This window comes from Oncorhynchus keta, chromosome 22 (assembly GCF_023373465.1).
Source record: "Oncorhynchus keta strain PuntledgeMale-10-30-2019 chromosome 22, Oket_V2, whole genome shotgun sequence".
Lineage (NCBI taxonomy): Eukaryota > Metazoa > Chordata > Actinopteri > Salmoniformes > Salmonidae > Oncorhynchus > Oncorhynchus keta.
Window position 1 is genome coordinate 36,806,607 of NC_068442.1, and position 288,358 is coordinate 37,094,964.

At 42.2% G+C, this 288,358-nt stretch overlaps 8 protein-coding genes across 10 annotated transcripts; 4 read left to right on the top strand and 4 right to left on the bottom strand.

Moving 5' to 3' along the window:
• Positions 1-21,888: 21,888 nt before the first annotated feature.
• On the top strand, positions 21,889-30,387 carry lpl (lipoprotein lipase). Its single transcript, XM_035761625.2, has 10 exons — positions 21,889-22,163; positions 23,566-23,747; positions 24,066-24,245; positions 25,850-25,961; positions 26,384-26,617; positions 26,903-27,148; positions 28,161-28,281; positions 28,518-28,700; positions 28,891-28,998; positions 29,117-30,387. Exons 1-10 carry the CDS (start codon positions 22,070-22,072, stop codon positions 29,166-29,168), a joined length of 1,512 nt encoding a protein of 503 aa, XP_035617518.1. The 5' UTR covers positions 21,889-22,069; the 3' UTR covers positions 29,169-30,387.
• Positions 30,388-37,512: 7,125 nt separating this feature from the next.
• On the top strand, positions 37,513-46,583 carry LOC118375123 (lipoprotein lipase). Its single transcript, XM_052475799.1, is given in 10 exon segments — positions 37,513-37,698; positions 37,820-37,890; positions 37,892-37,947; positions 37,950-37,978; positions 42,376-42,487; positions 42,633-42,866; positions 43,794-44,157; positions 44,389-44,607; positions 44,936-45,032; positions 45,119-46,583. Coding segments are annotated over 10 exon segments (1,374 nt in total). The 3' UTR covers positions 45,125-46,583.
• Positions 46,584-46,668: 85 nt separating this feature from the next.
• Positions 46,669-110,327, bottom strand: si:ch1073-396h14.1 (disintegrin and metalloproteinase domain-containing protein 10). Its single transcript, XM_052475123.1, has 15 exons — positions 110,169-110,327; positions 108,325-108,472; positions 108,082-108,200; positions 107,797-107,952; positions 95,714-95,799; positions 92,844-92,966; positions 73,301-73,393; positions 72,868-73,036; positions 65,397-65,560; positions 59,576-59,747; positions 57,720-57,864; positions 56,420-56,603; positions 55,709-55,808; positions 53,604-53,833; positions 46,669-51,698 (listed from the first exon to the last, which is right to left on the bottom strand). The coding sequence occupies exons 1-15, from the start codon at positions 110,323-110,325 to the stop codon at positions 51,594-51,596; spliced, it is 2,151 nt and encodes a 716-aa protein (XP_052331083.1). The 5' UTR covers positions 110,326-110,327; the 3' UTR covers positions 46,669-51,593.
• A 16,620-nt stretch (positions 110,328-126,947) lies between these two features.
• Positions 126,948-136,654, bottom strand: safb (scaffold attachment factor B). 2 transcript variants are annotated; one of them, XM_035761631.1, is made up of 19 exons: positions 136,391-136,653; positions 135,417-135,507; positions 135,245-135,309; positions 134,956-135,138; positions 134,763-134,828; positions 134,599-134,644; positions 133,406-133,835; positions 132,632-132,678; positions 132,383-132,492; positions 130,760-130,909; positions 130,525-130,598; positions 129,949-130,081; positions 129,705-129,847; positions 129,257-129,568; positions 128,825-128,965; positions 128,521-128,563; positions 128,133-128,224; positions 127,909-128,025; positions 126,948-127,711 (listed from the first exon to the last, which is right to left on the bottom strand). In XM_035761631.1, the coding sequence occupies exons 1-19, from the start codon at positions 136,553-136,555 to the stop codon at positions 127,588-127,590; spliced, it is 2,532 nt and encodes an 843-aa protein (XP_035617524.1). In that variant the 5' UTR covers positions 136,556-136,653; the 3' UTR covers positions 126,948-127,587. The 2 variants fall into 2 exon arrangements, with proteins under 2 accessions (XP_035617524.1, XP_035617525.1); XM_035761632.2 differs by lacking the exon at positions 128,825-128,965 and having other exon boundaries at positions 136,391-136,654.
• Positions 136,655-138,746: 2,092 nt separating this feature from the next.
• Positions 138,747-143,394, bottom strand: malt2 (MALT paracaspase 2). 2 transcript variants are annotated; one of them, XM_052475823.1, is made up of 3 exons: positions 140,608-143,394; positions 140,331-140,465; positions 138,747-139,514 (listed from the first exon to the last, which is right to left on the bottom strand). In XM_052475823.1, exons 1-3 carry the CDS (start codon positions 140,683-140,685, stop codon positions 139,311-139,313), a joined length of 417 nt encoding a protein of 138 aa, XP_052331783.1. In that variant the 5' UTR covers positions 140,686-143,394; the 3' UTR covers positions 138,747-139,310. The 2 variants fall into 2 exon arrangements, with proteins under 2 accessions (XP_052331783.1, XP_052331782.1); XM_052475822.1 differs by having other exon boundaries at positions 138,747-139,718.
• A 402-nt stretch (positions 143,395-143,796) lies between these two features.
• On the bottom strand, positions 143,797-145,738 carry mrpl54 (mitochondrial ribosomal protein L54). The gene is made up of 3 exons (XM_035761626.1): positions 145,532-145,738; positions 144,654-144,810; positions 143,797-144,451 (listed from the first exon to the last, which is right to left on the bottom strand). Exons 1-3 carry the CDS (start codon positions 145,656-145,658, stop codon positions 144,319-144,321), a joined length of 417 nt encoding a protein of 138 aa, XP_035617519.1. The 5' UTR covers positions 145,659-145,738; the 3' UTR covers positions 143,797-144,318.
• Positions 145,739-154,544: 8,806 nt separating this feature from the next.
• On the top strand, positions 154,545-156,182 carry fam32a (family with sequence similarity 32 member A). The gene is made up of 4 exons (XM_035761606.2): positions 154,545-154,711; positions 155,051-155,192; positions 155,333-155,386; positions 155,493-156,182. The coding sequence occupies exons 1-4, from the start codon at positions 154,635-154,637 to the stop codon at positions 155,559-155,561; spliced, it is 342 nt and encodes a 113-aa protein (XP_035617499.1). The 5' UTR covers positions 154,545-154,634; the 3' UTR covers positions 155,562-156,182.
• A 5,133-nt stretch (positions 156,183-161,315) lies between these two features.
• On the top strand, positions 161,316-187,658 carry LOC118375128 (AP-1 complex subunit mu-1). Its single transcript, XM_035761633.2, has 12 exons — positions 161,316-161,560; positions 165,391-165,547; positions 165,817-165,884; positions 166,073-166,203; positions 166,440-166,587; positions 166,772-166,898; positions 167,203-167,345; positions 172,817-172,888; positions 173,027-173,185; positions 173,373-173,498; positions 179,945-180,020; positions 186,418-187,658. The coding sequence occupies exons 1-12, from the start codon at positions 161,519-161,521 to the stop codon at positions 186,438-186,440; spliced, it is 1,272 nt and encodes a 423-aa protein (XP_035617526.1). The 5' UTR covers positions 161,316-161,518; the 3' UTR covers positions 186,441-187,658.
• The last annotated feature ends 100,700 nt before the right edge of the window (positions 187,659-288,358 follow it).

A 288,358-nucleotide genomic window follows, 5' to 3' on the forward strand; every position in this document is an offset into this window, starting at 1 on the left:
TTGCAAGGGCCGCGTTATTGTGGAGCGACGGGTAACGATGCTTTGTGGGAGGCAGTTGTTGATGTGTGCAGAGGGTCCCTGATTCGAGTCCATGTGAGGAGAGGGACAGAAGCTATGCTGTTACATTGATGCTGTTGACCCGAATCACTGGTTTCTGCGGAAAAGCAGGAGGTCAAAAGGGGCGTGAGTGTAACCAATGTGAAACCATAAGACTCCTGAACAGCTAATCAAATGACTATCCGGACTATTTGCATTGAGCCCCTCCGCCATTTTTACCATGCTGCTACTCTCTGTTTATTATCTAAGCATAGTCACTTTACCTGCATGTACATATTACCTTGATTACCTTGACTAACCTGTTCCCCTGCACATTGGCTCTATACTGGTACCCCGTGTATATGGCCTCGTTACTGTTATTTTATTGTTGCTCTTTAATTATTTGTTATTTTCAATTTATTTTTCTTTTTTTACTTTGGTTTATTTTAGTAAATACTTTCTTAACACATTTTTCTTAACTGCATTGTTGGTTAAGGGCTTGTAAGTAAGCATTTCACTGTAAGTACAATTTGATTTAGAACACCAATAGCATTTGCTTACTTTCTCTTGCTATCCTTCGTGAAGATACTGCACCTAGTTTACAGTTGTTTGAGTTGGTTCACGTCACGGTCTCCTACAGTAATATCTGCAAAAACACCATAGTAAATAGTACAGTATACTACAGTCTGCAAAAACACTACTGTTTAACTATAGTAATACTACAGTATTTATACTATAGTAAACTGTAAATACTATACTGCCCTACCAAGCAAAAAGGCAGTAACTGCTCATAGTGTGGAACTGAGAAAAATGGCTTTTATTTACCTTGGTTTCACAGTAACTTTATGCAGTTACTGCTAACATGACCCCCATTTTCTCAAAAACACAATACAATAGAGGCAGGAGCAGTGAGCAGTTACTGCCTTTTTGCTTGGTAAGGCAGTATAGTATACTACAGTAATATAAGCAAAACACTATAGTAAATACTACAGTATAATAACGTCTGCAAAAACACTACAATTATTTAACTATGGTAATACTACTCTATTTATACTATAGTAAACTATAGTATTTTTTCATGTGGGCTCTCACACATGACACATTTTCATAACCTTTCACTATCGAAGCATTTATGTGCAGGGCATACATGAAGCTCAGACATTTCTGTATCCTTTATTTTGTAATATAAGCTAATGAGTCTTGGTACTGAGGACGTATTCTAATCATTCCTCTCTGTGTTGTCCTCTCCAGATGTTTACAGTGGGAAAGAGACCAGGCACAGGCAGGTCAGGGACCCCAGCCCTTGACCATGGGAAATGTGTCATAATTTCAAAGTAAGAGTAAACATGGAACATGTCCATAAAACACAGTTGATCACTGAAAAAAACATAAAATAGGACCCTTGTGTCTGTTTCGCCTCCATGTTCCCCGTTTGGCCTCTCGTGACCAGTGATTTGCCTCCAGCACTCTTTTCATCAATAACATTTACCCTCCATGCCCTCTCTATTCTGACTTGAATTATACTGTGAGAGCTGTGTTCATGGTACTGCATGAGGTTACAATAACACGGATAACTCAACTCTGACTCCCTCTGTATTGTTCTGGCCATCATTAGAGCACGTCATCATGTAGGCACCCTACAGGGCAGTAAAAGGTTTGGGAAGGCAGTCTTTCTCCATAAAAAGAGTTAGCTGTATCAGTCTATATTTTACTGCTGAATCATCATATCCTGTCATGCCCTGCACTGTTATCTGCCCTTACATTTGCCCCTGGCTGTTCAACGAGACGGGGTATAAATAAATTGCTCAGCCTATTTACAATGTTTATCAATTTATTACATTCATTCATAAATGGCTGCCACGAGTGGCACAAAGGCTTGGTGTTGAAAAGGAAGGATAATACATTAGAGTAGTAACATGGATGAGACATGAGTGAGACCAGGCCAACAGAATGTTTGTGCACAGCAAATTCTCCAGTGTTAAATCAACAGGGGCGGCAGGTAGCTTAGTGGTTAGAGCGTTGAGCCTGCAGAGCGTTTGCCCAGTAACTGAAAGGTTGCTGGATCGAATCCCTGTCGCTCAAGGCAGTTAGCCCACTGTTCCCCAGTAGGCCGTCATTGTAAGGCAGTCATTGTAAATAAGAATTTGTTCTTAATTGGCTTGCCTAGTTAAATAAAACTTTTTTTATTTTTTTTAAACAGTGTTAAATGTAACACTGTCCCAGTGTCTATACAGTTCCACACATTTCAGTGTTAAATTAATCCTTATTAGCAGAAGTTTACATACACTTTGTTGGAGTCATTCTTATGGATAGGGGGCAGTATTTGGAGGTTTGGATGAATGAGGTGCCCAAAGCCCAGAAGCTAGGATATGCATATAATTGGTAGTATTGGATAGATAAAACTAGAAAGTTTCCAAAACTGTTAAAATAATGTCTGTGAGTATAACAGAACTGATATAGCAGGCAAAGAAGAAGGAGGAGAATCCACCTGGGAATTTTTGTTGTTGTTGAGCTCACCACTCTTTATAATGGCTGTCTATGGGAATATGAATGGAATTCCTCCCAGATTGCAGTTCATATGGCTTCCAGTAGATGTCAACAGTCTTTAGAAAGAGTTTCAGGCTTGTTTTTTTTTAAATGAGCTAGAATGTGTAGTTTTTCTAAGTGGCTCCCATTTTGGCTGTAGTGTTAACTTCGTTATTTATCTTTGGTAATGAACATACTATTCTCCGTCTTAAATTTGATCATTTATTTACATATTAGGGTAAGTTTATTGGTAACTTTCGGGATTCATTTGTATGCGTTTTGAACGAGGGAAAACGGTGGATTACTGAGTAAGCGCGCCAACTAAACTGACTTTTTTGGGATATAAAGATAATTTATATAATAATATAATATAATATAATAATATATGCCATTTAGCAGACGCTTTTATCCAAAGCAACTTACAGTCATGTGTGCATACATTCTACATATGGGTGGTCCCGGGAATCGAACCCACTACCCTGGCGTTACAAGCGCCATGCTCTACCAACTGTGCTACAGAAGGACGGACTTTATCAAACAAAAGGACCATTTGTTATGTAGCTGGGACCCTTGTGATTACAACTAGAGGAAGATCTTCAAATGTAAGTTGTTTATTTTATCGCTATTTCTGACTTTCGTGACGCCTCTGCTTGGTTGGAAAATGTTTGTAATGCTTTGTATGCAGGGTGCTGTCCTCAGATAATCGCATAGTGTGCTTTCGCCGTAAAGCCTTTTAATCTGAAAACAAGACTCCCTAAATTGTATCATCATATCGACTGCGCAACCAGGGCGGGAAAAACCTTGGATCATTGTTATTCTAACTTCTGCAACGCATATAAGGCCCTGCCCCACCCTCCTTTCGGAAAAGCTGACCACGACTCCATTTTGCTGATCCCTGCCTACAGACAGAAACTAAAACAAGTAGCTCCCACGCTGAGGTCTGTCCAACGCTGGTCCGACCAAGCTGATTCCACACTCCAAGACTGCTTCCATCACGTGGACTGGGATATGTTTCGTATTGCGTCAGATAACAACATTGACGAATACGCTGATTCGGTGTGCGAGTTCATTAGAATGTGCGTTGAAGATGTCGTTCCCATAGCAACGATTAAAACATTCTCTAACCAGAAACCGTGGATTGATGGCAGCATTCGCATGAAACTGAAAGCGCGAACCACTGCTTTTAATCATGGCAAGGTGACTGGTAACATGACCAAATACAAACAGTGCAGCTATTCCCTCCGCAAGGCTATCAAACAAGCTAAGCGTCAGTATAGAGACAAAGTAGAATCTCAATTCAACGGCTCAGACACAAGAGGTATGTGGCAGGGTCTACAGTCAATCACGGACTACAAGAAGAAGAACCAGCCCAGTCACGGACCAGGATGTCTTGCTCCCAGGCAGACTAAATAACTTTTTTGCCCGCTTTGAGGACAATACAGTGCCACTGACACGGCCTGCAACGAAAACATGCGGACTCTCCTTCACTGCAGCCGAGGTGAGTAAAACATTTAAACATGTTAACCCTCGCAAGGCTGCAGGCCCAGACGGAATCCCCAGCCGCGCCCTCAGAGCATGCGCAGACCAGCTGGCCGGTGTGTTTACGGACATATTCAATCAATCCCTATACCAGTCAGCTGATCCCACATGCTTCAAGAGGGCCACCATTGTTCCTGTTCCCAAGAAAGCTAAGGTAACTGAGCTAAACGACTACCTCCCCGTAGCACTCACTTCCGTCATCATGAAGTGCTTTGAGAGACTAGTCAAGGACCATATCACCTCCACTCTACCTGACACCCTAGACCCACTCCAATTTGCTTACCACCCAAATAGGTCCACAGACGATGCAATCTCAACCACACTGCCCACTGCCCTAACCCATCTGGACAAGAGGAATACCTATGTGAGAATGCTGTTCATCGACTACAGCTCGGCATTCAACACCATAGTACCCTCCAAGCTCGTCATCAAGCTCGAGACCCTGGGTCTCGACCCCACCCTGTGCAACTGGGTACTGGACTTCCTGACTGGCCGCCCCCAGGTGGTGAGGGTAGGCAACAACAACTCCACCCCGCTGATCCTCAACACTGGGGCCCCACAAGGGTGCGTTCTGAGCCCTCTCCTGTACTCCCTGTTCACCCACGACTGTGTGGCCACGCACACCTCCAACTCAATCATCAAGTTTGCGGACGACACAACAGTGGTAGGTTTGATTACCAACAACGACGAGACAGCCTACAGGGAGGAGGTGAGGGCCCTCGGAGTGTGGTGGCAGGAAAATAACCTCACACTCAACGTCAACAAAACTAAGGAGATGATTGTGGACTTCAGGAAACAGCAGAGGGAACACCCCCCCCCATCCACATCGATGGAACAGTAGTGGAGAGGGTAGTAAGTTTTAAGTTTCTCGGCATACACATCACAGACAAACTGAATTGGTCCACTCACACAGACAGCATCGTGAAGAAGGCGCAGCAGCGCCTCTTCAACCTCAGGAGGCTGAAGAAATTTGGCTTGTCACTAAAAGCACTCACAAACTTCTACAGATGCACAATCGAGAGCATCCTGGTGGGCTATATCACCGCCTGGTACGGCAACTGCTCCGCCCACAACCGTAAGGCTCTCCAGAGGGTAGTGAGGTCTGCACAACGCATCACCGGGGGCAAACTACCTGCCCTCCAGGAAACCTACACCACCCGATGTTACAGGAAGGCCATAAAGATCATCAAGGACAACAACCACCCGAGCCACTGCCTGTTCACCCCGCTATCATCCAGAAGGCGAGGTCAGTACAGGTGCATCAAAGCTGGGACCGAGAGACTGAAAAACAGCTTCTATCTCAAGGCCATCAGACTGTTAAACAGCCACCACTAACATTGAGTGGCTGCTGCCAACACACTGACTCAACTCCAGCCACTTTAATAATGGGAATTGATGGGAAATTATGTAAAATATATCACTAGCCACTTTAAACAATGCTACCTAATATAATGTGTACATACCCTACATTATTATACGTATATACTGTACTCTTATCATCTACTGCATCTTTATGTAATACATGTATCACTAGCCACTTTAACTATGCCACTTTGTTTACATACTCATCTCATATGTATATACTGTACTCTATACCATCTACTGTATCTTGCCTATGCTGCTCTGTACCATCACTCATTCATATATCTTTATGTACATATTCTTTATCCCCTTACACTGTGTATAAGACACTTTTGGAATTGTTAGTTAGATTACTTGTTGGTTATTACTGCATTGTCGGAACTAGAAGCACAAGCATTTCGCTACACTCGCATTAACATCTGCTAACCACGTGTATGTGACAAATAAAATTTGATTTGATTTAGAACTCTGACAAAGCGGCTGGATTAACAAGAAGTTAAGCTTTGAAACGATGTAAGACACTTGTATTTTCAGGAATGTTTAATATTACAAATTTTGTATTTTGAATTTCGCTCTCTGCAATTTCACCGGATGTTGTCAAGGTGGGGCACTAGCAGCATGCCTATCCCAAAGAGGTTTTAATACCTCTTAAGGATCCACCCCCTTTTTTCAATTTTCGCCTGGATTTTGGCCACTAGATGGCAGCAGTGTATGTGCAAAGTTTTAGACTGATCCAATGAACCATTGCAATTCCGTTAAACATTTTAGACTGCCCAAATGTGCCTAATGTTTATTAATAACTTTTCATGTTCAAAATTGTGCACTCTCAAACAATAGCATGGCATTCTTTCACTGTAATGGCTACTGTAAATTGGACAGTGCAGTTAGATTAACAAGAATTTAATATTTTTGCCAATATCAATGTGTCTATGTCCTAGGAAATGTTCTTGTTACTTACAACCTCATGCTTATCGCATTAGCCTACATTAGCTCAACTGTCCCATGGACAGGACACTGATCCCGACAAAGTTGGGCTCTGACACACACAGTGAGTTGTATTGCTGAAGTTATCTGGGTAACACTTAAGAGCCCAGGAACAATGCATGACAATATCGGCCTGCCATTCCACTGACAGGCCAGCAGCAGACAGAGTAGCCATGCTAAGTGCACCGTGAGCTGTTGAAACAGGTCGACTGGGTACATGGACACAGGTCACTGCGTGAGTAATCAACACTTTGACTGAAGTGTGCAGAGAGCAGTTAAGAGAGGAGGCCATCAGAATGAATCACTGTCCAAATCATTGTAATTCAATTAAACTCACAATGTAGCAACATAAAACTGAAGTAAAATAATGTTGCTTGATTCATAGTAAGAAGGCATGTTTAAGGTAAAGAAATTACAGATTTAGAGTTCGCAAAGATGAAATGACAATACACTGCAGCTTTCATTGTATTCAGCTCTGAGATCATCATAGGCATTCCGGGAGACCAAAGCAGTAGAAAGAACTTGTTGTCTGCTTTTCCATTGGAGCACATTTTTCTCCCCGCCTCATTTCCATTCTCTTAGAAGCCAGTTCAGCACAACATAGCTTTGATATTCAGATGAGTTTATTCGCCCTGTCTTTTTCCTCTGTCCTGCCCCAGCCAGCATCTCCAGAGCTGAATAAAATGTCAGTGTGTCCACTGAATCACAATCAAATCAAATGTATTTATATAGCCCTTCTTACATCAGCTGATATCTCAACGTGCTGTACCCAGCCTAAAACCCCAAACAGCAAGCAATGCAGGTGTGGAAGCACGGTGAAGTCCTGGATTACTCTCCAAAACAGCACAACCCAGACCCCTGTTTTACTCTTGACAGTCAAAACTGACACCTTACTGAAGACACACGTAGACTAGTCTTTTCATGATTAGTTCCATATATGTCTATATAAATAAATTCTCTGGAAGAGAAAACACATAGGTCCAGGAGTGAGAGGATATAGGGCTAATTTCTCAGTGTGCTACAGTAGGATAAGGGTCAGTATGTTATGGTGATGTGGGGAGTCTCAGAGGGATACATAACATAGAGCACATGCACACCCCACAGTCATCTGAACCTCAGCACTCATAAGCCATTTCCTGGCTTTGGTATTGTACAGAATTGACAACCAGGTCCTCAATCAACATTAGTCACATTCTCTTTTGTCATCATTTGGATTTTAAAATCCATGAACAGCAATACTTATTGTAATTCTGTAATCCATCGGTGTCTCAGAGTGCTTTCCTCTCTGGCCCCTATGGCCAAGTCTATTACTTTAACCAGACCTTGCCCTTACGTACAGATCTAGGATCAGCTTACCCGTCACAAATCCAAACCTGAACCATTGATTAAAAACGATTAAAAATGAATATAGATCAGTTTCTAGCAGCAACGTCGTCCTAATTCACCATAGTCTGTAGCCACAATGGGTTGTGAGTGTTAGTACCTCTCTCTGCTGGGGACATCTTTGGAGTTTGTTACACTGACTTAGACAGGAACTCAATGTTAAGAGTACAAGTATATCTTGTGATTTATAATACTGTGGTACCCTCTAGTGGTTTATATTCAGAAGAACAGTGTCTTAAATTCCAAACACTTCACATCTCAGCATTAGTGTCCCATTCCCAATGTGTTTAAACTGGTGACAAAAAAATGGTGACAAATGGTGACAAATTATGGCTACCTATGTAAGTTTATTACTAATGATAATTTCTGAACAGAAGACCCATCTTGCAAACTAAACTACATTGAGACAGCAAAAACAATTTTGGTGAAAGGCTATTGGAAAGCAATTAAGTCTTATTCACTAGACATAAAAATGAAGCAAATGGGCCGAAATAGAGAAGGACTACCCAAACTTGTCTGTGCAAAACATTTTGCTACGGTTTGCTAAGTGTGCACTAATTAATACACCCCCTGATCTTGTGGATAGTCCAACCACCTACATAAACCAGCAGAGAGTGCAATAGTACTGCTCATAAGAGATTAAAAAGTGTAGTTATTTTACAATGGTACATTTCTCACTTCTCCAAGAGTTTAGAACTATTCAAATGACCTGTTAGCCTTGGTATGATAGTTGAATGGTTCCTGCTGTGTAGTAAGCCTAAGGAATGTGACTCTGAATAAGAGTATCTGCTAAATGACTAAATGTAAATCTAGGCAGGATATCAAAACCTTTAGCTTATCTCTTCAGTTCCATGAGTGAACTTTCACATTTCTCTCTTTACTGTGGTTAAGGGTCAGAAACTAAACTCAAAACAGACTCACTCACAAACAAAATGACCCAATAAGATGCACTTTCCTTGGAACTCATTACTTCAGTTGCCTCAGAACCTTTAACATATGTGGATTTTTCTTTTACTGAGTCATTAACTCGTCTGAGCTCTGATGGCTCCCTGTGTGCAAAACCATTAGCAAAGTACAGTATTCAATACAAATTCCTGTAGCCATCCCCTGCACACACACCGTGGTCAAACAGCAGCTGTAAAGCCCCTCAAACATAACACATGTACCTGTCAGCCGTTTTCCATTTGCATCTATCCTCTACCCATCTCCTCCCTTTCCATGTCTGAACCTGCTAAAACACCAGCCATGACCAGCATCTTGGACCCTCTACATCCATGTGTGCAGTAAGACTATAGCTATTGTATGGTTCCTTTACCTCATCCCTGAGCAACTATCATCCCAAAAGGCTCTCCAGATGGATGGGCATCTGGTCTAAAGTCAACACAACCACTCCAATACAACCTAATGGTACAGAGTGGAAGCACGCATGTAGACCTGGTGACAGACAACCAGCCCAAGTCAGAGGCTCCAGTCTGTACACATAATGCAGTTCTGTGTCACCCACCCACACAGCAACATCACATCACTCATCCACATTAAATGGCTTTGGAAATGGTTTTGCTTGTTGTTTCTGTTGAGTGTTTTGGACCTGAGCTTATACACACGCAGGTCTAACTAGGCCAACATCAGGACCTGCACATGTAGGCAGTCTGAGGACGCTGCACTCTGAGATGCACCGCTCTCCTGACATGCTTCGTCTCGCTCCATCTGTCCGAAACAACCACCACACCAGATGTCTGAGTCACAAGGCTCTTCCCAGAACTATCCTCCCTCCACCACCCTCTCTAAGGTATAAAAGAAAGAAGGACAACATCCACGATAGCGTTCATAATCATATTTTTTGCCATCCATTTATTATTGATATTATTTACATCTTTCTTGTTCATCATACTAATTCATAATTCATAATACTAATTTTGGTGGTTCATTGACATTTGACATAGTTCATAATATTATGATGCCGCAGGTACCTGAGCCCCACCTGATTACAGTAGTGTGTCAGATTCATGGATACAACAGCAAAACATGGGGGGTTCTGGAAAACAGAAAGTGGAGTTGTGACGTGTTTGTTTGTAAGAGTATCCATGTGTTTTCCGTATGATGTAGTGTTAAGCCAACTATTTCTACAATTTCTCTTCTTAAAATTAGATTTTCAACTTAAACCTAACATTTACCACAGTGCTAAAGTTGTGCCTAACCGTAACCTTACATTTTTACAATATAGGCCATTAGCCTTTGTGGCTGTGGTAACTAGTGGAAACCATAGTGTTATACTACAATTGAGACCCAGATTTATTCCTGGTCAAGTCATGAACAAGTCCTAGCCTTAATTATGATTGGTCCAAACTGAGGTGCGAGACACATCTGTATTGCCGCGGTTACGGGGCACATGAACAGCATCCACAAGCCAGAGGATGAGAAGCAAGAGGTGAAGGAGTTGAAGAGGAGAGGGGCCAACCAAAGGCCTCGCTCTGTAGATAGGTCAGGACCCTCCCTTGACAGAAGAAAGAAAGTAAAGCTGTGACAACATCTTTATTATCACTTCATGTAATTCAAGCTCAGCTACATAACTGGAGCTCCGGGGAGGCAGCATTCAGGACCATAAAGGAGACTGTCTCTGTGGTACAACAAGAGGAAGGGGAATGAAAGAGTGGTGATGGAATTGATCAACAAGGCCGATCGCCAAGAACAATAAAAGAAGCCCCAACAAACACATACATATACATTCACATACATATGTACTCTCTTAAAAAAAAGAACCTAAAAGGGTTCTTCGGCTGTCCCCATAGGCGAACCCTTTGAAGAACCCTTTTTGGTTCCAGGTAGAACCCTTATGGTTCCAAGCAGAACCCTTTTGGGTTCCATGTAGAACTCTTGTCACAGAGGGTTCTCCATGGAACCCAAAAGGATTTTACCCATGGAACCAGAAAGGGTTATCCTATGGGGAAAGCCGAAAAACTAGGCCATCATTGTAAATAAGAATTTGTTCTTAACTGACATACCTAGTCAGATAAAGGTTCAATAAAAATAAATAAAGGTATAAACCCTTTTGGAACCCTTTTTCCTAAGAGTGTACAGTGTACTCACAAACGCAAACATGTACCCACTGGGCAAAAAGTGGTTGAATCAAAAAAGAATCAACACAAAGGCAATTCGTATTTTTTTTCACCTAACTTTTAACCTAATCCAATGACTAAGTGACATTTTTTGGGGACACAATGTAAATCAAACTAAACATTGAACTGATGTCTGTGCCCAGTGGGTAGTAAACACATATAACATGCCTGGACACATGCACACGCACACGCACTGGAATATTTAAGTATTTGAAATGGGGTAGCATTGGGCAGTTCTATGCCAGGATGGCCAAAGTATTTTTATGATGTTTTGGATCTTCCTGAAATGAAATCCATAAAAAGGTCCTTTGGGGAATGGATGTTTGGCATGCATTTGACATCTGACTCCAAATAATTCTTGAGAAATAACTAATTAAAGTTGTGAAATGTGTTACATTTTGGCCTTACCCAGTTCACTACAATGATGTGTCTGTAGATGCTATAAAGCCAGTTTTGGTGTCTTCTAAAACCATACCATGTGTTCTGCAGCGATTGGATAAACCGCCTCAAACCTCAGTTCTATTGGCGACTGTGCAATCACTGGAGAATAAATTTGATGAGCTCCGTTCGAGACTATACTATCAACGTGATCTAAAGAACTGTAATATCCTATGTTTCTCCAAATTGTGGATGAACAAGGACATGGAAAATATAGCTGTTTTTGTTATACATCGTCAGGACAAAACAGCAGAGTCAGGCAAACTCACCTGAGTTAGAATACCTCATGTTAAGCTGTAGGCCATACTATTTACCAAGAGAGTTTTTAATCTATATTTTCGTAGCTATCTACTTACCACCACAAACTAATGCTGGCAGTAAGACCTCACTCAATGAGCTGTATAGGGCCATAAGAAAAACAGAAAAGGCTCACCCAGAGGTGGCGCTCCTAGTGGCCGGTGATTTTAATGCAGGAAAACTTAAATCCATCTCACCTCATTTCTACCAGCATATCATCTGTACAACTAGAGGCAAAAAAAACTATAGATCACCTTTACTCCACACACATATCTGGCCATAACTCTATCCTCCTGATTCCTGCTTAAAAGCAAAAACTCAAACATGAAATATCAGTGACACGCTCAATATGGAAGTGATCCGATGAAGTGGATTCTAAGCTACAGCACTGTTTCGCTAGCACAGACTGGAATATGTTCCATCCGATTAATCCGAAGGCATTAATGAGTTTACCACACCAGTAACTGGCTTCATTAATAGTGCATCGACGTCGTCCCCACAGTGACTGAACGTATATGTCCCAACCAGAAGCCATGGATTACAGGAGCTAAAGGCTCGTTAAAGGATAGAGCTGCCACTTTCAAGGAGTGGGATGCTAATCCGGATGCTTATAAAATATAAGAAATCCCACTACACTCTCCAACGAACCATCAAATAGGCAAGCGTCAATACAGGACTAAGATCAAATCCTACTACACCGGCTCTGACACTCGTCAGATGTGTCAGGGCTTAGAAACTATCAAGGATTACAAAAGGGAAACCCAGCCACAAGCTGCCCAGTGATGTGAGCCTACCAGATGAGCTGAAAGCCTGTTATGCTCTCTTCAAGGCTAGCAACACTGAACCATGCATGAGAGTACCAGCTCTCCGTAGCCGACGTCAGTAGCCGACGTCAGTAAGACCTTTAAACAGGTAAACATTCACAAGGTTGCAGGGCCAGACAGATTACCAGGACGCATACTCAGAGCATGTGCTGACCAGTTGGTAAGTGTCTTCACTGACATTTTCAACTTCTACCTGACCTAGTCTGTAATACCTAAATGTTTCAAGAAGACCACCATAGTCCCTAATGCCATGGTAACCTGTCTAAAAGACTATCGCTCCGTAGCACTCACATCTGTAGCCATGAAATGCTTTGAAAGGCTGGTCATGGCTCACATCAACACCATCATCCTAGATACCCTGGACCCACTCCAATTTGCATACCTCACCAACAAATCCACAGATGGTGCAATCTCTATTGCACTCCACACTGCCCTTTCCCACGTGGAGAAAAAGTGAGAATGCTGTTCATTGATACAGCTCATCGTTCAACACCATAGTGCCCTCCACATCCATCACTAAGCCAAGGACCTTGGGACTGAACACCATCCTCTGCAACTGGTTCCTGCACTTCCTGACGGGCCGCCCCAGGTGGTGAGGGTAGGCAACAACACATCCGCTGACCCTCAACACGGGGGCCCCTCTGAGGTGCATGCTTAGTCCCATCCTGTACTCCCTGTTCACCCATGATTGCGTGGCCGCTCACAACTCCAACACTATCATAAAGTTTGCCAACGAGACGACTTTGGTAGGCCTGATCACCAACAACAATGTGACAGGGAGGTCAGAGACCTGGCAGTGTGGTGCCAGGACAACAGCCTTTCCCTCAATGTCAGTAAGACAAAGGAGATGATCGTGGACTACAGAAAACGGAGGGCCAAGCATGCCCCTATTCATCGACGCGGCTGTAGTGGAGTGGGTCGAGAGCTTCAAGTTCCTCGTGTCCACATCACTAAGGACCTATAATGGTCTAAACACACCAACACAGTCATGAAGAGGGCACAACAACGTCTCATCCACTTCAGGAGGCTGAAAAGGTTTGTCATGGGCCCTCAGCTGCACCATTAAGAGCATCTTGACTGGCTGCATCACTGCTTGGTATGGCAACTGCTTGGCATCCAAACGTAAGGCCACCCAAGTCATAGACTGTTCAAGTCTGGGACCAAAAGGCTCCTGAACAGCTTCTACCCCCAACTCATGAGACTGCTGAACAGTTAATCATATGGCTACCCTGACTATTTGCATTGACCCCCTTTTTATTTGCACTGACTGTCTTGCATCATCAACTTACTGGACTCTACCCACATACTCACACATACTACACAAACACTCCAACACACACACACACGCATATTGATGCTACACACACACACACACACACACACACACACACACACACACACACACACACACACACACACACACACACACACACACACACACACACACACACACACACACACACACACACACACACACACACACACACACACACACACACACACACACACACACACACACTTTCACACTTCACCTACCCTGCTGCTACTCTGTTTATTATCAATCCTGATCGCCTAGTGACTTTTATCCTTACCTGCATTACTTCATCTACCTCGTACCTCTGCACATTCACTTGGTACCGGTACTCCAATGTGTATTTTCTCGTTATTGTCATTTTATTGTGATACTATTTCCTTTTTTGCTCTTTTTTTTGTACTTTTGACCTCTGCATTATTGTGAAAGGGCATGTAAGTACCATTTTAACAGTATAGTCTACACCTGTTGTATTTGGTGCATGTGACAATTACATTTGATTTGATTTGAAATATGAGTAGTATTTAGATTAAGACCATCGATCGTCCAGTTTAGGGGAGGGTTTGGCCGGCCGGATGTCCTTGTCCCATCGCATTCTAGCGAATCCTTGTGGCGGCTGGGCGCATGCACGCTGGCTTTGGTTGCCAGCTGTATGGTGTTTCCTCCGACACATCAGTGTGGCTGGCTTCTGGGTTAAGCCAGCAGTATGTCAAGAAGCAGTGTGACTTGGCGGGGTCGTGTTTCAGAGGATGCATGGCTCTCGACCTTCGTCTCTCCCGAGTCCGCACGGGAGTTATAGCGATGGGACAAGACTGTAACTACCAATTGGATATCACGAAAAAGGGGTATAAAATAAAATCCTGTCATATTAACTTAAATATCTCAAAGGTACCCTTTTTGATTTAGTTTATTTTCAGACATATTGTTTGGAACAATATACTCTTAAAACACCTCACATTTCCAGAATTATCTTTCTGGTACTTTTTAAGATACGACCCATTTTATACATAGAAGTTTACACTATAGACCATTAATCAATCACTGTTCTTGTGAATGTGAATTGCACATTCAGCAAATCACCAGCAGATGGAGTTCCCTTTGAATCTATGTGTTGGTGGTGCTCTTAACTTCAAAAATAGCAAACAGCCCGCTCTGGAAATTTGATATACTTATATAGTACATTGTTTAAAACAAAATGTCTCAAAAAGAATAACTAAAAGAGTACTTTTGAGATATTCATGTTTATACTTTTTACTATCCCAAAATTAATATAAATAACTTGTATTCTTAAATCTAAACAGTCATATTTCAGAACCCACGGTAAGGGTTCAGATCACATCACCACTTTGTAGCATCTACAGACTCATCGTTGTAGTCAGTGTTTAGGCAAAAACTAAATGTTACAACTTGAACTATTTATTTCTCAATAATTATTTTGGATACAGATTTCAAAGGGTATGCCAACCATCCTTCCCTCAAAGGGGAATTCATTTCAGGAAAATCCACAACATCATGTATATGATACCAAATAACTTTGGGCCATCCTGGCATGGAATTGCCCCATTGTGAAATGGGTTAGCTGAGTGCAGGGTTGGCATGCCTCTGTCCCCTGGGCCTGGGTGGATGGATAGATGTGATGAGTTGTGAAAGGCTGTTTCACAGTGGAGGCTGGCTGACTGGCTGCTGTGCATGGAGTCTGCTGGCTGGAGCTGCCTGAGATGGATTCCATGGCCAGTCAGCTTCCTGGGTGTACACAACATTATCCTGGTGGGTCACTCTCCATTCCCCACATAGCTGACTGACAGCAATTCCTCTTACACACTCGCACGCACGCACACACGCACGCACACACACACACACACGCACATACACACACACTAATTAAATTAGGGCAAATTAATACATTAGCACTTTCACGCCTAAACTGACTTGAGCAGCATAGGTGCTAGTTTTACAGTAATGCTTATGACTTCCGGTGACAGTTTAAAACAGACAGTGGAGTGGTCCTATACAAGTGGAGTTGTATAGGACCTGAGCACTGAGACGTGTGGGAATGTGGGAAACACTGCCCTGGGATCTGTAAAATTGAGATGAGGTTTAGTAAAAGTCCGCACGGGAGTCCGCATGGAATACCTTTGCCCTCATGAAGTCCCTCTTTGTTTTATACCAGTTACGAAGGCATGTCTCCTACACAGAGGGAACACATGTGGCAAAACAGATGTGGCATTCAGCACATACGTTTCCCCTTTCTAAGAATGTGTGTGCATTTGTATGCATGTGTGTGGGTGCGTGCTTGTGTGTGTGTGTGTGTGTGTGTGCATGTCGGGGGGGGGTTATATACCAAGACGGAAACTGAGTGGGGGAGGTAGAGGACATCGGCATGTAGATTTTAGAATAAGGTTTCACCTATATAACTGCAGCTGTACTGCAGTTGTCTCACCAGTCATAACTAACTCCTAAGGACTGTTCATTCAGCTCACTGTGGACTGAACACACCACTGGTTTACATTGTGTAAGTGGAATGAGGATGAGGCGGAGTGGACTTACAGAACAGTCTGGTTCTTATTAGAGGCCGAACTGGTTCCCCCCTGCAAGGCTCAATGTCCCTGCACTTTACCTACTCTTCCTACACTATAAAGGGGAAACCATACATTTAGAGACATATACACACACACACACACACACACACACATGTATATATATATATATATATATAAATATATACTGTATATATACACACACACACACACACACACACACACACACACACACACACACACACACACACACACACACACACACACACACACACACACACACACACACACACACACACACACACACACACACACACACACACACACACACACACACACACACACACACACACACACACGGTGTCACTCCATACAGTCTCCATAGAGTACACAGCCTGAGGACAGAACATGACCATTTCCTTCATGTTATTTCAGGACATGTTTCTCCATATAAAGGCTTCACAATTCATAAAGGTCATGTTAACTGACTGATATTATCTCATAGAACAAAACGTTGAAATAAGGCCACTAATTAGTAAGGAACTCCCCTCACCTGGTTGTCTAGGTCTTAATTGAAAGAAGGAAGAAAAACGTGCAGACACTGGGCCCTACATGGAATGAGTTTGACACCCCTGGTTTAAATGGTGACTCGTGTTTTTTACATTCCAACTTAGCTGGGCTGGTCTCAAGGCCTTAGCAGCACCTCAATCTTTTCCTATTGTGTCTTGGTCATGGTGATACGGAGAGCAGCTGGAAATACTACAAACCCACTTTCAGATAAAGAAATCAGTATGCAGGACACATCTGCAAAACAATTATGCTATGTGACCATTTTCACTCAGCAATCAAACCTCGCTGTTTTGTGCAGGGATTTCTACTGTAAGAGTCCCTCTCCTCTACCCTCCCTCCCTCCCTCCCTCGTTCAAGGTCAAGGTCCAGGGCAGAGGGCCAACATGTGTTGGTGTTGTGTCATACTAGGACAGGCAGGCAGGGGTCCCTGGCAGATGGATATACGGGTCGGGGGGCTGGGGTGAGGTGGCAGGTTTAATGTAGGCTGTTTAACATAGCGGGTTCTACATGGAACCCAACATCTTTCTACCTGGATCCAAAAAGGGTTCTCCTATGGGGACAGCCGAAGAACTCTTTAGGAACTCTTTTTCCTAAGAGTGTAGTGTGGAAAAATGCTGAATCCACTGCAGTACATCACAGACAGTTGACTTATTACACATCATAAGACCAAAGAGCATGGACGTACAGCTTGGCCCACAGCTAAAGCAAAGAAGAGATAGAGTACAGTCCCTTCATGTGGAAAGCAAAGTCCTGCAGCCATTCAGCACTGTACACACCTTCCTGCTGGCTTCCTCCTGAAACGTATTTGTGTTACGTCGTGCTAAGTAATTAAGACACATTTGGACTTGTTTACAGTTTTCCCACAGCGTATCCAATCTGTGAGTAATCGGATGGGGGTTTAACATGAGGATGCTGGACACCTTGGCAGTGGGGTGTTTGATGCATTTGGCTCTTTTGAAGAGGGTTGAACAGTTATTTTAAACAATGGACTGACTGCAAACTCAGCTGGAGGACCTATGTGCATTTGTGTGGTGCAGAGAGAGAGAGGAGACCAGATGGAGCAGCATTCACTACCTATAAATGTTTATAATTAAGTATTTATTACTAATGTAAATGTTAGTAATTAATGCTGACATATCTCGTTGACCTCCTAGACAGAGCTGCAGGCTTTTTAGACTGGAGTTTCTAGCATGGCCATGGCAGCAGTCAAACTATACAGAATAATGTCACAGAATGGTTTGTTGTTGTAGGTCACGCATGCTGTTTTCATGCATGCAAAGAGAACTATTTGCTCTATTCTGGATGTCCGGCTTTTTGGACACAAACGGACAGGAAATGAATCTGTTTTGTCCAGATGCTGTGAACTCACAATGAGCTTTTAATTTCCTCAGCAGAACTCACGGTCAAAGCCAAGCTAATAAGCGACAAAGGACTGCATGACACCAAACTGTGATATTAGACCTGTACAGACTCCAATACGTCCCCAGCTATCTGGCACTATGTTTGTCTGACTGCTTAGCTCTATATCTGGCTGGCTGGCTGGCTGCTTGGTTCTCTCTGTCTGTCTGTTTGCTTGCCTGTATGTCACTGTCTGCCTTCCTGTCTGTCTGTTCTCTCTCTCACGCTCTCTCTGTGTCTCTGTCAATTCAATTCAATTTAATGGGCTTTATTGGCATGGAAAACATATGTTTACATTGCCAAAGCAACTGAAATGGATAAACAAAAGTTAAATAAACAATAAAACGCGAACAGTAAATATTACACTCACACAAGGTCCAAAAGAATAAAGACATTTCAAATGGCATATTATGTCTGTCTATATACAGTGTTGTAGCGATGTGCAAATAGTTCAAGTACAAAAGAGAAAATAAATAAATATCTCTTCCTCTTTCCAGCTGTCTTCACATGGTGCGACTGCCATTATTTATCCTCTCTGAAGTGGTTGTTGGGAAATGTGGGTCTCCATGTTAATCATACCAATGAAGACACAAGTAGACTTATCCTCAGTGTTGTCAGGAAACCCCAGAGGTGTGTATTGTGTTTTGCACAGTCATGCTTATATTTCTGCCTTATCTTCTATCAATATGCTTTCCCTTGGGCAAAGATGACAACCACAGTGGATAGTCTGTCTGAGATTAGGGAGATATAGGGGGAGCACAGCCAATAGGCATCCTTCTCCTTAATTACAATGTGTCTTCAGTGGGTTAGACATCACAGATCAAGGCTAGGCATCACTCCCATCTAAAACACTGGGTTGGGCACATTGGTAGCCCTAAGCATCAATTACCTTAGTTAGTCATGCACATAACCAGAGAAAATTCAAAGAAACAGTGTGCTATATTTGTAATGAGAAAGCTTATTGAATGATTACCAGAAAAATTGTAGTTTATCCGTGGTTTATATTTGGCCAGCAATGCTGTATTTGCACTCGGAAAATGCCACATCTAAATACAATATGCATTCCTAAGTACAGAGTTGATATTTCTCCACAAATCTCAGTTTTACTGGTTACATAAGGTGATCTGTATACAGGGCCAGTCCTAGCCTTTTTTGGGCCCTAAGCACCTCATTGGGCAAAACATTTTAACGTCCCCACTTTTAAAAGCAGAGAGAAGAAAAGTTTTAAAACAGGTTTGCTGCAATTCTACAGATTTTGTCATGGGGTGGAGAGAAGATTTAGCAATTTTATTAAATATTTTATGCAATTCTACTCATTTTGTCATGGGGTAGAGCAAAAAATGCAGTTTTATCGCTAATTTTCAGCAATTCTACACATTTTTTCATAGGGTGGAGAGAAATTTTTGTAGTTTTAAAGATAATTTCCTTCAATTCTACACATTTTTCCATTAATTATGCCATGTCCTTTATTCCTCGAACAGTGGGGTCACGACCAGGGTGTGCTATTATCAACAGCAACCCTGGAGCAATTAGGATTAAATGCCTTGCTCAAGTGCACATCGGCACATTTTTTACCTTGCCCCTGGGTAAGTGCCCTGTGTGCCTGGTAGGTAATTTGACCATGATTACTACAAGTTTAGATAGCTGGCTAAACGAATTTACCAATCTAGAAATGTTTTGCTGACATGGGCCAATTGAGTGACTGTCAGTAACTGCCATAACAAGAGAACAACAGATGTGTGCTTATGCACAACCAAATTGCACCTTTTGTATTCTGCTTTTATAGCTCAACAGTAAGTTGAAAATGCATTTATTTTTGGGTCTGGGGCTCCCTTGCTCTATCCTCCTTAAAGGTCAACTTAGATTCATATGTGGGTACTTTTGTAGCGAGGGCAAAGCACAAAGCCTCCCTGATAAATAGTACTGTACATGTTCATACATACTACTCTGACTGCGGGTTTAATCTATTTTATAGCATTTTTTCCCTACAGATTCTAAGATTTAGTGAAACAATATTCCTCCAGAGTGAGATCCAGGTTTGACATGTTCTCTATTCAGTGGACAGGCTATAGATCAATAATATGACATTATATACGATCAAACAGTACATGTTATTGTTCTCTCATCAGGTTATGTCAAGTTGACCCTCAGGTTAATATGTTTTGCCTGATGTACCAGACAAATGTGGAGGAGAAGACAATTGGCATGCATCACTCTCTGTCCAGACACGAGTTATATACTCTCTGTTCATAACACCAGTCATACTGGTCACACAAATCTCCCACCCACACCACTGCCTCTCCCACAGTGTAATTTCAATCTCACAATTTTACATGCAAAAAAAGTTGAAGTTAATAGAACCTTAAAACTGTTCAGCTGCCAACATACTATATGAATAGTATGTTCAAACAATTCAATGTCTATTCCATGTAGGTTCCATGTTGGTTCAAGTTATGTCATTATTTCATTGAAATGATTTCATTGAAATGACATGAAAACAAGGTTGATTCTGCATTGGAATATGTCCGTCAGAATTTCCACATAGATCTGGTATGCAGGCACACTCACAAGACACTGAAACAGTCTTGTAATAATTTGTGAGTCAATCGAGATTTGTCATTGTTTCCAAATTCAGCTGATCAACCAATGAGAGAAGGGGCTTGCTTGCACAACACACCCATTGCCCCTTCTCCTTCACAGGAAGGTGTCCACCACGACGTTCTCAGTAAAGGCAAGTGACAAGAGTGTTTTGTTGTCCCTGGGGATGGCTGAGGTATACTTTTATGCCACACATCAATTCTGTAATCCCTGAAGGATCAATGCAACATCTTTTCGCGTTTAAAGTATAGTTTAATTAGGCCTAACGGTTTAGTTGTGGGGGGGTTTTGTACGATATATTTTATAACAAATATGACATTATGCAAGTACATTTCAAATGATATTGACACATTTTTTTCAGCACCAATAGTGTCTCTGCATTTAGCAGAATCCTACACAAAAAACGTATAACTTTTCGCTATATAGAGATAGATCGAGATATAGTTGGACATACATATATTACGATTCATAAATATTGCGGTGAAAAACGCATTGTTACTTAAAACGATGTCACTCACTGGTTCTTCTCCAGTTTGTTGCATTGTGTCTGGTCGGCCTGATTCACAGAAGAGCACAAAACTGGAGCATGAGATTGTAGACTGCGTAGCTCACACACCTATAGAAGCCCATTGATTAATAAACGTTTTTATTTTATTTTACGAAAATATATATTGAACAAAAGTTTTAAAAGGACATAGGCTAAAGCATTGCATCTCTAAAGAAATAGCAAGTAAATCAATTTGGTGAACATATTTTAATCATGACAAGATATTATTCTGAAATGAAGGATTACAAGTGAAAGCTATTGAACAGAAATATAACATTTCCACATTTAATGCGCATTGGTGAAGGCACAGAGTTGCCAACGATTTTTGTTGCAATTTTGCATTTGGAACCAGCCCACTCATTTCAGACCAATGGAGTTTGTTTATTCAAATGAGCCTCTCATAAAGACAACTTGGGGCGGCAATTGTGGCAGACTTCGTAAGAAAGTTATTAACTCTCTGATCACAGTCAGACCACAGTTTTTAACCGGAACCGGAGCTGTGATCCTACTGACTTATACAATTGGATCTACTACTCCTAAACCAATTTTCAAGGAAATTTTCATTCGGGACTTGACAGAGAAACCTCTCGATCAACAATAATATGGGAAAAGAAAATACCTATTTGGTCACCGTTTGGATAATTCTGCCAAATATCTGTGCATCTTTTTCAAGTACACCAGAACAAACACTTTTTGGTAAGTAAGGGATGTTTGTAGAGCTGACTTTGGCTTTGTTAGAGAGAGGTTAAATTAATACATTATTTTCCTGGGGGCTGACTAGCCATCTGGCATTACGGGCAAATGCCAGATGGGTTGGTCAAGTTTTTTGTCCACTGGGTCTGTCAATTTTTTATTTTCTTTTTCACAAAAGTATAATTATTTAGATAATAATGGGTTCCTCAAGGAAAAATTGGTCCAGTGTGGGGGCCTCAAGAAAAATAATGGTCTGGTGTGTTTAGAAATGCCAGGGCTGATTTCTGGTCCCTGTCCGCTCCTAGTTGAATTTCTCCCATAAAATAAACACTCAAGCCACCTGGAAGGAGCATAATTGGTGCAGCCATCTCCAACTGACCCATAGTAACCCAGAAAATAGTTTATGAAGTTGTCAGCCCCAACTACCCCACCCCTCAGGTATCTTTTGTTTAGGGTGCGCAGTGGGAGCTCTTTCCAACCATTGCAACAACAACAAAAATTGGATCCGAAAGAAAATGAGGAAGAAAATAATTATTTGCAAATTCAAGTGCAATTACAACAATACTTTGAGAACTAAAATATGTTAGCATTTTTTTAATGCAAAACAACTATTTTTCATTTGTTTTACACATTCTTGCAAATTAACACACACACATATATAAATATTACAATTATTATTAACATTATATTCGATATTTAATGTGGTCAATAGGCTTATTTGTGATTTGCTTTGTGTGAAATAGCATTACTAGAAAATGTGGAATCATGAATGAATGTTTGGTTGGTAGAAATGCAAGTGGCAAAAGGGGGCGACACTTGACTGTTAAAAAGTTGAATGATTTATTTTATCATGCTGTTAATTGATTATACTAATTGATAAACTGATAAATTCTGCAGATTGTGTTTTTGTAATTATTTTCTTCCAAGATAGTCAGTGTGTGAATATAAAAAGCTGAATTGCCACCACTTGAAAGATCCAATAAAAAATACTGGAATTTGTTTCCTTGTAAAGAATTTGTAGATGCTGCATTTGGTTTGTCATGCAAATCAGAAGTACATTTGTAGAAGTACAATATGTATCTGGTTGAAAATGTAAACAATAGTATTGACTCCTCTGCATTGTGCATAATAGTAACCTGTATGCTATTCGAACAGGATTTTTGTTTAAAGCTCTAACATGCAAGATTATGCACTAGTAGTAAAGCAGGCAGCAGGTAGTGTAGCGGTTAAGAGCATTAGGCAAGTAACCAAAAGGTCACTGGTTTGAATCCCTGAGCCGACTAGTTGACAAATCTGTCGATGTGCCGTTGAGCAAGGCACTTAACACTAATTTGTCTTGTAAATTGCTCTAGATAAGAGTGCCTGCTAAATGACAAAAACATGTCAAAATCATCACTCTATGCAGGTAACAACAACTCTACTGAATGGCTTGAGGACCTCACTGACATTGTATCCAAGTTCTCCCTGAGAACCGCTGAGGTACCAGATGATGACCTGTGCTACATTGTTCCTGGCCAGCCCTTAACCATCCCAGAGTGTGAATTCAACCCTGAGACTCAGACGTTCGTGGTTATTCATGGATGGACGGTAAAAAGCTTTGACATTCTATTATGATTGATTATCACTAAAGCATAAATTGTTTACCATCATTTGAATAAGCTGTATTGTTTATATTATGAGCGAAATAACTCAACAATAATTGTCCCTAAAAATAGATTCAGCAATGATAACTAGATGCATGATGAGAAGCCTCCCGCTGTCCCTAGTTATAACGCTCCAGTGCTCATTCATGTGTTAAAGTGCTGACACTTGGCTGGTCTTCAATCAGTGCATTGAGCAGACAATGGGGGACAGGGCCACAGTGGGTCACGCCAGCCACTGACCCTAGAACTGTGTCTCTTCCAGGTCACAGGGCTATTTGAGAGCTGGGTCCCTAAGTTGGTGACAGCGCTGTATGAGAGGGAGCCCAAGGCCAACGTTATCGTGGTGGACTGGCTGACCCGGGCCCAGCAGCACTACCCTACCTCCGCCGCTTACACCAAGCTGGTGGGCAGAGACGTAGCCAAGTTTGTCAACTGGCTGCAGGTAAGTGATCTCAAGGTCACTGTGTACACAGAAAATAATATAATATTAACTGGGTGGTTCGAGCCTGAATGCTGATTGGCCGAAAGCCGTGGTATATCAGACCGTATACCAGGGTTATGACAATTTTTTTTTTAAAGCTCTAATTACATTGGTAACCAGTTTAAAACAGCAATAATGCACCTGACATTGGTAATGAGGCATTGGTAATATACCACGGCTAAGGGCTGTATCCAGGCACTCGTGCTAAGGACTGCCCTTAGCCGTTGTATATCGGCTATATACAACACCCCCTTCGGCCCTTATTGCTTAAATATAAGCCTCACAGAATGGCCTGATTTCTAACTTGAGATCAGACTTTCAGGCAGTAGTGTAAATGGGTGAGTTGAACAAAAGTTGTATCTGAAGTTTGGAATCGATCTAGTTATTAAAATTACACTGAACAAACATATAAGCGCAACATGTAAAGTGTTTATCCCATGTGTCATGAGCTTAAATAAAATATCCCAGAAATGTTCCATAGTCACAAAAAGCTTATTTCTCCAAAATGTTGTGCACAAATTTGTGCACAAATTTGTTTACATCCATGTTAGTGAGCATTTCTCCTTTGCCAAATGAATCCATCCCCCTGACAGGTTTGGCATATCAAGAAACAGCATGATCCTTACACAGGTGCACCTTGTGCTGGGGACAATACAATTCCACTCTAAAATGTGCAGTTTTGTCACACGGAATTGGCATGCTGACTAAAGGAATGTCCACCAGTGCTGTTGCCAGAAAATGTAATGTTAATTTCTCTACCGTAAGCCACCTCCATCGTCGTTTTAGAGAATTTGGCAGTACCGCAGACCACATGTATGGCGTCATCTGGGCGAGTGGTTTACTGATGACAACGTTGTGAACAGAGTGCCCCATGGTGGCGGTGGGTTTGTAGTATAGGCAGGCATAAGCTACGGACAATGAACACAATTACATTTTATCGATGGCGATTAAAATGCACAAAGATACTGTGACGAGATCCTAAGGCCCATTGTGAGGCAATTAAAAAAATATATATCTGTGACCAATAGATGCATATCTGTATTCCCAGTGATGTGAAATCCATAGATTAGGCCCTAATAAATGTATTTCAAATGACTGATTTCCTTATATGAACTGTAACTCAGTCAAATCTGTGAAATGAATGCGTGTTGCGTTTATGTTTTTGTTCAGTATACTGTATATTATTGGTGATACAATGTTTTAGAAGTGAGATTTGTGGATGTGTTTTCCTCCTGGTTCTGATTTAGTATGCCTCATAAAGGCTTTTTACTGCCATGTTGTTGATCCGCATCATTACACAGCACATTATTGATAGAAGCGGCACATGTGAAGCATATTGTCTGCTAGAAAAATGCTTTAGGGCAAGGGATGACACATTGGTATGATAAACCGCCTGAAATGGTTACATGTGAAAGAAGACAGTATAACTGACGTAACAGAATATACTTGAAAGGGTGTTAGCATCGCATAACCATGGCATAAGAAGATTCACAGCTAAGTCTTTACACAGTCACACTTGACAGCCTAGGAATTAGGAATAAACCATTTTTGCTTTCCCCCCTCAGAAAACACTGGACTACCCCTGGGAGAGGATACATCTGCTGGGATACAGTCTGGGGGCTCATGTAGCCGGCATCGCTGGTTTCCTCACCAACCACAAAGTCAGCAGGATCACAGGTGAGCAGACAGTCCTTCTCTGCTGAAGAGGTTTTATTGTTTGTCTATCAGTCTGTCACTACATGTACCATGGAGGCAAACATACATGCACAGGCCTACATATGCAAGTTCTACCCCAATGAATTTAGCCTCAATAGTACCTGAGTTTGTCTCCATAAAGTTTACTCAACTATGAAATCTCTTTGACCTGCTTAGAATATTAAAATATTTATCCCTAAACCAGATCAGGCCCTGGAGGCAGCATACCATTAAACACCATAATCACATCCATTGAGTACATTGTGGCTTTACTTCAGTCCTGGAAGCACACTGAGGCTTTTGCCTGCATGTTCTCATGCACAGTATTACAGATGGACTGTGACTGTTCTCTCCCTCTCTCTCTCTCTACTTCCCCCTTCTCTCTCCTTCCATCCGTCTCCCAGGTTTGGACCCAGCCGGCCCGACCTTTGAGCACGCTGACAACCAGACCACCCTGTCCCCTGATGATGCTCTCTTTGTGGACGTCCTGCACACCAACACCCGGGGCTCCCCAGACCGCAGCATCGGCATCCAGAGACCGGTGGGCCATGTGGACATCTACCCCAACGGAGGAACCTTCCAGCCAGGCTGTGACCTGCAGAACACCATGATGATGATTGCCACCACAGGCATCCATAGTACGTACTATAACTTAACACTGCAATGTAATAAAATCACACTCTGTTATTACAGTGTAGTAAATCTTCATGAGGCGTGTTTCTTTAAGTTTGAATATCTGCATCAGGTACTTTGACTCCATTAAAAGTGTCATTTTCAATGTCTTAACTTTTCTTTAACTTTAAGTCTGAATAAGCAAATGTCACAGACATGGTTACACAGTTAGTCCGGTGAATATATGAGAATCAGCCAGTGATTTAGTCATCATGGTCCTAATGGTCTTGTTTTATGTGGGTCCTGTGTAGATATGGACCAGATTGTGAAGTGTTCCCACGAGCGCTCCATCCACCTGTTCATCGACTCGCTGGTGAATGCAGCAGAGCATCAGACCATGGCCTACCGCTGCAGCTCCAAGGAGGCCTTCATGAAGGGAATGTGTCTCAACTGCCGCAAGAACCGTTGCAACAAGGTGGGCTACGGCGTCAACAAGGTCCGCCTGCCCCGGAGCACTAAGATGTACCTCAAGACCCGTGAGACGATGCCCTTCAAACGTAAGAGCGAGAGAGATGTAATTGCTTTAGGATGAGAGAGCACTCATGCACAAAGGAACAATTGGATTAATCTTTCTCAGAACAGAAGGTTCATTCCCTGGCACTAGAATAGATTTTCATAAGTTAAGACTTGATGTACATTTGTTACCAAATCCTCAATGCATTGGTCCAGAAGGCTAAATGTAGTTACTGTAGTGGTGGCATGGAGCTAGGCTTAGCTCAAGCTGGCCTTGAGAGCTTTAACTGAACACCGAGTCTCTTTACCAGGCCATGTATGTTACATTAGTACAACGGGGCCCCAGTGCACATACTGTACCAGTACTAGATAACCCTGTTCAAACAGTGTGACTTCCGAAGTCTACACAAGTCCCTCCTTTATCAGTTCCTCCTGACTCCCTATCCATAAAAGATTCCATAACATATGCCCAGCCTGCGTCAATTTTTAACCCCCCTCACCCCACTATTGTAGGATTGGCACAGTCTAACACAGCTGATACGTTAGTGGCATCAAGGTCAAACCAAAACAAGCAGGGGGGATAAAACAAGGTTTATGGTGCAAGCCATGAAAGTCACATTAGAGTGAGTCTATTAGTATTTCAGTAGTGGCTGTAGTTTGGTAACTTGACACCACTGCACGTGACTGCTTACAGTGTAAAGTTAGAGGATACTTTACATGCCAATTCTATTCGTTAATGTGTAATCTGAAGTTAAACATTTTCCTTCCCTTAGTCACCCTTAGTCATGGCAGTAAGCAGATCTATAATATGGGTATGTAAAGACAGGTCATAATCATGGAGGTACTACAGTTCTGTGGGAGCAGAATAAGGATCTTTAGCTTTAACTGTGAGCATCAGTGATGGGATAATGTCCACATGCCACAAACACTTCAAACAGTTGGAGAATGTGTCTCAACTGGGCACACTGCAGGTATTTGCATAGGCAAACATACTCAGGGTTTCGGACGTCTGTGTGGCGTGGTTCTAAATTAAGGTCTCCGTCATTCTTTCCACAGTTTTCCATTACCAAGTGAAGGTGCATTTCTTCAGCAGCGAGAAACTGGACTACACTGAGCAGCCCATGAAAATCTCTCTGTACGGAACCAATGATGAGAAGACAGACATTCCCTACATCATGTACGTATAGTCTGATATTAAAGAAAATATTAAAATCATTATTATTTATTTTTTATATACTTAGTTGTCTAGAAATGCTTGATATCATTTCTAAACATATCCAAACGTACAAATATTATACACTGACATAATTAACCCCAGAGATATCACCTCGTCGCCTCTCCTCAGCTGGGTACTGTATCCAGTACAGAAGGTGAACTGACCCCCTAACCTTTGACCTGTGTGTGACCTCTCAGGCCGTTCCTGAACACTAATAGCACCGTGTCCTTCCTGCTGACCACCGACGTGGACATCGGGGAGCTGCTTATGGTCAAGCTGCGTTGGGAGAAAGACGCTTACTTCAGCTGGTCTGACTGGTGGGGTAACAGCAACTTCCACATCCGCAAAATGCGTGTCAAGGCCGGGGAGACTCAGTCCAAGTAAGTTATGATGATAATGATGAACTGAATTTTCCAATTGATGAGATGGATCAATCAAAACCCAGCAGTACTGTGGACCATATATGAATATCTTTGACACTGCACATCATCTTTCACATTGCCAGTCTTTGAAGTTGTATGATACATGTTTCAGAAGGCTTCACTGATAGTCTTTACTGTCTGACTCCAGGGTGATCTTCAGCGCTAAAGATGGAGAGTTTGCCTACCTCGTCAGAGGAAAAGACGACGCAGTCTTTGTCAAATCAAAAGAGGACAACATGAGCCGGAAAGAGAAAACGTAAGAAATCTAGAACATTTTGGAAACTTTGAATGCATAAAAATCTATCATATCCAAAGATAGGATTCAGAACTTTCTTCCTCGTTTTATTTTGAACTTTTTTTTCTCTTATCTTTAGGATGCACAGGCTCAAGATGCAGGGAAGCCTCTTCAAGAAGAACACTGTATGAAGCAGCACTTGAATACAGTCTGCACTGCAGCCCACAGCCAAAGCTGGATGAAGCCAGGGAGAACGTGCTGGAGAGAAGATAAGAGATGTTAGTGTCTGACATGTACCGTTTTCTGCCTTCCATTCTGTCATGTCATCTCCACCCCCAAGCACAATCTATATCACTTTATCCACTGTGCTGGGAGTCAGTTTATGGGCTTTTTCTTCTATTAACCGCCATCATGGAGAGTGTTACAAATGTCATTCTAAAATCAGCTTTTTCATGCTTTTGACTTTGTCTAACGTTGCTACATTATCTTTGTAATCCTTCATCTGTGTCCATGTATGCAAATCACATCAATGTATTTCTAACCCTATACTGGGTAGTTCCGATTCAAACTTTTGATTCAAAGAGATTAACATAGCTTCTGCTTTTAAGAAAGCTTTTTGACACATTCGGTATGCACACTATAATAGTCATGTCACTAATGCCATCGTGCCTAAACAACTAACTGCCACCACCACAGGGACCAAAGATGGTGACACTGTCTCCTGAGTTGAATATTACAGTGATCCGTGTACATGGCTTTTCAATCAGTGTTATACAGTATATATGAGTTGTTGTAGATGAATTCCCTGCTTGTTCTTTGTGTGCATTTGGTTATTGTGTTTGGCAGGGGTCACTTTAAGGGCGTTAATCCACGTCAGTCAATTTGATCATTCAACAACTAGTCAAACTCGATTGTTGTGTTTAGATTCATATTTAATTGGCCACTTGACTTGAGAAGATAGAGGTCACAAGCAGAAGTTAGCATTTCCTGAAAACGTTTATAGGTCAAAAATTATGTGAAAGCAATTACCTTAACCCTATTGGTCAATCATACCCTTTTGAAAGGTCAAACAAAATGCTACACTAAATACAGAACATATCTGTGAGCCTTTGCAAACATTGGTGGACAGCCCTACATAATAGCCATAATGCATCCCAATAATGTTTCATATTCTATTTATTGAATGTACCTGTATATATTTGTATATTAAGCTGTAATATATTTGGGCAAGTTTCCATTGCTGTCTTTGTTTTTATAGATTCATCTTTGTGATTTTACACGTGTGGCTTTGGACAGACTGATCAAATTGGTCTCCATGCCAGCTGATGAGTACATTCACTTTTATGAACTGAAATGCAGTGCACTGTATGAAGGAAAATCATGATACTTTAATAAAGTGAGTACATTATACATCTGGGTATTATTGGATTTACTACTCCCCTGATCTACATATTGTGTTCTTGAATTCCTTAAATCTTGTTCTAACCCTATAACATGTAACTAGATACAACATGTAGCTATTCTTAGGACATTATTAAAATCTCTATCAACATCACTCAATAGTGTATAATTGTTGGCAAAACATAATTTACAAGACTGACAATATAAGCATATAGTCAGCAGGTAGTCTAGTGGTTCGAGGCGAATCAGCAGCCGGAGGGTTGCCAGTTCGAATCCCGGGTCTGATGGGAAAAATCTGGCGGGAAGTGAGCTGGCAACTGGAATCTGGTATCAAACCCTAGATGCCATTGCCTGCCATTGTGCCCTTGAGCAAGGCACTTAACCCAAACAACAACAGCCCCCCTGGGCCCAGTGTGGCAGCCCCACACACCGCTCCAAAACTTTATAAGTACAGTATGTGTGTCTTTAGGAGGGGTTGTGTTAAAAGCGGAACTCAAATTTCGGTTGGACCTTGAGTACAATTGACCAAAAAAGCATTCTTAATCTCTTGATATAATCACATGCTGAACCTAGTGCCATCAATATAGAGGCAGTTGTCATTCACAGGTTTTATCAATATTTGCAAACAAGCATAAGAGAAATAACACTAATATAATTTTATGTGGATGGCTACTGTTGTAATAGTAGTGTTATTACTCCTGTGCTTAACACACAGTGGACTCATTGTGCCTAATCTGACACCTGCGGCTCATTAAACCTTACGTCTGACATGTGCTAGTAGCACAACATCCACATTAGAGCCTATCATCAGTACCCTAAAATACCAAAACAAGTTACGCCACACATAGTGGCAATACAACAGAGAAATAGTTTTGGACCCCAAATTCCTGAGTTGGAAATACATGGTAGAATTCCATGAAAACAGTGGGGTTATTGGGTAAATATTGGAATTTGGACCATCCAAAAAATAAGGAAACATGATAGGATAGATATTTTCCATCTGGTAAATGACAGTCAGATTGAGGAATGACACTGATGTGTTTAAGCAATCCGGTCTGCCTGTGTTCCCTCAGGGGTGATGGGTCTAAGTAGGTACTGGACAGAGATAGGGTTAGGAAACCTCTTCCCTCCCTTGAGGTCATTGAAATATTTCCTTATTGTGTTTTTGTGTTTGTGTACGACTGTAAACCCCTACAAAGATGTGGTTAAAACCTTACTTTTCACTGAACTTATTGTCCCCAGAATGCCTCTCTAAGATGTTATTGTCATTTTTACATTGGAGTTCTTATGAAAAGCTCCCAAAAAAAGCAAACAACGTGAGACAATGTTTGCAGTGAAGATGTAATAGTTCTGAATAATTTTACAGATGTTCCTAATGGGAAAATATCCACTTCTGGCTCATTTAGCTACACAACACACTATACACCACAACCATGATAAATAAACTAGGATATCTTTACACATGGTAAGAACTTCCTGAAGCCATTAGAACCACACATGTCATTCTTAAAAAGAACCCTGGAAAAAGCAGTCCAGAACAATTTATCACTTCCAAAACTTTGGACAGCAGTTGGCTTCCAAACCACACCAATTTACTGGCTCTTGCAGATCTCCACAGTACAGCTTGCCAACATTATCTCATCAAAACAAACTACGTCACCATAACACTGAATGAGATGCTTCCCTCCAAAATCGAATCAGCTTCCCTCCAGAATTGCAGCACCGTAGCAATGGGGAGTGATTGCATCTGTTTTTCTACTGCTGCTGTTCCTTCTTTACAGGGAAACTCGGTCAAGTTCCTAGAAAAGCAACATTAGATTGGATGACAACTGGAATGCTACAAGAGCTGCTTTTTCTGGGGGGAGCAGCAGGGGATGTGTGTGTTGAATCTGGCAATAGTACAATAAGACAACTGCTGTGGGGATTTTCCCCCCTTTGTCCCACTTGTTCCATAACAACAGCGACAAATACCAGCATCAGAGCCCAAAGTTGTTTCTCATTCTGAGCGACCAGGGGCCTCTGATAGGTTTGTCAGGGCGTCCCCTCTGGACTTTCCCTTGGCGCTTGACAACAATGGTCCACCATAGAGGCTAGACACACTTGCCATGTGCACATTCTTGAAGGGAAGCATGTGACCCTAGCAGGTGACATTATTCTTAGTCCTACGTACACACTTGTGCACTGCTTAGATAATGGAAACACAGGACTGGTCCAACAGACCTCTGAGGCTGACCAACCACAATTCACACGGACTCCAGATCCCTACTGACTGATACAGTATGTCAAATGTTGAGAAGATCAACGGTCTTAAGTGAGGAAGCGGGTTAAAATCAAACTAGGCCTATGTCATGCTGATTGGTTGTAGACCTATTCCTCCCATAGTACAACCAGTGGGTATCCCAGCATAAAGAGTCAAACACCAACTAACTAAAAGCATGCATTTGTTCATTTGTTATTAATCTCCCACAGAGATCACATGATAGTTAGGCTACATCCCTGAATGTACCTAAGCAAATGATCAAACTAAACATCCAATTGAAATTGGCTTTACAACAGAAAGCAAGTTTGGATAAGCTCAAATGCTGTTTTGTTAGAAAGCAGGGGAGAAATGTTGTTGAAGCGATCTTGCATCATTACTAGAACACAATTTCTACGTAAGTCAAGGGGCTATGGATGTATAACATGGTGAATGGTGGCTAGGGTAAGAGGCTGGGGGAAAGGGGGTAGAGGTGTGGTTGGTTAGGATTGGACTATGATTTATACTGGCCCATCTGGGCTCCTCCACTCAGAGCAGTCTTCTGGAACTAAAGACAGTAATGTTGATGACATCACAGGTTTCGCGCATTGCTTCTCATAACATGATGTTCCACTTTAGTTGTGCACCTAACCCCCACATAGCTCACTTAACACATACCTGCTAGAGGAAACAGTTCCCTCAAGCAGACCTAATGTGGGCTGAGGTTCCCCTTGCATGGAAAAACGCCATAAAATCCTCTGCACTGTGATATGTTGTAAAGGGAAAAAAAACATGATCATATGTCCAATAGTTATGGCGTCATGTTGTCATAAATCAATTGACAAAATAACTCAAACCCAGCTAGTACATTTGGTTCCTTGGAAGTTGTGGGAACGTGTGTTTTTGGTTTCCATTTCCTGTAGGAACGAAGCCATATGTTTCCTGAATGGTGAAACTGATTTTTTTTTAAACATTCTGAGGACACAAGTGAAAATTTCACCTGTTCTAAGAACATTGGTTTTTAGGATGTAGGGAGATTCTGAAAACGTTTTACTCTGGTTCCTTGACATATAGCTAAGGGCTATTCTTAGCACGACACAACGAGGAGAGCCTGGATACAGCCCTTAGCCGTGGTATATTGGCAATATACCACAAACTAGTTACTTACGTAATTGGAGGAGTAAAAATAAATGTTTTGTCATACCCGTGGTATATGGTCTGATATACCACAGCTTTCAGCCCAGTTTATGATTTTAAATAACATTCTTAGAACATTCTCTGAGCATTACTAAAGGTGTTGTTATGGTTTTTATGGAAACGTTCTCGGAACAATTTGAGAACAGGACTTTTTAAATAGAAATGTTGTAAAGGGTCATGCCACTCCTACGGGCTTCAATTTGTTTACAATTACCCAGGACCACATCCCTTCCCTCCACATCTGTTTCCACTCCCTTAATCACCTCTACTCTACCCTTTTCACTGTTCCCCGATATAAACTGCATGCTCCCTCCTACCTACCAGTTCAGATTATGCTTGGTGTTGCCCTATCCTTCACCTGTCCAGTGTGCATGATATGATGAAGTAAGTTCCCCTATGTTATTTTATTATAAAGAGAAATGTAAGTGAACTGTATTATGAGGCCTAAACTCATAGCATGTCCTTTATATCCATGCTATTGCTCCTTTATGTTATTCCTGGCAGTCTCCTTTACAGATGTTATGTTAAGCCTTTTCCCCCATAGTCACCTGGCACTACTTTGTCATGTCTGCACCATTTTGTTGTGTTCCTAATGTTTCCCTTTTGTATTTCCCTTCCAGACCACCACATCCAATCTATCTCCAAGGCCTTACAAGCCACAACTTCTAACACATCCTTCCCACCGGCTGTATAAAACCATCCAACCCCACCCCCACCCGCAATCTCCTTATTTGCATTTTGACAGATGCGCCATGGTGGCAGCAGAAGTTAGTCCACCAAAAGCCTTGTCCTTTTCTTCAAGAACCATGAGGAAATGTTATGCTGAAGTACTGAAATTCCCACACAACGTTTCGTAATGTTCTCTGAACTATTTGAGAACATTCCCAATGTCAAATCAATTAGAGAATTACCTGTCCCAGACCTGATGTTTTCAACTCTCTAGAGACAGCAGGAGTGGTAGAGATACTCTTAATGATCGGCTATGAAAAGCCAACTGACATTTACTCCTGAGGTGCTGACTTGCTGCACCCTGGACAACTACTGTGATTATTATTATTTGACCATTCTGGTCATTTATGAACATTTGAACATCTTGGCCATGTTCTGTTATAATCTCCACCCGGCACAGCCAGAAGAGGACTGGCCATCCCTCATAGCCTGGTTCCTCTCTAGGTTTCTTCCTAGGTTTTGGCCTTTCTAGGGAGTTTTTCCTAGCCACAGTGCTTCTACACCTGCATTGCTTGCTGTTTGGGGTTTTAGGCTGGGTTTCTGTACAGCACTTTGAGATATCAGCTGATGTAAGAAGGGCTATATAAATACATTTGATTTGATTTGATTTGAGAGACCATTACACAAATCAAACTTTTTGAACTTTTAGGAAAGGTTCTGTCAAAGCAATGAAATACGAATATTATTTTGTTTGGTCAAGTTCCTTAAATGTGGGTGTTTCCTAAACCAAGCAACTATCCTGCACCATTCCCAGAAAGTTGTATGATGAAGCGTTAAATGAACAATTTATTTTCAGGCATAAAACTTCCCTCATGAATCCAAGAGCAAGGCCATTTATAGCTATGGGCAACAGCAAATTCAGTCTACTCAGATCTGATTTAACATTTGCCTGTGCTATTTCACATAGTAAATAACAATCGCTTGAATAAAATTATTAACTTCATTGCCAGTTATCAATGTCTTACATTATACCCTAAGCAACCAATAGGTTTGCGACAGAGGGAGAGGTCCTATTTAGGAACCGGGCACTTCAAGGTAGTTCAGATAGCAATACTACGCGCTTCATAACGCACGGGATCTCTTCCAACCGGTGGAAAATTGTCACGGTTTACATTCGATTAATTTTTTAGGGTCTGTGATTGCAAACTTGACATTTCCCCAAATAAGAATTATTAGGTTGAAAAGAAATGAAATGGTTGCAAGTGCAATGTCTTTACTTTCTTGTGTTAAATTCAGTATTGTCTGTCTCGTTTTTGGAAGAGGACCACTCCGTTCATACCCTTGGTGAGAAGCTAATCCGCGAAACTATTTTTGAGAATTACTATTCTCCGTTTTGTGATCTGATTAGAAAACATTGCATTTGTGCCGCTAAAATTACATTATCTGAAGAATCGAACTTTTCAGATTATTATAAATGTAATTGACAGCCTTTAGATACTGTCACATAAATGATGAGGCTGTATCAAATTTCTGGGATTTTGTGATGACGTAGACTAAATTGTTAGTATAGGATATGACCTCAAGTATTCGACTGAACGCCCATTCATTCATGCGCAATTTGAGTAAGGTTATTATAATTAGGGATTGAAAAAAATCATAATGTTGATGAATATTGGACATAAAAGTAGACAAAAGATAATGAACAAAAACAAACATGCAACATGTGTTGGTCCCATGTTTCATGAGCTGAAATAAAATATCCCAGAAATGTTCCATATGCAAGAATATTATTTCTCTCATTTTGTGCAAAAATGTATTTAAATCCCTGTTAGTGACCATTTTCTCCTTTGCCAATATAATCCATCCACCTGACAGGTGTGGCACAAACTGATTAAACAGCATGATCGTTACACAGGTGAACCTTGTTCTGGGGACAAAAGGCCACTCTAAAATATGCAGTTTTGTCACACCACAATGCCACAGATGTTTCAAGTTTTGAGGGAAAGTGCAATTGGCATGCTGACTGCAGGAATGTCCACCAGAGCTGTTGAGTTAAATGTTAATTTTTCTACCATAAGCCGCCTCCAACGTTGTTTCGGAGAATTTGTCAGTAAGTCCAACTGGCCTCACAACTGAACACCACGTCTAACCACACCAGCCCAGGACCTCCACATCTGGCTTCTTCACCTGCGGGATCGTCTGAGACCAGCCACTCTGACAGTTGATGAGTGTTTCTGTCTAATAAAGCCCTTTTGTGGGAAAAAACTCATTCTGATTGGCTGGGTCTGGCTCCCCAGTGGGTGGGCCTATGCCCACCCATGGCTGTGCCCCTGCCAGTCATGTGAAATCCATAGATTAGGGCCTAATGCATGTATTTCAATTGACAGATTTCCTTAAATGAACTGTAACTCACGGAAATCGTTGCAATTATTGCATGTTGCATTTATATTTTTGTTCAGTATAGATAGGCTACAGAAACTCAAAAGTTTTATACAAAACTTGATGTAGGTCTTCTGCAATTTTGAAGTAAGACATAGATGTAGTCAGATTGCATATGAATATAAAGTCTATGATCTATTTATTATTCAAAATATAACATATTTGTGTCTGCTTTAACCGTCATGGAATGCAACCTCCATTCATTACAGTGCAGTAGCTTAGTGCTTACCTATAGCCTTGGCCAAGGAGTCCGCTGACCCACTGTGAATGCAGCTACTTTTATACCCTGTGCGATTTGTCAGAGCTAGAGGAACAAAGCTGGGAAAAGCTGTGGTTTCTATGGGGTCTGTCTGATCAACTGAACCCTAGTAGCCCCCCTGGTACTGAGGGGCCTGTGCAGTCAGGCATCCCAACCCCCACCAGTGTGATTTAAGATTAGAAATAGCAGCCTGGATCAAAACATTTTATAATCTTTAGGCCTACAGCTACTTTCCATTGTCTTGCATTCTGCCTGTCTGGTTTATGGTCCAATTAATATACAAATATTTCTAAAGCCAATGTGTTGTGTTCACATTCCTCTCAAAGATAATTTAATGGACTGCAAGGACTTGTTTCAAAAGAACGATGCCACTCCTCATGCCTACACCAAATTCTCCCTCCGGAAGCCTTTGATGCCAGAAGATGACATCTGTTACATCATCCCCAGCAACCCAGAGTCTCTCAAAGAATGCACTTTCAACAGCACCTCTAAAACTTTCCTTGTGATCCATGGCTGGACAGTAAGCCCTTCCAACCTGTAGCAGCATGTCTGTGACATGAAGTCCTTCACAACTATTGCCCAAGGGCTTGGATTCCCCGTCACTAACAAAAAACATTTGTGCTTTCTCTCCGCTGCAACAGGTGAGCGGCTTGTTTGAGAGCTGGGTGGCCAAACTGGTGTCAGCGCTGTATGAGAGAGAGCAGGATGCCAATGGTGGACTGGCTGTACACAGCCCAGAACCACTATCTTGAAGCCGCCCAGGACACCAAGAGATCGCTCACTTCATTGACTGGCTGGAGGTTTGTACGGTGACTCAACTTCCAAGTCACTGCACTGTTTTTCAGAGAAAGTATAAATAACATGTTATAAACATAGGTAACAAAGTACAAAGATTTACTGTAAATTGTTTCTATTATGGATGTGACAAATGGAAACATTTTCTTACGCTTATACTGCAATTCTTTTGTATCAGTTTTCCATTTAAAACAATTTTTAAAAAACATTCAATTCCATGTTAATTCACAATGCAGAATAATGGTCCAATTAAGTATATACAGTGACTTGCGAAAGTATTCAACCCCCTTGGCATTTTTCCTATTTTGTTGCCTTTACAACCTGGAATTAAAATATATTTTGGGGGAGTTTATATCATTTGATTTACATAACATGCCTACCACTTTGAAGATGCAATTTTTTTTCTTGTGAAACAAACAAGAAATAATACAAAAAAAAAACAGAAAACTTGAGCATAACATAACTTTTCACCCCCCCAGTACTTTGTAGAGCCACCTTTTGCAGCAAATACAGCTGCAAGTCTCTTGGGGTATGTCTCTATACGCTTGGCACATCTAGCCACTGGCATTTTTGCCCATTCTTCAAGGCTAAACTACTCCAGCTCCTTCAAGTTGGATGGGCTCTGCTGGTGTACAGCAATCTTTAAGTCACACCATAGATTATCATTATTATTATTTTATTGAGGTCTGGGCTTTGACTAGGCCATTCCAAGACATTTAAATGTTCCCCTTAAACCACTCAAGTGTTGCTTTAGCATTATGCTTAGGGTCATTGTCCTGCTGGAAGGTAAACCTCCGTTATAGTCTCTGGAAGACTGAAACAGGTTTCCCTTAATAATTTCCCCGTATTTAGCGCCATCTATCATTCCTTCAATTCTGACCAGTTTCCCAGTCCCTGCCGATGGAAAAACATCTCTACAGCATGATGCTGCCACCACCATGCTTCACTGTGGGGATGGCGTTCTCAGGGTGATGAGAGGTGTTGGGTTTGCGCTAGACATTGCATTTTCCTTGATGGCCAAAAAGCTCAATTTTAGTCTCATCTGACCAGAGTACCTTCTTCCATATGTTTTGGCCAGCTCTGTGGAGTGTACGGCTTAAAGTGGTCCTATGGACAGATACTCCAATCTCCGCTGTGGTGCTTTACAGCTCCTTCAAGGTTATCTTTGGTCTCTTTGTTGCCTCTCTGATTAATGCCCTCCTTGCCTGGTCCATGAGTTTTGGTGGGCGGCCCTCTCTTGGCAGGTTTGTTGTGGTGCCATATTCTTTCAATTTAAGAAAATAATGGATTTAATGGTGCTCCGTGGGATGTTCAACGTTTCAGATATTTTTTTAGAACCTAACCCTGATCTGTACTTCTCCACAACTTTGTCCCTGACCTGTTTGGAGAGCTCCTTGGTATTCATGGTGCCGCTTGCTTGGTGGTGCCCCTCACTGAGTGGTGTTGCAGACTCCTTTCAGAACAGGTGTATATATACTGAGATATGTGACTTCTGAAGGTAGTCGCTGTTTAGTTTTCTCAGATGCTTTCTCTGGTGAGATACTTGCAAATTGAAAGACATTTATGTAACACAGAGAGACAAAATAAATAATTTGGTTTTTATTTTTTTTCTTGGTCAAAACATTTTTGGAGGGGGAAGCCTGACTTCCCTTGGCATCCATGAATACATGCCAACAATGTTGCCTCTAAACTGTGCGTGCATAGTAGCCCCGAGACTGCAACGGGACTGCCATGCAGAAAAATCAGAGAGAAACACGAGATTGAACTTCACTCAACTTTCTAGAGCAGTAGTCACCAACCAGTCGATCGCCTTGTGTCTAGCTAGAGGTCGACCGATTAATCAGAATGGCCAATTAATTAGGGCCGATTTCAAGTTTTCATAACAATCGGAAATCTGTATTTTTGGGTGCCGATTTGCCGATTTCCCCCCCCCCCACACTTTATTTAACTAGGCAAGTCAGTTAAGAACACGTTATTATTTTAAATGACGGCCTAGGAACGGTGGGTTAACTGCCTTGTTCAGGGGCAGAATGACAGATTTTCACCTTGTCAGCTCGGGGGATCCAATCTTGCAACCTTACAGTTAACTAGTCCAACTCAATAACGACCTGCCTCTCTCTCATTGCACTCCACAAGAAGACTGCCTGTTACGTGAATTCAGTAAGGCAAGGTAAGTTGCTAGCTAGCATTAAACTTATCTTATAAAAAACAATCAATCATAATCACTAGTTAACTACACATGGTTGATGATATTACTAGATATTATCTAGCGTGTCCTGCGTTGCATATAATCTGACTGAGCATACAAGCATACAAGTATCTGACTGAGCGGTAAAAACATTCATTCAAACAGCACTTTCGTGCGTTTTGACAGCAGCTCTTCGTTGTGCGTCAAGCATTGCGCTGTTTATGACTTCAAGCCTATCAACTCCCGAGATGAGGCTCGTGTAACCGAAGTGAAATGGCTAGCTAGTTAGCGTGCGCTAACTAACCAGCATTGTGTTGCTGGTTCGAGCCCAGGGAGGAGCGAGGAGAGGGATGGAAGCTATACTCTTACACTGGCAATACTAAAGTGCCTATAAGAACATCCAATAGTCAAAGGTTAATGAAATACAAATGGTATAGAGGGAAATAGTCCTATAATTCCTATAATAACTACAACTACAACTTCTTACCTGGGAATATTGAAGACTCATGTTAAAAGGAACCACCAGCTTTCATATGTTCTCATGTTCTGAGCAAGGAACTGAAACGTTAGCTTTCTTACATAGCACATATTGCACTTCTACTTTCTTCTACAAAACTTGTTTTGTTTTTGCATTATTTAAACCAAATTGAACATGTTTCATTATTTACTTGAGGCTAAATTGATTTTATTGATATATTACATTATGTTAAAATAAGTGTTCATTCAATATTGTTGTAATTGTCATTATTACAAATAAATAAATACAAATCGTCCGATTAATCGATATCGGCATCCGCGTTGAAAAATCATTATCGGTCGATCTCTACTTGTGTCCCTATTTGATTTGGATTTGTCTCGTGCTGTTGGCGGTAGGTACACCGGATTCAGCTTCCCTGCTCGCTGGGTAGGCAAACTGTTGCCATTTTTAAACATTTAATGTGTCTGAAGGTACAAACTCTGCCTTCTCAGGGGGCCTACAGAGCAAATCAAGTGCACTATAGGTCTACCTCTGGCCAATTGGATGGCTCAGATGACTGTGTCTGCAGTGACATAGCAGACATAAAAGAAAGCTACAGTAAAGTTGATACTGTGAGATTTCAACATGTCACCTCCTGGTCTGAAGGCCAAGTGGATAAACAGATTAATGCCAAGCCCCTTTTTTTGTCTCATGGAATGTAGGCATATATTGAACACCACACATTGGCTGTTACTGTAGGCTAAATGATATAACAGCTATTTCCATTTTAAAATGTTATGTGATGCATTTTTTTCAATTGTTGTTGATGGTAGGCCACCCTGGTAGGCCTACATTAGGAGCAAATAGCCACAGGAGCCTACATGGTCACTGTTAAAACTGTAATTTAAAGAGGATATAGCTTCAATTTTCACAGTAAATGCACACTGGAAGTTGCACAGAATTTTCAGAATGTTCAAGTTTGCGCTCAGCAGACCTGAAATTTGCTCAGTGCTTTAATTTATTTTTGAGGGAACATTGCACGCCACTTACAGACAAGTAAAATGCCTTCCAGAGAAGGTTTCGTGTTGGCGTTTAAAAAGCCGTGGTTTGGCCTACCCTAACATAAACGAACATGCCATAGCCGAAGCGCTTTCAAGGGGCCACACACCATTATAGCTGAAAAGTGTAATCGATACAGGCTATACCAGTAGCCTATTGTAATTTCCTATTATGAGACAAAAACACCCCCACCTGCTCAGCAACGAAGAGGAGCTTACCCCATGCTCACAAGACTGGCCCGAAGATAGCTCTGTATCCTGGCGACATCAGTCCCATGAATAGCCTAAGCCTAGATATTATACATACAACAGACCGAAGACTGAACACACACTCTTGTCATTAGCAAAGAGAAAGAGCAGGCAGGCAGAACCGTGGCCATATGTCCTACTAATCTGAATCTCGCAATGTCTTAATTGCCTTGCATGCCCCGCAAATTCACCTAAGTAGCCTAAAGTTCGCCTCTTCCTGTCTGGTTTATTTCAATTCGGCAACTTTCCCCCAGGCCTTTTAAAGCTGTATAGTCTAGTGAGGCTACAACACGGAAGATAATGTTTTGTGATAACTACACTGTGATTTAAATTGTGAGTTAGGGATTTTTCTTAACGTTAAGGATCCCAACTTTGTTTTAACTTTTAAATGTTCACACTCCTAGTTTCTATGGCAATGAACTTGACACTTTACTCCAATGTGTTTTATAGGAGGCAACCAATATCCCTCTTGATAACCTCCACCTCATTGGCTACAGTCTGGGTGCTCATGTGGCAGGATTCGCTGGGAGTCATGCCTCTAATAAAGTGGGCAGAATAACTGGTAAATATAATGTCTTATAGAGAAACAAAGACCAGATAATAGCACTGTTGCTAATCATTAGTTGCTTCTTTGGCCTGGAAGAACTTTCCTTCATAGGGCTTTGGCTTGGTCCACTACTCACTGATTGGCCCCCTTCTCTTTACAGGTCTCGACCCAGCCGGGCCAGACTTTGAGGGAGAGCATGCTCACCACCGCCTGTCCCCAGATGATACTCACTTTGTGGACGTTCTTCACACCTTCACACGGGGCTCTCTGGGCTTCAGCATCGGCATCCAGCAGCCTGTGGGTCATGTGGACATATACCCCAATGGAGGCAGTTTCCAGCCAGGCTGCAATCTGCAAAGCACCCTGGAGACTATTTCAAAATATGGTCTCTTTGGTGAGAATCACATCTAGATATTTTTCTGTGTCACTATAAAATTGGTGACATATTAGACATACAATTAGTGCACAAAATATTAAGGATACCTTCCCAATATTGTTTTGTAGCAGCCCCTTTGCCCTTACAACAGCCTCAATTAGGGTTGATACACAAGGGAAACTGTTGAGCGTGAGACCCAGCAACATTGCAGTTCTTGACACAAACCTTGCACCCACTACCAGACCCCGTTCAAAGACACTTACATCTTTTGTCTTGCCCATTCAATGGCACATATACAAAATCCACGTCTCAAGGCTTAACAATCATTCTTTAACCTGTCACCTCCCCTTCATCTACACTGATTTGAAGTGGATTTAACAAGTGACATCAATAAGGGATCACAGTTTTCACCTGGATTCACCTGGTCAGTCTATGTCATGGAAAGAGCAGGTGTCCTTAATGTTCTGTATACTCAGTGTATATAACAACACTCGCAATCACTTTCCACACAATGACTCTGTTGTCAATTTGGGTACTGATGTATCATTGGCTAAGGCAGACATGTAATTGTCTACTTGCAACTTATTTGAAGATGGCAGGGCTTGTGAACAATAGGTTGGTGAAGTCAGTACAACAATATAACAGAAGTTGCTATAACTTTGCAGCTAGTCGCTTATCTGTCTTTACGACTAACATTGTAGCTGTCAGCCTGACAAAGGCCCATTCATTACTGTTAAAACAGAGGCCCCCAAACATCACAGCTAGAAAGAATCCCTTCAGAAGGTCACCAACAACATAACTCTTATTCTAGGGCCCCAGATCAAGGTTGATATTACTATCTATAATGGTAATGTTAGGGAAGGAAACTTTCTCCTTCAATTGAGAATCTCAACTCTTGTTTTTGAACGTGGACCAGTAATGCAACTATACCCTTTATGTTCACAGCCATCACTGACATTCCCAGATGTTCCCATGAGCGTTCCATTCACCTGTTCATCGACTCCCTGGTCAACGAGCAGGAGGCCAGCATGGCGTACCGCTGCGGGAGCAACGATATGTTCGACCGCGGAATGTGCCTCAGCTGCCGCAAGAACCACTGTAACACCGTGGGCTACAACATCAGAAAGATTTGCATGACACGCAGCATCAAGATGTACACCAAGACCAAAGACTCCATGCCGTTCAGAGTCTATCATTACCAGCTGAAGATCCACTTCTCCAGCAAGGTGGACAGGTCTGAGATGGAGCCTTCACTGACAGTCTCTCTGATTGGAACCAAAGGAGAAGTTGAAGACCTCAAGCTGACACTGTGAGTACCTGCTCCAACAAGTAGTTAAATCCTAAACCATACAACAAAGCACATGCTATATCAACATAAGACACCTGACACCATTTATCACATTTATAATAACATAAGTCTTTATGGTCTGTAGCTCAAGTTTTCGTGCTACTGTATTCTATGATTAGAGGTAAATTAGTTGTTCTTGTGAAGTGAGGTGACATTAACCTGTTGAGCATCTATGCACTTTCTCATTGGCAGAAAGGAGAAGATAACGACCAATAAGAACCATTCCTTCCTGTTGGTAGCGGAGAAAGACATAGGTGACCTCCTGATGGTAAAGTTCAAGTGGCAGGAGTCTACTAACTGGTCAGCCTCGTCCATGCTCAAAATGGTGTCATCTTGGTGGTCAGGTGACTCTGCGGATTCTGAAGTGGAGGTTCACAAAATACGCATCAGAGTCGGGGAGACACAGAAAAAGTGAGTTTTGAGAGGCCTAATTTATTTTAAAATCATGAAATTAAGACAATTGTCATCCATAAAATCATCAGAAATATGAACGTTTTGAAAAATCTGCAGAAATGGACTGTATGATGTATTCTGTGTGATGCATATGATGCAAAATGCATTATACCGGCTGTATTTCTGTAATTTGGAAGTATTATATATCTTGAATTTGATTGCTGACATTTAAAACATTTTGGCACTATACCAACAATGGGCTAATAGTTTTTGTGTGTAATTTTCGTATAAAATGTTGTAGTTGACTTGACCTTTAATATTCTATTCTTGTTTGACCCTTTTCCAGGATGTTGTTCTGCATCAAAGGTCCTCATGCCCTCAGTTTACAACAGGAAGTGACATTTGTAAAATGCAAAATTAATGGGAAAAAAAACATAAAAAAGGTGATACATTTAAAAAAAATTATAATAATTTAACAGCTTTATTGCCAGTCAGGGATCCATTGACAAAAATCCTGTTTGTTTTACAGAGTTAACCTCAGGAACCGCTAATATTGAATGTATGGAGCAACAGAAAATTGCCCTCCTTCCACTGCCGAAGCACTTAGAAAAATAATTTATGCAGCTGTAAAGGATTTTGTCGTTCAAACTATACAAATACATTTCCACCTTGTACCTTGTATATAGTGTACAGAAATGTGTTATTACAAATGTGTGAATATTTGTATTTATTTATTTTTTAAGCACTGCTTTTGTGCCACATCAACTATGATGTGGTGCTAAAGGATAGTGAATGCCATCGTCTTTGCTGATTTTCTGGCAACCCCAAAGAGATGGTTCTTATACAAAGTCGTTGGTGCCTCTGACTGACAGCGACCCATAGACAGAATGAGAAGAGGCCTCGAGGTACCTGCAGTTAAAACCTCATGTGTTACCTATGTTATGCTTAAACTGACAGAGCATTCACCTTTGTCGTCCTCAATACTATGTGATTGTAGGATCGGACTCAGTGTGCCTTAAAATAACTTATTGTCAATGAACTTGTCTTAACCTACTGCATGTATTTGCTGATACTGTATGTTTTTTTTCATAGTTGTATATTAATTGTATATTAGTTGTATATTTTACATGGTCTTTGAGACAGTAATATTGTGAGGTCCGAAATGCAAATTATTCCCGATAACTTTTTGATTATAGTCAAGCTCTTGAGCAATAATGCATTGACTGCTGTTTATATACAAGCCTTTACACTATATATCAGTGGGATAACCGTTATTACAATGTTATACAATATACCTTTTAAAACCAAAATAATAATTACATCGATTTATACAGAACCCTTACCTCTGTTTCATTGCAAGTGCTTATGTGATGTATTTAACTGACATGTCCATGGTTGCTGCTGAACAATAACCCAAATAATGTTCATTTAGCTGTGGATGCCATTTTATAACTGTGAACAGGTAGCTTCTCTGAAATAAGTCAATGAGTGGTTCTTGTAAAGTGAGTCGACATCAACAATAGAAACATGACAGCCTTCCTCAGTAGACAGCAACTGTTTACTTTGCATCATAGTTTAAGTTGCAGGTAATAATTGGCAGTTAATGAGGATATTAGAAACAATGTTATTGTGATCATATCTAAATGTCAGACTATTTTCAACAGCACTGAGTAGGCTAATTATAACAAATATGATATATTTTGAGATCGGTATTGTAAATCATTGTGACTCATTTAATTTCTGCCTGTTCTATTGAGCCTGTATAAAGGGGAAGATGAAACACTTTTGCACTGAAAACAGGGAGATTACTAAGGCGGTTACTTGCTAAGTGCACCATGTGTAAATACCATGTTGGCATATACTTCTATGGTACAGAATATTACTATAGATTTTTTTTTTACCCTCTTTTACCTCTGAAAGTATATCTGCACTCTGTTTATACCTGTAAATACTGTATGTGACTATATACATATTTGAATAAATTGGAACGGCTATTTTGAAGTGGAATGAGTGCTTTAATGGAAAGATAGTTGTAAACATGAACATTTTTCCAGGATCCTCCTTAGAAATGCTATAAAGTAGAAACCCATTCACACATCCAAGCAGAGATAAACAGACAGTATCATTCAATAATACACAATCTACCTTCAATTTCAGAACATATAACAAAGCTTCCAGTGACTTCCCGCTCCTTAATCTTATCCAAGTAAGGGGTGGCAGGTAGCCTAGTAGTTAAGAGCATTGGGCCAGTAACCGAAGGTCTCAAAATCCCCCAAGCCAACTAGGTGAAAAATCTGCTAATGTGCCCTTGACCAAGGCACTTAACCCTAATTGCTCTTGTAAGTCATTCTGGTTAAGAACGTCTGCTAAAATGTTAAAAGGGGTAATCGCATCTTTTTACTGGAATGTTCAACAATAGAAATACAGCCTTTCCAATGTTCAAAAGGGGGCTTTTGATGATATACAGATTAAAACCAAACATTTCCGGTGGATTGACTATGGAACCCTGTTTAAATTACCCTCCTTTTTAAACGAAGCAATACAGAGTTGGTTAAAATTCCAATTTCATCCTCCAGAAGAGGCAGAACAAATATTACAGCAAATAATGTCACTAAACTCTAAATCGTAAAATGTATATGTTTAACTTAAGGTTGAGAGGTTTGACAACTATGCCGCATAAAATAAAACATGTTTTATGTCCCAGTACCATAGCATTGGGTTTATGAACTGCTATACAAAACAACAACTGACGCATCAATCCATGCTTCTCAATTAAAACTGTTATATAACATTCTTGGCACAAAAAGAATATGGGGCATTGAACAGTCAGCCTTGTGCAGACTCTGCCAATCAATAGATCATCTATTTTGGTACTGTCCTTCTGTGGTTTGCTTTTGGAGTCAGGTCCAGAAGTGGTTGTAAGTCATAATATCTGTGTTCAGATGGATATACAAACCTGTTAGGAGATCTGAAAAACCATGATCAATCAATGAGACATATTATTATACTCTTAGGTAAAGTGTTTATTTTTAGAGCAATCTTGGTAGAAATGGTAAAAATAGAGGCTCAAGACCCTCATAAGACATCACAGTAAAATAGAAGGATGTATCGCAAAAGGAAATAGTCAAATGGTATTGTACTGGGAAAGATGGTGTCACGCACTGATCTGTTTCACCTGTCCTTGTAATTGTCTCCACCCCCTCCAGGTGTCACTTGTTTTCCCCGGTGTATTTATCCCTGTGTTTCCTGTCTCTCTGTGTCAGTTCATCTTGTATGTTTCCAAGTCAACCAGCGGTTTTCCCGGTCTCCTGCTATTTGCATTTTCCTTTTTCTAGTCCTCCCAGTGTTGACCCTTGCCTGTTTCTGGATTTTCTACCCACCTGCCTTACCATTCTGCCTGCCTTGACCACGAGCCTGTCTGCCACCTGGATTTTGATCTGGTTTGGACCTTTTTGCCTGTCCACGACCATTCTCTTGCCTACCCCTTTGGATCAATAAACATTGTAAGATTCCAACCATCTGCATTCTGTGTCTGGTTTTGGGTCTCGCCTTGTGCCTTGATAGATAGGTTAGTCTGGGAACATCTGCGGATTGGAATTAAGATTATGGATTGATTGGCCAACACACTTGGAACCAAGTAAGATCAGGAAATAAACGATATACAGTCGCAAGTTTACATACACCTTAGCCAAATACATTTAAACTGTTTTTTATACATTTAATCTAAGTAAAAATTCCCTGTTTTAGGTCAGTTTGGATCACCACTTTATTTTAAGAATGTGAAATGTCAATAATTGTAGAGAGAATTATTTATTTCAGCTTTTATGTTTTTCTTAACATTCCCAGTGGGTCAGAAGTTTACATACACTCAATTAAAATGTGGTAGCTTTGCCTTTCAATTGTTTAAAATGGGTGAAATGTTACGGGTAGCCTTCCACAAGCTTCCCACAATAAGTTGGGTGAATTTTAGCCCATTCCTCCTGACAGAGCTGGTGTAACAGAGTCAGGTTTGTAGGCCTCCTTGCACGCACATCCTTTTTCAGTTTTTCTGCACACAACATTTCTATGGGATTGGAGTCAAGGCATTGTGATGGCCACTCCAATACCTTGACTTTGTTGTCCTTAAGCCATTTTGCCACAATTTTGGAAGTATCATTGGGGTCATTGGCCATTTGGAAGTTCCTGACAGACGTCTTAAGATGTTGCTTCAATATATACACGTAATGTTCCTGCCTCATGATGACATATATTTTGTGAAGTGCACCAGTCCCTCCTGCAGCAAAGCACCCCCAAACATAATGCTGCCACCACCGTGCTTCACAGTTGGGATGGTGTTCTTTAGCATGCAAGCCTCCCCCTTTTCCTTCAAACATAACGATGGTCATTATGGCCAAACAGTTCTATTTTTGTTTCATCAGACCAGAGGACATTTCACCAAAAAGTACAAACTTTGTCCCCATGTGCAGTTGCAAACCGTAGACTGGCTTTTTTATGGCGGTTTTGGAGCAGTGGCTTCTTCCTTGCTGAGCGGCCTTTCGGGTTATGTCAATATAGGACTTGTTTTACTGTGGATATAGATACTTTTGTACCTGTTTCCTCCAGCATTTTCACAATGTCCTTTGCTGTTGTTCTGGGATTGATTTGCACTTTTCACTCCAACGTACGTTAATCTCTAGGAGACAGAACGTGTCTCCTTCCTGAGCGGTATGACGGCTGCGTGGTCCCATGGTGTTTATACTTGCATACTATTGTTTGTACAGATGAATGTGGTACCTTATCGTGTTTGGAAATTGCTCCCAAGGATGAACCAGACTTGCGGAGGTCTACAATTTTTCTTCTGAGGTCTTTGCTGATTTATTTTGATTTTCCCATGGTGTCAAGCAAAGAGGCACTGAGTGTGAAGGTAGGCCTTGAAATACATCCACAGGTACACCTCCAATTGACTCAAATTATGTCAATTAGCCTGTCAGAAGCTTCTAAAGCCATGACATAGTTTCCAAGCTGTTGAAACCCACTAGAATTGTGATACAGTGAATTATAAGTGAAATAATCGGTGTTCAGTGGCAGGAGACTAGTCAGGATTGAGGGAAAGATGAACGGAGTAAAGTACAGAGAGATCCTTGATGAAAATCTGCTCCAGAGAGCTCAGGACCTTAGACTCGAGGTCCCCTTCAAATAGGATAACGACCCTAAGCACACAGCCACGACAGCGCAGGGCTGGCTTCGGAACAAGTCTCTCAATGTCCTTGAGTGGCCCGCCAGAACCCAGACTTGAACCGGATCGAACATCTCTGAAGAGACCTGAAAATAGCTGTGCAGCAATGCTCCCATCCAACCATCCAAGCTTGAGAGGATCTGCAGAGAAGAATGGGAGAAACTCCCCAAATACAAGTAGCTTGTAGCGTCATACCCAAGAATACTCTATGCAGTAATCGCTGCCAAAGGTGCTTCAACAAAGTACTGAATAAAGGGTCTGAATACTTACGTGAAATTACTTGTCTTTTGGTATGTCAAAATTGCTTGAAATGTATCAAAATATGTTGTAGACAAAATAATGAAAAGTGCAGTCTGGTAGCCTCATTAAACAGAAAAAGTTGAATAAGTCATTGCATGTATAGACTATTTATTTACTGACTTGAGACTTGACTTGAAAAAACGGGTGACTCTACTCGACTTGACTTGCTTTAGAATGCACGACTTGGACTTGACTCGAGACTCAACCAGTTCGACTTGGGACTCGAATTGAGACTTGAATGATAGTGTATTGATCCCACCTCTGACATCCTCCAACCTATCAGAGTTCTTGCAGTATGAACTAACATCTTGTCCATCCAATCAAATGATCAGAGAATTAATCTATTACTGAAAGCACAAGCTAGTGTGGTGAGAAGTTGACTTAAAGAGAAAGACAATAGTTTAACTGTTTTGAAGAACTACATTTCTTAAAAAATTAAGAAGAAGCAGCAGAGAGATATATTTTGTTGTATTTTTTTTATTCTTAATTTACCCCTTTCACTTACTTAACTAATGCAGCTAATTTAGCCTACTCAACAACCTGACTGAAACAGAGAGGAATGCTATTTATGTTAGCTTGCTGGCTAAGGCTTTCCAACACTGCAACTCTTCAAAGTCAAGGTAAGCTTTCGGTTTTATAAATGTATTGCTACCTGGGCCCGCTGTGGTAACTGCTAAACTGCTTGCTGTACACTGTACTGTGTAATTGTACACATGGCTTGGATTGTGGGTTTACTAACTCGTTAGTTATAGTTTGATGACTATAACGTTAATATGGTGACAACGATGTAGGCTGTGTAGCGGTTAGTGGTTTTGGTATGAAGGTTTGGCTTGGAGAGGTTTTTGTGCCTAGTCACTGACAGCTGTTGAGTTATAAACTGAAGTCCACAAGTGAAGGAAAAAGGTGAGAGAAGGAGAGCGCGTAGATGCGAGAATGAATTATAGAACGAGCAAAGTGATGATGCTGTATGTGGCTGCTGTGAAAGTGAACTATGTGTGCAGGTGATCAGGGGAGTATTCATTCCGCCGGTTCTGTTACAAAACGTTTCTTAAACGGAAGCAAACAGGACTAAATGGGGAGGGACATACCTGAATTTGTCCAATAGAAACTATAGGTTTAGTTGCAAAACTGAACGTCTTCTAACTGCTTGGGCTAATGATTACACCCCAGATCAGATAGATACAGGCAAGAGTGTGCAAGGCAGAATTGAATGTGAATGTGATTACTCCAATGTGTTTCTAGACCTGTGCACCTACGTTATAAACGATCAATTGTAGGCTAGGTTGTAGCAACCTCATGATGGGTATAGGGCCAATTCGAGTATCATGTAGTAGCCTAAGCCTATCGATGTTACATTGAGCTGGGTGAAGGGAATATGAATGGCAGTCATCCAATATGCTGTAATCGAAATAAGGCCATGCTCATAAAAAAAATTGTCGCTCTCCCTAATCTTGAATGGCACCAACTGCCACTGTTGGAGCTACAGTGGTTACTCTGGGTCACCCATGTCCAGGGTACGTCCACACAGGCACACGGTGCTGACCATCACGGCAGACAGAGTCATGATGACCAAGAGAATGGCCCACCAGTGAGTCTGCAGAAGACAAGAGCACACACTCACCCACTTTAGTTCCAATCTGCTATTGTCAGCTGTTAAATAGTCAAAACACCACTGCAATTTACTTTAATTCACATTGACTTGATGTGTTCTGTTCTTCAAGAACCCATTTGTTACAGGATGTTAGTCAGCTAGAATTCGTTATGTGTCACACTCATTTGGATGGAACCAATGGGTATGCAGTAGCCGATTCATCTGTGGTATGGAAACACTACTATTGCCATTTCACAGCCTAATAACCATTAACTGGCATGGCTCCCAAACCAATTGTGTGAGCAGTAAATCTAAGCACTAGTAGGTGTCACCATCTCACTAACTCAACATGACGCACCTGAACAGATATTTTAAATCCCTGTGGGCATTCCTGATTCGCTGCGCTTTCTAGCGAGACTAAAGCTCAAGGCCAACTGAGGCTGGAACATCTGAATGAAGAACATCAACAGAGGAAGCTTTCTATTGTCGTGGCCAAGTTTTGAGAATGTTTTGAGAATGACGCAAGTATTAGATTCCACCAAGTTTGCTGCTTCAGTGTATTTTTTGTTGTTGTCAGATGGTACTATGGAATACTGAAGTATAATTACAAGCATTTCATAATTATCAAAGGCTTTTATTGACAATTACATCAAGTTGATGCAGAGTCAATATTTGCAGTGTTGACCCTTCTTTTTCAAGACCTCTGCAATCCCTGGCATGCTGTCAATTAACTTCTGGGCCACATCCTGACTGATGGCAGCCCATTCTTGCATAATAAATGCTTAAAGTTTATCAGAATTTATGGGTTTCTGTTTGTCCACCCGCCTCTTGAGGATTGACCACTTGTTCTCAATGGGATTAAGGTCTGGGGTGTTTCCTGGCCATGGACCCAAAATATCAATGTTTTCTTCCCCGAGCCACTTAGTTATCACTTTTGCCTTTTGGCAATTATGGCAATTGTTAGTCACCAAACTGTTCCTGGGTGGTTGGGAGAAGTTGCTCTCGGAGGATGTGTTGGTACCATTCTTCATTCATGGCTGTGTTCTTAGGCAAAAATGTCAGTGAGCCCACTCCCTTGGCTGAGAAGCAACCCCACACATGAATGGTCTCAGGATGCTTTACTGTTGGCATGACACAGGACTAATGGTAGCTCTCACCTTGTCTTCTCCGGTCAAGCTTAATCCCGGATGCCCCAAACAATCGGAAAGGGGATTCATCAGAGAAAATGACTTTACCGCAGTCCTCAGCAGTCCAATCCCTGTACCTTTTGCAGAATATCAGTCTGTCCCTGATGTTTTTCCTGGAGAGAAGTGACTTCTTTGCTGCCTTTCTTGACACCAGGTCATCCTCCAAAAGTCTTTGCCTCACTGTGTGTGCAGATGCACTCTCACCTGCCTGCTGCCATTCCTGATCAAGCTCTGTACTGGTGGTGCCCCAATCCCGGAGCTGAATCAACTTTAGGAGACGGTCCTGGCGCTTGCTAGACTTTCTTGGGCGCCCTGAAGCCTTCTTCACAACAATTGAAACGCTCTCCTTGAAGTTCTTGATGATCCGATAAATGGTTGATTTAGGTGCAATCTTACTGGCAGCAATATCCTTGCCTGTGAAGCCCTTTTTGTGCAAAGCAATGACGACAGCATGTGTTTCCTTGCAGGTAACCATGATTGACAGAGGAATAACAATGATTCTCAGCACCACCCTCATTTTGAAGCTTCCAGTCTGTTATTCAAACTCAATCAGCATGACAGAGTGATCTCCAGCCTTGTCCTCGTCAACACTCACACCTGTGTTAACGAGAGAATAACTGACAGGATGTCAGCTGGTCCTTTCGTGGTATGGTTAAAATGCAGTGGAAATGTTTTTAGATAGATAGACGACCCCCTTTAGCACAACAAACATATAACAAACCTTTATCCACTCAGCCAGGTCATCAAACTCATCCAGGTCTACCAGGTGGAGAAAGGAGTTCTTCAGCCTGGCGATGGGCCCATCAGCGTCCAGGATGCGACACACCTGGAACATGTCGCAGTAGCCCTGCTTGGCTGAACACGGTGCCCCGGCAACCAAGGCTACACGCTTTCCCTGGAAATGCCTGGTCAAGACAGAGGATGTGGTGCTGGCGCAGGTTGCAGGCTTGTCTGAGGTGAAGAAATACATGGAGAAATACAGTGAACATTTTGTTATAGATGAAATGATTGAGTTTACTGAGTGGAAAAGCACATGCACACATTTGAACTTTTACACAGCACGTCAGATGATCGTACAGAAGGATGTATTATGATGGGAACCTCAAAGCAAATGTTTTTGGCCCAATCATAAACACATGTTTTATTTTACCTTTATTTAACTAGGCAAGTCAGTTAAGAACAAATTCTTATTTTCAATGACGGCCTAGGAGCAGTGGGTTAAACTGCCTGTTAACCCACGGCAGAACGACAGATTTGTACCTTGTCAGCTCTGGGATTTGAACTTGCAACCTAGTCCAACTCTCTAACCACTAGGCTACCCTGCCGCCCCATTCTTCAGATCTAAGCACATCAGAGGAAACGAGGGTGAGGGAGGAGAAGAGGGATTGTGCTGTCATGTCTTTGGCTATGCCGGATTAAGTGATATGACATGCTATTCTATAAAATAATTTCTCCATAATTAATATTACCTGATTGAGCGAATCATGTAAATGTAAGTAACTAGAGAGTCGGGGCACCACGAAATAATATTTATAGAGCTGTTATCTTCCGAATAAACTCCTAAAGACCTAGTCATATTTTACATCAATAGCAGTCAATATTAATCGTCACCTTAATTCAGTCTCATTTGAAAGTTGTAAATTCTTGGTTATCTTCACGAACCCTGGCTAACAAGTTGAATCAGCAATGCAAAATTGGGTTTCATTATTTATTTACTAAATACCTAACTAATCACACATAATTACATATACACAGAATAAATCATACCTTGATTACAAATTACGTCAGAAAGGAAAACGTCCCTAGCGGGCGGAATAGATATGACAGCTGTTTACACAAAAGGAAAGGGCTGGGTTTGAGTGAAAGAGCGGGAAGACTGAGGACCAAAGGAAGAAGCTGTGCTATCGTAAATACAGTATTTTATGCATTCTAAATTACCGCCCATTTGGAAAAGGAAAATGCAATAAATATTTACTCTGATCTGCGCTTCGGTAGGTTGGTGGTAGATGGAAGGCCGTGTTGCCAAACCGAGTCCTTTGTCCTTTGAAGAATGTCTCTGATGGTCAATTGGATACGTTGTAGTAACGTAGTTGTGTGATAGACGGGATACTCTGTCTGTTCCTTCCTAACCCTCGTTTGCAGCTGCTGTTGCTAACTCAACGGCTAGGAGGTATCACTTCTGTAGTGAATAAGAGTTCAAAGTGCATACCATTCGCAACCAAAGATCACGCTGATGTTGGCTTCGTTCTGCAGTTATTATCTGAACCATTCTGACATCAGACCGTCGTTCTCACGTCCTCAGAACAGGTTACATTTTTGTCAAGGCTTTATATAGTGGAGGAAGAATGGTGTGTCTGAAACGTTTTATAACACATGACTCTTCACAGGGACGGGCCACTGATTGAGCAGAGCCCTAACCTTATGAAAACCCAAATCTCTCATTTGAAAGCTAAAATTACATTTCATCTCTTCACCAATAATTTTATATTCAAACATTTAAATTGAACAACAATTCCATGTGAATCCGATAACTCTGATGTGTAGACTTTCCACTGTAGAGTTTATGTCATCCTATCATTGATGATAATTGTCCCAGATGACAACCGAACTGACATCATATTCATTAAGTACCACCGCATATGTTCAATTGGTCAGATTACCAGAATATAGTTAATTTCCCCCAACCTTCTGATGTTCCCAGAATCTGTGTGTTAACCAAGGGGTTTTCAAATTTCACATCAGTAGGGTAGAGAGAGGAAAAAGGGGGGAAGAGGTATTTTTGACTGTCATAAATCTACCCCAGGCCAATGTCATGACAGTGCTTACCCGGCTGTTGACAGCACATGTGGCACTTTTCGTTTTTGGACTCTCCCAGACAGTCACACTGCTCCAGGCCGTACCTCACACACAGTGATTTAGCACAGTTCTGAGAAATAGAGGGAGAAATGGAGAGAAAAAGATAGGGGAGAGTGAAGGAGGGAGAGAGATAGAGAGATGGAGAAAGGGAAAAGGATAGGGGAAGAGGAGGGGAAAGATAGAGAGAGAGATAAAGAGGGATGGTAAAATAGAGGAGAGAGGGGAGAAGACATAAAGAGAATGGATGAGCTCTAGCCTGGATGAGCTCTAGTACATTATGGCCACCAGTGAAGTCTCACAGACAAAAATGCAGGACAGGCCTGCTCATTTCCACAAATCCTAAACATCTGTATTCAGTTAACTTGTTCCAGGCAGCCTCAGAAATGTGTTCTGGTCCAAATCTTATATTTCAGGATTTATGCCCCCATAGAGAGCCATACGTATGTAATTTGCATTGAAAAAGTTGAGCAATATTCACATTCAGAACAACTTTCCAAACTCAGAACCCCATTTATCATCTGAATGGGTGAAAACATTGAGTAAATGTACTCAAGTTGGACACCAAGGACAACAGATCCTGTGAAAGTGGATACTGTTGACTTTGGAATGTTGTCGCAATGAGACAGTGGGTGCAATGGGTGAAAATGTTGAGTCATCAACTGGCCCTCCTACGGTGCTCACCCCGTTGAGACACACCCGGGTGCCCAGACTGCATATGGTCATGTTGGCCTTGGACACAGGCTCGGGGCAGATGGGGGAGAGACCAGAGCAAATACTCTCCAGCTGACAGTCTGACTCCTCCTCACAGCTGACCCCTGACGGTTTCAAGACACACGCTGGCCCACAGCACAGACCCTGACTGGGACTGAGGGGACAGACAGAAAGACAAACAGACAGATAGACAGAGAGACAGACAGGCAGGTGGGCGGACGGACAGATATACAGTACAAAGAGAGACAATTACTGGGTGTATTGTGATTTACTGTTTTGTTTTTGAATGGTAAGATAGAGGCAATTATCCTCACAGCCACAACCACAACTCTGCTTTGACCCCCAACCCCTTGGGTTGTGCCGTGGCGGAGATCTTTGTGGGCTATACTCGGCCTTGTCTCAGGATGGTAAGTTGGTGGTTGAAGATATCCCTCTAGTGGTGTGGGGTCTGTGCTTTGGCAAAGTGGGTGGGTTTATATCCTTCCTGTTTGGCCCTGTCCGGGGGTATCATCGGATGGGGCCACAGTGTCTCCTGACCCCTCCTGTCTCAGCCTCCAGTATTTATACTGCAGTAGTTTATGTGTCGGGGGCTAGGGTCAGTTTGTTATATCTGGAGTACTTCTCCTGTCTTATCCGGTGGCCTGTGTGAATTTAAGTATGCTCTCTCTAATTCTCTCTTTCTTTCTTTCTTTCTCTCTCTCGGAGGACCTGAGCCCTAGGACCATGCCTCAGGACTACCTGGCATGATGACTCCTTGCTGTCCCCAGTCCACCTGGCCGTGTTGCTGCTCCAGTTTCAACTGTTCTGCCTGCGGCTATGGAATCCTGACCTGTTCACCGGACGTGCTACCTGTCCCAGACCTATTATTTGACCATGCTGGTCATTTATGAACATTTGAACATCTTGGCCATGTTCTGTTATAATCTCCACCCAGCACAGCCAGAAGAGGACTGGCCACCCCTCATAGCCTGGTTCCTCTCTAGGTTTCATCCTAGGTTTTGGCCTTTCTAGGGAGTTTTTCCTAGCCAACGTGCTTCAACAACTGCATTGCTTGCTGTTTGGGGTTTTAGGCTGGGTTTCTGTACAGCACTTTGAGATATCAGCTGATGTACGAAGGGCTATATAAATACATTTGATTTGAGGAAATGTTCCATGGGTTATTATGTAACTTTATATAGAAATTATGCATATAAACAGATCTAGAATCAGCAAAGGGACAATTTTAATCCTACTACTGATTTTAATTGCGAAACTTTGGAACCAAAGTTACCTGCACTTCTTGCCAGGTTTCAGGCGACACTGGATGCCCACAGATTCCTTGGCGCTGTGGCAGCAGAGGTCTGTCTCGTTGTGGCCCACGTCACACTCCTCCCCCTCCTCCACAATCTGATTCCCACAGATGGGCTGATCACTGACTGACAGGACACATATAGCCACACACATTAGCTCATCTCAACACTGCTGACTCATGTAGATGTCCTGTGGTATCTTCATTTTATTTATTTTTTATTTTACTAGGCAAGTCAGTTAAGAACAAATTCTTATTTTCAATGACGGCCTAGGAACAGTAGGTTAACTGCCTGTTCAAGGGCAGAACGACAGACTTTGTACCTTGTCAGCTCGGGGATTTGAACTTGCAACCATTCGGTTACTAGTCCAATGCTCTAACCACTAGGCTACCCTGCTGCCCCATAAATGATTGCAATAAATCAGATCCAGAGAGAGAGAGATAGATACCCAGAGAGAGAGACACAGAGAGATACAGTGCCTTCAGAAAGTATTCATACCATTTGACCATTTAACTCTACACACAATACCCCATAATGACAATGTAAAACACATTTTTATAAATTTTTGCAAATTTATTGAAAATGAAATAAAGGTGTGAATACTTATGTAATTTGATATTTCTTTGAGTCAATACTTTGTAGTAGCACCTTTGGCAGCGATTACAGCTGTGAGTCTTTCTGTGTCTCTAGGAGCTTTCCACACCTGGAATGTGCAACATTCACCCATAATTATTTTCAAAATTCTTCAAGCTCTGTCAAATTGGTTGTTGATCATTGCTAGACAACCATTTTCAGGTCTTGCCATAGTTTTTCAAGTAGATTTAAGTCAAAACTGTAACTCTGCCATTCTTTGTCTTCTTGGTAAGCAACTTCAGTGTAGATTTGGCCTTGTGTTTAAGGTTATTGTCCTGCTGAAAGGGGAATTAATCTTCCATTGTCTGGTGAGAAACAGATACTTGTTGCCTTGTTGCAAAGAGGATGCATGTTTTGGAATACTTTTATTCTGTACAGGCTTCCTTCTTTTCACTCTATTAGTTAGGTTAGTATTGTGGAGTAACTACAATGTTGTTGATCCATCCTCAGTTTTGTCCTATCACAGCCATTAAACTCTGTAACTGTTTTAAAGTCACCATTGGCCTCATGGTGGAATCCCTGAGCCGTTTTCTTCCTCTCCGGCAACTGAGTTAGGATCAACGCCTGTATCTTTGCAGTGACTGGGTGTATTGATACACCATTCAACGTGTAATTATAATAACCATGCTCAAAGGGATAATAAATGTCTGCTTTTTATGTTTACCCATCTACCAATAGGGGCCCTTCTTTGTTAGGTATTGGAAAACCTCCCTGGTCATTGTGGTTGAATCTGTGTTGAAAAATGCATTGCTCGACTGAGGGACCTTAAAGATAATTGTATGTGTGGGGTAAAGAGATGAGGTAGTTATTCAAAAATCACGTTTAACACTATTATTGCGGATGGAGTGAGTACATGCAATTTACTATGTGACTATGTGATTTTTACTCCTGAACCTATTTAGGCATGCCATAACAAAGTGGTTGAATACTTTTGACTTGAGCTTTTCATTTTTAATTAATTTGTAAACATTTTGAAAAACATAATTCCACTTTGACAATATCAGGTATTGTGTGTAGGGAAGTGACACAAAAATCTACATTTAATAAATTAAATTCAGGCTTTCACACAACAAAATGTGGAAAAAGCAAATGGGGATGAATACTTTCTGAAGGCACTGTAGAGAAACAGAACACTACATGCTATTGATGTCCTCTTTTCCACAGAGGAGGTCTGGTTTGTTTAGACCTACATGTAGAGCCTCACCCACAAAGCAGTCATCCTTCTTGACTTTCAGGACTCGGCTGATATGCTTGATGCTGCAGGGAGAGAACTTATCGTTGTTCTCCCGGACCTCATTGGTAGCGTGAGGGAACATCAAGAACCTGCCTTTCCCTCCAGAAGAACCCAGGTTCCCACAATCCAAACCTTCATCATGCTGAGAAGCAAATACAACACAGAACATAAAGGTTCTACTTCACAGTAGAATGAGCTCAAGAAGTTTTGTCTCCTTCTAGTACAAGATTATGGACATTGGGGCCCTCATATTTAAACATATTTATGTCAAATTGAATAATTTTCACCAGATGAAAACGAAGTTATTACTGAACATCCTTTTTCATTAAAAGTAAAACTATTGGAGGGATTTGTATGGGGTGATTCTGAGAAAACAACTACTGAACTCATTGTTGTCACGTTCTGACATTAGTTATTTTATTATGTCTTTGTTTTAGTATGGTCAGGGCGTGAGTTGGGTGGGTTGTCTATGTTCCGTTTTCTATGTTGTGTTTGCGTTTGGCCTGGTATGGTTCTCAATCAGAGGTAGGTGTTGTTAGTTGTCTCTGATTGAGCATCATACTTAGGTAGCCTTTTCCCACTTGTGTTTCGTGGGTGTTTGTTTTCTGTCTCTGTGTCTTCACCAGACAGAACTGTTTCGTTTTCGTTCGTTCTCCTTGTTATTTGGTTTTTGGTGTTCAATGTTAATAAATTATCTACATGGACACGTACCACGCTGCTTATTGGTCCGATCCTTCATACTCCTCGTCAGAGGAAGACGAATATCGTTACAATTGTAAAATAGTAAGAACAAATTATTATTTACAATGAGGGTTTGGCCTACCGTGGCCAAACCCTAACCCGGATGACGCTGGGCCAATTGTGCACCACACTATGGCCGGTTGTGATATATCCTGAAATCGAACCAGGGTCTGTAGTGATGCCTCTAGCACTGAGATGCAGTGCCTTTGACAGCTGCGCCACTCGGGAGCCCACAAGATGTTTCCTTTATTTAACCTGGCAAGTCAGTTAAGAACAAATTATTATTTACAATGACGGCCTAGGAACAGTGGGTTAACTGCCTTGTTTAGGGGCAGAAAGACAGATTTTTACCTTGTCAGCTCGGGGATTCCATCACAGCCTTAAGACTAAAAATGACTCTCTTTATTGCTGGATACAAACGCTTGTTAACTTAAATGAAGGTCATTTTAAGAGGGAGACAAAAGTGCTGTGTCACTGTTGGCCATGGTTCTGGAAGAGGAATACAATGTTCTCATAACAAACAACACACCCAGGACAGCACATGTAGATACAGCCCTGAGGCCTTCTCTGAATCTCTCCAATACCAACTTTCACTGATTACCAGAACAAATGACGAGGTCCGATCGTTCATGTGTTTAAATCTGCTGTTGAGATGTTAATATGGACTGGGATTGTAATCACTTCGAACAGTTTAAGGGGCAAATAAACTATGTGTTGACAAATGACTGAGGCCCCTTTGTTAGGTTCTTCTCTCACTCTTCCCTCTATCTCTCAGAGGGCCATGCTGTCACATTAAGGATAGCAAGAGGGTTTCCAGACACTATGGGACTATGGGAGAGAATATCATTACCAAAGTAGGCCAAAGGCCTGGCCCCCTCTCTCCCCTCAGACCCCTTACCTCCCCCTTCCCCCTCATCATACATCTCAGGTGAAGCAGGCCCTCTGATCTCTCTGTGTCCTATCACATCCTCCATCTGGAAACAATGAGGCATGCCTGTCAGTGGACCCGGGGTACTGCACCATTCAGCCAAGAACCTGCTGGATTTATAAAAGGGCCACAGACCGACATGCTGTAGCAGAACTAATCTGTGCAGGAACGCCTGGGAAGAATCCATTGCTGCCTATGGAAGTGTGAATAACATCTCTGTGGGAGCAGGGTATAGGGAGGGGGGTGGAATGTTGGCATTTGAGGCAGTGGGAGAAAGGTCGTAGATGGTGCTGCTGGTCGTTGTGGAGGGAAAGTGGGTGTGTGGGGGGGTTTCTGTAAGGGGTACCAATAATGGGTGGCAGGTAGCCTATCAGTTAAGATAAGAGCATTGAGCCAGTAACCAAAATCACCGAGCCGATTAGGTGAAACATGTGCCCTTGAGCAATGCACTTAACTCTACTTGCTCCTGTAAGTCGCTCTGGATAAGAACATCTGCAAAATTACAAAAATGTAAAAATGTAATGTTCTGCAAACAACACTTTTGTTGAGGGAGAAAATGGAAAGCCTCCCATTTATGGCAGGCTTTCAAAATAATGTGTAAGCTAGTGAGTGAGCATGTGCCAAGACTTTATAACATACAGTGCATTCAGACCCCTTGACATTTTGTTACGATACAGCCTTATTCTAATATATATTCAATTGATTGTTTTCCTCATCAATCTACACACAATACCCCACAATGACAAAGCTAAACCAGATTTTTTTTACATTTTTGCAAATTTTTTAAAAATAAAATAATTTATACATTTACATATGTTTTCAGACACTTTACTCAGTATTTTGTTGAAGCACCTTTGGCAGCGATTACAGCCTTGATTCATGTGTGCTTAGGGTTGGTGTCCTGTTGGAAGGTGAACCTTCGCCCCAGTCTGAGGTCCTGAGCACTCTGGAGCAGGTTTTCATCAAGGATCTCTCTGTACATTGCTCCTTTCATCTTTCCCTCAATCCTGACTAGTCTCCCAGTCCCTGCCGCTGAAAAACATCCCCACGCATGATGCTGTCACCACCATCCTTCCCCGTAGGGATGGTGCCAGGTTTCCTCCAGACGTGACGTTTGAAATTCAGGCTAAAAAGTACAATCTTGGTTTCATCCAACCAGAGAATCTTGTTTCTCATGGTCGGCAAGTTCTTTAGGTGCCTTTTCGCAAACTCCAATCGGGCTGTCATGTTCCTTTTGCTGAGGAGTAGCTTCCGTCTGGGCACTATACCATAAAGGCCTGATTGGTGGAGTGCTGCAGAGATGGTTGTCCTTCTGGAAGGTTCTCCCATCTCCACAGAGGAACTCTGGACCATCTGGTTTTTGGTCACCTCCCTGACCAAGGTCCTTCTCCCCCAATAGCTCAGATTGGCTGGGAAGAGTCTTGTTGGTTCCAAACTTCTTCCATTTTTAGAAGGATGGAGCCACTGTGTTCCCCAGATCTGTGCCTTGACACAATCCTGTCTCGGAGCTCTACGACATTTCCTTCGACCTCATAGCTTGGTTTTTGTTCTGACATGCAAAAATGTGTAAAAATCTGCTTTCGCTTCGTCATTATGGGGTATTGTGTGTAGATTGATGAGGGAAATTGTTATTAAGTCTATTTTAGAATTAGGCTATAAAGTAACACAAATACTTTCCAAATACACTAATCATTAGTAATGCTGAGCGATTAGTGCTTTTAGAGATTGGTTCGGTTAGGTTCGATTAATAAAAATTAATCACGGATTTCGGTTTAGATTCTTGCTTTTTTTTATACATTGAATGCACTATGCATTCTGTGGGTTGAATGCTGTAACAACACAGAATAAAACAATGAATAAAAGTCCCATGATGGTAGTGACTGAACATTACTGCTTATCACTTGTTAACCATCATTTATTCACATGACTTTACTTTCATTTTTGTATTAAGTTGTTGTGTATATTCTGTCTGCGGCTTATTCTGTCTGACAAAATCACAATTTTAGTAGCAAATAAGGCTAAGTTTTTTGACTGCTGAATACCAACTATCAATCACTTAGGTCATTTATTTTTAGGCAGAGATACAGTACCTTGGGAAGCTACTGCTCACTGTCCATCTATCCCTCTACATCTCTCATCCTTCTGTATCTTTTATGTAGCAGGCTAAAAGAAACACACAGACTGGACAAGTAGGTTTGCAATGGATTATGGTCATTGTAATTAATTACCACGTTTTCTGCTCTAAACTATGTAGAATATTGGCCTGTTGGAAATGACTGTCACGCCCTGACCATAGAGAGCCCTTGGTTCTCTATGGTGTAGTAGGTCAGGGCATGACTAGGGGGTGTTCTAGTATGTATATTTCTATGTTGGTGCTAATATGGTTCCCAATTAGAGGCAGCTGTTTATCGTTGCCTCTGATTAGGGATCATATTTAGGTAGCCATTTCCCCACCTGTGTTGGGTGGGATATTGTTTATGTGTAGTTGCCTGTGTTGGGTGGGATATTGTTTATGTGTAGTTGCCTGTGTGCACACGGCATGATTTCACGGTTCATTGTTTCTTTATTGTTTTGTTTTACGGAGATGAAAAATATGTGGAACTATACTCACGCTGCGCCTTGGTCCGCTCATTACGACGTTCGTGACAATTACAACTCCCTTTTACATTTCACAGTATGGGCTTGAGCTAATTTATCTCTACAGAAACTGCACAATGTGCGCATAGAGCTCACATTTTTAAAAAACAAACTAAATTAAATTTAAATAATTTAAATAAATAATAATAAGGTCAATTACATAGGTAAATTAGTTGTTTAAAAACAAAACAAATGCCCATATTTTGGTTAATCGCTCAACACTATACATTAGTCAATAAAGACCAACTTTTATAACATCGGCAGCAGTGAAGTGGATCATACTACATATACACACTCACAACAAATCCTGTTTTACCAAAGGCCAGAGCAGGAAGGTCTTCCTTACAAAAAAAATTGAAAATACGTGTGAAATTTCACGTTAACTTTTGACGTGTTTTTCCTTCACGTTTATTTTTACAAATGTCTGCTCTCCCATCCAGGGACTGACCAGGACCTACCCTGCTACGCTTCAGAAGAAAACCAGCAGTAGGTTATAGGGTGCTATGTTGCTGGAATGAATACACTAAAACTTGCAAATGAAAAAAAGGCCAGGGTAACATAACCAAAGATAGGGAAAATTGCAAGAAAGAAGGAGGCGTTTTATTTAATTATGCTATCATAAACATTTTTAAAAAGCACTGAAAACTATTTTTGGGTATCCATTTACAATTAATTTGCGCTTGCATTGTAAAATCACAGCTAGTTATGATACAACCTGGATTCGAACCAGGGCGTCTGTAGTGACGCCTCTTGCACTGAGATGAGGGATGAGGCTGGAGAAATGCAACCAATCTCAAATCAATAGACTACACTATGGATGCAAGGAGACGATGCCATCCATGATATAAAAATTATAGTTTTAACCATGGTTTAAGGCTATACAATGTTTGTATACATTTACTTTGTTTACAAACATTGGCGTAAATGTGGAGTTTTCTTTCATGTGAAACTGCAGATTTGAATTTCACATGTAAAAATCTAATCTGCAGTTTCATACATGAAAAACTTTCACACGTGACAAAGCAATTCCACATGTGAAAGTGAGATTTTCACATGTGGAGGTTTCTTACATGTGAACCTACAAATTATATTTTCACATGTGACTGATTTTCACATGTGAACCTACAATTCCAATCTGATTCTCAGATATGAAAGTCTTAACATGTAAAACTGCAAAAACATGAAAACATATTATTCTCCTCACATGTGAAAACTTAAGCTCAACATGTGAAAACAGCTATTTCACATACTGTCTGAATTCCAAAACATAAGAATGCCTTTGAACATAGGGGTTCAAATCCTGCAACAAATTAATGCAGAGAGCTGCAACATGACCGGTACAACAAAAAAGGTAATGTGATGAAATGACATGTATCAGTAAAATAACACCAAATATCAGTAAAATAACAAGTAAAGGAAAGTGCTAGTACTCCAATGGGGGTAAAACATTAAGGATAGCCAAGGGTGATACTGTCTAGAACTCACAGGGGCGCCCAGGCTGTGGCCCAGTTCATGGGCCAGGGTGAGCTGAACGTGTTGGGGGGGCAGGTACTGGCCGTAGTTCTGCAGCGTGATCAGGCCCGTGTTCAGACTGGCGTTGCTACCATCCCGCATGAGAGTGTGTCGCGAACAAATCCCTCCCCAGTTTCCTGAAATATAAGGGAAAAGTAAGGAGAGTAAAGATAAGGTATGAATAGGGTCTAGACTTGATACTATCATTTAGGTGAAAGGGCAATTTCCTTGGCAGAATGTGTACAGTAGACAACATGTTCAGCGCAGTAGAAATAAAGCGTGAGAAACCTCAGCTGCACTGGGTTGCTTAAAGTCATGGACGTGTTAGTTGTTACTAATGTGCCATTTCTACTGTAATAGCTGTGTTATGGCTGTCCACCCTTCACTATATTGCTTACAGTATAGGTTGCATACGTGACCTTGACCTTTCTCTTTAACACCACAGGCCCGTATTTATGTTTTATTGAGGTTGTCCCCAGCTCATAAATATCAATGAAAGTATGGACAGTATGGATGTTTATCATATATGCACAGTCACTTTAACTATACATTCATGTACATATGTACATACTACCTCAATTGACCCGACCAACCAGTGCTCTCGCACATTGGCTAACCGGGCTATCTGCATTGTGTCCCACCACCCGCCAACCCCTCTTTACGCTACTGCTACTCTCTGTTCATCATATATGCATAGTCACTTTAACCATATCTACATGTACATACTACCTCAATCAGACCGACTAACCGGTGCCTGTATGTAGGCTCGCTACTTTTATAGCCTCCCTACTGTTTTTCACTGTCTTTTTATTGTTGTGTTTATTGCTTTACCTACCTATTGTTCACTTAATACCTTTTTGCACTATTGGTTAGAGCCTGTAAGTAAGTATTTCACTGTACGGTCTGCCTATACCTGTTGTATTCAGCGCACGTGACAAATAAATATTCATTTGATTTGATTTGACAGGCCAGAAGGCAGGCTAAGTTCTCACTGAGGCAGATAAAAGCCTCACGGCCAGATGGGTCTGTGTATCGGTGACTTGCCTTAACTTGTTGTCTTATATAATGCTCCTGCACTGCATGCGATCCCACAGGCCACCAATTACAAACAGCTGGCCTTTTCCTCACAGAATGCAGTACTGTGACATCATCTTTCAGCTAGCCCACGACTCATTTCAGAGAGGCCCGTTTTGTTACAGTATGTGGATCGTAGAAAGGCTTTGGTCATTGAACTGACATGGGCTATAGGAGTTGGGAGTTTACCTTGGCTTTAAAAATATATATATTTTTTGTTTTATTTTTTAAATGTAACCTTTATCTAACTAGGCTTGGCTTCACAGTAGGCACTAGATATATTTGCAAAGGGGCACAGCCACTATTGCCACAGGCAAAGGATATTTGCTAAGAGGTGGTTATATTGAGCAAAGGACAACACTTATGTCCAATTCTATTGTTCCCCAGGCAATATAACCACTTCTAGTAATACAACTCCCACTACTACTACTACTACTACTACACTACTACTACATTACCATTATAGTCATATACACTGAGTGTATAAAACATTAGGAACACCTGCTCTTTCCATGACATGGACTGACCAGGTGAATCCAGGTGAAAACTATGATCCCTTATTGATGTCACCTGTTAAATCCACTTCAATAAGTGTGGGTGAAGGGGAGGAGACAGGTTAAAGAAGGGTTTTTAATTCTTAGGGATAGCCCCCTTTTTTCAATTTTCGCCTAAAATGACATACCCAAATCGAACTGCCTGTAGCTCAAGCCCTGAAGCAAGGACATGCATATTATTGGTACCATTTGAAAGGAAACACTTTGAAGTTCGTGTAAATGTGAATTGAATGTAGGAGAATATAACACAATAGATCTGGTAGAAGAAAATACAAAGAAAAAAACAACCAGTTTTTTTCTACCACCTTAAAATGCAACAGAAAGGTCCCAGTTCCAGCCATCACTCTGAAATTGTATGACATTGTTTGGTGCACAAAAGGATAGTAATTGCCCATAATTCTGCAGTTGTACTTCCAATTTTGATCATCATATAATTTGCGTAAAGAGAAGGCGGAGAATTCGTAGGAGATCGAATAAACTCCTACTGCCTTCCAAATTGCAAACGTGCAATTTTTGGAAAATTAAATCGATGACCTACGCGCAAGATTTAACTACCAACTGTACATTCAAGACTGTAATATCTTATGCTTCACCTAGTCGTGGCTGAACGACGACATTTTTAACATACAGCTGGCCGATTATACGCTGTACCGGCAGGATAGAACAGCGGCGTCTCGTAAGACAAGTGGCGGTCGACAATGTATATTTATAAATAATAGCTGGTGCACGATATCGAAGGAAGTCTCAAGGTTTTGCTTGCCTGAGGTAGAGTATCTCATGATAAGCTGTAGACCCATCTATCTACCAAGAGAGTTTTCATCTGTATTTTTTGTAACTGTCTACATACCACCACAGACTGATGCTGGCACTCAGACAACACTCAATGTATTCTGCCATAAGCAAACAGGAAAACACTCACATAAAGGCAACGCTCCTAGTGGCCGGGGACTTTAATGCAGGGAAACTTAAATCGGTCTTACCAAATTTTTTATCAGCATGTTAAATGTGCAACCAGAGGGGAAAAAACCCTTTACTCCACACACAGAGACGCATGCAAAGCTCTCCCTCGCCCTCCATTTGGAAAATCTGACCATAATTCTATCCTCCTGATTCCTGCTTACAAGCAAAAAATAAAGAAGGAAGCAGTGACTCGATCAATAAAAAAGTGGTCAGATGAAGCAGATGCTAAGCTACAGGACTGTTTTGCTAGCACATACTGGAATATGTTCTGGGATTCCTCCAATGACATTGAGGAGTACACCACATCAGTTATTGGCTTCATCAATGACGCCGTCCCCACAGTAACCGTACGAACATACCCCAACCAGAAGCCATGGATTACAAGCAACATCCACACTGAGCTGAAGGCTAGAGCTGCCGCTTCAAGGAGCGGGACTCTAACCCGGAAGCTTATAAGAAATACCACTATGCCCTCCGACAAACCACCAAACAGGCAAAGCGTCAATACAGGACTAAGATCGAATTGTACTTCAACGGCTCTGATGCTCGTCGGGTGTTGCAGGGCTTGCAAACCATTACAGACTACAAAGGGAGGTACAGACGAGAGCTGCCCAGTGACACAAGGCTACCAGACAAGCAAAACTACTTCTATGCTCGCTTCGAGGCAAGTAACACTGAAACATGCATGAGAGCACCAGCTGTTCCGGAAGACTGTGTGATCACGCTCTCCGCAGCCGATGTGAGTATGACCTTTAAACAGGACAACATTCACAAGGCCGCAGGGCCAGATAGATTACCAGGACGTGTACTGCGAGCATGCGCTGACCAACTGGCAAGTGTCTTCACTGACATTTTCAATCTCTCCCTGTCCAAGTCCATAATACCAACATGTTTCAAGCAGACCACCATAGTCCCTGTGCCCAAGAACACTAAAGCAACCTGCCTAAATGATTATCGACCCATAGCACTCATGGCTCACATCAACACCATTATCCCAGAAACCCTAGACCCACTCCAATTTGCATACTGCCTTAACAGTTCCACAGATAATGCAATCTCTATTGTACTCCACACTTCCCTTTCCCACCTGGACAAAAGGAACATGTAAGAATACTATTCATTGACTACAGCTCTGCGTTCAACACCATAGTGCCCTCAAAGCTCATCAATAAGCTAAGGACCCTGAGACTGTCCAACATGTATCTGGACCTACTCACTGTCACAGTCATACTCTGGACCTAGTTTTGTCCCATGGAATAAATGTTGTGGATCTTAATGTTTTTCCTCATAATCCTGGACTATCGGACCACCATTTTATTACGTTTGCAATTGCAACAAATAATCTGCTCAGACCCCAACCAAGGAACATCAAAAGTCGTGCTATAAATTCACAGACAACACAAAGATTCCTTGATGTCCTTCCAGACTCCCTCTGTCTACCCAAGGACGCCAGGACAAAAAGGACAAAAATCATGGACAAGGACAAAAATCAATTAACCACCTAACTGAGGAACTCAATGTAACCTTGCGCAATACCCTAGATGCAGTTGCACCCCTAAAAACTAAAAACATTTCTCATAAGAAACTAGCTCCCTGGTATACAGAAAATACCTGAGCTCTGAAGCAAGCTTCCAGAAAATTGGAACGGAAATGGTGCCACACCAAACTGGAAGTCTTCTGACGAGCTTGGAAAGACAGTACCGTGCAGTATCGAAGAGCCCTTACTGCTGCTCGATCATCCTATTTTTCCAACTTAATTGAGGAAAATAAGAACAATCCGAAATTCCTTTTTGATACTGTCGCAAAGCTAACTAAAAAGCAGCATTCCCCAAGAGAGGATGGCTTTCACTTCAGCAGGAATAAATTCATTAACTTAAAAGACCATGATTATTAGAAAGCAAATGACGGACTCTTCTTTAAATCTGCGTATTCCTTCAAAGCTCAGTTGTCCTGAGTCTGCACAACTCTGCCAGGACCTAGGATCAAGAGAGACACTCAAGTGTTTTAGTACTATATCTCTTGACACAATGATAAAAATAATCATGGCCTCTAAACCTTCAAGCTGCATACTGGATCCTATTCCAACTAAACTACTGAAAGAGCTGCTTCCTGTGCTTGGCCCTCATATGTTGAACATCATAAACGCCTCTCTATCCACCGGATGTGTACCAAACTCACTAAAAGTGGCAGTAATAAAGCATCTCTTGAAAAAGCCAAAACTTGACCCAGAAAATATAAAAAACTATCGGCCAATATCGAATCTTCCATTCCTCTCAAAATTTTAGAAAAGGCTGTTGCGCAGCAACTCACTGCCTTCCTGAAGACAAACAATGTATACAAAATGCTTCAGTCTGGTTTTAGACGCCATCATAGCACTGAGACTGGACTTGTGAAGGTGGTCAATGACCTTTTAATGGCATCAGACCGAGGCTCTGCATCTGTCCTCGTACTCCTAGACCTTAGTGCTGCTTTTGATACAATCGATCACCACATTCTTTTGGAGAGATTGGAAACCCAAATTGGTCTACACGGACAAGTTCTGGCCTGGTTTAGATCTTATCTGTCGGAAAGATATCAGTTTGTCTCTGTGAATGGTTTGTCCTCTGACAAATCAACTGTAAATTTTGGTGTTCCTCAAGGTTCTGTTTTAGGACCACTATTGTTTTCACTATATATTTTACCACTTGGGGATGTCATTCGAGAACATAATGTTAACTTTCACTGGTATACGGATGACACACAGCTGTACATTTCAATGAAACATAGTGAAGCCCCAAAATTGCCCTCAATAGAAGCATGTGTTTCAGACAGAAGGAAGTGGATGGCTGAAAACTTTCTACTTTTAAACTCGGATAAAACAGAGATGCTTGTTCTAGGCCCCAAGAAACAAAGAGATCTTCTGTTGAATCTGACAATTAATCTTAATGGTTGTACAGTCGTCTCAAATAAAACTGTGAAGGACCTCGGCATTACTCTGGACCCTGATCTCTCTTTTGAAGAACATATCAAGACTGTTTCAAGGACAGCTTTTTTCCATATATACGGAACATTGCAAAAATCAGAAACTTTCTGTCCAAAAATGATGCAGAAAAATGAATCCATGCTTTCTGTCTGGTATGGCAACTGCTCGGCCTCCAACTGCAAGGCGCTACAGTGGGTAGTGCGTACAGCCCAGTACATCACTGGGGCAAAGCTTCCTGCCACCCAGGACCTCTGTACCAGGCAGTGTCAGAGGAAGGCCGTAAAAATTGTCAAAGACTCCAGCCGCCCTAATTATAGACTGTTCTCCCTGCTACTACCCCCAAGCCATAAGACTCCTGAACATCTAATCAAATGGCTTCTCAGACTATTTGCACCCCGCTGCTACCTGTTGTTATCACCTATGCATAGTCGCTTTAATAACTCTACCTACATGTACATATTACCTCGACTAACCGGTGCCCCCACACATTGACTCTGTACCGGTACCACCCTGTATATTTTAGATTTCCTAACTTCAAAGTAATGACTCGGGATGTCGGGATTGATACGAAAGCTTCTTTTAGTAAGAATACTTGTTCACGTTACAATTAACAGCTTTGTTTTGGTACAGAGCAATGCAGGTAAGATGCTGTCGGAAAGTCAGCCACAATCACCTCGCACCTGCACATAATTGGAGCGTTATCTCTCTCATTCCTGTCGCAAGGCATTCTGGAACTTGCAGTCAAAAAGCGTAATTAAATTCAAACCAATACAATTACATATGTAAATAACTGTAAATAAATATCTTTAGATACAGCTCAATGAGTTAACTTAAACATTAACTCTGTAACACATTAAAGTTACAACAATATATAGTCTCGCTATTGTTATTTTACTGCTGCTCGTTAATTACGTGTTACTTTTATTTCTTATTCTTATTGTATTCGGCACTTATTGTATGTGACTAATACACTTTGATTTGATGTGATGATTTAGTGACCTCAAAGAAAATTACTTGCAGTCTGTAAATCATGATGATCAAAATGTATCTACTGGGATTTTTAAAAGACAGACTCACTTTCTGTTTTGTCTGCTTGGAGATAAGTATGGTTGTGGTAATCTTTTTGCAAGCACATTTTTTACCTTATAATATAGTTTTGAGTCATGTACTTCTATTTTGAGAAGGCAACTACAATTACTGTTTGCAAAAGGCCACAGAGTTCTGTGTCTTGTGGACACAGTCCTTCTACAGTGATATGAGTCTGATTTCAGTCTGATGCAAGGCAGTGTGTGTGTGTGTGTGTGTGTGTGTGTGTGTGTGTGTGTGTGTGTGTGTGTGTGTGTGTGTGTGTGTGTGTGTGTGTGTGTGTGTGTCTTGGGTTGTGTGTTTTGCTCTGCTCATAGTGCCCTCACTCCCTTCAGGGTTCAGCGGGTTCCACAGGGTTTATAGCACCATAAAGGGGGAGGGGGAGAGAGGAGGTCGCATAGGATGCATGAAAGTCTCTCTCTCACGCCCCTCTGATCAGCCAATCAAAGGCGGCCCAGCTAACGATGTGATGGAAACACCCAAGGTGCTCCACCCCCTGTGGGAGCAGGTCCCCCCTTCCTCACATACAACAATAAACAGGTTAAGTTAGGTCAAATAAGACGCATATCAGGTCAAATAAGACGCATATCAGATGTGGAAAGGTCAGATGAGATTTTGGCTTCTAGAGAAGACATTGGACATGCAACTTTAATTGGAGATGCGGCTGTGTTTGAAGAGCAGTCAAAATTCAGGAATGTGTGGGTTTGTATGTGTGTGTAATGCGGTAGTGTTTTGGAGGGCAGCAGGGCTGTTTTTATGCTTGTGTCCGTGTGTGTGTCTCTATTGCTTTCCAGACCCTGCCTCTCACCTGTCTTGCCCTCCCATGCCAGCCCCAACACTCCACTGTAGTCCCTGTTGGTCAGCAGGTAGGACAGACAGTAGTTTCCCCAGTTACTCTCAGAGAACAGACTGAGCAGCTTTTCTGGGCCGAGGAAGGGCCGATTCAGGGGGTTGGTCTCATCCTCCTCTCTCATGACCTATAGGAGACACATTGGCAGCACCTGAGGATGCTGCATTATTTCTATAATAGCTCTTCCCAAAATCACCAATAAAGGAGCCTTTGAGTCCAAGAAGGAGAGAAAGAAAGGGAAAACATAACTAGTTTGTCAATTGCACATATCAAGTTGCTAGCTTAGCTTCATTAATTTAGGAGTAATCATACTGTAGTATCAGCACATCTAAAGTGGATAAGCCTTGAAACACAGAACATTGCAGCCATTGTGAATGAGTGGAGTTCTTACACTGAGTGATTTCACTTTGAAGTTGATTAGCTTGAGACCGTCAAAGTCGGCCTTGTCATAAATATCATTCACCGCTCTCACGTAGGAGGCAACCTAGGACAGGAGGACACAGAGACAAAAGATGGAGAAGATTCTCATAAAACAGCTCACGGTGTTATATACTCTGCTTCTCTATAGAGGACATTCTACTTCACTGCTTATGGAGAGTCATTGCAGAACAGTGAATATGGCATTAATACAATTCATAATCTACTCCACAAAGCTATTTAAGCCCCCCGCGCAGCTACTCGCCCAAGCCTCTCCAGGTTCTCCTTTACCCAAATCCAGATAGCAGATGTTCTGAAAGAGCTGCAAAACCTGGACCCGTACAAATGAGCTGGGCTCGACTATCTGGACCCTCTATTTCTGAAACTATCCGCCGCCATTGTCGCAACCCCTATTACCAGCCTGTTCAACCTCTCTTTCATATCGTCTGAGATCCCCAAGGATTAGAAAGCTGCCGCAGTCATCCCCCTCTTCAAAGGGGAAGACACCCTGGACCCAAACTGTTACAGTCCTATATCCATCCTGCCTTGCCTATCTAAGGTCTTCGAAAGCCAAGTCAACAAACAGGTCACTGTCCATCTCGAATCCCACCATACCTTCTCCGCTGTGCAATCTGGTTTCTGAGCCGGTCATGGGTGCACCTCAGCCACGCTCAAGGTACTAAACGATATCATAACCGCCATCGATAAAAGACAGTACTGTGCAGCCGTCTTCATCGACCTTGCCAAGGCTTTCGACTCTGTCAATCACCATATTCTTATCGGCAGACTCAGTAGCCTCGGTTTTTCTGATGCCTGCCTTGCCTGGTTCACCAACTACTTTGCAGACAGAGTTCAGTGTGTCAAATCGGAGGGCATGCTGTCCGGTCCTCTGGCAGTCTCTATGGGGGTGCCACAGGGTTCAATTCTCGGGCCGACTCTTTTCTCTGTATATATCAATGATGTTGCTCTTGCTGCGGGCGATTCCCTGATCCACCTCTACGCAGACGACACCATTCTATATACTTCCGGCCCGTCCTTGGACACTGTGCTATCTAACCTCCAAACGAGCTTCAATGCCATACAACACTCCTTCCGTGGCCTCCAAGTGCTCTTAAACGCTAGTAAAACCAAATGCATGCTTTTCAACCGTTCGCTGCCTGCACCTGCACGCCTGACTAGCATCACCACCCTGGATGGTTCCGACCTTGAATATGTGGACATCTATAAGTACCTAGGTGTCTGGCTAGACTGTAAACTCTCCTTCCAGACTCATATCAAACATCTCCAATTGAAAATCAAATCTAGAATCGGCGTTCTATTCCGCAACAAAGCCTTCTTCACTCACGCCGCCAAACTTACCCTAGTAAAACTGACTATCCTACCGATCCTCGACTTCGGCGATGTCATCTACAAAATTGCTTCCAACACTCTACTCAGCAAACTGGATGCAGTTTATCATAGTGCCATCCGTTTTGTCACTAAAGCACCTTATACCACCCACCACTGCGACCTGTATGCTCTAGTCGGCTGGCCCTCGCTACATATTCGTCGCCAGACCCACTGGCTCCAGGTCATCTACAAGTCCATGTTAGGTAAAGCTCCGCCTTATCTCAGTTCACTGGTCACCATGGCAACGCCCACCCGTAACACGCGCTCCAGCAGGTGTATCTCACTGATCATCCCTAAAGCCAACACCTCATTTGGCCGCCTTTTGTTCCAGTTCTCTGCTGCCTGTGACTGGAACGAATTGCAAAAATCGCTGAAGTTGGAGACTTTTATCTCCCTCACCAACTTCAAACACCTGCTATCTAAGCAGCTAACCGATCGCTGCAGCTGTACATAGTCTATCGGCAAATAGCCCACCCATTTTTACCTACCTCATCCCCATACTGTTTTTATTTATTTACTTTTCTGCTCTTTTGCACACCAATATCTCTACCTGTACATGACCATCTGATCATTTATCACTCCAGTGTTAATCTGCAAAATTGTAATTATTCGCCTACCTCCTCATGCCTTTTGCACACAATATATATAGACTCCCTTTTTTTCTACTGTGTTATTAACTTGTTAATTGTTTACTCCATGTGTAACTCTGTGTTGTCTGTTCACACTGCTATGCTTTATCTTGGCCAGGTCGCAGTTGCAAATGAGAACTTGTTCTCAACTAGCCTACCTGGTTAAATAAAGGTGAAATAAAAATAAATAAATAAAGTTCCTACAGAACATAGTATAGAATCCCTTTTCTTCTGCAAACAACAACAACACACAGGGTGAACTTTCCATAAATATTTATGCTTCGGAGTGAGGAAACAGCAGCCTTGTCTCTGTCCTGTGAGAATGGGGTCACAAGTGACAACAAGAGCCATATTTACACGCAGATGACATCAGTGCATCATTTACAATGCTTGTTTTAAAAATAAAGACATCTAGTGCCCACAACAAGCGCCATGGAAAACATAAATCGTCACGAGTGGAAAGAATCTGGCTCGGTCAGGAGAGGTGAGAAGACAGGAGCAGATGGCGTGGCTGCCATGTGCCATTAAAGCTGGCAGGGAGATCACATTCACTTACTGAGTGGGTTCAAAGTATTTGAGTATTTGTTATTTAAATACAACGTTCTGTGTGATTGATTATTCTAAAAAAAACAGCCAAAACAAGTACTTTTATTTGAGTATTTAAATGGTTATTTGGTCAACTAAATTGTATTTGCAAGTATTTTCCAATACTTATTTCAAATACAATTTTCAAATACCTGGGTTAAATGCATGGGAGTGTATTTGAGTCAGTGTATTTTTGCATTTTCCAATACTTTCCAAGTGCATACCCAAATACATTCCAATATTCAACTACTTGTTTTCATATAAAGGTTATCTGAATACTTGTTCTTAAATGTATTGAATAGTGATTGAAGTGCCTGAAATAGTATTTGAACCCAGGTCTGCTGAGTGGACTATTTTCTCTGGACTGGAATGGTCCTGTGTGACTTCATAGCAGAGGTGGTCAGACTTTCGCAAACCTAGTTTACTCCAAAGATAAACTACGCATAGGCCTAGTAGTTTTTCATACAGTATAGTGTACAGCATCCCAGCAAGTTAGGCAAGCAGCGGGTGGACAGGCAGGCTGGTTGGTAGGAGGTCACGATGAGCCTTTGACCCAATCGGTCCACCAGTTATGCCAGAGTTCACTACAGGTCTATGGGACTGGGCCTGTGTCATGGGCATGGAGGCCCAAAGTCACACTGCTCACTACTGGTGTCAAAGACTTGGCTGCAGCCATCTTGGCAGCCCCTGCTGCCATAGTAACAGTGCTGGGCATGGCCATGGTGTTACTACATACCGATGGGTGTAGCTGGCACAGAAGAGATAGAAGGCATCCAAATGGCACTTAAACCTGTGTTGATATGCCATCAACATTGGGTTCATTTAGCCATGTGGGGTAGTTAGAGCTTACAACTGGCACACCTTCTTGGCACCTATGTCACCCTGACAGCTCTCTCCTTCCCAGTGTAATGCCACAGCAGCTGTGTGGTCAAGAGAGGAGAGGGCTTGAAAGTTGGCATAGAGCAGGTGGTTTTCTGCAGGCACTGACTGCATAACCACCACCAAATACGATGACTCTGGCCTTTTACGAAAGTTTAACATAAAGAGCAAATTAATGAACTCATATTGTACATACCAAATGGAATTCCAAATTGTCTCATAATAATCTGTTTAATCCAGTCATCTGACTGAATAGCAGCATTGAACTATTGTTGACATTTATATTTTATTAAATCTAATTCATCCTGATGGTCATGACATTTTGTCAGCCAGTAACTGTCATGCAAATAACTGCTGGTCTCACGGTAATTGACTGTTAATAATGAACATTAACACATTTATCATCTCCAGGCTTCCAGGCATAGCCTACAAACCACTAATGTGAACCTTTTGGAACACCTACATTTAAGAAATGTTGCCATTTTAAAGCACATTCTCTGCAGTTCTACACATTTTGCCATGGGGGCGGGGAGAGAATTTTGCAAATTTATAACACATTTCATGGAGTTCTACTCATTTTGCCATGGAGAAGAGATACTTATTCAGTTTTAAAGCAAGTTTTTTCAGTTCTACACATTTTGCCATGGGGTGGAGATTGTCACGCCCTGGCCATAGAGGCTATTTATTCTCTATTTTGGTTAGGCCAGGGTGTGACTAGGGTGGGCATTCTATGTTCTTTGTTCTATGTTTTTGTATTTCTTTGTTTTTGGCCAGGTATGGTTCTCAATCAGGGACAGCTGTCTGTCATTGTCTCTGATTGAGAACCATACTTAGGTAGCCTTTTCCCACCTGTGTTTTATGGGTAATTATTTTTCCGTGTGTGTTTGTGTGCACCTCGGTTGTGTCACGTTCTTTTCTGTTTACCTATTTGGTTTTTTGATGTTTCGGTTTCACTTTCATTAAAAGATGTGGAACTACATGCACGTTGCGCCTTGATCGATTTATGACAGGGAGTTTGAGGATAGCGAGCGTGACAGGATTACCAACCACAGGAAGACCAATCAGCGTGCGTCAACCTGTAGGAGGAGTTGGACCGGGGAGGAGAGAATGGTAGAGGACAAGACCAGGTCACTGAAGCACGAGAGGCAGCCCCAAAAAATGTTTTGGGGGGGAACACAGGGAGTGTAGCGGAGTCAGGTTGGAGACCTGAGCCCAGTCCCCGTGCTTACTGGGGAGAACAGGTGACAGGTCAGGCCCCGTGCTATGGGGTGATGCGTACTGTGACTCGGCCGAATCTCGGCCACTGTGTCTCGGTGCCAGCATCCCGCATTTGCTGGGTGGAAGCTGGCATCCAGCCAGAACGGGGGGGCTGGCTATGTGGTCGAGACCGCCAGTGCGCCTCCACGGGCTGTGTATCCGGTGCCTCGGCCAAGGAGGGGGCCGTCTGTATGTCTCCCCAGCCTGATGAGTCCTGTGCCTGCTCCCTGAACCAAGTCTCCCTCCTGTCCGGAGCTGCCAGAGCCGCCCTCCTGTCTGGAGCTGCCGGAGCCACCCTCCTGTCCAGAGCCGCCAGAGCCACCCATCAGTCCGGAGCCGCCAGAGCCGCCAGTCAGTCCGGGGCCGCCAGAACCGCACATGCTGCCCAAAGGTAGATTTAGATATTACAAATGAGAGTGCGTTAATAAGTACAAATTCATAGTGCCGACTTGTCCAAGTAGGAGAGGAAAGGCTGCCAGATTTGATCAAATGTTGATAATTTATTGTTCAGAATATATCTAATTCTTTCTAAGTGTACAGTGTTTGCCAATTCACTGAGCCATAATTTGGTAGAGGGCGCTTCCCTCCTTTTCCAAAACAACAAGATTCCCTAGTTCTTCATCCCATTTTGCCTTAATGGCATCTGTAGAAGGTGTGCTAACAGATTGAAAAGCATCATATAGACGTGATATCAGTTTGTCTGAGGTGGGGCATATTTTTATGCATCTGTCAAACTTGGAAGGTTTAGCATTCCCAAATGTTGGGAGGTGTTTTCTAACGTAGTCTCTAATTTGTAGGTATCTGAAAAAAATTACTTCTGGGAAGATAAGTTTCCCTCAGCAACTCAAAGGAAGCAAAGGTCCCTTCTATGAAAAAATCCCCTATGGTACTTATCCCCAACTCTCCCCATCGCTCAAAGGTATTATCAAGGTTAGAGGGAGCAAAGGAGGGATTCCTGGCGACAGGGAGCATGAATGACATTGGTCTAAGCTCAAACTGGACTTTAATTTGCTTCCATATTCGGACTGTGCCATGTATAATAGGATTGTTACAATAAAGTGACATCTCCAGATTGACAGGCGACAAAATCACAACCCCAATAGAGAAGGGGTGACACTCCTCACGCTCCATACTAAGCCAGCGGGATGACAGATGTGCGTCATCCAGCAGAAACGTAACACCGTGGAGGTTAGCGGCCCAGTAATAAAATATAACATTTGGGAGAGACAATCCTCGTTCCATCTTGAATTTACAGAGGTGTTTTTTACCTATCCTGTGTGTTTTATAATCCCAGATGAAAGGATTGATAATTGAGTCCAGTTGTTTATGAAAGGATTTAGGTATGAATACTGGGATGCTCTGGTATAGGTAGAGCAGTTGTGGGAGGAAGACCATTTTAATGGCATTAATTCTTCCGAGCAGAGAAATTGGGAGAGTTCTCCAAAATGGTATGTTTGCCTTGAGTTTTTGCATCAGAGAGGGGAAATTCTCTTTAAATAGTAAGGAGTATTGTTTGGTAACTACAATTCCTAGGTAGGTACATTTTTCTGAAAATACCTTAACTGGGAGATGTTCTAGCCATGAGGTGTTTTGCAACCGTATGTGCATTAATTCACTCTTGTTCCAATTTATTCTGTATCCTGAGAAGGTACCAAACAAATTGATCACATCAAGAATAGCTGGAATAATAGCCTGGGGTTCTGTTACATAGAGGAGGATGTCATCTGCGTATAGGGAAATCTTATTTAGAGTATCTTTAGTATTATAGCCGTGTATTGCTGCATGACATCTAATCGCCTGAGCGAGAGGTTCGATAATTAGGGTGAAGAGCATAGGCGACAGCGCACAACCCTGCCTTGTCCCTCAGTAAAGGTTAAATCGGGGCGACACTGATTGGTTAGTGAGTATTCTCGCACAGAGGTTCTTTTATAAAAGCTGGATCCAATTTATGAACCCATCCCCAATATTACATTTCTGTAGGACCTTGAATAGATTTGGCCACTCAACTTGGTCAAAGGCTTTTTTGGCGTCGAGATATAGCGGCAAGGTCCACGTTAGGTAACCTCTGAGAATACATAATGTTGAAGAGGCACCTGAGATGGAAGAATGAGTTTCTGTTAGGGATAAAGCCGGTCTGGTCCGGATGGACCAATTTGCCAGTTAAAGTGCTAAGCCTGTTAGCCAGAGTTTTTGCTAAAATCTTTTGGTCTGTATTAAGGAGAGATATTGGTCTGTATGACCCTACCTCTTCCGGATCTTTACCCTTATGTATAACTGTAATGAACGCTTGTTAGGAATTTTATGAATAAATGACTAAACAATATCCTCATTTTAAATAGAACTGTAACTAAGTAAACTTATACTCTGTTTTATTATATCCGATTAACAATATGAGTTCATAAGAAGGGATTATGTGGCATGGACAAGGAGTAATTAAACATAATGAATACCATTCCTACTAGTCTGGGGAGGAATGGGTTGTGGGTTAAGTAAGCAGATAGGGAACTCCCCATCCCGGATCCGGGATCGTGACTACGGCTCAAGCTCATTACCATAACGCACAATGCGAAAAAATATTCCTAAAAATATTTAACCTCCACACATTAACAAGTCCAATAGCTCAAATGAAAGATAAACATATTGTTAATCTACCCAGCAAGTCAGATTTCTAAAATGTTTTACGGCGAAAACATAGCACATATTTATATTAGATCACCACCGAAACAAAAGGCAAGCGGCGGCCATTTTGTCCCAGAAAAAATAAAATTTTAAAGTAGGATTAAAAAATAAATAATTCACTAACCTTTTGAAAATCTTCATCAGATGACAGTAATATTACATGTTACACAGTACATTTATTTTTTTTTCAATAATATGCCATTTATATCCATAAATCTCGGTTGACGACATTTCAAAAAAAAAAATGCTACTCAAATGTCCGGAGAAATGATGATAGCTCCGACAGATAACGTCAGATAACAAGCAATAAACATGACTAAATATACATGTTCTACATATATTTACAAAGATACACTTCTTCTTAATGCAACCGCTGTATTACATTTATTTTTAACTTTACAGACATCGTTCACTGGGCTATACTATGAGTCGGCGCTCAGATATTAGCAGTATGTCTCCTCTACGTTTGGAGTCCACAGAAACCCCAAATAACCACATAAATATTCCCTTACCTTTGATGTTCTTCCATCAGAAGACGTAGAAGGAGTCATACTTACCCAATACATCGTTTGGTTTCACGTTGTGTGTCCCTGTATTAGCATATGCTAACAGCTTCAGTTGAAATGCGTCAAAAATGACTTCTGGTCCAGCACTCTTGCGCATCAAAACTTCCAATTTACATATTATATGTTGATTAAACTGGTCAAACGATGTGCAAAATCGAGCTTTATGATGTTTTTAGCATGTAGAACAAAGAGCAGAGCTAACAGACAAACCGGCTTCAAATGCTGGATCATGGAAAAAGACGTACTCCAAATCGGCCGCGCGCAATAGAGTGCATGTTTTTCAGAGGGACACGAGCAATTTCGCCCGCCAAACGTGCAGGGCTCGTGGGATTCTCACAATGAACGTGCCATTTGAAAGCAGACATCGCGGTGAACAGATAGAGACTGTTCCTGGATCGGTAGTTGCCTGGGAAGGGTGGGGGCCATGACGTCAAAGTTGACCCAACTTTTCTCTTCACAAGAGAGAGTTTGGGAGAAAGGCTGCCCTGAGAGTTCTGCTTTACATACAGACATAATTTAAACGGTTTTAGAAACTTTAGAGTGTTTTCTGTTCAATAATAATTTTTATATGCATATATTAGCAATTTTGGGAAAAAATATTTTCAGTTTACTATGGGCACGCACTTTCTCCAACGGGGGCAGTATAGAGGGGGAGCTCTAAGAGGTTAATGACCCTATGGTTGAACCGACAAAACTTAGCTCTGGGGTGTTTTAGATAAGAGAGTGAATGCATTCCTAGGTTTTCTGTTAACTAGAACTGTCAGCTAAGTGGTGATCGATAATGGTGAGGGGTCAAGAGTTAATTCAGTTATGTTGTGTGTGCTAGTGGGTCAGAATGAACTTTGAATGAACTTAAAATTGCTTTGTCTCAGTCGAGAAGAGGAGTTGTTCGTGGTTACATGGCAGCGTGCTCTGAGAATAAATACTATTATCCATTTTTGATAAGACTGGTCTCTGTCTATTTTATGCAAATAAGAATCTTACAAATTCTCATAAAATAGACTAAGTTAATTAAATTAATGAAAACATATTGGAAATAATTAAATTACGTTAACAACGCTTCTTCCAAAGTAGATGGGAGAGCTCCATCCTCATTGGCCTGAACAAACATTTTGTGCAGGTAGGGAGAGAGCATGTTGCTGAATGTTTTATAGAATTCACCAGGGTATCCATCTGGGCCCAGGGTCTTGCCAGTCATTAGAGATTTAATTGTTACTCGAATTTCATCAAGAGATATTTCCTTATTCAGGAAGTTAGAATTTTCCTGGTTCAGGGCAGGAAGATTAGTCCTCCAAAAATCTTTGCATAATTAAGGGGTTAGGTTCCACTTTAGATGTATATAGAGTCTCATATAACTGACAGAATCTGTCATTGATGTCTTCGGGGGAAGAGAGTAATTCCCCAGATGTAGATTTCACTTTGTGAATCATTCGGTCACTCACATTTTTTCGAAGTTGTCTGGCGAGTAATTTGTGTGGTTTGTCACCAAACTCAAAATATTTTTGCTTGGCATAGAGAAAAGATTTAGAAATTTTAGCTGAGAGAATCTGATTACATTCTAATTTTAAAGAGGTAATTTTTTTATGGTTGGAAAATAGATGGATAGCTAGCATTCTCCATATCCAGTAAGTGAATTTGTCCCTCCAGTTCTTCCAGTTTTCCTCTGTTTTGCCTACTCCTGGCAGCCTGAAAGGAGATGATACAGCCTCTCAGATAAGACTTCAGTGTTTCCCACAATAATGCTGGGGAAGTCTCTGTTGTCGTTGGTATTAAAGAATCATGTAATTTGGTCTTTAAGATGTTCACAGAATGTTGGTTCTGTGAGGAGCTGAGGATTCAACCTCCAGACCCTCTTCTTTGGTACAATGTCACTCAATCTCAGGGAGAAGGTGAGTGGACTGTGGTCCGAGATTATAATATCATGATACCTCACATTACAGGTATACGGGAGTAGTCTAGCATCCACCAAAAAGTAGTCAATTCGAGTGTAAACATTGTGAACATGAGTATTCCCTACCCGTAGGGTTAGCGATCCTCCATATATCAAATAAGTTAGATTTTTTTATGTAGATATTCAAGAATTCACTTGAATAGGAGGTAGGGGTTTGCTGGTAGAGGATCTATGCAAATATTGGTCTAGCACACAATTAAGGTCCCCTCGAATAACCAGGTTAGTATGGGAGATATTTGGAATCAGGGCAAGGACTCTTGAAAAAATAGGGGTTATCAATGTTTGGCCCATAGATATTTAGTAGAGTTAGTGAAGTAGAGTGGATTTCTCCTATTACGATCACATAACGACCCTCTTTATCCGCAATAGTGGTTTTATGTAGAAAGGGAATTCCTGTCCGTACCAAAATCGCTGTGCCTCTCGTTTTGGCAGAGAAGCTAGAGTGATACACTTGCCCCACCCACCTACAATTAAGTCTGCTATGAGAGTTATTTTTCAGATGGTTTCTTGCAAAAATATAATATCAGACGAGAGTGCTTTCAAGTGGGCTAGGACCTTGCCTCTCTTAATTGGTTCGTTTAAACCCTTGACATTCCAGGAAGTGAATGTAATCCCCGCCCTCCTCTCGTTTGTAGTTCCTATGGTGGCCTGCATACCATGTAACTTGATAAAAAGTTAAGAAAGCGCACCAAACCATCACGATCAGCATATGTAGCACCTACACCTGAGCAGTATCCAACCCACCCCTCCCCCCCTGCAAGCACCTTTACTTCCCACCCTGTTCCCCTAATTTCCCCAACACTTACCCCCCCCCCATCAACCCACATTTAACAGGCATGCACAAATAGGAGTGAAAAAAATACAAAAAATAATAATAATAAACACGTTGTCTGGCTGATGCCAAAAAAGCACGGCGCGACCTCGAACAAGAGGTAAAACAAAAATAAATTCCCAAATATACGTTCACCTCTCACTATCCTAGAACTTCTACTAACATATGAACTGAGGAGGCTCCCGCGAATAAAGTGTTCAATTAGCATCTAATAAACCTAAACATAATAAGTTGCAACTTAAACATATTGCGCACTTAAGCGTCATCCTGGGTCAATCCCAGAGATAAGCAAGATATAGCCTCACAAGATTATAATGCTAAGCAATGCCGGTCTAAACATAAACAATCCGCAACCGACATACACAGCAGTACCTCTACATACTGTGGGTCAGGAGATCGGAACAAGGATTTTGCTAAATTAAACGTACCCCCCAATAAAATAAATTTTAAAAATACATTTTTTTCCTTTTTAAGATTAAATAAATAAAATAAAACTTTATGTATATATATATATATATATATACACACACACACACACACAAAAATGCATACATAAAAATATATATTTAAAAAATGTATATTCATCCATATGCACATATACACACACACATACAAACATTCATACCCCAGAATAACAATCTACACTGATTTAAAATATACACATACATAATACTAAAATGCTAAGAGAAAATAATAATAAAGTGCACATAATAATTATATGTACGCACACCTACACAGACACAAGCACTACAGAGGGCTGGTGGGAATCTAGTCGGGAGAGCGGCCCACGGCTAGACAGAGGCAGAACGGTACAAAACATCAACTTGCTCACCAGGTGTCTGCGTCTGCCCAACCATCACCCCCAGTCCCCTGCAAGCAATAAGTAAATGGTATGGTAATAAGAATAATGTAAGGTTTGAAAAAGAAATAACGAAACAAAACAAATGGGGGAATATAAGTATATCCATCCGAGTGTCAATGATCAAACCTGGAAGGCCTCCCAAATATGCACCGCCCTGAGCACAGCCGGGATGAAAGTGAATTTAACGTTAAATGAGAGCTCTGACCGCCATCCATTGGTTGGCTCAGCGTACATGTTCAGTAGCCCTTGCTGAGCCCGTTTAATACGGTTTCACCCGTTATGGTATAGTATGGAGTCGAGTCCCTGAGCAGACCCTAACACACAATGACAAGGCACTCTAACCTGTACTGGGGATTGGCGTATATTCCCGGATAAACTTCTCTGCGTCCAAAACTGAGGAGAGCCAAATCTTCTCGCTGGAAGGCGGGGTAATTCTTAGTCTTGCAGGGAAGAGCAAGGCTGGGCGAAGATGGAGTTTGTAGAGTTTGGTCATGACATCTCTGTAGTCGGCGCGATGCTTTGCCACATCGAGCGCATAATCCTCATAGACACGGAATGGGTGCCCTTTATGTGACAGGTTGCCCCTCATTCGAGCTTCACGCAGGATAAGATCCTTGGTCTTGAAACTGTGACAACAGATGATTACTGGGCAAGGACGTTGGCCGGTCCAGGCACTGGGACAAGGGAGCAATGTGCACGGTCCAGCTGGGGATCCGAAGCCAAAACATCCAATCCCATTGCATCCTTCAATAGCTTGGCGAAGAAGTCAATGGGGCGAGAGCCCGCCTCCACCCCCTCTGCCAGACCAACAACGCGAAGGTTATTACGTCTGGATCGGCCCTCCAGGTCGACAACTTTCACAGAAAGCCTCTGCACACTATCCTGCAATGACGTGCATAGCTTCTCTAACTCGTCGAGCCGACCAGCGTTGAATTCAGAAACTTTCTCAAGGTCCACAATAATCTGGCCATTCGAAGCGACCGTTTGAATGATGCTCTCAATTTTGGTGTCACGTTCAGCAATAGTGGCCTTAAGATCCTCAGCTATAGCAACACGTAGCTCCCCCAAAGCCCGGGTAAGTTCTGTAAGTGTCACGTTGTTGCCTGTGCCTTCCGCCATGTCTGTCTCGTTTTTTAGTGGGGAGTCGGCCTCCGCTGTGGATTTATTGTCCTTTGGTCGCTTATTACTCGGCATTTTCACATAAAAAGTTACAATCTTGTATTAGAAAGAAACGTTTGTTGTAAAAAGTGCCATAAAGTAGGTTAAATTAGATTAATTTGGAAAAGGTTGCAGGAGCCTCTCACACACAGTCGTTCACTCCAACATGCTAGCTCCGCCCCCCTATTCTAACTTTTTGATGTTATTGATCATAAATTGTTATTGAAGAAACTCACTTGCTATGGCTTTACATCACATGCCATCACATGGTTGGTTAGTTATTATCCAATAGAACGCAGAGAGTGTTCTTCAATGGAAGCTTCTCTAACAGTCACACGCTGATCTGTTTCACCTGTCTTTGTGCTTGTCTCCACCCCTCTCCAGGTGTTGCCCATCTTCCCCATGATCCCCAGTTTGTTTTGTTCGTCAAGAGAGTCGGACACTTGTTGGGTGAGTCGGGCACCTGTCTGCGTTTCTCCTCATCACGCTGATGTCCGGGAGGCCTCTCACCATGGCTACAGCAGTATGGGAACAACAGTCGGCCGTATGCTTCAGTCTGGAGGAGTTCGTGGTGGAGGTGAAGAAGGTTTTTGATGCTCCATTGTCCAGGAGAGCACGGAAGTTACTCCAGCTTCGGCAAGACTCCCGCAGTGTGGCAGACTATATAATAATAATAATAATAATAATAATAATATATGCCATTTAGCAGACGCTTTTATCCAAAGCGACTTACAGTCATGTGTGCATACATTCTACGTATGGGTGGTCCCGGGAATCGAACCCACTACCCTGGCGTTACAAGCGCCATGCTCTACCAACTGTGCTACAGAAGGACCACAACTATGCAGTGGATTTATGCATGTTGGCAGCTGAGAGTACCTGGAACATGGATGCGCTGTTCGACATGTACCTGCACGGAGTATCAGAGGAAGTAAAGGACGAGCTTGCAGCCCCGGAACTACTGACAGATCTCGACTCGCTCATCGTTTTGACCTTTCGGATCGATGGGTGACTACGGGAGTGAAAGAAGGAGAGGAGGTTCAATTGCACTGACCTGCCCAAAGTTTCCACCCTTGTCACACCACCCTGGATTATTGACCTCTGCCTGCCCTGAGACTGCCTGCCGTTCTGTACCTTATGGACTCTGATCTGGATTACGGACCTCTGCCTTCCCTTGACCTGTAGTTTTTCCTGCCCTCTGTTCTAGTAATACACTTTTGTTACTTTGACACTGTCTGCATCTGTCTTCTCCTGAAAAGTGATACTAACATCAGATATGTACAGTCAGGTGTTCCTTAGAAAAGATGCCTTGAGCCGTTACTCTTCTCAATTTTTACAAATGATTTGCCACTGGTCTTACACAAAGCTAGAATTACTATGTATGCGTATGATCCCACATTACATGTCAGCACCCAAAGCCAGTGAGCTCACTGAAATAAGGAGTTACAGTCAGTATCAAAATGGGTGATTAATAATAAACTGGTCTTAAATACATCTAAAACTAAAAGCATTGTATTTGGTTCAAAACATTCTCTAAGACTTAAACCTCATCTGAAATAGTTTATACAGGGTGTGGACCATTGAGGAAGTTGAGGAAGCTAAACTCCTAGTTATAACTTGACCATGGTTAATTATCATGGTCAAGTCATATTGACAAAGTTGTTGTGAAGATGGGGAGGGGTATGTCTGTTAAAGATGCTCTGCCTTTTTGACACAAATCAACCGTACTAGTTGTTCAGGCTCTGGTCTTGTCCCATCTTGATTACTGTTCAGCAATATGGTCAGGTGCAGCAAAGAAATACCTAGCAAAGCTGCAGCTGGCTCAAAACAGAGCAGCACACCTTGCCATTAACTGCACATACAGAACTAACATCAACAAATTACATGCCAGTCTTTCCTGGTTGAGGGTTGACAGGAGATTAACTGCTTCTCTTCTCTTCTAGTGAAAAGTATTACTATCATAAAAATCCAGATTGTATGCATAATCAAATAAATTCAGCTCAGATGCCCATACATACCCCACTAGACATGCCAGCAGAGGTCTCTTCACAGTCTCAAAGTCCAAAACGAGTTCACGGCAACGCACAATATTATACAGAACCATGATCGCATTGAACTCCATTTCATCTCCAAATATTCAAGTGAACAGAAATGACCTTTTGAAAAAAGATGAAACATCATATAATGGAACAGCGGGAACTGTGAGGGGACACACACACACACACGCACGCACGCACGCACGCACACGCACAAACACACACACACACACGCACGCACGCACGCACGCACGCACGCACGCACGCACACACACACACACACACACACACACACACACACACACACACACACACACACACACACACACAGAAAAACAACTTTTTGGTTGTTGTATTGTTATTATTATTGTTGTTTTTGTTGTTTTGTGTATCATTTCAAATTTGTGTGACTATCCTTGTGTATCAGTGATTTGATACTTGTCATGTTTTATGTCTCTTGTGGACCTCACAGAGAATAGCTGCTGCTTCGGCAAAAGGTAACGGAGACCTGAATAAACCAGTAAACCAATACTATACCACAGGTCAATATAGTCTACCAGTCTAACTGTCTGTCCTGCCCTCTATCCACAATTCATGGTGACAATAAAGGTAGGTGGATCGTTTGTCCAGATCTGCAATAGGAAATGTAGCAATCATACTGTACCACACATAAAAGCATTCAAAGCTGCATCAATTTTCAAAATGAATCCACAAGAACAAATTGGAATAGCTGATAGACAGCAGAGAGGCCAGGTTCATAATGAACATGAAAGAACAGTGAAAACATAAGACATGCAGCTCAAAAAGCTACCCTAATGATCTTGTTTAGGGACAATACAATTATCCTACCTAGACTAGCCTACAACACCACAATGCAATGAATAATTGCATTATTGCTTTCAAGTGAATAGAAAATTCTACTCTAGGCTGCAGTGAAAATATAATTTCAATAACGGCAATTTGAATGTTTTATTCCATTTGGATCAGTTGTGGGTCTACTCTGCAGTTTATACGGTCTAGAAAGGCACAGTAGTATGCTAGTCTGGCTGTATTTTTACTTCTATTTTATTTATATTTTTACTGAGATGCACCGTCTGTTGCAGATCATTCTCCCATATCTGGCCACATGTGCTCCTGGCAGGCCCATTTATTAAGGAAAGCTTAACACGCTCTGCCTCCTCTCCAATCCGAGGCTATTCCTCTCGCACCTAGATCCTAACGCTTCATTATACAATGGGTGGGTCTAATCCTGAATGCTGATTGGCTAAAAGTGCATTCCAGCCAGTGTCTATTCCGCAAATTACTACCGGCTAAATCTATGAAGTTAAATAGCCTATTTACTCTGCTCCATCTGACTGCGCAATCCACTGTCTCATCAGCTGAGCCAGGCTTGATCTCCACTATAAAAGCATCTAGACATTATCTCACATTTCAGACTAACATTTAGTTTTCAACAACAGTGATTTATATAAACCTTGCTGTCTGTCTCTCTGACATTTGCAACAGTGTTTCAATATTCAAATGCAATCTCCAGCAATGAATGTACAGGGATCGGGAGTGGGGAGTAGACAGACAGGCAGGCAGGCAGCATTTCTCAGCTAGTCGAAATCATGAATCAGCTGGCATAAAAAGTGTTTCTCAACTGTGAATGGTCCTGGACACCAAAAAAAGTGTCAAGGGAAGCCAGCTTGGATTTGGCATCTCTCCTATCAAATCGCATTGAGAGCATACGAGAGCACCAGCTGTTCTGGATGACTGTGTGATAACGCTCTCGGTAGCAAGACCTTTAAACAGGTCAACATTCACAAAGCCACAGGGCAAGATGGATTACCAGGACGTGTACTCAAGGCATGTGCAGACCAACTGGCAAGTGTCTTCACTGACATTTTCAACCTCTCCCTGACTGAGTCTGTAATACTTACGTTTCAAGCATACCACCATAGTCCCTGTGCCCAAGGAAACGAAAGTAACCTGTCTAAATGATTACCGCCTCATATCACGCAGATCGGTAGCCATGAAGTGCTTTGAAAGGCTGGTCATGGCTCACGTCAACAGCATCCTCCCGGATACCCTAGACCTACTCCAATTCGCATACCGCCCCAACAGATCCACAGATGACGCAATCTCAATCGCACTCCACACTGCCCTTTCCCACATGGACAAAAGGAACACCTATGTGAGAATGCTGTTCATTGACTACAGCTCAGGGCTCATCACTGAGCTAAGGAAGCTCCACCATCAAGAGCATCCTGACCTGTTGCATCACCACCTGGTACGGCAACTGCTCGGCATCTGACTATAAGGTGCTACAGAGGGTAGTGTGTACAGCCCAGTACATCACTGGGGTCAAGCTTCCTGCCATCCAGTATCTATATAATAGGCGGTGTCCGAGGAAAGCCCATAAAATTGTCAGACTCCAGTCACCCAAGTCATAGACTGTTTTCTCAGCTACCGCACGGCAAGCGGTACCAGAGCGCCGAGTCTAGGACCAAAAGGCTCTTTAACAGCTTCTACCCGCAAGCCATAAGACTGCTGAACAATTAAGAAAATGGCCACTTGACTATTACATTGACCCTCCCCCCGAACCCCCCCATTTGTTTTGTACACTGCTGCTACTCGCTGTATATTATCTATGCATAGTCACATCCCCCTTACCTACATGTACAAACTACCTCAACTAACCTGTACCCCCACACGCTGACTCTTTACCGGTAACCCCATGTAAATAACCTCATTATTGTTATGCTATTGTTACTTTTTTAATATATTTTTTTTATTTTATTTTATTTTTTTACTTTAGTTTATTTGGTAAATATTTTCTTAGCTCTTCTTGAACTGCACTGTTGGTTAAGGGCTTGTAAGTAAGCATTTCATGGTAAGGTCTACACTTTGAATTCGGCACATGTGACAAATAAAGTTTGATTTGATTTTGATATGTCATTGACAGGAACAACTTAAATTATTGCATCTTGTTGTGTTGTCCTCTTAGCCATGGATGGAGATATGGATTTGGACTTGTGGTTTTACTTAATTCTTCGTTCTGGCCAATGATTACAGTATAACGGCGAATTCTGCTCCAACCATTAATTCATACATTGTTGCGCCCCTGGCCTGAGAGAATGGAAGTTCAATATGTAGCTAGATGTAAAAGCATAATGTTAACTAGCTAACGTTGCCCATGAAAGGAAGTTAGGCTAGCGAGCAAGCATTTTAGCCAGGTAGGCTAGAACAAAAAATAGTGTTTACTGTATGACAGAGTGATAGACAGTTTCGTCAACATGAAAGAGAGGAGGATGGCATTGGCATTTCTCTACAAGTACGGCGAGTCAACATCAACTTGTGCGTGCATGCACGCACACACTCACACACATATCAGCACCATGGACAGCCACATATTTAGCTTACATTGATTGGAGTAAATTGTTTATGGAGTCTTATAGTTGTCAGTGTATTAGACTAAGCAGAGGTGATTTGGTTCTGTTAAAGTTGAATTGGTGCTGAATTAGTGGAGGCAGCCCCTGTTTCTTTGTGACTTGCGGTCACTCTCTGTGGTTCTAAATCAGTAGTTGTTTAGTGGTCCGAAAATGTTGGAAACATTAACAACATGCTGCTGTTCATGTAACTGTCTTTTATATGCAATATGCTTTGTGGATTTCACCCGACAGAGGTTGCTACCCATTTCTGTGATAAAACAAAGGTGTGGTTGAATTTATTCTGCCACTGCGACTTCTTAGTGTCTCAGCCTTTAGGCCTATACTGTATATCACGGTCTCAAGGCATATGAACTAACAGGTTATAGAGCAAACAACACAATTATCACAACACAGGTTGTAATATGGCTTGGGGGGGGGGGGTCTTGGCTTCCCAATCGATTTTCCCCAAGCACTGATACTGCTCATGGTTGGTGTCTTTTAGGTTCCAGTGGTTGTTGCTAGGCAACTTTCAGTGGGTGGTGGTGGGGGGGTCGACATCCCCTATTAGGTTGTGGTGCATGGCTTTAAATAACATGTTTGACAGACAGTTCAGTTTCAAAAGATCTAGAGTTATCAAGTTAGAACAATTGTGAGCAATAAGTGCGACAACAACAAACCGTATCATGCTGATAAGTTCTGATGGACAATTTAAATATGCTGGACAATGGTTCAACCAAATTACTAAACGGCAAGAGAAAATTACCCAAAACAAGTCAGTGAACTTTTGTCCAGATGTGTCCAATATTGAATAGTACCTCCAATTCTGAATGGGATTTCCGAGAACAAAGTTAGTAAATAGAGCGGACAGGATTACTGAGGTAACTGAGGGATATCCTGATGCATTATCTCTGACATACCATATCTCTGACATAGCATGCTAGGGTTTCAAAAGTACTGCACGTTCTCTGGGTCCTGAAACATTGAACAGGTCATTTTTGGCAGACACCCCGGGCCCCGACCCTTCCCATCGAAAGATCTCACAAATGGCACGCGGAAAAGGGCGGAGGTTGGTTACTGTATCAATCCAAAAATACAATAAAACTCTCCATTCTATAAATGGAAATTTGGGGTACAAACTTCAGAAAGTAGTATTTGGCCACTGGGCTGAAAGGACAGGCAAAATAAGGTGCCTTACATACCCATAGACATGGATAATTTATTTTAAAAGGCATCCAATATCATACAGACCATCTATTTGGCTTTTTTCTTACGACCAGTCACCTGAGCCACAACAGCCTCGACACTCTTGAACTTCCTGTAGTAGAAGTGGTCAGCATGGAGGTGGAGTAGACAGCTGGTTTTAGACTGGTCCAATGTTCTCTTCGACCTGAACACTGGAACGTCCTGTGAATGTCACATGAGACAGTAGTCATTAGAGATAGACATGATCAAAATGACAAAATAGGAAGCTAGTCAAAACCATTTAGGAAGAACATGAGTTATTTTGTTTTACGGCCTTTTGATTTTCACAACACCACAAATGTGTGGTTATTCACCAATAATGCACACCCTGTTGGGTAAAGCTAAGGTTTGTGGTTAAAATCCAATTTTCATCCTTTCTAGCATGACCACATAGACAGAGTATGACCTCAGGGCCAGTCACCTGTGGGAAAGTGTCTGAGGGAGGGTAAACAGGGTCGGCAGGATGGAAAGTTCCTCACGCAAAAACATCTGCTCAATACATTTTATAGCTAATCTCAAAATAAAGGAAATTCTGTATGTTTCCTTTGGCTATAAATAAATAACTATACATGATGTTCTGTACATGTTCAATTGTCCTTGTATCCATTGTTGATCAAGATGTAGAGACCACAAACCAATTAGCCTCACGCCTCAGAGACAATGGCCTGCCTGCCTACAATAGATTGAGGAAATACGTGGAGCTGGCACGCAAAGCCATGCAGGCTGTTTATTGAATCAGTTTACAGGGTATCTTATTATGGTGCTAAAGAACAATATATATACTCAACAAAAATATAAACGCAACATGCAACAATTTCTAAGATGTTACTGAGTTACAGTTCATATGAGGAAATCAGTCAATTGAAATAAATTAATCCTAATCTATGGATTTCACATGACTGGGAATAAAGATTTGTATACAGTACCTTAAAAGAAATGGGCCTCACAACGGACCTCAGGATCTCGACACGGTAGTTCTGTGCATTCAAATTGGCATCGATAAAATGCAATTGTGTTCGTTGGTCATAGTTTATGCCTGCCCATACCATAACCCCACTGTCACCCTGTGGCACTCTGTTCACAATGTTGACATCAGCAAACCGCATGCCCACAGGATGCTGTACATGGACGCTGTGTCTGCGATAGTGAGGCTGGTAGGACGTACTGCCAAATTCTCTAAAACAACGTTTTCGGTTGCTTATGGTAGAAAAATTAACATTAAAATCTCTGGCAACAGCTCTGATGGACATGCCTGCAGTCAGCATCCCAATTGCACACTCCCTCAACTTGAGACATTTGTGGCATTGTGTTGTATGACATAAGTGGACATTTTAGTGTCACAACTTCCACCTTCCTTGGCTCCTCTTCCTGTTTGGGCGGCGCTCAGCGGTCGTCGTCACCGGACTACTAGCTGCCACGATCCCTTTTCCCTTTTCTGTTGGTTTGTCTTATTGGTTTCAACTGTTTCTTGTTTAGGTTTTTAGTTGGGCTTTTTAAGCCGGTAAGGCCCGCCTGTTCTTTGTGCGGGCTTATTTTTCCCTCTGTGTTTGTGTGTGGTAGTGCATCTCAGTTTTGGTTTTTCTCCAGACTGTTTTGGTCCTGGTTTTGGACCGGTCGTTTACGTGCGCCCTGCATTGGCTTGTACTATTTTCTCTGTGCCGGAGATTAGAGCATTGTTCTGTACCTTCTGCGTCTGACTCCGCACCCACTACGCCTAAGTGCGTCACTGACACTGACTCAACTCCAGCCACTTTAATAATGGGAATTGATGGGAAATTATGTAAATATATTTCTAGCCACTTTAAACAATGCTACCTTATATAATGTTACTTACCCTACATTATTCATCTCATATGCATACGTATATACTGTACTCTATATCATTGACTGCATCCTTATGTAATACATGTAATACATGTATCACTAGCCACTTTAACTATGCCACTTTGTTTACATACTCATCTCATATGTATATACTGTACTCGATACCATCTACTGTATCTTGCCTATGCTGCCCTGTACCATCACTCATTCATATATCCTTATGTACATATTCTTTATCCCCTTACACTGTGTATAAGACAGTAGTTTTGGAATTGTTAGTTAGATTACTTGTTGGTTATTACTGCATTGTCGGAACTAGAAGCACAAGCATTTTGCTACACTCACATTAACATCTGCTAACCATGTGTATGTGACAAATAAAATTAGATTTGATTTGATTTAGAGTGACCATTTATGGTGCACCTGTGTAATGAGCATGATGTTTAATCAGCACCTGTCAGGTGGATTGATTATCTTGGCAAAGGAGAAATGCTCACTAACAGGGATATAAACACATTTGTGCACAACATTTGAGGGAAATAAGCTTTTTGTGTGAATGGAACATTTCTGTGATCTTTTATTTCAGCTCATGATACATGGAACCAAGACTTCACATGTTGCATTTTATATTTTTGTTCACTGTATGATATTCAATAGATATTGTATCTGTAGATCGTCTACAGAGGGAAAACAAACACATCAATACTACGAATCAAATATGTTCTCTCATCTTTTATATTACACACCTTTTTCTCATGAGTTCTGTCAAACGTTTTGTTGGTTAGATCTGGTTATCAAAGGGTTCGGAAGCCAATTACAATTATGGTTTCACAGATCAGAAAACGGTAAGCAAAAACAGAAATTAGGACATGGAGGTGTCTCTTTTCAGGTGTACTGTGTGTGTGTGTGTGTGTGTGTGTGTGTGTGTGTGTGTGTGTGTGTGTGTGTGTGTGTGTGTGTGTGTGTGTGTGTGTGTGTGTGTGTGTGTGTGTGTGTGTGTGTGTGTGTGTGTGTGTGTGTGTGTGTGTGTGTGTGTGTGTGTGTGTGTGTGTGTGTGTGTGTATGAGATGTCTGGCCTGAACTACCTGATTGGGTCTGAGGCTTTGGGCAAGGCGCTGCAGACGTTCTGCACCACAGAACCCGTCATGTCTGCTTTCCATGGGAGTAGCATCTGTATGTGGATAAACACACATATATATGTAAACACACACTGGAAAAGCACACACATAGTGTCCTCAGCAAGTATTCAAACCCCTTGAAATTTTCCAATTTTTTTGTTACAGCCCGAAATGTAAAAGGGAGTCAATTTAGATTTTTGTGTCACTGGCCTTTTTGTGTCACAATATTCCATAATGTCAAAGGGGTATATTATCATTATTTTTTTATATATATCAAAAAATAGAAGCTAAAATGTCTTGAGTCAATAAGTATTCAACTCTAAAAACATAATTCCACTTTGACATTATGGGTTATTGTGTATAAGCAAGTGGTCAAAATACTCAATTGAATCTATTTTAATTTCAGGATGTAACACTAAATGTGGAAAAAGTGAAGAGGTGTGAATACTTTCTGAAGGGACTGTATTTTCAAGCATAGTGGTGGCTGCATCATGTTATGGTTGTGCTTGAAATCATTAAGGACTGGGAAGTTTTTCAGGATAAAAAATCAACAGAATGGTGCTTGGTACATGCAAAATCCTAGAGGAAAACCTAGTTCAGTCTGCTCTCCACCAGACACTGGGAGATGAATGCACCTTTCAGCAGGACAATAACCAAAACCACAAGGCCAAATCTACACTTTAGTTGCATACCAAGAAGACAGTAAATGTTCCTGAGTGGACAAGTTACAGTTTTGAATGAAATCTGCTTTAAAGTCTATGGCAAGACTTGAAAATGGTTGTCTAGCAACGATCAACAACCAATTTGAGTAGTACACAGCGTTGTATGAGATCTTCAGTTTCTGTGCAAATTTCTCGCAAGGAAATTCCTTCATTTCTCGAAACAAGAATAGACTGATGAGTTTCTGGCCATTTTGATTCTGTCATTGAACCCACAAGTGATGATGCTCCAGATACTCAACTAGTCCAAAGAAGGCCAGTTTTATTGCTTCTTTAATTAATCATCACAACAGTTTTCAGCTGTGCTAACATAATTACAAAAGGATTTTTTATGATCAATTAGACTTTTCAAATTATAAACTTGGATCAGCTAACACAACGTGACATTGGAACACAGGAGTGATGGTTTCTGATAATGGGCCTCTGTAAGCCTATATTCCATTAAAAATCAGCCTTTTCCAGCAACAATAGTCATTTACAACATTAACAATGTCTACACTGTTTTCTGATCAATGTGATGTTAATTTAATGAACAAAAAAAATGTGCTTTTCTATCAAAACAAGGACATTTCTAAGTGACCCCAAACTTTTGAACGGTAGTGTATATGAATGCAGCTGACAATGTATTAAAGCCATTGGACGCAGTTTATCATAGCACACTATGCTTTATTAGAGGCGTCAGGTTCAGTTCACATCACTGCATTCTGTATCAGAAAGTAAGCTGGCCCTCCATGAGGTCTCGTCAATTGATGCATTGCACAATTTTTGTTTCTAAAGCCCTTTTACACAAACTTCCACCGGACCTTACTTCACTGTGAACCTACAGACGTACGAGCTACCTCACCCGGTCTCAGTGATGGCTAGCTCTATAGGGGCGGCAGCATAGCCTAGTGGTTAGAGCTTTGGACTAGTAACCGGAAGGTTGTGAGTTCAAACCCCTGAGCCGACAAGGTACAAATCTGTCGTTCTGCCCCTGAACAGGCAGTTAACCCACTGTTCCCAGGCTGTCATTGAAAATAAGAGTATGTTCTTAACTGACTTGTCTGGTAAAATAAAAAAAATAGATCCCTTCAATCTCCACTGAGTTAGGTAAATCTGCTTTAGTGTTTTTGCACCTCAGTGGTGTAATAATCTCATACTCTATAAAATTGGATGTTTTGGTAAGGAAAACTTTGAAAACTGATTATCACATGAGGTATTTGAACTTGGAGGACTGAGGACGAAATCCTGAACAAAACACACAAAATACATTTTAAGAAAATCATTGCTTTTTTAGAAATTATTCACAACCCTTGACATTTTTCAAATTTTGTTGTTACTGCCTGAATTTAAAATGGATTAAATTCAGCTTTTCTTGTCACTGTTCTACACACAATACTCCATAATGTCAAAGGGGATTATTTTTTTTACAAATTAATTAAAAATAAAAAGCTGAAATGTATTGGGTCAATAAGTAATCCACCCCTTTGTTATGACAAGCCTAAACACGTTCAGCAGGAAAAATGTGCTTAATAAGTCATAAATTGCAATAATAGTGTTTAACATGATTTTTGAATGACTACCTCATCTCTGTACCTCTAAACATACAATTATCTGTAGGGTCCCTCAGTCGAGCAGTGAATTACAAACACAGATTCAACCACAAAGACACGGGAGGATTTCCAATGCTTTGCTAAGAAGGGCCCCTGTTGGTAGATGGGTAAAACACAACCAGACATTGCATATCCCTTTGAGCATGGTGAAGTTATTAATTGCACTTTGGAGGGTGTATCAATACACCCAGTCACTACAAAGATATACTGTACGTCATTCCTCACGCAGTTGCCGAAGAGGAAGGAAACCACTCAGGGATTTCGCCATGAGGCCAATCGTGACTTTAAAACAGTTACAGAGCTTAATGGATGTGATAGGAGAAAACTGAGGATGGATCAAGAACATTGTAGTTACTCCACAATACTAACCTAATTGACAGAGTGAAAAGAAGGAAGCCTGTACAGAATAAAAATATTCCAAAACATGATTCCATTCCAAATCTACAATGGAGTTGCTTGCCAAGAAGACAGTGAATGTTCCTTAGTGGCCGAGTTACAGGTTGAACTTAAATCTACTTGAAAATCTATCCCAAGATGTGAACATGGTTGTCTAGCAATGATCAACAACCAATTTGACAGAGCTATAAGAATTTTGAAAAGAATAATGGGCAAATGTTGCACAATCCAGGTGTGGAAAACTCTTAGAGACTTTCCCAGGAAGTCTCACACCTGTAATGCTGCCAAAGGTATTTCTACAAAGTATTGACTCAGGGGTGTTAATACTACTGTCAATTTGATATTTCTATATTACATTTTCAATTTTTAGCTAACATTTCTAAAAACATGCTTTCACTTTGTCATTCTGGGGTACTGTGTGTAGATGGCTAAGAAAATACATCTCGGTAGTCCATTTTGAGTCAGGATGTAACACAACTACATTTGGAATAAGTCAAGGTGTATGAATACTTTCTGAAGGCACTGCACAGTGCATTCGGAAAGTATTCAGATCCCTCAACATTTTCTACATTTTGTTTCGTTACAGCCTTATTCTAAAATGGATTAAATAGTTCCCCCCCCCCTCACTAATCTACACACAATACCCCATAATGTCAAAGTAAAAACGGGTTTGTAGAAGTTTTTGCAAATTTATACAAATAAAAAAAGTGAATATCACATTTACATAAGTATCAGACCCTTTACTCAGTACTTTGTTTAAGTAGCTTTGGCAGTGATTACAGCCTCAAGTCTTCTTAGGTATGACACTACAAGCTTGGCACACCTGTATTTAGGGAGTTTCTGCCATTCTTCTCTGCAGATCCTCTCAAGCTCTGTCAGGTTGGATGGGGAGCATTACTGCACAGCTATTTTCAGAACTCTCCAGAGATGTTCGATCCGGTTCAAGTCCGGGCTCTGGCTGGGCCGCTCAAAGACATTCAGAGACTTGTCCTGAAGCCACTCCTGTGTTGTCTTGGCTGCGTGCTTAGGGTTGTTGTCCTGTTGGAAGGTGAACCTTCACCCCAGTCTGAGGATCTGAGTGCTCTGGAACAGGTTTTCTTTAAGGATCTCTCTGTACTCGATCCTGTTTAGTCTCCCAGTCCCTGCAGCTGAAAACATCTCACACAGCATGATGCTGCCATTACCATGCTTCACTGTAGGGATGGTGCCAGGTTTCCTCCAGACGTGACACTTGGCACTCACAGAAAGAGTTCAATCTTGGTTTCATCAGACCAGAGAATCTTGTTTCTCATGGTCTGAGAGTCTTTGCGTGCCTTTTGGCAAACTCCAAGTGGACTGTTATTTGCCTTTTAGTGAGGAGCGGCTTCCGTCTGGCCACTCTACCATAAACTTCTTCCATTTAAGAATGATGGAGGCCACTGTGTTCTTGGGGACCTTCAATGCTGCAGAAATGTTTTTGTACCCTTACCCAGATCTGTGCCTCAACACAATCATGTCTCGGAGTTCTACGGACAATTCCCTCTACCTCATGACTTGGTTTTTGCTCTGACATGCACTGTCAACCATGGGACCTCATTTCAGCAGATGTGCCTTTCCAAATCATGTCCAATCAATTACATTTACCATAGGTGGACTCCAATCAAGTTGTAGAAACATCTGAAGAGTGGTCAGTGGAAGCAGGATGCACCTGAGCTCAATTTCAATTCTCACATTAAAGGATCTGAATGCTTATGTAAAAAAGGTATTTCTGTTTTTTGTGTAAAATACATTTGCAAAAAATTCAAAAATAGGTTTTCGGTTTATCATTATGGGGTTTTGTGTGTAGATTGCAGAGGATTTTATTTTATTTAATCCATTTTAGAACAAGGCTGTAACGAAACAAAATGTGGATGAGTCAAGGGGTCTTAATGCTTTGGATTTGCACTGGATTTTAAACTGACTACTACACTTTTTATGTGAAATTTTCACAGTTTAAACGTATAATGGCTCTAAATCTAGAAAAAAAACTTTACCTGAAGATCAAACCAATTCAGGGCTAAAGAATGATTTCATAAAACTGAAGAATGATTTCATAAAACTGAAACACTGTGCTATTTTGTTATGTCTTTGTTTAGTATGGTCAGCGCATGAGTTGGGTGGGTTGTCTATGTTCCTTTTTCTATGATTTGGGATTTCTGTGTTTGGCCTGGTATGGTTCTCAATCAGAGGCAGCTGTCATTCACTGTCCCTGATTGAGAACCATACTTAGGTAGTCTGGTTTCACTTTTGAGTTGTGGGTGATTCTTTTCCATGTCAGTGTTTGTTCCACACGGGACTGTTTCGTTTGTTTCATTTATTCACGTTGTTATTTTGTACTTTTCAGTGTTCTATTAAAAGTAAGCAATATGAACACGTACCACGCTGCGCATTGGTCCTCCGATCCTTCCTACTACTCCTCTTCGTCAGAAGGAGGACAATCGATACAGCTACAGAGTAGACCAGAACCCTCAGTCACCAGACATATTTTTTTGATCCTATAGGGCAGGTATTCCCAAACTGGGGTATGCACAATACCGTCGGGGGTACGCCAAATAAAAATGTGATTCAAAATGATTATTTGTCAAATACAGGTAGCCTAGTCAAATAATTAACATCCAATCACATTAACCGTTACTCTCTCGTGGGAAACCTTCACACTTGCTCAGACATTTAGAAAAAATAAGCCAAGCGTCTTATATGGTCATCTACCGAGTGGCTAGGACAGGCAAGCCCCGTACTATTGTGTAGGACTTAATTCTTCCTGCTGCCACGGATATGGCTGGGACAATACTGTAGGAAAAGGCCCAAAAAACTATACAGACAATGTCTTTATCAAACAACACTGTTTCACAACGCATCAGTAACATGGCAGGAGATGTTTTGAAACAATTACTGCTTCGCCTACAAGCCAGTGAACTCTATGCTTTACAGCTGGATGAGTAAACATACATGGCGGGCCTGGCACAGCTCCTGGTACATGTCTGTTACGTTTACGAGGGGGGGGGGGGTAATTAAGGAGGAGATCCTCTTCTGGAAACCAGGACAACATGAGAGGATATTTTTAAAGTACTGGACAGCTTTGTGACATCAAATGGACTTTGGTGGTCAAGATGTGTTGGTATCTGAACTGATGGCGCAAAAGCCATGACAGGGAGACATAGTGAAGGGGTAATGCGTGTGCAAGCAGATGCTCCCGACGCCACTTGGGTACACTACAGCATCCACCGAGGGGCTCTTGCTGCCAAGGGAATGCCTGACAGCATGAAATATGTTTTGGACACTACAGTGAAAATGGTTAACTTTGTTAAAGCAAGGCCAATGAATTCTTGTGTATTTTTTGCATTATGCAGTGATATGGGCAGCGACCATGTAAAGCTTTTACAACATACAGAAGTGTGCTGGTTATCAAGGGGCAAAGTATTGACACGCTTTTAAAAATTGAGAGACGAGCTTAAAGTTTACTTTACTGACCATAATTTTTATTTGTCTGACCGCTTGCATGATGACAAGTTTCTCACATGACTGGCCTATCTGGGTGATTGGGCTCTTTCCTATCTGCATTAACAAGAACAACACACAGGTCTTTCTATCAATGTATGATTTTTTGTGTGCAAATTAACTCAAGTTTACGGACAATGTCAAATTTCATATAGCGAAGCACCTGAATGAGCTGGGTGTGCAATTACGCAGGTACTTTCCTGAAACGGAAACACAAACAACTGGATTTGTTATCCCTTTCATGCCCTGCCTCCAGTCCACTTACCGATATCTGAACAAAAGAGCCTCATCGAACAGAAGCTACCGCCAGATTTCTGGATTGGGCTGCGCTCAGAGTTTCTTGCCTTGGCAAATCGTGCTGCTAAGACACTGATGTCCTTTGCAACCGCGTACCTATGTGAGAGTGGATTATCTGCCCTTACTAGCATGAACACTAAATACAGGCACAGACTGTGTGTGGGAAATGATTTAAGACTGAGACTCTCTCCAATACAACCCAACATTGCAGAGTTATGTGCATCCTTTCAAACATACCCTTCTCATTAACCTGTGGGGAGTTATTCACTATTTCCGATGAACAAAGATGGCTAAATAAAGAGCAAAATTATTGATTATTATAATATTATTATTTGTGCCTTGGTCCTATAAGAGCTCTTTGTCACTTCCCACGAGCCGGGTTGTGACAAAAACTCACACTCATTCTTATGTTTAATAAAGGTATCGTATAGTGTGTGTGTGGCAGGCTTACAATGATGCCAAAAAAAACATTTCAGAGTGCGCTGACCCTGGTGCTAGAGGGGGTACGCAGCTGTGGGTTGAATGTTTGAAGGGGTACGGACCTATAAAAAGTTTGAGAACCACTTTTATAGGAGAACTTGGCCACATCCCCTGAATGTGCTGATGGAAAGGTTCTATCATTGTCAGTAATTTGCTAAAAGTAGTCTGTCTGAGACATCCTTCCATGGTGGGCTACAAATCATGTCATTAAGCATGGCCAGGAGATAACACTGGGGGGGGTTCAAGACCTGAAATGTGGTCTCTGGGTATTTCCCAATACGGATTATTCGTGCGAAATTCCTTGAAGGGACTGAATTCAGTCTGAGTCCGGATACAATTCAACTAGAGGACTGTCCCTTTACAACACACAAGGTGAACAACGTTCAAAGCACTGCCCATGTTTCGAATAGAGCTTAAAACAAAAATGCTTTGACACATCTGGAGTACATATTCTTCTTCACTGTTGTTTTTCTGTGATTATTCACTTACAATCAGAACTAGAGACTTTGTCATCTGCTTGCTTGCAGGGTGTGGGCTGAGTGAACCTCGTAACTAATCACACCCAGAGCAGAAGGAGCACCAGCAGGGTGGATGACAGAGCCCCAGAGAGCATGGGAAATGCTCGATAGTTACCCCTCTCTCACACCACGGTGGTGTGACTTCAAAAGAGAGGTCACATGACTAGGGGTAGCCACAGAGCGCTCACAAACAGGCACACTCGGACACTCCTTTCTCTGGTATTTTTTTACTTTGGGTTGTCTGCTTCTCCTCTTTCAGCACTCCATACAGCATGGGGACTTGTCAGTACTAGCCTGCCCCCACCTCTCTATCTCCTCACTGCACACACACACACACACACACACACACACACACACACACACACACACACACACACACACACACACACACACACACACACACACACACACACACACACACACACACACACACACACACACACACACACACACACACACACACACACACACACACACACACACACACACACACTTCAAAAGGCTACTCTAATCCAAGCCACTGGAGATAATCTCAATGCTTTATGACTCCATGGATGGGTGGTAAAACTTCCTCCATAGTGTCTTCTTTATTAGCTTGTGATGATCTTGGCCTTCAGTTTGCCTGTTTGTCTGTCAGGAGGGATGTGTTTCTAAAGGCCTATTTATAAACAAACCTGGGCCGTCCCATGTCTGGGGACCAGGAGACCTTCATTCTTATCCAACCTCAAGTTCAGATGTCAACCACAGGCAGTTACTGTTGTACAAAATGGCCACATTACCTCTGGCCCACTCTCACTAGTTGTGGGGTAAGTTGAGTCATTTTTTACATTCAGCATCACTCTGTGAAGCAAAATATAGTATTCTTTCTAACAAAGATATCGACATACAGTATATTTCAGGATGTTGTGTATCCCTGGAAATAATCAAATATCATGTAAACATTACAGTTTTGAAAACAGCGCTTTTCAAAAAAAGGGTAAGGGCTAAACCTAACCCAAGTGTGGGGAAAGTTGAGCCGCGGGACAGGGTGACTTAAGCTGCCTACAGATGTCTGTACTTAATGAAAAACTACCACTACCTTTTTAGACCATGTCTACCTTTAGTTCCCAAACACAATGCAACACAATTACAATACATTTTTGTCTTTTAATAATTTTAAGCATATTTTATCACAAACACCTAACATACACTTTGTACTTTTTTAGAACAATTTTAACTTAGGCCAGGCCCTAGTGTTACATATCCCAGCGATAATGCCTTGCATTAGGCCTGCGAAGAAAACACTTCAATTTGCTCAACTTGCCATTGGCTCAATTTATCCCATTGCCATGGCTCAACTTACCCCAAGGCAAACATTTTGACTATATTAGTCCACAAAGGTACATGGGTGCACTTTCATGCTAGTTAAGGACCTTATATTGGACCTCATATCGAAGCTTATAGAGACCCCAACTTATGTATAAAACTAAAATGATCTACTTTGGTTTTACATACAACCATCATGAAACCTCTACACAACAAAATCATTTGGCTTGATGAAAATCTAATTATTTTACCTAACTTGCTAACACTTTCTCCATGTGGTTTCTTCCTTCTCAGACTCAATGAAATGAAGACCTCTTCCTAAATATTTGGTCAAATGATTAATTGTGTCTATTGTTTACTAGAAACAAAGATGGCTGAAGTTACCCTTTGGCTCAACTTAACCATCTGTCTCAATCAGTTACACTGTGTTTCAATGAAATATCACATACCATATAACTTCCTGCTTATACTGTATATTGGCAAGTTTATAAAAGTACAGAACATTGTCTACAACCAACCAGCATCAGCAAACCTCTAAAATCTACAGTTTGTCTTTGGGCAATTTTAGGGGAGGGGGAGACAAAAACCTTGAGAAGACTCCATCACAAGCAGGGGGTCTTGGCTTTGTGTGCGTAATATTGTTCCACCTCTTTCCTGGAATTAATCTAACTGACACACACGCACGCGCACACGCACGCGCACACACACGCGCACACACACGCACACACACATGCACACACACATGCACACACACATGCACACACACATGCACGCACACATGCACGCACACATGCACGCACACATGCACGCACGCGCGCACACGCGCACGCGCACGCGCACGCACACGCACACGCACACGCACACGCACACACACACACACACACACACACACACACACACACACACACACACACACACACACACACACACACACACACACACACACAGGATGACAGCTTTCCAATGAGTGCCACCTGGCCAAACCTCTCAGATGGGGTCCTAATATAATATCGCTATGGGAACCAGCTCCAAGGGTTCACAGCCCTGGGAGGATGCCAGGTCACCTGACACTCCTCCTCCTTCCTCACACCAGCTCAGGTTTTTTTTCTCTTTGGCTGGAGCTCTGAGTGAGTCTCCACCTCCTCCCACCCCTCAGAGCTCCATAAGAGGACTCTGCGGTTAACTCGTTAACCCTTTCTGCTCTAAAGAGCACAGGGATCAACTGTATCACTGACCCATGTAACCCTGGCTCACAGCCTACTGGTTTAATGCTTTAGACTGGGTTAGGCTAAAAGGAAAGATAGGGAACCAGTGACAGTCATTAGTCTGGCCCTGGAGCAGGATCCTCTCTACTGATCTGGCCTGGTTTTGTGTGATAAGAAGTAGAGAGGCATCCGGCCATGGCATTGACCATTAGTCCATTTCATCTGAACATGATGTCATAAAATACAGTGCATTCGAAAAGTATTCAGACCCCCTCACTTTTTCCACATTTTGTTACGTTACAGCCTTATTCTATAATGGATTCAATAATTTTTCCCTCATCAATCTACACACAATATCCTACAATGAGAAATGGAAAACAGGTTTTTAGTCATGTTTGAAAATGTATTGCAAATAAATTATTCAGACACTTTGCTATGAGACTCTAAATTGAGCTCAGGTGCATCCTGTTTCCATTGGTCATCCTTGAGATGTTTCTACAACTTGATTGGAGTCCACCTGTGGTAAATTCAATTGATTGGCCATGATTTGGAAAGGCACACACCTGTCTATATAACGTCCCACAGTTTAAAGTGCATGTCAGAGAAAAAAAACAAGCCATGAGGTCGAAGGAATTGGCCGTAAAGCTCTGAGACAGGATTGTGTCGAGGCACAGATCTGGGGAAGGGTACCAATGTCTGCAGCATTGAAGGTCCCAAAGAACACAGTGGCCTCCATCATTCTTAAATGGAAGAAGTTTGGAACCACCAAGACTCTTCCCAGAGCTTGCCACCCAGCCAAACTGAGCAATCTGGGGAGAAGGGCCTTGGTCAGGGAGGTGACCAACAACCGGACGGTCGCTGACCAAGCTCCAGAGTTCCTCTGTTGGGAGAACCTTCCAGAAGTACAACCATCTCTGCAGCACTCGACCAATCAGGCCTTTATAGTAGAGTGGACAGACGGAAGCCACTCCTCAGTAAAAGGCACATAACAGCCCGCTTGGAATTTGCCAAAAGGCACCTAAAACATGAGAAACAAGATTCTCTTGTCTGATGAAACCAAGATTGAACTCTTTGGCCTGAATGCCAAGTGTCATGTCTGGAGGAAACCTGGAACCATCCCTATGGTGAAGCGAGGTGGTGGCAGCATCAGCGGCAGGGACTGGGAGACTAGTCAGGATCGAGGGAAAGATGAACAGAGCAAAGTACAGAGAGATCCTTGATGACAAACTGCTCCAGAGCACTCAGGTCCTCAGGGATGGGTTCCCCTTCCAACTTCTAAAAGGGTTTTTGCTCTGTCATTATTGGGTATTGTGTGTAGATTGATGAGGGGAAAAAACATTTCAGCAATATTAGAATAAGGCTGTAACGTAACAAAATGTGGAAAAAGTGAAGTAGTCTGAAAACTTTCCGAATGCACTGTATGTCATCCTAACCTTTGGTAAATTAGTTCATAGTCTGATAGGTTAATATTGATTTCTTTATTCCAAAAATGAGGAAGGGTGGATACACACATGTGACGGAACGGGAGAGATATTTTGAGAATCGTTTGAAATAGACCATTATAATTTCGGGGAAGCAATATAGCCATTAAAGGCCCAGTGCAGTCAAAATGATTTCCCTGTGTTTTATATATGTCCATATGAGGTTGGAATAATACTGTGAAAGTTGTGAAAATGGTGATAATGCCACTTTAGTGTAAGAGCTGTTAGGAAAGATCACCTGACATTTCAGCTTGTTTTGCATGGGTGGAGTTTTGGCCTGCCTGGCGACATCACCAGGCGGTATAAGTTAATAGACCAATAACAAAGAGAGTTTCAAACTTCACTGCCAATAACAGCTCGTTTTCGCGTTACATCTCTCCCATTAGACTATTTTTGACAGCTTTAGTTGAAAACAATCACAGTAAGGTACTTAATTTTTACACAGAGATGATTTGATATTGAGATAAAAACGGCTGCATTGGACTGTTTTAACATACACTTGAGAAGAACATTAATTAGATGTTCAACAGTCGTCTCTTACCCATGTCGTCCTCATGGTAGATGATGGAGTGGTGTTGTGTGGGCTGGCTGGTGTATCTGTGGACAGGCTCCATGTAATACGTCCCATTGGCTGTGAGGACAGAACCCTCAAACTGGCCCTGGATGACCGAGCCGTGACAGGAAGATCCCTTCTCATCTGGTGAGAGACAGACAGGTGGGAGTTAGCGAGAGATGGAGGGGGGAGAGAGACTGATAGGCAGATTGAGGGGAGGCAGGCTACAATATGTTGGATTATAAAGCCACGAATCCCTGAAGTGTCATATACCTTCAAGTTCTCCAGAATATAGATGGGAGAGGTCTGCTGTGCTTGATATATTTTCAGAGAAGACTTCAAAAGGCTCTGTGAATCCCGTCGTGTCTCGCCTCAAACGCAACCGGAAGGTCCTAAAGTAAACAATCGTGTAACACAAAGCACAAAGAGTGAAGCAAACATTGAAAGATGTTTTGACAATTATATACTCAATCGGAAAGGCAATGAAACAGAAGCTCCTGGGCTTGTGTCCAGTACCTGAGAAAAGCTCTGAAGTCCAGCTGCAGTGTCTGGTCCTGAGGCTGGGTCTCTCGTTTGGCGCGCCGGTGTCTCCTGTCTAATGCCTCACGATCATAAGACAAGCCTTCGTAATGCCTTATGAACGGGCTAATACCATTCAGAGCTCCTAGAGAAGTTGACAGAAATGACACAGGAAAGTTAATATACAGTGGCTTTATCTTGTCTGGTGTGAGAACTGTGTTAACCTGCTTTGTTAACCTGCTTTGTAATCAAAAACATTTTCCATATAACTGCACAAACAATACTTAAAATACTTCTTAACAGCTTCTACCCCCAAGCCATATGACTGCTGATGTCACGCCCTGACCTTAGTTATCTTTGTTTTCTTTATTATTTTGGTTAGGTCAGGGTGTGACAAGGGTGGTTAGTTTAGTTGTTGTATTGTCTAGGTGTTTTTGGCCTGTCTAGGGTTTTTTGTATATCTATGGGGTTTTAGTATGTCTAGGTATATGTAGGTCTATGGTGGCCTGAATTGGTTCCCAATCAGAGACAGCTGTTTATCGTTGTCTCTGATTGGGGATCCTATTTAGGTTGCCATTTGGGTTTTGTGGGTTATTGTCTATGTGTAGTTGCATATCAGCATGAGTTGTTTATAGCGGCACGTTAGTTGTTTCAGTGTTCTTCGTTAAATAAACGAATGTATTCCAATCACGCTGCGTCTTGGTCTCCTCCTTATGACGAATGGGACAGCTGAACAGCTCATCAAATGGCTACACAGACTATTTACATTGAACCCCTTACTTTATTCTTATCTATTACTATGTTTAGCACTGACTCGCTTGCACAGGCTCGATGTACAATCACTGGACTAACCTCACACTCACACGCACATGCATATTGACACTACACACACACACACACATACATTCACATTCCTTCACAGTCTTCACATACACTGCTGCTACTCTCTGTTTATTATCTATGCATAGTCACTTTACCCCTACCTACATGTACATGTTGCCTCAATTACCTTGACTAACCCGTACCCCTCCACATTGACTAACCCGTACCCCTCCGCTACCCCTTGTATACAGCCTCGTTATTGTTATTTTATTGTGTTACTGTTTTTCCCTTGAGTTTTTTTTAGCACATTTTCCGTACTTTTTAAAAACTCTGCATCGTTGGTTAAGATCTCGTAAGTAAGAATTTCACACCTGTTGTATTTGGCGCATGTGACAAATAAAAATGTGATTGATTTGATAATATAACAACGTTTGAGAGGGACAAAACAAACAATATCTATAGATAAATGACGTACTGCAGGGAAGTGATGCATGGAACTGAGGCTTACTTTGTGTAGAGGCAGGCATTTTTTAATTTTCTCATCCATTTCAACTTTGCCATTCAGATTGATTTAGATTGTGTTATAAATATCAGGCATTTCCCTCTTTCTAGTAGGACAGCAGATAAAAGTGACATAATTTCATCATAACAACAACTTCCCCATTATCGTGCTACATTCTTTTCTCCTTTGTCAAAGAACATGCCAAACAGATAGTCAGGGGCTTACACACACTGTCCATATAACACTCACACAAAGCTTCCATAGAGAATATCTCATATATCTAATCAAACAAAACACAGCATCAACAAGACAGGAGGCCTTTGTAGCAATGTAGTCCTATGTGTTTGGTGGCCATTGCATTACACAGAGAACAAGCTCAGGCAGATCCCCTGTCTTGTCTGATAGTTCCAAGCTAAGGGTAGGCCACCGAACCCCCCTGCATCGTGTGACTTGTCACACCTCAAAAATAACCTAACAACGGTGTCAAGTGTCACACAGGAAATAAAAGCCATTCTACCTGCATTGGGTCCACCCGAGTAGATAAGCAACATCAGAAGGCAGTATTGGGGTGTATTCATGATGTCTTCTGTGCTTTCTTTCTTTCTTTCTCTCTCTCTCTCTCGCTGCTTACCTGTGGTCTCCTCACTGTGGAATGTGACTAGATAGCTGCTCATGCCAGGACTTACTATTGGAAGATAGGAACACACAGTCCAAGGCAAATTCAGACTTGTTGTTATACTGTTAGAGAGTCCTGTAAAATATATGCAAAAAATATACATTTCCAATTCACACATGCGTATTAACACACACTTGTACATGTGTGAAATAGGACAAATATAAGCACCCACCAAATGAGTATGTATTATTTAAATATAATTAGTGAAGACGAATGTGTATTAGGGAAGTGGTTTCACAATAATGGTGTTACTGTTTCATAGAGGTAATGATAAAGGTCATAAAGTCAATTGTGGTTGGTACAGTCACCCTAACACGAATTGGGGTGAGAAGTTACCATTATCTTTATTTAGGCTAGTTGTATGAGATAATGTTAGCTGGAAACTCCCCTTGGAGACAGTGACAGACTGATTAGCCTTTAAGCATACTTCCCCCACAAATTAGATCTATTTGGAGAATGTTTTATAATAGACAATGTGTTATATTTTGTGGAGCAATATGGAACAAAAGTCAAGATATTCTGATTGAAAGACTGTCATCAGACTTATATAAAGGGAAGTAAATAACTCATAAGTTAAAAGCAGTGCTGTCACGTGTGCTCCCTCTCCGGCCTCTAGGTCAACCACTCCACAAATTTCTTGTTAACAAACTATAGTTTTGGCAAGTCGGTTAGGGCATCTACTTTGTGCATGACACAAGTCATTTTTCCAACAATTGTTTACAGACAGATTATTTCACTTATAATTCACTGTATCACAATTCCAGTGGGTCAGATGTTTACATACCCTAGTTGACTGTGCCTTTAAACAGCTTGGAAAATTCCAGAAAATGATGTCATGTCTTTAGAAGCTTCTGATGGGCTAATTGACATAATTTGAGTCAATTGGAGGTGTACCTGCGGATGTATTTCAAGGCCTACCTTCAAACTCAGTGCCTCTTCGCTTGACATCATGGGAAAATCAAAAGAAATCAGCCAAGACCTCAGAAAAAAATGTGTAGACCTTCACAAGTCTGGTTCATCCTTGGGAGCAATTTCCAAACGCCCGAAGCTACCACGTTCATCTGTACAAACAGTAGTATGCAAGAATAAACACCACACCCGTCATACCGCTCAGGAAGGAGACGCATTCTGTCTCCTAGAGAAGAACATACTTTGATGCGAAAGTACAAATCAATCCCAGAACAACAGCAAAGGACCTTGTGAAGATGCTGGAGGAAACAGGTACAAAGGTATCTATATCCACAAAACGAGTCCTATATCGACATAACCTGAAAGGCCGCTCAGCAAGGAAGAAGCCACTGTTCCAAAACCGCCATAAAAAAAGACAGACTATGGTTTGCAACTGCACATGGGGACAAAGATCATACTTTTTGGAGAAATGTCCTCTGGTCTGATGAAACAAAAATAGAACTGTTTAGCCCTAAAGACCATTGTTATGTTTGGAGGAAAAGGGGGGCTTGCAAGCCGACGAACACAATCCCAACCGTGAAGCACGGGGGTGGCAGCATCATGTTGTGGGGTACTTTGCTGCAGGAGGGTCTGGTGCACTTCACAAAATAGATGGCATTATGAGGAAGGAAAATTATGTGGATATATTGAAGCAACATCTCAAGACATCAGTCAGGAAGTTAAAGCTTGGTCGGCAGGTAGCCTAGTGGTTAGAGTGTTGGACTAGTAACCGGAAGGTTGCAAGATCGAATCCCCAAGCTTAACAAGGTAAAAACCTGTTGTTCTGCCCGTGAATAGGGCAGTTAACCCACTGTTCCTAGGCTGTCATTGAAAATAAGAATTTGTTCTTAACTGACTTGCCTGGTTAAATAGAGGTATAATAATAATCAAATGAAGGGGTCTTCCAAATGGACAATGACCCCAAGCATACTTCCAAAGTTGTGACAAAATGGCTTAAGGACAACAAAGTCAAGGTTTTGGAGTGGCCATCACAAAGCCCTGACCTCAACCCTTTGGAAAATTTGTGGGCAGAACTGAAAAAGTGTGTGCGAGCAAGGAGGCCTACAAGGAGGCCTACAAACCTGACTTAGTTACACCAGCTCAGGCTACCTGAAACGTTTGACCCAAGTTAAACAATTTAAAGGCAATGCTACCAAATTCAAATTGAGTGTATGTAAACTTCTGACCCACTGGGAATGTGATGAAAGAAAGAAAAGCTGAAATAAATAATTCTCTCGACTATTATTGTCACATTTCACATTCTTAAAATAAAGTGGGGATCCTAACTGACCTAAGTCAGGGAATTTTTACTAAATGTCAGGAATTGTGAAAAACTGAGTTTAAATGTATTTGGCTAAAGTCTATGTAAACTTCCGACTTCAACTGTATGTCACTCCATTTGGTTTCTTCCCCAGTCATCATTGTTTCAGTTTCTGTATCATGTTGGTGCGCTGGTCGTGTTTCTTGTTTTGTTTGTTTATTTATTAAATGTATTCACTCCCTGAACTTGCTTCCCGACCCTCAGTGTACATCGTTATAAGTGCGATACACTGAGTATACCAAACATTAGGAACACCTTCGTAATTTTAAGATACACCACCCCCTTTTTCCCTCAGAATAGACTCAATTTGTCAGGGCATGGACTCCACAAGGTGTCAAAAGCGTTCCACAGGGATTCTGGCCCATGTTGACTTCAGTGCTTCCCACAGTTGTGTCAAGTTGGCTGGATGTCCTTTGGGTGTTGGACCATTCTTGATACACACGGGAAACTGTTGATTGTGAAAAACCCAGCAGCGTTGCAGTTCTTGACACAAACCAGTGCGCCTGGCACCTACTACCAGACCCCCGTTCAAAGGCATCTACATATTTTGTCTTGCTCATTCATCCTCTGAATGACACACATACACAATCCATGTCTTAGTTGTCTCAAGGCTTACAAATCCTTCTTTAACCTGTCTCCTCCCCTTCATCTAAACTGATTGAAGTGCATTGAACAAGTGGCAATCAATAAGGGATCATAACTTTGACCTGGATTCACCTGGTCAGTCTGTCATTGAAAGAGCAGATGTTCCTAATATTTTGTTCATCCAGTTTATAAGGAATAGGGTGCCATTTGGGATGCACACATGGATGTCACCAGCACTAATAAATGCAACCATTTTGAGGGATTCTTCACGAAACTAAAACAAAAAAAGACCATCTGGGGTTTTCATAGACCTCCTTTTACTTGCAAATCCATTCATTCAATTAACAAACATGAAAGTTTTCAGTTCAGGAAACTTCAATGGAGATATTCCCATCCCAAACGGAAAAAGGCAACCCAATGACGGGACAGAACTATGGTGCACTATCAGTCATAAAGGGTCAAAGCCAGGTTCCTATATAAGAGATTACACGCAGCAGGATAACATTTGCTTTAAATCATATTTTACTGTAATGTGTTTTCATTTGGACGTTGTTCAGTAGGTCCTGCAGTGCTGCATGACAAACTGGCTACAGCTGAGAAATGCATCTCCTCCTGCCACACTGTGATGACACAAGCCAGACACCAGCACTTCATCTGGTCTGAGGTATGCACATATAACCTCAATATGAAAGGAGAGGTGGAAGAGTGCTAAGATAAGCACTGCATATACGTACCTATAGGAGACACAGAATCTAACTGATCTACAAATCACAATTAATACAAGTTATTGTAAATGGTAATAGATGAAGAGCAACTGCTGAACATGACATTAACTCTTTTCATGCCAGGGACACAGGGGAGCTAATCATGGCAGTAAGAATAGTAGCCAGACAATGTCCTGTGTCTGACACTGAAATGAAGACCTAAACCCTAATTCCACTTCTTGTCTGATCTGGTTTACCTCCAGAGAAACACAGCTGTCACGACTGGAGGTGGGCTCCTCCAGGTAAATATTTTGCTCTTTACGGCTATATTATAGGGGCATCATACAAAGAAAGCTAGATCTACTCAGTTAATTTCACATTCCAGCTTAGGTTTCATCCGCAATACGACAGCGGATATTGCTTGACCGCCTGCGTGTGTAAGTCACACATGGCTAGTCAAACATCAAACTCTTAATTGAGACAATACTGAAACATAAATCCATGGGCAAGTCATTGTCACGTTTAAAATTGTGCCCAAAATCAAAATGAAGGAAAAGTTATCTTGCAAATTCAACAGGATATGTTGTGAGACAGCCCTTGCTGTCTCTGCCTGGCCGGTTCCCCTCTCTCCACTGGGACTCTCTGCCTCTAAGGCAGTCACTGGCTTACAGGTGCTCTTCCATGCCGTCCCTAGGAGGGGTTCGTCACTTGAGTGGGTTGAGTCACTAACGTGATCTTCCTGTCTGGGTTGTGCCGTGCAGGAGATCTATGTGGGCTATACTCAGCCTTGTCTCTAGTGGTGTGGGGGCTGTGCTTTGGAAAAGTGGGTGTGGTTATATCCTGCCTGTTTGGCCCTGTCCGGGGGTATCATCAGATGGGGCCACAGTGTCTCCTGACCCCTCCTGTCTCAGCCACCAGTATTTATGCTGCAGTAGTTTATGTGTCGAGGGGCTAGGGTCAGTCTGTTATATCTGGAGTACTTCTCCTGTCTTACCCGGTGTCCTGTGTGAATTTAAGTAAGCGCTCTCTCTCTCTTTCTCTTTCTTTCTCTCTCTCAGAGGACCTGAGCCCTAGGACCATGCCTCAGGACTACCTGGCCTGATGACTCTTTGCTGTCCCCAGTCCACCTGGTCATGCTGCTGCTCCAGTTTCAACTGTTATGCCTGCGGCTATGGAACCCAGACCTGTTCACCGGACGTGCTACCTGTCCCAGACCTCCTGTTTTCAACTCTCTAGAGACAGCAGGAGTGGTAGAGATACTCTTAATGATCGGCTATGAATGCCAACTGACATTTTACTCCTGAGGTGCTGACTTGCTGCACCCTCAACAACTACTGTGATTATTATTATTTGACCATGCTGGTCATTTATGAACATTTGAACATCTTGGCCATGTTCTGTTATAATCTCCACCCAGCACAGCCAGAAGAGGACTGGCCACCCCTCATAGCCTGGTTCCTCTCTAGGTTTCTTCCTAGGTTTTGGCCTTTCTAGGGAGTTTTTCCTAGCCACCGTGCTTCTACGCCTGCATTACTTGCTGTTTGGGGCTTTAGGCTGGGTTTCTGTACAGCACTTTGAGATATCAGCTGATGTAAGAAGGGCTATATAAATACATTTGATTTGATTTGATTTGAAATGGGCTTTTTAAAGTGATCCTTTTTCTTATCGTTAATGCCATCTTTAACATCTTGTTCTTTTTTACACGAAAAAACATTTGTGATTCATAAAATATTGAATCAGTTCCTCAAACGAAGGGGACGATGTCGCAATTCTTGTGAGAGGGAGAGAATCCCATTTCATTGGTCATCAACTCAGGTCCAAGACACTTCATTCAAGACAAACGGAGTTAGCCCTGAGTTAGCCCTGAGTTAGCCCTGAGTCACGGAGCAGGTTAGTTCTGAAGGATTTGTTGCCATAGAAATTTACCTGACTAAAATGTGAGCCACATTCGTATGACCAGTTATCCTGTGTTGAACTCCGAACTGACCAAAGTTTGAGTTAACTTCTCAAACCTGATTCGTAGGATACCCGTTATCTCTCCTGCTGCTGTTCCACTCCCTGACCGACTCCCCCAAATCATCCTGCCTTAAACCGATTGGCCAGGGTTGAACGGCCTGATGTGAAATATGACATCACACACCCATCTCATCCACAGGTAACCACACGTGACCTCAACATTTCATGAGGTCTCTAAAGTTGTAAATGTACAGCTGTCTAGTCTGATATAGAGTCTTTAATAGTCAGCCTTAGGCATAGCCAAGATTATAGAGCTCTCTTTTCTCCTCTGTCCCTGCACACTGAGCCTTTATTTCTAATCCCATAGGACTAATATGTTTTTACCACGGGGGTATCAATGGTTCAAACTAACTTTATGAGCCTTTTTGGTTGCTAGTGAAACTAATTCAAGCCAACATTAGATGTGACATTTGACCCTGCAAATGAGCGGTATTCAGACCCAGACAAAGGATCGGGAGTGATTAGTGAAGACTATGCCCTAGATTTCTTGGATCTCCCTGGGTTCGTAGGTTATGTGAATTATCAAACCACCTTCATCTTTAGACTTACCCAATCCAACTATTAACCCCTTTCGTTCATAACCCACTTCATAAAATGATTCAATACAGAGAAGCCCATCGATTTCATGCCTTTAAACCAAATAATGTCCACACTGTGATGTGTTCAGCAAATTGCCTGTTGTTCCCATGACACTGACATAGCTTAACAGACAGCCATTCTTATTAATGTACAGTGCATTCAGAAAGTATTCATTTTGCTGTGTTTTACACATAATACCCTATAATGACAAAGTGAAAACACGTTTAGAAATTTTAGCAAATGTATTGAAAATGTAAATGAAATATTTCATTTACATACAGTTTCAGACAAAATTGTTGACACACCTAATCATTCAAGGGTTTTTCTTTGTTTTTACTATTTTCTACATTGTAGAATACCAATGAAGACTTCAAAACTATGAAATAACACATATGGAATCATGTAGTAACCAAAAGTGTTAAACAAATCAAAATATATTTAAGATTCTTGAAAGTAGCCACCCTTTGCCTTGATGACAGCTTTGTACACTCTTGGCATTCTCTCAACCAGCTTAACCTGGAATACCTTTCCAACCGTCTTGAAGTTCCCACATATGCTGAGCACTTGTTGGCTGTTTTTCCTTCACTCTGCGGTCCAACTCATCCCACACCATCTCATTGGGTTGAGGTCAGATGATTGTGGAGGCCAGGTCATCTAATGCAGCATTCCATCACTCTCCTTCTTGGTCAAATAGCCCTTACACAGCCTAGAGGTGTGTTGGGTCATTGTCCTGTTGAAAATCAAATAATAGTCCCACTAAGCACAAACCAGATGGGATGGCGTATCGCCGCAGAATGCTGTGGTAGCCATGCTGGTTAAGTGTGCCTTGAATTCTAAATAAATCACAGACGGTGTCACCAACAAAGCACCCCCACACCATCATACATCCTCCTCCATGCTTCTCAGTGGGAACTACGCATGCCGAGATCATCCGTTCACCTACTCTGCGTCTCAGAAAGACACAGAACCAAAAATCTCAAATTTGGACTCATCAGACCAAAGGACAGATTTACACCGGTCTATGTCCATTTCTTGTGTTTCTTGGCCCAAGCAAATCTCTTTTTGTTGGTGTCCTTTAGTAGTGGTTTCTTTACAGCAATACGACCATGAAGGCCTGATTCACGCAGTCTCCTCTGAACAGTTTATGTTGAACTCTGTGAAGCATTTATTTGGCTGGTAACTCTAATATATAAATCTAATATATGCCATTTAGCAGACGCTTTTATCCAAAGCGAGTTACAGTCATGTGTGCATACATTCTACGTATGGGTGGTCCCGGGAATCGAACCCACTACCCTGGCGTTACAAGCGCCATGCTCTACCAACTGTGCTACAGAAGGACCACTCTAATGAATATTTTCCTGTGGCGGTCCTCATGAGAGCCAGTTTCATCATAGCGCACTTGAAGAAACTTTCAAAGTTCTTGAAATTTTCCAGATTGACTGACCTTCATGTCTTAAAGTAATGATGGACTGTCATTTCTCTTTGCTTATTTGAGCTGTTATTTCCATAATATGGACTTGGTATTTTACCAAATACCGCAATCTTCTGTATACAACCCCTACCTTGTCACAACACAAATGATTGGCACAAACGCATTAAGAAGGACAGAAATTCCACAAATTCACTTTTAACAAGGCACACCTGTTAATTGAAATGCATTCCAGGTGACTACCTCATGAAGCTGGTTGAGAGAATGCCAAGAGTGTGAAAAGCTGTCATCAAGGCAAATGGTGGCAACTTTGAAGAATCTCAAATATAAAATATCTTTTGATTTGTTTAACACTTTTTTGGTTACTACATGATTCCAGATGTGTTATTTCATAGTTTTGATGTCTTCACTATTATTCTACAATGTAGAAAATGGTCAAAAGAAAGAAAAACCCTTGAATGAGTAAGTGTGTCCAAACATTTGACTGATACTGTAAGTATTAACACCCCTGAGAAAATCCTTTGTAGTAACACATTTGGGTATGTCTGTATCAGCTTTGCACATCTGGATCTGGGAATTTTATCCCATTATTCCTTGTAGATTTTCTTTTAAAGATTTATTTTATAGATCTGCTAAAGTACCAGAAATGTACACACTCTGTAACTACTATGAAGATTTTAACTGACTTTTAACTCACTCATTTTAAATCACCCAGACATTTCTCAAAGTTATTCTGTTGCTTTGACAGTCATTTATGGCGATTATTATGTCTTTAATGCAATTGGTGATTCATTTTAAGAAAAATAAAATAAACCTGTCCCTCATTGTAAGGTCAACCCTGTTATATGAACTGAACTTTAATTTGAACATTCAGAAGAAACATTTAAAATCTTATAGTCAAACCCTAGTGTGAAGGCAGGTTAAACTTTTTCTGATGTTTTGTGGTGGGTAACTGAGTGGGTCGAGCATAACACGTGAGCCCTGTTACCCATAGATAGGCTAGAAAAGCTTGCATTCAATTGCCCCTCCCTGTTGCACAAAACAAGCTTCCATTCCCCCTGGGGGATTTATGGCTGATTTAAGATGGAATCGTCAACCCTGTTACTTTACTTGGCACTTAAATAGGCACTTACTATAGTCATTTTTTATTTGATTTAACACCTCTTGAGATAGGAAAATATGTTTTTTATTCAGTTGAACGTGATCTTTGTGACAGAATGTTAAAATGAGGTGAAAACAAGTTTTTCTTCCTACCAAGTTACACTACTCAAAAGGCACCAACCCAATTGGTGGAACGACCCATATCGTTGAAAGCCTGAATGACATAATGTGTGTCAATAGACCCACATTCCCACCACTAAGAGAGGATTATCTGTTTGAAAAGTCATATCCTCCATGAGACCTTCAGGTGTAATCAATTCTAGATGTAACCTTGGGGGGTAATGGCAATGGAAAATAATTAGAATCCAAATGTGGTATTGCATCGCCCCCTGCTGCAAGCTTTGGGGAATTAAAGTATCTTGAGTGCAGAAGAACCTCTTTGAGGCAAGCATGGTATTTGGGAAAGGGCCATCAGTTGCAGCACTGCAGCAAAGAGACCAACACTTCAACAGACACAAGGACATTCATGCTAGAGGCATCCCAAAACAAGAGGATAGGCAAGGACTTCTAGGTGGGATGTTTAAAGTAAACATTCAGTGGCTATCCCTACTGATTAGGAACTGTCCGTGATCAGCGAAGTACAAATAACATTTCTATCCTATTTCAATTGTCTGTGTTTTGTTAAATAATGAATCCTTGAATGGCAGGTGTTTTTCTTAGAGGAGAAAAGCCTAAACACGTCCTTGTGTTACCCGACATGTATGGGTTCCAGGGTATCTGCAGCTGGGTGAAGCTGTGACTAATAATAATTACAATATAATATTATTATCAATATCACTCACAATTCCTATTACATATGTCATAATACCATAAAACAAGATAAGATTAATGTCTGAGAAAACTCAAGAATGTTTTAAGAAAAACATGCCTGAGAAAAATCTTATACAGTAGGCCTATGTCCTGAATAGGGTTGCAAATTCATCTGTAATTTACTGTAATCTTCAGTAATTTTGGTCATTAACAGAAAATCCATGGCATTCTACAGTAACTTTGGTCCTTTATACTTGAATAACTTTTTAAAAATGAATTCATATACTGTATTCATTTATTATATCTGTGTTTATATTGTCCACGAGTTTCTAGTAGATAGACCATATGGTTCAAGAGAAAATATCCTAATTAATGAAAAAAGCATACATTTTTAATTAACTCTGCAACTCTTCCAACTATTGACTTTTTTCACAACGGCCACCAGTTGGATGCCGAAACATAACAAATACAAAACTAAATGCAAGTTTGTGAAACAAATATATAGATTATATTTCATGTTGAAACCTTCATAACACCAATGGTATTCACTAAGTTAATGGTTAAAATTTAGGATAAGACAGCTTTGTCATTCTATTTTTTATATTTTAAAATCATATTATTCAATGATTTCATATCCTGTATATTACATGTGATAAAGCCACACAGAAGGCCAGAGATTGTTAGACATCTGTGATAATCTGAAGTACCAAAAGGGCCACTAGATTGTGATAGATTACTTAAAACCCTTGAAAAATACACATGGTAGTTTACTGGTAAACTTCAAAGGTTTTCAGTAACATACCCTCCTTTGTAACCCTAGTCCCTATTTACCTTACACTTGACCTAAAGTAGTCAGGGTGGAGTTATATAATTTCCTTCCATTTTTCTGTTTCGAATTATGAGTCTGCAGTATTAATCAAATTGCTCTCTTCCTCAATACAGGTGGCTGCCATGCCCTGGCCGATTTGGACAACATGTGCCACCACACAAATCAGAGTTAACTTTCATTAACAGGGTTGGATAGTAACCTGACAGGAAAATTAAATTTTAAAGGACACTTTCCCACTTGTATAGGCCATGCCATGTTTCTTAACAGTGGCCATATGCATCATCTAGTTGTCTCATGTAGACATTGAGGGTGCTGTTACCATTCTTCTTTCTGAATGAAATAGCCATTGTCCTGAAGAAACCCCACAAGGAGGGGGAGCAATGGATAGAGAGGAACTTATCAGAGAACTCCAGAAGAGGAACAATAAGCATTGGGCTCAAATTGAGAAATTAGAAGAATTCCTTCCACGTTTTTGAAACGTACTGATGTTTTGTTATTGACATGAAAACACTACTTTAAAAAAAATCATAAGTAAGCAAAAATGTATTCTCTGGTAGGTATCTGTTTAGGTATTGGCATCTCTGTATTGTTCACCAAGGAGAAATATGAATAATTATTGCAATTTGGTAAAGGATAAATGTAGGGTCAAGGCAACACAATTTGTACAGTACAGTGTACGGGTCGAAGGTCATCCATCCCGCTATCTGCTTTCACCTTATTTCATCAAAATCGACTGGCACATTCTGTGCAACATTTCACCCTTTACGATTCCAGTTGGGCACATTTCATTATAGACAGGCAGTCACCCTTTGTCTGCAGTGTTCTTAACTCTGACCAGAGATGTGGAAATGACATTAATTTAACTTGTCATCTTTTGCAAAATGTTCTCATTTTTAGCCGAATGCAGTAGGCTGTAATAAAGAACACGATCATGGACCATCAAAGATCTAATCATGGAATTAAATTGTGTGAGATTCATTCAACAATATCAGAATGTAACTTATAATTTGAGGTAAATGGGTAGTACTGTAGTTTGGAAGGATGTGCTGGTTTAGGAGATGGAGCAGATAGAATTCATAGATTGCTTCCCCATTTAGTAGTTTGAGTTTGACTAAATTTGAGACTGAGGTGTGATTCAACACAGACATGCACCGTAGATTTATAACATCTTTAGACATTTAATTACGTTTCCAGTCCTGCTGGTAGATCTATGTCTCTGTACACAAATGTTATGTATGAGAATGTCATCTATGAAGTGCAGTACCTGTCAAAAGTTTGGAAACACCGACTCATTCAAGGGTTTTTCTTTATTTTTTACTATTTTCTATATTGTAGAGTAATAGTGAAGACATTAAAACTATGAAATAACACAAATGGAATCATGTAGTAACCAAAAAAAGTGTTAAACAAATCTAAACATATTTTAGATTCTTCAATGTAGCCACCGTTTGCCTTGATGACAGCTTTGCACACTCTTGGCATTCTCTCAACCAGCTTCATGAGGTGGAATGCAGTTCAATTAACAGGTGTGCCTTGTTCTAAGTGAATTTGTGGAATTTCTTTCCTTCTTAATGCGTTTTAGCCAATCAGTTGTGTTGTGACAAGATAGGGGTGGTATACAGAAGATAGCCCTATTTAGTAAAAGACCAAGTCCAAGAACAGTTCAAATAAGCAAAGAGAAACAACAGTCCATCATTACTTTAAGACATGAAGGTCAGTCAATACGGAAAATGTCAAGAACTTTGAAAGTTTCTTAAAGTGCTGTCGCAAAAACCATCAAGTGCCATGATGAAACTGGCTCTCATGAGGACCGCCACGGGGAAGGAACATCCATAGTTACCTTTGCTGCAGAGGATAAGTTCATTAGTTACCAGCCTCAGAAATGGTCAATTAATTGCACTTCAGATTGCACCTCACAGAGTTCAAGTAACAGACACATCTCAACATCAACTGTTCAGAGGAGACTGCGTGAATCAGGCCTTCATAGTCTAATTGTTGCAAAGAAACCACTACTAAAGGACATCAAGAAGAAGAGACTTACTTGGGCCAAGAAACACAAGCAATGGACATTAAACCAGTGGAAATTTGTCTTTTGGTTTGATGAGTCCAAATGTGCGATTTTTGGTTCCAACCGCCGTGTCTTTGTGAGACGCAAAGTAGGTGAACAGATGATCTCTGCATGTATGGTTCCCACTGTGAAGCATGGAGGAAGAGGTGTGATGGTGTGGGGGTCCTCTGCTGGTGACACCATCTGTGATTTATTTAGAATTCAAGGCACACTTAACCAGCATGGCTACCACAGCATTCTGCAGCGATACACCATCACATCTGGTTTGCGCTTAGTGGGACTATTATTTGTTTTTCAACAGAACAATGACCCAACACAGCTCCAGGCTGTGTTAGGGATATTTGACCAACAAGGAGAGTGATGGAGTGCTGCATCAGATGACCTGGCCTCCACAATCACCCGACCTCAACCCAATTGAGATTTGGGACGAGTTGACCTCCCTAATTTTTTCCAGTCACGCTGGTCTACTTATTGACCCCCACCCCGTGGAGGGCTGCTCCAGATGCGAAACACCTTACTGGCTAATTTTGTCTGTTCGGGGCAGGTGGAGAGAGCGGGGAGGGAAACAATAGATCAGCGCCATTGGTCTCTTGCGGAAAAGCATGCTCACTTGAACGGCCACTTACATAGACTTTGGTTCGAGCTTCTTGAAAGGGCGTGGGCTGCACCCTTTTGCGTGGGCTGTGTCTCAATCCACTGCATCTGCCAATGGCAGCCTTCCGCATCTGTGGTGGAAGGTGGCTGAGCTACAGCGATGTTTGTCAGACTGAGACATCCCAAAAATCATTCCTCACAAACTTCTGTTGCATCCAAACGGTTTGGCATACCCTCTCGCTCTTTGACCCCACAAAACTCACGAACTTGTGTGAAGTTGGTACCGCCTATCTGCCAACATTAATTTTTCTTTGTATAAATCTGTTACTCAAAACGGTTCTATGGGCTAACACAAGGTTTCCCTAACTCAGTCCTGGGGACAGAAATAGATACATCATTTAGTTTTTGCCCTAGCACCAATTCAAGTAATTAACCCAAGCTTTGATTATTTTAATTAGTGTAGTGCTAGGGTAAAAAATAAAATTAAAATGCATCCTTGGGGTTCCCAGGACAAGGTTTGGGAAACGCTGGGCTAATAGCAGTAAGGTCAACAACCTATTTTCCATAATCATTTTTTTTTAATACTATACCTAAATGGTTCCTAAAACTCAAAATCCAGATTTAAGGATTAACTGTAAAAAAGTACCTGTATCGTCCACTTGAAATCACTTTGGGTGGATCCCATTTGCAAGCAACTGTCTTAGCCGTCATATTGAATGCATGGTGCGAACTGGGGCTGCCAGGCAAGTTCAAATCAAATCAAATTTTATTTGTCACATACACATGGTTAGCAGATGTTAATGCAAGTGTAGCGAAATGCTTGTGCTTCTAGTTCCGACAATGCAGTGATAACCAACAAGTAATATAACTAACAATTCCAAAACTACTGTCTTATACACAGTGTAAGGGGATAAAGAATATGTACATAAGGATATATGAATGAGTGATGGTACAGGGCAGCATACAGTAGATGGTATCGAGTACAGTATATACATATGAGATGAGTATGTAGACAAAGTAAACAAAGTGGCATAGTTAAAGTGGCTAGTGATACATGTATTACATAAGGATGCAGTCGATGATATAGAGTACAGTATATACGTATGCATATGAGATGAAAAATGTAGGGTAAGTAACATTATATAAGGTAGCATTGTTTAAAGTGGCTAGTGATATATTTACCTAATTTCCCATCAATTCCCATTATTAAAGTGGCTGGAGTTGGGTCAGTGTCAATGTCAGTGTGTTGGCAGCAGCCACTCAATGTTAGTGGTGGCTGTTTAACAGTCTGATGGCCTTGAGATAGAAGCTGTTTTTCAGTCTCTCGGTCCCAGCTTTGATGCACCTGTACTGACCTCGCCTTCTGGATGATAGCGGGGTGAACAGGCAGTGGCTCGGGTGGTTGATGTCCTTGATGATCTTTATGGCCTTCCTGTAAGGGCAGGTAGTTTGCCCCCGGTGATGCGTTGTGCAGACCTCACTACCCTCTGGAGAGCCTTACGGTTGAGGGCGGAGCAGTTGCCGTACCAGGCGGTGATACAGCCCGCCAGGATGCTCTCGATTGTGCATCTGTAGAAGTTTGTGAGTTCTTTTGGTGACAAGCCGAATTTCTTCAGCCTCCTGAGGTTGAAGAGGCGCTGCTGCGCCTTCTTCACGACGCTGTCAGTGTGAGTGGACCAATTCAGTTTGTCTGTGATGTGTATGCCGAGGAACTTAAAACTTGCTACCCTCTCCACTATTGTTCCATCGATGTGGATAGGGGGTGTTCCCTCTGCTGTTTCCTGAAGTCCACAATCATCTCCTTAGTTTTGTTGACGTTGAGTGTGAGGTTATTTTCCTGACACCACACTCCGAGGGCCCTCACCTCCTCCCTGTAGGCCGTCTCGTCGTTGTTGGTAATCAAGCCTACCACTGTTGTGTCGTCCGCAAACTTGATGATTGAGTTGGAGGCGTGCGTGGCCACGCAGTCGTGGGTGAACAGGGAGTACAGGAGAGGGCTCAGAACGCACCCTTGTGGGGCCCCGTGTTGAGGATCAGCGGGGTGGAGATGTTGTTGCCTACCCTCACCACCTGGGGCGGCCCGTCAGGAAGTCCAGTACCCAGTTGCACAGGGCGGGGTCGAGACCCAGGGTCTCGAGCTTGATGACGAGCTTGGAGGGTACTATGGTGTTGAATGCCGAGCTGTAGTCGATGAACAGCATTCTCACATAGGTATTCCTCTTGTCCAGGTGGGTTAGGGCAGTGTGCAGTGTGGTTGAGATTGCATCGTCTGTGGACCTATTTGGGCGGTAAGCAAATTGGAGTGGGTCTAGGGTGTCAGGTAGGGTGGAGGTGATATGGTCCTTGACTAGTCTCTCAAAGCACTTCTCAGTTACCTTAGCTTTCTTGGGAACAGGAACAATGGTGGCCCTCTTGAAGCATGTGGGAACAGCAGACTGGTATAGGGATTGATTGAATATGTCCGTAAACACACCGGCCAGCTGGTCTGCGCATGCTCTGAGGGCGCGGCTGGGGATGCCGTCTGGGCCTGCAGCCTTGCGAGGGTTAACACGTTTAAATGTCTTACTCACCTCGGCTGCAGTGAAGGAGAGACCGCATGTTTTCGTTGCAGGCCGTGTCAGTGGCACTGTATTGTTCTCAAAGCGGGCAAAAAAGTTGTCTGCCTGGGAGCAAGACATCCTGGTCCGTGACTGGGTTTCTTCTTGTAGTCTGTGATTGACTGTAGACCCTGCCACATGCCTCTTGTCTGAGCCGTTGAATTGAGATTCTACTTTGTCTCTGTACTGACGCTTAGCTTGTTTAATAGCCTTGAGGGAATAGCTGCACTGTTTGTATTCGGTCATGTTACCAGACACCTTACCCTGATTAAAAGCAGTGGTTCGCGCTTTCAGTTTCACGCGAATGCTGCCATCAATACACGGTTTCTGGTTAGGGAATGTTTTTATCGTTGCTATGGGAACGACATCTTCAACGCACGTTCTAATGAATTCACACACCGAATCAGCGTATTCGTCAATATTTTTATCTGAAGCAATACGAAACATGTCCCAGTTCACGTGATGGAAGCAGAGTTTACAACACACGAAAGGTTGTCAGTAATTACAACAGCAAAATGGGCTAAATGGTAAAAAAAATGTAATGTGCTTTTGTCTTAATTCAAGGCATAAGGGCATTCAAGGCATTTTAATTAAACATTTTAGAATTATGCAGTTTAGCAACAATTGACTTTGTGGCTATAGTGACAACCACACGTTTGGAAAGGTCATCATTAGTTAACACAGCCACAAAAATAATAATTATGGCTAAACCCAACCCGTTTATACAATTTCTGATTTTTAACCTAACCACTGCTAAATGCAAGGCCCAAACAACCTGAAATGCACACAAACACATTTCACAAGGATGTTTTCCTTTCTCTTTTTCTGGTTACATGAAGAGTCCTGAGCTCTTATAAAATCAAAATCAAATTTTATTTGTCACATACACATGGTTAACACATGATAGTTATAAGCCCATTATTCTATTGGATTTGTGGAGTTACACATCTACCATGATCCTTGTTGTTGTTAATCAAGTTTGACAGGTAAATGTTAATCATTATATCGTTATTATGATGAGAAAGACACGTCAAAAAACTGTTTAGCAGTTGCACTGCAAAAAGAATTTTATTAGGCAGCATTTTCATTTCACAGAAAAATAGCCATCAGGTGCCATCCAGTGGTATAGTACAACTGCAGTTGAATCTGACACGGTTGATTTGTTTCCTATTGTGAGCATGTACTTCTGTTCTGTGAAGTTACAGTGTCAATACAAAGTCTGAAAAATAGTTGTTTAAGTACAAAAACTAAAGACAATGACAGTTACTGAAATTAAGTCTGAAACAATCATGATCATTAATGGGTTCGTACTTCTCCGCAACCAAGTTCCCCACAGGTTTTAGCAAACGGTTTAAGCAGACGCATTCCTGAGCATTTCTACCAAAATTCAAACCCATACAAATCACTTAAAATACACCAAAAATAGAAAATAAAAAAATCCAATCAATTTGAAAACAAAAAGGACACTCCGAATGAAAAACCAATGGATGATCTGATCAGATACATTTAAAACTCAGATGTTCAGTTCAATCGTGTCTTAGTTTGAGGAAAGAAAGTCAAAGGGACTATAAAAGCAACATCTGAATTCACGAAGCTTCCGTGAGCAATATACAAGCTGCAGACGTTTTCACTTGCATACACTTAAACGTGTGACTGGGAACAAGGGTGTTCAGACCTCAGTAGCGGCGACCGAATGCGCCGCCACCCTGCATCCCACTGCCTTGCATCATCTGGTTCTGACGATTCAGAGCTCCAGAGAGGGACTGGGAGGTCCCCGTTGGCATGTAGCCTCCACCACGACTGTGGGTGAGATAAGACACTAAGCATCAGTATTGCTGAAAGGTTTCCGTCCTAACGGGAGGGAATAAGAAGTTGCACCTGGCTCAAAAGAGGAATCCTTCTGGCCCCACATTTCCTAATCCTACATTGACTGGTGTGTGATGAAAACAGTAAATAATGCTTTATATATATATATATATATATATATTTCAACTTACCCTGCCATTCCTCCCCGTGCCCCAATGTGACTTTGGCCTGGGATGCCACCGTCTCGGCCTGTTTGCCATGTTCGGTCCCCATCTATTTTCCGTCCTGAGTCCCAGTCACGGCCCACCCTGAAAGAAACAGCGGACAGTTGACACAGAGAAGTGCAGAACACACATTGGTCTCCAACTGGTGAGAGGTAAATAAACTTGTCAAAGCCATCTAAAATCAAGCTGACCTTGGATTAATAGTACGCTTGTCATAACTTCCTGCAGCGGTCCAGGTGTCACGAGTGTCCCTCCCGTGCCTCTCGGTACGGTCGGAGAAGTGCTGCCGAGAGGGAAGCATGATTAAAAACAAACAATCAGGTACACCTTTAAAAAGTCCTTCTGTAGCTCAGTTGGTAGAGCATGGCACTTGTAACGCCAGGGTAGTGGGTTCGATTCCCGGGACCACCCATACGTAGAATGTATGCACACATGACTGTAAGTCGCTTTGGATAAAAGCGTCTGCTAAATGGCATATATTATTATTATTATAAAAAGCCACTAAAATGGGAGAAAATGCTGAGAAACAGAGGTGGTACTACAAGAACCTCAATGCATACATATGGCCATGTCTCTTACCGCACTATCCCGGTCTGCAACCACAGCCCGTGAAGTGTCCCTCCTACAGGAAAGAGCTCAGATTATTAAACAAACATCCAGCATTGATCAAAGCATTTGGCATACAACTACAAATTCACCACCACAAGCAGTTGACCAGTAATACTACTTTTTACATAAGTATACATATAGGCATCTGTTATAGAATCAGTCTAAAAATATTTGACCCCCCCCATAAGGGCTACACAACAATGACAATGATGTCATAAACCTTCATAACAGCTGGTGTCAGCTCGCGGCAAATAACCTTAAGTCTACTCTGTACCTGTCAATGACGGAATCGTCCTGGTAGCGACTGCGGTCCCTGTGGTCAAAGTCTTGGTAGCGCTCCTGGCGACCGAAGTCTGAGCGCCCCCCATAGCGGTCATCCATAGCCAGCCTCTTGTTGTCCTGCCAGTTGTCTTTCCTACAAGCAGCAGGTCTTTGTCAGTCAGTCGCAATAAAGTATTCTCAAACCACGCACACCTTTACATGACAGGCATGCATACTGAAGATCTATAGGCTCTGAGGTTGTGGCCTTAACGATCTAAAAACCTGTCCAGGGACTGCGGGTGAAAATTAGCCGGTTGGCTAAAACCGGCACTTTTACTGAAACGTTGATTAATGTGCACTGTCCCTGTAAAAATAAACTAAAATCTAGCGACCTGGCAATTCAAACCGTACTTATGCTACGGAGAGGGGGGGATAAAATGTGTACCTGCTGTCCACGTCGGCGTATGGCCTCTTGAGGGGCCGGCGGTCCTGCTCGAAGCGCAGCTGCTCCTGCTGCCTGCGGAGCTCATCCCTCTCCCGCTGGATCCTCTCCTGCTCACGCCGGCGCTCATACTCCACGCGCTGACGCTCGCGCTCCAGGAACTCACGCTCCAAGCGGTCAAAGTTCAGCCGCTCCTTTTCCACCTCCAGCCAGTTTCTCTTACGCAGCAGGCGTTCACGCTCCTCCTTCTCCCGGAACAGGCGGATACGCTCGCGCTCCGTGCGACCGTCTGCACCACTGCCGCGGTCACGCTCACTGGACCAAACAAAGGACGAGAGATATTTTTAGCTGATCCCACTTTAAATGACGAGTCCCCGTTCAAAGCATACTACCAACTGTTATAACGAGCTGGCTTCCGGTGAAATGTCCTGCAACTAGAGCAACTCCTCACCCAGAGTGTCTGCGTCTCTCCACCTCCCTGATGTCCCTCTCCCGCTGTCTCTGTCTCTCTCGCTCACGTTGTTCCTTGATCTGGTCAAATGACAGTATATCCTTCTCTTTGCTTGCAGACTTGCGGTCACGACTCTTGGTGCTCTGGATTGAATAACAGATCATGTAGCGTAACTAGTTTTCAAAAAAGTTTGAGGTTGAAGTTCAATAGATGGAGCACAGAGGTCAGCATGTGGGTATCTTACCCGGTCTTTGCTTTTGGATTTCACGCTGACAACAGGCTCTCCCTTAGACTTGTCCATCACCACTGTTCTCTCATTGCGTTTTCCATCTTTCCCGACTTCTCCTTCAGCCTTTTCGTCCTTGTTTGCATCGGACCTGGATAGAGAAAATGTTAAAGGATTAGTTCACCCAAACTACAAAGTGACATTGGTTTCCTTACCCTGTAAGCAGTCTATATACATGGTAGGACAGAAATCTATGCTTTGGTTTAGTTTCCCTGACACGGTTTCCAAATGCTAACATTTTAGCATTTGTGGCACAAATTTCTCACACGTCCAAATCATCCCTATGCATTTCAAATTGATTGTGAAGCGTACCAACGTCAGATGACTTGAACATGCGTGGGAAAAATGCTAATATCAGTCCCATGATGTGAATGGGATTTGTGCGACAAATGCAAAAACTTTTGCATTGGAAACAGTAACAGCCACTGCCAGGGAAATTAAACCAAAGCATGGATTGCTGTCATACCTTGTACAGACTACATGACATACCGTACATAATAACTTAATGTGTAATGATGTGTTCTCAGCTTTTACTTGGAGTCTGAGGAGTGTCTCCCATCGGTGCCAGACTGGTCAGCAGGTTTCTTCCCAGCAGGCTCATTCTTAGCCTGGAAAAGAGGTCAAAGTGACAGATTAGAATGGTCAAACCTTACTTCTCTGAATGAAGGCAACCCATTAATTTGAGAAACACAACAGGTTTACTGTTGTGTACAGCAGTGGTCGGTCTCAAAGGCAACTGATATGCACGGTGGTAGATAATGACCCTCACCCTTTCAACAGAGATCATTCTTCCGTGGAGCTCTGTCCTGTGCAGGTGGCTGATGCACTTGGTGGCCTCATCTGTGGAACACATGGTGACAAAGCCGTAGCAACGAGCACCGGGGCTCCGGGCATTAGTCACCACTTTAGCACCAACAACCTGAGGGACGGAGAATGATAGGATCCTAATTGTTGGGCAGGAAAAGTGTGTGTGTGGGCTCCAAAACAACATCTTCCTCAATTATTCCAACCAAAAATAAAACTCAACCATTTCAAAGACTTTACTGAGTTACAGTTCATAATGAAAATCAGTCATTTTAAATAAATTCACTAGGCCCTAATCTATGGATTTCACATTACTGGGAATACAGACAAGTGTGACCAACAGATGCTTACAAATGAAAGGAAGGAAGTGGATCAGAAAACAAGTCACTGTGGTGTGCCCATTTGCCTCAGGCAGCACAACATCTCCGCATAGAGTAGATCAGGCTGTTGATTGTGGCATGGAAAGTTGTCCCACTCTTGAGCGAAGTTGCTGGAGACTGATGGGGAAACCGGAAGACCAGGTTGATCGTACACGTTGATCAAGAGCATCCAAAACATGCTCAATGGGTGACATGCCTGGAGAGTACGCAGGCCATGGAAGAACTGGGACATTTTCAGATTCCAGGAATTGTGTACAGCTTGCGACATGGGGCCATACCTTATTATGCTGAAACATGAGGTGATGCCAGCGGATGAATGGCACGACAATGGGCCTCAGGATCTCATAACGGTACCTCTGCATTTGAATTGTCATTGATAAAAATCAATTGTGTTCATTGTCCGTAGCTTATTCCTACCCATACCACTACCCAATGGGGCACTCTGTTCACAACGTAGACATCAACAAACTGCTCGTCCAAACAACGCTATACAGTAGAAACCGGCATTTATCTGTGAAACTCACTTCTCCAGCGTGCCATCGAAGGTGAGCACTTGCCCACTGAAGTCAGTTACAACACCAAACTGCAGTCAGGTCAAGACCATGGTGAGGACGACGGGCACGCAGATGAGCTTTCTGATAGTTTGTGCATAAATTATTCAGCTGTGCAAACCCACAATTTTATCAGCTGTCCGGGTGGCTATTATCAGACGATGTGGAGGTCCTGGGCTGGCATGGTTACACACGGACTGCCGTTGTTAGGATGGTCAACGTACAGCAAAATTCTCCAAAACAACATTGAGGCAGCTTATGGTAGAGGAATTAACATTCAATTCTCTGGCAACAGCTCTGGTGGACATTCCTGCAGTCAGCATGCCAATTGCACACTCCCTCAACCTGAGACATCTGTTACATTGTGTTGTTTGACAAAGCTGCACATTTTAGAGTGGCATTTCATTGACCCCAGCACAAGGTGCACCTGTGTAATCAGCTTCTTGATATGCCACATGAGGTGGACAAATGTAAACAAAATTGAGAGAAATACATTTTTAAGCGGATAGGGAACATTTCAGAGATGTTCAGAGATGTTTCAGAGATGAGCTGAAATAAAATATGGGACCAACACTTTACATGTTGCATTCATATTTTTGTTCAGAGTACATTCATGCACATACCAAAAAGGGTGGTATTTCTCCTCAGGATACTGACCTTCCCATACTTGCTGAACAGAGTCTTCAGATCAGTCGCTCTGGTGGTGGAGGAGAGCCCGCTAACCCACAGGTTTCTGCCACTACTAGCTGGAGCATTGCCTGCAGGGGCTTTTGGACCACAGACAAACATGACTACGGTGGACATTCAACTCAGAGCTGATTCAGCACCTCATTCAGGTGAGAGCACATCATCTACAATGGACATCCCAATCACAAAATGATAGAGGGGGACAATATTCACACTTACCCTTATCCTCTTTTGAGTCAGGCTTGCTACCCTTTTCCTCATCAGAACTAAAGGCAAAGAGAACACACAATTAATATTTGTATATTAAAAAAGATGTGGGGGAGGGGGTGTCATCCAGATGAATTATACTTACCCTGTGCACACAGGAATTATCCCCAATATATACAACATCAGTGATTGGGTTGGTGTCAATGTCACTAGGCTGCCTTAAATGGCCAAAGAAACTCCCAATAGATGCAGTAAAGAGGCCAATGGAACGTAGACCATGAGGGCTAGAAGGATGCCGGAACGGTGACCATTTGTATTGATTGGGCTGCATTACATTTAGTAGCAGTGCATTTTCAGGTTTAGAAGTGACTGCTAAATGCTAAGTCCTGTTCGTATAAGCTGTAATGCAGTTGGAAAAGATGACATGAACATTCATTGGGGTTGACATCCATACAAGCATTAAACTCCAATTTTTACCTAATAGTGTAAAAAAAAACACAAATAGCACGAAAGGAGAGTAATTTTGCTTGGGGGGGGGGGGGCAATGAGAAGATTTGGGATCTGTCCCCCACGCGTTTCCATTGTTTTGGTCAAGTTCCATTGACCTCTTTACTGCATCTATACATTACTTTATGATGGTTAAGAGGTGAGGTATAGGTGGGGAATGACAAAATGAAAACTTGACAAATGCGCAGACCATTTTGCCTCCAAAAGAGCACCAAAACTTGCTAAAAAGGAGCCAATGCAACAGATAGCCATTGTTCTAGTAGACAGAAAACAACAAACCTCTTTTTCTGATCATCGCCCTCAACAGAAGAGGACTCTTTCACTGCCGTTGATTCTGCAGCGTTCTCTTCAGTCTTGTCTTCCTCCTCACCCTCAGCCTTAGAAACCATTTCAGAATCAACAGCGCTTTCGCCCTGCTCGTTTACACTAACAGCCTGATTACTTTCAGCGTCAACCGTCTCGTCAGGGACATTTTGCGTGTTCTCAGCATCTTTCATTTGACGTTCAGCTAGCTTAGCAACGTCCTTGTCGCTAGTCGACAGTTCAGTCTCTACATTGATGGCCTCCTCAGCATTAGTGGTGTCGCACACATCGTCTTCCTCTGCAACATTGATCGTGTCCCCGATGGTGCCTTGATCTTCAGTTGGTGGCTCCTGGCACTCTTCATTTAGTGGCTCAGATAAACAAGACCCGGCTACTTTCTCATTTTCTACGGATTTAACAGGAATAGAATGGCAGAGTTTAATTACTTCTGAAACACAGCAATGGTTAACGTGGAACTGGCAAGGCTGGAAAAGGACGTGGCCCTCCGCTGTCATTGAACTATGTATACACAGATATACACGTAACAAGAGACTGGAAAAACCAAAGAGACTGACCAAGCAGTATAACTCCTCATTCAAGTCGACCACTTCAGTACACCTGATCGCAAGGTAGAAAAAGATCTGATCTGAAGAAAGCCACAAGATCAGCAGAGGCACAAGGAAGGTCCGTCTTCATGCAATTGCTGACTTCATGAGTGTCCATAATGCGGTAAGTGACATCGAATTCAGAATTCCATTAGTCTCATGTCCAGTGAGAATACTAGTCAGTCCTAAAAAGGCTTTTGAAAGGTTGGTTTCAAATGGGCCTCAGTCTTCTTTTCTTCTGGCTCTTTGTGTGGCAACCTAAAAACACTGCATATCACTTGCAACATCTCACTAACTACATCTTTAATTACTGGCTCTGTGCTTCAGATTGTTAACCAGTTCTGTGTTAATAATAGGAGGGTGCCAAAAATGGACAGAATAAATGTGAGTATTTAACAATTTTAGTTAACAAGCATCAACACACAGTCAGCAATTATCTTTGGATTTCCAGTCTCTGACCAACCACAGCAATAATTTGTATCTAAAGGACTTGCATTCCAAGGTTTACACTGCAAAAAGAAAGTGTGCATTCATATGAACTTCCAACCACTTCTCAAAAGGTACCTATTTCTTCCTTTGAGTCTTCGGGATCCAGAACCTTCTCTTGAACCTAAAGAAATAAAGGGAAAATGTATCTAGTGTAACATTGGTCGGTACCAACCACAAATGGCTTTTTACAGTCACTCAGTGTGTTTTCATTCCAACTACAAACAAATGACCAACTATACCTCCTTTGCTGATGGGCAAGTGAGATCTTCATTAACTTCCATGTCTGCTACTTTAGTCTGTACATCCTAGTTTTAAAAAGAGGGGAAAAAAGAATCACACACCAGCATGGTGCAACATTTCAAACAAGTAAGATAATATTGGCAACATCATTAGACACGACTGTTCCACACAACTCTTGCACATGTGTCTCACCTCTTCAGGTTTTGCTTTGCCCATTGGCCCAGTAGAGCCAGAGATACCGATGTCGTGTTCATCTTCATTCAGGACTTCATCCGTGTCATACTCCTCCTCTCCTGGCACACCGTTGTCATTCTCAGCTTCATCAAGCACATTCATATCTAGGATGTCCATGTCCTGCATGTTCTCCATGTCATCCTTGAAGGGAAGTGAATTCATCAATAGATTGTTATCCAGGGAGACTAACAGTAGAGCAAAGCGATTACATTAGATCAAACCAGGTGATTCAACGGTTGATACACACCTGCCCATCACCCGAATCTTCCTCCATGGTGCAGTCCTCTGGTTCATCGTTCTCCTGTCTTTTCCCTGCAGAAGAGCAATGTCTCATTTTAAGTCTCTCTGTAATATATTTTATCTTTACTTCAAGATATTATTGTTGACTTAAGACCGTTGCTCCCACCCCTTTAACATACCTTTGGAGGTCCGTTTAGCCAGTGCCTTCTTAGGAGTTCCATCGAGAACAACCTCCATCTCATCTGGATTTCCACCCTCTTCTTCAATCGCCTGTGGAGAAATGGATGATGACATGGTGAATGAATGATGTTATCTAGCTACCTAGCCAACTATGTTAGATCTAGTTTCAGGAGTTAAGCAAATTTGGCTATCAAACACAGGGCTATGTGGTCAGTTATAGGCTACAAGGGTGCTGGCTGGTGGAATTATTGTTACTTAACGTTAGCTAGTTATGTATACATCTTTATATGAACTTTATTTAACTAGGCAAGTCAGTTAAGAAAAAATGACAGCCTACACCGGCCAACGCTGGGTCAATCGCGTGCAGCACTATGGGCCTCCCAATCACGGTCGGTTTAGATACAGCCTGGATTCGAACCAGCTAGCTGCATGCCTAGGCCGTGTTTCGCAAACCTCGATTTTATTTAACTAGGCAGGGCAGTTAATTACAAAATATTATTTACAATGACGGCTTACTTATAATGCCCCCCGGGCCAAACAATCCCATTGCCCGAACGACACTGGGTCAATTGTGCGCCGCCCTAACCTCTCAGTAAGTTACCCTCCTCCATTCAACGTATTTTATGTATTCTAAAACTAGAACGTATGATTCAAATGGTAGAACTAACCACCAAGACGTTTGGTAGTTGAATCGGGTGTGCTAGTTCTAGAATACGGAGTAGGGGTACTCGAGGAAAGGGAACCATGTGGCTAACGCCACGCAAGGCCATGGTTCACTAACGTTCACTTTCCATTTGGCGTAAATATCAAATTTAGCTAATGCTAGTGGTTATAGCTAACTATTGATAATTACATTAACTAATTCAATTATACTGGTTCCACTTAATTGTGGAATTATCACGAAAGGTCATCTCAGTTGGCAAAATACCAAGCACATTAGCACAGCTATCCATCTACTCGTTAGCATGTCTACCTTTTTCAGCCTCTCAGTCAGCGTACTCTTGATGCCAATGGTGTCCAGATTTCGCCTTTTTAATTCGGCTTTTAAGTCAATGACTCTCAACTCCGACAATTTGCGAATCGCTCCCTCCGGAATCTCAACAGCCCCAGCTTCTCCTACCGAAGAGTTTTCAGCCATTATTACACTGAGAAAACGCAACAAAAAAAGTGTTTGCAATCACCGAATAGCTGCTCTCTTGCGCGAAAACAGGCGGTCTACTGTTACAAAATGGCGTACTTTGAAAAGGACATTTCACTGCGCATGCGTTTTTTGATAACAGTTTGTTCCTGAGGGCAGTAGGTGGCAGTGTTCTTCCTCTTCGATGAAGTTTAACGGCGGTTGGCATCCAATAAATGCTGCATTACCGCCACCTACTAGACTGGAATAAAACTCCCTTATACTTTACTTGACAAACAAATACCCGACCATCTAACACTACACTCACAAAAATAACATCACCATACTCGACGCCAGGACAGCGGAGTCAATCACCACCTTCCGGAGACACCTGAAACCCCACCTCTTTAAGGAATACCTAGGATAGGATAAGTAATCCTTCTCACCCCCCTAAAAGATTTAGATGCACTATTGTAAAGTGGCTGTTCCACTGGATGTCATAAGGTGAATGCACCAATTTGTAAGTCGCTCTGGATAAGAGCGTCTGCTAAATGACTTAAATGTAAAATGTAAATACTCCACTATTTAAATCTATTTAATCCTACCTCATGCCAAGAACCCGAAAGGATGGGACACCACCACTTAACACACCCAAATACCTCTCTGCAGCTGCCACCACAACCTTTTCTGCGACTTACGTTCCATCCCTGCAATACAGTTTATAACCATCGCTATAAATGCAAAAATTCCAATATTACTGAAACATATATAACTTATTGGTCTATCCCTCTTTACTGGTACATATCTACTACTCACACCACTCCTCTCAGGATCCGTCCGCCTTGACCCATATTCCTCTACTTTCTTCACTGCCTCAGCATAGGACAACTTCTGCACTACTCTAACCCTGGAAACATCGATCGGCCTCTCTCGCACGGGTCATTTCTGATACCCAGCCCCATGGGCATCCCTATAATTAGCACACACCACTACTTTCCCCATTGATACACATTCCTTTGTCTCATGGCCTTCTGCACACTTCTCACACTTAGGAACCTCCATCCTACACACTGCTGCCACAAGCCTATAAGCTTGACACCTGCAACAATGTAATATATTCGGCACAAAAGCTTGTACAGGATAACTTATATATCTTAACATCATCACTTTGTCGGGCAAAGACTCAACATCAAAACTCAAAAGAACAGACAATGACTATTCACTTTCACCACTCACACCAACCTGTCTCGGTCGCACCAAACGACTAGCATCACAAACACCTGGGACCTTTCCCCTTCAGTTGGTCAACTTTTACATTTACTGCTACCCCAGTAATCACTCCATTCAATGGTCCGCTTTTCTTGAGAGCAAAACAATTCACATTTCCTCGCCTCCATTCGATTAATGCAGAGCGCCTTCTCCCTCTGACCAGCAAAAACACAAACAATTATCACAAGACCACTTCTGGTTACCCTCACCGATTCCACAGCACCCAACTCTGTTTTCACCCACCCTGAAACCACAAATGGATCAGCCAAAAGGCAAGGGTCCACTTTTTCCAAAAACGTCACTTCTACTATCACAGACTCATCTTTATCCTGACCCTCGGTGCAAGCCTCAGGCTCCGAGAACTTCACCACACCTACCACCTCCGATACTTTGACCTCATTCACTTCCATTTCTCCTCCTGTCTTCAGCTCACTCTGCTTACACTTTCTACCATGGTTTGTTAAAGAACAAACCATCTCCCTTTTTCACCATTTTGAACTGACTCAAGCTCATTTTGAACTGACTTGCCCTCCCTCACTCTCTTAGACCTCCTCTGCCTCTCTTTTTCCCCCTCCATTCCTCCTCTGTATTCCAAGTATACGTTTCCTTATGATAATACTGCACTTCTCCTGACATACATCTGGTTCTAGCCTTCTCAAGGGATGCAATTTAAACAGCTGTCAACAATCTCCATACAATCAGCATGAAACCCTCAGAATTTAGTGCTCAACAGTGCATCCCGCTTATAAAGCAGCTGCTTCGTCTTAATGTTCTTCTTTATCAAAAGCTACCGCAACACTTTTCCATTTCAAACAAGCACACTCATCCAACCACCATCCCGGGCAGTGTCCTTGTTCGGAAATTATTTGTTTATATAGTATTAAAGGGAAATTTGACATTCTGAATGTTCAAAAAACAGTTTAATAAGTTATTTATGTTTTTAATAATGACTAATATTTCATACCACAATGTGAAAATAATGTAATAATACCATGCCCAAAATGTAATGGTTCTGCTTTGAACTATAGAAAAGGCACTATGTTTTCATACAATTTTCACAAACACCCATTACAATTATTATTTTTTTTAAATCTCTGTATCCTTTAACATATAAACAATGCAGGTTATAGGATCAATTTGTTGTAATGCTAGTTCAAATGAAAATCAAATCCAATTTGATTGGTCACAGACACATATTTAGCAGATGTTTTTGCGGGTGTACTGTAGCCAAATGCTTGTGTCCCTAGTCACAATAGTGCAGTAGTATTTAACAATTCACAACAATACACCAATCTAAAAGTAAAATAATGGAATTAAGAAATATATATTAGGATGAGCAATGTCGGAGTGGCATTGACTAAAATACAGTAGAGCAATAAGTTGCACAATAAGTTAATGTGTATGTCTGTAGATAAAACGGAATGGGTCGCACGCTTACGTTCCACAAATTGACAGGACTAACATGAATGGAAGTTTTGCATGTTACTGAACCAATATGTGAGGTCCTCTACTTGACCATGAGGTAGGTTGTCGTGAGAGGCTGAGGGGAGTCAGAATCAAACAACTCTGCACTGTCATCCTCTACCTGTAGATTAACATTCCCAGTGAAAGATGGGGTGACAGACTTGCCTGGCTCAGAGTAATATGACCAGGAGGTGGAGGCTGAGACATTGCAGGAAGTCTCTGAGGCAGGGAAGCTTGGCCCAAAGCCCTTTGGGAAGGAGGAGGAATGGTGAAGTGAGTGTGAGTGAAGGTCAAGTGAGGAGAAGGCTGAGTTGGAGCGGGGAAGCCGAGGTTCGTGGAGATTTAGTTTGGATACCAGTGGTTTGTCCACAATGACAGTTTGCTTTTCTTGGACCTCCTCATCCAAGTTCGTATACTGATACTGAAGGTCCACAGTGAATGTCAGCTCCTTCTGTAATGAGAACAAGCTAAGACAGATGCATCAGAGCTCATAAAAAGGGATAGTCACATAGCTCATATAAACCACAGGCCTACACAGAGAAGGGATTCATAATCACCTTCAGCAAGGATCCTACAGGGTTGCTGGGCTCTCCCATATTTACATTTACATTTAAGTCATTTAGCAGACGCTCTTATCCAGAGCGACTTACAAATTGGATCCAATATATTGTTTTTATTTTTAACTTTGCATCGTTGGGAAAGAGCTCGTAAGTACATATTTCACGGTAAAGTCTACACCTGTTGTATTTGGTGCATGTATAAAATAAAATGTTATTTGATTTTGACAAATCTGGTAACAATGATAATATATAATAATAATAATAATAATATATGCCATTTAGCAGACGCTTTTATCCAAAGCGACTTACAGTCATGTGTGCATACATTCTACATATGGGTGGTCCCGGGAATCGAACCCACTACCCTGGCGTTACAAGCGCCATGCTCTACCAACTGAGCTACAGAAGGACCACAATGATATCCGATTTGGATTTCCAATACTAACACTGGTCCCACTGTTTTGTGGAACCGCCAAGAGTCAGTGTGTAATTTGAACCCTCACCCTGAGACTCTGTACGCCCTTCAGGTGGGTGTAGAGGCCTGGAAGCTCTGTGGGCAGAAGGATGTCCATTGGCAGTAAACTCCCTGCATCTAGGAGGCTCTCCTGATTACCCATCTTCAGATCCATATCCAAACCCTGCCATCATAAAGAACACAATAGGAAACAGGAACGAGTAAGATTACATGTCTACATGACAGAAACATATTACTGTGCTAGATTGTGCAGCAGTGGAAGACTATTGAACATATTAAGATGTTTTGACAATGGAGCAGCTAACCTCAGCGAAGTCTGTGAGATTGGCAAAGCAGGACCCAATGTCCTTGGTCTTCTCCAATATTCTGGTGTAGATGATCATGATGTTGGAGAACTCTGCTGCGAAGCCTAGCTACACCTTCACGCCACAGTCAAACTGCAGGTTACGGTTCTCTGGAAGAACTGGACAGAACTGGAGGTTACGTGCTGAGGTGGTCTCTGACCAGCAAGAGCTCTGGATGCGGTCAGTGAGAGCATGTAGCTCAGACAGATTACTGCTTAACCCTAGAGCCTGCCGCACTCGCGTGATCTCACACAGACCCATGTCTGTACAGATACATGAACCAAACAGAGAAACTACATTAACAGTCTTTTTTTTACAAGGTATATTGAATGTAATCAGTAATAGTGATACCTTTAGCCACCCTGTCCAGCATGACTGTGACCTTCTCGTCTTCCATGCTCTCTGTTTGAGGAAACTGATGAAGATTCCATTGGACACATCGTCTTTGTTCACCTCAAAGGCCTTTGCATCCACACGCCGAGGCATAATCAGAGATTAATATAACACATTCTGTGATACGTGTATTTGAGTGAAGGAGGTACTTTTAGGCGGCAGAGAAGAATCTCACGTGGCAATACCAAACACTAAGTTTGAAGTCACTTTCAGTTGTCCTGGCTGTGGAGGGATGCCGTCATTTAAGTTTCTCACAAGTCCTCAACTGGCAGCTTCATTAAATAGTACCCGCAAAACAGCAGTCTCAAAGTCAACAGTGAAGAGGCAACACCAGGATGCTGGCCTTCTAGGCAGAGTTGCAAAGAAAAAGCCATATCTCAGATTAGCCAATAAAAATAAAAGATTAAGATGGGCAAAAGAATACAGACACTGAACAGAGAAACTCTGTTTCAGAGAAACGTCTCGGGCTCGGCCACTCATCTCTGACTTGGCAAAATGTCAGTGTTATAGTTGAACCACACCGCATTTTGGCAGATGTCTCGAGTTCATGCCAGATATGGGTCGAATCAGGAGAAAGTGGTACTGGCTAAGCAAGCAGTCATGTACATTACCTTATTATGTTCTAATATCATAGTTTATCATGGAGTTAACTGCGCTGGAGCTAGCTGACCGTACCAGGCGGACATGTGCACACTGGGAGAAGATTAAGCTCTCTTCATATTTGAACCTGCAGGTGCAGTGTCCATGGTAGGTTGGGGTTAAAGGGCAAAGGACCAGCTCTGGACTGTTTCCACCCAGAACCTGTTATCTCACTCACTGCCCAGTGGCATGGAAGCATCTTCTTCATGTTTTGTGTGTTGCATGTCTAAAATGCTTTCCTCAAATCAAAAGCACTTCTCACTGTATGTCGGAACTGGGTATATAATGACGGCAATATGCAATGGACTGACCTCTTCTTTGCCTCTGAACCACTGGTAGCCAATAGCAGTAGGACCACTGGCCTTACAGACCAGCACCACCTGCCTCCCTCTGTAGCATGCTGGGCCTTGGGCTGCATTATTATCTGGATCAGCTCCATCACTACACACGCACGCACAAACACACACGCACAAACACACACACCAGGTAAGATGACTGAGAGGATGCCTGTAGTGTTGATGTTTTGCCAAAATGGAGCTGGACTATATATAGAGAGAGAGTCAGGAATTTGTTGAGGTTTTGACTATTTGTGGCAGTGAGGTACTGGACAGCGTCATGGTGCTCCATTGTCTTCAAGCAGTGCAGCAGGAAGCCCAGGGTGAAGGAGCGCTCAGACAGTCTCTCCAGGAGGTAGCGGCCGGGGCTGTCTGTCGGGCTGAGAATCTGGAACGAACAGCTGATCATCTCATTCTCACTGTCAATCAATGGTGGCAAACCCGTCAGGTCAGGAGAAACACTCATTCTCTCCATGGGTCTTTATGCCCTCTTTCAGACTTCCACAGCTTCACAACATCACAAATTAAAAAGTTACAGATTGACTGTTATCATTGGGTAAAGATGACAAAGATTCTTCTGTGAAGAATATGAGGTATGGATTTACATATCAACATCAAATCTGTAATGATTATGAGTCAATCTTTTTAATATTGAGTGTTTAATTTCAAAGTCTTAGCTGCAGCGGAATCGAAATTGCTGTGATAACATTGGCAAGTTGTCGCCATCCACATTTGGCATTGTCCAGCATGTCAGCTAACCTGTCCCGAGCTCCTTCACTTAAAGTCCCATTCCAGTCACCAGTCATCTATCTCTAATCTGTCTTTAAACAATACTGTTGTTTGGAGGGAAATAACAATTGTAAATAATGGTTATTGATCCTAGTTTTCAGTTCTCAAATTAAAACAATTTTAAGCGGTAATTTGACTGCAACAGTGGTCATCCAGAGTCCAGGTTGCCAGTCACACCTTGAGTGGCTGTGATGGCAGAACACTACAGAAGACACTGTCACAACTTTCACTTGCTGACGCTTAGTGATTGGTATGCAAAGCATGCAAAAATAACATCTGGTTTGATTTTACGTAGCCTAGCTAAAAGCTATAACATGTATACAAAAAAAGCTGCTCTACCCCCTAAAGATTAACACATTAGATTATAACAACAAATAAATATCTGCCAACTGCTGTAGCCTATTTATCCGAATTTACCAAAAAACTGAAAGCGCATCCATTTACTTGCGTTCTATTCAGATGCTTACGGAATAACCTAAGATTAATTTCTTTGTCCACGTAAACTACTATTTTTATCTCAAAGCATACAAACCCCTGCTTCTTTACCGATTCCCATGATGTTTTCGATTAGATAAGTTGTTTAATCATTTACAGAGGAAGGACAGACCGAACTCTACTAGTTCAGAAATCTATATCTCAAAAGTAGCCTACAGTAATTTGCCTTTGCCAATCTCGTTTTATGTTTAGTCTATCTTCACCTTCTCTATCTATGCCAATAGATTCACACCAACACTCAGCTTCAGGGGGAAATATACAGTATATCTAAGAATGCATTTTGACAGGTAGCCCCTTTTCTGATTTTTTTCAACAATTGATTTTTTGACCAATCAGATCAGCTCCGGAAAAGAGCTGTTGAGAAAAGATCTGATGTGCTTGACCAATTAGTGGAAAAAATATCAGAATTGTGAACTCAGCCAGAGAAGCTTGGAATGATCAACAAACTCAACCACATGTTGCAGATTAATCAAAATAATAATAAAAACAGAAACAGTCATTGAATATAGAATGATGTTTATTCACCATCGATAGACAAACTCTTGCATGAAATAAATAGACCTCAACGGGTATTTATTCAGGTGTTCACTCTGATAAATGACAAGAATAAACAAGGCCTTAATTTTTCTGAAAGTATCTAGCACCGCCATGCATCGATCACAGAGTATTCCAGATGCCATCTGCAAGATGTGAATCAAAACTCCTACTCTCACATAACATGTGAAAATGTAATGTGTGATATTTTTCAAAGAAGCTTATAGATGGTAACATTTGAGATAAGAAATCAAAAGGCAAAAGTTAAGAATAATAAAAAATCCAGGCCTTTCTTTTTGACTTTACTTACAACAAGTCCAAGTTCTCAAGTTGATTGGTGATTCCTTTTCAGCAGAAAGATGACATACTGACTGACAGTATTGAGTCAGTCAGGTTACAGCTATGCTGTAGTGTCTGGTGTACACAGAACACAGATCTGCAGAGAGCAGCTGATCACTGAGGGGCTCTCTTTCACTGGCTCTGGGTCCTACAGCTTCTTCCCTTTGTGTAACCTGTTAAAGCGCAACATGTGCTCCTTCCTCAGGACCTTCCAGTACTCATGGCTATCTGGCTCCAGCTCATGGATATTCTTAGGGGGACCCAGCTGCAACCGGAACAGCCTGGGAGGCAAGAGAGGTAGCAGCTTGGTGTCACTTAAATTATTCATGTGAAATGCTTTGTAATTATTAATTAATAACATGATATGTTTAAAACAAAACCTGCTATTCATGGACATGAAGTTGAGCATTAATAAAATATCCCAGAAAAACATAACTGATCTCCAGCTATCTTCTCAAGGTAGTACCATATTTGAGCACTTACCACTCTGGGTACTCCTCGGGAGGTTTCAGTGCAGGGTCTTCTCCTTGCTTAAAAATGTTGACTCCAACAGCGTGAGAGGTGAGCTTCACAGGGTCCTTACAAACCTCCGGTCCCTTCAGCACATCTTTCACCATACCCTTGCCCTTCCCTTTGGCAGCTGGGAGAGAAAGTAAGTTGGGATGAAAACAGGTTATGACTCATTCTATACTTTAGCACGGCTTTCACTGGTCTTATTACAAAACATGGAACAATGAGTTAGAGAACATGAACTAGATTGGACTTCTGCTTTGTTCTAGTCTCATGCTTGGTTCTAGCCATCTCTCCCCAGTGTTTTTGATAAACATATATGAAATTGTTTCCATTTATAGATTATTTTTTTACAAGTCTTACAAACAGTTACATTTATTAATTGATCTGGAAATGCAATAGCATATATTTAACATCATTGGCTCAAGATATTGTCCTGAATGCTAAGTGGCAAGGAAACACTCCGATTAAATTCTAAAGATCCAGTGCCTTGAGATAAACTTCACAGTTAGAGATAACATGCAAAAGCAAGGCAGATGCTATGATTCAGTGGGAGGGTGTGAAATAATTATTTGGATTGCACATGCATTCACGCAGGAAGTTATGACAGGAACTGTGGTACATAGCAAGTAGCTAGCTACATCACTATATTGATGCTATAATTATTCATACTGTAATCAAAGAAATAACATTGCTCATCATGCCTGTAATGTACCTGTTCCTGGGTTCATCACCCAGTTGTCTTTTCTAATAGTAACTAGCTAGCTAGAGACATTTTCTTGGAAACATATTATCCACAGCACCATTTTATTGTGGGGGAGAAGGATTTTTATAGACGCCATTTTACTTACCAACTTTCTTTGCATATCCACACGTCGGAATTCTATACAACAGGTTACTCATACAAAATCTCACAGGTGTATTGGTCGCAAAGCATTTAATTCTCATTGTAGAGCAGAATAATCCGTACCCTGCCATCCTTTCTTGCGGTCAGGGATAACACAAATGGCCACCATGCATGTCTTTGACATTCATAATCGCCACTTCCGGGTAACTTCTTCCTCTAAGGAAAAACGAGCGTATCAGCCGTCGCTGATTTTCTATTGCACGTTACTGCCACCTGCTTGGAGGAATGCATGCGATCAATGTGCCTCTATGCGACAGCAAAGTACCAATCATTAAACTCATCTGCATAACATCGAGAGAGGAAGATATCCACAACAACAGGTGGACACAGAAATCTGGTGTAGGTGGTTGATCAACACTGGACTGTGACTGGATCAGAGATGGATGGAAAGGTAGAGGGGTTAGTAGTTAAGGAGGACGGGATGGAGTGTAGTGATGGAGTGGAAAAAAGTAGAAGTTTCGTAAGAGTAAAGGTTAAGAAGAAGAGGAAGCCTGAGGAGCCTTTGCAGGTCTTGTCAGAGGAGAGTAGTGATGATGAGGGAGGTTCGGTTCACAGTGTTGTACTGAGAGAAGTGGAGTTCAAGGTGTTGGTGAAATTTAAGGATCAAGGTGGACTTACGGTGGTGAGGCCTATTGCGTTGATGAGGGATTTGGAGAGTAAAGTAGAAGAGTTTGTGTCTGCTAAAGTTCTTCGTGATGGAAGTTTGGTGGTGGTGCGTTTCAATGCTAAACAGTATGAGTTGGCACTCAAACTCAAGCAGGTATGTAAACGTGTGGTTGATAGTAGCATGCCGGATCAAACTGGACGGAAGTGGGCGAAGGGCATTATTACATGAGAAAGGAAGAAGGTGGATAGCTTGTCAGTGCTACTCAACTTTGAGGATCTGGTATTGCCAGGAAAACTTAGGATTGGGTATATGAGTTACTATGTGCGAGCATATGTTCCGAAACCATTGCATTGCTATAACTGTCAAAGGTTTGGGCGTGTAGCTGTGGTGTGTAAAGGCAAAAGGAGATGTGCAAAGTATGGTGGAGAACATGCATTGGGGAGATGGGGTCCAGTTAAAGTGCTGTAACTGTGGGGGTGCCCATAGTGTAGCATATGGGGGTTGTTCAGTGATGAAAAGACAGGTGGGAAGTGCAGCAGGTGAGGAGTGAGCTTAACATCTCGTATGCAGAAGCAGTGAAGGTAGTTCACACAGAAACAATCGGGGCACCTAGAAGAGCAGGTATTCCAGGGCCAATTGGGGTGTTGGTTGGGCATGATGGGTGGAGCAGTCCGTAGAGATAAGGTGGCAGGGAGAAGATGGGGGTGTGTTACCTTTATAAAGTGAGGGATCCCTAATAGGTGTGTGGGAGAGGGAGTGGAACAGGAGTATGTAGTGGTGGAGGTGTGGTTGGGAGGGGGGAATATGGTAATAGTGAACTTTTACAACCCGTGTAAGAGACTGGAGTTGCGGGTCCTTGGGAATGTAGAAGGTCAAGATAGGAGATGGGTAATGTGGTGTGGGTATTTTAATACTCATAGTACACTCTTGGGAGGGTGACAGACTTAGGTAAATGGACAAGTGTTGGAGAAACTACTGGATGAGAAAGGGCTTGTGAGTCTTAATGACGGCTGGGGAACAGGATTGACCCAGTAACTGGAAATGAATCTTCTCTGGATCTTACTTTGATCTCAAGTTCAATGGCAGGCAGATGTGGTTGGAAGGTTTTGGAAGAATCTGCAGTGGGTAGTGATCACTATCCTATCATATGTACTGTAGAAATGAGGGAGGAAGAATTGGTAGGAAATGGATTGAGGAGATGGATATTTGGGAAAGCGGAGTGGGTTTTGTTTCAGGAGTTGAGTGAACAGGAGTTGTCTCAGGTAGATCTTAATTCAGCTATAGAAACAGTCGATGCAATAAGAGGAGCAATAGTAGGATCCACAAGGCAGGTGGTACAGAGGGGAGAAAGAGTAACGCAGTCCAATAGTGGAGTGATGAGTGTAGAGAAACAGTGAAGAGTAGGAAAAGGGCTTTCAGAATGTTGAAAACATACCATAATTACAGCTAAGAGGGAGTATTGGAGGACATCCGGGGGGTCCTGGATCAGAGAGAGATGGTGGGGGATACATTGAATAAACCTTTTACATTGGCTGAGATGAAGAGAGCATTAGCTAGAACTGCCTGGAAGTTGGAAGCAGGTGGTAGTGGTGCCAATACGGAAACCTGGAAAAGACCATACTAGTCCTTCAAGCTATAGGCCGATAGAGTTGACATCTCATGCATGTAAAATTATGGAAAGGATGATAACGGAAAGACTGATGTACTTTCTAAAGAGTAGAGGACTGTCACAATATCAAAGGGGGTTCAGGAAAAGTAGGGGGAACGATGGAACCTGTATTGTGTCTCGAGTCAGTCATACTTAAGGCACAGGCAAATAAAGAGGTGGTGGTAGCCATTTTCTTTGATGTAGAGATGGCTCGTGATATGATGTGGAAGGAAGGCCTACATATCAAGCTGGATAACATGGGGGTTGGACAAAGGGTTTTTAACTGGATACATTTGATTTTTGGGGCGATCAATACGAGTGAGGGTGGGGAGCTCTGTCAGAAAGCTATGAGGTAGATAATGGTACCCACCAGGGAAGTGTCATTAATAACAGCTGGTGCGCGATGTCTAACATTAAAGTCTCACGGTATTGCTCGCCAAAGGTGGAGTACTTTATGATAAGCTGTAGACCACACTATCTACCAAGAGAGTTCTCATCTATATTATTCGTAGCCGTCTATTTACCACCGCAAACCGATGCTGACACTAAGACCACACTCAACCAGCTGTATAAGGCCATAAGCAAAGAAGAAAATGCTCATCCAGAAGCTGCAAACCATTACAGACTACAAAGGGAAGTACAGCCGGGAGCTGCCCAGTGACACGAGCCTACCAGACGAGCTAAACTACTTCTATGCTCGCTTCAAGGCAAGTAACACTTAAACATGCATGAGAGCAACAGCTGTTACAGAAGACTATGTGATCACGCTCTCCAAAGGCCGATGTGAGTAAGACCTTTAAACAGGTCAACAGTCACAAGGCTGCAGGGCCAGACGGATTACCAGGACATGTACTGTGAGCATGCGCGACCAACTGGTGAGTGTCTTCACTGACATTTTCAACCTCTCCCTGTCCGAGTCTGTAATACCAACATGTTTTAAGCAGACCACCATAGTCCCTGTGCCCAAGAACACTAAGGTAACCTGCCCAATGACTACCGACCCTTAGCACTCACATCTGTAGCCCTGAAGTGCTTTGAAAGGCTGGTCAGGGCTCACATCAACACCATTATCCCAGAAACCCTAGACCCACTCCAATTTGCATACTGCCCTGACAGATCCACAGATGATGCAATCTCTATTGCTTTGCACACTACCCTTTCCCACCTGCATAAAAGGAACACCAATGTGAGAATGCTATTCATTGACTACAGCTCAGCGTACAACACCATAGTGCCCTTAAAGCTCATCACTAAGCTAAGGACCCTGGGACTAAACACCTCCCTCTGCAGCTGGATCCTGGACTTCCTGACAGTCCGCCCACAGGTGGTAAGGGTAGGTAACAATATATCCGCCACGCTGATCCTCAACACAGGGCACCCTCAAGGGTGCGTGCTCAGTCCCCTCCTGTACTCCCTGTTCACTCATGACTGCACGGCCAGGCACGACTCCAACACCATCATTAAGTTTGCTGAAAAGTGACTATGCCTCCTGTGATGCATAGTCACTTTAGCATATTACCTTGACTAACCTGTCCCCCGCACATTGACTCTGCACCGGTACCCCATGCATAATATTGTTGTTGTTATTTTATTGTGTAACATTTAATTATTTACTTTCGTTTATTTAGTAAATATTTTCTTAACTATATTTATTGAACTGCATTGTTGGTTAAGGGCTTGTAAGTAAGCATTTCACGGTAAAGTCTACACCTATTGTATTCGGCGCATTTGACAAATAAAGTTTAATTTGATTTGATTTTGATATGATTAGTCCTTTGTTGTTTTCCATTATGATTGACAATGTATTCTCTCAGGTGAGATCTGATATTATGAGGTCGTTGTTTGCGGATGATGGGAGTGCTGTGGAATCGAGGGAGAAATATTACCCATAGAGCCAGAAGAGTTCAAGAAGTGATGAATGAAGTAGAGCAGTGGTCCCTCAGGTGGGGCTTCAAGTTTTCAATTGAGAAAACACAGAGTGTGTTTTTTTCTAGAAGGAAGGTTGGGGAGGAAATATACTTGAAGTTGTATGGAAGGAATCTGGGGAGGGTTTAGGTTCCTGGGCTTCTGGTTTGACACTTGAAATGACATGGACGGAGCATATTAAGAGAGTAGTTGTCAAAGGAAAGAAAATATTGAATGTGATGGATTGCTTGTCAGGAGTGGAGTGGGGGCAGATAGAATGGCATTGAAAATTATATACACTGCTCAAAAAAAATAAAGGGAACACTTAAACAACACAATGTAACTCCAAGTCAATCACACTTCTATGAAATCAAACTGTCCATTGACAATTGACAATAAATTTCACATGCTGTTGTGCAAATGGAATAGACAACAGGTGGAAATTATAGGCAATTAGCAAGACACGCCCAATAAAGGAGTGGTTCGGCAGGTGGTAACCACAGACCACTTCTCAGTTCCTATGCTTCCTGGCTGATGTTTTGGTCACTTTTGAATGCTGGCGGTGCTTTCACTCTAGTGGTAGCATGAGACGGAATCTACAACCCACACAAGTGGCTCAGGTAGTGCAGCTCATCCAGGATGGAACATCAATGCGAGCTGTGGCAAGAAGGTTTGCTGTGTCTGTCAGCGTAGTGTCCAGAGCATGGAGGCGCTTCCAGGAGACAGACCAGTACATCAGGAGACGTGGAGGAGGCCGTAGGAGGGCAACAACTCAGCAGCAGGACCGCTACCTCCGCCTCTGTGCAAAGAGGAGCAGGAGGAGTACTGCCAGAGCCCTGCAAAATGACCTCCAGCAGGCCACAAATGTGCATGTGTCTGCTCAAACGGTCAGAAACAGACTCCATGAGAGTGGTATGAGGGCCCGATGTCCACATGTGGGGGTTGTGCTTACGGCCCAACACCGTGCAGGACGTTTTGCATTTGCCAGAGAACACCAAGATTGGTAAATTAGCCACTGTTGCCCTGTGCTCTTCACAGATGAAAGCAGGTTCACTAGACCTCATGTGGCTGGAGTGTGTCAGCAGTTCCTCCAAGAGGAAGGCATTGATGCTATGGACTGGCCCACCCGTTTCCCAGACCTGAATCCAATTGAGCACATCTGGGACATCATGTCTCGTTCCATCCACCAATGCCACTTTGCACCACAGACTGTCCAGGAGTTGGCAGATGCTTTAGTCCAGGTCTGGGAGGAGATCCCTCAGGAGACCATCCGCCACCTCATCAGGAGCATGCCCAGGCGTTGTAGGGAGGTCATACAGGCACGTGGAGGCTACACACACTACTGAGCCTCATTTTGACTTGTTTTAAGGACATTACATCAAAGTTGGATCAGCCTGTAGTGTGACTTTTCACTTTAATTTTGAGTGTGACTCCAAATCCAGACGTCCATGGGTTGATAAATTTGATTTCCATTGCTAATTTTTGTGTGATTTTGTTGTCAGCACCTTCAACTATGTAAAGAAAAAAGTATTTAATAGGAATATTTCATTCATTCAGATCTAGGATGTGTTATTTTAGTGTTCCCTTTATTTTTTTGAGCAGTGTATATATATATATAGCGTTGTTAAGGTCATCAATGGATTATGGAAGTATAGCATATGGATCAGCAGCTTAAACATTTAAAAAAAAATGCTAGATGTTATCCAGGCCAAAGCCCTAAGAATATGTTGTGGAGCACTAAAGACCTCCCCGGTGGCAGCAATGCAGGTAGAGTTGGGAGAGATGCCGTTTAAGTTAAGAAGACAGCTGGCCATGACATATTGTGTAAATCTACAAGGACATAAGATTACACATCCTACAAAAAAGGTGAACTAAATCTGAATACAAGCTTTGGGTGGATAGGCAATTGCATGGCGAGAGAGATGGGGTTGTTTGGGAGGGAGTTCAGCCCCTTTGCGGTTCTCGCTGCTTTCCCACCTTGGTTTGTCCCTCAGCCAGTGATAGATCTAGGGTTGCTTGAGAAGGTGTTGAGGAAGGAGTTGATTCAGTTGTAAGTGAACATTTAAGAACACAATATTTTAATATTTTATACTACACTATTATATACTATTATACACTATACTATTATATACTATTATATATATATATAATATTATATACTTTAATATATTCACAGATGGATCTAAGAACCCTAAAACAGGGACGACGGGGCAGTGACGAAAAGAGCAACGGATAATTTATCTGTTTATACAATGGAGTTGTTTTGCCATACTATTGGCTGCAGAGAGGGTAGAGGAGGTGAGGCCAGAATTCATGTGTGTCTCAGAGAGGAAAGGATGTATTGTATGAGGTTTTGCAGTGCTTGTATAGGGTGAAACAGATGGGGTAAATCCTACCCAATCATCCCTTCTCCCTAAGGAAACGAAATACATAATGAAATACTACATCCCTTTTAGATTTCCCCAGCAGTTCACTTAATCTTGGCCTTTCAACCCCATTACTCCTCAAATCCAATAACAATCACTCCCTTTCTCTCACATATTTCTGGCACTGAAATAGAATATGTTCCACTGTCTCCATCTCCTCCTGACTATGATCACACCTCCCAGTCGGATGTTTCTCCACCAATTTCAATGTACTATTTAGCCTTGTGTGTCCCAGTCTCAGCCTTGTGAATACACTTTCCTTCCCTTCTCTCTCGGCCTGAGGACTTCCCTGCCCCCACCTTTTCCTGGATCTTATACAGGTGTCTTACCTTACTCTCTCTGTTCCACAATTCTTGCCACTTTTAACCACTGTTCTTGTTAACCCCTTGGCTTCTGCTTTACTGATTCCGCCTGGCTACGCCTGGCTACTCCAACCTCGGCCAACAGCTCCGCCCCCCCCGCAGCTCCTCGCCCAAGCCTCTCCAGGTTCTCCTTTACCCAAATCCAGATAGCAGATGTTCTGAAAGAGCTCCAAAACCTGGACCCGTACAAATCAGCTGGGCTTGACAATCTGAACCCTCTATTTCTGAAACTATCCGCCGCCATTGTCGCAACCCCTATTACCAGCCTGTTCAACCTCTCTTTCATATCGTCCGAGATCCTCAAGGATTGGAAAGCTGCCGCAGTCATCCCCCTCTTCAAATGGGGAGACACCCTGGACCCAAACTGTTACAGACCTATATCCATCCTGCCCTGCCTATCTAAGGTCTTCGAAAGCCAAGTCAACAAACAGGTCACTGACCATCTCGAATCCTTTGCCTGGTTCACCAACTACTTTGCAGACAGAGTTCAGTGTGTCAAATCGGAGGGCATGCTGTCCGGTCCTCTGGCAGTCTCTATGGGGGTGCCACAGGGTTCAATTCTCGGGCCGACTCTTTTCTCTGTATGTATCAATGATGTTGCTCTTGCTGCGGGCGATTCCCTGATCCACCTCTACGCAGACGACACCATTCTATATACTTTCGGCCCGTCATTGGACACTGTGCTATCTAACCTCCAAGCGAGCTTCAATGCCATACAACACTCCTTCCGTGGCCTGCAACTGCTCTTAAACGCTAGTAAAACCAAATGCATGCTTTTCAACCGATCGCTGCCTGCATCCGCATGCCCGACTAGCATCACCACCCTGGATGGTTCCGACCTTGAATATGTGGACATCTATAAGTACCTAGGTGTCTGGCTAGACTGCAAACTCTCCTTCCAGACTCATATCAAACATCTCCAATCGAAAATCAAATCAAGTCGGCTTTCTATTCCGCAACAAAGCCTCCTTCACTCACGCCGCCAAGCTTACCCAAGTAAAACTGACTATCCTACCGATCCTCGACTTCGGCGATGTCATCTACAAAATGGCTTCCAACACTCTACTAAGCAAACTGGATGCAGTCTATCACAGTGCCATCCGTTTTGTCACTAAAGCACCTTATACCACCCACCACTGCGACTTGTATGCTCTAGTCGGCTAGCCCTTGTTACATATTCGTCGCCAGACCCACTGGCTCCAGGTCATCTACAAGTCCATGCTAGTTAAAGCTCCGCCTTATCTCAGTTCACTGGTCACGATGGCAACACCCATCCGTAGCACGCGCTCCAGCAGGTGTATCTCATTGATCATCCCTAAAGCCAACACCTCATTTGGCCGCCTTTCGTTCCAGTACTCTGCTGCCTGTGACTGGAACGAATTGCAAAAATCGCTGAAGTTGGAGACTTTTATCTCCCTCACCAACTTCAAACATCAGCTATCTGAGCAGCTAACCGATCGCAGCAGCTGTACATAGTCTATTGGTAAATAGCCCACCCATTTTCACCTACCTCATCCCCATACTGTTTTATTTATTTACTTTTCTGCTCTTTTGCACACCAATATCTCTACCTGTACATGACCATCTGATCATTTATCACTCCAGTGTTAATCTGCAAAATTGTAATTATTCGCCTACCTCATGCCTTTTGCACACATTGTATATAGACTCCCCCCTTTTTTCTACTGTGTTATTGACTTGTTAATTGTTTACTCCATGTGTAACTCTGTGTTGTCTGTTCACACTGCTATGCTTTATCTTGGCCAGGTCTCAGTTGCAAATGAGAACTTGTTCTCAACTAGCCTACCTGGTTAAATAAAGGTAAAAAAATACAAATAAAATAATAATTGACAATTCCATCGCAACATTAGGATGTTTAAGAGCCTGCTTGGCGATAATACCCACTTCTCCATCCCCCTCTACTCCCACGTGAGCTGCTAACCAGAGGAGCATAACAAATACCCCCATCGATTTAGACCTCCACTGTCTCTGATCCACACTCCAGTCTCGTTGGGGGCGGTAATGCGCCTTAAAGTTGTTTGCCAACAGAATAATATAAATCCACAGAAGAAGAAGACGACGAATCCACAACAACAAAGATGTCGGATCAATACGCCACCGTTCAGAAAGGCTCCCTGAAATTAAAAGGGATTGGAGTTGTTTCCGCTGGTAAAAAGTATGTATTTCATGTTATTATTACTTATAAGTCAGTGTGCTCTAAAACCTATGTATCTATTTCACCTTGGTCGGACGTGAAAGAGTAGCTAGCTCTGGCCCCATTAACCAGCTAAATTCGCTAACTAGCTAAAGTTAGCTTCGCTACAAGCTCACATGGTAACAACAGCAACATCATCGGTTGTTCACTGTAAATTGTTACATACGTAGCTAGTGTCAGCCTATTTAAATTCATGTAGCTTTAAGTGCAAGTAATCAGACATGTAGGCCTAATATAGTATTTCCCTCAAAGCTTTAGTTGGTGTAACGTTACCGACCATTTTATTTATTTATTTATTAGAAAGAAGAAGAAGGACAAAGAGACGAAGCGTTTGGAGCAGCAAATTAATACAAATCGAAACGAAGAGGAGGAGACCAAGAGTGGATACATTGACAAAAGAACACCAGCTCAAATTGCATTTGACAAGATGCAAGAGAAGAGGGTAATTCTCATTGTTCTAGATAAATGTATTGTCCAACTGATGTTAAAGCATTGAAATAGATACAATGTTGGTCATGGGATGAAATACTTAGTTTACCATTATCCCCCCCCCCACACACACACCTTTTTAATTTCTTTCAGCAAATGGAGAGGATTTTAAACAAAGCAGAAAAAACTCACAAGAGGAGAGTTGAGGTAAGACATTTTATGCAGTTACTGTAATTCTGAAAATATGCTTGGGGAGAGTTGAGTTGTACAAACCCCTGGCATTTACTATAAACAACAGTATTTTTTGTTGCAGGATTTCAACCGTCACCTGGACAGCCTGACAGAACATTACGATATTCCTAAAGTCAGCTGGACCAAATAAAGAGGACTACTGGATCACTTTTATTTTAGAATATGCTTTAGAAATTCCTTTTATGCCCATTGTGACACATGCTGTCATTGGTTCGTTAATATGTCATTTGGGTCAGTTCTTAAATTCACTCTGGCTATCTCCTCAGATTTAATAGTACTCTCGTCTGTGTGCCAGAGCGCAGAATAACTGATGAATTTGATCATGCTCAGCACCTGTTGAATATGGTAGTTTGTTGCTAGCAGCACAGTTACTCACCAACGCTCTGGATAACATAAACAGCCTAACCAGCTCTGCTAGGGAGAGTAAAATGATCAGTGAGGTGTTCTCTCATTTGTCTGGAAGTAGCTAGCCAATGTTAGCCAGTTAGCTTGGGTGCTTGACTGCTGTGTGAGGTCAGAACACTCAAATTAATCCTACTCCTCAGCCAGAGCTTCCAGTGTATGCTCTGAATTCATGAACATACAATCAAAGTTCTGAATTTACAAATGCACAAAGTGCACTCCGGCACTCCAGAGTGACTTTACGAACACACCCTTTGTGAATACATTTGTTCCATATGCTGAATTATACTAGATTACACAGGAATGCTGTTGTAATCATGTGTATTTGATTAAAGTGAGTTACCTTTCATTGTATTTGGAAATTTACTCATTTATACACCATAATATTGATTGTTGGAGTTGGCTGTGTGTAGTTAATTGCTGTAAAGATGGCATTTTCCACAGGCCAAACTGCAGAGCCATCTATTTGTGAAGGAGAGGCATGGAGATCCTACAATTATTATTATAGCCCCAAATTGTTTAAGTAGGTGTGCTGATCTCAGATCAGTTTTGGCCTTTAGATCATAATGCATATGATTATATGTACAGATCCTTGATTAGCATTCCTATTCTGAAACACTTTGTGTATATGTGCCCTGGTCTCTTATACCACCACATGCATAAGTAAGTACTGTGTATTCTCCAAGGTAATTCAAATTTGTAATAGAAAACAATATGGACCAAATTATGTCGTATGAATGAAAAATGTTGTCTTGGAAAAGGTGCTGCTAGAACATAGTTTCCAACTCTAGCAGCAGTTTTGGGGTAGAGAGAGGTTGTGAGGGCAGCATGGAGGAGCATAAAGTGATTCTGAAGTTTAGGGAGGAAGGGGGAGTTGGGGTGATGAGTCTGTGAAGGTTGTGATACAAGAGTTGATCGGGGAAGTTGGCAATGCTAAAGTGTTAAGAGATGGGAGCTTGTTGGATTTCTGTAAGGACATGGCGCAGAGGGGAAAAAGCTCTGAGTGAAGTAAATAGGGAAGTGTAAGGTGGTGTCGAGCAGCTGGCCTGAACAAGCAGGGAATCAGTGTATTAAAGTGGTGATGACGGGTGCCTTGGCACTAAAGAGGTAAGCGTCAACTTGAAGACATTGTAAACGTTCAAAGATTCAAAGCAACAAGGGGTGATGTTAGTGTAGATAGCCAATCTATTCTGTTACACTTCAAGAACCGGGTACTGCCAAATATAGTAACCATAGGATATATGAGCTATTATGTGAGGGTTTATGTCCCGAAGCCTTTAAGATGTTATAACTGCCAGAGGTTTGGGCATGTGGCAACAGCATGTAAAGACAAAACGAGGTGTGCTAGGTGTGGAGGGGAGGATGAGTATGGCAAGTGTGGGGATGGTGTACAACCAAAGTGCTGCAGCTGTGGGGGTGCTCATAGTGTGACATATGATGGGTGTGAGGCAATGAAGATAAGAGAAAGCTGGTGACATTCATAGCAAGAGCTATCAATAGCACTGCTAAAGTAGTGTCTAAAACAGAGGATTCAGCTCATAGTGAAAGTGGCTGGGAGACATCAGTTTATGATAGTTGACATGGGAAGAGGTTTGAGATCACCTCATCAGCCGAGGGTGAAGTCATGCATTACTGGATGGCCAAGTGATGGAAAATCTGATGGAAATGAAAGATCTGGTGTGCCTGAATGATGGCTGAGGGACCAGGATTGATGTAGCCACAGAGAAAGAGTCTGCCATGGACCTCACTGTTATCTAGTGCGATGGCAGGAATCTGTAAGTGGGAGGTATGGGAGGGATCATTACCCCATAGAATGCGCAGTAGGCCGGAGGGAGGTGGTGTTAGTGAATGGAGTAGGCAGGTGAATGTTTGGAAATGGGATCCGTTTCAGGAGCTGAGTGAGCAGGTGATGACTTGGGTGGGTAAGAGCGGGGATGTGGATAGTATGAATAACTGGGTGAGAGCAGCTTGTGGGGGCAGCTACTGAGGCTATACCTAAGAGTTCAGGGAGGTGGAGGAAAGCAGTCCCATGGTGGATGGAGGAGTGTGGAACAATGCTGTGGAGTAGAAACAGGGCATTTAGAGTACTGAAAAGGATGCATAACTACCAACATCAGATTCAGTATAAGCATGCCCTGGTGAGGAGAGTTATCTGTCAGGCAAAGAGGTCATATTGGCGTCGGTTCTGTGACACTGTTGGAAGAGCGACATGTGTGGGAGATGATTAAGAGGATGAGCGGAGTCACAAGGTGGTGGGATTATCCATTGTTGACGAGTGGAGATGATATGGCAGTAACAGACGAGGAGAAGGCCGAGATAATTGCCAAAATGCACCATTTACCATGGCAGAGATGAAAAGGGCAATAGGTAAGGCTGGGTTAACTTGAGGTGTCCTAAGTTATGTTGGCCCATCTTAGGGATGAGGCACCAGATAAGGTATTTGTGTTGTACAACAGAGTGTGGTAGGAGGGGAAACTACCAGGCAGCTGGAAGGAGGCAGTAGTGATTCCAATCCGGAAGCCAGGGAAGGACCCAATGAGGCCAACAAGCTATCGGCCAATAGCTTTAACAACACATCTACTGTATATAAGATTATGGAGTGTTTGATTTCGGAGAGGCTAACTTACTTCCTGGAGAGCAGTGGTTAGTATTGCCCCGTCAGAGTGGGTTCAGGAAGGGTAGGGGAACTATGGACCCAGTGCTCTGCTTAGAAGCAGAGGTCAGGAAGGCTCAGGTGAACAAGGAGACTGTTGTAGCTATCTTTTCAGTTGTGTAAAGTATTTAAGTAAAAATAATTTAAAGCACTACTTCAGTAGTTTTTTAGGTTATCTGTACTTTACTATCCATATTTTTGACAACTTTTACTTCACTGCATTCCTAAAGAAAATAAGGTACTTTCTAGTACATACATTTTCCCTGACACCCAAAAGTACTTGTTGCATTTTGAATGCTTACCAGGACATTTTACAATTCACACTTCACAAAAAAAATCCCTGGTCATCCCCACTGCATCTGATCTGGTGGACTCACTAAACACAAATGCTTCATTTTTAAATGATATCTGAGGGTTGGAGTGTGCCCCTGGCTATCCGTAAATAAATAAAAAACAAGAAAATCATGCTGTCTGGTTTGCTTAATATGATGAATTTGACATTTATTTTTGATACTTAAGTACATTTAAAACCAAATACTTTTAGACTTTTACTTAAGTAATTTTCTATTACTGTATCTTTGCTTTTCCTCAACTATGACAATTGGGTACTTTTTCCACCACTGGTCTTTTTTATGTGTAGAAGGCATATGATATGATGTGGACAGAGGGGTTGTTAACCAAGCTTGATGTTATGGGGGTAGGAGGAATAATGTACAACTGGATAAAGGATTTCCTGTTTGGAAGGTCTATCCAGGTGAGGGTGGGGAAGACTATCAGACAGCTACCTGGTGGATAACGGTACACCGCAGGGGAGCGTCATTAGTCCTCTGTTCTCAATTTTGATCAATGATGTTTACTCAGGGACAGACGGATATTGGGAGGTCATTATTTACAGATGATGGGACCCTTATGGAAGAGGAGAAGAAATGTGAAATTCATAGTCATGAAGTTACAGGAAGCAATTGATGAGGTAGAGCGGTGGGCATTAATGTGTGGATTCAGGTTCTCTGTAGAGAAAACTCAGACAGTGTTCTTTACCAGGAGGAAGATGTGGTATACTTGAGGTTATATGGAAGAAACTTTGAGAGGGTGGGGTAATTCAGGTTCCCTGGGGTATACTTTGACACTAGACCTGGGCAGAACACATTGAAAGAGTGGTGGGAAAGTGTAAGAAGGTGCTAAACGTGATGTGCTGTCTGATGGGGAAGGAGTGGGGGGCTGGGCGTTCCTCACTGAGGACCATGTATGTTGCATTGATTCGATCTGTAATAGACTATGGCAGTATAGATGTCACACAGGGGCAAGAACTCAGAATATGTAGTGGGGTGTTTTTGACCTCCCCAGTGGCTTCGCTACAGGTGGGATATGCCATTGCAGATTAGGAGACATCATCTGGGAATGAATTATTGGGTCAACCTACAGGAACATGGGGTGTCTCATCCTGCGAAAGGGATTTTACAGGCATGCTGGGAACATGAGTGAGGACAGAACACAAGCTTTGGGTCGGTGGATAATACCCAGGTGAAGGAGATAGGACTATATGGAAGGGAGTTCAGTCCAACGGTAGCTATTCCTATAAATCCACCATGGCTACTCCTGCCTCCAGTAGTTGATCTAGAAGTGTTGGAGAGACTACAGAAAGATAGGGATGGTGTTGATCCATCTGATTTGTTTAAGAGACAGCTGGATACTGTGTATTAGGATTTTGTGGCCATTTACACAGATAGTTCAAAAGATAGTGCAGGAATGTGGGGTGGCAGTCAGGAAACATATTACAGATCATCTTGCTTTATATACGGCGGAGCTGATGGCCATACTGTTGGCCTTGCAGTGGGTAGAGGAAGCCAAGAGTAGTTATTTGCTCTGATTCATGCGCAGTGTTGATGAGTCTGAAGTCCTTTAGCTCAGGTAGCAGACAACTCCTACTTTATGAGGTACTACAAATCCATTGCAGGATTAGACAGATGGGAATACAAATAAGATTTACTTGGGTCCCAGACCATGTGGGGCTGGAGGGGAATGAGACAGTTGATGTACTGGCTAAACAAGCACTTAGTAGTAGGGATGTTGTAGTTTCAGTAAGCAAAGCAGAGGCAAAAGGCCTGATATGGACAGTGATGGTGGAGAGATGGCAGGAGCAGTGGAATAGAGATACTAAGGGCAGGCATTTATTTCAAGTTCGGGGTAAAGTCGGGGATGGGAGGACGGCAGGAAGGGACAGAAGAGAGGAGGCTATTTTTAAAAGATTACGGGTGGGACACAGCCAGTTGAATAGGACTGATGTGATAGGAAAGCGTGATTATTGCCAGGAAACAGAGGCCATGGAGCATGTATTACGGGTGGGACACAGCCAGTTGAATAAGACTGATGTGATAGGAAAGCATCCAACGGGAAAGTGTGGTTAGGATCAGAGGGATAAGCTCAAATATTTTATTTTTACATTTTTTTAATTTTACCAGGCAAGTCAGTTAAGAACAAATTCTTATTTTCAATGACGGCCTAGGATCAGTGGGTTAGAGCAGAACGACAGATTTTGTACCTTGTCAGCTCGGGATTTGAACTTGCAACCTTTCGGTTACTAGTCCAATGCTCTAACCACTAGGCTACCCTGCCTCCCCAAGTATGAGGGAGAAGGGGATACAGGAAATTCGTTTAAAGAGTATATTGGGTGGAACTTCATTAGATATAGTCTCAAGTACTTTATATTTTTTGAGCAACGGCTCACACTCGAGTAGAGTAGGTGGCGGTAATGCACCATAACGTTGGATGCCAACCGCCGATAAACCCCACCGAAGAAGAAGAAGAAGAAGAAGAAGGCGGTGACAGCTTCCCGGAAGTGGAGCATGTAACGTTTTGTGTCTTCTGGCTTGTGAAGTGACGTGTGTACAAAACCTGGTCAATGGTAGCGAAAAACACCTAGCACCCCTAGTTGGATGCTACCGTACCGCTACATATTTTTATATTGTACTGTTTAGATATTATAAATATATTTATCACCAACTCGTAGTGAGTTACGGCGAACTAGAAGCAAAATGTCAGCAAGTGCGGTTTACGTGTTAGACCTCAAAGGCAAGGTAAGAGGACATGACAGATTTGGGTTAGCTAACGTTAGCTAGCTAGCTAAATAACAAGTGTTTCACATTTAAAATGTTTAGCTAATAATGCATTGCACGGTTTGATTGACAACTTACAATATAAAGCTGGCTAGTTTACGTTATAAGAAAAATATAGAGTATTGAATTTGAGAGCTTTATGTTGACATGGGGACAGTAGTGATGGGAAACCGTAGCTTTCTGAAGCCTTTGGGGCTTTTACCAAATTGTGCCAAAAAACGGTTAATTACGCTGAGCTTTTAATAACAATGCACGTTAGCGATGATCGTCGGTGCCAAGCGCGCCGGTTGTTAAAATGTATGAACTCACAGCGTCTGCTAAATGACTCATGTAAATGACATCTGCTGGTCAGCAATGAAAAGTACCGTTTGATGTTTTATACGTTTTTTCCACACTATTAATCAAATTTCAATGGTACAAAGGTTAGTCGCTAGTCTTCGTAGCCTACAATTGTTACCATATTGCAGATTCGTACCTTACATTATGCTTCCCTTTTTTTGGCTGTGAAACCCTTTTTTTGCTATAAAAAATGAATTTATGTCATTATCTAAGCTCCATAAGACAAGTAATTGTTTAAAGCTGCAATATGTAGGTTTTTGGGCGACCCCCAAAAAATCGCATAGAAAAGTAACTTACAGATTTGTCATTCTCGTTGAAAGCAAGTAAGACGAGGTAGATCTGTTCTATGTGTGCTATTTCTATGCTTCACCATCTTAAGTTTTATTTTCATTATTTGACTTTCTGTTTTGTACCTGAGCTTCAAACAGCTAAAATACAATATTTTTGGTTATGGAAAATATATTTCACAGCAGTTTAGATCGACCTGGCCAAGGTTTTCGACTCTGTCAATCACCATATTCTTATCGGCAGACTCAACAGCCTTTGTCTCTCAAATGACTGCCTTGCTTGGTTCACCAACTACTTCTCAGAGTTCAGTGTGTCAAATTGGAGGGCTTGTTGTCCGGACCTCTGGCAGTCTCTATGGGGGTACCACAGGGTTCAATTCTCGGGCTGACTCTTTTCTCTGTATATATCAACAATGTCGCTCTTGCTGCGGGTGATTCCCATCGTACTTTTTGGAGAAAGGTCCTCTGGTCTGATGAAACAAAAATATAACTTTTTGGCCATAATGACCGTTGTTTTGTTTGGCGGCTTGTGTGAAGGAGGCTTTGTTGCGAAATAGGAATTGGAGATGTTTTGGTTTGGAGATGTTTAATATGAGTCTGGAAGGAGAGTGTATAGTCTAACCAGACACCTAGGTATTTGTAGTTGTCCACATATTCTACGCAGACCACACCATTTTGTATACATCTGGCCCTCCTTTGGACATTGTGTTAACTAACCTCCAAATGATCTTCAATGCCATACAACACTCCTTCTGTGGCCTTCAATTGCTCTTATACGCTAGTAAAACCAATTGCATGCTTTTCAACCATTCGCTGTCCGCACCCCCCCCCGCCCGACTAGCATCACTACTCTGGACGGTTCTGACTTAGAATATGTGGACAACTACAAATACCTAGGTGTCTGGTTAGACTATACACTCTCCTTCCAGACTCATATTAAACATCTCCAAACCAAAACATCTCCAATTCCTATTTCGCAACAAAGCCTCCTTCACACAAGCCGCCAAACAAAACAACGGTCATTATGGCCAAAAAGTTATATTTTTGTTTCATCAGACCAGAGGACCTTTCTCCAAAAAGTACGATCTTTGTCCCCATGTGCAGTTGCAAACCGGAGTGTGGCTTTTTTATGGTGGTTTTGGAGCAGTGGCTTCTTCCTTGCTGAGCGGCCTTTCAGGTTATGTCGATATAGGACTCGTTTTACTGTTGATACAGATACTTTTGTACCTGTTTCCTCCAGCATCTTCACAAGGTCCTTTACTGTTGTTCTGGGATTGATTTGCACTTTTCGCACCAAAGTACGTTCATCTCTAGGAGACAGAACGCAACTCCTTCCTGAGTGGTATGACGGCTGAATGGTCCCATGTTGTTGATACTTGCGTATTATTGTTTGTACAGATGAACATGGTACCTTGTTGTTTTGTTTGGAGGAAAAAGGGGAAGGCTTTGCAAGCTGAAAAACACCATCCCAACCTTGAAGCACAGAGGTGGCAGCATCATGTTGTGGGGGTGCTTTGCTGCAGGAGTGACTGATGCACTTCACAAAATCGATGGCATCATGAGGAGAAATTATGTAGATAAATTAAAGCAACATCTAAAGACATCAGTCAGGAACTCAAAGCTTGGTCACAAATGGGTCTTCCAAATGGACAATGACCCCAAGCATACTTCCAAAGTTGTGATAAAATGGCTTAAGGACAACAAAGTCCAGGTATTGGAGTGGCCATCACAAAGCCCTGACCTCAATCCTATAGAAAATTTGTGGGCAGAACTGAAAAAGAGTGTGCGAGCAAGGAGGCATACAAACCTGACTCGGTAACACCAGCTCTGTCAGGAGGAATGGGACAAAACTTATTGTAGGAAGCTTGTGGAAGCCTACCCAAAATGTTTGACCCAAGTTAAACAATTTAAAGGCAATGCTACCAAATACTAATTGAGTGCATGTAAACTTCTGACCCACTGGGAATGTGATAAAAGAAAAAAAAAGCTGGAATAAATAATTATCTCTATTTTTCTGACATTTCACATTCTTAAAATAAATTGGTGATCCTAACTGGCCTAAAGACAGGGAATTTTTACTTGGATTAAATGTCAGAAATTGTGAAATTGAGTTTAAATGTAAATGTGTGTAAACTTCCGACTTCAACTGAATGTTATTTTTTACTCGTTATTGTTATTCAATCTGCATTGTTGGAAAAGGACCCGTGAGTAAGCAAGGCCGTCATTGAAAATAAGAATGTGTTCTTAACTGACTTGCCTAGTTAAATAAAGGTATTAAAACATAATAATAATTCATATATATATATATTTTATCAGCAAATTGCCGTCCAAAAATACAGATTTCCGATTGTTATGAAAACTTGAAATCGGCCCCAATTAATCGGCCATTCCGATTAATCGGTCGACCTCTAATATAGACTTTCTTTTTTCCCTGTTGTGTTATTGACTGTACGCTTGTTTATTCCATGTGTAACTCTGTTTGTGTCACACTGCTTTGCTTTATCTTGGCCAGGTCGCAGTTGTAAATGAGAACTTGTTCTCAACTAGCTTACCTGGTTAAATAAAGGTGAAATAAAATCAAATAATTCTCTACACTTTTGTACTGTGCCATTATTTACCTGTTTGTGGCCTGCCTGTTAGCTTGCAGGAGTCTTGCCATTCTCCTTCAACCTCTCATCAATGACCTCTTTTCACCCACAGGACTGCTGATGACTGGATGTTTTTTGTTTGTTGCACCATTCTAAGTAAATCCTAAACATTGTTGCGTGTCGAAAGTCCAACACGCCTGGCACCGACGATCATACTATGATCAGTTGCTTAGGTCACTCGCTTTGCCCATTCTAACGTTCAATCGAACATGAACTGAATGCCTCTGTCTATCTGCTTTTTATAGCAAGCCACGTCCACGTCACTCAACGTACATGGGATCAAACCATTTGAACGGGGTGGTGTGCCTAAAAAAACTGTCCGCTGTGTGTGATGGCTCAAATGCATAGTCCAATTATGATGACTCATGTAGATTTTTGTGTTCCATATCAAGGACACTTGACTTGCCAGTAATTCCTGTTCAGGATGTCGTCAGGAGACTCATGCCATGTAGATGTCCTAACATGATGGATAGAGAAAGTAAGAGTAACTTCCTGTTGATTTGTTTCACCTTTTCAGGTTCTGGTTTGCCGTAACTACAGAGGAGATGTGGACATGTCAGAGATTGAGCACTTTATGCCCATCCTTATGGACAGAGAGGAGGAGGGTAACTTATCCCCTATCCTGGCCCACGGAGGTGTCCGCTTCATGTGGATCAAACACAACAACCTGTACCGTATCCTTACTGCCACTCACTCATCCTTTCACAAAATGTGTTTACAAGTACTGCCTCTATTCCTTTGCCTTTCCAATATTGGTAAAGGGGAGAGTGATGGTTGGTTTGAATGCTTAGGTCACATATACTACTACTCCTTTTGAGCTCACAAACGGATCACTTGCAGTAAATACCAATTTCAGTTTTCTCAAACTGACCGCCTTTTCCAGCTCATGTGGGGCTGATAAGTAAAACAAACATCAACTTCACCTTAACATATTTTCAATCAGTTGTAGCAACGTCTAAGAAAAATGCTTGTGTTTCATTGGTCTTCTCTTTCCTCTACAAAATTATTCAGGTGAGTTGCATATTTTGGGTGATGAAAATCGTAGTCTTATTTGGTCAATTATTACCCATAGGTTATTAGATGTTTAACTGGTTAGCTATACCACATTTCTTGTCTTTGAATTATTATATGAAGCACTGCTACCAACTTCATGAGAAAATGCAGGTGGGTAACTTTATTCAAGTCCTTTGTCTCTTCAGGTTTTCTCAGAGTATTTTAAGGAGTTGGAAGAGGAGAGTATCAGAGATAACTTTGTCATCATCTATGAGTTGATGGATGAGTTGATGGACTTTGGCTACCCCCAGACCACTGACAGCAAGATCCTTCAAGAGTGAGTATCCTCTCCAGCCCTTAATCAGTCTCCTGAACTCTGTACCAACCCATGTTTTGCTTCCATTAAACATTTTCATATTCCTCCAAGTTAAACACATGATACGTAGTGATATACAGTAGTGTATGTACCATATATCTATAATTTCACCCAAGCACCCAGTATGGCTGCAGACAGAGTGGTATCTGTCATTGTTATCCTATCCTCTCACCCTGTTTGTCTCTGTTGGTTTTTAGGTACATCACCCAAGAGGGGCACAAGCTAGACACGGGGGGCCCGCGCCCCCCTGCAACCGTCACCAACGCAGTGTCCTGGAGGTCAGAGGGCATCAAGTACAGGAAGAACGAAGTCTTCCTGGACGTCATTGAGTCTGTTAATCTTCTGGTGAGGCGCCTCGTGTTCTAACACTCCTTTCCCTCTAATACAGTCGTGCCTTGCAATGTTTATTTTAGTCTATGACAAAATCATTCAGTGTTTTAATGAAATACTATCAACCGTTTGAACTTAGGCACATTTGAGCAATTGTTGTAAAATGTCGGATACTTCTCCTTTTCTCATGTATGTGCAGGTCAGTGCGAATGGTAACGTGCTGCGCAGTGAGATCGTGGGCTCCATCAAGATGCGGGTGTTCCTGTCAGGGATGCCCGAGCTGCGTCTGGGGCTCAACGACAAAGTTCTCTTTGAGAACACTGGCCGTGAGTTCCTCTGCACTGTTTGCCACTGGATGGGTTACAGTTCAGTTAAAAGACAAATGCATGTAGATTTCAAAGCTGTTTCTGTATGGATTCTCAGCCTTAACTTTAGACACTTAGCCATCAATGCATGATTTGCAAGGCAGAGTTGTTGTGCACACATCTCAAGTTAGGATTCAGCTCTTACCTCTAATCTATTTCAATTAAACATAGCTTTCATTTTTCTCAGAACTGTACATGTACCAAGTCCAATCCTCTAATGCCCTCTCCAACTCTCCATATTTTTCTATTGCTGTGCTGATCACAGGAGGGAAGAGTAAATCAGTGGAGCTGGAGGACACCAAATTCCACCAGTGTGTGCGTCTGTCTCGCTTTGAGAATGACCGCACCATTTCTTTCATTCCTCCCGATGGAGAGTTTGAACTCATGTCCTACCGCCTCAACACACACGTATGTACTGTATCAGAGACGGGACAGTTTAATTGCATAAGATGGGCTTGTCATTATAGTTTGTTTTCTCAGACAAAGATTAAGTGTAGTCTTAGACTAATAATGGAGTTTCTCCATTGAAATGGCTTTAGTAAATATACAGTGCATTGGGTAAGTATTCAGAACCCTTGACTTTTTCTACATGTCATGTTACAGCCTTATTATAAAATGTATTAAATTGTTTTTTTCTCGACTCAATCTACACACGATACCCCAAGATGACAAAGCAAAAACAAGTTAAGACATTTTTGCGTCTTCTTGGGTATGACACTACAGACTTGGCACACCTGTATTTGGGGAGTTTCTCCCATTCTTTTCTGTAGATCCTGTAGATCCTATCTAGCTCGGTCAGGTTGGATGGGGAGCGTCGCTGCAAAGCTATTTTCAGGTCTCTCCAGAGATGTTTGATCGGGTTCAAGTTCCGGCTCTGGCTGGGCAACTCACGGACATTCAGAGACTAGTATTGTCTTGGCAGTGTGCTTAGGGTCATTGTCCTGTTGGAAGATGAACCTTAGCCCCAGTCTGAGGTCTTGAGCGCAAGGATCTCTCTGTACTTTGCTCCATTCATCATTCCCTCAATCCTGACTAGTCTCCCAGTCCCCACAGCATGATGCTGCCATGGTCATGTGGCGTTTGGCATTCAGGGCAAAGAGTTGAATCTTGGTTTCATCAGACCAGAGAATCTTGTTTCTTACTTCCTTACTGATGTCTTGAGATGCTGCTTCAATATATATCAATATATCCACATAATTTTCCTGCCTCATGACGCCATCCATTTTGTGAAGTGCACCAGTCCCTCCTGCATCAAGCACCTCCACAACATGATGCTGCCACCCCTGTGCTTCATGGTTGGGATGGTGTTCTTTGACTTACAAGCCTCACCCTTTTTCCTCCAAACATAACAATGGTCATTATGGCCAAACAGTTCTATTTTTGTTTCATCAGATCAGAGGACATTACTCCAAAAAGTACGATCTTTGTCCCCATGTGCAGTTGCAAACCGTAGTCTGGCTTTTTTATGGCGGCTTTGGAGCAGTGGCTTCTTCCTTGCTGAGCAGCCTTTCAGGTTATGTCGATATAGGACTCGTTTTACTGTTGATACAGATACTTTTGTACCTGTTTCCTCCAGCATCTTCACAATGTCCTTTGCTGCTGTTCTGGGATTGATTTGCACTTTTTGCACCAAAGTACGTGCATCCCTAGGAGACAGAACGCGTTTCCTTCCTGAGCGGTATGACGGCTGTGTGGTCCCATGGTGTTTATACTTGCGTACTATTGTTTGTAGCGATGAATGTGGTACCTTCAGGCGTTTGGAAGTTGCTCCCAAGGATGAACCAGACTTGTGGAGGTCAGCAATTATTTTTTCTGAGGTCTTGGCTGATTTCTTTTGATTTTCAAGCAAAGAGGCACTGAGTTTGAAGGTAGGCCTTGAAATACATCCACAGGTACACCTCCAATTGACTCAAATGATGTCAATTAGCCTATCAGAAGCTTCTAGAGTCATGACATAATTTTCTGGAATTTTCTAAGCTGTTTAAAGGCACAGTTAACTTAGTGTCTATACTGACGCACTGGAATTCTGATACAGTGAAATAATCTGTCTGTAAACAGTTGTTGGAAAAATGACTTGTCATGCACAATATAGATTTCCTAACCGACTTGCCAAAACTATAGATTGTTAAGAAGATATTTGTGGAGTGGTTAAAAAAAGTTTTAATGACTCCAACCTAAGTGTGTGTAAACTTCTGACCTCAACTGTACATAAAAATATTAGTCTCAAGGTCAATGGGGGTGCCACAGGGTTCAATTCTCGGGCCGACTCTTTTCTCTGTATATATCAATGATGTATACAGGGTAGCCTAGTGGTTAGAGCGTTGGATTAGTAACAGAAAGGTTGCAAGTTCGAATCCCCGAGCTGACAAGGTACAAATCTGTCGTTCTGCCCCTGAACAGGCAGTTAACCTGTTACTCCTACCCCCTACCTTTTCGAACATTCTGTTAAAAATCGCGTAACATTTCAGCTCCCTGCTGCTCATGCCAGGAATATAGTATATGCATATGATTAGTATGTGTGGATAGAAAACACTCAGACGTTTATAAAACTGGTTAAATCACGGCTGTGACTATAACAGAACGTGCGTTTCATCGAAAAGCGCAGGAAAATCTGATCACTGGAAATATATATCCATCCGCCACTTCAACCCATTGATAAAGGCGAACCACAATAAATTGGGCTGAGGTTGCAATACCTACAGCTTCCACACGATGTCAACTGTCTTGTCATTTGCCTAGGCTTTGTTTCTTGGTCAAACGAAGAAGAGACGAGCCATTTCTTCAGGTCTCCGACCGGATATTTTGGTTGAGATTTACCCGGACATTATTTCCAGACGGACAGCTAAAGAATATACATCGCCTCGTGATCAATTTGGTCGCTTATTAACGTGTACTAATACCTAAAGTTGCATTACAAAAGTATTTCGAAGTGTTTTGTGAAAGTTTATCGTCAACTTTTTTCATTTAAAAAAATGACGTTACGTTACAGTCTTCATAGATCGATATCTAGGCTATATATGGACCGATTTAATCGAAAAAAAAGACCCAATAGTGATTATGGGACATCTAGGAGTGCCAACAAAGAAGATGGTCAAAGGTAATGAATGTTTTATATTTTATTTGTGCGGTTTGTGTAGCGACGACTATGCTAATTATTTTGTTTACGTCCCCTGCGGGTCTTTTGGGGTGTTACATGCTATCAGATAATAGCTTCTCATGCTTTCGCTGAAAAGCATTTTAAAAATCTGACTTGTTGCCTGGATTCACAACGAGTGTAGCTTTAATTCAATACCCTGCATGTGTATTTTAATGAACGTTTGAGTTTTAACTAGTACTATTAGCATTTAGCGTAGCGCATTTGCATTTCCAGATGTCTAGATGGGACGCCTGCATGTCAGGTAGGAGCAAGAGTTTAACCCACTGTTCCTAGGCCGTCATTGAAAATAAGAATTTGTTCTTAACTGACTTGCCTAGTAAAATAAAGGTAAAATTGTAAAAAATGTTGCTCTTGCTGCGGGTGATTCCCTGATCCACCTCTACGCAGACGACACCATTCTGTATACTTCCGGCCCGTCCTTGGACACTGTGCTATCTTTACCCTAGTAAAACTGACTATCCTACCGATCCTCGACTTCGGCGATGTCATCTACAAAATAGCCTCCAATACTCTACTCAGCAAACTGGATGCAGTTTATCACAGTGCCATCCGTTTTGTTACTAAAGCACCTTATACCACCCACCACTGCGACCTGTATGCTCTAGTTGGCTGGCCCTCGCTACATATTCGTCGCCAGACCCACTGGCTCCAGGTCATCTACAAGTCCATGCTAGGTAAAGCTCTGCCTTATCTCAGTTCGCTGGTCACCATGGCAACACCCACCCGTAGCATGCGCACCAGCAGGTGTATCTCACTGATCATCCCTAAAGCCAACACCTCATTTGGCCGCCTTTCCTTCCATTTCTCTGCTGCCTGTGACTGGAACGAATTGCAAAAATCGCTGAAGTTGGAGACTTTTATCTCCCTCACCAACTTCAAACATCTGCTATCTGAGCAGCTAACCGATCGCTGCAGCTGTACATAATCTATTGGTAAATAGCCCACCCAATTTTACCTACCTCATCCCCATACTGTTTATATTAATTTACTTTTCTGCTCTTTTGCACACCAATATCTCTACCTGTACATGACCATCTGATCATTTATCACTCCAGTGTTAATCTGCAAAATTGTAATTATTCGCCTACCTCATGCCTTTTGCACACAATGTATATACTCTTTTTTTTCTTTCTACTGTGTTATTGACTTGTTTATTGTTTACTCCATGTGTAACTCTGTTCACACTGCTATTCTTTATCTTGGCCAGGTCGCAGTTGCAAATGAGAACTTGTTCTCAACTAGCCTACTTGGTTAAATAAAGGTGGGGGGAAAAAAAGAGGATTGTGCATATGAGGGTTTAAGTGAGATTGCTTAAAACAGTGCCACCTATAGGCCAATCAGTACAATTCTTCTTGACAAAGTTACTCATTGTATGCCAAAATTTTGACCATATCAAGGACAAATAATAATCTCAGAATAACAATAGCTTCGCTGTGAACCCCTCATGATAGCTTTATTTGTATAGCGCTTTTCAATACAAGTACTTCACATCATAAAATAGAGTACTTACAAAGACAGGAGGAAGGAGAATGAAAAAACGATGGCCAAATAAAGTCATACATTGAAATTATACATTAAAAGCAGCTTTATAAAAATGTAAAGCTACTTTGTTGGGGAACCGACCAAATTCAGAGATGTGAGTTAGACCTTTCATTCCCGTTGAAAGCAAGTGTACAAAGCGGTAGATCTGTTCTTTGTGCTATTTCTATGCTTCCCGTTCTGAAGTTTCGTTTTTGTGTCTTTTGGTTTTGTACACCAGCTTCAAACAGCTGAATATACCCTGAACAAAAATATAAACGCAACATGTAAAGTGTTGGTTTCATGAGCTGAATAAAAGATCCCAGATATTTTACATACATACAAAGCTTTTTTCTCCAATCTTGTGCACATTTGTTTATATCCCTGTTAGTGAGCATTTCCCCTTTGCCAAGATAATCAATCTACCCGACAGGTGTGGCATATCAACAATCTGGTTAAACAGCATTATCATTTCACAGGTGCACCTTGTGCTGGGGACAAAAGGCTGCTCTAAAATGTGCAGTTTTGTCACGCAGCACAATGCCAAATTGAGGGAATATGCAATTGGCAAGCTGACTGCAGGAATGTCTACCAGAGCTGTTGCCAGATAATTGAATGTTAAATTCTCTACCATAAGCCGTCTCCAATGTTGTTTTAGAGAATTTGGCAGTACGTTCCACCGACCTCACAACCACAATTGCAACAAACACAATTGCATTTTATCGATGGAAATTTGAATGCACAAAAATACCGTGACGAATACCGTTTAAAAAAATAATATGTGACCAACAGCTGCTTATTCCCAGTCATGTAAAATCCATAGATTAGGGCCCAATTCATTTATTTCAATTCACTGATTTCCTCCTATGAACTTTAACTCAGTAAAATAAGTGACGTTGCATGTAGCGTTTTATTTTTGTTAGTATACAATATTTTTGGGTATAGAAAATGTATTTCGCAGCAGAGTGTACTTTTTGATGTTGCTACGATGCTGGATGCTTCTCATCTGGTGTCATCAACAAAAACAATAATACATGCGCTGGGGTGAACATTGGCACTGTTTCGTCTTATGCAGATTTCAGCTTTAAGGTATTCATATTTTTTTATGCATATATGAGAAAGACATGTCAAAGCAGAAATGACCCTTTCGTTGTATTGTTGAGAAGTTTTTTTTTTTTATGCCTTAGAAATGTGTTGTCCCCAGGTGAAGCCCCTGATCTGGATAGAGTCGGTGATAGAGAAACACTCCCACAGCAGGATCGAGTACATGATCAAGGTAAACACCAGCCCTGCAACATTACCCAGCAGCTAAGATAAGTGTGCTTAGGTATCAAATCAATAGTTACCACGAAGTTATCATAAACACAATAAGCATGATCTTCTGAAATACAATATATTGATCTCACTCACTCAGGCTAAGAGTCAGTTCAAGAGGCGGTCCACAGCCAACAATGTGGAGATTCACATTCCAGTTCCCACAGACGCCGACTCGCCCAAGTTCAAGACCACGGTGGGCAGTGTCAAGTGGATCCCAGAGAACAGCGAGGTCGTCTGGTCCATTAAGTCATTCCCGGTTAGTACAACAACACACTGGACTGCATGCTAAAGTAGGCCATAGTTTCAAAGTGGGGTTCTTTGAGTGACTGAACATGATAACCACAAATACAGATCTCAAGTGTCACAACTAACCTGGATAAATGTATGTATGTATAAAAAACCAACACCATGATCCTAACTGTTGCTCTTTCATCTTGTCCCAGGGGGGTAAGGAGTATCTGATGAGGGCTCACTTCGGTCTGCCCAGTGTGGAAGCAGAGGACAAGGAGGGGAAGCCCCCCATCAGTGTCAAGTTTGAGATCCCCTACTTCACTACTTCTGGCATCCAGGTAAGATGCCTACCTCGCTGAAGTACCTATTTTATCCACCAGGGGTGTCTTGTTGCTTTTAGTAGTGGGAAACGGGTAATCATTCTAACACATGATGGAGCTATTGTAACACATATGAGGTCTGGCTGTTCAAGCTGAGACCTGAGGTGTATCTGGTTTGGTGTACTTGGTTTGCTGCTTTGGCGACTGGTGCTGTTTATGTAGTATTTTGACCACATACTGTATGACACTGTCAGTTAACACAGGGAGAACAACATCCTTTCATCACCATAGTTTGCCTGGTGGGTCTCTATCAGAGATGTTCGTCTCTGTCACAAAGCTACACTGGAAAGCTTAGGAGTTGACAAGTTGCTCTCTTTCTGGGAAACAGCAGAATGTGTGCACTGTATCCAGAAAGATCTGCACAGGTGCTGTATAGCCAGCATTAGGCAATTGCCCCCCAAAAGTAAAAAATAAAAAAAACGAACCACACACACTGCTTTTAGCACTCAAAATTGCCTTGTTGCATTGAGACATTGTTTTGACAAATACTGTGACATAATGGTCAAAGCTTGTTGATGGGATGGTTAAGAGAAGAACAACTAGGAGCACAGTACAGTGTGCAGGTCTGTATTGTTGCGGGTCAATGTCATTCTCTCCCTGACGGCCCTCTGGGAGCTGTGGGTCCCCTGATAGATCCAATCAACCTCCAGATCTGCCACCGGGGAAATTACTTTGTAGCCCAGAGAATCAAAGGAAAGCCTTTTCATTGCCTCAGAGGGGGTTCTCTCGCCTCGTGTCTTTGTATGCTCTCAGGACAGCCTAAATTTGTCTGGCTGGGCAAGGTGTCGAAAGCATTTCGCAGGGATATTGGCCCATGTTGACTCCAATGCTTCTCACAGTTGTGACTCATTTCTCTGAACAGGTGAAGAAAAATATCACCAAATCCACTGGGGAAACTTTACATAGGATGAAGATGCACTACTCCGGCACCTCCGTACTACCTGTTGTTGGTGTGGGGAGGATTGGTGTGGTGGGTCCATGGGGGGCTTCTGATAATTTCATATCGAACTAGTTGTTAGAAAAATGTCCAAATCAGATGTTAGTTTCTATATTTATTGAATATGATATGAATCCTATAAATTAAAATGGTCAATTTGCGTGCAACCAATTAGTTTAATTTCTCAGATCAAATTATATTTCAACAGAATGTTACAATTACCATAATTCCATCTGTTTCTAACAACAAACAATTTCAGACCAATCTGAGATGGTGGGTGTCAATCCTCTAGTGCTTTCTGAGGTGAAACGACCCGTATCATGTTTTGCACTGGACGCAGCACATTCAATAACATCCCACACATAATTGAGAGGCAGGGGATTAAATTACACTTTGCTTGAATTTCTCTGGAAATCAGGAAGTTTTGGCACTAATGGAAAATGAGGGACTTTGTAATGAAATCAAGCGACGGAGATATTGATAGTGTCTTCCTGTTATGTTCTACCAGAGAACGGTCACTGAAAGGTTTCATCATCACTCCAAGATGCTCTCGTTAACGTAGCAACACATTGGCCTACTTAACCCCAGTAATGGAACCTTGAGGAAAGAGTTGCTTGTAAACCACAGCTCCTCAAAATAACTCACTCAACAAGAGATCAATGGAGACATCATCAGAGATGCCGCTGGAAGCTGCTATTTAGGGAGTTTGATTGAGCGACTGTGTTTTTCGGCTCTGGCTGACCCCAAGGCCGCTTCGCTGGTGTTCCAGGTCCTCTTGAATTGTGCGAACCCCCGAGCCCACCGCACGCCACCAAGGATCTCTTCTAGCATGGAGGGAACGTTTAGGCAGCTTGGACTTATCATGTGAAATCCATAGATTAAGGCTAAATGTAATTTATTTCAATTGACTGATTCCCTTATATGAACTCTAAGCCAGTAAAATTGTTAATTGTTTCATGTTGCGTTTATATTTTTGTTCAATCTAGTTTATCAACATTTTAAGCTAAAATTTCTGATCTGTTGTATGAGCCTATTGCTTTTTAAATGACTTTGGGTGTAGCTTAGGCCTACTGGTTGTTTGGGATCAATCATCTGACAACTCCCAGTCTGTTTGGCATAAGTTATTTATTTCTTGCACAGAACGACAAGCTGACCAATAGAATAGGTATACTTTTCTACTATGGAGGATAGTAGATTGACAGGTTTGATTTTGCAGTTCGTTTCTTGTCTTGTTGGCTGAGGAAAAGTAAATTGAGATAGGAGTTTGTTAAGGACGCACACTTGCATCCTGTTCTGCTAAAATGAATTAGGCCTACTGTAGTCTGCATGTGATTTCAGTCATTCTGAGCATTGTGGGTGTACGCCCTAATCAGGTCATGCATCCAATGCATATTGGTCCGGTACATTTCTTAAATGTCCAGTAAATTAAAATGCTGCCAGTCAAGTGTCCGGCATCACATTTTCCTAACGGAAACCCTGGTGTGTGGGCATATGTGTGCGTGCCTCTGCGTATGCTTGGCTACATGTGTGAGCTTATGTGTGACTGTGCGTGCTCACTCTCTCCACGCTCCCATGTCTCTCGCACTCGACACGCGGCACCAGCAAAAAAAGAAAAGAAAGAGGAACCACATCAGCTCCTTAATTAGACAGTGTGGTATATCAAAGTGGTGTTTAACCCCACTGCCAGCCTTGCCAGGCATACAGGCAGATGTGCATCAAGCTCAGCCATACCCCATCTGAGGTAGAAACGGGAAGTTTAACACCAGAGTGGTTGGACTGCTGTAGAGGCAGGGGCTGCATTCTTTCTTTATAACCTGCTGATGGTAGGGGAGCCACATCAGGGCTCATCTTCCCCCTCAAGGGGATAATTAGAGCTAGGTTCCCCTCCCTTCAGACACAGTGGCGTGACCCACCAGCCCCTCAGAGATGTACTCCATATAGGCCCAGTCAACCATCAGAACAGAACACATGACCAACTGCAAGTTCTCATGTACTATAAATTGTACAATAAATACATCATAGTCCATATCATGTTTGTACTGTGTATGAAAATAAGAATTGTGTTAGGCACAGACATCATGACAGATATCCTTCAAAATAGATATTATATTCAGGTGCCCAAGAAAGTGATTGATTGGATGTGCCTTTGCTGTAAGTTTTGTAAGCACATGATCATTTGATCTTAATTTCATGTAAATAAACAGTCGTTCCTGTTTTGGGGTGGCACAGGTAACCTAGTGGTTAGATCGTTGGGCCAGTAACCGAAAGGAAGCTGGAATGAATCCCCGAGCTGACAAGGTAAAAATCTGTCGTTCTGGCCCTGAACAAGACAGTTAACCCACTGTTCCTCAGTAGGCCGTCATTGTAAATAAGAATTTGTTCTTAACTGACTTGCCTAGTTAAATAAAGGTTAATACAATTATTTCTGTTTATTTTATTATTGGACATCTATCAGTAGGCAGTAGAGCTGTCATGTAGACCTAGTTGTTTCAAAGAAGAACTTCAAAAACAAGTTTATTGGACCCTGGTTGACAGATTCAGTGCCTATTTTAGCTTCAGCATTAATTGAAGCTATTGATTTGATCAGCATGAGGCAAAGAGCTATTGAAATGGTGAATGAACTACCAGAGCCTGGAGAAAGCACTTATTAACATATACTGTCTCTGTATTCACATTCTGTACCATCAGAGACATCCTTGAAGACTGAGGATACATTCATCCCCAAGCTAAATATGCTGTATTTCAAGAGGGTGTCCTTGAAATATGGCATATTTAGCTTGCTCCAAATCTGTCTGAAACCTTTTTTACCAACTGTGTGAAAAATGTTGCCAAATCGTGTCTGCTTTGGTCTTACAGTAGTTTATAACAACAAACATCTCAATTTGTAAGGCTCCAGACAACTTAGATATAGAGTATAGTAGGCTACACCTCGATTTAGCTGTGTTTTTATTACAGAATCACATCAGCCAACCTTCTTACTGTCTGTGACTAACTGGTAGTGTAGGAATATGGAGCTACCAATTTCACCACAGGCCATGTAGAGTTGTAGACAGGTCAACTAATGTTGGAGATGTCAGAAGTAGAATAATGCTTTGTCCTTGTTTCACCCTGTGGGTACTATTTCTGTATCTCTGGCGGTTTATCACTATGACTCTTGATGACTAAAACTTTAGAAACTATGAAATATTAGGGAACTTTGAATAGGCTCAGTTATGGTACCACGTTTAAGCAAGATGAGACTAAAGGTTAGGGTGATTCTTGCTGATTTAAAGTATGAATGTATCGATGAGGCCAATAGTGCGCAAAGCTGTCATCAAGGCTACTTTGAAGAATCTCAAATATAGAATATATTTTGATTGGTTTAACACTTATTTGCTTACTACATGATTCCATATGTTTTTTTCATAGTGTTGATGTCTTCACTATTATTCTACAATGTAGAAAATAGTCCAAATAAAGACAAACCCTTGAATGAGTAGGTGTGTCCAAACTTTTGACCGGTACTGTACGTCATTCATAATCTTTATTGTTATGTAGGTCTATGTATGAGCTGGTAGCACAATTGAGGTTAGCTAGGGCCACTGTCAGTGATAACCACCAGGCCTTTCTGAATCGGCCTTGTAGGCTTGCTTTAACTGCTAGCACTCCTGTTCTGCCAATGACAATCACTGGACCTGACTGATGTTAGCTTTGACATGCCAGCACTGAGATCCTCCTGTTCTCACAATGAGAAGAGCCTCTACTGTCTAGACTGCAGACACACACACACACACACACACACTCGCACAGCTCTGAGACAGTTCAGAAACTCCTCCCATATGCATATAGACCTATTCATTTTGCATTGTGTATCGGTCGTGTGATCTGCCTCAAACACCCTTTAGATCTTAAATTACACTTGGAATTGGCGTTGTGCGCAAATGGGAGATTTACAGTCTAAATACAGCGCTAGTCTGACATGAATAATGTCAAGTCAGCAGACAGATTTACTTCGGTGGAGTAAATTGTGTTTGTATCCTACTAGGTTGCCTTTGCATCAGTTTATGGGAAATAGCCTTTTCATAGGGGAATGCAGCAGCCCCCTCTCTGTAGCCGTTTTGGTATTTTATTAGGATCCCCATTTAGCTGTTGCGAAAGCAGCAGCTACTCGTCCTGGGGTCCACACAACTTGACATAATACCGAACATTAATAGACAAGAACTGCTCAAGGACAGAACTACATCAATTGTTTATTTGTTGCCTGTTATGAGACAAAGCAATATTGTGTGTCTTGGAGGTAGGTTGTGCCCTAGTACTAGCAGTGTTCACACCCTTCTGAGAGGAAGATCAAATATTTAGTTTGGGTGGCTGACTGCATGCCTGTTGCATCTTCATCGGGACCACCAGACAGATCAGACCTAGAGGTGCTCATTGAGGAGCCTTTAAGGGCCTGTGACGTCCTGGCTTTCTTCATTATGGCCCAGTTATGATTGATGGTACCCTTGGTGTAAGTGTTTCACTCCCAAATGCAAAAACTATCATCTTCCCCATATGGTGTTGATAAAAATCTCCGTTTTTATGTGAAGAGAGCTGGGCTGCGGTGTGGTGTGCTGAGTCCATTTACACATTGTCAAATCTGCCTGTCAGTGTATTTCTCTGGGCTGTTATTGCAAGTGTTTTATCTTGGGAAAGATTTAAGACTTAATCCCCCCACTCTCTGTTAGAATCTCTGAATGCCTGAAGGTGGTCCTCGTTTCAATGAGAGCCCGGCCATGTAACAATGAGGGAATATGAAGCTCAATTAATTATGAGCACCACGAAGATAAGCATATTAAAGGGATACTTCTGGATTTTGACGTGCTAGCAGTTACCATAGACTTCTAGCCATTGTGTTAACGCTAGTTGGCAATTGCGCTAACGCAAGTTAGCAACTTCCTTTAAACTACACGCAGACATAAAAATGGTATCCACAAGTTCATCTGACTCTAGGGAAGTGGATAAAATGCTTTATTGAACAGTTAGCCCCCTTGTGGTATGGCTCAATTTGGATTTGGTCAATTCTTGCAATATGTGTTCCCTTGGTGGATCTTATTCAATAGGTTGTAGTTTGAAGAATTGATGAAATTTCACATAGGACTGGGAAGTGCTAGTTCCCCACTTTTTGTTTTAATATCGAAAATGTTCTTAACCACTTCTTCATACCAGCTTGTTTCTGGAATGTGAGAAGTTCTCATCTGCAGACATTGACTTGTGTTTCAGCCAGGGCATATTTGACCTTTGTGGTTGTTGCCTGAAACGTGGCATTGTTAAAGTTTAGTATTTGAGAGAATATAAAACAATAAAATCATCCTGGTAAAAACAATGCAGTATCATGTTCAGTAAACCTGATTTTGTTCTATTCATTATAGTGTTCTTTACAACCCCCTCCCCCTACCTTCCTCACTTGAAATACGGTTTGCTCTGTGTGATGAAAGTCTTGTTTTTTTAGGTGCGCTACCTGAAGATCATTGAGAAGAGTGGCTACCAGGCTCTGCCATGGGTTCGATACATCACACAGAACGGGGGTAAGGTTGAACATTCTCCACACCATGTAGTAATAATAATCAGCATTCACACTTCTCTCAAAGAAGACTTCATCTCAGCCCATTATACTGTAATAATGATCTCTCATTATCATACCACCCACTAAACATCTGCATGTAAAACATCCTGTCAACTACCATCAATCCTATATGTTGAATTGTGCATGTATCTGAACAGCCATGTGGCTCTGCTCCGGTCCTCTGTGGTTCCATTGGCTCTCCTGCTCTGTTGCCCCTCACATTAAATGTCTTTGCCTTTTTATTGGTTTCAATAGTTTTAGTAATTGCAGCACTGAATGTTGCTTCTGATACCTTTTTTTCTCCCTGCCATGGACTACATCTAGGAGACTCACTGCTAGCAAGGGGTCTGTATAACGCCAGTAGATTTGGTTATTTTCTGTCCCCTCTTCTACTGTACAGTACATCATGTTGTGAGGTTCTACAGTACAGTCTGCAGTCCGTCTCTCCAGGCCTCTCTTCCTGATAAGGTTATCTGTGCAGATGGTCTGAGACAGGGCCCCTCCCACCTCTGATTGGCAGGAAGGAAGTAGCCAGGCAATAGCGTTGTTCTTGGCGGCCGCTGGCCAGCTGTCATGCTGTACTACACCCCATCGAATGGCTGTCTGAATTATAAAGCAGAGCAAAACCAGCCAATCTTAATTATCTCCGATATCAACCAGAGGAAGGCATTCATCTCCACTTGACTGGGCGCTTGTTTTGATACTTTGTCAATCAGGGGGGGTTGAGTCTTTTGGTCCGCACAGTCTTTTGTCTGCTCTGTGCAAGGTCAGACTACAGGTCCTGTGTCTTGTTTTTGTCTGCGTGTGTGACTTGAAGATACAGTTGAAGACGAGCCTATTTGGAATCACTGACTCGCTGATGGAATTCATGTCAATCTTTTTACTACAGTTTGTCAGTTTAATGTACTTTTATTGTATCTCCAGTAGAGTTGGGCGGTATCCAGGGTATGACATTCGGGTAAATTTGTCAGTGGCGGGCCGGGCCAGTACCAAGTGGCATGCAGAATTACAATAGTGGGTGATTTCATGTTTCATTTGCAGCCTGGGCAAGTAACCCCCCCCATATGAAACTGTTTAAAATGTAATATTCTCCTCTTGAAATGAGCCCAATAATATATTGCAATATCTTTAGGGCGTGTACATGATCCATATTATCAGGCAGGTGTGCTACTATAGCAATAAGCATTATCACCTGAAGTCAGATGGATGTAGCATGGTGACTACATGGCTGAAGAATAGGGTTGCTCTTCTGCATTAACCACAATACGCTATTCATTAGCTAGGCCACACTCTAAATATCACCTTGTTGCTTGCTTGCATGTTCTTAAAAAAACTCCCAATGTCACTAATCATGTGATTTTGAGTTTTATAAATACTGTGTAATTGTTTGCATTTTCCAGTGAATATAGGCCTACCGTTTATGCATTCAATTGGCCGACGCGCTTCCCGCTGGTACTTTTTTCTGTCATGCCAGATGCCTCGTTTGTAAAACACTGCCAATTGCGGTAAAGATGGAGTTGAAAAATGAATCCTACAGCGCTGAAAAGCCGTGGTCAGGCTCTTTTCAATAATTGCAATCAAAACTGTTGTCTTTCTGAGATTGCAGTTATAAATGTTGTGCAGTGACTGGGCTTATTAGAACATATTATTTTCCACTCAGCGATCAGCTGTGTGAGGAGTTGTGAGCTTTTGCCACCCAACAATGGATATTCAGCTGATAAACGACATAGCTACTTAATAGCTTCAGAAATTAATCTGTTATTAAACAATTATATAAACTTGACAATCAAGCAGTTCAATAGTGTAGGCCTACATAAACCTTTCTTTGCTAATGACATCGCTGTGCACGATGTTGTCTGATATGAAAAAAGCAGCTGGAGGACTTTTTATTCTGTGATTGTGTGGATTCCATGTGCCGATGTTCTGAATTGGGCTTCCCGCCTCCGCTGAGATGTGTCCGCACGTGTATCCAGGACGTAGCCTACTGGGGCAGGGCTCACTCGAGACGGAGAGGGAAGGCTTCCTCCGCTTAGAAACCGAATGCTGATTTAATAAATAACGTGAAGTGTCAGATGTCTTGAAGATTAAACACAAATATTCATTATTTTCTGTTTTGGAGTTTGAAAATGTACTGGCTCAAGCGGCCATATGAAAGCTTCATTAACTTGCCCCGGTGAGCTCGGCAGAGGTTGCTGGGCCTCGGGCAGCCCTGAATGTCGAGCTCTGCCTTCATACCATTCCTGTACCATAACGGGGTATATAGTATTACCAGCAGTGCATACAAGGGCTGCATTTTTTTTCTTCTCCAAACATAAAAAAAAACATTAATTTGTGGTACAAAACAAAATTAGGAAGCAGAGATTTATTGTCTCTGCTGTAAACAACAAGCTTGATCTTGCAAGTTAGCAAACCAAATGCATCGCTGGAGCCCTGAGATGGAGATATTTTATTTAGCACATCTTACATAGTTAAGTTATAAGCAGTGGCATAGCATGCCCCCTGAGCTTTAGGGCACCTCAAACCCCCCTCCCAAAATAAAGCATTGCCAGCAGTTCAAAATAGCCAGGTGTATATGGTATACCGCCCAAGCCTAACCTCCAGTGATCCATATTCACCAGGAAGTATAATGAGGCCTGGCAATAAGACGGCTCCGTTTTGTTTCAATCCCTCTGAATAGATGAGTTCCACCGCCATTGTCTGCGAGAAGGGATAAAACCAAGATATGCTGAAGCAGTTGTGTATCAATGCCAGAGGTGCAGAATCATTCTTTTTTTAAGAGTGGGGAAAAAGGGAAGAAAAACACAGGGGGAAAAGCTTTGAAGTTCTGGAGAACCTCCTTTCTCTGAGAGGACTGTGAGAACCTGCTCGCGTAGCGAGAGGGGAGGGCCGGCCCGAGAGGTCTTTGCCAAACGAGGGTGACTCCTCCGGTTTGGGGTTGGCGGATTAAGAATGTAGGCAGCCCACAGGGACTACACATGCATGCCCTTGCTCTTAAAAGTTTACCTTTTATCACTGGGTTATTGACAGTGCATTTAGCCAAGGAATGATTTAGGCATGCCTATGTGAGTAGGGGAATTCAGCAGTGCTGAAACTGAAAGTGTAATTTTCTCTAAATGGTTCTGATAAGATTGAATAAAACAAGCACCAGTGGGTCTGTTGAATTACTCAAGTCAAATCAAATTTTCGTAGTCACATGCGCCGAATACAACAGGTGTAGTAGACCTTACAGTGAAATGCTTACTTACGAGCCCCTAACCGACAGTGCAGTTTAAAAAAAAGATGGATAAACTTAACAAGGGGGGGGGGGTGCCGGTACAGAGTCAAAGTGCGGGGGCACCGGTTAGTTGAGGTAGTATGTACATGTCGGTAGAGTTAAAGTGACTATGCATCGATGACAACAGAGATTGGCAGTGGGGGCAATGCAAATAGTCCGTGTTGTCATTTGATTGGCTGTTCAGGAATCTTATGGCTTGGGGTTAGAAGCTGTTTAGAAGCCTCTTGGACCTGGACTTGGCGCTCCGGTACTGCTTGCTGTGCGGTAGCAGAGAGAACAGTCTATGACTCGGGTGGCTGGAGTCGGAAGTCTTAAGTATGGGTGATAGATTTCATACTGGAGAGGTTAGACCTTAACTGTGAGTGGATCGCTGAATACCTACAGTAGATGTACCATGCATATACACAGATAAGGTGTGGCGTATTTTATTGGTTCCTCTTAGTGTTCAAAGAATACTAGAGCTTTTGTTTGTTCCTAATTAATACAAAATCCAACTTTATTGTTCATCAAACCTGTTATTAACTTAATGTGTTTATGTAAGCTGTCACGACAATCAAACAACACCGGAGATCACTGATGTGTAATTATAAACTATGTGTGAAGGTGTTTGTAATTAACTGGGAATATGAGACATCTCTGGGCAGTGCCAAGTTTTAAGTCCACATTCACCCCCAACGGACCAACTGAATACAAGCCAACGCCACCTGGTCTGAGTACTTGCATCATCTTGATGAGCTCTGGATTTTAGTTGCCACACTGGGCACCCGTTTCCAGACGGTTTCCTTGCCAGTGTCCACCGCAGACTGCTACCACACAACCATTTTATTTTGTTCAAGAAAGTGATGCAGCCATAACTGACAGATGATTCAGTCTGAGATGTATTCATTTTAAAGAGCAAATGTAGTTAGACATCCTTAATATTAAGCGTGGCACCCTGTGGTTTTATTAATCTCATTCATTAACATTTACAACGTCAAAGGGAAAGAAGTGAATCATTATTGACCTATGCCCAGCCTATATGACATATCACTCTGTTATCAAACAATGAAAGATGAAGTACTTCAAATCCACCTTTCATATCACTTTTAAAAAGGAGCAGTGTTATTTTATGGGGGAAGTGATACACTTCACTGTACAGCAGTGGCCCTAAGTCAACTAGAGGCCCTGATCTCTTTGGTGTTTTCTTCAGGCTGATTGAAAATCCTTGTCAGATTTGCAGTGGCCTGGGGGCCTTGATGTGGCCTTAGGTTCTGATTGGCATGCTGATGGCGGTTGCTGTGGGGTCACAGGTCTGTGGTTTAGCTTCACCCCTGCACCGACAAGCACTCTGTTGTGGACGACAGCGTGCGAATGGCACATCAACTGCGTGTCCCTGTGTGAGTGTCGAATGGCCAGGAGCCTGAGTCAGCAAAGCCACGCACTGTCTCCATCTCCACAAGAAAAACTGTGTATGTACGTTTTTGGGGAGAGGGGCTCATAGGACAAAATTAGAGATCTCCCATGAGCGGGCAGTAAAGGCCTGTAAACACAGCCTATCAATTACCACAGCCAAAATTCCCTAAACTTAATCTGTCTTATTCTACCCCTTTTCATGTTCTCTCTCAAACGACATCGGGAACCAGCATGTGTTTGATGGTTACGAAGCGGGGAAACCAGTAGAACCATTGTCTAGCCCGTGGCATGTGCTTGCTACAATTTAAAAATAGTTCATTCAACTGAGTCTGATGTGAAGACTGGATAAGAGAGTTCTGTTAAGTATCATATTTTTTAAGAAATGTCATATTACAGAGTAGTAGTATTTTGAAGTTTATTAGTTGTTAAATGTTTAAAAACGGTGAAAAAGTCTTCTGTTTTATGCACATGAAAAAAGTATTTCAAACTAACAATATGAATCCCAACATTTAGAAAGCGAACCGTTGAGTTTCACTAGAAGTAAACATGTTGTGAAATTTAAAGCGTGTGTGGCAGGGACTTGTGGGCGTCTGTGTTAGACTCTTCATAACTACTGAATTTGGCACAGAATTTCTCCAACCACCGTCACAAATAAATTACAAATATGTCAGTAGTGTGTTTCAAAGTCAACTCACGTCACGTAACAATACTATTGGGCTCCATGCACTATTGTTCCAAGTGCCCTTGGTTCCCCTAGCAACCACAAACACTGTTCCACCTTAACCTTTGCACTTAATTGCTCTTAAAGCAGATACGGTTCAAGGCAAATTAAAACCAGATACACTGGGCTTGGGGGGCAAACCATTTCATCACTCCACGTCTGTTCCACACATCACACTGTTTCCAGAACTGTTTAAAAAAAAATGTTATTACATACATTGATGCTGTTTCTTAGGCTAAAGAGTGATTTTGGAGAGGTTTCTACTAACAGACTGTACTGATCTCGTTAAATCTGGCCCATGCTGCTTGCTTTCCCACGTTGTGACGTGTAAGAGGACACACAAAGTCCACAAACATAGAGAAGTACACAAGCCAGTGTGTGGGTGGATGGGGGGGTGGATGTCATGCTCACCTCTACTCAAAACTGAGATTCCTGAACAGATAAGCAGTCAGAACTTGGCCTGAGCAGAGAAACCAAACTCGACACAGCTGTGTGCTTCCCATTGTAAATCTGTGTAGTTTGTTTACAACTCGTACTGCCAAGCAAAGCACCAGGGAAACTTAACTCAACATCTCCTTACTTACACACAATCTTTGGTCTTAGGGAATCAAAATAAGGAAACTTATCCTTGAGCTGGTTCTGCTGGTTGAATCAGTTGTCTCATACATACTTGTCCTCTGTTAGTTTTACAGTGGGTGGAGCCAGCTCCCAAGAGACACATCCGGTTTTCTTTTGTTTGGTTCTAGGAATAATATTGAAACACTAATTCATTTTGGTGAATTATTTTCCATTGTGAGTGTTTGAGGTTAAGGTGGAAGGGTAGGGTAGGGTAGGAAAACGGCTTCTCTAAGCATTAGCTTTTATGGCCAAACGGATTTATTACATGTCCGTCAATATCCATGTATGACTGTGTGCTAAATTGATGTTACTGATTAGATCACTAATGATATTGGTTTCCATTTTCTTTTCCAGATTACCAGCTCCGAACCCAATAGAAACTGCAGCAGGAAAGGCACATATTTCTATGGATGGAACATTGTTGGTCACGGATGTGTAATTACTTTTAGTCCTTTGTCATGGACATTTGTTGTCAATTGACTTCATTTGTTTTCTTTTCAAGTTTGAAGTTTGTTTCATGTTTAGTGCCATAATACAGAAATTATATTCCTCTGAAAATTCTAAATATACGTTTTTATTTGGTTAGTTGTGCTCTAAAAGTAGTGATGTATGATATTTCTATAGTAGGTCAGTTGCAAATAATGAATACAATTGTTGATTCTCTACTTACCTCTTTTCCATCTAAATCACCTGCTTGCAATGTGATCATATATTTTAAAGGTCAATTTCAGGTGTTACAAGTTGAGTGTGACTAAGAACCAGTGAAGTGTTACAAGAAGTTTAATGTGAATTTACACACAGCGTTCTTCATTTGACGGTTTTCCTGATTACTTAGTGATAGCCTGATGCAAGGCTGAAAAAGATCTTCAATATATTGTCTGGTCCGGAATCATCGGACATCAGTCTGTATGGCTGTTATGATGAGAATGAGGTGCATTGGTACATTTGTGCAGATCGAAGTGAGCACTTAAAATGGTCAAACTATAATAAAATATTTGCCACAAGTTTTTATTGCAGTTCCTTTAGGCCACCATTACCTCTGAATAATCAAATCCTAAATGTTTATTGGGATGTATTAAGTTCCTAATTAGCTGTTGATACAATTTTATATTTTTCTCATTTTCATCTCTAGTTTTATCCACATTATTCAGTGGAATACAACATGCTCAATGGAAGGCAACATTTTTATAAACCGTTCTAAATGAAGCTAGCTATTAAATGGTATTGTACATTGCTAGCAGATATTTTAGGTGACTTGTGTTAACAGTTGACTGCCATGGTTGCTTCAATAAGTTCTCAAAAACTAGGCCAAAAGCTTTAAACCGCTGTGGCCAGAGCTTTTGCATATGCAGAAAATGTCATCGATTTAACACTTTTTTTTTTTTTACACCTTTAGTTCACATCCAATTGATCTTTTAAAATGAAGGTTTTGTTGTACTTCATCATCCAACCAAACTTTTGCTTACGTTATACTTATGACACAAGGAACCCTTCAATCAGTTAAAATTAGGAAACTTCTTTTAGCAATGGTATTGACTTGCCTATATTATCCATATCTTTAAAATCAAGCGTCTATAAAAGTTTTATCAAAAAGAGCTTGACTGTTTCCTTTTGTATTAAACTATTTTCAACTTAATTGCAGGCTTTCTACTGCATTGTTGTCTGCAGCATGTTTAGGCAACATTTGAATACTTAAAAAATGCATCCCTCCTTTGAAGTAATCACTTATCTGACTTGACTGCATCTGTGAATGCGAAATAGTGACACCCCTGCTTTCACCTAGCCAAACTTGTTTGATCAATGATTAATTTCAAGAAAGTGTGGGAGGATGCATTTTCAAAGTATTCCAAAATTGAATAGTTTTATGCTAACAGGTATTTGATATCTATCAATACAGCCCATTTGTGTCACATCACAACTCTGAGGAGAGTAGAAAGTGAAGTGTCAGTGAGTTTAGATGCTGTGTTGCGTGCATTCCTCATGCTCCGGTTCCAGATCAGAATGGTGTATTTCCCTGCAGACCACTGGGGTGTGAATAGCATGCAGGCCTGTGAGTCTCTTTCTCGCTCTCTAAAACAAATCTATCTGCCATTGTACCAGTTAATGAGCTTTAGATCATAATGGTGATACAAAGACCAGTTCTGCATAGCTGGTCTGCCCTTTACACAACAGAAGTGTGTCTCCTTGAGGATATTTCTCCTCAGATATGCATATATGAGGCGGGCGTGTGGACAAATAAGACAAAAATGGGTGCGGTTTGAAAATTGGAGTGTGTTTCTTGGATAATGGTGTTTCTCGGAGCCATGACCAGCCTTTCGAAGCATTTCGAGGCTACAGACGTGAGTGCTACGAGTCAGTAGTCATTTAGGCAGGTTACCTTAGTGTTCTTGGGCACAGGGACTATGGCGGTCTGCTTGAAACATGTTGGTATTACAGACTTGGGCAGGGAGAGGTTGAAGATGTCAGAGAAGACACTTGCCAGTTGGTCAGCGCATGCTCTGAGTACAGGTCCTGGTAATCTGTCTGGCTTTATGAATGTTGTTTAATGGTCTTACGTTGGCTACGGAGAGCGTGATCACACAGTCGTCCAGAACTGTTGATGCTCTCATGCATGTTTCAGTGTTACTTGCCTCGAGGTGAGCATAAGTTATTTAGCTCGTCTGGTAGGCTCGTGTCACTGGATAGCTCTCGGAAGTGCTTCCCTTTGTAATCTATAATAGTTTACAAGCTCTGCAACATCCAATGAGCGTCGGAGCCGATGTAGAGTGATTCGATCTTAGTCCTGTATTGACGCTTTGCCTGTTTGATAGTTCATCGGAGGGCATAGCAGTTTTTCATATAACCTTACGGGTTAGAGTTCCGCACCTTGAAAGCGACAGCTCAACCCTTTAGCTTAGTGCGAATGTTGCCTGTAACCCATGGCTTCTGGTTGGGGTATGTATGTACAGTCACTCTGGGGACAACGTCCTCAATACACTTATTGATAAAGCCAGTGAATGATGTTGTGTACTCCTCAATGCCATTGGAAGAAACCCTGAACATATTCCATTCTGAGCTAGCAAAACAGTCCTGTAGTTTAGCATCTGCTTCATCTGACCACTTTTTTTAAAGCTTCCTGCTTTATTTTTGCTCGTAAGCAGGAATCAGGAGGATAGAGTTATGGTCAGAATTGCCAAATGCAGGGTGAGGGAGAGCTTTGTAAGCGTGGGTCTCTGCGTGTGGAGCAGAGGTGGTCTAGAGTTTCAAATCAAGTTTTATTTGTCACATACACATGGTTAGCAGATGTTAATGTGAGTGTAGCAAAATGCTATAAAGTATACACACAAGTGTAAAGGAATGAATAAGAATATGTACATAGAAATATTGAATGAGTGATGGCCAAACGGCATAGGCAAAATACAGTAGAGGGTAGAGTACAGTATATACATATGAGATGAGTAATGTAGGGTATGTAAACATTATATAAAGTGGCATTGTTTAAAGTGGCGAGTGATACATTTCTTACATAAATTGTTCCATTATTAAAGTGGCTGGAGTTGAGTCAGTATGCTGGCAGCAGCCACTCAATGTTAGTGATGTTGTTTTTACCTCTGGTTGCACATTTAAAATGTTGATAGAAATTTGGTCACTTTTTTTAACCTCTAGTGACACCCCATCCCGTGAATGGGATGGGGTGACACCAATTAGCATAACTCAACGGACATAAATCTTCCTAGAAAATATTCCTATTCATGAAAATCACAATATTGGAACACAGCTTAGCCTTTTGTTAATCACCCTGTCATCTCAGATTTTCAAAATATGCTTTACAGCCAAAGCTAGACAAGCATTTGTGTAAGTTTATCGATAGCATAGCATCATGCCTTGCTAACAGCAGGCAACCTTGTCACGAAAATCAGAAAAGCAATCAAATTAAATCGTTTACCTTTGAACTTCGGATGTTTTCACTCACGAGACTCCCAGGTAGATAGCCAAAGTTCATTTTTTCCCAAAATATTATTTTTGTAGGCGAAATATCTCTGTTTGTTCTTCACGTATGGCTGAGAAATCGACCGCCGAAAAATATTCCAAATTAGCTACATAATATCGACAGAAACATGGCAAACTTTGTTTAGAATCAATCCTCAAGGTGTTTTTCAAATATCTATTCGATAATATATCCACCGGGACAATTGGTTTCTCAGTAGAAGCGATTGGAATAATGGCTACCTCTGTACTTTACTCAAAATTTTCTCCGGGAGCATCATGTGACCACAATGCCGCCCCCTACGGGTATTCTTCAACATAAATGCGTAAAACTACGTCACAATGCTGTAGACACCTTGGGGAATACGTAGAATGCTGTTCATAGCACATTCACAGCTCAATGGGGACTCATTGGCACGCAGCACTTTCAAAATATGGGGCACTTCCGGATTGGATTTTTCTCAGGCTTTCGCCTGCAACATCAGTTCTGCTATACTCACAGACAATATCTTTACAGTTTTGGAAATGTTAGTGTTTTCTATCAAAAGCTGTCAATTATATGCATATTCTAGCATCTTGTCCTGACAAAATATCCCATTTTAAAACGGGAACGTTTTTTTCTCCCAAAAATGAAAATACTGCCCCTAGAGTCGCAACAGGTTTTAAGGTTCCCTGCATTAAAGTCACCGACCACTAGGAATGCCACCTATGGATGAGCGGTTTCCTGTTTGCTTATGGCGGAATACAGTGCATTTAGTGCGGTTTTAGTTCTAACCTCGCTCTGTGGTGGTATAAAGACAGCTACGAAAAAAAATTGATAAACTCTGGGTAAATAGTGAGGTCTGCAGCTTCTCTGAAGACACTCCACCTCAGGCGAGCAAAACTTTGAGACTTCCTTAGATATCATGCACCAACTGTTGTTTACATAAATGCATAGGACCCACCCCGTGTCTTACCAGAGGCTGCTGTTCTGTCTTGCCGGTAGAGTGTATAACCCACCAACTCTATGGTCTTAATGTCATCGTTCATCCACGACTTGGTGAAGCATAAAATATTACAGTTTTTAATGTCCCGTTGGTAGGATATACATGCTTTTAGTTCGTCCCATTTATTTTCTAGCTATTGACTGTTTAGCTAGCAGAACGGAGGGCAAGGGCAGATTCGTCACTCGTCGCCTGGTCTTCACAAGGCACCCTGATCTTTTGCCTCAATCTACGTTTCCTTCTCCAGCGAATCACGGGGATCGGGACCTGGTCGGATGTCAACAGTATATCCCTCGCGTTCCGACTCATTGCGGAAGAACTCTTTGTCCAGTTTGAGGTGAGAATTCCCAGTTCTGATGTTTAGAAGCTATTTTTAGTAATAGGAGACGGTAGCAGCAACATTATGTACAAAACAAGTTACGAACAACTCAAACAAACATAATGGCATGATTGGTTGAGGGCCGATAAGACGGCCCTACCCACCGGCGCTATCATATCAACATCTCTCCAGAGATGTTCAATCCCTTTACTCAGTACTGTGTTGAAACGCCTTTGGTAGTAATTACAGTCTTGGGTATGAGGCTACAAGCTTGGCACAACTGTATTTGGGGAGTTTCTCCCATTCTCTGCAGATCCTCTCAACCTTTGTCAGATTGCGTTGCTGCACAGCTATTTTTAGGTCTCTCCAGAGATGTTCAATCGGGTTCAAGTCCGGGCTCTGGCTGTGCCACTCAAGGACATTCAGAGACTTGTCCCGAAGCCACTCCAGCATTGTCTTGGCTTTGTGCTTATGGTCATTGTCTTGTTGGAATGTGAACCTTCGCCTCAGTCTGAGGTCCTGAGCACTCTGGAGCAGGTATTCATCAAGGATCTCTCTGTACTTTGCCCCGTTCATCTATGCCTCAATCGTGACTCGTCTCCCATTCCCTTATGCTGAAAAACACCTCCACAGCATTATGCTGCCACCACCAGGCTTCACCGTATGGATGGTGCCAGGTTTTCTCCAGACATGTTACTTGTTGGCATTCAGGCCAAAGACTTGAATCTTGTTTTCATCTGGCCAGAGAATCTTGTTTCTCATGGTTTGAGAGTCGTTCTTTAGGTGCCTCTTGGCAAATTCCAAGCGGGCTGTCAAGTCCATTTTACTGAGGAGTAGCTTCCGTCTGGACACTACCATAAAGGCCTGATTGGTGGAGATGGTTGTCCTCTGGAAGGTTCTCCCATCTCCACAGAGGAGATCAGAGTGACCATCGGGTTCTTTGTCACCTCCCTGACCAGCTCCTCTCCCCCGATTGCTAGTTTGGCTAGTCAGCTAGTTAAAGGAAGAGTCTTGGTGGTTCCAAACTTCTTCCATTTAAGAATGATGGAGGCCACTGTGTTCTTGGGGACCTTAAACGCTGCAGACATTTTTTGGTACCCTTCCTTCCCCAGATCTGTGCATTGACAAAATCCTGTCTCGGCGCTCTACAGACAATTCCTTCGACCTCATGGCTTGGTTTTTGCTCTGACATTCACTGTCAAATGTGGGCCCTTATGTAAACAGGTGTGTGCCTGTCCAAATCATGTCCAATCAATTGAATTTACCACAGGTGGACTCCAAACAAGTTGTAGAAAAATCTCAAGGATGCTCAATGGAAACAGGATGCACCTGAGCTCAATTTCAAGTATCATAGCAAAGGGTCTGAATAGTTATGCAAATAAGGTTATGGTTTTTATTTTTAAAACATTTGCAAAAATGTGTAAGCCTGTTTTTGCTTTGTCATTATGGGCTATTGTGTGTAGATTGATGAGAAAATAATTTAAATATTTGCGTACGGCTGTAATGACAAAATGTGGAAAAGGGGAAGGGGTCTGAATTCCTTCTGAATGCACTGTAATTAAATGCACTAAAGAGGAACAATGGATTCATATTGAAGATGTGCATGCTCATCCCTAGAATATATTTACGTGTCTATTTTCAAAGGTTAAAGCTAAGAACATTAACTTCATAGTTAAGAGCACTATAACAATGTGGAAGAAATTGAAACATATTTTAAAGAACCAATATCTCTCCCTAAAAACACAACCTTATGGAACAATCATTGGATAGCTTTGCAGAATTCACAGCTAAATTGGTCAGAGTTAAAAAATTAATTTTGGACTGACCAATGTAGATCGTTTTCAAATACATGCACCTCAAGTTGCATTTCACAACATTTTATTGGAGTCAGAAAAGGATGTTCATGTGCTAGGTAAGATATGCAAAAGCTTGGAGAGAGCATATCCAACTGACAATATCTTATAATTGTTTTAATTATTATTGGAACTCAGCCTTAAAAATAACTGATGTTGGCACAAGATGGAGGGAAAGTTGGACCATAACTATTGTTAAATATAGTTAACGAAAATGTATTCTTAATCCACTTTAAATTAATTTATAGTATTTATTATACAAGAGACAAAATTCACAAATTCCAAAGCACAATGGCAGAGTCATGTCTCAATTGTAAAACTTAATGATCCAATTATCCATGCTTTCTGTGAATACTGTGAAGTCCAAAAATTATGGGCAGAGCTTGAAAGTTGGCTGTCAGAAGTATTACAATGGAAATGTACTTTTAATCTGTCTGCATATTTCAAGACATGGCATATGGGGGTGTAGTGAGACCCAATGGGCTGGATGATTCTCTTCTCATCTTGAAAAAATGTATATTAAAAACATGGAAATCACTTCATCCGCCATCATTAACATAGTGGAAGAATCAAATGACTTATTTAAATGGGTGACTGAGAAAAGCCATGTGGCAAACAATAATACAAGCACCAGGGACGGAGGCGTGAGCATGCGCTTCTGGCCACAGTAGATGTAATTGTTTGTGTGTATGTTTTTTTGTGTGTAAAAAAATACACATAAATATATTTTTGTGTCTCCTCCCCCTTTCCACTGATACAATGTAACAACAAAACACAACAACATTGCCTATAAACCAAAGGCTGCCAGTGTATGGATGGTTGGCTGTGTATGAAGGATAAAACTAAAAAAATGCCTACAAACAAGGGGTCTGACTTGCATTCTCATGGACCAGGAAGTGGCAGGCTGTTTTACCTGTCAACACACCCACACACACACACACTGGGAGATAGAGAGTCTGATGCTGTCTATGTGTTGAAAGCTGGACAGGGCCAGCCAGTCTGCCATTGAAACCTATGTTACACATGGTCTGAGGGGGGGTTGTGACTGTGTGAATGCTGCAGCTCCAGCCTGGGCAACTGTGAGGTTACGTCCTGAGTCACAAACAGCATTTTTGGGGAAAAAGCCCTGGAATGTGGAGAAGGAAGTGATTCAAAGAGGGGATTATACTGGGAAGCATGGGCCCTCAGCTAGGTTCATTCCCCAACACACACAAACACACACACAAATAGGACATACATTGTGTTCAGGTGTTCCCAGACCTGTAGTAGGCCATGTGTGTTCGTTTGTGAGGTAATCAAGTGCACCTCCATATACAGTAAGCAGCACATCAAAGTACAGTAAGCAGCATTTCAAACAATGGACTCTACTTGTCTCAAGGCCTCTATATTGAAGTTAAGAATGACTTCCACCTGCTTTTGTTTTTTAGTAAACAAATACAACTTCATGACCGAGTGCATTGAATGCACTGAATTGTTGCATTGTATAAATGCATGAAAGAAGCTTATAAAAAAACATCACCATACAATACATCCTGTTAATGCATGCAAAAACATTGGGATCAAACATGTATTCACATGTAACAAATATTTTTAACCTCGTATTAGACTGGGTTTCGGGCTTGATAATACTGAATCCTTCAGTGTTTACCTATCAGACAGAGCAGAAGGAAGGCAGAGCACTTGTTTCGTGTGAATGGCGGTGGCTCTCAGACAGACACATCTCCAGACTGCTGTACTATCACCTTATTTCAGTGGCTCTCCTCAGTATGCCTGTGGTAATTAGGCTACTACTACTGGATCTGCAAAGGAAGCTTCAAAGTGGATGTTCAATACAAGGTGTTTGTTTATTGTTAAATGGTACTGCACACGGTGCTGCATTGAAGCCTTCACCAGTTGGCTCCGGATTTCTCTTTATGAGACTCTTGAATAATGTGGGAGTGTACCGCCCAGCCCCATGTAAATACTTTACAGTACAACAGAATAGAAAACGGGGGCGAAAAAGGGAGATCCATACAGAACACAGAAAAAAGGGGGGGGGGGGGATCTAGTTTCAGTGATTTGTCTCAAATGGAGTGATGTATGTAGGAGTGTTTTGATGCTCAGATCACCAAATAAGGCTGATGCTCCATTTACTAGGACTTAAGACAGGCATTTATACTTTAGGGGAGAGAGTAGGTGAAAGAGTTACAGAAACTGTAATATACTGAAATGCCAGTAATAACATTCAATAAATAGTCCATCTGGATTCCATTCCACTGTTATGTGGCATGTTCATGTGGAATTATATAGGAGCAGGGAGGAGTGTATAAGCATGCACAGGCACAAGTGAGGTCCTCACTTACTGGGCTCTTTAAAAAACACTCTTCGGCATAAATTAATAGCAACACGTTGCATTAAACCTCTTTGTGGCCATTTTGGGAATCCACGGTAAAGATTTGATTTGATGGAATCCTGATAGTCTGTCCACAGCTATAATGTGGAGACACTAGTCTGTCCTACAACAGCTATAATGTGGACACACTAGTCTGTCCTACAACAGCTATAATGTGGAGACACTAGTCTGTCCTACAACAGCTATAATGTGGACACACTAGTCTGTCCTACAACAGCTATAATGTGGACACACTAGTCTGTCCTACAACAGCTATAATGTGGACACACTAGTCTGTCCTACAACAGCTATAATGTGGACACACTAGTCTGTCCTACAACAGCTATAATGTGGACACACTAGTCTGTCCTACAACAGCTATAATGTGGACACACTAGTCTGTCCTACAACAGCTATAATGTGGACACACCAGTCTGTCCTACAACAGCTATAATGTGGACACACTAGTCTGTCCTACAACAGCTATAATGTGGACACTAGTCTGTCCTACAACAGCTATAATGTGGACACTAGTCTGTCCTACAACAGCTATAATGTGGAGACACTAGTCTGTCCTACAACAGCTATAATGTGGACACTAGTCTGTCCTACAACAGCTATAATGTGGACACTAGTCTGTCCTACAACAGCTATAATGTGGACACTAGTCTGTCCTACAACAGCTATAATGTGGACACTAGTCTGTCCTACAACAGCTATAATGTGGAGACACTAGTCTGTCCTACAACAGCTATAATGTGGACACACTAGTCTGTCCTACAACAGCTATAATGTGGAGACACTAGTCTGTCCTACAACAGCTATAATGTGGACACACTAGTCTGTCCTACAACAGCTATAATGTGGACACACTAGTCTGTCCTACAACAGCTATAATGTGGAGACACTAGTCTGTCCTACAACAGCTATAATGTGGACACACTAGTCTGTCCTACAACAGCTATAATGTGGAGACACTAGTCTGTCCTACAACAGCTATAATGTGGACACACTAGTCTGTCCTCAACAGCTATAATGTGGACACACTAGTCTGTCCTACAACAGCTATAATGTGGACACACCAGTCTGTCCTACAACAGCTATAATGTGGACACACTAGTCTGTCCTACAACAGCTATAATGTGGAGACACTAGTCTGTCCTACAACAGCTATAATGTGGACACACTAGTCTGTCCTACAACAGCTATAATGTGGACACACTAGTCTGTCCTACAACAGCTATAATGTGGAGACACTAGTCTGTCCTACAACAGCTATAATGTGGACACACTAGTCTGTCCTACAACAGCTATAATGTGGAGACACTAGTCTGTCCTACAACAGCTATAATGTGGACACACTAGTCTGTCCTCAACAGCTATAATGTGGACACACTAGTCTGTCCTACAACAGCTATAATGTGGACACACCAGTCTGTCCTACAACAGCTATAATGTGGACACACTAGTCTGTCCTACAACAGCTATAATGTGGACACTAGTCTGTCCTACAACAGCTATAATGTGGAGACACTAGTCTGTCCTACAACAGCTATAATGTGGACACTAGTCTGTCCTACAACAGCTATAATGTGGACACTAGTCTGTCCTACAACAGCTATAATGTGGAGACACTAGTCTGTCCTACAACAGCTATAATGTGGACACTAGTCTGTCCTACAACAGCTATAATGTGGAGACACTAGTCTGTCCTACAACAGCTATAATGTGGACACTAGTCTGTCCTACAACAGATATAATGTGGACACTAGTCTGTCCTACAACAGCTATAATGTGGACACTAGTCTGTCCTACAACAGCTATAATGTGGACACACTAGTCTGTCCTACAACAGCTATAATGTGGACACACTAGTCTGTCCTACAACAGCTATAATGTGGAGACACTAGTCTGTCCTACAACAGCTATAATGTGGACACACTAGTCTGTCCTACAACAGCTATAATGTGGACACACTAGTCTGTCCTACAACAGCTATAATGTGGACACACTAGTCTGTCCTCAACAGCTATAATGTGGACACACTAGTCTGTCCTCAACAGCTATAATGTGGAGACACTAGTCTGTCCTACAACAGCTATAATGTGGACACACTAGTCTGTCCTACAACAGCTATAATGTGGAGACACTAGTCTGTCCTACAACAGCTATAATGTGGACACTAGTCTGTCCTACAACAGCTATAATGTGGAGACACTAGTCTGTCCTACAACAGCTATAATGTGGACACACTAGTCTGTCCTACAACAGATATAATGTGGACACTAGTCTGTCCTACAACAGCTATAATGTGGACACTAGTCTGTCCTACAACAGCTATAATGTGGACACACTAGTCTGTCCTACAACAGCTATAATGTGGAGACACTAGTCTGTCCTACAACAGCTATAATGTGAAAACATTAGTCTGTCCTCAACAGCTATAATGTTGAGACACTAGTCTGTCCTACAACAGCTATAATGTGGACACACTAGTCTGTCCTACAACAGCTATAATGTGGACACACTAGTCTGTCCTACAACAGCTATAATGTGGACACTAGTCTGTCCTACAACAGCTATAATGTGGAGACACTAGTCTGTCCTACAACAGCTATAATGTGGACACTAGTCTGTCCTACAACAGCTATAATGTGGAGACACTAGTCTGTCCTACAACAGCTATAATGTGGACACACTAGTCTGTCCTACAACAGATATAATGTGGACACTAGTCTGTCCTACAACAGCTATAATGTGGACACTAGTCTGTCCTACAACAGCTATAATGTGGACACACTAGTCTGTCCTACAACAGCTATAATGTGGACACACTAGTCTGTCCTACAACAGCTATAATGTGGACACTAGTCTGTCCTACAACAGCTATAATGTGAAAACATTAGTCTGTCCTCAACAGCTATAATGTTGAGACACTAGTCTGTCCTACAACAGCTATAATGTGGAGACACTAGTCTGTCCTCAACAGCTATAATGTGGACACACTAGTCTGTCCTACAACAGCTATAATGTGGACACACTAGTCTGTCCTACAACAGCTATAATGTGGAGACACTAGTCTGTCCTACAACAGCTATAATGTGGACACACTAGTCTGTCCTACAACAGCTATAATGTGGAGACACTAGTCTGTCCTACAACAGCTATAATGTGGACACACTAGTCTGTCCTACAACAGCTATAATGTGGACACACTAGTCTGTCCTACAACAGCTATAATGTGGACACACCAGTCTGTCCTACAACAGCTATAATGTGGACACACTAGTCTGTCCTACAACAGCTATAATGTGGAGACACTAGTCTGTCCTACAACAGCTATAATGTGGACACACTAGTCTGTCCTACAACAGCTATAATGTGGACACTAGTCTGTCCTACAACAGCTATAATGTGGAGACACTAGTCTGTCCTACAACAGCTATAATGTGGACACACTAGTCTGTCCTACAACAGCTATAATGTGGACACACTAGTCTGTCCTACAACAGCTATAATGTGGACACACTAGTCTGTCCTACAACAGCTATAATGTGGAGACACTAGTCTGTCCTACAACAGCTATAATGTGGACACACTAGTCTGTCCTACAACAGCTATAATGTGGACACACTAGTCTGTCCTACAACAGCTATAATGTGGACACACTAGTCTGTCCTACAACAGCTATAATGTGGACACACTAGTCTGTCCTACAACAGCTATAATGTGGACACTAGTCTGTCCTACAACAGCTATAATGTGGAGACACTAGTCTGTCCTACAACAGCTATAATGTGGACACACTAGTCTGTCCTACAACAGCTATAATGTGGACACACTAGTCTGTCCTACAACAGCTATAATGTGGAGACACTAGTCTGTCCTACAACAGCTATAATGTGGACACACTAGTCTGTCCTACAACAGCTATAATGTGGAGACACTAGTCTGTCCTACAACAGCTATAATGTGGACACACTAGTCTGTCCTACAACAGCTATAATGTGGAGACACTAGTCTGTCCTACAACAGCTATAATGTGGACACACTAGTCTGTCCTCAACAGCTATAATGTGGAGACACTAGTCTGTCCTACAACAGCTATAATGTGGACACACTAGTCTGTCCTCAACAGCTATAATGTGGACACACTAGTCTGTCCTACAACAGCTATAATGTGGACACACTAGTCTGTCCTACAACAGCTATAATGTGGAGACACTAGTCTGTCCTACAACAGCTATAATGTGGACACACTAGTCTGTCCTCAACAGCTATAATGTGGAGACACTAGTCTGTCCTACAACAGCTATAATGTGGACACACTAGTCTGTCCTCAACAGCTATAATGTGGACACACTAGTCTGTCCTCAACAGCTATAATGTGGAGACACTAGTCTGTCCTACAACAGCTATAATGTGGACACACTAGTCTGTCCTACAACAGCTATAATGTGGAGACACTAGTCTGTCCTACAACAGCTATAATGTGGACACACTAGTCTGTCCTCAACAGCTATAATGTGGACACACTAGTCTGTCCTCAACAGCTATAATGTGGACACACTAGTCTGTCCTACAACAGCTATAATGTGGACACACCAGTCTGTCCTCAACAGCTATAATGTGGAGACACTAGTCTGTCCTACAACAGCTATAATGTGGACACACTAGTCTGTCCTACAACAGCTATAATGTGGAGACACTAGTCTGTCCTACAACAGCTATAATGTGGAGACACTAGTCTGTCCTACAACAGCTATAATGTGGAGACACTAGTCTGTCCTTAACAGCTATAATGTGGAAACACTAGTCTGTCCTACAACAGCTATAATGTGGACACTAGTCTGTCCTACAACAGCTATAATGTGGACACACTAGTCTGTCCTCAACAGCTATAATGTGGACACACTAGTCTGTCCTACAACAGCTATAATGTGGACACACTAGTCTGTCCTCAACAGCTATAATGTGGAGACACTAGTCTGTCCTACAACAGCTATAATGTGGACACACTAGTCTGTCCTCAACAGCTATAATGTGGACACACTAGTCTGTCCTCAACAGCTATAATGTGGACACACTAGTCTGTCCTCAACAGCTATAATGTGGACACACTAGTCTGTCCTCAACAGCTATAATGTGGACACACTAGTCTGTCCTCAACAGCTATAATGTGGACACACCAGTCTGTCCTACAACAGCTATAATGTGGAGACACTAGTCTGTCCTCAACAGCTATAATGTGGACACACTAGTCTGTCCTCAACAGCTATAATGTGGAGACACTAGTCTGTCCTACAACAGCTATAATGTGGAGACACTAGTCTGTCCTACAACAGCTATAATGTGGAGACATTAGTCTGTCCTACAACAGCTATAATGTGGAAACACTAGTCTGTCCTCAACAGCTATAATGTGGAGACACTAGTCTCCTACAACAGCTATAATGTGGAAACACTAGTCTGTCCTCAACAGCTATAATGTGGAAACACTAGTCTGTCCTCAACAGCTATAATGTGGAGACACTAGTCTGTCCTACAACAGCTATAATGTGGACACACTAGTCTGTCCTCAACAGCTATAATGTGGACACACTAGTCTGTCCTCAACAGCTATAATGTGGAGACACTAGTCTGTCCTACAACAGCTATAATGTGGACACACTAGTCTGTCCTACAACAGCTATAATGTGGAGACACTAGTCTGTCCTCAACAGCTATAATGTGGACACACTAGTCTGTCCTCAACAGCTATAATGTGGACACACTAGTCTGTCCTCAACAGCTATAATGTGGAGACACTAGTCTGTCCTACAACAGCTATAATGTGGACACACTAGTCTGTCCTCAACAGCTATAATGTGGAGACACTAGTCTGTCCTACAACAGCTATAATGTGGAGACACTAGTCTGTCCTTAACAGCTATAATGTGGAAACACTAGTCTGTCCTACAACAGCTATAATGTGGACACTAGTCTGTCCTACAACAGCTATAATGTGGACACACTAGTCTGTCCTCAACAGCTATAATGTGGACACACTAGTCTGTCCTACAACAGCTATAATGTGGACACACTAGTCTGTCCTACAACAGCTATAATGTGGAGACACTAGTCTGTCCTACAACAGCTATAATGTGGACACACTAGTCTGTCCTCAACAGCTATAATGTGGACACACTAGTCTGTCCTCAACAGCTATAATGTGGACACACTAGTCTGTCCTCAACAGCTATAATGTGGACACACTAGTCTGTCCTCAACAGCTATAATGTGGACACACTAGTCTGTCCTCAACAGCTATAATGTGGACACACCAGTCTGTCCTACAACAGCTATAATGTGGAGACACTAGTCTGTCCTCAACAGCTATAATGTGGACACACTAGTCTGTCCTCAACAGCTATAATGTGGAGACACTAGTCTGTCCTACAACAGCTATAATGTGGAGACACTAGTCTGTCCTACAACAGCTATAATGTGGAGACACTAGTCTGTCCTACAACAGCTATAATGTGGAAACACTAGTCTGTCCTCAACAGCTATAATGTGGAGACACTAGTCTGTCCTACAACAGCTATAATGTGGAAACACTAGTCTGTCCTCAACAGCTATAATGTGGAAACACTAGTCTGTCCTCAACAGCTATAATGTGGAGACACTAGTCTGTCCTACAACAGCTATAATGTGGAGACACTAGTCTGTCCTACAACAGCTATAATGTGGACACTAGTCTGTCCTACAACAGCTATAATGTGGACACACTAGTCTGTCCTCAACAGCTATAATGTGGACACACTAGTCTGTCCTCAACAGCTATAATGTGGACACACTAGTCTGTCCTACAACAGCTATAATGTGGACACACTAGTCTGTCCTACAACAGCTATAATGTGGACACACTAGTCTGTCCTCAACAGCTATAATGTGGACACACTAGTCTGTCCTACAACAGCTATAATGTGGACACACTAGTCTGTCCTCAACAGCTATAATGTGGAGACACTAGTCTGTCCTCAACAGCTATAATGTGGACACACTAGTCTGTCCTCAACAGCTATAATGTGGAGACACTAGTCTGTCCTCAACAGCTATAATGTGGACACACTAGTCTGTCCTACAACAGCTATAATGTGGACACACTAGTCTGTCCTTCAACAGCTATAATGTGGACACACTAGTCTGTCCTACAACAGCTATAATGTGGACACTAGTCTGTCCTACAACAGCTATAATGTGGACACACTAGTCTGTCCTCAACAGCTATAATGTGGACACACTAGTCTGTCCTCAACAGCTATAATGTGGACACACTAGTCTGTCCTACAACAGCTATAATGTGGACACACTAGTCTGTCCTACAACAGCTATAATGTGGACACACTAGTCTGTCCTCAACAGCTATAATGTGGACACACTAGTCTGTCCTACAACAGCTATAATGTGGACACACTAGTCTGTCCTACAACAGCTATAATGTGGAGACACTAGTCTGTCCTACAACAGCTATAATGTGGACACACTAGTCTGTCCTACAACAGCTATAATGTGGAGACACTAGTCTGTCCTACAACAGCTATAATGTGGACACACTAGTCTGTCCTCAACAGCTATAATGTGGACACACTAGTCTGTCCTACAACAGCTATAATGTGGACACACCAGTCTGTCCTACAACAGCTATAATGTGGACACACTAGTCTGTCCTACAACAGCTATAATGTGGAGACACTAGTCTGTCCTACAACAGCTATAATGTGGACACACTAGTCTGTCCTACAACAGCTATAATGTGGAGACACTAGTCTGTCCTACAACAGCTATAATGTGGACACACTAGTCTGTCCTACAACAGCTATAATGTGGACACACTAGTCTGTCCTACAACAGCTATAATGTGGACACACCAGTCTGTCCTACAACAGCTATAATGTGGACACACTAGTCTGTCCTACAACAGCTATAATGTGGACACTAGTCTGTCCTACAACAGCTATAATGTGGAGACACTAGTCTGTCCTACAACAGCTATAATGTGGACACACTAGTCTGTCCTACAACAGCTATAATGTGGACACACTAGTCTGTCCTACAACAGCTATAATGTGGAGACACTAGTCTGTCCTACAACAGCTATAATGTGGACACACTAGTCTGTCCTACAACAGCTATAATGTGGAGACACTAGTCTGTCCTACAACAGCTATAATGTGGACACACTAGTCTGTCCTACAACAGCTATAATGTGGAGACACTAGTCTGTCCTACAACAGCTATAATGTGGACACACTAGTCTGTCCTCAACAGCTATAATGTGGAGACACTAGTCTGTCCTACAACAGCTATAATGTGGACACACTAGTCTGTCCTCAACAGCTATAATGTGGACACACTAGTCTGTCCTCAACAGCTATAATGTGGACACACTAGTCTGTCCTCAACAGCTATAATGTGGACACACTAGTCTGTCCTCAACAGCTATAATGTGGACACACTAGTCTGTCCTCAACAGCTATAATGTGGACACACTAGTCTGTCCTCAACAGCTATAATGTGGACACACTAGTCTGTCCTACAACAGCTATAATGTGGAGACACTAGTCTGTCCTACAACAGCTATAATGTGGAGACACTAGTCTGTCCTACAACAGCTATAATGTGGAAACACTAGTCTGTCCTCAACAGCTATAATGTGGAGACACTAGTCTGTCCTACAACAGCTATAATGTGGAAACACTAGTCTGTCCTCAACAGCTATAATGTGGAGACACTAGTCTGTCCTACAACAGCTATAATGTGGAGACACTAGTCTGTCCTACAACAGCTATAATGTGGACACTAGTCTGTCCTACAACAGCTATAATGTGGACACACTAGTCTGTCCTCAACAGCTATAATGTGGACACACTAGTCTGTCCTCAACAGCTATAATGTGGACACACTAGTCTGTCCTACAACAGCTATAATGTGGACACACTAGTCTGTCCTACAACAGCTATAATGTGGACACACTAGTCTGTCCTACAACAGCTATAATGGGGACACACGAGTCTGTCCTCAACAGCTATAATGTGGAGACACTAGTCTGTCCTACAACAGCTATAATGTGGACACACTAGTCTGTCCTACAACAGCTATAATGTGGACACTAGTCTGTCCTACAACAGCTATAATGTGGACACACTAGTCTGTCCTCAACAGCTATAATGTGGACACACTAGTCTGTCCTCAACAGCTATAATGTGGACACACTAGTCTGTCCTCAACAGCTATAATGTGGAGACACTAGTCTGTCCTCAACAGCTATAATGTGGACACACTAGTCTGTCCTCAACAGCTATAATGTGGAGACACTAGTCTGTCCTCAACAGCTATAATGTGGACACACTAGTCTGTCCTACAACAGCTATAATGTGGACACACTAGTCTGTCCTTCAACAGCTATAATGTGGACACACTAGTCTGTCCTACAACAGCTATAATGTGGACACTAGTCTGTCCTACAACAGCTATAATGTGGACACACTAGTCTGTCCTCAACAGCTATAATGTGGACACACTAGTCTGTCCTCAACAGCTATAATGTGGACACACTAGTCTGTCCTACAACAGCTATAATGTGGACACACTAGTCTGTCCTACAACAGCTATAATGTGGACACACTAGTCTGTCCTCAACAGCTATAATGTGGACACACTAGTCTGTCCTACAACAGCTATAATGTGGACACACTAGTCTGTCCTACAACAGCTATAATGTGGAGACACTAGTCTGTCCTACAACAGCTATAATGTGGACACACTAGTCTGTCCTACAACAGCTATAATGTGGAGACACTAGTCTGTCCTACAACAGCTATAATGTGGACACACTAGTCTGTCCTCAACAGCTATAATGTGGACACACTAGTCTGTCCTACAACAGCTATAATGTGGACACACCAGTCTGTCCTACAACAGCTATAATGTGGACACACTAGTCTGTCCTCAACAGCTATAATGTGGAGACACTAGTCTGTCCACAACAGCTATAATGTGGACACACTAGTCTGTCCTCAACAGCTATAATGTGGAGACACTAGTCTGTCCTACAACAGCTATAATGTGGAGACACTAGTCTGTCCTACAACAGCTATAATGTGGACACACTAGTCTGTCCTCAACAGCTATAATGTGGAGACACTAGTCTGTCCTACAACAGCTATAATGTGGAAACACTAGTCTGTCCTCAACAGCTATAATGTGGAGACACTAGTCTGTCCTACAACAGCTATAATGTGGAGACACTAGTCTGTCCTACAACAGCTATAATGTGGACACTAGTCTGTCCTACAACAGCTATAATGTGGACACACTAGTCTGTCCTCAACAGCTATAATGTGGACACACTAGTCTGTCCTCAACAGCTATAATGTGGACACACTAGTCTGTCCTACAACAGCTATAATGTGGACACACTAGTCTGTCCTACAACAGCTATAATGTGGACACACTAGTCTGTCCTACAACAGCTATAATGGGGACACACGAGTCTGTCCTCAACAGCTATAATGTGGAGACACTAGTCTGTCCTACAACAGCTATAATGTGGACACACTAGTCTGTCCTACAACAGCTATAATGTGGACACTAGTCTGTCCTACAACAGCTATAATGTGGACACACTAGTCTGTCCTCAACAGCTATAATGTGGACACACTAGTCTGTCCTCAACAGCTATAATGTGGACACACTAGTCTGTCCTCAACAGCTATAATGTGGAGACACTAGTCTGTCCTCAACAGCTATAATGTGGACACACTAGTCTGTCCTCAACAGCTATAATGTGGAGACACTAGTCTGTCCTCAACAGCTATAATGTGGACACACTAGTCTGTCCTACAACAGCTATAATGTGGACACACTAGTCTGTCCTTCAACAGCTATAATGTGGACACACTAGTCTGTCCTACAACAGCTATAATGTGGACACTAGTCTGTCCTACAACAGCTATAATGTGGACACACTAGTCTGTCCTCAACAGCCATAATGTGGACACACTAGTCTGTCCTCAACAGCTATAATGTGGACACACTAGTCTGTCCTACAACAGCTATAATGTGGACACACTAGTCTGTCCTACAACAGCTATAATGTGGACACACTAGTCTGTCCTCAACAGCTATAATGTGGACACACTAGTCTGTCCTACAACAGCTATAATGTGGACACACTAGTCTGTCCTACAACAGCTATAATGTGGAGACACTAGTCTGTCCTACAACAGCTATAATGTGGACACACTAGTCTGTCCTACAACAGCTATAATGTGGAGACACTAGTCTGTCCTACAACAGCTATAATGTGGACACACTAGTCTGTCCTCAACAGCTATAATGTGGACACACTAGTCTGTCCTACAACAGCTATAATGTGGACACACCAGTCTGTCCTACAACAGCTATAATGTGGACACACTAGTCTGTCCTACAACAGCTATAATGTGGACACACCAGTCTGTCCTACAACAGCTATAATGTGGACACACTAGTCTGTCCTACAACAGCTATAATGTGGACACTAGTCTGTCCTACAACAGCTATAATGTGGAGACACTAGTCTGTCCTACAACAGCTATAATGTGGACACACTAGTCTGTCCTACAACAGCTATAATGTGGAGACACTAGTCTGTCCTACAACAGCTATAATGTGGACACACTAGTCTGTCCTACAACAGCTATAATGTGGAGACACTAGTCTGTCCTACAACAGCTATAATGTGGACACACTAGTCTGTCCTACAACAGCTATAATGTGGACACACTAGTCTGTCCTACAACAGCTATAATGTGGACACACCAGTCTGTCCTACAACAGCTATAATGTGGACACACTAGTCTGTCCTACAACAGCTATAATGTGGACACTAGTCTGTCCTACAACAGCTATAATGTGGAGACACTAGTCTGTCCTACAACAGCTATAATGTGGACACACTAGTCTGTCCTACAACAGCTATAATGTGGACACACTAGTCTGTCCTACAACAGCTATAATGTGGAGACACTAGTCTGTCCTACAACAGCTATAATGTGGACACACTAGTCTGTCCTACAACAGCTATAATGTGGACACACTAGTCTGTCCTCAACAGCTATAATGTGGACACACTAGTCTGTCCTACAACAGCTATAATGTGGACACACTAGTCTGTCCTACAACAGCTATAATGTGGACACACTAGTCTGTCCTACAACAGCTATAATGTGGAGACACTAGTCTGTCCTACAACAGCTATAATGTGGACACACTAGTCTGTCCTACAACAGCTATAATGTGGAGACACTAGTCTGTCCTACAACAGCTATAATGTGGACACACTAGTCTGTCCTACAACAGCTATAATGTGGAGACACTAGTCTGTCCTACAACAGCTATAATGTGGACACACTAGTCTGTCCTCAACAGCTATAATGTGGAGACACTAGTCTGTCCTACAACAGCTATAATGTGGACACACTAGTCTGTCCTCAACAGCTATAATGTGGACACACTAGTCTGTCCTACAACAGCTATAATGTGGACACACTAGTCTGTCCTACAACAGCTATAATGTGGAGACACTAGTCTGTCCTACAACAGCTATAATGTGGACACACTAGTCTGTCCTCAACAGCTATAATGTGGAGACACTAGTCTGTCCTACAACAGCTATAATGTGGACACACTAGTCTGTCCTCAACAGCTATAATGTGGACACACTAGTCTGTCCTCAACAGCTATAATGTGGACACACTAGTCTGTCCTCAACAGCTATAATGTGGACACACTAGTCTGTCCTCAACAGCTATAATGTGGAGACACTAGTCTGTCCTACAACAGCTATAATGTGGAGACACTAGTCTGTCCTACAACAGCTATAATGTGGAGACACTAGTCTGTCCTACAAAAGCAATGTAAATGGGGTTTGCAATGACAAATGACTTCCTTCTAACTCCACCACTTTAAGGAGTGTTTTGCCTAGTCTTCCTGGACAGGTTTTATACCCTATCCATATGCAACCATATGATTCATATAATAAATGATTTATTAAATGCCGTTCAATGTAGTTATGGATTTGCCCTTATCTTTATGTCCCCAGATAGTGCCAGGTGGTTATCGAGCTTAAAAACAAATGTTGCAGATTGTTTTGGGTCTCATTTGAAATACATCACCATCTTGAACAGTCTTATCTGAAGGGAAGGTCCCTGGGGAGTAAGTGTCTTTGTTTTCTTTAGCCTGTGGCCCTTCCCTTGGCGTTCAGTCTCTGTGTGGGTGGCTTTGGCTTAGGTCGCAGTGAGCAGGGTGCAGCAGCCATAGTGAAATAGTGAATTGAATATTTGACCCATTATTATGGTTCTGTTGACATTCTGGCTGCTTTTGTGCAACTGTCATGGCTCCAGTCAGTAGCTGAGATCTGGCTTACTGTGCCAGACCAGACCGTAACAGACAGACAGACATGTCCATGGAATAGGAGAGAGACGTGACCTCACCAGTTTACCAAACACAGCCAGTCACTGTGACTAACTCACTGGACCTCTGACTTCAATCAGGTCACAGTGTATCTTGATAAAATATGACTGTGACATGTTTTCATAATGTCTTTATGTCTTTATCTATGTAGAATAGCTGCCTGGCATACAAATACTGACATGACATCTGAACTGCTCGTGTCACGGCGGTGGTTCAATCAGACAACTGGTTCAGCCCGAAAGATCATCTGCTAGTTGATCGTTTTTGTTGTTGAAGCTGTTTATGAGATATGAGGGGTGGAGAGGGGGACTGAAACTGCAGAGTTAGTATCTGTTTGAGTGATATTCGGGCGTTGCAGGTCTTCTGTGTACCACCACACCCCTAATCTATACCAACAAGGGGAACTATAGATCACATTAAATGTGTGAAATAAGGAAGTGGGTATGTACCCATGCCGAGGTTAGAGATGAGAGGGTAGGGGACTACTGGTGATGACACAGAGTCTGACATCACATCTCTTTGTTCTCTGGTGGTGTTGTTGTGAGAGATGTATTAGAGGATGCAAAACAAATATCTGAATAATTATATATTTTTATCACATACTATGCTTGGTAAGAGACAGCAGTGTGACATCTATTTCTAGACAGTGATAAGATTGATCTACATTTTGTAATTTAACTTTATTGTTGGCTATAGACAATAAAATGTCTTTGGCAATATCATTGCCCACTAACTAAGCAGCCGTCTATAAACTGAAATAACATGTCAAGTTTATAGGAAATATATGTTGATGAGCCTGAAAAAGGCTGTTGTGGATTTTGTTGTATTCATAATAATACAATTGTCTGAGATTACATCTCTCTGAGAGAAATTTGAGGCCAAGTAAGACAGATAGATGAAAATAATGAAGCCTGACTGGACTATACGGAGGGTACTCTAGCAAACAAACAGCAGAGACCTGAAGACACCATCCAACGTGGAACTGAGTGAGTAGTGTTTGGGCTGATGCTATTTTGAAAGCCAAGAAGAAAAAAAGAAAATAAAGTACATCACAATTATTATTATTTTATTTTATGGGGACTGAATGCTGAGTTAAGGCTCCCAGGCTTGCAACAACAGACCAGATACAAATTCAATTAGCACTAAGGTGTGAGGTAAAAGGTGTCGAGGACTTTGGGCCCAACAAGTGTCAGGAGTCTTTGAAGCGTCCTCTGAAGCCCCCTCGTGCTGTTCAAAGACCATTCACTGGCATTTTCTACAAGAAGTCTGCCTTCAGAAAGTAAAGCTTCTCCCAAGTGGGTGTGACACCTTCTCCCTTTGCCTGCTGCGCTGCTGCTTGGCTTCAACTTGGCGATAAGTTCACCGTCTGCCCTGGCCTGTCTCCCCCTGTCTGGTACATATACCCCCACCACACTCACCCCTCTCTCCAGAGCTTTCGCTCACCTCCAGCGCTCACGCACTGTTGGTGCGAGTGACTCTGAACTTACAATGGCCCCAAGTCGTTATATATATATTTTTTTTTCTTTTGCATTTTGCTATTATGCTATTTGCCTCATGACTTCTGCATACATTGTTGACTACAAACTTTCTTTACCCAAACGTAGGACAGACTATGTTTGTTCCCACACTCGGGACTATGACTCTCCATAGGTTACACAGACTTTTAGCCTCCCATCCTCTTCTAACCACCTCTCACCGGCTTTGTATTCATGTTACCTGATGAAATTGCTATACAATATGATCTTGTTGCCATTTGATGCACATTCGGGGCGGCAGGTAGCCTAGTGGTTAGAGCGTTGGACTCGAATCCCCGAGCTGACAAGGTAGAAATCTGTCGTTCTGCCCCTGACCAAGGCAGTTAACCCACTGTTCCTAGACCAGTTAACCCACTGTTCCTAGACCAGTTAACCCACTGTTCCTAGACCAGTTAACCCACTGTTCCTAGGCCAGTTAACCCACTGTTCCTAGACCAGTTAACCCACTGTTCCTAGACCAGTTAACCCACTGTTCCTAGACCAATTAACCCACTGTTCCTAGACCAGTTAACCCACTGTTCCTAGGCCGTCATTGAAAACAATAATTTCTTCTTAACTGACTTGCCTAGTTAAATAAAGGTCAGATTTACAAATCAGATGTCATAAATCAGCACTATGTGGTCTCTCCCCATACTATGCTGTGCCTTGATTGTATTGCTGTTGATGAAACCGGAAATGTGCATGTACACCCTGGCCCATCTACTGTTGCTAGCCCCAATTCTGACTTTGCTCTGATATCTCCTTCACTGATTTCTGCTCTCGTAAAAGCCTGGGATATCTGCACGTTAACACTAGAAGCTTATTACTTAAAATGGACGAATTGAAAGTGTGGGTTCACAGCTCCAAACCAGATGTGTTGGTCATTACTGAGACGTTGTGAAGGAAGAATGTTTGGAATACTGATGTTAACCTTTCGAGTTAGAACGTTTTTTGGCAAGACAGATCTTCCAAAGGTGGGGGACTGGCAATCTTTACCAAGCATCACCTTCAGTGCTCGGTTGTCTCCACCAAGTCTATCCCGAAACAATTTGATTTACTGGTTTTAAGCATTACACTTTCAAATAGCTCTTTGTTGACGGTTGCTGGGTACTATCGTCCTCCATCAGCGCGGGCTTGTACCCTATCTGCCCAAAGCTCTCTCCTGGCCCATTACACCAAGTCTGAATTTGTCCTACTTTGTGACCTAAACTGGGACATACTTAAACCACCTGACCAAGTCCTAAAGCAATGGGACTCCGTAAATCTTTCTCAGATTATTACCAATCCCACAAGGTATGACTCCAAACACCCAGAAAAGGCTACTCTCCTCAATGTTATCCTCACAAATAATGCTGATAGGTATCACTGGTATACAGCCTGTGTTCTTAATGGCTGCGTGAAATTACCTGTCCTGATTTGTCATAGACACTTGCTAAAAAACTTTAATGAGCAAGTCTTCCTTCATGAACTGGCCTCTGTAAAATGGTATAGAATCAGCTTCATCCCCTCTGTCGAAGACGCTTGGACCTTCTCTTTTGATATTTTCAGTGGTATTGTTAACAAACAGGCCCCCACAAAGAAAATGAGCATTAAAACAGGTTCAGCCCCTGGTTCGACCGTGATCTTGCAGAGTTACTCCACCTCAAGAATTGCATTTGGCCAAAGGCTTGGCACACGCATACGCAGGCTGACTGGCTCTTGTTCAGGCAAATGAGAAATAAGTGCACTCAGGCTATCCGGAAGGCCAAAGTTAATTACTTTAAGGAGCAGTTCTCTCTCTGTGGGTCTAACCCCAAGAAGTTATGGAAACCGGTTAAAGACCTGGAGAATAAACCCTCCTCCTCACAGCTGCCCATGTCCCATAATGTTGATGATGTGGTTGTTACTGATAAGAAGCATATGGCTGATCTCTTTAATCACCACTTCATTAAGTCAGGATTCCTATTTGACAGCCATGCCACCTTGCCCATCCAACATTTTCTAATCTCCCACCCCTTCTAATGCGACTATCCCCGATTCTTCTCCCTATTATTTCTCTGCCCCGCTACAAAGTTTCTCCCTGCAGGCAGTCACTGAGTCCAAGGTGCTAAAGGAGCTCCTTAAACGTGACCCCAAAAAAACATCTGGGTCAGATGGTTTAGACCCTTTCTTCTTTAAGGTTACTGCCCCTATCACCGCCAAACCTATCTCCAACCTTTGTAACCTGTCTCTCCTTTCTGGGGAGGTTCCCATTGCTTGTAAGGCAGCCACGGTTTGTCCTTTATTTAAAGGGTAAGATCAAGCTGATTCTAACTGTTATAGGCCTATTTCTATTTTGCCCTGTTTATCAAGTGTTGGGAAAACTTGTCAATATTCAACTGACTGTCTTTCTTGATGTCTATAGTATTCTCTCTGGTATGCAATCTGGTTTCCGCTCAGGTTATGGATGCGTCACTGCAACCCCTCGACCTCACCAAGGTCCTCAACGATGTCACCATTGCCCTTGATTCTAAGCAATATTGTGCTGCTATTTTTATTGACTTGGCCAAAGCTTTTGATACGGAAGACCATTCTATTCTTGTGGGCTGGCTAACGAATATTTGGGTCTCTGAGGGGTCTTTGGGCTGGTTTGCTAACTACCTCTCTCAAAGAGTGCAGTGTATAAAGTCAGAAAATCTGCTGTCTGCCACCAAGGGAGTACTAATAATACAGGTAACGAGGTAACGTATTAATACATTAATACAGGTAACGAGTGGAGGACAGAGGAGCCTCTTAAAGAAGAAGTTACAGGTCTGTGAGAGACAGAAATCTTGCTTGTTTGTAAGTGACCAAATACTTATTTTCCACCATAATTTGCAAATAAATTAATTAAAAATCCTACAATGTGATTTTCTGGATTTTTTTTCTCAATTTGTCTGTCATAGTTGAAGTGTACCAATGATGAAAATTACAGGCCTCTCTCATCTTTTTAAGTGGGAGAACTTGCACAATTGGTGGCTGACTAAATACTTTTTTGCCCCACTGTATGTTATGTAGTACACAATTTTAGAGACCACGTTTCAGAACTACATTCAGAACTACTTGCTGAAAAGTACCGGAAAATCTGTCAAAGGCCCAATACAGCCGTTTTTATCTCAATATGATTTATAGGTAACAATTAAGTACCTTACTGTGATTGATTTCAATTAAAATGGACAAAAATAAACAAAAATAGGAGTCGGGAGAGGAAAACTGAAAACTTTCTGTTATTGGTATAGCGGTTTGGAACTTTTTTATTAGTCTATTAACTAATTTACTGCATGGTGACGTGGAAGGCCAATACTCCGTCCCACCAAAACAGGCTGAAATTTCAGGCGGTCTTTTCAAACAGCATTATTATGATTTTCACAATTTCACAGTATTATTCCAACATCATAGTGTGAAAATATATTTATAACACAGGACATCGTGTTTTTGACTACACTGGGCCTTTAACAGGATATACACTGAACAAAAATAAAGACATATATTTTAACTCAACATGCCAACAGTGGTCACCAAGATAGCAGTCAGACATATTTTGTCCTCGTCTTGTCGTGTCCCGTATATATATATATTTACAACTTTCTTCGCATACCTTTTTATATGTATTTTTGCTTTTCCATAAACTCAACTTCAAAAACTCTCCCGCAACCCACCTCACCAATTTATATATATAAAAAAGTATTATTTACCTCAAATCTGTAATCCTCCATAGAAGCTAGCCAGAAGCTAACCAGAAGCTAGTCTGAAGCTAACCAGAAGCTAATCAGAAGCTATTTAGCTTCTTTACTGGCTAATCGTTAGTATTCAGCTAACCACGGTTTGTGGTCAACAGCTTTTTCTCTCCATGTCCCCGGATTTCAACCGCAAGCTCTGGACATTTATACCTGGATCTCACAGCTCGCTAGCTGCTATCCTTGTGACTATCGGCTTACGTCGATCCCGGAGCAAACATCAATTATTCCGGAGCTGCCCGAGGGAGTTATCCAGCTGGCTCCTCCGTCACGACGTTACCTGAACGCCCATCTGCGGTCCGCTAATCGTTAGATCTATTCAGATAGCAGCCGATAAGACAGCAATCAGACAAAAAAAAAAATATTGGGCCGCTATAACTATATCTATTTTTTTGCGAATTGGAATGATCCCCTCTACCACACGGAACCTCACTAATCCTACCGACGGAAACGCACGAGGTGGCTAAAAACAGACCTCCATCCTATGCTAGCTTGCTACCGATGGCCCGGCTAGCTGTCTGAATCGCCGTGACCCCAACCAACCTCACTACTCACTGGACCCTTTTGATCACCCGACTAAGCATGCCTCTCCTTAATGTCAATATGCCTCGTCCATTGCTATTCTGGTTAGTGTTTATTGGCTTATTTCACTGTAGAGCCTCTAGTCCCGCTCTATACCTTATCCAACCTATTAGTTCCACCACCCACACATGCGATGACATCTCCTGGTTTCAATTATGTTTCTAGAGACAATATCTCTCTCATCATCACTCAATAACTAGGTTTACCTCCACTGTATTCACATCCTACCATACCTTTGTCTGTACATTATACCTTGAAGCTATTTCATCGCCCCCAGAATGCTCCTTTTACTCTCTGTTCCAGACGTTCTAGACGACCAATTCTCATTGCTTTTAGCCGTACCCTTATCCTATTCCTCCTCTTTTCCTCTGGTGATGTAGAGGTGAATCCAGGCCCTGCAGTGCCTAGCTCCACTCCTATTCCCCAGGCGCTCTCTTTTGATGACTTCTGTAACCGTAATAGCCTTGGTTTCATACATGTTAACATTAGAATTCTCCTCCCTCAGTTTGTTTTATTCACTGCTTTAGCACACTCTGCCAACCCGGATGTTCGAGCTGTGTCTGAATCCTGGCTTAGGAAGACCACCAAAAATTCTGAAATGTTCATCCCTAACTACATTTTCAGACAAGATAGAACTGCCAAAGGGGGCGGTGTTGCAATCTCCTGAAAAGATAGCCTGCAAGAGTTCTCTCTTACTATCCAGGTCCGTACCCAAACAATTTGAACTTCTACTTTTAAAAATCCACCTCTCTAAAAACAAGTCTCTCACCGTTGCCGCCTGCTATAGACCACCCTCTGCCCCCAGCTGTGCTCTGGACACCATATGTGAACTGATTGCCCCCATCTATCTTCAGAGCTCATGTTGCTAGGCGACCTAAACTGGAACATGCTTAACACCCCAGCCATCCTACAATCTAAGCTTGATGCCCTCAATCTCACACAAATGATCAATGAACCTACCAGGTACCTCCCCAAAGCCGTAAACACGGGCACCCTCATAGATATAATCCTAACCAACTTCCCCTCTAAATACCTCTCTGCTGTCTTCAACAAAGATCTCAGCGATCACTGCCTCATTGCCTGCATCCGTATTGGGTCAGCGGTCAAACAACTTCCACTCATCACTCTCAAACGCTCCCTTAAACACTTCAGCGAGCAGGCCTTTCTAATCGACCTGGCCGGGGTATCCTGGAAGGATATTGATCTCATCCCGTCAGTAGAGGATGCCTGGTTATTATTTTTAAATGCCTTCCGAACCATCTTAAATAAGCATGCCCCATTCAAGAAATTTAGAACCAGGAACAGATAGCCCTTGGTTCTCCCCAGACCTGACTGCCCTTAACAAATACAAAAACATCCTATGGCGTTCTGCATTAGCATCGAACAGCCCCCGTGATATGCAGCTTTTCAGGGAAGCTAGAAACCATTATACACAGGCAGTTAGAAAAGCCAAGGCTAGCTTTTTCAAGCAGAAATTTGCTTCCTGCAACACCAACTCAAAAAGTTCTGGGACACTGTAAAGTCCATGGAGAATAAGAACACCTCCTCCCAGCTGCCCACTGCACTGAAGATAGGAAACACTGTCACCACTGATAAATCCACTATAATTGAGAATTTCAATAAGCATTTTTCTACGGCTGGCCATGGTTTCCACCTGGCTACCACTACCCCGGTCAACAGCACTGCACCCCCCACAGCAACTCGCCCAAGCCTTCCCCATTTCTCCTTCTCCCAAATCCAGTTTGCTGATGTTCTGAAAGAGCTGCAAAATCTGGAACCCTACAAATCAGCCGGGCTAGACAATCTGGACCCTTTCTTTCTAAAATTATCTGCCGAAATTGTTGACACCCCTATTACTAGCCTGTTCAATTTCTCTTTCGTGTCGTCTGAGATTCCCAAAGATTGGAAAGCAGCTGCGGTCATCCCCCTCTTCAAAGGGGGGTGGACACTCTTGGCCCAAACTGCTACAGACCTATATCTATCCTACCCTTTCTAAGGTCTTCGAAAGCCAAGTCAACAAACAGATTACCGACCATTTCGAATCTCACCATAACCTCTCTGCTATGCAATCTGGTTTCAGAGCTGGTCATGGGTGCACCTCAGCCACGCTCAAGGTCCTAAATGATATCTTAACCGCCATCGATAAGAAACATTACTGTGCAGCAGTATTCATTGATCTGGCCAAGGCTTTCGACTCTGTCAATCACCACATCCTCATCGGCAGACTTGGTTTCTCAAATTATTGCCTCGCCTGGTTCACCAACTACTTCTCTGATAGAGTTCAGGGTGTCAAATCGGAGGGTCTGTTGTCCGGACCTCTGGCAGTCTCTATGGCGGTACCACAGGGTTCAATTCTTGTACCGACTCTCTTCTCTGTATACATCAATGATGTCGCTCTTGCTGCTGGTGAGTCTCTGATCCACCTCTATACAGACGACACCATTCTGTATACTTCTGGCCCTTCTTTGGACACTGTGTTAACAACCCTCCAGGCAACCTTCAATGCCATACAACTCTCCTTCCGTGGCTTCCAATTGCTCTTAAATACAAGTAAAACTAAATGCATGCTCTTCAACCGATCGCTGCCTGCACCTGCCCGCCTGTCCAACATCACTACTCTGGACGGCTCTGACTTAGAATACGTGTACAACTACAAATACCTAGGTGTCTGGTTAGACTGTAAACTCTCCTTCCAGACCAACATCAAACATCTCCAATCCAAAGTTAAATCTAGAATTGGCTTCCTATTTCGCAACAAAGCATCCTTTGCCAAACATACCCTTGTAAAACTGACCATCCTACCAATCCTCGACTTCGGCGATGTCATTTACAAAATAGCCTCCAATACCCTACTCAATAAATTGGATACAGTCTATCTCAGTGCCATCCGTTTTGTCACCAAAGCCCCATATAATACCCACCATTGCGACCTGTACGCTCTCGTTGGCTGGCCCTCGCTTCATACTCATCGCCAAACCCACTGGCTCGATGTCATCTACAAGACCCTGCTCGGTAAGGTCCCCCCTTATCTCAGCTCGCTGGTCACCATAGCATCACCCACCTGTAGCACGCGCTCCAGCAGGTATATCTCTCTGGTCACCCCCAAAACCAATTATTTCTTTGGCCGCCTCTCCTTCCAGTTCTCTGCTGCCAATGACTGGAACGAACTACAAAAATCTCTGAAACTGGAAACACTTATCTCCCTCACTAGCTTTAAGCACCAGCTGTCAGAGCAGCTCACATATTACTGCACCTGTACATAGCCCACTTATAATTTAGCCTAAACTACTACCTCTTTCCCTACTGTATTTATTTTATTTTATTTTATGAATTTATTTATTTTGCTCCTTTGCACCCCATTATTTGTATTTCTACTTTTCACATTCTTCTACTGCTTATCTACCATTCCAATGTTTTACTTGCTATATTGTATTTACTTTGCCACCATGGCCTTTCTTTTGCCTTTACCTCCTTTATCTCACCTCATTTGCTCACATCATATATAGACTTGTTTCTACTGTATTATTGACTGTATGTTTGTTTTACTCCATGTGTAACTCTGTGTTGTTGTATGTGTCGAACTGCTTTGTTTTATCTTGGCCAGGTCGCAATTGTAAATGAGAACTTGTTCTCAACTTGCCTTCCCGGTTAAATAAAGGTTAAAAAAAAATATAGAATAATAAAAAATGTAAAGTGGTGGTCCCACGTCTCATGAGCTGAAATACAAGATCCCAGGGGAATCCATAGATTTGGGCCTAATTTATTTATTTCAATTGACTGATTTATTTATATGAACTGTAACTCAGCAAAATCTTTTAAATTGTTCCATGTTGTGTTTATATTTTTGTTCAGTACAGATTTACCTTTGTAGAGCTGCAGTACTGCTGAAGGAGAGATTGGGGGTGCTGTCATCCACTCACTCCATCACTCCTCTCCCTTTCTCAGATCTCCTGTCACAAAGCAACGAAACAATACATACATATTCACATATAAACTGTTTAGTTAATTGAGTCAATTCTTTATGGATTGCTATGACTGAGTCCTGAATTCTCACAAATGTACAAGGCTCTTTGCTGGAATACACAAAATGCATTCAGTGACAAACAGAACGTCTGCAGTTTCGCTCTAAAATTGAGAGCAACCACTTGAAACAGGGAGCATTCCTTAGATGAGATCTATACTTTCAGTGAAAGGTTGTGACAACACTATAAATGAACAACACCATAAATGAACAACACCATAAATGCTGCATAAACTACACATGACCTGTTTCATCAGCTGGTTACAATGTGTGATGTGGTTAAAAACAACATATCCACCTGGGCCTCTGAAGACTTAAGGTAATGCACTTTCCACTTCCACAGAAAGTTTATTACAAGAGATAGAGAGACTTTTTAAGCAAGAGCTCTTGATTACAACACAGCATTAAATGCTCACACATAGGCTAACCAGTCCCCTCTAGGACTTGGCCTATGGTATGTTTACTTACAATTGTTCTCATATTATGATTCCATCATACTTCTCCTGTCACTGGCATGTGAAATAGGACAATGGTCCTTTCTGCTTGTTCAGTCATTAACAATTCATCTCTCCTCAGCTGTCCAATAGACTCAAGAGGCCATTTCATTTAGGACCAAATCAATCACTGCAGAGCAAACTGGTGCTAAGCCCTGCTACCTAACTCATGTGCTAATGAGGAAATTACTGCAGCTTTAGCCCAATCAATGCACAGTCAGTTGGATTATGGGGGTATGACCTACAGCATATTGTTGGTGAAATAACACGCGACTTTCTGAAAATAAACATCTACTGGACAGGCTCAGGAGATAAAGCAACAATTAGATGATGGTCATATTGGTTTTATGACTTGGAAACACACAGACATGTACATGTGCATAGGTGTACGCAATCACACACACATACGCTATCAGTCCCTAAGTTTAGTAACAGAGCGACAAAGAACAGGTTGAGCCAACACACACATGCACACGCAGGGTTGGGGAGTAACTGATTACATGTAATCAATTACATGTATTCTGATTACAAAAAACGGTAATCGGTTTCATTACCAACAAAAATATTGTAGTCAGATTACACATGCTTTTGAAAAACTAGATGATTACTTCTTGGATTACTTTTAAATTCATAAAATATGTTTACTGAGGAAAAAATACATTATGACACCTTAATGACATTCAATTAATAATTGAAAAAAGACACAAGTTTAAGTTAGTTCCACCTGAGCGAGTCTGACCACAAGTCAGAGACCTCTATGATGACACACCAAATTCGTTTGATGGATCCTTTTTGTCTTCTTCTAATGCCTCTTAAGGGAAAAGTAATCAAAAAGTAACAGTAAGTAATCAAAGTAATCAGATTACATTACTGAATTTGGGTAATCCAAAAGTTACGCGACTGTTAACCATTTTGGACAGCTAACTAGTAACTGTAACGGATGACATTTACAAAGTAACCTACTCAACAGTACGCACATGTGCATGTCGCACTCACACACAGGCACGCACACACACGCACACACACACAGGCTGAATCCCTTCTACAGACTTCCAAACATTTCCAGGAACAGGTGGCTTATATTCCTTCCTCTGGATTGTGTCCTGTTAAAACTGAGAGAAAATCAAGTTGGTCAAAAGTCTCACATTGAATACATTTGAAAAACGTTCACAATCATTTCACAATGCTTCAGATTACTGTATGATTGTAATATATTTTTTAAATACTTCACAAATCTCTTCCTTCAGAATTCAAAGAAGGATGTTACTGTAATGGAACTTGCTAAGTGCTCTCTTCAAACACTTTACTCAATCACCTTACTCAATTGTACAGTGATATTTACATTTATATAACCCCACAACAACCTGACAACAGCACATATCATAAAATAGATGCCATTGTAATGGGGCTAAGATGAGTGCACTTGAGTTGTTAAAAAGTCTGTTGGCATTCCAAAGTGCTGGGCTTTAATATGAGCCAATTAGGAGCAGGCAGGTAAGCCAGTATCGGATTGCGAGCGATCCGACCTAAGCTCCCACAGTGACCCACAGTGACAGGTATGCTACACGCCACAGAAGCCCAGTGTTTGTTATGGTCTGGCGCTCCATCGCCTAGCAACCCTCATTCTTGCAGGGAAGCCCTTGCGTGTGAGTGAAAGAGCTGGGTGCGTGACGTCGTCAGCAGACACTATTTCCTCACATTGAGGGTGTAGTAGGGCAAGGGGGAGCGGAAGAGGGAGGGGGAGGGGGGTAGTTAGAAGGATGGAAGGGGAAGGGGGGAGGAGGTATGAGGTAGAAGAAGGAGGAATGGGAGGGGGAAGGTACTGAAGGGGTAGAGGGGAGGGGGGAAGGTATGGAAAGTGGAGGAGTAGGGGGAAGGATGGGGGAAAGGTACAGAAGGATGAGGATTAGGGGAAGGTATAAGGACAAGGGGGGTAGGTAGAGGGTGGAAGGGGGAGAGAGGGCACCAAAGTCTACCTGGAGAATTGTATCGCCCCCACACTGGCTGCGTCTGACTGGCTGACAGGGAATCACTTGTTGGGATCAGACTCCCACACACACAGGCATGATACCTGAGAGATCCGGGAGGGAGAGAGCGAAGGAAGGAGGGAGGGAGGGATTAACGGAGGGGAGGACATTGAGGTTAAACACAGACTAAAGTGGGGGCTGGGGGGCATTTGCTTTACTGAGAAAGGAGTGGGAAGACTCAAATGTACTTGAGTGAAATAGCTTCACTCTTATTGTTTCTTTGATTACAGTGTAGTGTAGATATGTTTCTGAAGAATCAGAGTATGTAATCAAAAGTATACCTGGAAATATCAGGAGTATCAAATATCCCCCTTAGTAAAGGATGTCTCTTCAGACCCCCTGGTTTATGACTTCATCACGTGTGCATGATGAGAGCAAAAGTGTACAATGATAGATATAATCCATCAGGAGAGATTTGTAATATTCTTTAAGCATTCCAATGGACTCAACGGGTACTGACAACTTGGATATTACTCCGAATTGTATCTACTATAAAGCAGACACTGAGCCGGCTAGGGTCCTTTGATTGCAGGTTAACGTTTGTTTGTCATGAATCTTGTTCAGCCACAAAGTCATAAAATCTGATTTTAACCCTAACCTTAACCCACACTGCTACCCCTAATGCCTAACAATAATCTTTAATTAAGACCAAAAAGTGTTTTCATTAAGTTTTACAATATAGCCACTTTTAACTTTGCAGCTGGCAAATCTAGCAGAAATCACTCAGTTCTGCCTTTAGGGCAAGATTCATGACAATAAATGTCAACCTGCACTTTGAAATGTGTACAGTGTGTAGTTCCGGATTTCCCTATTGCTGTTTGTTATGTGAAGGCCCAAGGCGGACATACAATGCTTTGACATGTCTGCGGAGGATGTTTTGTGCTGCGATCGCACTATTTTGGAAAATCTGACGCTTGAGTAATACGTCTCTCCCAGATACACTGACGCTCAGGTGATTACACGATGCACAAGATAAACACACTGGTTTGCCCGCTGCCATGGTAATGGGAATAATAGGGAATGAGTCATCCGCTCAGAGTTCTAGAAGTTCTCTGTTTTGTGAACTCACTTGTCCCTGATCAAGGCTATAGTGCTTACACAGATACACACTCACACATATATTTTACTATCCTTGTGGGGACCAAACAATTGATTCCCATTCAAAATCCCATTTTTCCTAACCTCAACCTCAACCCCAAATCCCTAAACCTAACCCTAAACCTAACCCTAATTTTTTCCCTAACTCTAATTGTAACTCTAAACCTAATGCCTAAGCCTGAAATAGCTTTTTCCTTGTGGGGACCGCCAAAATATCCTTGTTTTACTATCCTTGAGAGGACTTCTGGTCCCCACAAGGATAGTAAAAATGAATACACACACACATAGAGTAGGTTTGGAAGAGATCCACCTTGAACGGCGTCCAAGTTCTAGTGGTGCCATAACATCTGATGGCACGAATTCCCTCTTTGAACTTGACATGCGAGCTATGTGCCTCTCCATATTAGTGTCAGTATGTCAAACTTTCTCACAGTTTCACACAGTGTTTTGAAGGCAGTAAAAGTTCTGTATGTACCAAGTAAATAGCATTGATGCATTTAACAAATAAAGAATAACAGTACAAGGACATACAGTTCTATCTGTGTCATTGTTAGCTGATTGTTTTGGCACTCACTATGGACTTTTTTATACAGGCACAGGATGATCATACATTTGTATTGGGAGCCAAAACAAATACCACAATGTGACAGTTGCCCATAACAATTAACGAATATACATAAGCTTTAAACGTCTGTGACTGATTCAACTACTACAATTAATTTAGATTTGAAATAGAAACTCAATACAAACTTACACAAATGTTGCATTTGGACCGGACTTGGATGAATATTCCAAATCCATTTGCAATGACAAAAAAACAAACATTTAGTTTAATTTGTTACAAGTATGTTCATGGTAGCAGTGGAAGAAACATGAATCAGTCCGATTCTTTTATATCTACAGTGCCTTTGGAAGGTATTCAGACCCCTTGACTTTTTCCACATTTTGTTTTTTCTTATTCTATATATATATATATTTTTTTAAATACCTCACTAATCGCCACACAATACCCTATAATGACAAAGCAAAAACAGGTTTTTAGAAATTTTTGCTAAATTATTTTTAAAAAACAGTTCATAAGTATTCAGACCCTTTGCTATGAGATTCAAAATTGAGCATCCTGTTTCCACTGATCATCCTTGATATTTTTCTGCAACTTGATTGGAGTCCACCTGTGGTAAATTCAGTTGATTGGACATGGAAAGGCCCACATCTATCTATATAAGGTCCCACATTTTACAGTGCATGTCAGAGCAAAAACCAAGCCACGAGGTGGAAGGAATTGTCCGTAGAGCTCCGATACAGCATTGTGTCGAGGCACAGATCTGGGGAACGGTACAAAAAGAATTCTGCAGCATTGAAGGTCCCCAAGAACACAGTGGCCTCCATCATTCTTAAATGGAAGGCGTTTGGAACTACCAAGACTCTTCCTAGAGCTGGCCGCCTGGCCAAACTGAGCAATCGGGGGAGAAGAACCTTTCAGAAGGACAACCATCTCTGCCGCATTACACCAATCAGGCCTTTATGGTCGTGACCAGACGGAAGCCACTCCTCAGTAAAATGCACATGACAGCCCGCTTGGAGTTTGCCAAAAGGAACCTTAAGACTCTCAGACCATGAGAAACAAGATTCCCTGGTCTGATGAAACCAAGATTGGACTCTTTGGCCTGAATGCCAAGCGTCACATCTGGAGGAAACCTGGCACCATCCCTACGGTGAAGCATGGTGGTAGCATCATACTGTGGGGATGTTTTCCATTGGCAGGGACTGGGAGACTAGTCAGGATCAAGGCAAAGATGAACGAAGCACGGTCTGATGAACAGTCTGAATACTTACTCAAATGTAATATTTCAGTTTTTTTTTATTCTAGAAATTAGCAAACATTTCTAAAAAGCTGTTTGCTGTTTGCTTTGTAATTTACAATAAACGATTTAATAAATTTTAGAATAAGGCTGTATAGTACAAAAATGTGGAAAAAGTCAAGGGTTCTGAATACTTTCTGAAGGCACTGTAGAAGTAGGATATTAATTTAAGCCAGTTTGCTACTGCAGGAAAATTATTATGTAGCAACAGGAAATGTGAATGATTATATTCACATTATAATGAATTAAAATTTTCTGTATGGGTTGATACATCTTTCCTTAGGGTAAATCAAGTTTTAAAGTGAAATTTTAAAGTGGATATTGCAAACTTTAGAAGTCTTTTAAAACCTTGAATAAACAACATGTTTCAGGAAAATTCTCAGCAGCAAAAGAGTGATCCTACATCTGTACCACTTTTGTGAATTACTGATCATGTTAAAACCCCTTACTGGGTTCTAGATTGCAAACACCAGTGCTTGGAAAGATCATGCAAGCCAGTGTCAGCCCCCTAAAAATGATATATTGGTTAGGTTTAGGGGTTTTGTAAAGGCAAGACATGTGTTTGAAATCAGAGTCCGCATTGTCATTGTCTCACCCCAAGCACACTCAGGACTGGAGCTGTCCTGACAGTGTTCAGAGGGGACTTCAGTCAATAGTTACCATGAATTACCTATTCAACCTTTTCTTCCTGATAGAAGTGTAATGCAAGTTGATCTGTGACTTTATATTGGTAATGTCAGCAATGGCTCTGAGGGGAATTTTCATTTAAGCTTGAGGTAAAACGTTGAGACATGGCAACTAAGCATAAATGTCAGCCTTAAACACAGCCATTTTCTCAAACACCCATAATCAGGGATTTTGTGCTGACACACGTGCACGCACCACAAAAATACACCCAATCAAATACAATATATGCAAATCTACACTCAAAAGTGACTTTGGCTACTTTCAATGCTGTTCAGTAGTTCAAGTATTCCCCATATCACTCCCCCCTCCATCTGTTTCCCTCTGAGGCTGTAGGCTAACCACCAGTGTGACATATGTGCTGCCTGCCTCCATAATTTGGTCCCCTCTCCACCGAGACCACTCTCCATAATAGCCATGGTGGTTTAGTGCCGTAAAGGCTTTAAGGGAAGTCAAAATAAACTCCATAGACACATGTGCTTCTCATTTGACTCAGGGGGGGAAAGAAGAGCGGCACTCATTGTAACCATTTTACTTTGAGTTGTTATGATTAGGCACAAACCAGCATGCAATTTACAGATCATTTTCTTCAAATCAGAGGGTAGGGTTGTGTGTGCCAGAGATGAAAGTTCATAAGCACTGAGAGGAGGGGAAAAAGTTTTTGGGTAAAAAAGAATGGGGGAGTAAAAATAGACTACATATCCCACATAATGACATCTACAAATAGCATAGCATACAGAAAAATATAGTTCTTTATGAAGAAATCCAAGAATGTTGAACACAGTGAGTGACATCTCTACGTCTCTCATCTCTACATGTGTTTCTAAACTAGGAGTTCTCAAACGTTTTTGGCCAGTGACCCCATTTTGATATGAAAACATTTTTGCGACCCCACCATGTAAAAAAAGGTATGTAATCAACGACCAATGTTACATTTTTTAATTGGGGCTATGACAGTCTATTACAAATCAGTCTGACAGTACTTTGACAGTATTTCAATCGTAAGGAAGTATGGTTTGAAGTGACAGAAATGCATCAGAAAGGTTTTGGGAAGCTCAGAACATCATCCGGCAATCATTCTGTATCCTCTTCTGTGTAAAAAAGAACATTGTCATTGATGATGTTCTATTTCCCCCAGTTTGACTTAGTGCCTGGTCTTGTCCACTCTGTTCGCATGAGTCCTGTGTTGCTTGTGGGTGTTGTAGAGGGAAACAGAAGACACATACGTGTTCCTGAGAGGCTTATATTTCAGTGAAAATATTTTGTAGCTTAAACAGTTCAAAAGAGAGCCACATTTGTAGGAAGAAAACAGAAACCGTTCTGTCTAATACAACAGCATCTAGTGGCTACCGGATGTTACTGATGAAACCCCGGTTCTATGAACCATGCACTATTCAATTCATTTTTTCTGAGTTTCTCTCACAACCACATTTTCATATCAGGGCAACCCCACTTGGAGTCGTGACCCCTATGGAAATTCTTCACTAAACTGAAAAAAAGCAGAAAGTCGTATTTTGATGTTTAGCCAGACAAAAATGTGCAGAGCACTCTATTACCCTATTCATTACAGAACAGTTCCATACAATGAAAGGTGAAGTAGTTCAAAGCTATTAAATCTCATAAAAAAGTCACACTAAGTCTAAGCACAAAAGTCAAGCCAGAAAACATGCAATGCAATCTATTTGTCTATACAATGAATGGTGAAATAGTTCAAAGTAATTACAGGTCATAAAAATGGCTTTGGCGTTCCATTTCACAACACTTCTCCTCCTCGGTGAACTTCAGTCACACGTTGCAACAGAGGATAGATAACCTGACATACATAGGCCTACGTATCCATGAAAGCTTGGCCCTCCCACTCTCATACACTACCTCTGTCTATAGGTGTGTCACTGATGTTATACACATCTTACACACCTATTACAGTTAACGATGAAGATAATTATACAGATCAATACTTTTTTGACGTTTCCCCTCCTTTTGTTGGACACCAGATGCTTTTATTTAGTTGCGGATGTAAAACAATGATCCAAACCGGTGTTCTGCCCACAATGTGGAATCTGTGACCAAGCTATGTGCTTATCAGTGGACTTCTGAATGTACAGTACCAGTCAAAAGTTTGGACACACCTACTCAATCAAGGGTTTTTCTTTATTTTTCCTATTTTCTACATTGTAGAATAATAGTGACGACATCAAAACTAAGAAATAACACATACGGAATCATGTAGTAACCAAAAAAGTGTTAAACAAATCAAAATATATTTTTTAGATTTTAGATTCTTGTTGACAGCTTTGCACACTCTTGGCATTCTGTCAACCTGCTTCATGAGGAATGCTTTTCCAATAGTCTTGAAGGAGTTTTCACATATGCTGAGCACTTGTTGGCTGCTTTTCCTTCACTCTGCGGTCCAACTCATCCCAAACCATATCAATTGGGTTCAGGTCAGATGATTGTGGAGGCCGGGTCATCTGATGCAGGACTCCATCACTCTCCTTAGTCAAACAGCCCTTACACAGCCTGGAGGTGTGTTTTGGGTCATTGTCCTGCTGAAAACAAATGAAAGCCCCACTAAGCGCATCAGATGGGATGGTGTATCGCTGCAAAATGCTGTGGTAGCCATGCTGATTAAGTGCCTTGAATTCTAAATAAATCACAGTGTCACCAGCAAAGCACCCCCACACAATCACACCTCCTCCTCCATTCCTCACTGTGGGAACTACACATGCAGAGATCATCCGTTCACCTACTCTGCGTCTCACAAAGACACGACGGTTGGAACCAAAAATCAAACAATTGGACTCATCAGAACAAAGGACAGATTTCCACCGATTTAATGTCAATTGCTCGTGTTTCTTGGCCCAAGCCATCTTATTATTGGTAGTGGTCGTTTAGTAGTGGTTTCTTTGCATCAATTCGACCATGAAGGCCTGATTCACACAGTCTCCTCTGAACAATTGATGTTGAGATCTGTCTGTTACTTGAACTCTGTGAAGCATTTATATGGGCTGCAATATGAGGTGCAGTTAACTCTAATGAACTTATCCTTTGCAGCAGAGGTAACTCTGGGTCTTCCTTTCCTGTGGCGGTCCTCATTAGAGCCAGTTTCATCATAGCGCTTGATGGTGTTTGCGACTGCACTTGAAGAATCTTTCAAAGTTCTTGACATTTTTGCATTGACTGACCATGTCTTAAAGTAATGATGGGCTGTCATTTCTCTTTGCTTATTTGAGCTGTTCTTGCCATAATATGGACTTGGTCTTTGACCAAATAGGACTATCTTCTGTATACCACCCCTACCTTGTCACAACACAACTGATTGGCTCAAACGCATTAAGAAGAAAATAAATGCCACAAATGAACTTTTAACAAGTCACACCTGTTAAACGAAATACATTCCAGGTGACTACCTCATGAAGCTGGTTGAGAGAATGCCAAGAGTGTGCATTTCTGAGTGCCCACTCTGAGGAAGACATCAGCTTGACGTCGAAGCGTCAGTCACCTGTATACTTATACTGAACATTGGATTAAAGTGAGCTAAAATAAATGAATCTCTGGCTTTTTTGTGGAGCACTTCATCTCCTTTCTGCCTCTAATTAGTCCTTTTGGAAGTTTTTCTTGTTAAGTCCTTTTCATTTATAAGTGCGTCTATATATAAAGTCATTGTTAAAGGATATGACTAAGTGTCATGACTTTCACTGAACCACCAGAGCTCTTAATGGGAAATGACCATGAAGAATGACAGAGAACTTTCACTGTAAGGACACAGAAGGAGGGAGGCCGATTCAGTAGTCACATAGACCTACCGAGCTTCCTCCTCTGACACATCTTTTAAAACTCTCTAACACACACACGCAGTGACACACACACACACACACACACACACACACACACACACACACACACACACGCAGTGACACACACACACACACACGCACACACACACACACACACGCAGTGACACACACACACACACACGCAGTGACACACACACACACACACACACACACACACACACACACACACACACACACACACACACACACACACACACACACACACACACACACACACACACACACACACACACACAGTTGTGGCATCAGTGTGATACCACGCAGACTACCACACCCCTCTTGGAGGCTCTCATCATCACGAACACATTATATACACAGGGTGAACAGCCCCTGAAGTGCTAGATGACCATTTGACAGCAGGCACTCTAGCAGTTAAGAGGTTTGAGCAAGTAACTGAAAAGTTGCTGGTTCAAATTCACAAGCCTAGATGAAAATTCTGCCAATGTGCCCTTGAGCAAGGCACTTAACCCTAATTGCGTCTGTAATGCGCTCTGGATAAGAGTGTCTACTAAATGACTCAGATGTAAATGTAAAACATAATAAAAGTCAAGGATTAGGGATGGATTTAGTTTAAATGGCCTCTGGCAATTGTATCTACGATTTAAGTTGAGCGCTGAGCTGTGAAGTGACACTGTGTTGGTTTACAACCCTTGATTCATTAGTCAATGCCTTATTGTGAGTCACTATGCAAAGAGTGGCGCTAAACGCAAAATCAATAACCTCTAGTAAGGACCACCGCAGGAGGTGTATGTATGTTTTTGTGAGGGGAAACAAACAAACATCCAACAAACATCTAACAACTAGCCTACTTCACTGAGGAAGCTACAAGGAGACAAAGAAGCTAAAGGGTAGAAGTATTTGCATTTAAGATTGAATATTGTGGAATGCTGGAATTCAGTTCCTGTTCTGACTGTAAACACTTGATCCCACAGTAAAGCTTTGCTTGACAATCAGTCAGTAATACATAATCCAGAAGTACTGTATTTCCTTGGGTCAACATTACAGCGTGGTTCACAAAAGGTGCATTAGTTAATCTATGACTTCCTTCTATAGGGAATGACAAATGACTATTGTTTAGACCAGGTGGCTGAAAATGGTCCTACAGCGACAAAGAAGATGTATCGAACATGACAGACTATGCTTTTTAATAGTAGCTTTATCTTATCATTGTTGTTTGTGAGACTTTGTTTTATGTTTTATGAAACAAAATCTTCCTTGAGAACTGACTAAACATAGCAAGGGACGATACATATACTGTAAACATCATTTTGGCTCAATAACATTCAAAAATCACAAATCTAATAAAGGGATGAGAGAGAAAAAAGAGAGGCGAGAGCGAGAGAGAGACTGATGATTTTGGAACTCAGATGTACTGTAGGTTTATTGTGTCCCATTTGCAGCAGGTCCACCTGCATTCTGAGACGTTCTGTTTTCGCTGGGTTTGAATGTCTTTGCAGTCAGTTCCATGTTCCTGTCCACAAGCTGAGGGCGCCTCAGGGCTGTGAGAGAGAAACCCCTTCCTTGCTTAACCAGCTCTCACTTGCACCACATTGCACTAACTCCCAGGTCTTTATTCAGCCCTGCACTTGGACCTGTGCCAGGTGAACTGTTTGGCAGGAACACGGAGATACAGTATGGCTGCAGGGCAGGAGAGAAAATGAGGAGGCAGACAAATTAGTTGAATGTGGCAACTGCAACACTAGTTCCATGTATATATCCTTTTTAGGAATGTTCTGCCTCTGAATGGCCCCTTTAAAGTGGATATTTTACTCTGCCTCCACCTTCTGCCTATTTCCCCTGTACTACGTATACTGTGTCTCTGCTGTTTTCTGCTTGCTTCCTATCTGATATGGTGTGAGTACAACAGATAAATCCATACTGCTGAGGACAGAAGGATCATGCCCTCCGGTTGTAATTAACTTGTGTCTTCTTCCACACGGAAAGTGGGAGAGGAGTGAGGAAGATATCAAATCCAATCAAATTGTATTTGTCACATGTGCCAAATATACAACTGGTGTAAACTTTACCATGAAATGCTTGCTTACAAGCCCTTCCCAAAGATGTAGAGTTTCTAAAGGATAATAACATATATATATATATATATTTTTATAAAATAGCAACACAAATGGAATCAAATAAAATACATGAGAATGGAGCTACAGTGGGGCAAAAAAGTATTTAGTCAGCCACCAATTGTGCAAGTTCTCCCACTTAAAAAGATGAGAGGGGCCTGTAATTTTCATCATAGGTACACTTCAACTATGACAGACAAAATGAGGGGAAAAAATCCAGAAAATCACATTGTAGAATTTTTTATGAATTTATTTGCAAATTATGGCAGAAAATAGGTATTTGGTCACCTACAAACAAGCAAGATTTGTGGCTCTCACAGACCTGTAACTTCTTCTTTAAGAGGCTCCTCTGTCCTCCACTAGTTACCTGTATTAATGGCACCTGTTTGAACTTGTTATCAGTATAAAAGACACCTGTCCACAATCTCAAACAGTCACACTCCAAACTCCACTATGGCCAAGACCAAAAAGCTGTCAAAGGACACCAGAAACAAAATTGTAGACCTTTTTTTAAATGTTTACATTTTTTTTATTTCACCTTTATTTAACCAGGTAGGCAAGTTGAGAACAAGTTCTCATTTACAATTGCGACCTGGCCAAGATAAAGCAAGGCAGTTCGACACATACAACGACACAGAGTTACACATGGAGTAAAACAAACATACAGTCAATAATACAGTATAATCAAGTCCATATACGATGTGAGCAAATGAGGTGAGATAAGGGAGTTAAAGGCAAAAAAGGCCATGGTGGCAAAGTAAATACAATATAGCAAGTAAAACACTGGAATGGTAGATTTGCAATGTAAGAATGTGCAAAGTAGAAATAAAAATAATGGGGTGCAAAGGAGCAAAATAAATTAATTAATTAAATACAGTAGGGAAAGAGGTAGTTGTTTGGGCTAAATTATAGGTGGGCTATGTACAGGTGCAGTAATCTGTGAGCTGCTCTGACAGTTGGTGCTTAAAGCTAGTGAGGGAGATAAGTGTTTCCAGTTTCAGAGATTTTTGTAGTTCGTTCCAGTCATTGGCAGCAGAGAACTGGAAGGAGAGGCGGCCAAAGAAAGAATTGGTTTTGGGGGTGACTAGAGAGATATACCTGCTGGAGCGTGTGCTACAGGTGGGAGATGCTATGGTGACCAGCGAGCTGAGATAAGGGGGGACTTTACCTAGCAGGGTCTTGTAGATGACATGGAGCCAGTGGGTTTGGCGACGAGTATGAAGCGAGGGCCAGCCAACGAGAGCGTACAGGTCGCAATGGTGGGTAGTATATGGGGCTTTGGTGACAAAACGGATTGCACTGTGATAGACTGCATCCAAATTGTTGAGTAGGGTATTGGAGGCTATTTTGTAAATGACATCGCCAAAGTCGAGGATTGGTAGGATGGTCAGTTTTACAAGGGTATGTTTGGCAGCATGAGTGAAGGATGCTTTGTTGCGAAATAGGAAGCCAATTCTAGATTTAACTTTGGATTGGAGATGTTTGATATGGGTCTGGAAGGAGAGTTTACAGTCTAACCAGACACCTAAGTATTTGTAGTTGTCCACGTATTCTAAGTCAGAGCCATATAGAGTAGTGATGTTGGACAGGCGGGTAGGTGCAGGTAGCGATCGGTTGAAGAGCATGCATTTAGTTTTACTTGTATTTAAGAGCAATTGGAGGCCACGGAAGGAGAGTTGTATGGCATTGAAGCTTGCCTGGAGGGTTGTTAACACAGTGTCCAAAGAAGGGCCAGACGTATACAGAATGGTGTCATCTGCGTAGAGGTGGATCAGAGACTCACCAGCAGCAAGAGTGACCTCATTAATGTATACAGAGAAGAGAGTCGGTCCAAGAATTGAACTCTGTGGCACCCCCATAGAGACTGCCAGAGGTCCGGACAGCAGATCCTCCGATTTGACACACTGAACTCTATCAGAGAAGTAAGTTGGTGAACCAGGTGAGGCAATCATTTGAGAAACCAAGGCTGTCGAGTCTGCCGATGAGGATGTGGTGATTGACAGAGTCGAAAGCCTTGGCCAGATCAATGAATAAGGCTGAACAGTAATGTTTCTTATCGATGGTGGTTAAGATATCATTTAGGACCTTGAGCGTGGCTGAGGTGCACCCATGACCAGCTCTGAAACCAGATTGTATAGCAGAGAAGGTATGGTGAGATTCGAAATGGTCGGTAATCTGTTTGTTGACTTGGCTTTCGAAGACCTTAGAAAGGCATGGTAGGATAGATATAGGTCTGTAGCAGTTTGGGTCAAGAGTGTCCCCCCCCTTTGAAGAGGGGGATGACCGCAGCTGCTTTCCAATCTTTGGGAATCTCAGACGACACGAATGAGAGGTTGAACAGGCTAGTAATAGGGGTGTCAACAATTTTGGCAGATAATTTTAGAAAGAAAGGGTCCAGATTGTCTAGCCTGGCTGATTTGTAGGGGTCCAGATTTTGCAGCTCTTTCAGAATATCAGCTGAACGGATTTGGGAGAAGGAGAAATGGGGAAGGCTTGGGCGAGTTGCTGTGGGGGGGTGCAGTGCTGTTGACCGGGGTAGGAGTAGCCAGGTCGAAAGCATGGCCAGCCGTAGAAAAATGCTTATTGAAATTCTCAATTATGGTGGATTTATCAGTGGTGACAGTGTTTCCTATCTTCAGAGCAGTGGGCAGCTGGGAGGAGGTGTTCTTATTCTCCATGGACTTTACAGTGTCCCAGAACTTTTTTGAGTTAGTGTTGCAGGAAGCAAATTTCTGCTTGAAAAAGCTAGCCTTGGCTTTTCTAACTGCCTGTGTATAATGGTTTCTAGCTTCCCTGAACAGCTGCATATCACGGGGGTTGTTCGATGCTAATGCAGAACACCATAGGATGTTTTTGTGTTGGTTAAGGGCAGTCAGGTCTGGGGAGAACCAAGGGCTATATCTGTTCCTGGTTCTAAATTTCTTGAATGGGGCATGTTTATTTAAGATGGTTAGGAAGGCATTTAAAAAAAATATCCAGGCATCCTCTACTGACGGGATGAGATCAATATCCTTCCAGGATAACCCGGCCAGGTCGATTAGAAAGGCCTGCTCGCTGAAGTGTTTCAGGGAGCGTTTGACAGTGATGAGTGGAGGTTGTTTGACCGCTGACCCATTACGGATGCAGGCAATGAGGCAGTGATCGCTGAGATCTTGGTTGAAGACAGCAGAGGTGTATTTAGAGGGCAAGTTGGTTACGGTTACAGAAGTCGTCAAAAGAGGGCGCCTGGGGAATAGAAGTGGAGCTAGGCCCTGCAGGGCCTGGATTCACCTCAACATCGCCAGAGGAACAGAGGAGGAGAAGAATAAGGGTGCGGCTAAAAACAATAAGAATTGGTCGTCTAGAACTTCTGGAACAGAGAGTAAAAGGAGGTTTCTGGGGGCGATAAAATAGCATCAAGGTATAATGTACAGACAAAGGTATGGTAGGATGTGAATACAGTGGAGGTAAACATAGGTATTGAGTGATGAAAAGAGAGATATTGTCTCTAGAAACATAATTGAAACCAGGAGATGTCATTGCATGTGTGGGTGCTGGAACTGATAGGTTGGATAAGGTATAGTGAGCAGGACTAGAGGCTCTACAGTGAAATAAGCCAATAAATAAAGGAGTTGCATGCTTAGTCGAGTGATCAAAAGGGTCCGGTGAGTGGAGAGGTTGGAAGCAAGCTAGCATAGGATGGAGGTCTGTTATTAGCCATCTCTTGCATTCCGTCAGTAGATTAGTGGGGTTCCGTGTGGTAGAGGGGATTAATCCAAATCACACAACAACAACAAAAATAAAAACAATAGATATAGTTATGGAGGCCCAAGAATAATAATAATAATAATAATAATAATAAATAAATAAATTGTCCGATTGTCTATTCAGATAGCAGCCGATAAGACAGCTAACGGTTAGCAGGTCGCAGATGGACGTTCAGGTAACGTCACGACGGAGGAGCCAGCCGGATAACTCCTTCGGGTAGATAACATCGGCAGTCCAGTTGTGAAGGCCCGGTGGGGCTCCGCGTAGGCAGTAAAACGGGTCCGGATAGGTGATTGTAGCCCAGGAGTGATTGATGGAACTAAATTGGTGAGGCGGGTTGCAGGAGAGTGTTTTGAAGATGAGTTTATGGAAAATTTAAAAAATGTATGTGAAAAAAGTTGTAAATATATATATATATATATATATATATATATATATATATATACGGGACACGACAAGACGAGGACAAAAGACGTCTGAACTGCTATGCCATCTTGGATGACCTTGGATGACCACAGTATCTTGGATACTGTGAAGCATGGGGGGAGGAAACATCATGCTTTGGGGCTGTTTTTCTGCAAAGGGACAGGTACGACTGATCCGTGTAAAAAGAAAGAATGAATTGGGCCATGTATCGTGAGATTTTGAGTGAAAACCTCCTTCCATCAGCAAGGGCATTGAAAAGTGAAACGTGGCTGGGTCTTTCAGCATGACAATGATCCCAAACACACCGCCCGGGCAACGAAGGAGTGGCTTTGTAAGAGGCATTTCAAGGTCATGGAGTGGCCTAGCCAGTCTCCAGATCTCAACCCCATAAAAAATCTTTGGAGGGAGTTGAAAGTCCGTGTTGCCCAGCAACAGCCCCAAAACATCACTGCTCTAGAGGAGATCTGCATGGAGGAATGGGACAAAATACCAACAACAGTGTGTGAAAAGCTTATGAAGACTTACAGAAAACGTTTGACCTCTGTCATTGCCAACAAAGGGTATATAACAAAGTATTGAGATAAACTTTAGTTATTGACCAAATACTTATTTTCCACCATAATTTGCAAATAAATTAATTGAAAATCCCACAATGTGATTTTCTGGACGACATCCACTGTAGGCAACGTCCTCGATGCACTTATTGATAAAGCCAGTGACTGATGTGGTGTACTCCTCAGTGCCATCGGAAGAATCCCGGGACATATTCCAGTCTGTGCTATCAAAACGGTCCTGTAGTTTAGCATTTTTTTATTGACCGAGTCACTTGTGCTTCCTGCTTTAATTTTTGCTTGTACGCAGGAATCAGGATGATAGAATTATGGTAAAATTTGCCAAATGGAGGGCGAGGGAGAGCTTCGTACGTGTCTCATTGTGTGTGGAGTAAAGGTGGTCTAGAATTTTCTTTCGCTCTGGTTGCACATTTAACATGCTGATAGAAATTAGGTAAAACTGTTTTGTTTCCCTGTATTAAAGTCCTAGGAGTGCCGCCTCTGGATGAGCATTTTCCTGTTTGCTTATGGCGATATACTGCTCAATGAGTACGGTTTTAGTACCAGCATCGGTCTGTGGTGGTTTGTAGACAGCTACGAAAAATACAGATGAAAACTCTCTAGGTAGATAGTGTGGTCTACAGGTTATCATGATATACTCTACCTCAGTCAAGCAAAACCTTGAGACTTCCTTAGATATCGTGCACCAGCTGTTGTTTACATATATGCATAGGCCCCCGCCCTGTGTCTTACCAGAGGCTGCTGTTCTATCCTGCCGATAGTGTATAACCTGCCAGCTCTATGCTCTTAATGTCATCGTTCAGCCATGACTCTGTGAAACATAAGATATTACAGTTTTTATGTCCCGTTGGCAGGATATACGTGCTTTCAGTTCATCCTATTTATTTTCCAGTGATTGAATGTTAGCTAGCAGGACGGAAGTCAAAGGCAGATTAGCCACAGATTAGCCACTCATCGCTTGATCCTCACAAAGCACTCTTTTTTGTTGTTGTTTCCTTCTCCAGCAAATGACGGGGATCTGGGAGTGGTCAGGTGTCTGTATTATAACCCTCCTGTCCGACTCATTGAAGAAAAAGTCTTTGTCTAATCTGAGGTGCGTAATCGCAGTTCTGATGTCCAGAAGCTCTTTTCGGTCGTAAGATACAGTAGCAGCAACATTATGTACAAACAAGTTAAGCACAACTGGAAAAAACAAACAAAATAACATGGTTGGTTAAGAGCCGATAAAAAGAGAGACAGTGAATGCTCCTGAGTGGCCAAATTACAGTTTTGACTTAAATCTACTTGAAAAACTATGGCAAGACCTGAAAATGGTTGTCTAGCAATGATCAACAACCAATTTGACAGAGCTTGAAGAATTTTGAAAATAATAATGGGTGAATGTTGCACAATCCAGATGTGGAAAGCTCTTAGAGACACAGAAAGACTCACAGCTGTAATCACTACCAAAGGTGCTTCTACAAAGTATTGACTTAGGAGTATGAATATTTATGTAAATTTGAATTCGACATGTTCTATACATTTGTTGAAATTTCAAAAAATATGTTTTCACTTTGTCATTATGGGGTGTGAATCTATTTAATTAAAAATCCCACCCTAATTTCTGAATTACGTTTGTAATGTCAGCAGGCTAGGCAACCTGCCCACACACACACACACACACACACACACACACACACACACACACACACACACACACACACACACACACACACACACACACACACACACACACACACACACGCACACGCACACGCACACGCACACGCACACGCACACACACACACACACACACACAGGCAAGTATTTTCCGCTGGCAGGCAGAGAGTTGAATACATTTCAACAGAGTGAGGGCTTTGCATACGCCTTGTTGCGTTTTTGTGGGCCTGAAAAAAATTCCCAGAACATAAAATTACGTTATTAACCATTTCCCATGCTTTTAAAATAACGTTTCTGTTCTGCAACAGTATAGATCACTTTCGTTCCTGGCTCTGATTCTGTTCCTCAAAGTGTTTTGTTATTTTCCGTTTTTTGGTTCTGTTTCCTGAATCGGTTCCAACCCTTGCTTTCTAGACCTTATAAACAGTCGAGAGTAGACACAACAACTGATCCAAATGGAATGAAACATTCAAATTACACCGCTTTTGCGCCGTTATTCAAGTGACATTTTCACTGCAGCCTAGAGTAGAATTTTGTACTCACATGAAAACAATAATGTAATTATTCATTGCATTGTGGTGTTGTAGGCTAGTCTAGGTAGGATAATTGCATTGTCCCTTAACGAGATCAATAGGGAAGCTTTCTGAGCTGAGTGTCTCATGTCTTCACTGTTCTTTCATGTTCATTATGAACATCAGCTATTCCTCTATGTTCTTGTGGATTCATATAGAAATTTGGTGCAGATTTGAATGATTGTATGTGTGGTATGATTGCTAGTTAGCCTATTGCAGATCTGGACAAACGATCCACCTACTGTACCACTATTGTCACTATGAATGGTGGATAGAGGGCAGGATAGACAGTTAGACTGGTAGACTATATTGACCTGTGGTATAGTAGTAGTTAGTAAACACCTTGATATAGGGAGGCACATGCAAGCAGATAAGGAAATTTGGCAAGGCTGGAGGAAATTATATATTAAAACCTGCAAAAGGACTAATGTAAACCAGGGAAAAATGCACAACCCTCCTCAAAGCAAAAAAAAAGTTAGACAACCCTCCTCCACCCCAGTAAATTTCAAACTGTCCCTAGTGGGTACAGAGCTTTAGCCTCATTGCTAATGTAACCTCTCAGCTATTCACCAGATGCTACGCTAACGACAGCCAAACCAGACTCCCTTTTAACTCTGCCCTTGAGGTTCGCATGTTTTGCTTGCACAGCCTCTACTAAACCTTTCTCTGTAAAACAAGCCAAAACACTATGTGGCACGATGCATACACATCTATTTAAAGCTTTCTCTTATAAGGGAAGCTAATAGTATTATCTGTAAAAAGCCCCTATGCTCATATTGGTTGATATTTCACAAAACAAAATGCACAGATGAATTCTCAGCAACATGTTGACTTGAAGTGTTTTTTTGTTGTTGTCTTGGCTGTTTTTGTTTTTCTTGTCTGTTGCACTGTCTATTTCTGCAGCATTTCCATGTACTGTAGTTAGAAATCTACCACATGTTTACCATCCCAGCTGGGCAGCAGGCAGACCGGGCAGATGGAAAACACTTATGCAATGATGCTCAGGGCTTGATGTGAATGCATAAATAAAGTCAATGAGGTCACCCCCCTGGCGCAATCCTTGGGAATAGACGTCCTTCAGGGAGTTTTGATTTCTTTCCTTCCGCCATACCTCCACATGGCTACTGTAGCTAGCTATTGGCTAATCATTGCAAACATATTTGCACATTTGTTCCAGAGGAGAAAAACCAAACACATTTCCTCACAGGAGAGGAGAGGCAGGTGGAGAGGCTGTGGCCAGTCAGGCAGGGACAGTAAGAGGAGCAGTAATTGCTTCTTTGATACCAGAAGTCCTCCTCTCCTCTCCATGCCTCACCAGCAGATAAGTAGAGGAGAGGAGATGCCAAGACCCGAAAGCTGCATTTATCAATGTCTGGATGCCTGTGTGTCACTCATGTGCGACAGTGTGCAGCAGGCATACCCTAGTAACCATTATACTTCCTAGAAGGCAATGAAGAGATGTACTCTCACAACGAACCCTCTCACAAGGAACCTTTCAGACTCATTTGTCAAAGAACCAGAATGTTCAGAGTTGTTTTGAGTGCCTAAAGTTGTTTGATGGGTTTCTAGAAGCACTCCTATCCATTGCCTTCTAGGAAGTCAAATGCTTCATTCACATTAAACATAAGCACGCCGTTACGTTGTGTTGCATGTCATTCATTTCAATGGGGACCAAAAATTATATATGGTCAAAACGATACAATACGATATATGGTCCAAAATAATATCCCGATATGTAACTGTATACATTTTTCCCCACATCACCACTCTGTACCAACTGTTAGTTTTCATTTTGAACAGCTGTGAATATGAAGCATTTTGCTTGGTCATTGCTACTGAGAAAGAGGTGCTGCGCGTTGACTCATTCCGTCTGAGTTCTTTCTTTCTTTCTTTTTTCCTTCCTTCCTTCCTTCCTTCCTTCCTTCCTTCCTTCCTTCCTTCCTTCCTTCCTTCCTTCCTTCCTTCCTTCCTTCATTCAGTCTCTGTCTGTCTGTCTGTCTGTCTGTCTGTCTGTCTGTCTGTCTGTCTGTCTGTCTGTCTGTCTGTCTGTCTGTCTGTCTGTCTGTCTGCCTGCCTGCCTGCCTGCCTGCCTGCCTGCCTGCCTGCCTGCCTGCCTGCCTGCCTGCCTGCCTGCCTATAGTATTAGGTGTAGCCCACTCTATGTCTGACTCGGCTGAGACATGACTCATAAAACACACACATCAAACCCGATTATCAAACATGTTAAAACGCTCCTAGGATCCATCTATGCATTCATAAATATTACCTCAGGGATTATTGTTGTAGTCAAATGTTCACTGAGTGTACAAAATATTAGGAATACCTTCCTAATATTTAGTTGCACCCCCTTTTGCCCTCAGAACAGCCTCAATTCGTTGGGGCATGGACTCTACAAGGTGTCGAAAGCGTTCCACAGGGATTCTGGTCCATGTTGACTCCAATACTTCTCACAGTTGTGTCAAGTTGGCTGGATGTCCTTTGGGTGGTGGACCATTCTTGATACACACGGGAAACTGTTGAGCGTGAAAAACCCAGCAGCATTGCCGTTCTTTGCACAAACCGGTGAGCCTGGCACCTACTATCATACCCCGTTCAAAGGCACTTAAATATGTTTTCCTGCCCATTCCCCATGTGAATGGAACTCATACACAATCCATGTCTCAATTGTCTCAAGGCTTAAATATCCTTCTTTAACCTGTCTCCCTCCCTTCATCAACACTGATTGAAGTGGATTTAACAAGTGACATCAATAAGGGATCATAGCCTTCACCTGGATTCACCTAGTCAGTCTATGTCATGGAAAGAGCAGGTGTTCCTAATGTTTTGTGCACTCAATGTATGTTCAGAATTATGTGTTAAAAAGGAGTTGACGTTGGCTATGGGCCATAGCGATCATAGGAACGATACTGTTGTATCGGGGAATGTTCAACTGTCAAAGACATTTCCAGACTTTCCTGGGTTCTCTTGAACGAGCGCTGAAAGCTATTTTAGCCCCTGGTCTGTATTTTCCCTATCCATCCACACTACCCCCAGATTATCCTTCTCCCTCCATCATCTCCCCATGGAAAACTAACACACCCTTCTCCTCCGACATCCACCTAATTATGGTTTCAGTAAGACCTATTTTTTCCAAATGTTGCAAAAATCTCTTCCGGTGCTCCTTTATTTTCTATGCAGAGTGAGAGACAGAAAGAAAGAAAGAAGAGAAGAGAGAAGAGAGAGAGAGAGAGAGAGAGAGAGAGAGAGAGAGAGAGAGAGAGAGAGAGAGAGAGAGAGAGAGAGAGAGAGAGAGAGAGAGAGAGAGAGAGAGAGCGAGAGAGAGGGTGCAAGAGAGAGAGAGAGACGAAGAGAGGGAAATATAACAACAACAACATTCCTAAGAGCTATAATTTTCTTCCGGTGGGTAAAAGAAATGTCCATTATGGTCAGGGTCAGAGAGGAGATGTTACCCAGTCATCTAATGCTCAGGGCCGGCCACATCAAAGGTCCAGTCTGGGGCCCTCAATCTGGCACAGACACACCAATCACCACAGAGGAACCTCTGGCCCCCAAAACCAGGACCTTTGCTCTCTCAAATCACTGCACTCTTTCCCACAATTACGCCATAGGAATAATAATATAATCCCAGCATATCTGTGATATACCCTCAGATATGCAGTTAATATTCCGTGTTACTTTTAGAAACATATGGCGGTTAACCCAAGACTCAGCGCCGTCTTAGTTTAGGTAGACCTAATCCAGTGTACAATTATTGACTGATGGATACAATAAGGATATGATTAACATTTATCTAAAAGGTTGAATGTGCACAAACAGCAGCTAGCCTATATAGATATTTACTGCCGATGACCACACACCCCTGCAGCCCCCGCAAGGAGGGAGCCCCCTGGAAGTCGCCAGCCCCCTGGAAGTTGTCAGTCTTTCCACTGAACAGTGGAGGCTCCACAGAGGAGGAAGGGAAGACCCATCCTCCTCAGTGAATTTCATATAGATGTTAATTGTAAACCATTTAAAAATGCATTTAAAAAAAATAAAACTAAACTACATATATTCACATCACCAAATAATTGTTTTGCAATGAAGGTCTACAGTAGCATCAACAGAGCTTTTGCAGCATGAACTGACATGTTGTCCACCCAATCAAAGGATCAGAGAATGAATCTACTACTGAAAGCATATGCTACTGTTAGCAGTGAATAATATGTGGTGTATAATTGACTCAAAGAGAGAGAAAAACAATAGTTGAACAGTTTTGAACAAATTAATTTAATAAACAATTAAGGAGAAGCAAGAGAGAGATTGAGAGATTGCAATTTTTCAGTTTCAGTTTCACTTACTTAACTAGTAAATGCAGCTAGCTAGTTTAACCTAATCAAACACTCTGCTCAAACAGAGGGATGCTATATTAGCTAGCTGGCAATGACTATCCAACACAACACTAGAACTCTTCCAAGCTTTTGGTTTTACTAATTTATTGCCACAGGGGCCCGCCGGTGTAACTACTAAACTGCTTACTGACTATACACTGTAACATTACTCCATGATTGTAGCGGGTTTACTAAGGCGGTAGTTCTAATAGCTATGTTGATTATGACGTTACTTTAGCTAATATGGAGACAAAGATGTAGGCTGTGTGCAGCGGTTATAATATGGTTTGGCTTGGGAAGGTTTTTTCCCTTGTCATGTGTTGTGCATTGAAGTCCACAAACTAAGATAAAGGTGAGAGGAGGAAAGCACATTGATGCGAGAAAGAATACAATGTGGCTGCTATGAAAGTGAACTGTGTTTACGCGTGGTCAGAGGTGAATTCATTCCGCCTGTTGAAAAACGTTTCTTAAACAGAAGCAAACAGAACGAAAAAGGGATAAACATACCTGAATTTGTCCAATAGATACCTATCGTTTACAACTGTTCGACTAATGATACAACCAAGATCAGCTAGATGCAGGGAAGAGTGTGGAAGGCGGTACTGAATGTGTCACTGTCTGTCCATGTGTCACTTTCTGTCACCTCAAATGTTTCTCTCGATCTGTGTGCACCTGAACTTTCATTCATAGGCTAGGTTGTAGCAACATCATGATGGGAAAATGTTTGTATCATTTAGTAGCCTAAAACTGTCGCTGTTACATTGAACTGAGTGAATGGAATATGAATGACAGTCATCCAATATACTGTAATAGAAATTGTCCTCCCTCATCTTAAACAGAACTGACCGCGACTGACACTGAAATAGGTTTTGAATATGCCACATTATTGTAATCTCGGTTGTCACTAAATTAGATTAATTTGACTCATTTGTATGCTAAGTTTAATTTTGAGCAGGGAGTACAATATTTTGATTGCTGTGTTTTGTTTTGCAAGATGTCTGTGGGGTTGGGGAAATTGTTTTGTGTTTTGTGTTCAGAGTTTTGAGTACCTGAGATGTAGTTTCAGCAAATGTGTGTTAACAATTGGGAAAACCTGTGATAACTTACCAGGGTGTTAACAAACACTACAGGAACAAGATCATCCACATTTATTGATCACATTTGTACTAATACTGTAGAACTTTGTTCTAAAGCTGTATCTGTACCCATTGGATTCAGTGATCACAATATAGTGACTACTAATTGAAAAACTGTATGGTTGAAAGAGATGGGGCAAAAGTAGTGGCTAATAAGTCTGGCTGCACATCTGACTTACAGCAAATTGAGAATTGTGACTAAACTCAACCTAAAAAAGAAGAAACTGTATTATGAAGCCAAGATAAATTATATAAAAAATGCTGGAATTTTTGGGGGGAGTCCTTTAAATGAAATTGTGGATCTTTCATTGAATCAGATGGCTTATTTATCAAAAAACATTTGATGTCGGCAATTATTTTAAATGGGCAAAGTGGACAAACTTAGGCAGGAAATGCCAACAATGAACAGTGAGCCATCGTATACATGCATGCAAAAACAAATAATGAAAGAAACGCATTGTAAGTTTAAATTTTGTAATGACAAACCTCTTGGCATTGACAACTTAGATGGAAAGCTACTGAAGATGGTAGCTGACTCTCGAACCACTCCTATCTGTAATATATTTAATCTGAGCCTAAAAGGAAAGTCTTTGTCCTCAGGCCTAGAGGGAAGCCAAAGTCATTCCGCTACCCAAGAGTGCCAGCTCTTAGCAAACTGTTGGAAAAATTGTGTTTGACCAAATTCAATGCTATTTCTCTGTAAACAAATTAACAACAGACTTTCAGCATGGTAATAGAGAAGGGCACTCAACATGTACTGCACTGACACAAATGACTGATGATTGGTTGAAAGAAATTGATAATAATAAGATTATGGGAGCTGTACTGTTAGATTTCAATGCAGCCTTTGATATTATTTACCATAACCTGTTGTTGAGAAAATGTATATTGGATTCAAAGCTATATATCTAATATAACTCAGACGGTTTTCTTTAATGGAAGCTTCTCCAATGTCAAACATGTGAAGTACAGTGTACTGCAGGGAAGCTCTCTAGGCCCTCTACCCTTTTCCATCTTTACTGCAGACCTGCCACTGGTATTAAACAAAGCATGTGTGTCCATGTATGCTGAGGATTCAACCATATATGCATCAGCAACCATAGCTAATGAAGTAACTGAAACCGTTAACAAAGAGTTGTAGGCTGTTTTGGAATGGGTAGCCAGTAATAAATGGGTCGTGAACATCTCTAAAACTGAGAACTTTGTATTTGGTACAAACCAGTGCCTAATTTCTAAACCTCAGCTGAATCTGGTAATGAATGGTATGGCTGTTGACCAAGTTGAAGAGACTAAATGACTTGGTGTTGCCTTGGATTGTCATAGTCAAAACATATACTGTAGATTAAATCTCTAAAACGTTTAGTTTAAGAACAATAGGGCTTTAAAAACATTCTTTAAAAAAAAGTGCTATAAGAGAACACATACAATCATGTCAAACCATCTCTTCTTGAGGTAAAGATGGGGTGAGGTCCGTAATAAAGAGATGCTCTGCTTTTTTGACACCACACAAAGCAAGTTCTGCAGGCTCTAGTTTAATCTTGTCTTGATTATTGTCCAGTCATATGCTGCAGAACAACAGAATTGTACCTTGTCAGCTCAGGGGTTTGAACTCGCAACCTTCCAGTTACTAGTCCAACAATATAACCACTAGGCTACCCTGCCGCCCCAGGGGGGTTGAGTGCCTATGACTTTGTTTGTTGGTATGAATTGCTGGGTATGATTACTCCAACAATGTGTGACTCTGTATACGTATGCTGTGTACATGCTGAATTCTTGAATTCTTGAATTCTCTCTGATCACTTTTATTAAAATTTTCACGTTGCAAACAGTGAAAATGATTTTTCATGCCACAAGAAGTACCGGATCCTGGCAAATAGGTTCTGGAACGAAACAGTTCGAAACTGAGAGGTGATGGATCCTGTTCCGGTAGGATCCGGATCAAATTAAGCACTGGATTTGTAATAAGCACCTTAAAGAGATTCTCTAGTCCTTTTGTTTACATTTTAGCCAGTACTTCTTTAAAGAAGTGCTCACGAGCCAAAAGTCATTCCCAAGAATGAAGTACTACGCCACATATGAGCAGATACAGTATGTGCACCACGTCATTGCTCTCACTCTCGCTCCGCTGTGTGTGCATGCTATGCCTCTTACTAGCTGTCACTCATATGGAGAGGGGCGGTTGAACTCAAATTGAACTCAAATTGCTGGGGGGCTGGCCCACGTGGGGGAAACATTTTGTGAAAATGGTGCAGCACAGCTTCCAGAAAAACAGTTGCTTTCAAACTAGGAATTTCATGGCTAATTGAGGTCATACAGTAATTCTTGTAATAAGAGAAACTTTATTCCTGCAGTGCCTTCATAGTGTGTGGGCTGTGATGGTATGGACTTGTGCACAGCCTCTGTTTGCAGACACTCAAGAATGCCTTCCTTTCTCTTCTATAGATTGATGTCAGATAAGCATCACACTGCTTGTTATATAACTGACAGACAGATGCAGACACCATAGTGTACTCTCCAACAGTGCGTACACACATACAGTGCTTTCAGAAGGTCTTCATATCCCTTGACCTATTCCACATTTAATTGTGTTACAGTGAAAAAAACATTTTAAAGATTCTTTTTCTAATTTCTTGAAAATGAAATACAGAAATATATAATTTAGATAACTATTTACACCCCTGAGTTAATGCTTCGTAGAAGCACCTTTGACAGCAATTGCAGCTGTGAGTCTTTCTGGTTAAGTCTCTAAAAGCTTTCCACACCTGGATTGTGCAATATTTGCCCATTCATCTTTTCCTTCAAATTGTTTGTTGATCATTGATAGATGACCATTTTCAGGTCTTGCCATATATTTTCAAGGCGATCTAAGTCTAAACTGTAACTCGGCCACTCAGGAGCATTCACTGTCTTCTTGGTAAGCAACCCCAGTGTAGATTTGTCCTTGTGTTTTAGGTTATTGTCCTGCTGAAAGGTGAATGTATCTCCCAGTGTCTGGTGGAAAGCAGACTGAACCAGGTTTTCCTCTAGGATTTTGCCTGTGCTTAGCTCCATTTCGTTTATTTTTTATCCTGAAAGACTCCCTAGTCCCTAACGATTAGAAGCATACCCATAACATGATGCTGCCACCACTGTGCTTGAAAATATGAAGAGTGGTACTCAGTCATTTGTTGTCTTTGATTTATAAATATAACACTTTGTATAAAAGGACAAACAGTTAATTGCTTTGCCAAATTTCTTTGCAGTATTACTTTAGTGCCTTATTGCAAAGAGAATGCATATTTTGGAATATGTTGTACAAGCTTCCAACTTTTCACTCAGTCAATTAGGTTAGTATTGTGGAGTAAATACAATGTTGTTGATCCATCCTCAGTTTACTCCTATCACAGCCATTAAACTCGTTAACTGTTTTAAAGTCACCATTGGCCTCATGGTGAAATCCCTGAGCGGTTTCCTTCCTGTATGGCAACTAGTTAGGAAATACGCCTGTATCTTTTTAGTGACTGGGTGTATTGATACATCATCCAAAATGTTATTAATAACTTCACCGTGCTCAAAGGGATATTCAATGTCTGCTTTTTTAAATGTTACCCATCTACCAATAGGTGCCCTTCTTTGCGAGGCATTTGAAAACCTCCCTGTTCTATGAGGTTGAATCATTGTTTGAAATTCACTGCTCGACTGAGGGACCTTACTGATAATTGTATGTGTGGGGTACAGAGATGAGGTAGTCAATCAAAAATAATGTTAAACACTATTATTCCACACATGCAACTTATTACGTTACCCATTAAGCAAGGGGTGGAATACTTATTGACTCAAGACATTTCAGCTTTTAATTTTTCATTAATTAGTAAACATTTTGACATTATGGGGCATTGTGTGTAGGCCAGTGACCAAAAACATCTCAATTCAATTTACACTGTATACACACACACACACACACACACACACACACACACACACACACACACACACACACACACACACACACACACACACACACACACACACAGTCTGAATGCATTGTTTGCATTGTTTACTCTGTGCTTGGTGGGAAGTGTGGAAACCTTGAATGGAATCCTATTTTGGTGCAGCACTATCAATCTCAGACATCACCTAGATAAGATCTCATTATTTTAGGCTCTTCGGGCTTACATATTTAAAGTCCTGTTCTACTGGAATGGTAATCCTATCCTAAGAAAAGTGTCTCTATGAGTGAGGATCCAAGCCCAAATCTGATTGCAGACTTAGACAAGATACAACATGTCCTTCTAATCTAGAACATCAAGTACTTTGTATTTGTTTATGCTCTCTGACAGAGCTGGGTAAAGTATGAAGCAAAAATGCAACCTGCAACACACAAACACCATAGGGCCTGTCAAACTAAAATTGGTGATCTTTCCTGAAACACTGTGAATGATGAGGAGTATTGTAACGGTTTTCTAGGTGTGGTGAAGGAGAGTCGGACCAAACTGCAGCGTGTAGATTGCGATCCATGTTTAATGAACAAAAACCGTAACACGAATCTAAAACACAAACACTACAAAACAAAGAACGTAACGAAAACTAACATATACAGGAACAAGGACACTAAGGACAATCACCCACGACAAACTCAAAGAATATGGCTGCCTAAATATGGTTCCCAATCAGAGACAACGATAAACACCTGCCTCTGATTGAGAACCACTCCAGACAGCCATAGACTTTGCTAGATCACCCCACTAGCTACAATCCCAATACATACACACCAAAACCCCAAGACAAAACACACCACAATACAAAAACCCCATGCCACACCCTGGCCTGACCCAATACATGAAGATAAACACAAAATACTTCGACCAGGGCGTGACAAGTATTGAAAATAACCTATGGTGTTTGTGTTGGAGGTTGCATTCTTGTTATAATTTTGTTATAATAATGTAAGAAGGGCTTTATAAATACATTTGACTGATCGATTGATTTAAAATCACTCCATACAGTGGCAACCTGTCATTCAGGGCAGGTGGGGCACTGCTGTTTTGAGCCCCAGGTGTTTTAATAGTTACAGGCAGTTAGAATTGGGCATGTCATTTTAGGTGAAAATTTAAAAAAAGGGGCAGAGCCTAATACGTGTCACATATCAGTTTGCAAAAGATACAATTTTTAAATAAAGATTTAATAACGCTGCATTCAAACGCTGTGATTCGCTCAGTGTTCTGTCACTCATGGGGACACTATGTCACCACAAAATCTACAGGGAGAGCTAGAAAGTTCAAGCCCCTTGGGTGTTGCCATAGATTTACATTAGAAGTGCCCATCTAAAGGCTCAAAGTCATTGGTCACAGATAAAATTACTTCAAATCACGTAATATCTACCGTAGTTTTGATTGGTCTGATCATGTCAACATCATACTTTTAAAATCTTAGTTAGCAAGCTAGACAAGCAGTCATCATTATGAATGAAGTCGACAATCTGCTGGCAAATCTTTTCATTTCCTTGCCATATGAAGAGAAATTATAGATAAAAGGTATCCATGCTCTTTGGCCATTGGACATACAGTAAACATTACACAACAAGTTGGAAATTGCAAATTCAACAATGAGTGGTTTGGAAGCTGCCAGTTGAGGACTTGTGAGGCATCTGTTTCTCAAACTAGACACTCTAATGTACTTGTCCTCTTGCACAGTTGTGCACCGGGGTCACCCACTCCTCTTTCTATTCTGGTTAGGGCCAGTTTGCTCTGTTCTGTGAGCAGTAGTACAGAGTGTTGTACGATATCTTCAGTTTCTTCTCAATTTCTCGCATGGAATAGCCTTCATTTCTCAGAACAAGAATGGACTGACAAGTTTCAGAAGAAAGTGCTTTGTTTCTGGCCATTTTGAGCCTGTAATCAAACCCACAAATGCTGATGCTCCAGACACTCAACTAGTCTAAAGAATGCCAGTTGTATTGCTTATTTAATCAGAACAACAGTTTTAAGCTGTGCTAACATAATTGCAAAAGGGTTTTCTAATGATCAATTATTATTTTAAAGCTATACACTTGGATTAGCTAACACAACGTGCCATTGGAACACAGGAATGATGGTTGCTGATAATGGGCCTCTGTACGCCTATGTAGATATTCCATAAAAATTCAGCCGTTTTCAGCTACAATAGTCATTTACAACATTATCAATGTCTACACTGTATCTCTGATCAATTTATGTTATTTTAATGAACAAAAAATGTGCTTTTCTTTCAAAAACAAGGACATTTCTAAGTGAACCCAAACTTTTGAATAAAAATATATATGTTATTATAAAATATATATCATTGACTTAATAAAGCCGCATACAAACAGGTGTAACGGATGTGAAACGGCTAGCTTAGTTAGCGGTGCGCGCTAAATAGCGTTTCAATCGGTGACGTCACCTGCTCTGAGACCTTGAAGTAGTGGTTCCCCTTGTTCTGCAAGGGCCGCGGCTTTTGTGGAGCGATGGGTAACGATGCTTCGAGGGGTGACTGTTGTTGATGTGTGCAGAGGGTCCCTGGTTCATGCCCGGGTATAGGCGAGGGTACGGTCTAAAGTTATACTGTTACACAGGCAGCTCCAAAATGCAGGTGTTTCAGCCTAGCTCAGTGCTTTCTGTGGTGTTGGGGCATGCCAGCAGAAAAAAGGAGCATTGCACCGTGATTGCCTAAGCATTACACCGTGAGTGATTGGCTCAGTGTTCTGTAACTCATGGGACACTACATCACCCACCTAGTAAAGGGGGGCATCAAGAATGTGAGCCCTCCTCTGCCCTTCCAAGAAGGCTCAAGGTCATTGGCCACAGAAATTACATCAAATCATGTTATATGTAGCTTTGATTGGACTGATCTTACTTTCACAATCTTAGCTAGTAGTCATCATGATTCGTGAACCAATTCTACTGGTAAATACTTTTTAATCCTTGTCATATGAAGAGAAAATATAGATAAAATGTATCAGTGCTCATCGGCCATTGGACAAACATTACATAACAATTTGGAGATTACAAATTCAACCATGTGTGGTTTGTATGGAATCGGTGACAGTTGGCTAACTGCAAGCCTTGCAACTGGGAAAATACGTTTTCAACGGTCATTCAACTTGGAATTGTAAATCCGGCATCTTTCTCTTTGATGACAAAATTTGCCTACGAAGGACTTTCCTGTTCAAACACATCACAACAACCGTGAGTACAAAAATGTCTTATGCTGCTTCATACATTTGTGGGCACCGTTTGTCACAGTTATAGTGCAATTAAGGCATTGTTTATTATTGTGTTATGGCTTTGCTGGCATGCATCTAACAAATATATGTATTTTTGTTTGCACCACCAACATTTACATGCTAAAAATGCTGCTGGTTATGCCATTAAAATGCAGTTAAACATTTCCACAGGTAATAAATTAAAGCTAAACATGAGGTTAGTAATGTGACAGGACATTCATCACTGAAATTGCTTGTATCTAATGATAAGGGACTGCCAAATAGAGACTTGGTTCATCTTCAATTTCACTTGGAACTTGCCCAGTAGCACCACCACAACAGCAGAGATATGAAGCAACAGCGATGAACCACAGAAACCGCAGTCACGCTACCAGGGTTGGGTATCGTCGGTTACTTTCTAAATATAATGCGTTACCAGTTACCTGTCAAAATTGTAATCAGTAATGTAACTTTTGGATTACCCAAACTGAGTAACCTTTCCTGATTACTTTCAGATACTTTTGGATTACTTTCCCCTTAAGAGGCATTAGAAGAAGACAACAAGGATCCATCAAATGCATTTGGGGTGTCATCATAGAGGTCTCTGACTTGTGGTCAGACACACTCAAGTGGAACAAACTTAAACTTGCACCTTTTTTCAATGCTGAATTGAATGTCATTGAGAAAACAGAAAGATGTTATTATGTATTTTTCCACCTACATCCTTTCTGAGCAATCCAAAAAGTGATCATCTAGTTTTAATATTGTAATAATCTGATTACAACATTTTAGCTGGTAATGTAACTGATTACAGAGGTTTTTCGTCATCAGATTACATGTAACTGATTATATGTAATTGCCTGTAATCAGATACTCCCCAACCCTGCACGCTAAAGATAAAGTAGTGATAGGCTGGGTACTATACACTCTGCGCAAACAAATTCCTGTAGAGCCTGTTTGCCTACCTACAATACTGTACCTACCACCCTGTCTACTGGTCTGCTTACCCATCTACCCACATTTCTGTCTGCCCACCTACTATACCTACCAGCATGCTTACTTGTCTACCTGCCCACATGTCTGTCTGCCTGCTCACCCACCTGTCTGTAACCCCTGGAGGTCAGACTTTAGGAGGGGAGATGAGGCAAGAGAGGCACTGCAGGGGGGCATAGAGAGAGAACAGAGAGGCACTTCAGGGGGGCATAGAGAGAGAAGAGAGAGGCACTTCAGGGGGCAGAGAGAGGAGAGAGGCATGGGGAGGCCCTAAGATCATGGGAGCAGACAGGGATCAGCTGAACGCTGTCTAGACTGAGCTACCTGCATTCCTTCTAGAGACACTCATACCAACCAGCTTAGAGACAATCTTGTGCAAGACACATGGGCACTGTGACATTACTGCACACAGAAACATGGACCTGCCTTCTTCTTCTTCTTCTTCTTCTTCTACTTCTTCCTTTCTTTAACCCCCCTTCACTAATGGTTTAATGTTTGGTCAGGCCATAGGATAACAAGCAGCTGGTGATGAGGGCCTGTCATGTTGCATTTATTCCATGCCAAAACACCCCCTCCTTGTCTTTAACCCCTTCCCTCCACAAACACAGCAAGGCCTCACATTACACATGCAGCCAAGCCCCCAATCATGGCATTATAAAATGCGCACAAAACATGTCATTTTAGCTTGGCAACTAACCGTTGAGCTGCTGACTGACTGTAATTTAGTAAATGTACACATACGTGACCACACACATATGCACACGTACACAAACAATGCCTCTGGTGTCCCATTGACTCAGAGGCCCACTGCTTTTGGGGAAACCCCCTGAAGACAGTCTCATTAGGTGGATGTGTTATAACAAACAAATACAAATAAGATAAATTAGAGTTAAAAGCTAAAGTGACACTTCACAGCATCCTGTCCATCATGTTTTCCTTTGAACACACAAAACCATCTACAGAGAGCCAGAAAAAAAGAAGACAGTGTCTGCTGGAGGTGAAATTAGGCTTTCAATCATTTCACTGTATAGCAATAATGGACCTCAAAGATTTTCTTCTCAGGGAGTTATAGTCAGTCACATGGGTTTCATGGCCATGTGGGCACGTACCTCCATTTGTCTGGGGATGTGGATTGCCAGATACGCTGAACTCTGTTGCTCACGTAGACGTAGAACCGCCTTGTTTGGTTGTGGATGTACCCAAGCACCACTTTGCTGTCCGAATAGTATGTGATGCTGTCAAACTTCAGATCCATCTCCTCAACTATCAACTCTGCAATCTCGACTGCCAGCACGGCTGCGCATAGTTCTAGTCTGGGGATAGTGAGTTCTGGCTGGGGAGCCAGCTTGGCCTTTCCAATGACAAAGCCGACTTCACTATTCCATTTTCAGTGGTGTCCTTCAGGTAAGCTAATGCTGCGATAGCTTTCACCGATGCATCTCAAATCAAAGTTTATTTGTCACGTGCGCCGAATACAACAGGTTTAGTGGACCTTACAGTGAAATGCTTACTTACAGGCTCTAACCAACAGTGCAAAAAAGGTATTAGGTGAACAACAGGTAAGTAAAGAAATAAAAAACAACAGTAAAAAAGACAATGAAAAATAACAGTAGTGAGGCTATATACAGTAGCTAGGCTACATACAGTAGCTAGGCTATATACAGTAGCTAGGCTATATACAGTAGCTAGGCTACATACAGGCACTGGTTAGTCGGGCTGATTGAGGTAGTATGTACATGTAGATATGGTTAAAGTGACTATGCATATATGATGAACAGAGAGTAGCAGTAGCGTAAAAGAGGGGTTGGTGGGTGGCAGGACACAATGCAGATAGCCCGGTTAGCCAATGTGCAGGGGCACTGGTTGGTCAGGCCAATTGAGGTAGTATGTACATGAATGTATAGTTAAAGTGACTATGTATATATGATAAACAGAGAGTAGCAGCAGCGTAAAAGAGGGGTTGCGAAGACACAAAATTCCTTGAGCTGAGCATTAGAGGTAGAGAAAAATGTGTAGGTGAGAGGTATTTGGAGCTACTGTAAGTCTTGAAGTGAATCTCTCCATTTGTTCCACTTCTCTTCCATGTTTGCGGGAAGGAGTGAATCCCAATCTTCCGCTTGTGTAGAGAGCTCTCTGAGGAGTAGCCTGCCTTGTATGGTGACAGGGGCTAGGAAGCCAAGCGGATCATATAGGCTATTGACTGTAGAGAGCACTCCCCTGTATGTGAATGGCTTCTTGTCTATGGCTTGGAATGTGAATGTATCTGCTGTGATGTTCCAAGACACTCCTAGACTGCGCTGTAGGAGGAGATCATCGGTGAAGAGGTTTAGATCCTTAATGTCCTTGGCCCGGTCGTCAGGGGGAAACGCATCCATCACCACAGGAATGTTGAAGGCAATTTCCGGTGCTAGACTGAGGACACTGATGGCTTCAGTTTCGGTAGCGAATTACATCAGTGCGTCATCGACATAGAACTTACTTCGACAAACCTTCTAACATCACTGCAAAAGTCATCCTCTTCGTCCTTGGCAGCCCTCTTTAGGCCGTGTATGGCGACAGCAGGGGACGGGCTATTGCTGAAGATGTGGACACGCCCCAGCAGGCTGTTGTTGAGTTCAGGGCCTGTGAGGAGTACATCATTGAGGGAAAATCCTTATATTAGTGCACTTGAGTCAAACACCACACGGCTCTGGTCTGGCTTTTTAGGGTGATAGACTTCAAACGAAGGGATGTACCAGCATTCTTTACCTTCCTGAAGTGGTGGCACTACTCTGCATGGTCATTGATGAGCATGTTCTGCATGAACTCTAGGAAATGCTCCTTCATCTGAGGCCGCTTTGCTAGAGTATGACAGAGTTAAGAGGTAAGATGACTGTAAGCGTACTCCCTATTGTTAGGCAGCTGTCGTCCGGGTGTATGGAAGGGCAAGGGGGCGACCCAGCTGTTGGAGCTGTCTTGGCAGACCTTGTTGTCCATGATCTGAAGGAATATTGTGTCGCCGATCGAAGGTGCAAGTGATCGCTAGTGTGATCGCTAGTGGTGCGACAGAAGATTGACTGACGCAGGTTCTCTCCGGTAAGTGTCAGTGAGTTGTCTTGCAGGTTTGGCTTGTCGAGGATTTGCTGCTGTGCTCCGTAACTGAGCTTCTCTTTCACCATAACCTGACTATTGCATGGGCTGAGGTAGGTGAAATAGATGACCATTTTCCAAGATGGATGTCTTGAACAAGCTCACCTGAGATGGTTTGTAGGCACCTCTGAGACACACGTCCACGATGACAACCCAACCTAGGTCTAGCTTCTGGGCGAATGGAGCGTCGTCTGGACTGTTGATTTGGTTCCTGACTTTATGTACTCTCAAGATATCTCTGCCTAAGAGGAGAAGTATGTCTGCATCAGGATCCAGAGGTGGGATCTTGTCTGTGATGCGTCTCAGGTGACTGTTGTGGCGAGCTGCGTTTGAAGTGGGAATTTCTCAGCAGTTGTTAGGGACTTGGTTACATTCGATGAGTGTGGGAAGGCAGAGACTCATCTTCTCATTGACTGACTCCACAACGTAACCATGGGCCCTCCTGCCAGCTGTCTCTGTGAGTCCTGCACACGTCTTGAGTGTGTATGGTGATGAACTACCTTTGAACTTGTAGATGTCGAATAACTCCGATCTTGCTAGAGACCGATTGCTTTGTTCATCCAGTATAGTGTACATTCTTTTGGATTCTTCATGACGTCCTTTGGGTAACACATTAACAAGGCATATCTTGGAGCATGCTCTCACGCTCATTCCTTCTCCACATACCTCAGTGCACTTAGATGTGACCTACTGATTGGCCGGTTCCTCTTCCTCCCCACCATGCTCTGAAGAGGAAGGGGTTGAGTTTAACTTCCATGGAGCTGGGCCGGGATGGAGTGTTGAGAGGTGCCGGCCGCTTTCACATTTGTAGCATGTCACAGTTAACGTACAGTTCTTGGCAAGATGGTTTGTGGAAGAGAAGCACTGAAAACACACATAGTTCTCTTTGAGGAACTGTTTGTGGGTCTTCCAAGAACTTCTCTCTGAAACCTCTGCACTTCTTTAACTGATGAGGCTTGTTGTGGATGGGGCAGTGCTTATTCAAATCCACTGGTTTCTTCTGATCCCCCGTGTTCTCAGTTGAAGATACTTGTGTCTTGTGGACAGATATTGTCTTCCCATGTCTGTCTTGCTTGTCTCTTCTGACAGGTGCCGCATGGGAGGAGAAGAGGTTCAAGCTAGGGTCTGTCCTGACTTTGGCTTCCCTACAGATGAAGTTGGCGAACACTCAGAATGGAGGGAAGGTGACGTTGTTTTCTAGCTTGACTTTTGACCCGTATGATGTCCATTTTTCCTGCAGGCCATATGGGAGCTTCTCTATGATAGAGCTCACCCCTCTGCATGTGTCCAGGTACGATAGGCCAGGTAGGTAGCTTTCCTCAAGTCTCTCCCAGAGGATCATCAGCACAGCTGGCGGATGTCTGACATGGACTGCCTTTATCCTGCGTGCCTGCTCTGCACCAAGCCATTTGATGAGCAGGTCAAGCTCTTCTCCCTCTGAAAGGCCTAGCTCTGATGTGGTCTTATAGAAGGAGGCTTTCCAAGCCAAATAGTTCTCAGGTTTATCATCGAATGTGGTTAACCCTGTAGTGACCAACTGGCTGCGGGCAAGGTACTTGGCAAGGTCGTAGGTGGTAGGGGTTACGCCATGGTCACCTTGAGTAGAGGCTCTGCAGGGGTTCCCATGGGAACAAGTAGGAAACTGATGGTGACTTTCTTCTTTTATCTATCCATTCCTCTGGTTGTTGGCCTTACTCGGACTGGCAAGGGTCATACGACCTGGTGTAGGTTGTTCGTCTGTGTGTGTTTGGTTGGTGGCACAGTGCGCGTTACCTGATGTAACTGTGTCGGCAGAGTCACATGGTTCTTCGTCCCTCACTCTGTTGAACTGCTGACTTGAACTAAGGCTAGCGTGATCTATCATATAGTCCAAGTTGCCCTGAAGGAATTTCTGACGTGGGACTGGGGGTGAGAACCTGTCGGCCAAACCATGATCTACTTCCTGTAGAGGTGCCTCCAGTATTTCTGCCTCAGCTAGAGCAGCATCTTTCTCTTCCTGCAGGGCATCTGTAGCTTTGAGGCGGGCCTTCACAACCTTAATGTCTATCTCTCTCCTCGCATAAGCTGCTCTGGCTTGGGCTGCTTCTGCTTTGGCTCTCGCTTTGGCAATGACTATACTAGCCCTTGAACTGGCTGATGACCTTGAACTGACTGATGATTTGTAAGAGCGAGAACTTATAGACTGTGCATCAAATGCTCCATGTTTCTCTTTAATGTTTTCGTCTTGCTGCGTAGCATTTTCCTTGCTACTTTCTGCCATGATGATGTGAGGTAAGTGTGGCACGTAGGGTGAAGACTTAAGCTGCCGATGTTGTGATGGCTTGCTCTGCGCCGAGATGACAGCCTGTTAACTCTTTAATCTTTGTTGCTCCACGTGGAGGTTCCTCTCTTATGGGTAGCTGTGCCTGTCTTTTCACTATACTGGACTCGCTAAATGTACAGTAGCTCTTATCCAGCGATCCAGTTAGCTAAACACTCATTCAAATAACTCCGTGGGAAGCAGGGTGCCGTTTTAGGAGTTTACTTGAATCACGGTGTGAAACTGTAACAAACACAAAAGTACTTGTTTGCAGTTACAGTAGTATATACAGCACAGAACGTCTTCCACAATAACTGTACTAAATATATGAAATAAGGAATAAGAGTACTCAATCTAGAGCCAAATATAAAATAAAGTTACTAGAATACAACTGTATGCTTTATATTACTCAGCTAGGTATACCTAGGGAGAAATAGCATTGAAGCTAATGTAAAGTAGCTAACAGCTAACTCAATTATTCATCTTTTACAGAAACATGAAAATGATATCTCATTTTTATCTTATCTTGTGTTAATAAACAAATGTACTTAAAATGTACTTACAGACATTGCATCATACAAATAAAGAAAGATGTTGAAGGATTGTAACTACTCTGTCGCCAGTACACATTTTACACATTGCTTCACTTCTGTCACATGACACAACAGGTAAATTCTAGACTGCTGCATTTAAACTGCCACTAGGGGGTGCTAAACAACTAACAGGTCCAGAACACAAGCATATACAATGTTGAAATTCAAACAGGTCAGATTAAACCTAGCTAATTCTGGTCTCCCCATCGACGATTGTTAGTGAGCAGGAAAGACGTGAGGCTGGAGTTAAGGTCTTTGCCAGTGCCCCATTTATGGGTATAGCAGCGTAGATCAGCTCCTGGCCCCTCATCAAAGATACACACAAACAGATCACTGATTACATTATCAAATGTTGCTAGCATTATCAAATGATGACGTTCCATAACCAGCAGTATCTAGACAATACACAATAAACTTGTATGAGCTACGACTAAGTTAACATTAACGTTAGCTAGCCTGCCTCACTTCATCAAAAGATAACTACCTAAATAACCAGCAATAACGTTATCTAACGTTGTTAGCTAAGTTATGCCAGAGAGGTCATTTTATTCCACTATCTCTGGTTATATTCACTACCACTGGTCGTTGCACACCCGAGCCCCGTTCGTTCAATGGATGGATTCGAAACATCTCTTTTCCATAAAATATATGTTCGAATTTTTATTGTTTTTATCAGAAGCAATCACTTTTGCATGTTAAAACACAGAATCCTTCTCATTACTCCACATGCTAACTACGTCACTTTTGTTTTGAGTCGACTTTGCCTTGGGTTTTGAATGGGGCACCTAGCTCACGGCTGGGAGGCAGCCCGCTTCCATAACGAATGCAAGCAAAACAAGCCTTCCCGCACGACCGGGTCAGATTAATTGAGTCCCCTCAATGAAGGGAAGCGAATTGGGAAGAGGGGTGATTTTCACATGGAGCTTGGCAAAAGGAGGAATGATTTGTTGTCATGAATTGTAGTCCAATCCCAACCTTAATTAACTCGTTGTGACGCACTGAGGTTCCAAACTCTGTTTTAGACGAGACTGACTTTATGACCAAAATTATTCTATTTAAACTTTGCAGTCATACACTAGAATAAAGGTTTCTGACTCATATCAATGCCACAAGTATTCACGCGCCTTTATTTTGTCCCCATATTGTTGTGTTACAGACTGAATTTAAAATGTCAATTGAGATTTTTTTTGTCACTGGCCTACACACAATATTGCATAATGTCAAAGTGCTTTTTTTGTTGTTGTTGTTGTTGTTGTTATGAATTAAAAATCAAAAGCTGAAATGTTTTGAGTCACTAAGTATTCAAACCCTTTGTTATGTCAAGCTCTGGGCATCTTGTTACGACATGCATTATCTGAATTAGGCCCACAGAATTATACCTACCGAGAAGCGGATTTTATGGAAGAACTTTGAATGTCTTTGAACTTCCGAGAGTTTAAAGTTTAAAGTTGCCAGAGCTAGCTAGAAATGTCTTAAGTCAATAAGTATTCAACTCCGTTGTTATGGCAAGCCTAAATAAGTTCAGGAGTAAAAATGTGCTTAACAAGTCACATAAGTTGCATGGACTCACTCTGTGTGCAATAATAGTGTTTAGCATATATTTTTTAAGACAACCTCATCTCTGTACCCCACACATACAATTACCTGTAAGGTCCCTCAGTCAAGCAGTGAATTTCAAACATGGATATATTCCAATGCCTCGCAGAGAAGGGCACCTATTGATAGATGGGCAAACATAAAAAAGCAGACATTGAATATCCCTTTGAGCATGATGAAATTATTAATTACACTTTGGATGGTGTATAAATACACCCAGTCACTACAAAGATACAGGAGTCATTCCTAACTCAGTTGCCGGAGAGGAAGCGAACCGCTCAGGGATTTCACCATGAGGCCAATGGTGAATTTAAAACAGTTACAGAGTTGAATGGCTGTGATGGGAGTAAACCGAGGATGGATCAACAACATTGTCCTTACTCCACAATACTAACCTAATTGATAGAGTGAAAGAAGGAAGCCAGTACAGAATACAAATGCTCTAAAACATGCATCCTATTTGCAACAAGGCACTAAAGTAATACTTCAAAACATGTAGCAAAGCAATTCACTTTTTGTCCTGAATACAAAGTGTTATGTTTGGTGCATATCCAATACAGCACATTACTGATTACTACTCTCCATAGTTTCAAGCATAGTGGTGGCTGCATCATGTTATAGGTATGCTTGTAATCGTTAAGGACTGCAGCTGGACAATAACCTAAAACACAAGGCTAAACCTACACTCTAAATCTATGGCAAGACCTGAAAATGGTTGTCTAGCAATAATCAACAAACTATTTGATATAGCTTTTAAAAAATAGAGGACAATAATGGGTAAATGTTGCACAATCCGGGTGTGAAAAGCTCTTACAGCTCTTACAAAGTATTGACTCAGGGGTGTGACTACTTATGTAAATGAGATATTTCTGTGTTTCATTTTCAATAAATGTTCAAACATTTCTTAAAACATGTTTTCACTTTGTGAATATGGGGTATTAAATGTACATGTGTGGGTGAGAAAATAATATATATTTAATCAATTTTACATTCAGGCTGTAATACAACACAATGTGGAATAATTCAAGGGCATGAATACTTTCTGAAGGCACTGTAATTCCTACAAATGTATATGGATAGTAAAAATATACAGTACCGGTCAAAAGTTTGGACACACCTACTCATTCAAGGGGTTTTCTATATTTTTTTTTACTATTTTCTACATTGTAGAAAAATAGTGAAGACATCAAAACTATGAAATAACACATGGAATAGTAATCCAAAAAGTTACTTGTTGACTGACCTTCATGTCTTAATGATGGACTGTTGTTTCTCTTTGCTTATTTGAGCTGTTATTGACATAATATGGACTTGGTCTTTTACCAAATAGGGATATATTCTGTATACCACCCCTACCTTGTTACAACACAAATGATTGGCTCAAACACATTAAGAAGGAAATAAATTCCACAATTGAATTTTTAACAAAGCACACCTGTTAATTCAAATGCATTGCAGATGACTACTTCATGAAGCTGGTTGAGAGAACGCCAAGAGTGTGCAAAGCTGTCATCAAGGCAAAGGGTGGCTACTTTGAACAATCTCAAATTTAAAATATATTTTGATTTGTTTAACACATCTTTTGCTTACTACATGATTCCGTATGTTTAATTTCATAGTTTTAATGTCTTCACTATTATTCTACAATGTAGAAATGAGTAAAAATAAAGAAAAACCCTTGAATGAGTAGGTGTTTCCAAACTTTGGACTGGTACTGTACATTTCTATTCAGCAATAAAAACAAGTTTGAAATGAGAAAATAAAAAAATGGAGATGTCACATCTACTCCGGCTATGACGGGTCTCCATCCAAATTCCATGACTTCCTACTCCAGTGTTCCCTCTATTTCACTCATCAGATGGGAGCCCCCACCACGGAGAGGTCCAAGGTTGACACGGTTATTTCCCTGCTGACTGGACGGGTGTTGGAATGGGCTATGGCCGTCTGGGAGAGAGGTGAGGAGGAACTGGGTTCCCATGAGGGGTTCAAGGCTCTGTTCAGGGGGCTCTTCGACCATCTACCTGAGGGCAGAGAGGTGATAGAGTGCCTACTCGAACTACAGCAGGAGGTCCAGACCACAGCAGAGTACGCGCTCACCTTTCGGACAGTGGCAGCATCCAGCGGATGGAATGAGCCAGCGCTCTTCACCCTATTCAGAAGAGGATTGCGCGAAGAGGTCCAGACGGCGTTAGTGTGCCGAGACGGCAATCTAACCTTGGACACACTAATCTTGATGTCCATCTGTCTGGATAACCTTCTTCTGCGTCTCTACCCCCATCACCTCTCTGCCTCCTTCGTTGACGGTTCTGAGTCAGAGCCTGAACCAATGGAGGTAGGGGCCACACACCTCCCCGCGACTGAGCGACTCCTGTGGAGACAGTTGGGGCTCTGTCCCTATTGTGGCCAGGAGGGCCACCAGCTTCAACAGTGTCCGGTACATCCGGAGCAATCCATCACCATCACTTTCCGCCAAACCATTTTTAGTATCGATTTCACCAGCTGGCTGTCCCTCATCTATTGTTTCTACAGCTCTAGTGGATTCCGGTGTCACAGGGAATTTTATTGACAAGGCCCCGGCCTCCTCCCTGCACATCACCTCCTACCCACTCTCCTCTCCGTTTCTGGCCCAAGCGTTGGATATGCGACCATTGGGATCCGGCACTATTACGCACGTCACAGCACCACTTACCCACACTGTGGGACCCAAGCACTAGAAAAGCCTTCCCTTCCTCATCACCACTGAACCCGTGCACAAAGTCATTCTTGGCCTTCTGTGGCTCCAACTCCATAATCCCATCATCTCCTGGTAAGAGAGGAGGATGTTGGAGAACCTGCTTTCCCGCACCCTGTGGTTCCACGTCGGTGGAGGGCCCTGTGAGTGTCACCCAGCCCATCAATCGCTCCTCCCGTATCATTGGCCCTGTGTTTTGGGACGTAGATGTGGACATCCGCCAGACTCTGAAGAGGGATCCCGCTCCTGCCACCTGCCCTCCGGGGCGCGTTTATGTCCCCATGGGGGTCAGAGATCGGTTGCTGACCTGGGCACTCACATCCCTCACCGCTGGACATGCAGGAATCACCTGCACCACTCAATCCCTTTCTGAGAAATACTGGTGGCCCATTTTGGCGCAGGACGCTGAACACTATGTCAACTCATGTTCAGTATGTATTCAATCTAAATCTCCCCGGCACGCTCCAGCACTTAAACTCCTTCCCCTTCCTGTGCCTCAGCGTCCCTGGTCTCATTTGTCTATTGATTTTGTCACTGAACTCCACTCTTCACCGGGTTGACTCCCTTCCAGTGTGTTCTTGATTATCAGCTGGCCCTGGCTCCGTGGAGACCGAAGCTCCTGTGGTGGATGAGTGGTTCAGGCGCGCGGCGGTATGAAACGATGCCCATGTGAGACGCCAGCTCGCCGTCCGCCATCAGAAAGAGCAGGCGGATCGCCACCGATGCTTGCATGCTCCATCCTGGTGACCACGTCTGGCTCTCCACCAGGAACCTCCCTCTCTGCCTGCCCTGTAAGAGGCTGAGTCCCCGGTTTGTGGGGCCATTCAAGGTCCTCTGGAGGGTCAACAACTCCCCACTAACTACCGGATCGCGCCATCTTTTCATGTTTCCCTCCTCAGGCTGGTGGTTCCTGGTCCCCTGACTGATGTCGTCACATCACTCCTGGACCCCCGACGCCGTGGTGGTCGGCTCCAGTACCTGGTGTATTGCGAGGGGTACGGTCCAGAGGGGCGGTGCTGTGTTCCGGTGGACGACATTCTAGATCCCAAGATCATCCTAGAGTTCCACCTTTGCTGTCTGGACCGGCCCGCTCCTCGCCCTCGGGGCCTTCCTCCTCCTGGCTGGTGTCATCCTGCAGCAGTGGCCGTGCGTTGGGGAGGGGGGGTACTGTCACGTCTACTCACGCTCCCCCTCTCCGGTGCTCGACATTGCCGGTCTAAAAACCACCGGTCCTTTCATCCCATCATTACGCACACCTGGCAACCCTCATTACGCACTCCCTCGCCCCATCATGAAGCACACCTGGACTCCATCACTAACCTGATTACTCCCCCTTTACCTAGCACTCCCCAGCATCACTCTTCAGGCAGTATTGATTATGTTTCCTTGTCTGACGTTGTTTTTGTATCGTTCTACCTTCATTATTATTAAACTCACTAACTGCACCTGCTTCCTGACTCCCTGTGTCAACGTTCCACTATAGCAACTACTAAAGATAGTATGGCACTGCACAGATCTAGCACTGCACAGGTCCAGCACTGCACAGGTCCAGCACTGCACAGGTCCAGCACTGCACAGGTCCACCACTGCACAGGTCCACCACTGCACAGGTCCAGCACTGCACAGGTCCAGCACTGCACAGGTCCAGCAGTGCACAGGTCCAGCACTGCACAGGTCCAGCACTGCACAGGTCCAGCACTGCACAGGTCCAGCACTGCAGACTGAATCACAGACTGGACTCAGAGAGTTGGCCTCTGTTGTTGAATCTCCTCTGTTTTCCTTTGTAATATAACTATTCATCTCTGTTAGACAATGTCCTGCCAGGGACTTTCACAAAGATTCATTCCTTTTTTTATTACTATAACATGATTCTAAGAATTTCCCCAATCTAAACTTTGTGTCAGAGGAATTTGCTCCATTCCTCCCTCCCTCTGTCTGTCCCTAGAGGGTAAAACTTCCGCGAAATGATTTTCAGAGATACTAATCATAACAAAATATTACAGACTAATAGAAAAGTGAGTAAGTCAATATACAGAATGACCCTGGTGATGAGAACATGATGGGGGTAAATACAGTAATGAAGATGGACCGCAACACAAATCAACATGCTTTTAAGCAAGATTGTGAAATAGCTTTTTCCAACTGATTCAGGACTCTTTTATAAACGTATAGATTTTATCATATGATAGAGTTATTATATAATAAATTGTTAGATTATTAGTTTTGAGCCATTACTATGTCATGTTTTTATCAACAAGTTGAAATCAGTGTCCTGTACATATAAATCATCTAATCTAGTCGAATTTGACCACTACTCAATCTGTCTGGTCATACATCTGTATGAGCACTGTAGCTTTGATTGCAGCCCAGTCCTTATTAACCAGACCCAGATCTGCATGCTATAATACCACCATAGACTGTGTGAGTTATTCTCTCTCTGTGAGTGAATGTATGTGAATTGGTGAAGTCCCCTGGTTGATCGGTCATTGTCATTCAGGCAGCTGTAGCAGGGCTTTGATTCCCCCGATAAACATTCCACGCCAAACAATGGTTCTGTTTGTTTAGCCTCAAACAAACACCTGAGACAGGTACACTGTGGGGATCCCCCAGGAAGCTATTGATGGCCTCCCGTCTCCCGTCTCTCACGGCCTCATTAGGGGAACATAGACCAGTGCACCTGAAAGGCTCCTAAACAGGAACCCAAGACCCCTGCTGCAGTCGGTACAATAGACTACCTAATGAGAGATTGGGGAGAGTGTACGAGAATGTGGTGGAGATGATAGTGCTGGTGTGTTTGTGTCCTCCAGGTGAGCAGTAGTGAGAGGATGTCTCCTAAATCCTGTCCTGCTGAGAACACAGCCAATACACAACACACCAATGAGGGTTAAGACAATGTGGTTGGTCCAGACTCCTGTGTGAAAATCTGAGATATAATATTGCACAAACCCCATTACAGACAGACAGACAGACAGACAGACAGACAGACAGACAGACAGACAGACAGACAGACAGACAGACAGACAGACAGACAGACAGACAGACAGACAGACAGACAGACAGACAGACAGACAGACAGTGAGTCAACACATGGCACTTATTTCTCAGTAGCAATGACCAAGCAAAATGCCTCATATTCACAGCTGTTCAAAATTAAAACTAACAGTTGGTAAAGTTTGTCAAAGCAAACTACCTGATTCCTATATTCAGCCTGAATGTCTTTTTAAATACCTTTTAAAAAGTAGGCTATTGCATATTATTAGTTTATAGGGGACAATGGGCATCTAGCTTCCCAAGGGTCATTATGAGACAATAAATCAGTCCATAATGGCCTGTCAATACTCTAATGTGATGGATGAATTAAACAGCACTAATGATATCCATCATCATTCTGTGTTTCTCACACCTCTGTGCTACTTGTCACTATCACTCAGGTGGATTTCACACCTTGCACACCCTGCATCTTATATAATAACACAAAGCCTACATAGTCAATGTATTGCACATAATAAAATGATATGTGATTACTGCCTGTGATATCAGTGTGATATGACATTTTGATTTAAAAGTTATATGCCGGGCCCTTGGGGTAAAGAGTTACCAGGGCTGATAGCAACATCTAACACACAGAGATTCTATTTATTTGGAATTTAATCATTATATCTGATCCTGTCTACCTATGTGTTCTATATCATTGTCATATTTCATAACATCAAAAGCAGTTGAAATGTTATAAGGGCTTAATTAATTAACCTGTACTTAATTCCTTAAAAATGACTCCACATTTATGGCATCATCAGCTAAATCGCGTGTCTGGCAATCATAGAAAGTCTCAGGGTTATGTGAAATGAAAGGAGACGGACAGTATGATTAACTGCTTTGAAGAACGAGCCTGACCTGACTGGTCTGGTCCGTCTGAAGAGACGTAATATTCCGTACATGATGGACTTCAGAGACAGGCTGTGACTCAGAAGTTACTATAGTTTCTCCAGCCAATTAATTTTAAACTTTGTGTCTACTGAGTGGCTTATTAAGTTGGCACAGTTGTAAAGAAGAAAAAAGTTGTTGGCCTGGATTGGATCAGCAACATAAAGAAGAGTAGAGAGATAAGTCAAATATGTTGAAATAACAGGACAAAAAGTGTCTAGCAACTATGTTTATAGTCGTCTTTTTAAAATAAAAACACAAATGGGAATGTATCTTGCAAATGCTACAAAAATGAATTACAATGAGCAAGAGAATACGCACGCACACACACACACACACACACACACACACACACACACACACACACACACACACACACACACACACACACACACACACACACACACACACACACACACACACACACACACACACACACACACACACACACACACACACACACACACACACACACATTTGGCATCCCTCTCCTGCACTTGGCTGAGGGATCCAGGCTCTTAACAGGAGGCGTATGAGGTGTGTCTGCTGCGTGAGCACAGAGGACAGCTCAGCTGGGAAATATTCATTGTTCGATGTGATCATGCCCATTCCACATTCTGTCCTCTGAAGCCAGAGTCCACCCCCCTCTTGACATGACAGCCGTCTGGGGAGAAACAGAGGCGCCTGTCACCATAAACACGTATTTTAGTAGCGGCAATGCTGGCTACAGCACTGGCAGCAAGGGCACCACACCTACAACACTGTTTGAACGTCAAACAAGCTACATGTAAAGATTGTCTCATGTTTGTCAAGCAGTAAACTGGACAAATGATGGAGTTCCATCCTCAATCTGTGTCTCATCCACATTTATTAGTGAAGGAATGGGATGTACTGTTGAGGAGAAAGCAAAAATATACGCCTAGATACATTTAAATCGGTAATAGGCTTTTTCATTAGAAGAACAGTTCATAGTGCTATACATAAAGCTGAAGATGATAAACAGGTCATATAAGTACGGCTTGTTGAGCAAAAGAAGTAGTTTCTACTTGGAAGACGACCATAAAGAGCTACAGATAGCAGAGGTAGTGAGGAGGGTGTGCAGAGCAGGGGGGATGTTTGTGTGCTAGTTGTAATGTGGTGGCTGATAAGGATGTGGGCTAGAAGGTGTGGAGGTGGTTGGGTGGGAGGTCCACAGCCATGTGCCAAATGGCCGCTTCTTCAATAAATCACCAGCAGGTCAAAGTCATTTCTCTCATCCAAGAATTCCACGAAACTCCAGAGAAAAAGTTTTAAAAACTCCTTTTTGGCCGTGTGCTCAGTGTTACAGAGCAGTGTGCCAGAATAACTCACAGTATGGGAAATGTAGATTTACTGCATCACAAACACCCTGTCAACCGCTGTATCAATCACACATACTCACCTTGCAGCAAACTATGGAAGCCTGGGGCTTGGCAAGTGTCAGGAAATCACTTTTCCCAAATGATGGGATCGCCTGGAATAGCTCTGGCGTGCATCAGCACCTGAGATACCACCGATGAGCTATCTGATAACGAGCGTCTGATAACGTAAGATAATAAGGTTCAAGGGTCAACCAGCGGAGAAAAATACAACTGGAGATGGAAGATATCCCTGATGTACCTCAGGACATCCAACCCACACACAGTGAATGAACACATGGCAGCAATACTGTCCAAATGTTCTCCTTTCTTATGAAAATAAACTGAGGGTCTGAAAGCAAACAATAATTTTCAGGGGAATACATCCAATAAACTGGAAAACAGATCTCCTGAGACCCAAGTCAGATCTATTAGGCCATGTCTTTTTCTGGTCTGTGAGAACCTCAGCTCAACTGGAGAGTATAAAGTATGAACTTTACACACTATAGACCTAGCATGCTGTTGTTTGTTGGGACAATAACATTATGACTGGTAATCACCCTTAGCGCACAAACAGTTAGAGCAAGAGCCAAGGTGCTTATTAGTGTCTTAAGCTTGTAATTGGCTGCTAGCTGCCTCCAGAGGAAAGCATCCAGTGTTCCCCTTACCAAAGCAGAATAGGCAGCCTGTAATTGGTCAGGAGGGATTACAGAAATTACATTAGGACAGCAAGTTTCCCTAACAATGCAGGACATTTGAAACATGTAGTGCATTTGAAGTTTTATAAGACTTCTGAAGTTTGTCATTTTGACTGTAAAATTGTATCAACCCCTACAAAAAATCTCCATTAATTATGATCAACATAATAATTTACATTTCCTGTTGCTGCAGGATTATTTTCCTGCTGTAAAAAAATAGTTTAAATTAAGATCTTGCACCTGTACAATGTAAGCTCATTTGATTGCAAATGCAGAGTATGCAATTGCATTCATTTCATTACACACAATCACATTACTGGCCTTGATAGTACTGTCCTTCTACAGTACAATCTGTTATTACACTGATTGTCTAGTGATTTGTCATAGTGTTAAAGAGCTATCCCCACACTACTACTAATGAGAAGGGGTTCCAGGGTGACGCTTGGTGCCAAGTCCCTCTGTTTTCATTCATCTGTCATTTTAGCCAAACAATCCATCCGAGCATGAATCAGACCGGGCCAAGTGCTTTATGAAAATGTTCCCAAAATATACCCATTACCTCTCCACTACTCTCCTGAGCCCCATAGGAACAATGCATTCCTGCTATGAAGCAAAGTCTAAAGAGATCCCTTTAGCAGAGCTGACTATTGTACTCTTGGAAGAAGTTAGCTAGCACACACAGAGCTGTGTCTGGAGGCCTTAGCGGATTCACAAGCAGTTTAATAATAAAAATTACATCCCTTTCGCCTCCAGTATCGCTGGACACTGAGTCAAATAGTGGATATTGAGGTTTTGTTGAACACCTGGAAGGGATGTGAGTCTGTGCCTGCTTGTGTGTGTCTTGGAATGGAGGGATCTGTATCGGTAAAACAGTTATCATAGTCACATTCTAAGTGACTTGAGGATGAAGACACAGTGAGAAAGCATCCTCTCATGACACAGGCTGCAACATGATCTCCCAATCATCCCAAAAGGGAGGCAAATGATGCACTAAAAGTCTAGGGATAAAATGAAACTGTGCCTTATGATTAAAGATGCAGCTATAATCAAGTCCATTCAGAGTCAGAGTGATATTCCATATGTGGCTTTTGGATGGGTTTTCTCCTCTCATCCACAGTTGGCCCAGGGGCCGCTTCCACCGATGAATCAAAGGGAATGCCTTCATATTAGGGCTCAAAAGAGATGATAGGAGATCCCCACCACCAGTGTGTGTGTGTGTTACATTCAGATGTGCCTGCATGTATGTGTGTATGTGTGTGTGTATGGCAGACATTATGGCCCTCTTCTTCAACAACAGAAGAGGTGGGGTAGGAGGTGAGAGAGGGGAGGAGAGAAATGGGAAGAGAGGGAGAAAGAAAGGGAAGAGAGAAGGGAGAAAAGGTAGTTTGTGAAAAACAAAGAGAGAAAGAATGAGAGAGAGAGAGAGAGAGAGAGAGAGAGAGAGAGAGAGAGAGAGAGAGAGAGAGAGAGAGAGAGAGAGAGAGAGAGAGAGAGAGAGAGAGAGAGAGAGAAAGAGAAAGAGAGAGAGAGAGAGAGAGAGGGAGAGAAAGAGGAGTGCTGCCAATATGATCAGGATGCCATGGGGCCCCTGCCAGAACGCAGATCCATGTGGGACTGATTAGGGTGTTACCCCGTGCTGGGAAACCCCACTGGACAGGATCAATGTCACGCTCTCAGCTGCACACCACCCTAAGGGACGGGAGGGAACAGAGAGTGTGTGTGGAGAGGGGGATTCTCCATAAGCCCACACTACTCTCCAATAACAACCAAGAGTGTGGTTAGTGGAGAGTTCAGAGAGGACCCCAGTCCATTTGCTGTGGTCAACACACACGTGCACATGTAATGCACACACACTTATGCACACGTGTACAGATACATACATACAGTGCCTTCGGAAAGTATTCAGACCCCTTGACTTTTTCCACATTTTGTTACGTTATTATTCTAAAACAGCCTTATTCTAAAATGGATTAAATCGTTTTTTCCCCTCATCAATCTACACAATAGCCCATAATGTCAATGACAATAAAATAAAAAATGTTTTGCTAAATTATAACAAATTTAAAAACTGATATATCACATTTACATAAGTATTCAGACCCTTTACTCAGTACTTTGTTGAAGCACCTTTGGCAGCGATTGCAGCCTCGAGTCTTCTTGGGTTTGACGTTACAAGCCTGGCACGCCTGTATTTGGGGAGATTCTCCTCTTCTTCTCAGTAGATCCTCTCAAGCTCTGTCCGGTTGGATGGGCAGCGTTACTGCACAGCTATTTTCTGGTCACTCCAGAGATGTTAGACCGGGTTCAAGTCTCTGGCTGGGCCACTCAATGACATTCAGAGACTTGTCCTGAAGTGCATTGTCTTGGCTGTGTGCTTAGGGTTGTTGTCCAGTTGGAAGGGGAACCTTCGCCTTAGAATGAGGTCCTGAATGCTCTGGAGCAGGTCTTCATCAAGGATCTCTCTGTACTTTGCTCCGTTCATCTTTGCCTCGATCCTGACTAGTCTCCCAGTCCCTGCCGCTGAAAAACATACCCACAGCATGATGCTGCAACCACAATGCTTCACCGTAGGGATAGTGCCAGGTTTCCTCCAGACGTGACACTTGGCATTCAGGCCAAAGAGTAGCGGGCTGTCATGTGCCTTTTACTGAGGAGTGGCTTCTGTCTGGTCACTCTACCATAAAGGACTGATTGGTGGAGTCCCACAGAGATGGTTGTCCTTCTGGAAGACTCTCCCATCTTCACAGAGGAACTCTAGAGCACTGTCAGAGTGACTATCGGTTTCTTGGTCACCTCCCTGACCAAGACCCTTCTCCCCCGATTGCTCTTTTTTGCCGGGCGGCCAGCACTAGGAAGAGTCTTGGTGGTTCCAAACTTCTTCAATTTAAGAATGATGGAGGCCACTGTGTTCTTGGGGACCTTCATGATGCAAAAATGTTTTGGTACACTTCCCCAGATCTGTGCCTTGACACAATCCTGTCTTGGAGCTCTACGGAAATGGCTTGGTTTTTGCTCTGACATGCACTGTCAACTGTTGGACCTTATATAGACAGGTGTGTGTGCCTTTCCAAATCATGTCCAATCAATTGAATTTACCACAAGTGGACACCAATCAAGTTGTAGAAACATGTCAAGGATGATCAATGGAAACAGGACGCACCTGAGCTCAATTTCGAGTCTCTTAGCAAAGGGTCTGAAGACTTAAGTAAATAAGCTATTTCTGTTTTTGTTTTTAACAAATTTGCTAAAATTCTAAATGTTGGTTTTCGCTTGGTCATTATGGGGTATTGTGTGTAGATTGATGAGGAAATGGTTTTATTTAATCAATTTTAGAATAAGGCTCTAACGTAACAAAATCAAGGGATCTGAATACTTTCTGAGGCACTGTACGTACGTTCACTCACACATGCAAACATACATACGCACCACAGGGGGCTGCTGAGGGGAGGATGGCTTATAATAATGGCTGGAATGGAGTGAATGAAATGGCATTAAACACATGGTTTCCATGTTGATACCCTTTCATTTACTCCGTTCCAGCCATTACTATGAGCCCGTCCACCCCAATTAAGGTGCCACCGGCTGCCTGTGATATGCACACTGGTCCAGCTGCCTGCAATAAAGCAAAGGGGTGTTCCCGTCAGCTGGCTATAGTGTGTATGGTGACCTCAGTATGATGCGTTCCTCTCTGGGCAGCCCAGCCCATCCCAGCCCAGCTCAGCCCATCCCAGCCCAGCTCCACCCAGCATCCTAATTCACCATGACAACACTGCGGCTTAGGCAGGCAGGTCACACCTGATACAAGTCCGTATCTGGCATCCATCCATGTCTGAGGACGTTGGGAGATGACTTGGAAGCCGGCCACTTGGGGCAACAGTGAGCACTGTTACCTTCAAGTAGGTGTGGGTTTTGCTAGGGCGTTGTAGACAGGATGGCGGATGGGCATAAGCATCTACCTCTGGTTGAAAAGAAAAGTTTGCTCATTCGAATCAAGCGATAGAAAGTTGTTTTTGATATTTTTGTTTTAAGCCTATCCCAAACCATAACCCTTACCTTAACCCTTCAGAGTTAATGCCTGACCTTAAGAATGCAGAGTTAATGCTTAAACTTAACCATAACCTTAAAAATGTGGAGTTGATGCATAATCAGAACCTTAAACCACTTCGAAATTTGAAGTTTGAGAAACATGGATGAACGACTAATTCTGACATAAGACTGTGAAGGCTTGTTGGGCCTAGGACAGCACTGATGTCCCCCAAACAAGAATCCCTCTCCCCACTTTATGTATTTATTGCTATTTGCTGTGGTTTGGCATGCAGTCACTCTGACATTTAAGCCTGTCAGTGCTGTTGCGCCATATCAAGATCAACATTTATTTACAACCAATCTAATAGCGGTTTAGCGATTGGAAAATACCCTGGTTCTGCTGGAAATCTTCTTCTCGCCATGCCTGGGCTCTTGAAGGATTTGGAATCGTGAGGGCGCCGCTGTTGTTGCAAAAAATGTGAGCTGGAGAAATGGACTGTGTGTCAAATCTCTTTTCCCCTGTTTGGGTCTGGCTCTCCCTGGCAACAGCAAAACATGCATATTTTTTTATTAAGGCCTCTGACATCCTCAACATATGAGCCAAGCGAGGAAATATGCACCATACTTTTCCTGGTGGTAATTAATTTTCTGGGACGCATTTTCTTTTCGCCATCACATGCCCACGTACATGCGGCTCATGTGGATTTGATTTGGGTACCTGTTCCTCATTCATGCAATAAAAGGCTTGGATGATGATTTAACAGGGCAGGGCAGTAAAATCACTCAGTACCTCAGGCCTGCCTGTAAAGTGATGATCACCTATGATTTACACTAACAACCATAAAGCTGTCCCATTAGCTTAGCCTGGGGGCTAGCATTGGCACTCTGGCCCCTAATAATCCAGCAGTACGTACAGGTGTAGGATCTTACTGTAATTTGATCAGCTATGTTGTCGCCGGCTTCTAAAGTTTGTAATTTCCACTTTAAAATTACAAAAAAATTCATGAATTATAATTATACAAAATAATTAACATTTCCTGTTGCTGCAGGATTTTTTTCTGCTGTGAGAAACTGGTCAAATTAAGATCCAAGAGTCAATGCTGATGGTTTCCTGTGTACTAGAGAGTCCATGTACAGTACTGTACATTGCAGTGCCCACTGTTCTAGCATCAGTGGCTATCCCTCTCTTTCACTCTGTCAGATGAGTCCCTATCGGCTGATCACAGATATCCTGTCTTAACCTACTCTGCCTTCCCTGGGCTAGACTGTTTATGTTAGGGGGGTGGAGCCCAGGCCCAGGCAATGCCTGTAGGGAGACATGGTGTTCTCAATACAGTGGAAACGGCAAGGCTGCTGGTGTCACATACAGACGAGAGCTCAGGGGTTGAAGGTCAGGGGAGGAAAGGTAGAGCCATACCACTGTCCAGCGGTGCACTCTCATTGCCATGTGCTGTCTGCTGCTGCTGAGCAAGCAAAGGCTATGAAATTGAGCTCCCTCACGGATATGCCTGGCATACATGTGACATGCAAAGACCTTGAGAAATATTTGACTGCCATAGCAATCACTTTCATTTGATAATTCTGTTTTATAAATCTGGACATGGTCCTCGTGGATCCATTCACAACACACAGTGTTATATTTTGACAGGAAGTCATACAAAACACAATGAGGAATAAAAGGGGTTTTATAAACATAATCTCTCCAATTAGATTATATTCAGATAGTAATGTTACCAGCATAGGTAGGCTTTTCAGCACTAATACCATTTTGACTGAAATATGACTTTCTCCAGGGGTACTCTGTCTGTAAATGAGTTATGATAGCTAAATGCCTGCCGCTGGCAAACTTTGCTCAGCTTTGTTCCACGTGTGGCTTCTTTGACGAAGCATATTGCTACTAAAGTATAACACAGGCGTGTGTTGTTTGGAACTAGGGAAGACAGGATGATCTAAATAAATGCCAAAACTGAGGATGCCAAAAAGGAGGACAGTTTTATTTAAAGACAGACTGGCAAAGCTAAAGCAGTAGTAGTAGGCTATACTATGCTTTAATTAAACCAAAGTCCAGGAATAAGAACACTACAGACATATTGGTCTGTCTGACATTTTTCCCAAGAATATGCAAAGTTTGGATACAGAATTGAAACATTAATAGCCCAGGTATAAAAACATCACTTATAGAACTAAGTATAAATGCCGGTCACCTATAATTAACTGAAAAACTAAGTCTAGTGACTGTAAATAGTCTTGTCTAGGCATAGGGCTGTGAGGATACATTTATAGTTTATTGACTGTAAATGGTCTTGTCTAGGCATAGGGCTGTGAGGATACATTTATAGTTTAGTGACTGTAAATGGTCTTGTCTAGGCATAGGGCTGTGAGGATACATTTATAGTTTAGTGACTGTAAATGGTCTTGTCTAGGCATAGGGCTGTGAGGATACATGTATAGTTTAGTGACTGTAAATGGTCTTGTCTAGGAATAGGGCTGTGAGGATACATTTATAGTTTAGTGACTGTAAATGGTCTTGTCTAGGCATAGGGCTGTGAGGATACATTTATAGTTTAGTGACTGTAAATGGTCTTGTCTAGGCATAGGGCTGTGAGGATACATGTATAGTTTAGTGACTGTAAATGGTCTTGTCTAGGCATAGGGCTGTGAGGATACATTTATAGTTTAGTGACTGTAAATGGTCTTGTAGGGCTGAGGATACATTTATAGTTTAGTGACTGTAAATGGTCTTGTCTAGGCATAGGGCTGTGAGGATACATTTATAGTTTAGTGACTGTAAATGGTCTTGTCTAGGCATAGGGCTGTGAGGATACATTTATAGTTTAGTGACTGTAAATGGTCTTGTCTAGGCATAGGGCTGTGAGGATACATTTATAGTTTAGTGACTGTAAATGGTCTTGTCTAGGCATAGGGCTGTGAGGATACATTTATAGTTTAGTGACTGTAAATGGTCTTGTCTAGACATAGGGCTGTGAGGATACATTTATAGTTTAGTGACTGTAAATGGTCTTGTCTAGGCATAGGGCTGTGAGGATACATTTATAGTTTAGTGACTGTAAATGGTCTTGTCTAGGCATAGGGCTGTGAGGATACATTTATAGTTTAGTGACTGTAAATGGTCTTGTCTAGACATAGGGCTGTGAGGATACATTTATAGTTTAGTGACTGTAAATGGTCTTGTCTAGGCATAGGGCTGTGAGGATACATTTATAGTTTAGTGACTGTAAATGGTCTTGTCTAGGCATAGGGCTGTGAGGATACATTTATAGTTTAGTGACTGTAAATGGTCTTGTCTAGACATAGGGCTGTGAGGATACATTTATAGTTTAGTGACTGTAAATGGTCTTGTCTAGGCATAGGGCTGTGAGGATACATGTATAGTTTACCGCTCTCTTTGTTTTATGGGAGGCCAGGATGACATCAGAGGCTTAGGGATCTCACACAGTCAGCCATTTGTAAATGCAGTCAGTTCCAGAAGAGGGTGCAGCCTTTAGGCCTAGAGAGAACAGCGGTGACTACTCCGTCAAACCAAATGTCTCAAAATCATCAACTTCAGCTTCACATTTTAATGATGTGCAGAGAGGCACTGTAAAACATAGCCACTCATTTTCCAGGACTATAGGAATCAGGAATGGAAATACCCTATTTCCCAAAGTCAATATTTGTACTCTGATCAAACCACCAGTCATAGATACACACAGATTCAGAGTTGGGTTTGTTCTCTCAGTGCTGCTACAGAGCACCTGTCTCTCTTGCAAATGGATGGGCACCTTTGATGGGGGGTGGGGGCCACAAAAAATCTGAACTTCTCATGAGGGGCTGCAGTAGCTAGCGGGTCTGTGTACCCACATCGACACCAACACATTCATTCAGAGCCGGCCCTAGCCTTTTGGAGGACCTAAGTTGAGACGACAACTGAGACAGGAAAACCCCAGACAGACCCTAGCACGTCAATGAGAAATGCATTAGATGTGTATTTTTGGGGGGTTGTTTTGTTTTTTGGGAGGTAAGATTGTTATATCACTTGGTTTTACTGGTAAAAAGGTGTTGGAAATAACATTTTGGAGATGGAAATGCTGAGCCATCACCAGACAGTTTCACTGTGAGGGCCAGTTTCAGGTGCACATCAGTTTCAGGAGGGCCTACTTTATAGCCAGCTGGGCACACTTTGTACTGGAAACCGTGGCTCTGCCAATTGACCTAATAAAAGGAGGGCTTCTGCTATTTTCAGGTCCTTTTTGTGAGTGGCGTCTCCAGTCTGTCTGAAAGCTTTGGGGAGAAAAAGCTCTCAGCGGGCCTAATCTCATGGTGTTACAGTGGGGCAGTTTGGACCGGAGCATCTGATTGGCCGATCCCTGTCTGTGGGGAGATGTTATCATATGGGAAAGATGACATGGCGCGAGGACAAGGTGGGTTGAGGACGGTGTGTGTGTGTGTGTGGGGGGGGGATCCTGATTGCTCAGTATTTACCTACAGTAGCTATCTGGATAATTATAGAGGTCAATCTGACAGACTACTGGTAACAAATCACAATGGCTTTGAAGTTATCTTGGTCATTGCAGAGCTGAGCTCCAAATTTCCCAATGTTGTTAGCAATTAAGGTGAAAAAATACATATATTTGCTCCTAACACAGAAGCCCCTTCTAATAAGGTTTGTTAAATTGCATCCTAAAACACACTTGTTCTTTTATGTTACTTGAGCCACTGGTCTTCCTAAAGCGAGCAGTTTGAAAGGGAAATCTATTTAGCGGCAAGCAGACTGGATTATCTGAATCCCTGGTGTTGTTAGATTTCAGCAGGCTCTACTGACACACAAATCTGCGAGTGGTCTGAGAACATCAACACCGGTTGTGGTGAACTATGTTGTTTAAGCAGTCCGAAGTAGTCTTATTGTTGCCCCTAATCATAAGAGCTCTCCTGGTTTCTGATGTTACACTCTTAGAAAAACAGTTCCAAAATGGTTATTCGGCTGTCCTCATAGGATAACCCTTTTAGGTTCCAGGAAGAATTCCAGGAAGAATGTGAAAATGGTTTTTACATGAAACCCAAAAAGGTTAAATATATGGAATCCAAAAGGGTTTTACCTGGAACCAAAAAAGGTCCTCCAAAGGGTTATGCTATAGGGATAGCCGAAGAACCCTTTTAGGTTCTAGATAGCACCTTCTAAGAGTGTAGGCTACTGGTTACTTAACCCTAAGTGCAACAACTGCATTTTCCCCAATAAAGAATTGACAGTGGTCAATGGACATTTTTATTGGATTCTATTGCTTAGCATCCCTGTTTCTGTCAGTGGTTTAAATGATGTTATGCCAAGAATGCACAGGAGATGTTTCGGATGTGAGTGCAATTAAAGGATTGTGTTGACTTTTCATTGCTTACTACAAAGCCGGTTAAATTAGATGACGAATTTGATTTAATAAAGATCGGAATCCATGTCTCAACTACTGTAGTTACTTATAAAGTCGCCTTCAGCAATTATGTCATTATACACACGTGATAGTTTTGTTAACCTGGACCTATTCTATTTTGGAAGGTCAAAAAGGGACCAAAACTGACAATAGATATCTTTTGTTAAGCTGACAGGGCATTTTCTGAGGGAGTTTCATGTCAAATCCACATTGATCAACCTTAAGCATACCATTTCACAGAATAATGGCAACATTGCTGGATAAAGACAAGTAAAAGACAAAGTGTTGGTGGTTTCTCAAATATATTTGTCTCCTTGGGTATTGATGAGGTATGTGAAAGCTAGAGCACACACATAGGGCAGTGTAAACCAACAACAACAGAAACACACCATGAAATATCGCCAATATATGGTTTACATTTGTGCAGTGCTTTACATAACGGTGTGGAACATGTCTCCAGCAATGACTTCCTTATATATTCTTTAGAAGTTCCAGAGGTCCACCCATACTATTACAAAAACCCAAATTCACTGAACAGAGAGAAGACCACCTGCTCGATAACTGCCTGATCCTCTATTTCCAAATCCTCAGCACATCCTCAGTTTACTATCCTCTTCCCCCATTATCATGTTTCAAACTGGACATAAACCACTAGCACACAGCTGCAGTTTCACAGCCACTGCTTTGCTGACTGGTTGGCAGTGCCATGTGTTTGTTGGTTTCTGTCAAATTTGGGCCAAGCTGCAGTCATGGAGTTATTTGATCAAACATTCCAATGGTACACCAAATATGGCCGCCGGCACACCCACCAGGCACCATCGATGTGAATTACAATGTCAGATCTATTCGTTTTTTTCCTATGTCTGCGGTATCTTTGTCCATGTATCTGTCTCTATCTATTATTGTGTCTGTCTGTGCGTCTGTGTCTAAGTCTGCATGTGTTTGTACCAAGCCAATATCTTTGTCTCTGTCTATGTTCGCCCACTCCTCTTGCCGTCCTGTGTGCGGTTGAACCTGGACTGTAGCTCTGCCATCCCTAAAGACAGCCAAACCAAATATTTCCCCCTCCGCATGTTTCCAGTGGGAGTCTGTGGGAACCAGGCTGGAATCAGCTCACCGGGAAATGCACTGTCTGCTCTACACGCTCTCCCGTTTATTGTCTTAACCTAAACACTCCACACAATACCCTCTCTCTCCCCAGAACTCTCTCCCCCACCTTTATCCCCCTATCTCCTCTCTCAGTCCCCCCCACACTCTCTTCAGGCTCTTCTCCCCCTCTCTCATGTATCAGGATTCAGATCTCTCCTTCCCTTCACAGACCCACTGAGCTAGTATCAACAGGGAAGAAATGGAGGTGGTTTGGAGATTTTGCTTCTCTTCAGCAAAACACTTCCTTGAGAGCTGTGAGAGTGTGTGCAGATGGGCTTCAGGAGAGACAGGTGATGACCCGTAGGTCATATGACCTCACACACCAGCTTCAGTCAGGTAATCTGCTGAGTACATCGTTCCTGTTATAAAAGGATGGTTGAGGAAAAAACGCAATTTGGGAGGGATTCTGGAGAACTATAGCCCTGGAACCATGACTTTGAATTATCTCTGGCAGTGAAAGGGTCAAAAGAATCGCTGATTGGCCAGAGTTGGCATTTGACTTCCTCACACCCCTGCATGTATTTGAAATGTAAAGAGATTACAAAGACAAAAGGGCCATACATAAGAATACACTATTTCTCTATACCATCTCTATTGGCAAAACAGTACAATGAGAGACATATCCTAAACCTTAGTTGAAGTATTTTGGAACCAAACTGGCAGATATGATACCCCTGAAGGTTACTCTCTGAATGGAGACTAATACACAACCTTAACATCAATTAACCTTTTTAAAATGAAAGTTAAACGGCTCACTCCATTAACTGGATTAAGACAATGATTTACAGATGGCTAAATTATGACACTTCCGGAAGACAAATGCTAGATGTAATTCACTTACCCTTTCCAACCTCAAATGTAACATTTCTAACAACCTGGCACTGTTTTGTTCCCTGTACTACATTTTCAGTTTGCATGGCTAATAATCCTAATTACAAGGGCTCATTACATGTTTAAACTTCACTCAGTGAACAGAAGCACTAGCCTTCAAAGGAGTCAAATGAGAAACATAACTCCTGGTGGCTGAGGAACAATTACACAGCTTCATGAAATGCCCTTTTCTCTCTCTTCAAATCTGTCATTGTGGCTTTCATACATTTCCCCCCTGTAATTTCCAAAAGATAATTTCTTTGGCATTGATTGACTGAATAATAGCAGGCCTTCCGTGTCTCAAGCTTTGTAATCAGTTTAGGTATTTCAGCGAGCTCGGGACAAAATAATTGACACACCAGGATCACCCTGTTCTCATACCACACCATTCTCCCTGAAGGCCAAATAGCAGTCAGATGGGTTGTGACATGGGATTTATCCATTTTACATGGCATCAGCACGCTACCAAGCAGAACTAAGATGATACCAGACAGGTAGTTATGACTATTTATCTGCTTTCTTTAAAATAAATAAAATAATATTATTACATCAGACGTGAGGACTTGTTGCCCAAAATCATGTAGAATGTCTCTGAAAGTGATTTATTGCATATTCTAAATACCTCCTACTCGTAAAGCATGACTAATCAATTAGTTAGAACTATTACTCCACCCTTGAAAAAAATTACATAGGAATGCTAACAAAATTTGCACTGCTGATAAACTGCTGTCAACGTCTACCATTAATTTAGTATTTATTGCGGAAGGTTGTTTGGAGTGTTGATTGGACTGGATAAAAAAATATATATAATAATTTTAAAAAATGTCCCCCTCACTTCTAAAACCAAATGTGTATTTTTTTTGTATTTTATTTAACCTTTATTTAACTAGGCAAGTCAGTTAGAACACATAACGACAAGAGAGACAACACAACACTACATAAAGAGAGACCTAAGACAACAACATGCATGGCAGCAACACATGACAACACACCATGGTAGCAACACAAAACAGGGTACAAACATTATTGGGCACAGACAACAGCACAAAGGGCAAGAAGGTAGAGACAACAATACATCATGCAAAGCAGCCACAACTGTCAGTAAGAGTGTCCATGATTGAGTCTGTGAATGAAGAGATTGAGATAAAACTGTCCAGTTTGAGTGTTTGTTGCAGCTCGTTCGTCACTAGCTGCAGCAAACTGAAAAGAGGAGCGACCCAGGGATGTGTGTGCTTTGGGGACCTTTAACAGAATGTGACTGGCAGAATGGGTGTTGTATGTGGAGGATGAGGGCTGCAGTAGATATCTCAGATAGGAGGAGTGAGGCCTAGAGAGGGTTTTATAAATAAGCATCAACCAGTGGGTCTTGTGATGGGTATACAGGGATGACCAGTTTACAGAGGAGTATAGACTGCAGTGATGTGTCCTATAAGGAGCATTGGTTGCAAAACAAGCTGGTATCCATAAAGTTAATGTAGGTCTAGTGGCTCTAGAAGACCTTAACTGACCTTCTACTGTGGACCTATGGCCTTAATACTGACATGTTTATTATTACAAGTTTGTAATCAGATTATTACATTATCACATGTTTTTTTTTTACAGATACATTTTCTCCATTCATCTTTTCCAATAATATTTTTGTCATGCAAACATATCATTCAGCAGTGCTAAAGTATAAAGGGGTTTATTTAACTTTTCTCTTTGACATTTGATGTGATGTTGATATGAATCATATTAATGATATTAGCTCATCTTCCTCTCTTTCTACTGGTACAGGTTTGACTATACGAGGGGGGACATGTCCTCCTCCCAGGTTTAACATTGGAATGTGATACAAAACGAGGCAACAGTGTGCTTTAGGACCATGCGGACCACTCCAAGCAGTCTGGAAGGCTGTTCGAAGTGTTTATCTGACTGGATTAAAAATAATGGATAATAACATTGTTTTTAAATATACCCCCACTTCTAAAACCAAAGTTGCTTCCTTGCAATTAGAGCAGTATAATGAGTTTAATCAGAGTATCATCTCAATGGAAGGATAGGTTTCCCAGTGTGCTCATTCCCATGTAATGTAATTCCTCACACACAGCAGAGGCGCTGATGCTTTCACGTTCATAATGCTGGAGGACTGGAATATCTGTTACCTTAGACACCAGAGGCCTTGCTGCTTTCCTCCAGAATGAGGAAATAATAAACATGACATGCACCAAATGACCAACACTGACCTCATTCACCACAAATAGGTATTGTGATTACATACATAAAGATGTTATATTGATGTATATATTATTCATGTTAACTTCAGCCAGTACTTTAGCATCTTTGAAATACAACTTATGCAGAAAATGGGACATACATACATACCCGATTATCAAAAGGTATATGAAATATTCTTCTTTTACATTCTTATCTCATATTATTTCTTATTGTTGTTGCATTGTCAAGAAGGAGCCTGCAAGTAAGCATTCCGTTGGACAGTGTATACCATGTGTGTAAATCCAACTAATGCGATTTGAAACGTGAAACTATTGTGTGCTCACTTTTGCTCTATGTAAATTGTATATTTTGCATCACTTCATAACAAAGAGCTTGATCAAGTCAGTTTGACCTGAAAGACCAGTACACAAGGATGTCTGGAGTTACCCCACTGCCCATACAACTACAGAGCTAAAGCAGTGACATAACAAATGGGTCTGTTTTGATGACCTCGATTCAGTTGTGAAATCTGTTCTTGAGGGAAGTAAAGCTTCACTGATGCTAGCATTCATTTATTTGCATCTGTGCTTTTAACACAAGATATTTTGTCAAGACAACAGACTTATATGTGTCCAACAAATTGTCTGTTTATCAGATCTGTTGATAAGACCAGATAAACAACTCTTGATCAAATAGTATTTGCAGCCTTGGAAACCAGATCATAAATCATAGCCTATCTTTTCAATTAATTATCACCATATAACACCATAAATGCCTTCAATAGTAGACCTGTGGGACATATACAGTAACTGACTTTGAGTCTGTAGCTGTGCCTACCTTTCACAATACCCACTGCAACCTCCTAAGCCTACCCTCTACCTGTCCTCTATTCTGTTTTGGGGCTGTGTGGTCCTCTCCCCTTCCTGCTGTGATCTCCCAGGCTGCCCCAGGCTCTCTCTCTGTCTGGGAAGTCTAAGCCCCGGGGTCACCCTGACTCTCAAGGGTCAGCCTCCACACACTGGGGAGACAAGAGAGCATGACAAAGCTTTGGAACTTAACAGCCAAAGCAAAGCTGCTGTCAAATCTGGGAAAATACCTACAAATCCATTTCACCAAGAGAGGAGCCTCTCCTCCACCTCCCTCTTCCTCCAGAGCCAGTCAGAGATGGGGGAAGGTACGTCTGAAAGCCAGACATTACTAAATTACTTCCAGAGCTGTTCTCAGGCTAACTACACAGGCTACATGCCTTCAGAGTGGTGGAGATTATTGTAAACAGGGATTGGAACAATATTTTGGATAGACTGACAGAGCTTGTGAAGTACTTCAAGCCTGACATGCTTCATCAAAGTCAGAATACCAAATCAACACCTTGAGGTCCAAATAAAAGCTGGGATAGTGATCTAAGCAATTCACTGCATAGAATAGCCTAAAAGCTTGACATGCAAGGCAAGAGGAAACTGAACCTAATTGACTGAAGAATAAATGATACTGACCCTAAAAATACAGTTTTAAAATAAGTAACCGAACAGAAATAACTTTGTGCACTGTTATGAGAGCTGATTATATTTCTGTGGATGTTCATGTATGATAGCTGTTCTTATCTGAGTTATCTGTGGTGTTGGGCTGAGAAACAGGAGGACCACAAGGCTGGACAGGTCGATGGACCAGCCTGTTGACAGCACAATAATTGGTGTTCATGATTGCCCAGCCATGCCTACCAAGGAAGGCTGATTAATCAAACAATAGACTAGAAATGTCAATAGCATACTCTCTAACATCAATACTGAGGGGGAGATAAGAGCAACATTTATTCAAAGGCTTAAGCATTAATGGTCATTTCAAGAGAAAATCTTGAGATGAAGTGTTGACTTAATTTGCTGTGGAAGAACTCATGAGATTCATTGATAATATCTTACAATACTTAGAAACTCAAATGCGTCAAGTAATCAAAGAGATTTAAAAAGTTATTTGTGATAGTTTTTAAATCCCTTGAAGAATCCTTGTGTCAGGGGTGACAGATAGATACACACCAATATCTATCGCTACCGCAGGGATGTTATATAATTAAACACCAAAACTATGTTTCATGTGAGAAGTATGGATTGGTATGAAGCCGAAATGGAAAGGAAATTCACATGAGCACCACAATGCCTACTTCACCCATGACAAAGTTTTCCAGCATACAGTTTTGACCTACTACAGTAGATATGTTGGTCTCATGTACTTCAAATGATGTGTAGGCAGGTTGCTTAGGATTCAAACCTTCTCAAACAGCCTAATTCATACTCTTCAGAGGGATAATGGACTCGAGTGTACTGCTATTAAAATAATATATATATATACAGTTGAAGTCGGAAATGTAGATACACTTAGGTTGGAGTCATTAAAAACCTGTTCTTCAACCACTCCACAAATGTCTTGTTAACAAACTATAGTTTTAGCAAGTCAGTTAGGACATTACTTTGTGCATGACACAAGTAATTTTTCCAACAATTGTTAACAGACAGATTATTTCCTTACAATTCACTGTATCACAATTCCAGTGGGTCAGAAGTTTACATACACTAAGTTGACAGTGCCTTTAAACAGCCTGGAAAATTCCAGAAAATTATGTCATGGCTTTAGAAGCTTCTGATAGGCTAATTGACATCATTTGAGTCAATTGGAGGTGTACCTGTGGATGTATTTAAAGGCCTTCCTTTACAAAAGTATCTATATCCACAGTAAAACGAGTCCTATATCGACATAACCTGAAAGGCCACCGCTCAAAAACCGCAATAAAAAAGCCAGACTACATTTACATTTTACATTTAAGTCATTTAGCAGACGCTCCTATCCAGAGCGACTTACAAATTGGTGCATACACCTTATGACATCCAGTGGAACAGCCACTTTACAATAGTGCATCTAAATCTTTTTAGGGGGGGGGGGGTGAGAAGGATTACTTACCCTATCCTAGGTATTCCTTGAAGAGGTGGGGTTTCAGGTGTCTCCGGAAGGTGGTGATTGACTCCGCTGTCCTGGCGTCGTGAGGGAGTTTGTTCCACCATTGGGGGGCCAGAGCAGCGAACAGTTTTGACTGGGCTGAGCGGGAACTGTACTTCCTCAGTGGTAGGGAGGCGAGCAGGCCAGAGGTGGATGAACGCAGTGCCCTTGTTTGGGTGTAGGGCCTGATCAGAGCCTGGAGGTACTGAGGTGCCGTTCCCCTCACAGCTCCGTAGGCAAGCACCATGGTCTTGTAGCGGATGCGAGCTTCAACTGGAAGCCAGTGGAGAGAGCGGAGGAGCGGGGTGACGTGAGAGAACTTGGGAAGGTTGAACACCAGACGGGCTGCGGCGTTCTGGATGAGTTGTAGGGGTTTAATGGCACAGGCAGGGAGCCCAGCCAACAGCGAGTTGCAGTAATCAAGACGGGAGATGACAAGTGCCTGGATTAGGACCTGCGCCGCTTCCTGTGTGAGGCAGGGTCGTACTCTGCGGATGTTGTAGAGCATGAACCTACAGGAACGGGACACCGCCTTGATGTTAGTTGAGAACGACAGGGTGTTGTCCAGGATCACGCCAAGGTTCTTAGCGCTCTGGGAGGAGGACACAATGGAGTTGTCAACCGTGATGGCGAGATCATGGAACGGGCAGTCCTTCCCCGGGAGGAAGAGGAGCTCCGTCTTGCTGAGGTTCAGCTTGAGGTGGTGATCCGTCATCCACACTGATATGTCTGCCAGACATGCAGAGATGCGATTCGCCACCTGGTCATCAGAAGGGGGAAAGGAGAAGATTAATTGTGTGTCGTCTGCATAGCAATGATAGGAGAGACCATGTGAGGTTATGACAGAGCCAAGTGACTTGGTGTATAGCGAGAATAAGAGAGGGCCTAGAACAGAGCCCTGGGGGACACCAGTGGTGAGAGCGCGTGGTGAGGAGACAGATTCTCGCCACGCCACCTGGTAGGAGCGACCTGTCAGGTAGGACGCAATCCAAGCGTGGGCCGCGCCGGAGATGCCCAACTCGGAGAGGGTGGAGAGGAGGATCTGATGGTTCACAGTATCGAAGGCAGCCGATAGGTCTAGAAGGATGAGAGCAGAGGAGAGAGAGTTAGCTTTAGCAGTGCGGAGCGCCTCCGTGATGCAGAGAAGAGCAGTCTCAGTTGAATGACTAGTCTTGAAACCTGACTGATTTGGATCAAGAAGGTCATTCTGAGAGAGATAGCGGTAGAGCTGGCCAAGGACGGCACGCTCAAGAGTTTTGGAGAGAAAAGAGAGAAGGGATACTGGTCTGTAGTTGTTGACATCGGAGGGATCGAGTGTAGGTTTTTTCAGAAGGGGTGCAACTCTCGCTCTCTTGAAGACGGAAGGGACGTAGCCAGCGGTCAGGGATGAGTTGATGAGCGAGGTGAGGTAAGGGAGAAGGTCTCCGGAAATGGTCTGGAGAAGAGAGGAGGGGATAGGGTCAAGCGGGCAGGTTGTTGGTCGGCCGGCCGTCACAAGACGCGAGATTTCATCTGGAGAGAGAGGGGAGAAAGAGGTCAGAGCATAGGGTAGGGCAGTGTGAGCAGAACCAGCGGTGTCGTTTGACTTAGCAAACGAGGATCGGATGTCGTCGACCTTCTTTTCAAAATGGTTGACGAAGTCATCTGCAGAGGGGGAGGGGGGGGGATTCAGGAGGGAGGAGAAGGTGGCAAAGAGCTTCCTAGGGTTAGAGGCAGATGCTTGGAATTTAGAATGGTAGAAAGTGGCTTTAGCAGCAGAGGCAGAGGAGGAAAATGTAGAGAGGAGGGAGTGAAAGGATGCCAGGTCCGCAGGGAGGGCGAAGTTTTCCTCCATTTCCGCTCGGCTGCCCGGAGCCCTGTTCTGTGAGCTCGTAATGAGTCGTCGAGCCACGGAGCGGGAGGGAGGACCGAGCCGGCCTGGAGGATAGGGGACATAGAGAGTCAAAGGATGCAGAAAGGGAGGAGAGGAGGGTTGAGGAGGCAGAATCAGGAGATAGGTTGGAGAAAGTTGGAGCAGAGGGAAGAGATGATAGGATGGAAGAGGAGAGAGTAGCGGGGGAGAGAGAGCGAAGGTTGGGACGGCGCGATACCATCCGAGTAGGGGCAGTGTGGGAAGTGTTGGATGAGAGCGAGAGGGAAAAGGATACAAGGTAGTGGTCGGAGACTTGGAGGGGAGTTGCAATGAGGTTAGTGGAAGAACAGCATCTAGTAAAGATGAGGTCAAGCGTATTGCCTGCCTTGTGAGTAGGGGGGGGGAGGTGAGAGGGTGAGGTCAAAAGAGGAGAGGAGTGGAAAGAAGGAGGCAGAGAGGAATGAGTCAAAGGTAGACGTGGGGAGGTTAAAGTCGCCCAGAACTGTGAGAGGTGAGCCGTCCTCAGGAAAGGAGCTAATCAAGCTCATTGATGAACTCTCCAAGGGAACCTGGAGGGCGATAAATGATAAGGATGTTAAGCTTGAAAGGGCTGGTAACTGTGACAGCATGGAATTCAAAGGAGGCGATAGACAGATGGGTAAGGGGAGAAAGAGAGAAAGACCACTTGGGAGAGATGAGGATCCCGGTGCCACCACCCCGCTGACCAGAAGCTCTCGGGGTGTGCGAGAACACGTGGGCGGACGAGGAGAGAGCAGTAGGAGTAGCAGTGTTATCTGTGGTGATCCATGTTTCCGTCAGTGCCAAGAAGTCGAGGGACTGGAGGGAGGCATAGGCTGAGATGAACTCTGCCTTGTTTGCCGCAGATCGGCAGTTCCAGAGGCTACCGGAGACCTGGAACTCCACGTGGGTCGTACGCGCTGGGACCACCAGATTAGGTGGCCGCGGCCACGCGGTGTGGAGCGTTTGTATGGTCTGTGCAGAGAGGAGAGAACAGGGATAGACAGACACATAGTTGACAGGCTACAGAAGAGGCTACGCTAATGCAAGGAGATTGAATGACAAGTGGACTACACGTCTCGAATGTTCAGAAAGTTAAGCTTACGTAGCAAGAATCTTATTGACTAAAATGATTAAAATGATACAGTACTGCTGAAGTAGGCTAGCTGGCAGTAGCTGCGTTGTTGACACTACACTAATCAAGTCGTTCCGTTGAGTGTAATAGTTTCTACAGTGCTACTATTCGGGGGCTAGCTGGCTAGCTAGCAGTGTTGTTTACGTTACGTTGCGTTAAAAGAACGACAATAGCTGGCTAGCTAACCTAGGAAATCGCTCTAGACTACACAATTATCTTGAAACAAAGACGGCTATGTAGCTAGCTATGTAGCTAGCTACGATCAAACAAATCAAACCGTTGTACTGTAATGAAATGAAATGAAAATGTGATACTACCTGACCGGGTTGTTGAATTCGATTCAGTAGACGTGTGTGTGGTGACGTTGGCTAGCTGTTAGCTGTTAGCTGTTGGCTAGCTAGCAGAGTCTCCTACGTTAAGGACGACAAATGGCTGGCTAGCGAACCTCAGTGAATTAAGATAATCACTCCAAGACTACACACTCTAAACTACACAATTATCTTGGAAACAAAGACAGCTATGTAGCTAGCTAACACTAAACTAATCAAGTCGTTCAGTTGAGTGAATAGCACTACAGTGATGCTAATCTGTGGGCGTTAGCTAGCGTTGCTAGCTCCTGGGCGAATAGCAGTGAAGGCTACGTTAGGGCGACGAAATACGATAATTATGCAATTATCTCTGATACAAGG

Excerpts from the sequence above, each read along its gene's own strand:
- lpl (XM_035761625.2), top strand. The coding sequence starts at position 22,070 with ATGGGAAAAGAAAATACCTATTTGGTCACCGTTTGGATAATTCTGCCA. Across the intron at positions 22,164-23,565 it reads ACCAGAACAAACACTTTTTG|GTAACAACAACTCTACTGAA; the intron begins GTAAGTAAGGGA and ends CACTCTATGCAG. Across the intron at positions 24,246-25,849 it reads AGTTTGTCAACTGGCTGCAG|AAAACACTGGACTACCCCTG; the intron begins GTAAGTGATCTC and ends TTCCCCCCTCAG.
- si:ch1073-396h14.1 (XM_052475123.1), bottom strand. The coding sequence starts at position 110,325 with ATGAGCAGCTATCTAGTCACATTCCACAGTGAGGAGACCACAGGTAAG. Across the intron at positions 95,800-107,796 it reads CTACCATGAGGACGACATGG|ATGCTACTCCCATGGAAAGC; the intron begins GTAAGAGACGAC and ends ATCCACATACAG. Across the intron at positions 53,834-55,708 it reads CATGTGCTGTCAACAGCCGG|ACAAGCCTGCAACCTGCGCC; the intron begins GTAAGCACTGTC and ends TCTTCACCTCAG.
- safb (XM_035761631.1), bottom strand. The coding sequence starts at position 136,555 with ATGGCTGAAAACTCTTCGGTAGGAGAAGCTGGGGCTGTTGAGATTCCG. Across the intron at positions 134,645-134,762 it reads CTTGCCCATCAGCAAAGGAG|GTTCAAGAGAAGGTTCTGGA; the intron begins GTATAGTTGGTC and ends TTATTTCTTTAG. Across the intron at positions 128,026-128,132 it reads AAGCGTACTATTAATCCAAG|GGTGGGCCGTGACTGGGACT; the intron begins GTCAGCTTGATT and ends TGTTTCTTTCAG.
- malt2 (XM_052475822.1), bottom strand. The coding sequence starts at position 140,685 with ATGATCATCTACACCAGAATATTGGAGAAGACCAAGGACATTGGGTCC. Across the intron at positions 140,466-140,607 it reads ATCTCACAGACTTCGCTGAG|GGTTTGGATATGGATCTGAA; the intron begins GTTAGCTGCTCC and ends TTATGATGGCAG. Across the intron at positions 139,719-140,330 it reads AGGGCGTACAGAGTCTCAGG|AAGGAGCTGACATTCACTGT; the intron begins GTGAGGGTTCAA and ends TTCTCATTACAG.
- mrpl54 (XM_035761626.1), bottom strand. The coding sequence starts at position 145,658 with ATGGCAGGGTACGGATTATTCTGCTCTACAATGAGAATTAAATGCTTT. Across the intron at positions 144,811-145,531 it reads TGGATATGCAAAGAAAGTTG|CTGCCAAAGGGAAGGGCAAG; the intron begins GTAAGTAAAATG and ends TTTCTCTCCCAG. Across the intron at positions 144,452-144,653 it reads CCCGAGGAGTACCCAGAGTG|GCTGTTCCGGTTGCAGCTGG; the intron begins GTAAGTGCTCAA and ends CTTGCCTCCCAG.
- fam32a (XM_035761606.2), top strand. The coding sequence starts at position 154,635 with ATGTCGGATCAATACGCCACCGTTCAGAAAGGCTCCCTGAAATTAAAA. Across the intron at positions 154,712-155,050 it reads GTTGTTTCCGCTGGTAAAAA|AAAGAAGAAGAAGGACAAAG; the intron begins GTATGTATTTCA and ends TTTATTTATTAG. Across the intron at positions 155,193-155,332 it reads ACAAGATGCAAGAGAAGAGG|CAAATGGAGAGGATTTTAAA; the intron begins GTAATTCTCATT and ends AATTTCTTTCAG.
- LOC118375128 (XM_035761633.2), top strand. The coding sequence starts at position 161,519 with ATGTCAGCAAGTGCGGTTTACGTGTTAGACCTCAAAGGCAAG. Across the intron at positions 166,204-166,439 it reads GACAGCAAGATCCTTCAAGA|GTACATCACCCAAGAGGGGC; the intron begins GTGAGTATCCTC and ends GTTGGTTTTTAG. Across the intron at positions 173,499-179,944 it reads TCACTACTTCTGGCATCCAG|GTGCGCTACCTGAAGATCAT; the intron begins GTAAGATGCCTA and ends TTGTTTTTTTAG.